This window comes from Lynx rufus, unplaced genomic scaffold (assembly GCF_022079265.1).
Source record: "Lynx rufus isolate CCGP_SWC_20201006 ecotype Redwood Valley unplaced genomic scaffold, mLynRuf1.p SCAF_6, whole genome shotgun sequence".
Classification (NCBI taxonomy): domain Eukaryota; kingdom Metazoa; phylum Chordata; class Mammalia; order Carnivora; family Felidae; genus Lynx; species Lynx rufus.
Window position 1 is genome coordinate 13,628,490 of NW_025814878.1, and position 288,358 is coordinate 13,916,847.

General features: G+C 38.5%; 2 protein-coding genes, 1 non-coding gene and 1 pseudogene across 3 annotated transcripts; all 4 read right to left on the reverse strand.

The window, feature by feature from the left end:
- Nucleotides 1-19,992: 19,992 nt before the first annotated feature.
- Nucleotides 19,993-188,099, reverse strand: ADGB (androglobin). Its single transcript, XM_047102658.1, has 36 exons — nucleotides 188,026-188,099; nucleotides 158,346-158,508; nucleotides 153,710-153,802; nucleotides 150,084-150,155; nucleotides 148,015-148,224; nucleotides 137,173-137,312; nucleotides 134,540-134,626; nucleotides 127,281-127,510; nucleotides 119,433-119,573; nucleotides 117,672-117,766; nucleotides 109,402-109,576; nucleotides 105,366-105,456; nucleotides 100,454-100,583; nucleotides 93,183-93,220; nucleotides 92,094-92,279; nucleotides 91,080-91,143; nucleotides 87,559-87,661; nucleotides 84,349-84,490; nucleotides 82,887-83,001; nucleotides 80,177-80,344; nucleotides 75,187-75,322; nucleotides 74,547-74,684; nucleotides 72,480-72,573; nucleotides 67,193-67,327; nucleotides 66,525-66,678; nucleotides 62,970-63,157; nucleotides 59,545-59,729; nucleotides 56,688-56,887; nucleotides 53,684-53,795; nucleotides 44,786-44,955; nucleotides 37,611-37,787; nucleotides 36,775-36,877; nucleotides 33,276-33,485; nucleotides 27,179-27,287; nucleotides 26,265-26,451; nucleotides 19,993-20,239 (listed from the first exon to the last, which is right to left on the reverse strand). The coding sequence occupies exons 1-36, from the start codon at nucleotides 188,097-188,099 to the stop codon at nucleotides 20,054-20,056; spliced, it is 5,001 nt and encodes a 1,666-aa protein (XP_046958614.1). The 3' UTR covers nucleotides 19,993-20,053.
- Nucleotides 40,732-43,227, reverse strand: LOC124528348 (calcium-independent phospholipase A2-gamma-like; annotated as a pseudogene).
- TRNAP-UGG (transfer RNA proline (anticodon UGG)) lies at nucleotides 184,842-184,926 on the reverse strand. The gene has a single exon. It is a non-coding gene; the product is annotated as a tRNA-Pro (tRNA).
- A 37,586-nt stretch (nucleotides 188,100-225,685) lies between the features above and the next one.
- RAB32 (RAB32, member RAS oncogene family) lies at nucleotides 225,686-246,245 on the reverse strand. Its single transcript, XM_047102331.1, has 3 exons — nucleotides 245,792-246,245; nucleotides 231,175-231,452; nucleotides 225,686-226,824 (listed from the first exon to the last, which is right to left on the reverse strand). The coding sequence occupies exons 1-3, from the start codon at nucleotides 246,039-246,041 to the stop codon at nucleotides 226,675-226,677; spliced, it is 678 nt and encodes a 225-aa protein (XP_046958287.1). The 5' UTR covers nucleotides 246,042-246,245; the 3' UTR covers nucleotides 225,686-226,674.
- Nucleotides 246,246-288,358: the final 42,113 nt, after the last annotated feature.

The following is a 288,358-nucleotide window of genomic DNA, read 5'->3' on the forward strand; positions in this document are numbered from 1 at the left end:
TGATGAATGAACAAATTAATAACAAGGAATGGGAAGGGCAGGAAACAGATGTATATTCCTTTATAACAAGTATGCTAAAGTATTGCCATTAGTGGATTAATAAATAACTAAGAGTAGACCATACCATAAAGGCAGTTCGAAAACGAGGGGTGGAAAGCTCCAAGACAGGCTTAAGGAGATGGCTCAGGTGGCTAGTGCTTATGGGAAAAGGTTCCGAAGCAGCCTGTGTCTAGTAAAAGAATCGATTCTTGCTTGGAGGTGTGTGTGTGTGTGTGTGTGTGGGCGGGGGGGACCCAGGACAGGAAGGAGTTGGGAGAGGGGAAGAATTTGAAATCTCCCAACTGATTAGGAAGAGAGGATGGCAGGGTTCCCTGTGTTTCAGCGAGTTAATGTGCCTGCAGAGCCTTGCTGAGCACACAGAGCATGTGGAACTTGGAACTTGGGGCACCCGGGAATGGTTGAAGCAGGGCACCAGGCGCCACGTGTTGAGTGGGGATGGGACAGAAACCCATCCAAGAGACTCAGGAGCAAGATAGCCATGCAAGGAGTCTCGGCACATCCGGTCTGCCACCCAAACTAGCAGGTGAACTCACTGAGATCAGAAGTAGTATATTTCTCAGACCCTTTCTGGAAAGTTTCCCCACATACCTGGAAGTGGACTGGCTTCTCAAGTGAGTGTAAACAGTAGGGCAACTGAAAGAAAAATTAAGGACAGAATTCAAGTTCAATGGGATTGCAAATAGTTAAAACTCATGCAGTAAGTGTGGCACCAGACGGAGCCCTTCTGGGACAAGTGGATTGCTAAAAAGGAGCTAAGTGGTTAAGACATGCGTGGAATGAAAATAGGTCTCGGGTAGGACTAAGCTGGCCCTCAGGAATTGTATCTCCAGGCTTGAAGCTGACCAATTTTTCATAAACAGCTAAGATTGTTTCCTTTCTCATGTTTAGATTCAAAAGAGGATTAATAGCTTAGAGTTTCTGTCAGTGCTTGAAGCAAAACAGTGTACCTTATTAGTCACTTCAGAATGACCTGCTTCATAATTCAGTGGCATCAGTTCTCTCCCCAGCTAACATTTCAAATATAACTGGCTCATTTAACACAATGGAATAGTTAGATAAATGTGGAAGCTCTTAGGTAAAAGTGGAAGGAAAAAAAATGTTTTTCTATCCTGGGTTGGGGGACAGGGCTTTGATGAGGTCTTGGACCCTCACAAATATTCCCTGATTTGACATTAAGAAGCCTTGCCCAGTCTCATAATTCCGTAATTCCCAGTCGACCATTACGATGCATACTGTGAATGCTCAGACGATCTGAAGTGTCTCCTTCCTCCAACTTGAACCCAAGTGAGGCTTTGGAGATGAGAAAGATGGGTGGGAGCACAGGTGGCCCTCTCACTACTTCCTTACTTGCTAGTTGTCTTTTAATTGCTCTGAGGTTGGGGGTGAAGGGTTAGAGGGTGGCCCAGTTGTCATCTGGTGCTGGTGACCTTGCAGACGCATTAGATGTTGGAAGGTCTCCTGTGGGATGTCTGTTTGCAAGTCTTTGGAGGTCCTTTCTCTGGAGACGTGAAGCTCTCTCCAAATGGGAAGTGCCTGTCACCTGTCATCTGGCAGTTGCCTGCAGCTTCTAGCTCAGTCTCTGCACTTTGGTGCTCCACCCCTCTCTTGGGTCATACGTGGCTCCAGGCATTCCCCATGGGTGACCTTTTTCTAGATTATCTCAACCCAACTCCCCCAAAGGTTCATACTTCTTTTCTGACAAACTCAAGCCTTTGCCTTGCTTAAGTGAGGGGACACCTGGCTCATTCTCCTATAGGAGGCTTACACACATGTCCTCTGACCTTTAGACTTTTCAGCATATCTTGGAATTTGGTCCTCATGTTCCCTACATTCCCAGACACACAGAAACAACTCTCCACAAGTCTCCTTAAAAACCTTTCCACTTGGGCTTAAGGTAAGGGGCACCCATTCCTTTTCCCATGTTGGCAGGATCTAAGGAACGTAACAACTAACTCCAGATATGGCCTCTGGACCTTTCCATCTTAATCTCTTAAAAACTTGCAAGTGAGGTCGAGCATCTCACTGTAGAAGAGAGAGGTTGCTGGCATTTGTGGAAGTTTTAAAATATATTTATAATGTGTATTAGCATCTCTCTTTGAAAAGTGGAATTTAATTTCCTTACCCTTGTGTGCGGCTGGACTTACGGGCTTATTTCTAGAAAATAGAATAGAAGCAAAGTGATGAGATTTCCAAGATAAGGTCATAAAAAGGCATTGTAGCTTCCTTCTTGCTTCTTTTCTTTTTTGGATCACTTGCTGTGGGAGAAAACAGCTGCCATGTTGTGAGGACACTCACACAACCCCTGGAGAGGTCCATGTGGCAAGAAACTAAGCCTCCTGTCAACAGCCTTCTGGGTAAGCCACTTTAACAATGGATCTTCCGTCCTCAGTCAAGCCCTTGCCAACATCTTGTTTACAACCTCATGAGGGACCCTGAGCTAGAATCACCCACCTAAGTTGCTCCCAAATTTCTGGCCCACAGGAATTGTGGGATATAAGAAAAGTCATAGTGATGCTTTTGTTGCATTATCATGGACTATAAAATAGTAACTTCACCTTTTTAAAAAGAAATTAATGTTTATTTTTGAGAGAGAGACAGAGCATGAGTGGGGGAGGGGCAGAGAGAGAGGAGACGCAGAATCCAAAGCAGGTCCCAGGCTCTGAGCTGTCAGCACAGAGCTCGACGCGGGGCTCGAACCCACGAACCGGGAGATCATGACCTAAGCTAAAGTCGGTCACTTAACCAACTGAGCCACTCAGGCACTCCAGTAACTATGCCTTTTGAGAAGTACCAGGGAGAATGCACAGGGCAGAAGCTGGCAAGACCCCACCCATATCTCCAGAACTCTTAGCACTCCCCTCAGTTCTACTGCCTTTTTTTTTTTTTTTCCTGCAAGCCAAGTGAGAGTCTCTACCTGAGGGCTTCCTATGGCCACAGGAGCCTACTGTCTTGAATGGTGGCCACACAACTACTGAGGAGTTCTTGCCTCCAGGAGCAGCTGTCCTCTGCTGATGGGAAGGGTTGGTGAGTAATACCTCAGGAACCTCTCCGACTGGGTGGGGCAACTTTCCGATGTGTTCTCCACAGTAACTCAGGGGCTCCCAGTAGCACCTTGTCCACTGATGCCCCATATTGGCTTCTGTCCCTTTTGGGTCTCACTTTCCTACTCCATGGTGGAATGGGATCATTTCCCATATAAATCATTTGTACTTAAGTTCTGTCTCAGAGTCTGCTTCTGAGGAAACCCAACCCAGATCACGTACTCTCTGCCCCATTACACCCTCTTGCCTTGGGGAAGACCGACGGAGCTGATGGGTGAGTTTGAGAAAAGGAATGGAGCGTGGGTGACTCAGCCAAGGCTGGGCTCTCTCATCAGAGATAAGTGAAGCAGGGTCAGGGTGCCCTGTCATCAAAAGGCCCATGGTCTCTGTGCATCCAATAACATGCTATCAGGGCACATTCTGCCTTCACACAGGGGGATATGAGATTTGGGGTTGGTGAGCTCAGGGGGGGTTAGATGTTTTAGGAAACCTGATGGTGGATGGAGATTAACCCATGCTTTCCAATCCTGTCCTCTTTCTCTAATAAACTGCTGATTCCTGCCATGATTCCTGTCTCTTTTCTCAAATTGTTTTAGTATTCAGTAAAAGTTAAGGACAATGATTTTTATTTGTTCCCTAAAACTTCAACTACTTGCAAAATATAGGAGGTGAAATGTGTAATTTGTGAGCATTTTCAAATAACCTGAAAAATTAATTGTAGAATACTCTACCAATTATCAGTTTTTTTGTTTATACAAAGAATACTCAAGAATCTTTAGTAAGGCATCATTTTAAAAGTCCATCTCAGATAATCAAGCTCTACAAAAGACTGAAAAGGAAAAATAACCTGGCAGGAAAACAGATTTGTAAGCCATACACATTTGTATCTAATACTGTTGGGAGAACTCTGGTATAGGGGTTCTAGAATGCTGTTGGGATTTTAGCTTCACAGAGTGCAATATCTCCTAGCTTAGTATGAATTTGTTTTTGGCACAGTGGGATGTCCTTAGTCATAAGCTTCTGGGTATTTTCTAGTCAAGATGGTATTTAGCATTTACTTTTTAGCTGCTTTAAGCTGAATTCCACTGCACTCCCACACATCCCCACTACCACTCCCTCCTTAGAAACAAATAATTATAAATGACAGATACATTTTAAAATTGTAATAAAAAAGATGTCGTTCACTCCAAATTTGACTTTTTTAAAAGAAAGGCAGAGAGAAAAGCACCGTAAAAACTAGAGCTGAATCTGGGGATATATCAGCTTCCAGGAAGACAAACAAGCACTTGATTGTGTAAGACGATGGAGACTAAACACACCCAGTAGACGAGAGAGAACCATAGCAAAAGTCATGGTACCAATTGGAGCTGGGGTGGCATCCTCCCTCCAGTAAGGAGACTGAGGAATCAACCTGCTCATTGTCAAGGGCGGTGACTTGTCCAAGCTGCATGATGGGAAGAACATAGTAGGACATCCACTGCCTGGGCCACGGCACCCACCAACTCCACGCACAGACTCTCACTGTCTCTGAAATAATTGCTAGATAGGAGCACTGAACGATAGCAGAAGACCTGGGGCCCGTTGGGAGGAAGCTGTAAAACTGCCAGAAACGGAAGGAAGATGAAGGCACAGAGGGTTTCACTTCAGCTTGCAAACTGAAGTTTGAACATATGCAGGGAAAATGATTGCTAAGAAAGGCATCCCACAAAGCCAACATAGGAACTCAACGAGCTATTTTCAATAAAATACAAGCAATAGAACGCTCTGAATAGAATTACAGCATAACTGTGCTTAATATCCAGACATTGTTCTAAGAACCTCACACGTGTTGGATCATCTGATCAAGACAACAGCACCGCAAAAGAGGTAATATTATCCTCACTTTACCAATGAGAAAAACCAAGACACAGAGAAGTTTAGGAAGTAACACTAGGACATCTTTTCATGGAGAGTGCCAGAGTACGAAATTATAAATTGGAGCAATGAATTATGAAATTAAACGGAATAGAACAATAAATTATGAAATTTTAAAAGGACATAGAATAAAAATAGGTGGATATAAAAAACATTATAAATCTTGGCGGGGGCGGGGGCGGAAGATGGCCAAAGAAGTATTCCCAGTAGAGAATACATTTCTCTGAGATATAGTTGAAGGATGATCCAGTGAAGACGCACTGAGTCATTTTCCTGTAACTTGACATGGGCAAGATTAAAAAAAAAAAAAAATCAAATGTATGAAGCAGATGTTAACAGTCATGGTGAATACACAGGGGGGATTCCAACTTGTATCTCATAGAAATCCCAAAAGTAGAAGCGTGAGAGAATGCCTGAGAAAAACCATTCCTAACCCTGTATAAACACTGTACCTAAAGAGACATCAGCTGGAAGGTCTCTAGAACCAGACGAAGATACATTACTCAGCTTGAAAGTATATACTGAGTGCTAATCAGGATGAACAGAAATAAACTCACACTACACACATTGAGTGGAATTGCAGAACAAGGGTAAAGATAATACCTTAAATGCAACCGGCGAGCAAAAAAAAAATCACACTGCATTTAAAAGAATTACAATTAGGCTGAGGTCAGACTTATCAGCAAAAATAGATGCCAAACATCAGTGAAGCAGTATCTTTAAATGCTTTGGGAAGTCGTCTAGCCAAAGTCCCCTTTGTGGTCAACTTCTCTTACAAGGGTAATAAAAGGGCTAAGAAAGTTTGCCATGTGGCCTCTCTCTGAAATAACTAGCGAAGGATGTATTTATTACTACAAGAAAAAAGTCATTCCAGAGGCAATAAGTAGAACGACAGACAATGCAGTGAGCTGGGAAAAATTCTTTCAATATATCAGGAAAATCTGAATTGTGTGTATTCACGAGTTTTGCTAGTCTGTTGAAGTGCTGATGTATATGATAGCCTTCAATTATACAACCCCAAGTTTCTCTGAGGAAAGGAAGTCAGTTACCTTGGTTTAAAGTTATAATTAATGGGGGTGCGTGAAACTATATTAGGAGCAATAGGGACGGAGAAATACAAGTGTGTTTGAGCTTCTGGATTTAGGGAAACAGTGAGTAGTTTTGTCCTAAAGTCATGCCAGAATATGAAAGAGTGTAGTGAAGGGAAAAACTTGGAAAGCAAGTTTTCTTTACCTTAGTTTATAATACTAAGCACAAAGCCATGATAAATTTTTAAGTTTTGGAGAACAAAAATTCGGAACCGAATCTATGTGTGTCAGCATACATACAGCGTGCATCTGAACCGAAAGTCAAATATCTTTGTAGCATATATAATAATGACGCCATATAAATTCAATTGCAAAACAATACTGAACATACACTAACACTCATGTTACCATCACTTGATGAAAAGGAGATTAAAACTGTTATCTCACAACGTCTTGTCCCCTGGCAAACTCTCCCCTTCCTGAAGGTGACCACTATTCTAATTTTGACACTATAGTTTAGTTTTGTCTTCAAACTTCATATTAATGAAACCATTTGCTATGCGTCCTGTTGTGTGTTCATTCTTTTGTTCAACATTAGATTTGTGATGTTTATTCATGTTGTTGGTTTGTATCCTACTGTCTATTCATTCGGAAGAAAATTCTATCTGGCTATCATCTGTTCATTTTGAAGTGATAGTATTTTACCTGGTATTAGTCAAGGTAACTTACATTTATGTTAGTAACGTGAGGGTAGTAAAAGAGTTACAACATCTCAGTGGATTAACACAGTGTTTATTTCTTGTTCATGCAAAGTCTTCCACAGGTCAGGTGAACCTCCATGGCTATTGTCCTTCCACATGTGACTCAGAGACCCAAGTTGCCAGGGTCTTATGGCTCTGACATTCAACACATGGCCCCCACACTTGCTGCCAACAGGGAAGCAAAGGATGTGAAAGCACAAAAGGACTGTTTTCTGCTCCAGCATGGGAGTGACACACGCGTCATGTGGACTCACATCCATTCGCCACAAACAGACACAGAGCCTTCTTTACCTGCCTGGAAGCTGGGAAGTCTAGGCAGGAGAGGAGAATTAGATATGGGGGGGGAAGGGGGCATTCATGAGGTCCATCACACATACTTTAATAAAAAGAATTTTTAGATAGATCTAATATAAAGTATAGGTTGCAATCATGGTAGGAAAAATATTGGTTACTCTTTTATGATAAACTAATGCTGGATGAAACCTATTTAAGCAAGATAAAGAATTCAGCTGCCATGACAACAAAAAAAGACAAATTTAATTACAAAATATGTTTAAATGTTTGTATATGAAGGAACACCATAAACAAAGTCAGATGTATACAAAGTGAGATGTAAGTAATGTAAGCCTGGCTGAAAGTCGATTATGTACCTCCCCCAATCTTCCTTAGAACACCCTTCTCACACCTCTCCTCCACCTCCGCTCCTCAGTGAGGACACTAAACCTTCATGACATTATTACCTTTACGAAGAAGGAATTTTGTTTGCCCTCAAGTTGTTTCTTATCGTGTATGTAAATTCGATTTTATTGTCAATGAACCTTTTTTGATATCTTAGATTGGATTGAAAGAAATCATAATTTTCCCATTAAAATTGATATAAATATTTCCTTTCAATTTAATGACTTTCTACTTAATGGCATGGTTTTGGGTATGAATGAAAGTTGCTAAACAAAGTATGGATGTATTAAGGAAATTTTGCATAATGATGCTCAAAGTTTTCCCTGGTCACTGAATAAGAAAAAGCAAGTTGCTGGGTATTTTGTAAGTTATGACCTCTTTTTTATAAACATGATCTGGGATGATCCAGAATGACACTATTAGCTGTGATTCTGTCTGGGCTTATACAGAATATTAGTTATTAGTTTTAAGAACCGGAGACACAATGCAAGGATCATGCACTGGCTCGATCACCGGTTAACAGTTAAACCTTGGGCACATAACCCTTTACTCCTTAGCCACACTTTTCTTTTTAAACTGAATAGCCAGGATAATAATTGTTCTACTTCCCAAAGTGGTTGTGATGATTAAAGGAATCAATTAACTGTCAGATATAGTAGTTTAACTACACGTTGAAGTTATGGTTACTAGGTTTTTGGGTTTTGTTTTTTTTTTTAAACATATCTGCACTGTCCAAGTTTGTGTAGAAAGGAACATGTAATAACTTTGTAACAAAATTAAAACAAATCTGTAAGGTCTGTTGAGCTTTTCAAAAGAATTTTTTTAATGTTTATTTATATTCGAGAGAGAGAGACAGAGTGTGGACCGAGGTGGGGCAGAGAGGGAGACACCAAATCTGAAGCAGCCTCCAGGTTCCAAGCTGTCAGCCCAGAGCCCCACTCTCTGGGGCTCGAATCCTTGAACTGCGAGATCATGACCTGAGCCAAAGTCTGATGCTTAACTGAACCACCCCAGATGCCTGTCTTTATTTTTGAGTGAGAAAGAGAGCACATGCACGTGCACACATGAACATGGGTGAGGGGCAGAGAGAGAAAGGGAGAGCGAGAATCCCAAGCAGGCCCCATGCTGGCAGCTCAGAGCCTAACCAAGGGTGAGATCTGACCTGAGCCAAAAACAAGTCGGGGGCTCAACCGACTAAGCCATCCAGCCTCCCCAGAGTACTGGGATTTTAAATGACAAACGGACTAAGTGTATTTTTTTCACCTAAGTCATAAATACCTATGATTTATTGATTATTCCTTCTGTCTCATGTTGCATTTGTTCTCATCGTTTGAGAGAGGTGAGATGGTCATGAGAATACTTTAATGTGGAAACCCTGAGTGCATGACTTCCACTCCCCTGTCTAAACAGGGTTTGGTAAGGAAATTGGGAAGCTCCCGGAACTAGCATAGTAAACCTCTGTCCACTGCCACACCAGAGACAGAGGGGCCTTATGGGTAAAGTAATGAGGGTTAAGGGAAAACAAACTAACACTGACCTAGACCTAGATTATCTACCCAGAGAGCATTCTGTGGTAGAGCGCAGTCTCTGTGTGAAGTACTCGAAGAACACTGAGCAAACAGGCCTCCTCTTCTTTGAAATATAAATAAACGCGTGTCTCCTAGCCATCGTGGGGAGGAGGTTGGATGGAAGGTGAAAATTAAAAGGGGAAGAAGAGCTGAGGGAAGGACATGGAATCACTGTAGATTTATAAAGATGTAGCTTTCATTCCTTGCTTTCTTCATACACAAAAAATTACATAACGAACTTTAATTTTGCTGGAAATCAACTTGCAACATCAAACTTGCTTCCCCTTGGCCTGCCTGGGTTTCGGTCCTCACGGATTAGGAGTTATTCTGGGTGTTCCATCACTCAGCCATGGTTCTGAGGCTCAAGAATCATTTCACACTTCGACAGCTCTTTAACTGAAGCATCAAGTTACCTCATAATCAACTTGTCTCCACTGCGTGCTTCAAACACACAAAATTCCAGCCAAATTGAAATACAACAGATGGGAAAAGTCGCCTGGAAAGAAACACTAATGAAATAGTTTTACTTTCTCTTTGAAAGCTAGAATAATATACAGATTTTAAATCGCTCAGGTTGTGTTTCAAATCCTTGGGGTTTGGAACATGGGTATGTGGCTTAAAAATCCAAGCAGTCGGTTGAGCGTCCGACTTCAGCTCAGGTCATGATCTCACAGTTCGTGAGTTCGAGCCCCGCGTCGGGCTCTGTGCTGACAGCTCAGAGCATGGAGCCTGCTTCAGATTCTGTGTCTCCCTCTCTCTCTGCCCCTTCCCTGCTCATGCTCTGTCTCTGTCTCAAAAATAAATAAACATTAATTTTTTTTTTTAATAAAAATCCAAGCAGCAATTAATGCTTCTTCCAAGTCTTTAAGGAAATGTCCCCATTTCAGATGGGTCTTTATCGGGGTCATCACGTGCCATAGCCTCTGCCCTAGGTACTGAGCTCCTGCTTGGGCATTGCACCACTCAGTGCTTGTGAAAGCAGCCGGCGCTACAATTATCAGCCTAGTGCTCATCAGTTCTGTTCCTACACAGGAACAAAGCAAGATAAATCTAGCTAGTCAGGATCATTCTCAGCAAACCCCAAATCCCAAGCTCCTCAAGCATGTAGTTAGCCTTCCGCGGTAAGTATAATGTCACATGGAGGATATTGACATTGGTACAATCTACCAATCTTATTCATGTTTCCATAGCTTCATTCATATTCCTTTGTGTGCACATGTATTTAGTTCTATAGAATTTTATCACCTACTTTCACGATGACGAGCACTTCCAACACCACAAGGGTACCTTGTCACACCTTTTTATAGTGAAAGCAGGCTCCCCTCTCCAAATCCTGGCCACCATGAACTTGTCCTCCATTTCTAAAATTTTGTCATTTCAACAATGTTATATAAATGGAATCATACACCACGTAACCTTTTGGGGTTGGCTTTTTTCACTGAATATAATTTCCTAGAGATTTATGAAAGCTGTTACATATATCCATTGTTCATTCCTTTGTATCGCTGAGAACTATTCCATGGTATATGTCTATCACTGTTTGTTTAAACATTCAACTGCTTAAGTGTATCGGCCTGATTCCAATTTGTGGCTATTGTGGATAAAGCCTCTATGAATATTCATGTAGAAGTTTTTAGGTGAACGAAGTTTTTATTTTCTGAGGTAAACATCTAAGAGTTCAGTTGCTGAGTCATACAGTAATTGCATGTTTAGTCTTTTTGAGGAACTACCAAATTTGCCAGAGTGACTGTGCTGTTTTATATTACTCCTGGCAATATATGAGTAACCCAGCTTCTTCTTATCCTCGTCAGAATTTGATATCGTCGATATTTTTTTAGCCATCTGATGGGCATACAATAATATTTCATTGTGGTCGTAATTTGTATTTCCCTGATTGTTAATGTGTTGTGCCGATTTGCTGTCTCTCTTTCCTCTCCTGTGATGTCTCTTCAATGTCATTTGCTCATTTTCTGTTACTTTTGCTTACTGTTGAATTTTGAGTTACTTATGTATTTTAGATACTGGTTCTTTGTCAGATACGTGGTTTGCAGATATTTTCTCTCATATTTTATCTTCATATGATGTACTGCAGTGCAAGTTTTTAATTTCGATCAAGCACAATTTATTGAATTTTCCTCTTTCGGGATTGTGATTTAGATGTCAAGTCGAAAACTCTTTGCCAAAAATCCCAAAGATTTTATCCTATATTTTTTCTAAAAGTGTTATAGTTTTATGTTTCCATGTTAAATTCGTGGTCCATTTTGAGTTAAGATTTATCGGAGACAACAGGTCTATGTTGAAGTTATTTTCTTTTGCTTTCTTTTGTTTTCTTTTTCTTTTTTTTCTTTTTCTTTGTTTGTTTGTTTGTTTGTTTATGGATGTCCATTCTCTCAGGAACCATTTGTTGCAATGTTACCTTTCCTCCATTGATGTGGTTTTGAATTTTTTGCATCTTGGTCAAAAATCAACTGGGTGCGTTTGTGTGGATCTCTGTGGGGCATCTCTGTTCTATTGATCTATGGTCTATCAGACTGACAATATCTCATTGTTTTGATCACAATAGCTGGAGTGTTTGCCTTATATTGGGTATAGTAATTTTCCTCTTCACTATTTCAGCTGCTGTAGGACTTGTGACCTGGAGAATATCGGGCACGTGGGGACAAAGAGGCTTCCTTGACCAGGTGTCAGCTATGGCAGGGTCCCTTCACTAAACAGCCGGGTGTTTAAGTGAAAGGGGGAAATCCCAGGCCTGATGAAGGATAATGCTTCCGCCAGCTGCTTGTTATGGGTCTCAGCTGATTATCCTTCCCAGTGGTGTCAGCTCACCTGTGGTTGGAGAGATTGCCATTCTAACAGGGAGAAAAATGAACCTACCCCTGACTGCTTTTGCTAATTTGGTGATCAGAAAACAATGGGTCTGGGTGGTCTTCCTCTGTAGGGTGGGGAGAAGAAAGATGCCCCGCTGCTGGGCTGTTCTCCAGTCCTGGAGTCCAAAATCAGCTCATCTCCTTACCACTTTCCAGAGTCTTCCTTCGGTTGTCTGGGGCAGCATTTTCAGAGTTTATCGTTGTGTGTAGTGGGGAGGAGCAAGGATAAGGTCAGGAGTCAGGGTCTATCACATAGATATTTTAAAAGACAATAGATAAGCAGCTACTTATTTCAATAAAGAAGATACTGGTATTTCAAGAGTGGCACTCGACTCTTCGTGCAGAACCGGACAGAAATTTCAGAGCCTGGAAGATGTGTGCCATATCCCCAATTAACTGATGTTCTTGTTCTTTATTAAAATGCTTAAACTTTTTTTCTTTTCTTTTCTTTTTTTTCCCCCCTTTGACAAAAATAGAGTCTGGGCTAAATTCCAATTTGAATAAGTACACTGATCTTCCAAATTCCCTTGGCAGTGTAAATCACACGCAGTTTTCCTCATGTTCTGTCTTTAGTGGAACAGGATGGCTGTGCGCACTGAGATAGATGCCGAGTTCTACTGAGAGCTGCCTGGAGATGAGACACCTTTCAATTAATTATCCCACCAGATTTACAATATTACCAGAGCCTACAAACTGTGTACTTGAATCAGCACTCTGTTTTTCTCCCTGATTGAAACCCGCTTATTTTCCTTGCCATTGTTTTCGAATCTGTTTGATACTTTTATGAAAATAAAGAGATCTGTTTGCTGAAAAAAAAATCATGTTGACATTTCCAAGTGCAACATTTGGCTGAGTGTACTAGCTCCTGCCAATGAATCTGCACGTACCTCGGTGCTTTACCCTCCCACATGGTAGTTCTATGGAGGAAAGAATCTCCACCTTTACTTCTCAAACACCTTCTCTTTGCTCTTATGTCCTTTTTAAAAACTGGTGGCCCAAAGCGCTGACACCATACAGTATTTTGTATTTAGATACCATTCTATTTTTTTCCCCAAAAGATAGAATCTTAAAAACATAGAATTCACAAGATGTCCAACTCAATCTTTTTAAGGACAAATTTAAATCAATTTACATTGTATTTTAGAACTTTCAGGGAAATATTTCATATCTTTTGCAGATACATTCTAATATTGAATAGCTTTATTTATAAGAGCATTTCTGCAAGTATTAGAGGCCTTGAGACACTCTTAAAAGAAAAAAATAATATGCAGTAGGAGAAAGTATTTTACTATTTTACTATCCCTTATGCTAATTAAAAATTGAAAATAACTTTCTAGAGCAGTAATTGTTAGAATTTTATGGATTGCAGACACTAATAATCTGATTAAAACTATATATTTCACCAAAAGAAGATATATATAATTGGAGGATACTCAGGGGTCACCAAAACCCACCCAAAGCCCCCAGATTAAGAACACTTGCTCTGAAAGGTAAGTAAAGTTTCTCTGAGAACTTCTAAAGTATCTCTTCCAAATTTTAGAATCCATCAAATGGGATGTAATTCAAGGAGGAGAATCTAAAATAAAATTTGAGTGGATCAATTATGATTCTTTGGTTATATTTAACAGAAGCAGATTCTGATTAACTTAAGAAGAAATCAAGTCACTGGAGATATGTCTGAGTAATTCATAGATTTGAAGAAAAACCCAGACCAGAAATGACATCAAGTCTTTGGCAGATACTAAGGTAATGGGCAGTCTCTTTGAGAGGTTCATAATGACTCAGCTTCAACTCTTTTGTTTCTACTACCAAAAGGGATTCAGGGTAGGCAGAAAAAAGTAAGAAATACCCATTATAGAATCCATGGACTTCTGAGAAGGTAAGAATGGAAACTACTGCTATCCTTTATCTTCACTGACATTTAATATTTTCATTATGGCCACAATTATACTCTTACTTCTTATTAATTTATGTCTGCATATATATCTAGATGAATTTTGAGGAACCAGGATATAAAACCTGGTCAGCCTCCAAGAAGGATATACTTTCAAACAACCTCTTCAAGTGTGGCCAAAGAGTGTAACAGACAAGAAGACATTCTGAGAAGATGGAACCAGGGGCCATGGACATCAACTGAACAGAGAAGTCTTGTCAGAGTACAAAATCAGACCTAATCATGGACTTCAAGGACCAAGAAGCAGGGACCTTCATGATGTCTACACTGAGTCACTGTGGAGGGTGTGTGTCTTCCATTCTCGTTTCTGAACGAGAGAGCTGAGTGATCCATAAATTGCATGTTAGGCTTGTGTTAGAGTAATGGACCAAAAACAAAAGAGAAGAATTCTCCTTTGGCCAAAGACATCAGTAAAAGGAAGGTACTGGCAACAATTTGGAATATTCTCATTTTAATTGCATGAACATAATGAGCTCCCTGGCTGCTTTAGTGGTATATGAATTAAGATCCCCTCTGGAAAACAAAACTGTCTTGACAAAACTATGATACGTGTCTTCTGTGAACATGGCAGAATACTATTGGTGACAACCTGCCATCTGGTATTATCACAGTCTCTTAAAGGGTGTGAATCTTTTTTCAGGTTCTATAAACTATATTTTTCAATATTTTCACTTGATGGCTGATCTGATACATTTTTGGAAATGATCATAAGCATTGCTGTAGACCCATTTAACATCAGCCTAATAGCCCACATGATGTGAAATAGAGCAGTTTATTCGATTGTAATCTACTGAAACCCTACTCTGTGAGGTTTTATGCTATAATTTGTGGGTGATTAAAATGCATAATATATGACAATTACAATTTAGTCCTTGCACTCAAGGAGAGTATAACCTATTATATAACAGAGAGATGAAATCTTTATTCAGAGTATTAGAAATGTTCTTAATGTGACAAGCTAATTAAACAGTAGTAGCACAATATAAGAAATAAAGCTTATCATCCAAATTTGAAGCATCCAGATTTCTGAAGGCCGAGAGTTACTGAAATCTGCAAATGATATGTGAGCATCTCATGAGGAATTTTTACTTCCCTTCAGGACATTTTTCTGTCATATCTGTAAACCACAAATGAATTTTTGGATTTTCCCCTGCTTTCTTCCTCTTTGTCTTTATGGAGCTGGAGATTATTTAAGTGTTGATAAATGGAGAGTAAATATAAGCACTCTGTATGAATCATTAAATTGGAAAGCAGCTTTTCAATCCAAGTTGACTATTTTTTGTTTTTCAAGTAGGCTTCACGCCCAGAGCAGAGCTTGAACTCATGGCCCTGAGATCAAGACCTGAAATGAGATCAAGAGTCAGATGTTTGGGACGCCTGGATGGCTCAGTTGGGTGAGAGTCTGACTCTTAATCTTGGCTCAGTCCATAACCTCAAGGTCATGAGATTGAGCCCCCTCCCAGTGTGGAGCCTGCTTAAGATTCTCCCTCTCCTTCTGCCCCTTGCTTATGTGCTCTCTCTCGGTCTCTCTCTCTCTCTCCAAATAAATAAATAAATAAATAAATAAAGAGTTGGATGCTTAAGTGTCTGAGCCCCCAGACACCCCCAAGTTGACTATTTTAAATACTGTTTCCATGCAGTCTTTTTTTTTTCTTTTAATATGAAATTTATTGTCAAATTGGTTTCCATACAACACCCAATGCTCATCCCAACAGGTGCCCTCCTCAATGCCCATCACCCACTTTCCCCTCCCTCCAGCCCATCATCAACCCTCAGTTTATTCTCAGTTTTTAAGAGTCTCTTATGGTTTGGCTTATTTTAATAGTTAATGGCTTCAGACGATTTGCTATGGCAATGATGGTCTTAGACAAAACTATGTTTGCCAAAAGTTGTTTTCCACACATTATGTTGTAAAATATGCAGACTTTGGGCACATGCTACTCCAGAAGTAACAGAGTTAAAAATTGGCTAAGTTCATGAAAAAATACATGGAAATTTCAAAGTTCCTACAGAAAAAAATACATATAAACAATTTTATATATAATTAATTGTATAACAATATAATCATTAATTCATCATTAATCAAATAGTTCTTGGTTAGGTTGTATCTAATATGATTTTGGCCATTTGCACAAGTTTAAACTAATATTCTTAGTGAAAATAGCATGTAAAATTTCTTTTCAAACCTGTAAAATATTATAGAGATATTAACCAACTGAGCCCAGTTTCAACAATGAGCTATATTGATTTATATTATTATTATTATTATTATTATTATTATTATTATTATTATCTGATGTCTTTCTATGTAAAATAGTAATTTGGAATCTTTTCTACAAAAGCAAACAACATTTTTTACAAATTTTCTTTATATCTTTATAAATATATCAACCACCCACAGTGGAATGAAAGAGATATTCATATGCTATCTGTATTGGTGATTCTGAAATCAATGGTTTGATAAACATAGAAAATAGTGTCATTGTATTATATGCCAGATGGGAAAAGGATTTTTTTAGAATTAATAAAACATATTAAAAGTGCTTGATTTATTTGGATAAACTTAGATTTGTTTAAAGCTATGGATTGAAATTATTATACATGGTAATTTGTTATATGGGTTCACTTAAAAAATAAATCATACTGTCTGTTGATGCTGCCCTCTGTGCCTGTACCAAAAACAAGGATGTTTAGCCTAAAGTTCTGAGCACATGCAAAGTCTTCAATATGTAATGAAACTATTCCGTGAAAACACACCTGTGGTTGGAAACTATTTTATCTAAATCAAGATGAATAGACTGTTTCATAGTTGATTAGACAAAAAATGTTGCACCAGCTTAAAACAAGTTTCTTTCATAATGTTAATTTCAGAAATGTCCTGTGAAGGCCATTGAAAACTTTCATTAGTCTGTTATAAATGCTCCCACCTGGAATATGGCCCAGGGCACACAGTTTCTTCTCGGAGGCAATTCCCTTATACATGGCTCTTCTTGTCGCTTCCCCCACTACTTTCCATTTTCCAAGAGGCAGTGGATGGCTAGGGTTTCTTTTGAACAAAACTGAGACACAAGGTAAACATCAATTAACGAGTGTCAGAATATCATGCAACATTTTTTTTTTAATGGGTAAGAATAGTCTATATGTAACAGAGGGCTCAGAGACCAGAAGTCAGTGTTTTTTGTTTTTGAAAACTTGATTTCTAAAAGCTAGTTAAAAGTTTATGGAAGTTGTCAGCAATTTTCTGATCCATTTAAATGAAGACCGTCCTTTGTTACATTTCAGAAAACACTGTGATTTTGCAAAAGGGAAAGCCACAATCCTATTCTTCGGTGGAGGTGTTGGAGACCCTGAGGTGTTAAACTGCTCTTGTAACGATGTTTCATAATCACTAGAGTTGCACCCTGGGGATTATTACTATTGACTCAGAGGCAGGCCTGTGACTGCAGAAGAGAAAATTGTTTTCTCTGCTCTTACAGGAGCCCCTGAGGTAGGGGGAGGAGGGTTGACCTTAAAGTACTTGAGGGCATAGAAAGAGGTAGATGGCAGGAGAATATGGAGAAAGAAACTGAATGAGAGGCCATCCATGTGTCAAAGACAATGATCTAAGGATTGTAGGAACTATGAGATGTTTTGTATCTATACCCTGGTTAACTCGATCAACACAATGGAGGGTACTTATCTAGCTATGTATTCTAATGGAGTTACTTATTAACTAAGATCCACAGACATTACTATCTTCAGCTTCTCATTAATATTTACTGATCTTCTATATGGAGATGATCTCAGTGGGGAGAATATTTAGGAAATATGTGGGGGCATTTTGGGTTGTCCCAATAATGGTAGAGAATTACTGCTATTTACTGATTGAAGGCTAAGGATGTTAGCTATCCCTCAACATTTGAAAGAGTCACATACAACAGAGAATTCTCTTACCTCTATATGATTTGAATGGCCCATCATTCACATAGTCTAAAGGTAAGATAATGACCCGAGAACCTGATTCTGTAAGATACATAAAGCAAAGGTACTTTTTGCACAGATTTAAAGTTCACTGAATATTTCACGGATGCAGCAGTTGCATACACTAAGGGCATGGTTATCTTTGAAAATTTACCAAGCTTGTTCACCATTTTGGAAAATGTATCACCAATGGCAACCCCATTCCAAAAATTTGAGTGACAATTACAAACCGCCTGTAAGTCAGTCTGTGTGCATTTGTATCTACTGCGTTGTCAGTGATTCCAAGCATAGGAATGAACATTGCACCTCGTGTCCTGTGTCCCATGTGCTTCCAGTGTAGTCACTCCGAACTTGTATACAGTAATATGTATAATGTCTTATTACAAAATAATTTCCTTCGTTTTTCCTTCCTTTTAAAGGACAGGCGTTATATTTCTTTTCTATTTATTAGGAAATAATTTGTTAAATCTACCATCATGCTACCTCGTTTCTGTTTTTACCACTTTTTCTTGTATGGAAAAGATCTGGAAACAAAGTAAATATCCTTCAAAGAAGAATTAGCTGAGTCGATTATGATATATTTGTGCCAGGGAATATTTCACAACAATCAAAAAGAATGAATTACTGGGCCACCTGGGTCGCTCAGTCAGTTGAGTGTCCAACTTTGGCTCAGGTCATGATCTCACGGTTCGTGGGTTTGAGCCCTGCATTGGGTTCACTGATGTCAGCGCAGAGAGTCCTCTATCTCCCACTCTCTGTCCCTCCCTCACTCATGCTCTCTCTCAAAAATAAGCAAATAAACGTTAAAAAAAGGTTTTAAAACAGAATGAATTACTTTTGTCTCAAAGAGGTTTTGTATTGCTTGGGGAGAAAAATCAAGATATGGTGAAGCATGTAAAATAAAATGCCATTTTGTAAAAATAGGCCATGATATAATATAAAATATTGATGTGTGATTATATGAGATGAATGACAAACATGGAAACATTTATACCAGGTTGTTATCATGTATTATTTCGCGGGGCTGGCAGAGCATAGGGTCATGAAGGAGAGTTTAGGCAAAGAATAATAGGGAGAAAATGCATGTGCTTGCACATTTAAGTAAAACTGCATTGGGGCGCCTGGGTGGCTCAGTCGGTTAAGCATCTGACTTCAGCTCAGGTCGCGATCTCGCGGTCCTCGAGTTCGAGCCCCCCGTGGGGCTCTGGGCTGATAGCTCGGAGCCTGGAGCCTGCTTCCGATTCTGTGTCTCCCTCTCTCTCTGCCCCTTCCCCGTTCATGCTGTGTCTCTCTCTGTCTCAAAAAGAAATAAACGTTTAAAAAAAAATTTAAAACTGCATATATATGTATAGACAGAGAGCTGAACATTTTAATACTAAAGATTTAAATAAATGAAAAAAGGAAGAACACCTATCAAAGCGGAAAAGCTATGACTGATTAAAAAATACTGTTGGGAGTTTTCATCTGAGAAAGTCATGAATTCAAAGTGTGCTTTTGGGAGCAGTTCATTTCCTATCACATGCCTCGGTGAATGCACTCACTGCAGTTTTCTATAACTGGTGTACAAGAACATGTTCTGGGTCTTACAAAAAACACGAGGCTGGGACACGTGACAAGGGATGTGTCTGCGATCACACTCCCTGAGACTGGGTGACCTGGGCTGTGAGGATTCAGAGTTCGCGCTTAGCTGCTGTGAGCTTAACCCACAACAGATTTTGCCCAATGAAGGACGTTTATGGAAGTTCAGTTTAAAAAAAAAAAAAAAAAAGCACAAGACTGAAGCATATTTTAAAAATATTTTAAAGTCTTTCAAGTTAGAAACAAAATTTCCTGTAAGAACCGTAGCTATTTTCCTCATCGTTGAATTTTTTCAAATGCAATCCTGTTAGCCCATTTCTGATCTTGTTTTACTACTCGCTGAAAATACAGCAATTCAGAGGGAGACACGTACATTTTATTGCATTCTAAATATGTTGAGGCGATTTTTATTGAAATTAGAGAAACCTAAACTCTAATGATTACTCAAATAATAGGTTTCTGGGAAAACAACAACAACAACAAATGAACCATAAAATGCAGAAACTAGTTCTGAGAAGGAAAACTTCTATTTTCTATTGGCCTAATACCTTATCAACAGGAAAGGTTATAGATCACTAAAAAAAAAATAAACAAATAAAGGGATTTTCCTCTTCAGAAGAAGGTGAGTTTTGGGCTCCTTCTGGTTACTTCTTCTTTCCTTTCTTCTTTTCCCGTGTGTCAGGAACCGGCGTCTTCTTTTCTGTCTCCGCCCGACTTGCTGCTTCCTCCGCAGCCAGAGCTTCCAATCTTAGGCGCTCAGCTTCCAGCAACTTCTTTCTATACTCTTCCCGGACACTGAAGATCTTCTGCCGGGCTTCATCTAAGGAGTCCTATTCCAAAACAAAACCTCAAGCAATTAAGGTTTACTGATAAAGAGAGAAAAAATTTTTTGAAAGCAATCCTTTTTCCCTCCCTAATGCCCATAGATTCACGTGGCAAATTATTGAGGCCAGATGAAAATTAGGTTATGGTCTCAAATGTCTACCAATACATGAAACACGAGAAGGCAACAAAGGGGTACAAGAGATTTTAACAGAACGGGGAATAAAAGCATCAGTAGGAGAAAAAAGAGAGAAAGGTGAAGAGATAGGTATGCGTTCAAATATAATCTATAAAACATGCAGCTCATTGTGTCCCTCACAGGGATTGTGCTAAGTTACTAGTTTCCCACATTGTTCTAGCCCCAATGAAATGTGTCTGAGCTATATTTGAAGAACTTTCAAATAATATCACCTAGTTCACTGGTTACCTTTGTTATTGTCAGTTTGGCTTTCATTCAAGGACACCAAACTGAATCTGAAATCACATCTGGGTCCCATTCTTACTCACCTCTACTCTCACCACCGGGATCAATTGATTCACTTGGTTTTCTGGACAATACATCCCACTGAAGTTTCTTCTACTTCACTAGCTGCTCTGTATCAGTTGCCTTTGCTGATTTCTCCTTTTCCCCTTCATCTCTCTCTCTCTCTCTTTTTATTCCTTCATCTCTAAATGAGGGGATGGCCACATCTTAGATCGTAGGCCTCTTTCCTTGCTGATTTTATGTAGCCCCATTGCTTTAAATTCATTTCTCTACTGATGGGTCCCCCAAATTTTTTAATCTCCAGCCCAAACCTCTCTTCCAAATTCCAGAACTATATATGTAATTTCTATTCAACATCTCCATGTGACTGTAATAGATATCTAAGAATTCTGTTTTTTTTTTTTTAAGTTTATTTATTTTGAGAGAGAACATGAGCAGGAGAGGGGCAGGGAGAGAGAGAGAGAGAGAGAGAGAGAGAGAGAGAATCCCAAGCAGGCCCTGCACTGTCAACATGGAGCTCAATGTGATGCTTGAACTCATGAATCATGAGATAATGACCTGAGTCGAAACCGAGAGTCAGATGCTTAACCAACCGAGCCACCCAGATGCCCCAAGAATGCTTTTTTTTTTTTTTTGGTCCAATACATATATCAAAAAATGTCCCAAACTGAAATCTTTCTTTCCTCTCAAACCATCAGATTTGATGGCCTCTCAACCCTATCAGTTGTTTAAGTGAAAACCTCAGAGTATTTCCTGACTCTTCACTTTCTCTTATAATATACCAAGAATCCATCAGAAAATCCTGAGTCTACTTTCAAAATATATACAATATTCAATTGCTTTTCACTACCTCCACTCTGCAACTTGGTGTGAACCACCGTTATGTGTCCAATGCATCCGCCTCCTCACAGATTTATCTGCTGTTACATGTGCCCCATTCCATACTTACTTGTTTTCCACACAATATTCAGAGTACTCCTTTTAAAACAGAAGTCCAGGGGCGCCTGGGTGGCTCAGTTGTTTAAGTGTCCAACTGCGGCTCAGGTCATCATCTCACGGTTCGTCAGTTCGCCTCTCGTGCCGGGGTTTGTGCTGACAGAACCTATTTCAAGTTCTGTGTCTCCCTCTCTCTCTGCCCCTCCCCCACTCATGTGCGTGTGCATGAGCGCACATGTCCCTGTCTTTGTCTCTCTCTCAAAAAGAAATAAACATTAAAAAATTAAAAATAAAATGGAAGTCAGATCATGTTACCCCTCTGCTCTTTAGAACCCTGTCGTGGTTCCGTACATCCCTCTGAATAAACGCTAATGTCCTTACAGTCTTTTGCAAGCCCTATGTGATTACCTTGTCTGTCCACTTCCCCCAGTTCCTCTCTGACCTCCCCTCCCACTCATCTACCCCTGGCTCACTCTGCTCCGGGGGCACAGACCTCCTTGCTGTCCTGCCTCTAACACACCAAGATCAAGTGTTCACTCCCCCGGGGCCTTTACTCCAGCATCTCTTCTGAATCACTGTGTTCTCGTAGTGTTCCACTTTTCTTTTTTTTCAACACTTTCCCTTTCTATCATACCATACCTTGTATTTATATATTGTGTTTGTATTTTAGCGTCTTTTGCTCCACTAGTATGTGAGCTCCACAATGGCCAGGGTTTATCTTTTTTGTTCATGCTTAGGACAGTCCCTGATACAAAAATGCCCAGAAAAATTTCTTGAATGAATAAATTGTGGAAATGGGAACTGTCAGAAAATGATAAACGGGTAAGGATAGTTTCTATAGTTTAACTGTCCTTAAATATAGTTTATATTTTTTTTTAAAAAGGGTAATTTTCTTTTTTAAAAAAAATTTTTATGTTTATTTTTAAGAGAGAGAGATAGAGTGCAAGTAGGGGAGGGGCAGAGAGAGAGAGAGGGAGGGAGGGAGGCACAGATCTGAAGCAGCCTCCAGGCTCTGAGCTGTCAGCACAGAGCCCGAGATGGGGCTCGAACTCTGAAACGGTGCGATCCTGACCTGAGCCGAAGTTGGACGCTTAACTGACTGAGCCACCCCTGCCCTCCCCACCCCCCCACCCCTGCCAAAAAATGGGTAATTTTCAAAGCTATAGGCAAGAACTGAGTTAATGACCTATTAATGACTGACTTAATGGCAACATTCTAGAAATGGCTTCCCTGAAAATGTTCACAAATAAAGCAGTGATAACTAAGGGCCAATGTAGGTTTATGAAGAGGCTTTGGCTTTCTCATTTCACTTGCGTTTCTGATAGTATGGGTACAATTATGGTTCAACCTGTTGACGGTTTCCTGTTTCAAGAATGATATAATTAAAAACAGAAGGATGAACGAACTGATGCTAACCAGAAGAGAATCTTCTAGAGTGACTGTTTTGTCTTCATTGCTGAATTCTTCAAGAAATTTTGCCTGGTTTTGCAACTTGCAGAAGTTGAGTGGAGACTGCAGAAGAGCTAAATGTCAGAACCAGGCTCTTCTCCACACTTTGGGTGGAAGCAAAGCACTGTATCTACCACAATAAAATCGGCTTTACTAAACCTACTGCATGAGATGATAGTGGTGCCATATTAAGAAGAGAGAAAAAATCATCTAAAGGGTTTAGTGTAAAGTAAGTTTAATATATATCTGTAACCTCTTGAGGATAGGCATGCTTTTCTCCCTTCTGATGAAAAATGTCGTGCTAACGGTGTTTCTATTAAGATAGCTTCAATCAAAACTAGGATTTTTGTACCTCACACTTAAAGAATGAGATCTGAATTAAAAACCATCCCAGGTGATACGTCTTCCCTTATGGCCTTCCCATCTACTGCATTTTCTTGTCTTTTAAACACAGAAAGAAACTAGCTGATTGGCAATAATGAATTTCCCTTTTGTCTTATAATATTTTAATTTAAACTATTTTCTATACGATATGAGCTGAATTTACATAATTTTAACATCCATTTATGGATTCACTGATTCATTTTTGAAACAAATTTCTGTGAAATAGACACCTCTTCCAGGTTTGGGGTATACAACAGTGAATCAAACAAAGTTCCTGTTCACATATGATCTATATTCTACACAAGATATATTTAAAATGTGTGCATGTTATACACATATACATGTTATATACGAATATTATATATTTATATATGATAAAGAAATACTTCTAATATTTATAAATAACATGTATCAAATACATACCTTCCCATGCTAAACCATGGTAAATCCTGTAAAGAAAATAATAAGGCCAGATACAGGTATGCAAATCTTGAAGGGTGCTAATTGAAAAATAATAGCTTAGAGAAGATCTCTCTAATAAAATGGCAATAGATGAAAGATCGCAGGAAGTGAGGCTGTAAACCATTTGGCTGTCTAGGGGAAGAATACTCCAGGAAGAGGTGGGAGCAAGCCAAAGGCTCAGAGGTGGGAACATGTCTGGCTATTAGTGGAAAGGTGAGGTCAGTTTGGAAAAAAAACAAAAGAAGGAAAGCATATAGAATCAGACAGAAAAAGATCAGAGAGGAAAGTGGACACTAGATTATAGAGAGCACTAGACACCATAGTTAAGCCTTTATTTCTTAGTGGAAAATGAAGCCACTACAGGAGTGAGATAGTCCCACTCTCCATTTTAAAGATGTACTATGATCCGCACCAGCGCAGTTCATAAAGGGTCTGCAGTTGTTCTCCAGGCCTAGGGTAGCACTGCACTGTGTATTAGCATGCTAGGGCTTTCGTAACAAAGTGCCACAGACTGGGTGACTTAAGGAACAGTAATTTAATGTCTCAGGGTTACTGATGCTAGAAATTTGAAATCACGGTGTCAGCAACATTAATTCTTTCACTGAAGTTGTATGTGACCATGTGACTAGCTTTGGCCAATGCAATGTGACAATGAAATGTAACTGTGAGAAGGACGCTCTGCTCAACTTCACTGGACCTGTAGCTACAAGGAGAAATACTCTTTTACTGTTTTCATCCAGCGGTTGCTAAACAAAGGCCTATGGAAAAATCTGGCTCATTGCCTAGTTTTCCAAATAGAATTTATTGAAACACACATAGGCGTTATCTTTGACTGAATTTGTGGTAACAACGGCAGAGTTAAGTAGATACAACATATGGTCTGCAAAGGCAAAAATATTTACTATCTGGCCCTTTATAGAAAACAAGTTTGCCAACCCGTCTTAAACCACTGAGACACTGTGGCTGTCTGTTACCACAGGATAAAATAGTTTATCCTCATGGTTAGAGTCATTTTGGCTTCTAACAGAGATTCCATTGTAGAAGGACATGATGGAAGCAGTGAGATCAGTCAGGAGACTATGGCAATAGAATAGAAAACACTGAATAGGACACTCTGAATAGAAAACACAGACCATTTGGACTATGGTGGTCAGGGTAGAGAGAATGAAAGGTGATTGAATTAGAGATATGTTTTCAAGATAATGTTGGCAAATGTTGATTACGGGTTAGATGAGGGAGGTAAGAGAAGTCAAGGATGTCTCCAAAGTTTGTACTCTGAGCAATGGAAAGACTACAATTGCCCTTCCTGGGTGGGGAATATTGATGGAGGAAATGTTCGGGCTGACATGAAAGAGAGGGCAAGAATGACAAGAATGATAGAATAATGGATTTGAAGAGGTTTGGTTTAAGATGCCTATTGGACAAACAAGAGAAGGTGTCAAAGAAGCGTATTCCTCAGATCAGCTAGTGCTGGAAACAACATAGAGAACCTAATGTCACTATGGCTGAAACGTTTAGAAAGTCTTGTAGCCATCAGTATCTTTGGGAGTGTGTGTGTGTGTGTGTGTGTGTGTGTGTGTGTGTGTGTGTGTGTTGTAGGAAAGAGGGAGGAAAAAAAAGTCTTTATCCACTATAGTGGAAGTCAGCGATATATATTTATCGAATTTTCCCATTACTTGTATGATACTTCCATTTTTAATTAAACTTGGTCTTCTTCACTACGCTAATCCACCCCCCCCCTTTTTCATTTTGGACCTTGTCTAAATAAAGCAACTTTAGTCTTCTGCTAGGGTGGAGGGACAGTCACCTGGCTACAAAACATTGAGTTGGTGATCTGAAAATGAACTACTTCTTAAATAGCTTCAAGCCAAGCAAAACCAAAAGTCTTGTCTTCCTCCCACCTCACCTCCATTTCTTCATGTGGCTGATGCCACCAATTGCTCAGCCTTTTAGGGATTCTATGGAGCGAATTGGATTCATTGTTTAAGAGCTTTTCTACTGCCACCTTACAATTTGGGTGCCTCAAGTCTATTAATACGTTCTTCATCCAGCTCTCTGTCAACTTCACAAGTATTTGGTCATTGTCTTCTTTCTCCTTCTTATTTTGTGGATAGATTCCCAATACTGCATTTTGGAGGGGTTTAAGGAAGTAAGTGAAATTAAATGTGTTTCACCAATTCTCCACCTTTTCTGAGGAGCTGAGAACTAAATACTTTCAAAATGTCTTTCTACCCAGGTCCTACATGATTCTATGGTATCTTTTCAACATTATAAGAGAATGTATCAACTCTGACCCATGGGTGTATGTTGAGACTCACCCGCATTTCCCCATACATCTCCAGGATTTTATCCTTTATTTTAAGCTGTTCCTCTTGCTCAATGTCTCGAATGCTGAGTACTCTGGTCCTATACTGTCGGAACTGGTGAACCTCTTCTGCCTTTTGCATTGCCTGCTGCTGGTTCAGATCCTCTGTTTGTAGCACAGGATCAGCGTCTCTTGTTTTTCTACAAAGACATCACAGGAGATGCATAAATCATTTGGGAACACTGCGATGAACTTTAGAATTCAAATAATTTAAATTCGTCTTGACAGTGTGGTAGACTGAATCCAATAGAATATTAGCAATAGAAAGAATACACTGTTATTTTTTGATTGGCTATGCTCCATTTACTGGTTCACTAATATTTTAGGAAACAATTCTAGAGAAATACCAGTAAAATTCGATGCTCCATCTGATAAGGTGTTCGTGGGATTGGTGTTGGAAACTATGAGATTATTTTGGAGGTTTTCTTTTTGATTTATGCAGCTAAATAATGTTGAAATATTTTCAAACTTATAAGTATGCTTGAGTAACTATCTCTCTATTAATCCTATTGTCTTCTTCTTAATAAAATTGAACCTACTAAAAAATTAAAGTAAATTAAATTAAATTAAATTAAACCTACTTATATAATGCCAGCAGACCTAGTGGGAATTTTTTGTAGCTCAACTCCCCTTAATCAGCTTGCAAACTAAAATGTTAAAGAAAATACTTAAATGCTTTTATGATTGACTTAATAAAAGATTTGCTAAATGGAAGATGTAAAACCACATACATCTAGAAATTTGAATATACTGAAAATATGTTAAGCATTTAATTTCAAATTTTCACTAGTTTAGTAACTGGTTATCCCTGTATCAAAAATTCTGTGAACAGAGATGTTTGCATTAATCGTGTCTATTAAAACTTACCGTACATATTGTGTTATGTCTACACATTCTAGTGCTTTTCGAATAAGTTGTGGAGACATTTCCAAAATTGTTGGGGATCGCGAACGAGGCCCTGTTGAAAAAATAAGTCCTAGATTTTCAAAAAAGAATAGACACTAACAGACAGTTACATCTCATTTTAGTTAAAAATAATATCTTCTGTTTAAGAAAAACAACCACCATTTTGGGCACCTGGGTGGCTTAGTCAGGTAAGCATCCAACTTAGGCTCAGGTCAGGACCTCACGGTTCTGGAGTTCAAGCCCCGGGTCAGGCTCTGTGCTGACAGCTCAGAGACTGGAGCCTGCTTCAGATTCTGTATCTCCCTCTCTCTCTGCCCCTCGGCCACTTGCACTCTCTCTCTCTCTCTCTCTCTCTCTCTCTCAAAAATATATAAACATTAAAAAAAAAAACACTGATTGGACTTACCTAATTTAATATTATTTTAATGTGACTTTATTTCAGTGTGACTCAATATGATTTTATTAAAATTTAATGATATTTCGTATTTGTCCTCTAGCTGGTGTTACTGTACTTACAGCAAAATGAAGGAGATGGGCAAAGTGCATATACTCTATAAGCAAAGTAACAGAACGTTATCATGACTGTAGTTAAGTGAAGGTAGAGACAAAAAGGAAAAGTCCTACTGTACTTCATTATAAACAAATTAAGTGACCCAATATTGAAAACGCTTAGTCTAGGTGTGAAAGGTCTCATAAGCATTATGGGGGTGGAATGTAAAAATACTTAAGACATAGTACTCTAATTCAAGAAACTTGTAGATCCAGCGTAGTGGGTAACATACATCGAATGCAAATCAAGTTAGCAGGAGATCTCTACCCCAGGGACCCATAGGTACCCACTAGAATGTACTTAAACAAGAGACTTTAGAGTCTAAAATAGTAACCATTCAGCCTTCCCAGGACATTTAATCTCCTGTTTAAAAATTTCTGGAGTATAATTTACATGCCATCAAATTCCCCCATTTTAAAAGTGTAATTCAATACGTTTTAGTAAGTTTACGGAGTTACGCAACCAGCGCCAAAACCCAGTCTCAAAACATTTCCGCTCTCCACGCAGATCTCCTGGGCTTTTTACATCCCCTCTGCATTCTCACCTCAAGCCTTGGGCAGACATCCATGGACTCTGTCTCTACACATCTGCCTTTCCTGGATAATCAATGTAACTAGGAATGGTAAAATGACATCTAACTTCTTAAAGAAACTGTCGAATTGTAGTGTTTTGATTATTGTTAGCTTCAAAGAAATTCTGAAATCATGAAGTAAAAATCCTCCTCCTTGGTTCTTTATCAAAGTTATTTTGATCATTCTGGGTCTTTTGCATTTCCAAATAAGTTTTGAGATCAGGATGTTAAATTCTATAAAATGTCTACTAGAATTTTGATAGAGATTATACTGGATTTATAGATCAATTTGGGGAGAATTGCTATCTTACTATAGTGAGTCTTCTAGTCCAAAGCATGGACAGCCTCCCTCTTTAGATTTTTAAAAATTTCCATTAGTGATGTTTTGTAGTTTTCAGTAGACAAGTCTTGCACTTTTGTTAAATTTATTTCCATACATTTGTTACTGACATTACTGTGAATGAAATTGTCTTAATTTACTTTGATTGCTCATTGATAATATGTAGACATAAAAATAGTTTTTATATATTAATCTTGTATCTTGTATTTTTTTTATTTAGTTGTATGCTTTCAGAGTTTAAATTTTTTTTAAATTTTTTTAAGGTTTATTTATTTTTGAGAGAGAGAGAGAGACAGAGTGTGAGTGGGGGAGGAGCAGAGAGGGAGAGGGAGACACAGAATCTGAAGCAGGCTCCAGGCTCTGAGCTGTCAGCAGGGAGCCCAACACGGGGCTCAAACTTGGGACCAGTGAGATCATGACCTAGGCTGAAGTCAGATGCTTAACCGACTGAGCCACCCAGGTGCCCCTAAAATGTATTTTAATTAATTGTTTTCAGTTTATTATTGCTTTTTGGGAGAGGATATGTCAAATCCATGCAAGAGGTCTCATGCCTACAAATCCTGCTTTTTACATGTGGTTGCAATAGCCTTCAGAAATATTGTTAAAGTGCTTAATGTATAACAACTTGTTAAAAATTATCACTCATTCAGAAATGTAATCTAATGTAAACCTTTAAAAACATTTTTAAAATAATATCCAAATTAATTTTTCATTTTTTCAAAAACATAAAGACATGGTCCATGTGAGAAAACAGAATATTTCAACTCTACTCCATTATTAAAACTTAAATTCAATCAAGTTTTTTATTTTATAACATTAAATAAAACAATCCTGAGGAATTAACATTTTACCATATGTTTTTTAGAAACCAGTAGCCGGGGTGCCTGGGTGGCTCAGTCAGTTAAGTGTCTGACTTCAGCTCAGATCATGAGCTTGTGGTCCCTGAGTTCAAGTCCTGGATTGGTCTCTGTGCTACCAGCTCAGAGCCTAGAGCCTGCTTCCGATTCTGTGTCCCTGTCTCTCTGCCCCTTCCCCGCTCATGCTCTGTCTCTCTGTCTCTGCCTCTCTCTCAAAGAATGAATAAACATTTAAAAAAAAGAAAAGAAATCAGTGGCCAATAGTTTTTCTTTTTTCATTGTGATTGCTATGGTATCTAAAGTTCATTTGCTTTTCTTATGAACATACCTACTTATGCTGGGTATATTTTTGGCAGTTCAAACATGAGTGATTTCTATAAGACACCAACTCTGCTGACTTTGGAAAGAAAATACTTTCTGATTAATTAGATGTTTGTGTTTTCTTACATCCTGCCAAGTAACATACATTTAAGCAGAAGAGGGTGTGGGAAAGGGACAGAAAGGATTAACTTTCATGTTCTTCTACAAAACTCTGTTGTGTCAGAAAAGCGTATAAGAGTACTATGACAGTCTTGTACCTCTAGAATAGTACAGCCCAAAGTGTGTGTGTGTGTGTGTGTGTGTGTGTGTGTGTAGGTACCATCCTTTGCAAACTGAGTCTCTATGGGATAAGTTCTGAAAGTGAGAATATGTATTTAGAAATATCTTTATAGTAATTGGTCATCACTGGGTCATTTTATTACATTTTTCAAAAGTTTCAGCTTCCAGCAGACTAGGGGAGAAGACTGACTTCATCATAGGTAGTCTGAGAATCTCTGCTTAAGACCTAGTGATTGTGATGGCCTGGCAAAAGATGTGGGAATAAAGACAGAGATCACCTGCAACCTCTGGAAGAGGAATTTTCTAGAGGCTCCCAGAGATCAAAGGGAATTTGAAAGCAATGTTTATACTCTTGACCTTGATGATGGCTTTGGTATTGAGGAAGAATGCGTAGGGGTAAAATCCATAATGACATCATTTCCATGTCCTCTGGTACTATGAAAGAAATCATCTAAGTTACCTATTGTATGAAAATATAAAGTGGCAAGAATAAAGTAGTTTTCTGGGAATCACAAGTATCTCCAGGTGTGTAGAGGCCAGATCACCCAAAGCTCTCAGAGGATCTGTAATCTCTTATGGGTGATGCTTCCCCAGGAGTGAGGGCCAATATGACGGAGGCACCAACAGCAGAGGTGGCAACAACATACAGAGTTCCAGAGAACAGCTGGACAGCCAGACCCATGGCTCTCAAACAGGATTCCTTCTACTACCCCAGTACCTGGAGTACATGGTAGTGTTTCAGTGCTATAAGATGTGCGGGAGACACAAAAGCACCCCTCTTCTCAGAGGGAGAGGGGCTCAAGTTTACTTGGCAGTGTGATTAAATTTATATTTTATGTTATATATAATATATTTTCATATTATTATATTATACATATGTTATATTATTTATATTCAATAAGAATTATAATAAAACACATTTAAGAATGTTTTGGGGGAATTTTGCTTGAGGACAGGCTGCTTTGCCCTCAGTTGTCCACTCCTGCTCACATTTACCTTTCCTCCGTGTTTCCTGCCCCTTCCTTTCTGCCCAAAGTACACTCTTTCACGGGGATGTGAACTTTAGTACAAAGGTATGAAACTCTGCCGGCCAAAAGTATGAAGACCTGAGAAGCAGGAGAGCCAACACTGACACAGCCAGCCCTTCACAGCACTGGTCTGGGGCTCAGAGTGAAAGTGAAAGCAGGGCGCCTGGGTGGCTCAGTTGGTTCAGCCTCTGACTTTTGATTTCAGCTCAGGACATGATCTTGCAGTTAGTGGGTTCCCGCCCCGCATCGGGCTCTGTGTCAGCAGTGCAGAGCCTGCTTGGAATTCTCTCTCTGCCTCTTCCCTGCTCTTCCTTGTGCATTCTCTCTCTCTCTCTCTCTCTCTCTCTCTCTCAAAATAAATCAACTTTAAAAAATAAATGAAATCTCCACCACCCCTGTGGGACACAGTACCCGAGGCTGGTGTGAAGAATCATGATTACATGATTACATTCAATTTTTGCAACTTAAAAAGTTACCTTATTAGCACGTAAATAAACAGTTGACCTCAGAATTTAATTGTATTTTCATTCCACAGGTTTCTAATCGAGTGTGGGGAAAAATTTGCCTTCTGTTAGAGATCACAACGTGCGGAATTTCAAGAACTAGGGTTTGATTCACTACAAACTGTTTTGGCTTCCTGCCCTAGGGTGAGGCATTTATCAATCACATCAATTTTGAGACAGAGATACCAGTATATGGTTTGTTTAGCTCATGGAGGCTCTAGTGAGATAATATATGCAAAACCACTCTACAAATTAAATGTTCATATAGAATGAGAAGTATTATTCTAATAAGCTTTAGTGTTATGTCATGTATGTTATTATTTATTAAATGAGTGCTTGCTTTCAAAATATTGGCTCAAAAATCAAATCTTTTGTAACTATAGTAAAACACCCTTTGAACTTTGGAATTTTCTTCTTCCCTGTGGAAACCCTTCAAGGACGTGTTTTAACCTTAAACAGTTTTCAATTTTAAGCTTCTCAGAGTGGTTTAGCCATTTGGAGAAGAGAACCATTTTTGGTGTTTCTGAGGATGCATCCTTCCAAAATATCTTTCTCTCCTGCCTGGGTTCTGAATAAGTAGGGACATAAAGAGTAAGATTGTACTCCTGATACAGGTATGGTTGGAGGATGTAGCTTGATGTGAAAGGCCAACCAGCCAGGGTCACAGAACTTTAGAGCCAGCTGACCCTTGCAGCCCCCTCAGTCATAGGTAGTGCTTCCAACTCAGGGACGAGCAGGGGATTCAGGACCCCCTATGAGCAGCCCAATTCATTGTTTCAACCATATGGGACACTAAGTCCTTTACCAACAGAAAGTCCAGGAGTTGCTTAGGGGAAATCCTTCCACATGGAGGCCAGCATGGAAAGACCTTTCTCCTTAAAGCCTTCAATCGAGGATTTACATTCATTTTATTTTTTATTTTCTTTAAAGTTTATTTATTTATTTTGAGAGAGCAAGCACGCCAACAAGAAAGGGGCAGAGAGAGTGGGAGAGAGAATCCTAAGCAGGCTCCTCACTGACAGCACAGAGCCCAATGCAGGGCTGGAACTCAGGAAAACTGAGATCACGACCCAACCGAAATCAAGAGTCAGACGTTTGAATGGCTGAGCCACCCAGGTGCCCTGGATTTGCACTCATTTTAGTGAATAAATACGAATCTCCATTATACAGAAATGAACCAAATTAGTGTGGCTCGTACACCACTGAAACTTCCTCCCCTCCAGAATTTTAGAATCCAAATATTTAAAACTTGTTATAAAAGGTAAAAAGAAAATCTACCATGTAGCATATCACAGATTAACAAAAAGCGTCTGTGTTCAGGGACAATGGCATATGTGGTCACTGCAATTTTATTTTTAGTATTTGTAGACACAGAAAAATATACAAAAATACACCTGCTACTTTTGTTGGCCCACTTCTATCCCTAAGATAACTGGTTAGTAATGAGGTCCTTGAGCAGATTATCAGCTCTGACAAGCAAAATGAAGACCTATAAATCCAAAATACATATTTTTCCATTTATCACCCTAGACATCACATGTGTTTGTGCCTCTTCCAGAATTTTTATTTCCAAGTATGTCTTTGTCTCACAAATGAGAATAATGCTTACTGGTATTTTCCTTCCGCACAGTCTGTTCCTCCTTCCCTGCTGGAGACGTTCCTCCAATTTCGCTGCTCACCAGTTTGGACCAGTCCTTCAAGCCCCTGGTCATCTGCCACTTCTTCCACAGCATACTCCCCAACGGCGGGATATCTTTGCTCTCTGAACTCATGGAACCCTTTGCGTCTGGCTCTTTTATGGCACTTGAAGATGTTTCAACTACAACATGACATGTGCATTACTGAAGAAAAAAAAGCTTGCATTCTATGAAATCATATCCAAAAAGTAACCGGGCTAGTGGGAGCACAGATTTGGAGCAGACTTGAAATATTTGTCACCTCTAAGGAGCACTAGCAAACAGCAATCATTGGTCCCTCAGAAAACATTGTGGACGACCCAGGCAACCCGTGTGTCCGGAAGCTGCCTCAGGATATGAAAAGATTACATAAGAAGAGAGGCTTTTTGGAGGTGAGACATTACAAATGGAAATGGGATCTCTGAACCACTGGGGCCACTGCTACGCTGGGCCCTGGAGGAAATACAACCTGCCTTGTGTGAGAAATGTATGTGAACGGGATTCTCATCTCTGGAGAGGGGAGCCCTGTGTATAGGTACTTGTCTAAAGTTATCTTAAAATAGAGCAGAGACGAGCTATTGCTTGTGAAAGTTTTTCCTTCATGCCATAATTCTACTCTCACTTTTCTAGATCTTTATGCCTAGGAAAAACCATATAAAACCTATCCCAATTCCACAGCATACAGATATTTCCCTCCTATTTATGAATTGCAGATAATTTAATTGACATTATATTCCACTTTGAATAAAAGGTGATGATAGGTTAATGCTCAAAACCTGGGAGAAATGTTGAAAGAAGTACATTTAAAAATAATAAAATTGGTACACCCCTAGAGCAAAACTGATGAAGTAAAAAGAGATTAAAATAAAATTTATTCCAGGAAGTTTAACTTAGACGAAATAGACAAATCTCTTATAAAGCATAACTTACTAAGCCTGACACAAGAAGCAGTGGAACAGCTTAACAGTGAGGAGTTTAAAGTGTATACTGTCTGAGTCCAAATATAAGAAGTTCAAGAACAGACAAAAGCAATACATGGTAACAGAGGTCAGACAAGGAGTTACCTTGAGGGAGGAAATGGCTGAGGGAAGGGAAGGAGAAAGACTCTGGGGATGTATTTACGTGTTTTAGATCTTGATCTGAATGGTCGTTCCTGAGTGTATCTGCACGTAAAAATGCATCAAGCTATACAATAAATATTTATGCCTTAACTGCAGGTATGTTGTAGGACAAGTTCAGGCTCCTCGGAACCTTGTTCTCTACCAGGCCTTGTCCTTGGCTCGAATCCTAGTTTTAGCAAAGAATCCTGTTAGACTAATTTATCAAGAATCGCATTCCCCCCCCCAACCCCACCCCTGCTTTGATATCCAGTCCAGTTCCTCTCTTTTTCCACCCTCCTAACCATACCTAACCAAGTTTTTCTGAGTAACTTCCCACCCACTCCCTGCCTGTTTGCTATGAATCCCCATTTGTCCCTGTTGTATTCAAAGTTGGATTCAACCTCTCTCTCCTACTACAACAGTCTTGACTCCTATTACAAGTCTTGAATGATCTCCCTTGCCATTTTTAACAAGCATCCAGTGCAACATTTTTTTTACATGTAATTTAATACAACGTTTAAAAAATAATAAAATCTAGGGGCGCCTGGGTGGCGCAGTCGGTTAAGCGTCCGACTTCAGCCAGGTCACGATCTCGCGGTCCGTGAGTTCGAGCCCCGCGTCAGGCTCTGGGCTGATGGCTCAGAGCCTGGAGCCTGCTTCCGATTCTGTGTCTCCCTCTCTCTCTGCCCCTCCCCCGTTCATGCTCTGTCTCTCTCTGTCCCAAAAATAAATAAAAAACGTTGAAAAAAAAATTAAAAAAAAAATAATAATAATAATAATAAAATCTAATTAAGCAATACAATTTAAAGTAATACAATCATAAAATCATAATAAAACCTATCCACCTTTGTATTGTTAATAGGACATGAGACTTTAACCCTTAGGAAAGGGAGTACTTTAGCAGTTAGAAATATTTCAAATCCCAACTCCGTCACGTTTTAGATGTGTGACTTAGGAGCAGTTCGGGGACTCTGAGCATTGGTCTCTTTGTCTATAAAATGGGAATAGCAGGGTCTACCTCATGGTTGCTGTAAGTTAAAATGAGACAAACAAGGGGCGCCTGGGTGGCGCAGTCGGTTGAGCGTCTGACTTCAGCCAGGTCACGATCTCGCGGTCCGTGAGTTCGAGCCCCGCGTCAGGCTCTGGGCTGATGGCTCGGAGCCTGGAGCCTGTTTCCGATTCTGTGTCTCCCTCTCTCTCTGCCCCTCCCCCGTTCATGCTCTGTCTCTCTCTGTCCCAAAAATAAATAAAAAACGTTGAAAAAAATTTTAAAAAAAATAAAAATAAAAAATAAAAAATAAAATGAGACAAACAAAAAGTGATGTGAGGAATGCGCATCCCAAGAAAACAAAATCAGGATGATATTTGTTATTCATACTCCTTATATGAAAAGTTAAGAGGCGTTATTATCTTTATAACAATTATTGAATTATACTCCTGTAGATGTGACCATGGAAAAGCATGATTTGGGATGTGAATGCGGTCAGCCTCCCTGGGTGTCCCAGTGAGGTTGTAATGGGCCAGCCAGGTTTTTGTGAGAAGGCACTCGGGGTCATGGGGAGCTGTTTGCAAGCGGGCTGTGTCTCTGGGTATCTTATGAATTTAACAAATTACAGAGCAAATTACTCCGGGCCTGTGTTCTTATTGGTAAGTTGAAAATAACATTACAGATCAGTGGATTGATGTCTTAACTGGAATAATTAATATTTTCAGTTTCAGGCCCATGGCAATCACTCAATAAAGGCAGTCTGTTTTATGTTATTGCTATTATTTATAGTTATTATTACTAGAAAGGAGCCAGAGTAACAGCAGCAGGTCTGCCTTCAAGGTTACACACTGCTACCTTTGAACTATGTTGCATTCTTATTTCTGGTTTCATCTCTTGTTTGTTTGTTTGAGAGAGAGAGGAGGGAGGGAGTGCATGTGAGCTGGGGAGGGGCAGAGGGAGAGGAAGAGAGAGAATCCCAAGAAGGCTCCACGCTCAGCACAAAGCCTGACGCAGGGCTCTATCCCACTACCCTGGCATCATGGCCCAAGTGGAAATCAAGAATGGGACGCTTGACCAATGAGCCACCCAGATGCCCCTGGTTTCATCTTTTCTGAAATGGAGAAAACCATATCTACTTGGGGGGAAAAGTAAACATCTGCTAGGCAAAGAGAAAATGTTCCAGGACCTGTTTTCCTACAGGATTGTACGTAACTTTTCACAATCCTGTAGGCAAACAGCTTCTCCAATGCTTTCTTTTTACCCAGAATGATGCCCTGACTATCTTTTAAGAGGTGCAAGCAGCAGTCTTGTGCTCTGAGGTCGCGGGGGGCAGAGTTCACTGACCGTCCTCTGGTGCTTTAGTTTGGCTTTCAGACATAGGCACACTCTCAGCATCCGGAATTTTCCTAATGAACCGGCTGAGGTAATGCAGGCGAGCCTGGGAAGCCTAAAGAACAAACACTATCAACAAACAGTATAGGCAACAACATCTTAACAGTACATGAAACATGTACCACTTCAGCAGTTTGAACTAGTGCATTATTATCAAATACACTCCAATTCTAAGCCATCCATAATTTTGACGGTTATTTTTGCGAACTAGGGAAGCAGCAGTTTTAAAGCAAATACACTAGTCATGCAGTCTTAGATCTAGCTGTTCCTGAACCTTTTTTTATCTGGCTTAATAACCCTGAGTTGGGACATGAAACACATACAAGTAATAATGGCTCACTATGGCAATGGTTCTTACATAAAATACAGTGAGGGGAAACCATGAAGTATGTATATTCCACAAGGGGAAGCGATGCTGTTTATCTAGTCAAGGATGTTCAAAGTACATGAAAGGACATATTAAACATTTTTATGCTTTCTTACTTGGAGTGTGAAGGACAGACATGGATACGGCCCACACTGTGTGGAAGGATGAGGGAACCCACGGTTTGGGCCAATAAGTGGCACCATTATGCTCTTTGCTTTTGCGCCTCATCTGGTACCAGTCATCTGCGCAACATTTCACGATTTGTTCAGATGTGGTCTTAACATTTAGTTAGTCAGTGTCTAACAAAATCCCAGATATCACTCCTAAAGGAAAGACTGTGTGGTTTCACCATCATGGCTCTCCCTTCAGACCAATGCCTGGGAGTGAAAAGGTAAAGAACAACTTTTCAAACTCAAGTGACCTTGATAGCCCTTCCAGGCTCAGTCATCTCCCAGGCTTGCTTCATGGCTCGGATTTCATCTGCTCGTTCGGTATCTTTTTTCAGTTCGAAACTGTCTGCTTCGTTGTGCTCGGTGACCAGCCTCAAAATCCAGTAGGGTTTATTTGGGTCTTCTTGTTGAGGGTGAAAAGTGGACATCTGATAAATAACATACAAACCTTTGGGTCAGGTGTTTTGCTCCATTCAAAGGGTTTGAATTTTACCTTATGATCCATAATTTCACCACTAAGTATTTACCAAGAGAAATGAAAACACATGTTCACAAAAATACTTGGAGAACATTCATTACACCTTACTCTTAAGAGCCAAAAAAGGAAACAATATAAATGTCTACCAATTGGTGAATAAATGATCATCTATCCATATGATTGAATACTATTTAATATTGAAAAGTAATTGGGGCCTCTGGATGGCTCAGTTGGTTAAGCATCTGACTTTGGCTCCAGTCATGATCTCATGGTTTGTGAGTTCGAGTCCCGCATCGGGCTCTGTGCTCCAGCCAGAGCCTGGAGCCTCTTTCAGATTCTGTGTCTCCTTCTCTCTGCCCCTCCCCCACTTGCACTCTGTCTCTCTCTCTCTCAAAAATAAATAAACATTACATTTTTTTAAAAGAAGTAATAAACTACAGAAGTATACCACAATGTAGAGGAATCTCACAGATAGACATCATACTGAGATAAAGGAGCTGAGCAAAAGAGAATACATTTTGCATGATTCATGTGTATGAAAATAATGGAACAGTCAAAACTGCTCCCTGGGGTAAGGTATGAGGATGACAGAATCCATTGCAAAGAGGTTTGAGGGATTCCCAAATTATGGAAATGGCCTGTACTTTATTCCTTGATAGAGATGCGGATGTGGATTACAGGGTGAATACACTTGTCAAAATTCATTGAATCGTACATTTAAAATGATTGCATTTCACTGTATGCAAAGTTTACATAAAAGCTGTAAAACAAAACAAAACAAAAAATCTAAATTACATTGAGAGTTACCTAGTATCTCTTTCCAAAACATGAGGGCAGGGATGATAGATCATTTCCAGGTGTGGATATACGGAAAGTTAACTTTTTGATATTTATGAAATCATTATGAAAGTTAACATTTTGGTATTTCATAGGATCATTTTCATGAACCATAGGCTGAGAGCAGATCGACATAGGGCTTGAAATGTCTAGACAAGTGAGCCTCATTGGTGAGGGTCTGGTAGGGTGAGAGGCTTGAATCTAACATGGTTACTAACACTTTACATATGACTGAGACAATGTCAGTTACCCAGGTTAAATGATACACGGGGGAAACAGGGATCAGTAGGGTCACTGAATAAAGGTTTTGTGGGCAGTTTGCTTTCAATCTTACCAAAAAGATCTTGCTTTCTACAACATTCCCCTAATATTTGGATGATAACCTAAATCTCACGATTGGAAATTCTTTTCTTTCTTTCTTTTACACCACAGTACAAAGGATTTTACCGTCTTTTATATTACTTGATAAATGAGTTTATCAGAAACTTCTCTGGGATCAGGAAAGGGAGTATTATGAAATATAAAGGGGTGGGGGTCACATGTCTTATAAATAAGTTTATGGATTGAGTTAAGCTCATTTGTTTAAAACTTCAATAGCTTATTTTGTTGATGATACGAATATTTTCTCAGTGAGTTCAAATAATTGAAACACCGAATTATAAATTGAAGCCACGTTTAGAAAAGTTAACACACAGCATTGTCTTGAAGCTTCAAGGGAAAAAAGTGGTGAACTAAAACCACTTCACCTCTGTTTTTTAAACAAACAACGTTAAAATAAGCTAATTTCATTAAATTTTTAAAAATATTTATGTATTTTTGGGAGAGTGCAAGGAGCAGAGGGGCACAGAGATGGGGACAAAGGATCTGAAGCGAGCTCTGTGCCGATTGGCTGATAGGCTGACAGCAGCCAGCTAATGTGGGGCTTGAACTCAGGAACGGTGAGATCATGACCTGAGCCAGTCAGACACTCAACCGACTGAGCCACCCAGGTGCTCCCAAATAAGCTAATCTTAAATAGAAAACTGTACCTGGTCCTCTTATATTTCAACGTTTATTTATTTTTGGGACAGAGAGAGACAGAGCATGAATGGGGGAGGGGCAGAGAGAGAGGGAGACACAGAATCAGAAACAGGCTCCAGGCTCTGAGCCATCAGCCCAGAGCCTGACGCGGGGCTCGAACTCACGGACCGCGAGATCGTGACCTGGCTGAAGTCGGACGCTTAACCGACTGCGCCACCCAGGCGCCCCTCTTATATTTCAAATATAATAATCCCTTTATAGAGAAACTTCCCCTTTTCCCTATCCATTTAGATATTGCAATAAAAGACAGCATTTGGATTGGAAAATGTAGCCAGTGAAAAAGTAAGTAAGGCAAATGTAAGAAATTAGCTTTTCTTTTTTTTTTTTTTAATTTTTTTTTTTCAACGTTTATTTATTTTTGGGACAGAGAGAGACAGAGCATGAACGGGGGAGGGGCAGAGAGAGAGGGAGACACAGAATCAGAAACAGGCTCCAGGCTCTGAGCCATCAGCCCAGAGCCTGACGCGGGGCTCGAACTCACGGACCGCGAGATCGTGACCTGGCTGAAGTCGGACGCTTAACCGACTGCGCCACCCAGGCGCCCCAAGAAATTAGCTTTTCCACATGAAATAAAATCCAATGATCAAATAAATTCGACACGATCATGGTGACTAAGGTGAAAATACAAAGTATAATATAAAAGTTTCCAGTTTCTGGTTTGGCACATATACTAATACATTTTCAAACAGGAAGCATTATAACTGCAGTGTCTACTAAAACCGACTAGCACAATTTAAGATTTCTAAAGCTTAGTTATTGATATCTTAAAACGTAATTCCCATGTGAATTCTGTAACCAAGCATGCACTTTTTGCTGTGCAAGCTAAGCCAAGCACCATCTTTCTTTCCCAGGATTCCCCAGAATTCATGAGTATCTCAAAGTTAACTCAGACCAGATCCCACAATTCCTTCTTAAATGGTAGATCTTCTGAAGAAGCTTTTCAGTTTCCAGAATATATGCATATATTCATTACAATTTCAAACAGAATGAAGGCCACCGTCCATGTCAGTTTTTAGTTTTATACAATCATCAATTTTCTGCAGAATTGCTTTTTCTTGACTTCTTATTTTTGCAAACTTTTTAATTTCTTCTTCAGTTCTTTTTATGTACCTCAACCCTTCCAACTGCACTGATTCAGCTTTTCATTTTAACTGTCATCTAGAGGTATCTTTTCACACAATATAGGGCTAAATCTAAAGTAAGTGTCCCAGGGCACCTGGGTGGCTCAGTTGGCTGAGTGACTGAGTCTTGATTTCGGCTCAGGTGATGGTCTCACGGTTGTGAGATCGACTCCCGTGTTGGTTTCTGCACTGACAGTGCGGAATCTGCTTGGGATTCCCCCTTTCCCTTTCTGCCCCTTCCGTTCCTCACTCTCTCGAAATAATTAACCTTAAAAAAAAAATTCTCTCACCCTCTGACTCTCTCGCTCTCTTTCAAAAAAATAAAATAAAATAGGTTGCAGGAAGTAATAAATCATCAAGTACTATATGGACTTCTGTATCTGTAGCACCGTTTATGATATTAAACAGTTTGGTTTTCTAGCTAGTGTATGTTGTGGTGTTTCTCACATTTGTCTTATAATTTCCAATGCCTAGGGACACTACTATGCGTGCTAAGGGAACATCTGGCCAAAGACGTTTAGGCGACGTTTATGCTCGGGCAGCGCTCATACCTATGAGTTACTCAGAAACAAGCCACCTTGAAGAAGATCGTTTCCCAAATGCACACTCGGCAAAGTGGCCTGGAGCAGCAGATGTGGCTGAAATGGCCTGCCACACTTTATAACGACAGCTGCCCAAATCGTGAGAGCTGACTCCAGGAAAATGAGTGTCGTTTCTGCACACAAAAGCCTTCAGCAGATTCCCTGTTTATCACGGCCCTTAACTGCAGCCACCTCAGGACGCGCAGGATTTCTGCCTCTTCCAATCGCTAGTGCATTTTCCATTCTAAATCTTCAACGTATTTTCCCACAGCTGACTCATAAAATGCATGGCTCCGACTCATTTTGACTGCTTTAACTGTGACATTTTGTGAAAGCATAAGTGATACGAATTTTTGATGAAGTTCCTCACATTCATCCGGGGTCCTGTGAATTAACCCCCACAGGCAAGCTCATACAGCACCAGTGTTTACACCTCAAATGCAGTCATAGAGCTTCTAAGTAAGTTCGACTAGTTTTTGAAGTATCTAAAAGTGCCCCTCTACCATCAGTGGTGAGAATTTGGACACCTCTTCCTTTCACTGGATTCAGGTAGCCAATTAAGGCCTGAAGGGCACCATTCTTGTCCCCATTGTAATAAATATGGACTAATTCTTTCCATGGAAGCCGTTTGTCTTCCCTCGGGAAATTCTAGTAGATGAAAAGTCCGTTCTTCAACTCTCTTAATGTAGAGTTGTGGGTCAGTTGTTCTTAATGTTTGAACTAAACCCGGGTTCTGTCATTAACACTCACCCTTGCAATCTTCTCTTGCTGAGTAGATGAATTCTTCTTCTCTTCTGCTTTTTTGCCTTTGCCATAGCCCACTCAGCTTTAATCACCTGTTTTTGTTCTTCCGACTCTTCTGACTGAATGATACTTTGATTTGGGGGTAAGCCCTCCCTATAACCAGCTGTCAAGCTTCTATGCCTTCAGTGGGATAAGAAAGCAAGTTAGCAGTACTTTGTTTAGTAGAAACTGGACGAATGTCAGCTGTCCCAGTGGGGCTTCAAGACTTGTCCATGGAGTATAAAGAAGATTCTGAGCACAGTTTCTTGTCAGTCAGGATGTCAGGACCTGGAGAAAACCAGATTTTTCTTCTCCAATGTTTTGTCTTCAATTTCTGATTCATCCTAGACATGTTTATGTTCGTTTTTTTGAGGCATTTTCCCCTCAGCATGTGAAGTATGAATTAACATGATTTGACAAAAATTGGAATGACTTCAAATTTTGTGGTTATACTATTTGTGTGATAAAAGGCTTTACTCATCATGACTCTTCTTTTCTGGAAAACTATTTTCTGCCGATTGAGCACTGAGATTTTTAACCAGCCGCCAACTGATACTTTTTAAAATACCCTGGAACTCAGCTTACCTTGAGCTAAATGTGAGATCATTTCATTCTGATTGCCCAAAACAGCTTCTGAAACAAACTTCAAAGTACTTTTAAAAATAGGACATACAGATGCTCCCTTCTGTAAGTCCCTTGGGAGAAGAAGTGCTAAGTTTCCAAATTCCAATATGTAGATTGGGGGTGCTTAAAGAGTCACAGGGCTTACCACAACAATCTGCTTCACTTTGGGCCCGTTTACATCTTATTTTGCTTGTATGAAAACCCTCTTTGTAGACCGATGTGACTTGTCCTACGAGTACAAGAAATGCAGCTGCTTGCTTCTCGGCTTCCCAGGGGACTTCTTGCGTCATGGTTTGTAGGTTGCAACCTCTCCAGCAGCAATGGTGGCTTGCCTGTTTCCAGCACTGGCATTGACAGGGGCCATTGTGCGGCAGCTGAGTCCCCAGGAAACTAAGAGCACCAGCCCAGGGGCCACGTGGTCATTTCCATTCCAACCCCCACAGAGGTCAGGTTAAGCTTCTTTACTTCACAGTGTTTCCAAGAGTAGACTCCAATTAAGAAATTAAATCTTGGCAATGCAAGTGGACAGGATTTTCCACTACTGGAGTGTAGGACAGCTGACCGTTATGTCTTCTAGTTTGTTAATTTTCCTTTATTGTCCTTTACTGGTGGTCTCAACATCCTTCCTCTTCAGTTGATTCATTTGCAAACTTGAGAGATAACCTTTGTTCCTTCTTGTTCCTGACCCCATCTTGGGATTAAGAACTACAGACACTGTTTCCTTGATAGTTCTTTTTGGTCCTCTGCTTCTTTCTTACCTGTACCTGCTATACCTTGCCCTCTCTTGCCTAGACTACTGCAGTACTTTGTTGAATGATTTTCTCCATCTCTAGTCTTTTCCCCTTTAAACGTATACCTTCAAAAGCCACCAGGGTATCTGAAATGTAAATCTGATCATGTCAATACATTTTTTTACCCCCCCCCTTCCCCCATCCTACGTCTACCCTGGCTTAACTTATGCAGTGATCACCAATGTTGGGAAGATTTTGTCCTCATAGGTATTTTGAGTTCAGTGCTTTTAAATAACCTGAATTTGAGTATATTTAGGCCTGTGCTTGTATTTCTCAACTTTGCCCCACATCCTCTTCCTTACCCCTAATCATTGTAATTACCTAATTGGCCCTGAAGGAATTTGGAATCATGACCTCTGGGCTGTAGACAGAGTCCCAGCCTCCTAATCAAAATTAAAGGCCCTCCCCCTTCTGACCCTTACTTACCCCTCTAGCCCCATCTCTCAAACTTTAATGCTAAAGAAAAAAAAAGGCAGATTGTGTTAGATTTCACCTTAGAAGTCTTTGCTCATTGACTCAGGTCAGGATTTCGCTGTTCTTGGAGAAAGAGGCCAGAATAAGTACAATATCTACCATTAAAACCTCTGTTTACCTTCGGTCTCCTCCATTAGACTGTAAGTTCTTTGAAGGTAGGGACTGTGTAATATTAATATTAGAAGCCCAATGCCCCAAAGCAGTGTCTTACAGACACACATGTCTTAAAAGTTTGATTAATGATTTTTGATACTAAACTAGGGCAAGCAGCTTGCAGAAGGTGTCCAAGGAATTTCCTTAATTTATCTAGTCAGTTGCTAGAATCAAGGAGATGGAGTTTTTCAGTTTTGACCTCAGGAGAGATAGTCAAGTAGGAACCCAATGAATCTACATTTATTAAGTGACTCCAATAAAAAAAAAAAAAAAGGGAGGGGGCGCCTGGGTGGCTCAGTTGGTTGAGCGTCCAACTTCGGCTCAGGTCACGATCTCACTGTTCGTGAGTTCGAGCCCCGCGTCGGGCTCTGTGCTGACTGCTCAGAGCCTGGAGCCTGTTTCAGATTCTGTGTCTCCCTCTCTCTCTGACCCTCCCCCGTTCATGCTCTGTCTCTGTCTCAAAAATAAATAAAACGTTAAAAAAAAAAAAAGTATCACACCCACCTGAGGCTCAAAGCGAGGTGCTTGTTTTTCTTTGGCTAACTTTTCTTTCTCAGAGGACCTCTCTTTGCCTTTTCTTGTTTTGGAAGTTCCTGAAGATTTTTGCCCCTCACTAATAGTATGGGAATCCGGGCTTCCTAAGGTAATTAATTCCTCATGTTTCTCTCCATGAACTAGAAAGACATAAAAAAGAAAACCAGTGAGTTGTAACAATAAAATCATGTCATATAGGAAAAGGGGAGAAAGTCAGGGAAGAGTTGTTAATTTAAGTGGCTTGGATTTCTTTTCTTTTTTAAAACAAATATTTTATAAAGATCTGTGTGATTCTCTTTTACAAAATCAAGAGGTAATTCACATGCCACACACTCACCATTTGAAGTGTGTAAATCAGTAGGTTTTGATTTAATTGTAAGGTTATGCAAAAATTATCACCATCTAATTTGTTTCCAATCTGGATGCGTTCAGTTCATTTTGTTGCCTAATTTCCTTGGCTAGGATCTCCATTATAATATTGAATTCATTTATCTCTGCTATAATATGTGTTATTCTCTTCCCTCTGCTTTCTCCAAGCAGGGTGTGAAGGGTTTTTTGCCTTATGTGCTATTAATTCTTTCTAACAACTAAATATCCAAGTGGCAGAGGGAGAAATAACATTTGTTGAATCCCTACAATGTTTCTTCCTTTTTTAATTCTCAAACCACCCCAACAGGGCAGATTCAGAGAGGCAATGAATTTTCTTACGTTCCCCCAAGTGGTTGGAATTCAAATATGAGTTCCAAAGACATGTCAGCCCCTTTCAAAACTGGAGTCTTGTAAGTGGTAAGTGATCCCGTTAGCAAAGTAAAATAGTAATTGTCAGAACCCAGCTCTTATCGATTGCTTAGTGCTGGTTGTTAGCTACTTGCAAATGTGGGCAGATCATCCTGTATGACTGTAAACTGACTATAAGTAACCCAAGTTCACAAGCGGGCGACTGGTCTTTCTGCCAACAATCCTAGCTGCTGAGAAATGTTGCACTAGGGAAAAATTCTTCCGTCATATAATCAAAGGGCACGGAGGTAAATTGTGGATCAGCCACTGGATAGGTTAAATTTGGCAGGTTTATTACATTCTTTGATTTTGTTTCCTCCTCTATATAATGGAGATATTAATTCCATGCCCACAGGGCTTAAAACTAATCAGTATAGGTGGGCGCCTGGGTGGCTCAGTTGGTTAAGGGTCCGACTTGGGCTCAGGTCATGATCTCACAGCTTGTGAGTTCAAGCCCTGTCTTGAGCTCTGTGCTGGCAGCTGTAGCCTGGAGCCTGCTTCAGATTCTGTGTCTCACTCTCTGCCCCTCCCCGACTTGCGCGCACGCGTGCTCTCTCTCTCTCTCTCTCTCTCTCTCTCGGGGGCGGGGGGGAATAAATAAACATTAAAAAAGTAATCAATATAGGGCATTTAAAATAAGATAGTATCTGGTATCATACACACTGGGTTTCTAAGATATTAACAAATGTCAGCTGAAATTGAATCTCAAACTGCCCCATTAAGTATTTCTGGGGCTCCATTTTTCTTACTACTCATAGGTCTTAGTGTTTGAATCATATATTTAGGTGTATTTGATTCCTTTCAAAGTAACATATTCTAATATTCAAGTTTATATATGTAAACACATAATACAGTATCAGGCAAACAACAGGTGCACTCTTCCTTTACATTTTAAAATATAGAGTAAAATAATTTCTCTATTCTTTAATGTCATATAGTATAGTAACATTTTTTCCAATTAATTACAAGTTCTCCAAAGGCCAGAATATCATTATATACTTCATTATTTTTAATGTTTATTTTTGAGATAGAGAGTGAGTGATCCCTAGTTGGGGAGGGGCAGAGAGAGAGAGAGAGAGAGGATCTGAAGTGGGCTCTGTCCTTACAGCAGGGAGCCCAATGTGGGGCTCGATCTCAGGACCACGAGATCATGACCTGAGCTGAAATCTGATGCTCAACTGACTGAGCCACTCAAGTGCCCCTATATATTTCCTTTTGATCCCGAATTTCACCTAGTATGATTCTAAGCTCATTGTATGTATTCATTATCACATTGTTTAACTTTCATATATAAAACTTTATAGGGAAACTATGTGTTGAGAGTATGTGTATCAGTTAGGTGCAAGAATAAATGTCCTCCTGATTCAAACACCATGAAAAATGTGACATCATATTGTATATACCTGTAATTAGAAGAGCTCTAGAATAAATGACAATCAGAATAAACTAATATACTCCTTGCAGAGAGGAAGCAGCAGTATCTGTTGATGAAATGAACTTGAAAAGACCTTTAGCATTATGGCTTTAATTTTCCTCCTACATTATCTTACATTTATCCAGGATGCAGCAAATAGAAGTCTTCAGTGGATACTAAGACATAAAAATTACAGAAATGTATTTTTTATGATTAAAGTTCAGTGCTTTGATTTATGTATCCAGGAACTAAAAACTGGCTGGGATTTTAACATTAACATAATTTCTAAGCTAGAATACTTGTTCAGGATAAGGCATACATTTACCAAGTACAATCATACTTGGTAAATGTAAACAAGAAAATCTTTAGATAATAGATGATAGATAGATAGATAGATAGATAGATAGATAGACAGAATCTAATCATGTTTGGTTTCTTCAAAGACCTTGAATTGGAAACACCATGCATACATTGTGCCTAAGAAAGAACAATATACTATTATTTAGAGTTAAGAAAATAGTGTTACAGTCCTGTTAACAAAGGTGGGTTGGGCTTGAAACCAAAGACCTTTGAGAATGATAAGCCAAATTCATATGTGTCTTTGCAAATAGAGTTAGAACCTGAAAGGTGCAGGCCAGTAACATAAAAATGTAACATATTGGCAAGAACTTTAAAATAACAACACAACTAATTATACATGAAGGCAGATGATATCCCAAAGTACTACCTGGTCCAGATCTTCCAATTTCTATTTCTTTAAGAGAAAGCCACCTGTCTCTGCAAGCAATTTTTACCAAAACTTAGGTATTGAAATATACTAAAGGTGGCACTGTTGTCTCATGTTAACCAGAGGGTAAGCTTCCTAAAAATTTATAACAGAAATATTCTAGGTTGAACATAGTTATATTTCAGAACTTACTTTTTTATTATGGGTTATAAAGATGTGAGTCTTTGGGGGAAGATTTTTTATTTCTCACAGAAATTAAATGTTAAATTTAAATGAATAAATGTGGTGATATTTCCATTAAATTCAGGATGTACACAAAATTTAAAGTTAGGACACCAATATACTTATGAAAAAAATTACTTCCTCATCTTCTTGATCTGAAGTATTGATAATTGAAAAGTAAGCTAAATTAATTATTGAAGATGTTAGTAGCAATTTTTCTAAAATGCATCATACCCTTAAAGTTGAAGTTTGTAGGTCTTGAGTTGTAAATATAATTGACACATAGAATCTGACATATCTATGTTTTCATTTAAACAAACTGGCTTCCTAAAAATCCACATTTATAAACATGATACTGATTAGTCTGAATTCAAAAGCTGCTTAACTTTCATAAAGATTGGCCAACATATTCTTTCAAATGGAAAATTTTCCTATTTCGTTGTAAACATCATTCAATTCCGAATTTATTTGCTAGCTACTTTCAGCAACAAATGTATGATACAATGCAACTTGTAATTTAATTTTAGTAGCTGCTCATTCACACATAAAATCATCAAATGTGATGTCAAAAAAAAGAAGATGCAATTATGCCTGGAGGCTTTTTTTCTAGTTAGATACATAATAATGAGAATACCATTTTGTTGAGGTCTACTAGGTTCTAGAAACTTTACATATATTATCTTGAATCTTACAACAACCTTGAAAGATAGGAGTTATTATTCTAATTTCTCAGGTGATAAATAACTCAGTTTCAGACAGCCTAAGGTATTTTAGCTGCTGTGTTATATTTCTCCATTTAATATTAACTTCAGGTTTTTTTTACTTATTTTTTTTGTTTTTATTTTTTTATTGAGGTATAATTGACATGCAACATTACATTAGTTTCAGGTATACAATGTGCTGTTTTATATTTGTACATACTGCAAAATGTTCACCATGATAAATCTAGTAAATGTTAATTTAAAGAAAACTTAATTTATATTATTAATTTTGTACCATTACCCAACTATATACATTATACTATTTCATGAATTATACTACTGTGTTTATTTTAGATATTAACTTTTTAGTTTCCTCTAGAATTTTAACATTTATCCATTAACATACCTAATGTATTAAATACAATAATTTGCCACATTGATTTGTTTACTGGAAGTCCATCTATGGTGGACAACCTGAAGTTGAGAAACCTAAAAGATCTTCAGGAAAAACATGATAAGACTCTACACAAACTTGTATGTTCAGCAAAATATAGACAATTCCCTAAATAAAGACATTAATAGAGAATACAATAAAGATCTCAAATTGGTACCATCACATATTATTATTTTTTCCATTCAACAGCTCTTGCTAGAAAATTAATTTCCATTTAAAATCCTAGCTTTGCCAGGGCCCTGAGTGGCTCAGTTGGTTAAGCATCTGACTCTTGGTTTTGGCTCAGGTCATGGTCTCACGATTCATGAGTTCGAGCCCCACTTTGGGTTCTGCACTGACAGCACAGAGCCTGCTTGGGATTCTCTCTCTCCTTCTCTCTCTGCTCCCCCCACACTCTTTCTCTTCTCAAAATAAATAGACTTTAAAAAATATTAAAAAATAAAGGTAAATCAATAAACAAAATCCGAGCAGTGCCAGTGACTAGCTGTGTGACCATGGAAAAGTTCCTTAAGCAGCCTGTGTTTCAGTGTTTTCCTCTGTAAAGGGATAATAGTTACAGCATCTACCTCGTAGGTTTATTGTGAGGATTGATTGGGTCCATATACATAAAGCCTCCAGAAACCCTCTGACATAAATGTTAGTAGCTACCACCGTTAGGACTATGTCAACACCACTAGTTAGAAAGTTTCTAAAGGGATAAAACATTATAGTAAAAAGGTTCTGGGCTTTGGAATAAGTCAGACTTAGGTGAAAATCTTTACTCTGGTTCATCCAGCTGTGTTAGTTTAGGCAAATTATTCACAGCATTTAAGCTTCATTTTTCACATGTAAAATCAGGATGGTAATAACTACCTCTCAGATTTTTTGTGAGAATTGACAATAAAGATATATGGAAAGTACACAGTACAAGACGTTCATAATAGCACTAGAAAAATCATAATCATAGTAACCAAACTTCTAGATCTCTCCAGTGTTTCCTTTTTGCTTATAAAGTACAATTACATGATTTTCATTTTTTTAATTGAAATAGTAAGTGCTCATTGAAAACTTCTGATTTATACATTTTTAATTTTAAATTAAATTTTGTCTGTAGGTACTAAAAAAATATAGATAGGAAATTGCCACTTCAATATATTGGTATATACTCATTTTTTTTCTGCATGTACCCCTTTTGCTCTCTGACCCACTCATATATTTTTGAAGAGGAGTGACAGTTGAGGGTCCCCAATTTCAACAGTATATGAAGTCCTCATATTAACACCAATGGGTTTCTGTAGGCTAAGCACAGGAAAGCATTTCTGAATCTTTCTTCCTCACCATTCCAGACCAGAGAAGGAAGGGGAACAGCCTCACATGGTGAGATGCGCATTGAGTTTTCCTTGTGTTTTGTGTCTCATGTTCCTCTGACTGGAATTAGCCTCTCTCCAGCCACACCTTACACTTGGTGAGTGGTCCTACAGGCCAGGTGTGTCCAAAATGGGATTCTTGGGTATCTTCTGAGACACATTCTCCTTCTCACCACTTCCACTTCAAAGCAAGGTTCACTTCTGGGGCATCTGGGGGGCTCAGTCGGCTAAGCCTCTGACTTCCTCTCAGGTCATGTTATCATGGTTCCTGGGATTAAGCCCCCCATCAGGCTCTGCCCTGACAAAGCCCAGCAGGCTTGGGATCCCTGGTCTTCCTCTCTCTCTCTCTGCCCCTCCCCCACCCATGCACACCCTCATGCTCTCTCTCCCTCTCCCTCTATCTCTCTCTCTCTCACTTCCCTGCCTGGCATATGTTGGGACTGCATGGTACAAACTATTTGACACCCCCTCCCCTGTTCACATTTCAGAGTGTCATTTCTTCTTTTCCTAAGGATCCCCAGTTTACATAAGTTTACACAATTCACACAACTTACACGTACTGGGAACAAATTTCAATTATTGAAGAAAATAGACACAGAGATTTAAAAACCTGAATTTGACTAGATGTAAGGGTATTTGCAGGTATTTTGTGCCTTTTTTAGATGTTAGAACTTCACCTTGGAGAGTTGGAAAGAAAGCCTCATTCACTGTTCTGAAAGCATTGTTCAATGTGATGCTACCTTTCCTGAACAGCTTAAATGTTTTCACAAATATCTCCTCCTTTATCACTGTGCATTCTTCTATCTTGTTGGAACATTATTTTGAAACAGGTTCCCCTGTGAACAAGATCTCCAACTGAATTTAGAAGGACTGTTTCTGTTGTTTCCTTTTCATGATTTATAATGGGATCATTTATTCCCCGTCATGTGGATATGAGTTTCCATTGATAATTTCTATAAACAACAGTAGTATGACTATTTTGAGTTTATAGAGATAGGCACAACAGAATATTATAATATAAAAATCAGAAGTATAAAGAGCTACAAACAACCCATTAAAAAGCCCACACAGGAAAACAACAAAATAAGACAAAACAACAACAACAACAACAAAACTAGATTTGACTCTCACTCTCTGACCTATGAAAATTCCTCATACCCAGAAATGTTATGTAAAATAGAGTAGTCTATAAATTTTCCTTGAAAAACAAAAAAAGAAAGAATGTCTTTGCTGAACACACATCAGACACATGTGCACACACAAACTAGGCAGTTTCTCACACACAAACTGTTACTTTGACTTATCTTATAATTATGAATATTTTATCTGTACATAGATCTTTAACATAAAATATTTAATCCAATTAGTATGAAGCACATATTACCAACTTCTTTACGGGGGGAGAGACACAAAATCACCCAGTAATTTGCACCATCCATTATTTCAAGCAGATTTCCATTGATTTATATAGGAAAAATATCTAGATTTTTTTAAGCACAGTATAAACTATAAGACTTTGATTTAGACTAGAGAGAAAGTTGAGAGAATGACCAATTTAGAGAAATTTCCAGCTTCCACATGCCGCTTATTCATATCGTAATTGTGTCCTTTTCTGGTAGACGAGAATTCTAGATTGTAATACCTGTCTCTGGGGATTGTATGTTCATCACTAGTAAGCAGTAAGCTGGTTCAAGAAACAAATGTTGAGCTCCAGAGCACCTGCCCTGGGTGATACACACAACACACGTGAATAGCAAAGAGGTGGCAACAACGTGGCTCTGGTGCCACCACTCTGTCTACATGTGTCCATGCTAGACCCTGATAAAAGATCACAACACTCTCTTGCTAACCCCCAAACAGCCCAGAATGTTTTCTAGACAACACTCCCGCTGTTCCTGGCATAGCACTTTTATACATTTGTTCAAGAAACGTTTACCAACAGCTTCTATCTGGTTCTAGAGGAACAGGGATGAGGCTGAAGCAGAATCCCTTTCCCAGCAAGAGAGGTGCAGTGGGGAGTCAGACAAGTTCAAGATTCCCATAGGGCGGCATATATTCCATGGACATGAACTCAGTATATGCGAAAGGAAATGGGGACTCTTTGTGGTCATTCATTCTTATAAATCTTCTTTGGATTTTATGTCCCACCATAGAATCTGTCCCTTCTAATAAAGGGGAAGCTCAGCCATAATAGCTTTCTGTAACTTTGGTGATAAACAAACCTCTATCGACGCTTTCAATGATCAGATTCATGCAGTTAGTATAAGCAAGCAAACACACGAATGGTTTTTGATAATCAGTGAATAGAAGCAATAATAATAATGAGCATCTTTGGTGTATCCTCTCATTCATTCGTTCAACAATAATCATGGAGTGATTACTGAGTGCATAGTTCGCACTATGGATAATGTAAGACTGAACAGGCAAGATTTGGCAGGACTTCCTGCCCTCAAGGGGATTGCATTCTAGTAGGAAATAAGGTTGACCCTGGAACAACATTGGTTTGAACTGCATGGGTCCACTTTGCGAATTTCTTTTTCTAGTGCATCAAATTTCCTGCTCAGGAATATTGAGAGTAGTTTATATTTGAAAAATAAACCTGAATCTTCTTTCACTTGGAGATTCTCCTCTTAAATATTTCAAGAACTAACCTTCAGGGTGATACCTTCTCAATGACTTAGACAATAATAATTTTATAACTAGAAAAGTTTTTGGTACACTTATTAGATAATCATCAAGTAATATTCACTAACTGGACAAAACATTTTTAACTAGACCTAAACAATCTCATATTTTGGTTCTTATAAACCAAGTTGTAAAGAGTTTGAAACATGGGGCGCCTGGGTGGCGCAGTCGGTTAAGCGTCCGACTTCAGCCAGGTCACGATCTCGTGGTCCGTGAGTTCGAGCCCCACATCAGGCTCTGGGCTGATGGCTCAGAGCCTGGAGCCTGTTTCCGATTCTGTGTCTCCCTCTCTCTCTGCCCCCCCGCCCCCGTTCATGCTCTGTCTCTCTCTGTCCCAAAAATAAATAAACATTGAAAAAAAAATATTTTTTTTAAATTAAAAAAAAAAAGAGTTTGAAACATAATCAATTAAAAAACAGAAAATGTCACTGGATATGAAATACAAATTGTAAGCAATAATGATTTAATAATTACATGATCAATTTGCTATTAAATATTTATATAAAATATAAAATGCATGAAAAACACTTAGGGTTACATACCTTTGCTATCATTTTTCTCCATTTCTTTTAGCGCTTGAACAAACGCCATCTGACTTTCGGTGAGAGGCCAACTGTTATACAACACCAAACACTGTATAATGTACTTGTTAACCTGCGAAATAAAATGTAATGTTTACGCACAAACGATAAGAATAAACATAGTATAAATCTAATAATTTATTATTTTAAGCACATAAGTGCATATTTTTCTGGATCGCATAATCATAATTTGATTAAATGCTATCACATGTTCTCCAAATTTTGTAATGCCACAGTCTATAAAATTTATCCTCACCTCCCCACCAACACCCACCATTTTATAACCTACTATCAATAATTTTTGCATTCCTGTTTAAAAATGAAACTTATTTACTTTACATTTGTTACTTATCAGTTTTGGAATCAAGATTACATTAATCTCTTAAAAACAATTAGGAAGTTTGTATTGTTTTTCTGTTTTCTAGAACAACTTATTCCTTAAAAGTCTATTAGATCTATCTTGTGAAGTCAGCGGGGCCTATGACTTTTGGAAAGGTAAAACTTTGATTATCATTTCAGTTGTATTATTCTTTATTATTATGATTTCATATTTTGTATTTTTCTGCTGAAGCAGCTTTGACAATCCTCTCCCACCCCAGGAACTTGTTATGCCTTTTGCCCTAAGTTTTAAATTCACTAGCATAGAGTTGTATAATAGTTTACATTTTTGTTGTTGTTGTTGTTTTCAAAAACTGTTGCTTGCAGTTATATCTCCACCTAGTTTTAGTTCTGGACTTGGTTTATTTTATTTTTCTTTTTTACGAGAAGCATGTTCACTTATTATTTTTTATATTAGAGAAAGAGAGAGAGAGAGAGAGAGGGAAAGAGAGCACGAGTAGGGGAGGGGCAGAGGGATGGAGAGACAGAGAATCTGCAGGCTCCAGGATCCAAGCTGTTAGCACAGAGCCCCAGGCAGAGCTCGAACTCACTAGCAGTGAGCTCATGACCTGAGCCAAAGTCGGATGCCTCACTGACTGAGCCACCCAGGCGCCCCGCATGTTCACTTATTAATCTTAAAAAAGCTTAGGGTTCATGAATCTTGCTAAATTTTGTTTCCCATTTTATTAATTTCTACCCTCGTTTTCATTAAAACTTTTTCTTCGTTTTTCTTTGAGTTATTCTTTGGCTCTTTTTCTAACTCTTTTGTTTTGATAGCTTAGCTCATTTGTTTTGAATCATTCATGCTTCCTGATGAATTAATCTAAAAATGAACATTCTACTGAATGCTGCTTTAGATGTAGCTATAAATTTTGATTTGTATTTTCTAGTTGTTACTGAGTTCTTTGTATTCATGGTTTATTTTGTGATGTTCTTTGTAACTAAAGAACTATTTAGCATATTTTACTTTGTTTCCACATTTATGGGATTTTAGACTGTTATTTACTGACTTCTATATTTTTGCACTATGTTAAGATAACACCTATATAATATAGTTTGGTTTTTATTGAGGCTTTCTTTCTCAATAGGCTATGAAAAATATATTCTCAGTGTATTCAGGGAAGTGTTCTATATAAATGTCTCAAGAATTAAGCTTATGCTTAAATCTTCAAAAAATTTGTTTAATGTTTATTTGTTTTTAAGACATGGAGAGACAGAGTGTGAGTAGGGAAGGGATAGAGAGAGAGGGAGACACAGAATCCGAAGCAGGCTCCAGGCTCTGAGCTGTCAGCACAGAGCCTGATGCGGGGCTCAAACCCACAAACCTTGAGATCATGACCTAAGCCAAACTCGGACGCCCAACCTACTGAGTCACCCAGGCACCCCTTATGCTTAAATTTTCAAATCCTAGGGATCATATATATTCTTTGAGCTCGGTCTGTTGGTTTCTGAGAGTTGCATATTCAAGTCTTCAACTGTTAATTAACATTACTTTTCTCTGTAGTTCTAAAGAGTTTTTGCTTTTAATTCATTGAGTCTTGACAGGTTATACTATATGTTAGTTATGGTCATTTTTAATTGTTATGTTCTTCCTTTTATTTTTATACAATATCCTTCATGAATTCTATGCACTGAGATATTAATGTATCATCACACTTCTTTCGGTTCAACTTTAAACTTTCTGTGCCATTTTGTTTAAAAGTGTCACTTTTAGATTATTTATAGTTGGATCTTAATATTTAATCTGACTTTAGTTTTCTATTCTTTTAATTGATTAATAATTTGGTTTTGTTTATTGTAATTAGTCAGATAAAGATTTATTTCTGGTCTTTTATTTATGTATTTATTTATTTATTTAATTTTATTTCATTTCCAATGGATAGATCATGTTTTCTTCTGTTGCTGTAAATTACATGAATTGTCATATATATATAGTCATATTAATTGTTTTATATATATATATATATATATATATATATATATATATATATACTTTTTTTTTTACCTTAAGGCACATGCAAATTAGAATTTATTAATATAAGACCTTTTCCGGGGCGCCTGGGTGGCTCAGTTGGTTAAGTGTCTGACTTTGGCTCAGGTCATGATCTCGCCGTTTGTGAGTTCAAGCCCTGCGTTGGGCTCTATGCTGACAGCTCGGAGCCTGGAGCCTGCTTCAGATTCTGTGTCTCCCTCTCTCTCTGCCCGTCCCCTGTTCATGCTCTGTCTCTCTCTGTCTCTCAGTAATAATAAATAAACATTAAAATTTTTTTTTAAATATGTAAGACCTTTTCTGTAATTATAGAGCCTCCTAATTCATATGTAACATGATATTTTTAGATCTACATTATAGGGTTAGTGTACATATTAAATTTGCTATATATTTTAAAATCTCTGCACAGAGAAACTATTAAATAATGTCTTATTCCTTAATTCTGTTTTTACGGGTGGCATTACACTGGTGGGATTGCATATAGAAAGAATCACATACAATTCATTGACAGTTTTTAGGAAGAGAATTCTTGTAATTTTTGTCAGATTTTTAGAAGCAATACCATTCATTGAATGATTCTCTTAAATGTCAAGATACCTGCTGTGGCATGCTAGCATTTTCTTCTATGGTGGGCATACTGATAGGTTCCTCGTCCAAAATAGGCTGACCAGTGTCTACTGTTGCACTTACAGTTCTACCCTTATAGGATTTCTGACTTCCCTGGGTGGATTTCTTCTTAGTGTACAATTCTTGCTCCTTCTTGGATGAAGTCTGCACTGCAAGAATCTGCTTGCTAGCTGAATGGAGAAATACCACACTTAAGTGAAAATGTGTGAGATGCACAGTTATGACTGTGTTATTTAGGTATATCCTTTTATAAGACACTCAGAGGACAGGTATATTTGTTTTGTTTTAATAAGATAAAAAAGCAACATCACTGGCTTTGGAAATATTCTGGTCTTAAGCAAATTTACCATAGTAGCATGTGATTTGCATATAGCAATGCATATTCTGAGCAACCACTCATTATATTAATTATGGTATATCATCAACAAAACTGAGCCTTACACAGTCATATGAAATAAAATATTTTACTATCCCTAGTCCATAATACTTCCCCAAAGACCCAATTTCTTAGATTGTAAATTTTGTGGAAAATTACAAATTTTATCTTAATCTTACAGCATGAGTACTGGTAAAGATCTTGTTCGTGAAAATTATATGACATATATTGAGATTCTTTAAAATTCCCAGGAGATAAAGCAAAACCTGAAGAGGCCTATATTTAAGATTTTGTTGCAGGGTCACTTCCGAGCCTTCTACATCTTTGCAATGGAGTTTATTTCTTCCTTAGTACAGTAGAACGTTTGCTTACAGAATAAATATCATAGTCTGTCATACCTTATTTCACTACAAATATCATGCACACACACACACATTTCTTTTTCTTTTCTTTTTTTTTTTTGGAGGCAATTTTGGCAGGGATACTCTAGAAATACAGGTCATAAAGAATTCATAAATGAATATGCTTCCAAGAGGAGCAACTGAAAAACATTTAGAAAGAAAAAGGAATTTCAATGTCTACTTACATAATGAATAAATACAAATTAATAGCATCCCTTTAAAATTAATGTCCCATTTGAAATCTAAATAAAGAAAATATCTAACTCACAATAACAACTCTATCAATATCTATGGAGACATTTTTAAATCTGTGAAATATAAAATAAGTCATGGATAAATGGAAAAAATAGCTTTTACTTGCATATGAATTCAAACAACAAAGTTGTCTGTTCTCCTCAAATTAGTCAATCTACATATTCAAAGGCAATCAGAAGGAAAATGATAGATTTTTACATTGTTTGAGGGGAGTTTGAAAAAACTGTATTAAGTTCATCTAGAAATACAAATGTGAAAGTGGAAGTATCTTGTAAAAGAAGAACAATTTTGGATAGTGGCTATAACTTTGGATTAATTTCTGAATTCTGTCCCAATTATCCTTCTACTCCATTTCTATTCCCTTCTTTGCCACATGTAAACTCATAAAATTATTTTTCAAATGTTTGTGTGTAATTCTCTTGGAATAGTAATTTTTGAAGTGAAATAATGATAAACCATATGACAAACCATAAACAGTGTTTGACTCCACTAACTTCAATCAAAGGGATTTGGAGAGGAATGTTGGGGTTAACTAGTTGTTTAAAGAGAAAACAGGAGGCCACAAATACTATAGGAGAGTTGCACATAAGTGCCTGCTGACATTTTAGAATTAAGATATCCCTGCGTGAACAGAACTATGAAATCTGTGTTGAGTGGAATAGAGTGAAGAAAACAGAACCAATTTAAAGAGTAAGAGCATCATTCAGACTAGCAAAACTTAATGGTACTCTGATGGTCTTCATGTATCAGAAGGAAGATATAAATGGCGTGCAGGCCAATTTGAATGAAAAGCCACACGCAGTAATGTGAACTGAGTACTGAAAATAACTCTGGGTGTATTTAGGGATGAAGGTCAAATAATGGCAGAAAAGGAAACAGGATCAAAAGAATTGCTTAATTTGTAATTTTACTCAAGTTCAACCTTACTAATCTAATATGGTACATTTCCCACTTAATAAAAGAAAATAAATAGAGCCCTGCTTTGGGTGCATCTATTTTAAAAAAGAGAGAAAAGAAAATATATATATATAAATATTAGGTAGAACATAGGTAAAAAGTTCTTTTTAGTAATTTGCTTCTATACTTAAGATAATCAACATAAGCACTATTGGGAATGAGAGTTCAGGAAGGATGCTGGCTATAAATTGTTATGTAAAGGTCAACTATAAGATATAATCAGTTATTTAAAAAAAGACACAATGGCAGTATTCAGGAAAAGCACAAGGGATTTCTTCTTCTCTTGTTTATAATTTTCTGTCTCAAAATTTTCTACATTGGGCAAGGTATTATTTTTATGGTCAGAATCAAGTTACTAAAATAACTGAATATGTAACTCAGTATCTCTGTTTTCCATTATTTCAGAAATAATATTATTTTATTAATAGTTCTTGTGACTATTACATTGAAAGTAATAGCTTCAAAACTTCTGTTAATTTTAATACATAAGAGTAATTTCTGAAAAGAATGAATGAGGGATAAAAGAACAGTGAAAAAATCTTTCAAAATAATATTTTAATTATTTCAATTAAATATTTATATATTCATATTAAATATGAAATATTTATATATTTATATTATAATATTGTAATTCTTAGAATTATAACAATTTGTTGATCTTCAGAGACTAATTTGACACACAAATGCAATCGTTTTTTAAAATATTTTACTATAATATCAGGTTTTACAGATTTAAATATTTATTTACTATTTTCTCTTAAATCATTTTAAAATCAGTTATGTAAACATAAATATCTACTTATGGATCTAAATAACAAATTTAAAAAGCCACACTTACACTGGGAGCTCACAACTTTTTCACTCCCCAAGAAGTTAATTGCTGGGATTATAGCCTGGCCTTTCCCAATGGAGCTGACAATGGTTTCCTCATTTTCTAAGACCTGTAGCTTGATGAACGCATCTGATTTGGACGTCCGTACCTGCACTGTAACAGGATGTGGTGAAGCAACTTTAACTGAATACCTATAAGGAAAAACATTTGACTTGTAAGCAATTTATTGATCTTCCCCTTAAGTCAGTAAAAGAAACTGTGTAATTAGCTGATATGAAAATCTAAAAGTAAAACCATTTTGTAAAATTGACCCAAAACCTAGAAATACTATCGCTATTATAGACTTTGACAAAAGATCTCAATACGCTATGGTAAAATGAAATAGGTATAGGACATCCATCATCATCAACTCCAAACAGGAAATGCAACTTTTTGTTTGTATATGATAAACACTCATAAAACATGATAGATCTGCAAACTACTGACACATCAAATCTTTCCATTATATCCTCCTCTCCAGTCGAACAACAGGCAGCATCCTTCAAAACCTCACTCTTTACCATGTTTTCTTTGACTCATAAAAATACAGAGAAATAAAAATTAGTACCCAACGTCTATACTCTTGACCATGCAGGTTGGGAATCTTACAAAAAGATGAAATGTGTAGTATATTGCCATCCCAACCCCTCCCTTAATGCAACTGAAGAGGTGTTTGTTTTATCTTGTTTTTATTTTTCTTATTTTAGGTAAATCCTCATAAATAGGTGAATCCCCCATAAACTTTCAATTTCTCTATAAATTTTGCTTTTCTGTGTATCCTCTTTTTTTGTATCTTAAATCTCCCTTTTTTTAAATTTATTTATTTTATTTATTTTGAGAGAGAGAGAGAGAGAGAGAGAGAGAGAGGAGAGTGCGTTTTGTTGCCTTTAAGGTGAAATGGAAATCTCTTGCCTGATGAGGCCCCTCAGGGAAGGGCGATGCTAACCTCTCTGGCCTTACTGCTTGCCATCACCCCCTAGAACTCCACTTTGCAAACAAGTATCTTCAATTCCCTAAAAAGGTCACACACTTCTTAATTCCCGAATTTTCACATATGCTCATGAAGCAGTTCCCTCCTCACCTTCCCCCAACTCTGCTTGATAGCTTTAGGACCAGCTTCTAGGATGAATTTAGGTATTGGGTTAAATACCACTTCTTAGTCTATTAGTGGCCCTGCAATGTGATACAGTGGTTTCCCATCAGTCGTTAAAATGTCTTATCACAGGGGCGCCTGGGTGGCTCAGTCGATTGGGCTTTCCAACTTCGGCTCAGGTCATGATCTCACTGCTGGTGGGTCCGAACCACGCATCAGGCTCTGTGCTGACAGCTCAGAGCCTGGAGCCTGCTTCGGATTCTGTGTCTCCCCCTTTCTCTGCCCCTCCCATGCTCATGCTCTGTCTCTCTCTGTCTCTCAATAGTGAATAGATGTTAAAAATTTTTTTTAAATATGTCACAATTATTTTTTAATTGCTGGAATGTTTTCCTCCCACTTCTTTCCTTTATTCCCTTGCTTTCTAATAGCCAGTGTGCAGACATATGACAAAGGCAGATGGATTAAAAAGAGAGTTTTGCCCCTTCTATTACCTACAGTTCATATGTTTTCTGTTAGTATTTTTTCTAAACTTTTACCTACATGTGAAATATATAAAGAAACATAAAAACAAAAAAATACGCTTGGGATATACTCTATATATCGTTCTGTAATTTAATTTTACTACTGATTATTTTACATTACAAAATGTATGCATGTTTCTTAAAAGGAAAAAAAAGTTCTAAAATACACATAAATAAAGGGGCACCTGGGTGGCTCAGTTAGTTAAGCGTCCGACTTTGGCTCAGGTCATGATCTCACGTCTCATGACTTTGAGCCCTGCATCTGGCTCTGTGCTGACAGCTCAGAGCCTGGAGCCTGCTTCAGACTCTGTGTCTCCCTCTCTCTCTGCCCCTCCCTAGCTCACACACTCTCTCTCTCTCTCTCTCTCTCTCAAAAATAAATAAATATTTAAAAAGTTTTTTTTAACAAATAACTAAGGATTAGAGGGAAAAGTAGCCAGAATACAGTAAATTATATTTGTGCATATATTGTCAAATAGACTCAGGTGTTTCTTTAGAAGACAAATTTACCAAGACATATAGAATCTTTAAAACATATAATCTCTTTAAAATAATAAATAGATAATAATAATTTCCTTTAATATTTACAATAAAATGTGCCTATCATACCTCTATTAATAGTGTAGAAAATATAGAAATGGGAAATTTGTAATAAAAACAAAAATAACCAAAGTAAATTGTTGCATATTCATACAAATGATTACTATGTAATCAAGAGTTTATAAAAAGTTTCAATGGCACTGGAAAGTGTGCACACTGTAAAGTGAAGTAAAAAGGTCAGATTATAGGGTGGCTTTGTGGACTGAGTGTCTGACTTCAGCTCAGGCCATGACCTCACAGTTCTTGAGTTCCAGCCCCGTATTGGGCTCTCTGTTGTCAGTGCAGAGCCCTCTTTGTATCCTCTGTCCTCCTCACTCTCTGCCCCTCCCCCACTCACCCTCTCTCTCAAAAATGAATAAACATTTATTTTAAAAAGTCAGGTTACATTGGGGCGCCTGGGTGGCGCAGTCGGTTAAGCGTCCGACTTCAGCCAGGTCACGATCTCGCGGTCCGGGAGTTCGAGCCCCACGTCAGGCTCTGGGCTGATGGCTCAGAGCCTGGAGCCTGTTTCTGATTCTGTGTCTCCCTCTCTCTCTGCCCCTCCCCCGTTCATGCTCTGTCTCTCTCTGTCTTAAAAATAAAATAAACGTTGGAAGAAAAAAAAAAATTTAAAAAAAAAAAAAAGTCAGGTTACAAAACTTTAATTATGTTATGATCTTAATAATGATAAACTGTGACTAGAATAAAACACTATACAAAAATACAATAGGATACTAACAGTGATTGTTTCTAGGTTGTTTCATTACAGGTGACCTTTACTTCCCTTTTTTTTTTTAAGTTTATGTATTTATTTTTTGAGAGAGAGAGCACATGCAGGGGAGGAGCAGAGAGAGAGGAAGAGAGAGAATCTCAAGTAGGCTCTGTGCTGTCAGCATGGAGCCCAACACGGACGGGGCTTGAGCCCATGAACTGTGAGATCATGACCTGAGCCAAAACAGAGTCGGACACTCAACCAACTGAGCCATCCAGGCACCCTATTTCCTTAATAATATATTTATATGTTAAAAAATTTAACCGTGGTCAAACCCAGAGCCCCGTGTATCTAGAGGCTTAACCTCTCTGGCCACAGTCACTGAGGGACAACATGTCAGCACCCATCTGGTGGCCAAAAAAATGCCAATTTCAGGTATTTTCCTCTTGCCATATACTATATATTACATATAATACATATAATATACCTGAATAAAATTTTCTTGTCATTGGGTATGTAGTAATCCCTGATTTCCTTTATGGTGAAGGTATTGTTTGGAGAGTCTCGAGATAGGCATGGGAGCGGATTATAAGAACCAATGAGGCGCAGTTTCCAACGTGAGGACAATACATATGTGTCACCAGTAAATGCTTCAGCCATGAACGTGTAGCCTTTCTAGAGAAAGAGAATTAGACAGAAGTAAGTCATACTATTACTAGTCTCTCAAATGTACACCATATGGTTTCCTAGTACTAAAATGCTTTATTATCTTGATAAATGTAAAGATCCCAAGATCTCTTGATAAACAAAAATTACTAGCATTAGGTTTTGAAATCCCTTTTAGAAAGTCCCATCTTACAATTTCCAGAGAAAATGAGGAACTCTAACACTTCTGTTTATGCGGATCCCAATCTATAACACAAAGTGCGTAACTCTGGGAGAGGAGTGCTATGTTTTCCTCCAATTCTTTTAATGCTTCTTTAGGCAGATTTTTATCATCACATCATCCTGGAGTATCCCAATAACTTCTTACTTGATTTCCCTGTTTTTTAAATACAAGATGAGAAAAGCAAGAGTGCTCAGGGAAATGTAGTTCCCTTGCAATGTCAATTGGCAGATAAAGCTATCAAGTTAATAGCAGATATGGTTCCAGGGATCCCACATGTGAGTATGGGGATGAGCTCTTCGGGTTGCGGAAAAGAAGCAGCTGAGAAACCTGGGATGATGTCGTAGTGGGTAACAACTTGGTTCCACATAATTGGCTATCCATCGGCCCAAAATGCCAGTGAAGCAACAGCATGATATCATAATGAGATACAAAAGTTCAAAGCAATTCTGAGTTTATAATTCCAGACACTTCTTTTTTTTTTTTATTTTTTTAATATTTATTTATTTTTGATAGAGAGGGAGAGTGTGAGTGGGGGAGGGCAGAAAGAGAGGGAGACACAGAATCCTAAGCAGGCTCCAGGCTCTGAGCTGTCTGCACAGAGTCTGACTCAAGGCTTAAACTCTCGAACTGTGAGATCATGACCTGAGCTGAAGTTGGATGCTCAACTGACTGAGCCACTCAGGAGCCCCAAGATCCTTCTAATGAGGAAGAAAAATATAGATTTGCATTCCAGTTGATTCTGATGCAAAGGACACTCTCTTATGTGTTTAGATTTCCAGAAACGAAATATGAAATACATAAGACAGAATGAATTCAACACATTGCCATAAATATCTAGGAATATTAACCAGAATTATAATACTCGAGATGAGAATCACTACACCAATAAAAACTTTTTGACATTATATTGGGGCAAGGAAATAAGGGAAGATTTACACAGATTTACTGCTCTTTTCATTATTATTTGAGTTTGTGGTACTAATGCATTAAAGAAACAGAACAAAATTACATGACTTTGATTTTGTGTTTGCCTAGGCTCAGAGAATAATTTTAAGAGGGAAAATAAAGAGTTATAAAATGGTAGGATACATATTGGTAAGTGAAAGTCTAAAGCTAAACCAGTGATAGGGTTTTAAGAGAGAACCTGACTGTTCTAAACTACTTCAAGACTCCTGAATGACAGTAACGTAATATTTAAATATTTGCAAAAGACATATAATAAAGGACTGTTATCCAAAATATACAAAAACCCTTAAAACTCAACAATAACAACCTGGTTAAAAATATTTTAACAGACATCTCGCCAAAGAAGATACACAGATGGAAAATACAAAAAGATTCTCCACATCGCATGTTATCAGAGAAACTCAACCAACCATGAGATACCACTACATACATATTAGAATAGTGAAGATCCACAACACTGAAAACACCAAATGTTGATGAGGATACAGAGCAACAGAAAGTCTCATTCATTGCCAGTGGGAGTAAAAAATGGTACAGACACTCTGAAGGATAATTTGGTGATTTCTTATAAAACCACACATATTCTCATTATTCAGTCCAGCAATAGTGCTCCTTGGTATTTACCCAGAGGAGTCGAAAAATTATGTCCGTACAAAAACCTGCACACAGATGTATGTAGGTGCTTTAGCCATAGTTGCCATAACTTGGAAGCAGCGAAAACGTCCTTCAGTAGGTGAATCAATAAACTTTGATACATGCGGACAATGGAATATTATTATTACAAAGAAATGGGCTATTAAGTCATAAAAAGACAGGGACAAAATTTAAATGCGTGTTTTTAAGTGAAAGAAGCCAATCTGAAAGGGTTACATACTATAAGATTCCAACTTTATGACATTCTGGACAAAGTAAATCCCCACAGAAAAAAGATCAGGGATTGCAAGCGGGTGGGGGAAGGAGAATACATAGGTGGATCACAGAGGATTTTTATGGCTGTGAAAACCCTCTTTATGATACCGTAATGATGGCTACATGTTATTTTATATTTGTCCAAACCAAAAGAATGTACAGCACCATCAGTGAACCATAATGTATAAACTATGGACTTTGGGAGATTATGATGTGTCAATGTAGGATGATCAATGTAATAAATGTGGCACTCGGGTGGGGCACGTTGATAATGGGGGAGGCTATGCATGTGGGGGGGGGCAGGGCGATTATGAGAAATCTCTGTACTTGCCTCTCTATTTTGCTGTGAACCTAAAACGCCTATTTATTGTTAATATAACATGCAATGAAGTCTTAAAAATTTTTTAATCTTATTTTTTTAAATCCCTAAAACAACTCAAAAGAGCTATTCGGTTTTTTATGGAGTTAGTATTCTTTAAAATTTATTGTTCATTCCCATACACCAGTATTCATGTCTTAATTTGTGCAAAATACTGCAAAGAATCATAGGCGAAATGAAGTTTCAAAGTGAATTACAGCCATAGTTCAAAAAGAAAGACGAAAAGGTTCAAAGTTATCCAGCTGAAGAATGAAGAATCAGGGGAAAAAAAAGTCCCAACTTGCAGTGTAGGTATGTACTGCCTTTTGTTATCCTTCCCTCTTAGAGGAGATAACCCAAAACACAAAGATGAGATTCAAATAGAGAGGCAACATGATTTGAGCGATCATCAGATTAGGATCTACCATCTGGCAGAAATAAAGTGTCAAGTGCTTTTTAAGGAATCTGTGTATCCCTATAAAAGACTGGGGGTGGTAGGTAAGGAGTGGCCACGTAATCACAAATCTCCTGAAATATTTAGGGATAGAGTAAAACCCAGAGGAAATGAGGCAACCAGCTGATTTGATCAAATAACAGGACTAAATGAACCCTTCAGCTCCATTTCCATTTTAAGAGTTTGTATGATTTTATGATTTTAATAAGAATTTCCAATGCTTTCCTTTTGTCATACCTTCTTTGGAGAGAAGACAAAAAGAGAGCTGAGAGGTGAATGTTCTAGCACTCACGTTAAATACCTCAGGTTGTCAAATAAATGGGACTTCTAGAAAAAAAGACCAGGACCCTTATTCCTCTTTTAAGCAGATTGAAAGCACATGTGCTCTACCTTCTCCTGGAATCTTGCAAGGCACTGGCTTCTCACTGTCACTGTATCATATGAGGAGAATACATTTTGCACCTACCTTATTCTTTGTGTAATGATAAGGCACCACTTTTTGGAACACTTTTGGCACTTGTTCCATTGTGTCATTGTTAACAACGTGGAGCACGCAGACTGGAAGCGTGGTATATACTTTGGGAAGCAAGATCATATCTTGAGGAAACAAAAATGTTTCTCTGTAATTACAAAAGCATAAACTTGCTCTTGACACGAATCATACAGAAAGTTTGAAATTAGGTTTACTGCCAAGACATAAAAAAGTAAGTGTGAAGTTTCAAATAACTAGAAAGTACACATATTGGTTTCTTAATTATTAATATACTTTGTCATATAAATGAAAACCCTTTAAAAATCTCATTTGGTAAGTTATTTGTGACTTTTACCTAGTAATATTACTTGAAAATGAAATTATTTCTTTCCATAGAGAAAGCACTTGCATTTATTATATTATTTTTTCATACACATAAAAATTTCTAATAATTAACTTCACATCCTTCATATTTCATTTAAAGAAACATGGATAAAAATTCCTATAATATCTCAGTAACGTATAGCAGGTGGGGAAGAAGTGCTAACTTGTGAAAGTAAGCTAAAAGTTTGTAGTTTCACTACTACCATGAATAAAACTACACATATGAATACTGCATGCCTTTAAAGGTGACATCATATGACAATTTATGATAACCTCACCTGAATACTATAAACCAACTATTTGGTGGCTGGTCTGCACACGTCACAGTATAGTCGGCAAAAGCAATCTTAGTTTCTTCATCTTGATAGCATGGATAAGATTCAACAGACTTGCACTTGCTTTTAAACATTAGTCTAGAAATGTAAAAAGAATTTAAGTTGCAATGGCCAAGACAACTTCTAAAATAAACTTTATGTACAAAAAAATAAATAGGCAAGACAACATAAAAGACCACGGTCTATTGTTGGCTGCATTGAGTCCTTAGTCAAAGGCTGAGGGCTCATGGCGCATGGCTCTCAGGTAGGGGACTCCCATTCCAGGTGAACCATGAAAGATGTCTCTCAAAGATCTCTAAAGTTATCTGAAGTTCTTAATCAAAGGAGAACTTAATTCATGATTGAGAAAATAATTAAAGTTTCTGGGTAGGCAATCAGCACCAAAACTCAAACTATAAGGGTAGGAAAATGAGAAACAGGCAAAGTAGCAGTGAAACTGGGTGGAGGCCACTGAAGGTCTGAAATTGACATAGGGAATCAGTACAGAATATAGTTTAAAGTAAGGCATGGATTTGTAAAAAAACGAATAAAACAAACAAAAAAAACCCACTAAAGACATGAACAAGGAAAGAATGTCAGAGTTTCCCTTCTACATGATTTCTGGCCCATAAGGGAATGGTATGTGCAACTGGCTAAAACAAGTACGGGTAGAGATTTCTCTGTTTCCTCCTGGAAGGCTGTGGCTTATCTCAGAACAGGATGAGAGTGATGTGAAAGATCCTCTATGTTCTTATCCTCCCACTCTGCCAGGAACTGGATCTAGCTTCAGTAGCACAAGGAATCTAGGGTCTTTGGAATAATGTCGATGGAATTTGCTGGGATGGAAGCCATCATGGCCATAGAAAATGGTTCTGTATCAGAGGTCAAGACAGAGCCAGAGGTGTTCTTGCCTTCCAGGAGGCATGGCTTAACTATACTGTCAGTGAGAAGCAAAGCCATGAGAGTCTTATGGGGCATAGGATCCACATGTTCCATTTGATCATTGGTCTTTGATGATGGGAGAAAATTGACAGATTTATCCTTGCGGCAGTTGTAAGCCTTTGAGGGAGTCATGAGAACTAAGATTGACACATATCCTGGTTTGCCTGGGGCAGTCCTGATGTATGCTCATAATCCTGGCATAATTATTAATAGTGCTCCTTCTGTCCCTTTTGGAAAAGTGTCCCAGTTCAAATGATAAATACCCTGACCACGCTAACTAGGAACTATGACGTGATGGTCTTTCAATGCAGAGCACCACTACCAATCCCATGGGAACTGGCCTAACCCAAATGTGGGTGTTGGCTGAGCCAAAGCAGCCACTAAGCAGGCGACCTCGGGAATTTTAATGGGAGCAGCCACCATTCTAAGGTAAGGGAAGGATTTAGAGGCATTCCAGTTACTATTCCCATCATACATTTCACACTTTTTCATAAGCCTTAGGATTTCATAAGCCTTAGGATATTCTTGTGCATATAGGGCCATCAGAATCCTGATATACTATATAGAATATCTTGAATGACCCAGAGAACTGACCCAGAGAAATATTTCCAAAAGACTTGAAAGATTTTAACTTTGCATCCTAGTACAGAAAGAAAGTTAGACCCGTAAACTGAGCCTTGCCCAAAGTTCACTTGGGGAAGTTCTGCCCCTTAAGATCTGGGAATGTAAGGCTAGGTTGCAGGACCTCAAAGTTCCCATTCAGTAGTAATAATAAAGCAGTATTTACAATTGCTAATGTTCTGTAATGACTCAATCTGTAGCTTGTGGTAAGTACTTTTCCTGTGTTACCTTAATTTATCTTTACATCCTTATGAAGGAATAGTACTGTGAGGTACGTTTTGTTTTCCTTATATTAAAATTGTTATTTCCCTACATTAAATATTATTAATAAAATTTTAACTTTAGAAAGAATAAGAGACTTACCCCAGGGTACACATCTGATAATTAGTAGAGCTGCGGTTAATATAGGTCTTATACTGAAAGATGGGCTTTTTTTTTTTTTTTAATTTTTTTTTTTTCAACGTTTATTTATTTTTGGGACAGAGAGAGACAGAGCATGAACGGGGGAGGGGCAGAGAGAGAGGGAGACACAGAATCGGAAACAGGCTCCAGGCTCCGAGCCGTCAGCCCAGAGCCCGACGCGGGGCTCGAACTCACGGACCGCGGGATCGTGACCTGGCTGAAGTCAGACGCTTAACCGACTGCGCCACCCAGGGGCCCCTGAAAGATGGGCTTTTGACCAAATAAGAGAATCCAGCCAGGGTGAGGAGGTAGCTTTGGATGCTCCTGCTATTTACATTTAAAGATCAGTCAGCCATGTCAATTTCATCCATCCAATAGATGTGGGTCTAGAACTCAAACTATTGAAAGAGCATGGCCTCTGTATTGGATGGTCACTGAATTTCTAAGAAATGCTCTTGGCTATGGTGGAAAGAGCACCTGGAGAGGAACAGTGGCCCCCTGATGTAGTTCTGCCTATGTTTCAAAGACACCGACACCTCAAATACACCAGCTCCCTAACAGGGGAGCTCATAGTTTTGACACTTCGTTGACATGGAAACTGTATATAATTTCTGGCCCAGAGATCGTCCCCAGAATGCAAAGGCGGGTTGGAGAAGAGGGGTTGTGCTCTTTCTTTGTGTCCGCTCAGCTGGAATCTCAGGCAAAAGGGTTGCCCTTTTGGAAAACACTCTGGACCAAAAGTGAGTCAAGCTGGGTGATCAGCTATCAGCAGCATCTGTGAGCCAGGATTACGGTGAGGTGAGTGACTCACTTTCAGGGTGAGGCAAATACTGTAAAGATTTGGATGTCCTCTGTGTTTAACAGTTTGATATTTGGTCCACCGTGCAATTTTGTCTCACTATCTTTAGGTCATTCAAAATGTTTATATATTTTCATATGTAATTTTCTATTTGTCTCTTACTTACAAACAGAAATCTAATTGTTATTTTATATCGACCTCGTCTCTGACAACTTTTCTTAATTCTCTCATTAATTCTAATAATTTTTCTGCAGATTTTAAAAAACATCCTACATATACAATTATGTCATCTGTGAACAGTGGTGGTTTTATTTTTTTCCTTTCAAATACCAATGCCTTTTATTTTGCTCTATTGCCATTTTGCCCTTCTCAGAATTATGCCAGGTTTATCGTGAATGGAAGTAGGCAGACGTTTTTGTCTCATTTCTAAACTTAAGAAAAAGCTTTCAAAATTCTACCACTAGTCATGTTTGTAGTAAGTTTTGAAATACTGGATACCAATAACATATTAGTGAAAGACTTCTCTAGTCCAAGTTTTCTAAAAACAAAAAAAAAATTAATTTTCAGTTTGTGTTAAATTCTATCAAATGTTAGTTTTTTTGGAACCTATCTGCAGGACCAAATGATTTATTCATTTTCCCTGTTAATGCAATGAATTAAAATGAAAACTTTTCTAATGTTAAGTCGCCATTATATGTCTGGGAATAGCAGACCCACTTGATTATAAGGTATTATCCTTTTTTATTTAATTCCAATGTTGATTTGCTAATATTTTATTACATATTTTTGCACCTACTCAAAAAGGTGATTGGACGGCAATTTCAAGAGGGTGATTGGTTTGCAATTTCATTTTGTTTCTGCCCTTGGTGAATTTTTTAAATCAAGATTATGAATTGGTTAATGTTTCCTCCCTTTCTGTTCTTCAGAAGATTTGTGAGATTAATCTTATTTCTTCTTAGAATCATTGGTTGGTTCATTAGCATATTGCTAGATAGGATACTATGTATCCCTTCCCCTGTTACAGCTTCATCTAAAGTATTACTTACACCATTTCAGCAGTAATGCTATAACATTAGAACTCTTTAAAACCTTTTACCCAACTTCTACATTTTTCATTGCTAAGGTCATGAAATTTACTCCTATATGTAGCTATTTGTTGATTGCCCTTTGAAGCTAATGCGCATTATTTTTCTGGCTCTTTGAAGGGTTTTCTTTTGGCCTCTGTTTTTGAGTTTTACTACTGTGAGTCTAGGTGTGCTTTCCTTTGCATCCTTTCTGCATGGAGTTTGCATGCAGTCTCCCAAAAACATGAGTTGATGTGTTTTACCTGTTTGGGAAAGGCCTCAGTCATCATCTTTTTGCATTCTGGGGCTATAATTACTGTATCAGACTTTCTGAGCATACTCTACATGTCCCTTGTGCTCTTTTCTTATTTCCCACTGGCTTTCCCCTATGCTTCAGTTTGGATATTTTTCTACTGATCTGTCTCCAAGTTCAAGTTCACCAATGTCTTCTTCTGTTCTGACAAATCTGCTGTTAAACCCACCAATAATTTTTTTTAAGTTTATTTATTTATTTTGAAAGAGAGAGGGAGGAAGAGGGGTAGAGAAAGGGAGGAAGAGAGAATCCCATGCAGGCCCTGCACTGTCAGTGCAGAGCCTGATGCAGGGCTCGATCTTATGAAATGTGAGACCATGACCTGAGCCAAAATCAACAGTTGGACTCTTAATCGACTGAGCCACCCTGGTGCCCCAAACCCACTAATATGTTTTTAATATTAGTTTTTAAAATCTTCATTTATATAATTTCTATTTGACTGTGCTTTATTAATCTAAACGTTTGATCTATTTTCTCCTTATTCTTTATTTTCTTTGGCATCCCCATTATAGTTAACTTTTGAGATTTTGTTTGCTAACGCCAACATCACCAGAAGGTCTACTTCTTTTATGTGTGTGTGTGTAAATTTTATGTATATATATATATATATATATATATATATATGTGTGTGTGTGTGTGTATGTGCATACATATATACATATATATATAATTTATAATTTCTCTTAGTTCTGTTCAGATTATCTTGTCTCTCAAATACAGTTTGTGGCTATAGTACAGTTTAGCTAAGGCTCAGTCTACTTCTGGTTTACGTGTGTTTTTAGAGTGTTGCCCTCCAGACATCTCAAATGACAATTGTAATTGTTTTCTGGAATCCCCTCCCCCAGCAACTCTGATCTTGGTCATCTCAGCACCACAAGACTTCAAGAAACTTTGCTCAAGAGAACAGAAGCTTTCTGCCTAGAATTTTAGTCAAGAATAATTGATACAAACCAAAAATAGTAAGTAGCATAGAAATGTTTCAGACAAAATATTGTGGAAGTTTGGAAGCAGTGGTGTGTGATTAGGGAAACTCACTGAACATGGTCACATTTGAATAGGAATTTACAGGACACGAAGATTTTGTAATAAGAAATCCATTTACCGCTTTACCTTAAGAGAGAAATTGCATACTGTTCTATATTCAGCTCCAATATAGCCCAAACTCTTTGAAGCATATCTGCAACGCTGGTATTTTCCTTTGTGTCTAAAAATAATTAAAAATTAAAATAATTAAAAAATAAAAGCTGTAAGATGCCTGAAAGATCATCTTGTTCAAAACCCTCCTTTTACCAACAAAGAAGTTGAAATTCATAAGGTGCTGTCCAAAGCCATAGGATTTATTAGCAGCAAAATCATGTTTAAAATATAAAGCTATAAACTTCCTCACCGACAGTTCTGCTCACTGTTTTATGCTGTTTCACTTCATCTTTAGGGTAAAAATCATGAAGTGTTCTTTGACCTAACTGAAGATTCTCATCAAAGAGTTTTACATCAGGAGATCTTTTATCACACCAAAAGTTCCTTATGAAAGCTCTTATGTCAGAAAAAAAGAATTCAACCATTTTTCTAAAAATAAATAAATAAACAGTGGATAATGGGATCCCACTAAAGCTCCATCCCATAACCCACATTGGTTTAGAAGTAGGTGATTTGGCAAGAAAAAATGGAAAACCATAGTAAATGGCTCAAATTTAACATGCCAGAACCTGACTTTTTCCCTAAATTATCCTAATTTCTTCAAAGTACTTAACAGTATCTGAAATTGATGTCTTAATATAGTTACTTTCCTATTGTATGCCTACCCCAACTAGAACACAATATTCATCAAAGCAGAAACTCTGTCAGTTTAACTGACTTGAATAAGGTCAGAATTTAGAACAGTGCTGCGTGCCCAAGTCATTCAATAAACATCCACTGAGTGAAAGCAATGCAAATATGATTAAAACATTAAATTGCTCAAGTTTCTGTCTCTAAAAAGAGAAAGAAAATCATTGTTTGAATGCAATTTTTACAGCATATGTGGACAACAAAATGTATATTTTACTATATGTTTAATTTGATACTTTTATCTTTACTTTCTCTAATAGAATAATATCAAAACCAAGCAACGGTATATTTTTTCATCACACAACTACACAATGTAGTTTTTTTTTTAATGTTTCTTTATTTATTTATGCCTGTTTGCACACATGAGCAGGGAAGGGGCAGAGAGAGAGAGAGAGAGAGGGAGACAGAGAATCCGAAACAGCCTCAGCACTGTCTCCACACTGTCAGCACAGAGCCCCATATGGGGCTCGAACCCACAAACTGTGAAATCATGACCTGAGCCAAAGTTGGACGCTTAACCAACTGAGTCACCCAGGTGGCCCTACAATGTGGTTTATTTGTTTATTTGTGTAGCTGCAGTTTTCACTGCTGATGTGAACATTTTGATCATTCTCATTAAATACTTCAAATAGAGACACTTTATAACAAAATGTTTCAATATATTCAAAGAATTAATTCTACTGGGCATAAGACTTTTCTCATGGAAGTGTCAACAAAAAATGCAGAAAAAAATGGTTAAATATGATTTTTACCTCTGCAATGCTGTATTTTAAGCTGATAAAAAGTTAAAATAAAATAAATGTTTTCACAAAAATAGTTCATTATATATACATAAATAATTTGATTCAATAGAATACAGTTCAAATGCATTCTGCGCTTTCTAAGTATATGTCACATGGATACAGGAAAGCTTATTTCATCCAATTCATTCATTTACTCATTCATTCATTTATTTCTTTGAAAAATGGTCTGCAAATGTAAACACATCCATGACTTAGTTGAAGCTGACTGCTGTAGCATTCTACTAGGCATTGGAGATGTACAGAGAAACAGTTGTTTTAAAGAGCTCATAACGGACTGGGAAAGCATAGCTGATCATCCATGCACTCATCCATTCTTTGAGCACGTATTTGTGGTGTGCTTACTCTGCCAGCCATGGTGCCAAATTCTGGAAACAAGAGAGTGAATGAGCTGACATGCATTCTGATCTCAAGGTATTTCCGTATTTACAAAATTAAAAAGAATTAGCCAAGTCATAAAGAAGGAGAACTCCAAAATGCTTTTCATTAACACACAAATATCCATTCTTGCATACACAAGTTCATTTTATGAGTGATAGAAAAACTATACCTGGTGTTCTAGCTTTCATAAGTAATCTGACATAAGTCCCTCTCCACATGGCTTGAATTTTAATCGCTGCTGCTACTTCCTCAGGAGAATATTCTTTATCACTTATGGGTACAGAATATTTCACGTCTACCCATTCCGCTGGTCAAGAGAAAAACAAACTCTGGACTGAGGGTTAGATTTAATCCCATCCCAAGTTTTCCATGCCTTTAACTGCTAAAGTCCCCTGGCATAGGAAGTGCCACAATGAGAAGTTTGTCTTCGTATTTAATACTGTGCTCTGCACAATGTCCTTTCTTAGAATGTAAACTTCCTGGAGAAGAAAAACACTAAATACTGACACCTAAGTGAGCCACTCACTGTTCATTCTTCTGTGGAAGTAGTGAGAGGTTTCTTTCAAAATTTAGAGGAAGTGTTAAAATTGCATGGGGGGAGCCAGGAAAGGAGGGTTGAGGCTGTGAGCTTGGGGACACATGGCAGATCCTTGGAGCCCATGGGCTTCCCAGAGCACGGCTTAAATTCTCTGCCTGTCAGTACAGACAGTCTACCCACGTCACAAAAACTTGGTGCTTTTCTCAAATCATTTATCTTATATAAGGCTAGAAATTCTTTTGTCAAACAAATATCTAAAATTATTCAGTACCTAAAGAAGCCTCTTCCATGGAGGAATCAAGTAACTCTAAATCCAGAACCAAAGCACGAAAGGCAAATTTAAAATTGGGAGGAGGTTTTGTTAGTTGAGTTTTTTTCATTAAGCGCCATAAAGAAATATGAAAAACCTGAAAAAGATAAAATACATTAGTACATTTTTTTTAAGCCAAGAAAATGCTATGACCTAGCCAGAGAGGCTCTAAAGAACTTTAGATACTCTAAAAATAAAAAATACATATTTTTTCAAAAGCACAATATAACAGAAGACTTCCAAATGTCATTCACTCAGTAAGAGCTCAAAATTATGTATCATCTATTTCATTTTCTTAAAATTTTTTTAAAGTAATCTCTATACCCAATGTGGAGCTTGAACCCTTACCCTGAGATCAAGAGTCACATGCTCCACTGACTGAGCCAGCCAGGTGTCCCTCATCTGACTGTTTCTAATTTCATAAAACTTAATCGCTACAACAATGTTTATAATGTATGCTCAATCAAAATATAACAGGTTGAAGAGATAGAGTGTAAGATGAAAAATATGGCCCTAGTTTTTCAGCAAGTTAAATACAATATTTCATTGGTTCTATAACACCATTTGCTATAAGGCACACTATGGTTTCATGTGCTATCAAAGAAGAAAATATGCTGTTTAGAGTTTTTATCACTTTCTTATGTCCATCTAAGAGTATTTACTTCTTATTGAAAAAGCTTTTTTAGATTTACTTACACAGAGCTTTTTCATCATATATCACACATAAACATACATGAAAAAACAAAATAATCTACATAAGTTGGTTAAGTATTCTGAAGACATTCATATTCAAACTCTTGTAAATCACTTTTTGAAAGTACTTAACATTCGTGTTTTCCTACATGATTTTGTATTTTTCGTTGTTTTTATCTTGATATACTGAGGGATTCCATTTATCCAGTCATGCCACTAAGAATAATAAGCAAGCCCCAGCAGATTGTTGCTGGCTTACTTTTAGCTATTTATTTGTCCGCAGGGAGTAATGTGCTTGGTGGATTATATAATACACCTGGGGCACTGTTTAAGGTGGCTTTTATTGAGGTACTCCCCTCCCTCTCTCTCTTTCCCTGTGCCCTGGGGGGGGGGGGGGGGGCTCAGTCTGGTGTGGAGAAAATCTTTCTCCTTTCATGTTTCTTTGAGAGGCTCAATAATATCATTTAATTCTCTTCCCCCAAGGATCAGGCTTTTGTCAAACAATACACACGTTTCTTCCGAAGTGGTGACAATATGAACCCTTATGAACAAGTCCGTGTGTATGCGGAGAATTCTGAAAGCCACCTGGCCAGCAGTGATTGTAAGGAACCACCAATTATAAGACACACTGTGATTTCCTCCCGATGTTGAAGTGTGAAAAGAAATGCACATCGTTGAATGGGTGAAACACAGTGCCCTTCAAAGGCATATGACTATTGTACTTCCTGCTTCGTCTATATTTTCTGACCACGCCTCACCCCTCCCCATATATTGAGAGACAGGGACCTAATGTTACAATCTGTGTTTGTAACTGCCCCATCAGCTGACAATGGTGGGCAAGCCTGCAGGCAACCGTCTAACCCAAGCTAAGCAAATCAGTGTTACTCTGGCTGACTAATTGGAAATCAGGATGAAGACATTCTAAACTGGCCTCATATGGAAAAGTGATATAAATCAAGAGCCAGCTTTTCCAGGATATGCACTTAGGGCTAGAGACACCATGTGGATAAGAGAAAACAAAATGAAGAAGGTAAGTTGTAAGGGCTGTCTATCCCCTCTTTGAAGTTCCTCACTGAGTCATTCCTATCAAGAAGATTTCCCTGTATCTTTTTCATAAATTAACACATCCCACTACTTGTTATGACTTAAATGAGTTAGATGTGTTTTCTGTGATACGCTAATAAAATGTCCTAAATATTTCAACATGTAAGGTAAAAATAAGAAAAATATACAGTTATGCTAATACTCCTCCTCTCTGTTACGTTTGAGCGAGCAGAGTCTCTGATCGTGTTGGGAGTTCTACAGGATATTACTCTGTGCTACCTGGGGGCAGAAAGGGGCCATTATTGTGACTTCCTGATTAAGACACAGGCATGCTAGACAGTGGGGAATGAACCCTGCACAAATTCACGGATCCACTACATCAGTGGAGATTTTAGGGATCCAGAGGATGAGACTTCCTGAGACATCCCCAGTAAGGCAAAGGATAAGAAACTGCAACGAAGAAAGAGGCCAGTACTTGATGGTCCTCTCTGGAGTTGGTGCTACAACATTCTGCCTTGGGGAATATTATCCCATTGCATGTACTGAGGGCTTAGAAGGCCATAAACTTTGATAGGGATCTAAAGAAAGAGAAGGAACTGTAGGAGATGTGAGCATCCCATGGAAATACAGATGACCTGGCCCATTTCTGTCGTCAACATGCTAATGAAAGACCTCTCAAGTAATACACTGATATTACTTTCTAGTGAGAGAGTCCTTATCTATGGGACACTTACAGAATGCTGCACCTGATCTATCTGGAATTGTTTATGGTAGACAAATTTGGAATCTATTGATTTATGGGACATGGCTCTTTGAAAACAATGTCACATTAACTATGTAATATCATGATCTCATGGTTCATGAGTTCAAGCCCCGTGTCGGGCTCTGTGCTGACAGCTCAGAGCCTGGAGCCTGCTTCGGATTCTGTGTCTCCCTCTCTCTCTGCCCCTCCTCCACTCGTGCTCTGTCTCTCTCTCAAAAATAAATAAACATTAAAAAGAAAAAAAAAAGAGGGGCGCCTGGGTGGCACAGTCGGTTAAGCGTCCGACTTCAGCCAGGTCACGATCTCGCGGTTCGGGAGTTCGAGCCCCGCGTCAGGCTCTGGGCTGATGGCTCAGAGCCTGGAGCCTGTTTCCGATTCTGTGTCTCCCTCTCTCTCTGCCCCTCCCCCGTTCATGCTCTGTCTCTCTCTGTCCCAAAAATAAATAAACGTTGAAAAAAAAATTTAAAAAGAAAAAAAAAAGAAATGTTTTTTTAAAAATATAAAAATGTTTCATTATCAAGATGTGTAAATGATGCATGCACAAAGTTTCCTTACATATCAGATCTGACCTAGCAACAACAGGCTCATAAATGAGTAATATTGATGGCAGGAACAGGAACTATGAATGGTGCCAATAGTTTGAGCTCTCTTTCACCCATGCTTAGCTGTCTAACCTGCTGGTAGCAGAAACTTTAATGTGATATCGTCCTCTGGGGATTCCAGTCAGCCACTTGGTGGCAAGTTTATTCCAGTGGGCTTCTGTCAAGGGTAGTGATTGTCCTTACTAGAATTGACACCTACTTCAATGATGAGTTTGCTTTGTCTTTCCTTGGTGCCTCTGTCAGCACCATTAACCAAGGGAAATTACAGAAAATCTGATTTACAAGCATTGGATCCAGCCTAACATCCCCTTGGACCAAGGGTCGCATTTTACAGAGAAGAGTTAACCACTGAGAAATGTCTGGGACTCAGTGCCCTAATATATACCATAGGAAGAGTGGATAAGATTCCTGGTAAAGTGGAATGGCCTATAAAAGCCTCAGCTAAGAAGCCAGCCTGGAGATGATACCTTGCAGAACTGACACAGTATCCTCCAGGGCACGGTATAGATGAGCAGGACCAAAGACTAACATAGTGCTATATCTGTAAAAGCTAACATGTGCAGGCCTGGGATTCAAAATTGGAAGTAGGATTGGCCTCTCTCACCATTATTTCCAGTGGCCCATTTGCAATTATTAATGTTCTCTGTCCCAACAGGTAGTTTGCTAAATTGGAGAACCTAATTCCGAGGGATGGATGGCAGGGAATGTTTCCATCAGGGAACATGGTATGATTTGCAATAAACCTAAATTATGATACATGCTTTCTTGCTTTGTGCTCCTCATCTTGATATACAAATAGGGGAAAAGGAACTAATATAATGGGGTGGAGGAAGAATTTACCCTGATTGTCATGAAGTACTAGGGTTTCTGCTGCATAATGAGGACAGGAAGAATTATGTCTGAATTTGTCTTGATACTTTTTTTTTAAATTTTTTAATGTGTACTCATTTTTGAGAGATGGAGTGCAAGCTGGGGAGGGGCAGAGAGAGAGGGAGACACAGAATCTGAAGCAGGCTCCAGTCTCTGAGCTGTCAGCACAGAGCCTGATGCGGGGCTAGAACTCATGAACCGTGAGATCACGACCTGAGACAAAGTTGGCCGCTTTAATGACTGAGCCACCCAGGCATCCCTGTCGTGATACATCTTGGTGCTTCCACAGTGAATGATTAGTCACAGCCTGAAAAGAGTAAGGCAATCAAGGTCCTGTACCCACCAGGATTGAAGGTCTAGGTTACCTACCAGGCAACTAGAACAGCTGAGGCTTTGGCTGGAAGAATGGGAAATCTAGAATGAGTGGTAGAGGAGAGAGATGTTGCATACCAACTACAGCCTTAGGGCTGACTGTAGCAGTGGAGACCATAGGTTTCTTGTCATATGATGATTTAATCATTTGCTTATTTTTAGAGCTTGTGGATACCACTTTAAGCCATTTAGAGCCATCGCCTTCAAGAGTGAATGACAGAGTTCACTGAAGGGAGGCAATCATACTGGTTCACGAGTAAATCACAGCAGGTATGTCTTGTAGGTTACCCATGCCCCAGGTGAGCAGTTCTCCATTGGGAGTGTTGTGTCCCAAGTAGAGTTGCCCAGATAGAATACAAGGTACTGTAAGGGCAAATACAAATAACAAAAGTAGGCTTAATTCTCTCTATGGAAAATAAAGGAAGAGACTCTTTCCCTCCCTTTTTCTTAGACACCACTTTAGAAAACTTGCAAGTTCTCTCTCTTCCTCTTTGAAATACATGTAAATCTTTTTAAAGTCTAAATTTGGAGGATCACCTCATATAAGATATATCTTTTTCAAACAGAAAGTATCCTTCTAGGAACATCATAACTTGAACATACTTACCCTGAAGTGTTGTGCTGTTAGTTCTTTATTGCGGAGGGGAATAGGGTAGTGAGCCGTTTGTAAATCCTTCAGAGCCACAGGAAGTTTAGCCTTATCTTTGAAACTAGCAATCACATTTCCAACAGCTTTCAAAATTGTTAGAGACTGCTCTGTGAATCGGTAGCTCTCCTGTGAAGGGAAAGCAAAGCAGCCAGCCTCACTTTTTTTTTTGTTTGTTTGTTGTTTTTTTTTTTTACTTAAGTGTAATTAAGCTTACAAAAATTTAGTTTCTGTTAATATATTAAACCTCTTCTCTATGGTTGATTCAACAGTTATTTGTGAAGGGCTTACTTGCTCAAGGCATTTTGCTAGGGGCTGTGATCTCAAAGATATAAAACAAGGGATATGATTCCTGCTGTAGTGGGAACACATGGGAAGAACACCTACCTCACACTGGGAGCCAGGGGACATTTCTCCATGGTATTAATATCCATATTTAGTTCTGAAGGGTGTCTAGGAATTAGTTTGACAAAATTGTGTGGGATTGGAGAGCCAATGGGCAGAGAAGAGTTCAGGGAGATAGTGATGAAGATTAAAAAGATAAGGGGGTAAGCTGGGAGAGATTAGCAAAAGGGTACACACCTTCAACTATAAGATGAACAAGGTCTGAAGATCTATCTAAATGTAAACCATAGTGACTATAGTTGATAGCACTATATTGCAGAATTGATATTTGTTAATAGAACTTGAATGTTGTCACACACAAAAAAAAGATAAGTACGTGAGGTGAGGTGATGGTTGTGTTAATTAACTAGATGATGGGGATCCTTTCACAATATTTATGTATACAAAATCACCAGCATGTAGAGTTTATATAACTTACAATTTTGCTTGACTGTTTTGCCTCAATAAAGCTTGTGAAAAAAAAAAAAAAAGGGAATTGGATGTCAAATTGCAAAACTGTAGGTCAAAACCAAAGAGTGGGGAATGGGGGGGGAGGGGGGAGAGAGAGAGAAAGAGAAACCTAAGGCGTTCGCAGATTATCTTGATTGGTATGTGGTGGGTAGTTGGTGGGTAGGGGAGGAGCTGCCCAGAGTAGAGGGTGCTTTGAGACAGCACGGAGGGGGTGAAGTGGGAACAAAAATTTGTGAGGTCTACTTTTGCCCCCTTTCCTAGGGAGCACCATGCTGCCATCATGCCCCTTGGTTCCCTGCAGAAGTTTTGAGGAATGGCCCCGCAGCTATACCTGGACAGTACCAATTTGCTGCTTGGGGCAAACTGATGAAGACAGACACAACCGACTCGCCCCCTTAACGCATTTACTATCCTATTACCTTCTCCCCAACCTCCCAAAGCCTACAGAAAGCCTCTTCTCAGTGGTATTTCCCCCTCAGGTGAAGCCAGGACCAGAAAAGTTGTCTGGTCAAGAGGCAGCACTGGGAGTGATCACATACGGCTCTGAGCAGCTTGGATCTTTCTGCTCTTGGACTGGTCTATCGCTTCTTGCTTCCTCATTCGAACTGAAGAATAATAGGGCCTGACTTTAAGCCCCAGTAGGTTTTACAAGATGGAGGAATTTATAACCCCAGGGAAAGATGAGTTCATAGATCAAAATAACTAGACACCTACGAAGTTCAGTCACCTAAAGAAAAAAAAAAAAAAAAAAACCAGACTGGATAATCCATACTACCTAAAGCAAAATTGTTTTTTAAGAAAAGAAAACAAAGATGAAAAAAATAATTTAAAAAAGCAGGATAAATGTGATTAAGGGATTAAGAGACATGTACTTATAAGGTGGGCTTGCTGATCTTTCTTCTACTGCGCAGGAGGAAGAGGACTGGAGAGAGACAGCACAGCAGAGAGGAGGCCGTCAGGGGAATCCTGCACAATCTCTGCCTAGAGAGGCAAGAATCCGTGAATGAGCCTGTCTGGGCCACAGCAACATTAGCACAAAAGAGCTGCTTCTGAATCATCTTGATGCTACCTTGGCCGAGAGAGTTATCGACTGGCTGAGAGGATCTCGCCTCCCTAATAAGAGGCTGTGCTACATGGAGATGGGATGGGGGAGGGTGTAAAACTGAATTATGCAGTGAGAATGCCCCATGCAAATTGGTCCCCCCAAAGCAGAGGCCCACATATCTAAATGGGATGCCTTTTAGAGGACATCTAAAACTGAGACAGGACCTCAGGGGAGTGGCCGGTTGCATTTACCTCATTTCTTCTTTCAGACACCGTCAGAACAGCGGTGTAAGAGAAACTAAGAAGAGGCCAAGAAAAGAGGAGATGAACAAGAGTGACAGGACTTTCCATGGATCCTCTTTCCCTGAATCCCAGAGACAAATGCTCCAAATCTCTTAGGCTGAGGAAGGGGTAAAAGGAGTCAATGATACCAGAATTTCAAGCTGTAATGGAAAGGACTGTACTGATCCTCTATACATTCCGAAGGACCAGTATGCTATGGGATCTACCTGAGATGTTAACAGAGGTGAAAGGGGATTCCACAGAGCAGAAGTGAATGCAGTTGTCGGAGAAAAACTAAAATTATTTTGCATTCCTGCAGAGTGTAGGCTATTTATTGTACGTGTCATTTTGGAGAATTTCTTGCAGAATATACTTAACAGTTTTAAAAGGTAAAACATGGGTAAGTTGAATTACAAAAAATAGGCCTATGATTTAGTTCAAAATCTTTGAAAATAAGGCACCAAAAAAATCACAACTGCTTAAAGTTTACCGGCTCAAAGTTGGGTAGCACGACATCTTCGTCCCCAATGACAAAAGTCACCATGCTGCAGATGTGTATGGAATGCCCCACAGGGGAGTATGCGGTGAAGAGAAGCATATGTCTCCTAAAGAGAATAGACAATATATGAGGACCCAGGGGTTCCCGTTGTAGTCCTTGACTCTGCTGGTTGTTTGATGACAGCTTGTGCTCAAATGAAGTCAGACATTACTGAGAGTAGAATTCTTTAACTCTGGTGGGATAAAGACTTTTGGATATTCACTCTGAAAGAATCATCAGAGATCATGGAATCTATGTTTCATTAATCACATAAAAACATAGTTATGCTAAATGAGGAACTTGCACATGCTGGAGGAATCTCCCATACGCTGCAGTCCCAGTGCAAGTGACTCCTGATTTTTCACTAACAAGAATAATTCACAGTGGTATAGGGCTTTGTAGATTTCATGGTCACTTTCCCACAGATGCATAATTTTATGTGTGTTGTTTGTGTCTTTCCTACCAGGGTTGCGGTGTCACCGAGAGCAGGGACACTCATTCCCCCCATTGTTGAGCACTTAGAGCGTGTTCAAAACATACATGTTGATAGGTTAGGCCCTGCAGGGAAACACCCAGATATATATAAGGAGGTTCTTTATTAATTTCCTGTTCTTGGTTGTCTTAATGGATTAGCACTCAGAGTAATGACTTCTGGGAGAACCTCTCTATGCCAGGGTTTTCAGGGTAGGATGTGAGAAATATTGAAGTTTTAAAATTTATTATTTCCTGGGAAGATTGGATGCTTGCCATACATTATTTTAGCATTTGATTTTGCTGTTTAGGCTTTGCTTTTTTTCATAAGGGCCATCACTTTTCATTGATCACATAGAATTAACATGATTGATCTTAGGAAGTACAGTACAAATATTCATTTCGTCTGAAATATGAGGTAATATTTTGAATTTTATTCATCAAAATCAAGAAAACTTTTTGATTATGCATATTTTATTTAAAATGGAAAATATAATCTGCCGAGCCAAGTTTATTTTAATTAAAAATAAAGCTATAGGTAATATTAAACACAAGGTAAAACTATAGACTGGTAGGGAAAAAAGTCTGTTTTTAAATAAAATCATGGTTCTTGCCAAGGCATGTAAGATTCTGAAGAAAACAAAAATGATTGTTTGATACATTGATTTTAAGAAATACTGATTTAAACCCTATTCTTTACTAAAGAAGTTGTTAATCTTTGACAATTATGGGTCTTCCAAATGGAGATTTGGTGAACAGCATTTCTTTAATATATGTGCTCGTGGAGTTATTTTTCGCAAGAATCATAATGATAGATCTGTTTCATACGAAATCACTTTCAGAAACCATATCCTATATCCCATATTGTTTAATTATCAGGTAGCCAGTAGCTTACAAGGCTTCAAAAAGTTCTTCATGTGGGAAAAATGAAGTTACTCCATACCCAACAGGCAGCCGGACCACCGCAGCCTTGGTGGCATACGTATGAATCTTCAAAACAAGATCTCGTGGCTTCAGAGATTTCCAGGAAAGGGATTCCGCTGTAAGCAGTCCAGGCCCTACGTGGGGGCTGTCTTTTGTTAAAGCTAGGGAAGGGAAAAATATGAAAATTTGACTGTGAGAGTATAGCTGGCCTTCACTTCACGACCCTAGTAATGATACTAACAATATCAGGAATTAGAGGTGTTCTGAAAATATTCATAAAACCCAGAGAAATTACTCTGGGAGATAATTACTAGAAATAATATGAAGTGGGATTCAAGTTTTCCTCTCTGTCCCATTTTCCTCCTCAGAATCATCCCCATCACTTTGATTACCTTATTATCTGTGGCAGAAACCACAATATCCCTCTAGGTGCAATTTTAAAGAGTGGGGGAAACATATCTGGGAAATTAAGAGGTTCTCCTAAGATAGTGGCCAAGCAAAGTCTAAATATCCTATTGCTTATGTTTTTACTTTGGATTCTTAGCTTTAATTGTGTGTATAAATAGCAAATCAGTAACAAAAATTTAATTTTAGCATTTAGTGTTCCTCTGAAAATGAATAAAGAATATCAGGCATTCATGGGGCACCTGGGTGGCGCAGTCGGTTAAGCGTCCGACTTCAGCCAGGTCACGATCTCGCGGTCCGTGAGTTCGAGCCCCGCGTCAGGCTCTGGGCTGATGGCTCAGAGCCTGGAGCCTGTTTCCGATTCTGTGTCTCCCTTTCTCTCTGCTCCTCCCCCCACTCATGCTCTGTCTCTCTCTGTCCCAAAAATAAATAAACGATGAAAAAAAAATGTTTTAAAAAGAATATCAGGCATTCTTCATGGGTAGCTAAGGCCAAAACACTTCTTAAATTAATAAAATTTAATTTAATTTAATTAATTGAAACAAACTTGACACACAACATTGTATTAGTTTTAGATGTACAGCATAATGATTTGATACATGTATATATTGTGAAATGGTTACCATGAAAATTTAGTTAACATCCATTACCCCACACAATTACAGGTTTTTTTTCTTGTAATGAGAACCTTTAAGATTCTCTCTTAGCAACTTTCAAATATATAATATAGTATCATTAACTATAGTCACCCTACTGTATATTACATCTCCAGAACTTATCTTACCCTATATTTTTACCCTATTTCCCGATAATACTCAAACTGAGGATATAAGAGCACAACATGACTTGAAACACCTCTACACACATAGAATTTCAATGTTTTAGGACATGGTATGGCTTAGGAGCTCTTACTTAATAGATACACTAAGCTTATACCAATAAAGTTTGGAAATATTCAACAAGTGTTTATTGCCCACTGATACACACTAGACCCTGTTCTAACTGCTGGGTATACCTGGGTAGAAAATCATAGGCCTGCCATCAAAGGTGGCAGGACATTTAATATCCATCATTCAGCAAATTTTTATTGAACCTCCATAGTGCCAGGTATTATAAATTTGAATTAGAGATGCTTTGATTTTGCTGTTTAGGCTTTTATTTTTCTATAAAAGCCATAGCCTTTCATGGGTTACATAGAATTAGTAGGATTGATCTTGGTAATCCAGTAAAAACATTTCTTCATTTGAGATAGGGGGTAGTATTTTGAATTTTATTCATCAAAATCAGGAAAACTTTCAATTATGCATATTTTCCTTAAAATGGAAAGTGTGATCTGCTTAGCCAAATTTATCTTGAAAATAAAACTACAGGCACGATTAAAAACAAACCATAGTTGGGGCACCTGGGTGGCTCAGTTGGTTAAGCGTCCAACTCTTGATTTATGCTCAGGTCATGATCTCACAGTTCGTGAGATTGAGCCCCGTGGGACTGAGCCTGCTTGGGATTTTCTCCTTCCCCCTCTCTCTGCCCCTCCTCTGTTCTCTCTCTCTTTCTCTCAAAAGTAAATAAATAAATATTTTTAAAAACCTCATAGGTAATGAGATTGATGGCGAGGGGGGGGATGCTGTTTCTTAATCTGTTTTGAAATAAACAGATTTAACTTTAACAAACAGGACAAAGAATTGAAGAATGATGTTTTGTGCATATATGCACATGTGCAAAGAGCTGGCTTCAGACAGAAGCAAGAACAGTCCATCCATGAGCAGGAGGGAAGGTGACTAGACCTGGGGAGAACTCATTATGGGAAAGATGAAGTGGGTCATTCCTGATTTTTTCTCTCTCTCCAGTGAAAATAGCAGCAAGGTCATCAGCTGAAAATACACAAGGATGAGAGCAGCTGTTAGAAGATCTGAAGGTTTGAGATAGTCGTCCAGGAGGATGAGAGTGAGGAATGCATGAACCAGGGAAGCGTTGGCAGTGTTTAGGGGACCATTTTGAAATCTGTGGCCCTCAGTTGAATGTGGGGCTAGCTGATAGGGTTATTTTTTCTCCAGTCACATCCAATCGGTGCACATTCATCAGTGCTCTGATGCACCACACGTAAGATACAGAGCTCATTGGCTGAATTCAACCAGTATTGGGATTTTGCCAAGACAGTAAGCTGAGAGGGTAAAGATGAGCAATCACGCTGAGGCATGTCCAAGGCTACAATTACAACAACAGGCCATGGAAACTGGGGGATGAGAGAAATAAGGACACGAGGAGACAGACGAATAGGGAAAAGAGGGAGGGTCAACGGATGGCAGTCCCAGTGGAGTCAAAGGATTGTAGAAGCAAGGGTTCTAGAGAAAGTGGACTGGAGAGTCAGGGTGTGTAGTCAGAGCTTGAAATGGGGATGCTTGAGATGATATAGTTACTGGCAGGTAAGTTCTAAAGTATAATCATGAAAACAAAGGCCAGGGTGGGATGGAGGAAAAGATCTTCAGAATTGTCAAATCAAAGGAAGAATACACGTTTTTCAACAGATCTTGACAGACTCAAGAATGGTGACATGCAAAGGTGGAAAGAAAAACAGAGTGGCTAGTCATGCTGAAGAGGTGAACATGTGACCGCAACAAGGAGAGGAGCAGGTGGTAAGAGTGAGCATACCCCATGACGTCTGAGGAGGAAGACCATCCTAGGAGGCGGTGTGAGGGTGACTCTCTTGGAGACTCTGGAGAGGAAATAGTTTCCTTCATCCAGAGCCCCAAAATCTTGTACTTCCCCTGGACTGAATGAAAGTGAGCTGGGATTTAAGACTATAATTTTCTCAAAGCCCTCTTACCTCCAGATTCTCCCCATCGTACCAGTGCAGAAAAGCAAACCAGCAGTTCAATGGGTTTCAGACTATCCACAAACAGATAGTAGGACACGCGTTCATCTGAGAACTGCGAGAAATCAGACAAATCATTGAATTTAATATTAGTCAACTAATGCCGTATTTCACACTTCTAATAATTCTACCTAACATTTATAGAGAACCTACTGTGCTCTAGACATCACAGTAAGTACTTTACAGCTTTAATGATAGGAAGAAAATCACACTGAGTAAATGCTGGCAATAGTCTATAGAAGCTGGGTCTCTAGGACCTGTGTGAGTTTGGCTCCCTATCAGAGAGAGTCAAAGCTCTTCTCCACGAGTGAAGAAAAGGGATATGCTTGTTTCAGAAATAACAAATGGAGGAGACTGGGCTTGAGGCTGGGCAATACTCAGAACATACAGATCTCTGATAAATAGACAGGACACAAAGTAACTGTGGCAAAGAATGGAAATGTCCAATGGGGATGTATCAAGGTATTTTATAGGATGGCATGTGATATAAACCCTTTCTTCCTTTTGTTTACAAGATCTCTAGAAATATCGCCAACGCACACTAATGAACCAGACTGGATTTTCGCTTTGACGATGCAAGAGAGTACTGAGTAAAACCAGAACTTCCCTTAAAGGACAGCCACGGAAGGGTTACATGCACATGATCTCAGTCCATCCTATAGGGGCACTATTAATATCCATAATCATGGATGAAGAAACTGAAACACAAAGAGAGTAAGTAATTTTCCAAACGTCACAGAGCTTGCAAGTTCAAAGCTGAAATTCAAAAGTAGGTCTATCTATTTACCAACTCCAAGGTTGGTCTTTGAGACTGTAGCACTTCTAATTGCCTCTCAAATTCTTGGTGCTTCCACATAATTTTGATTGATGGTATATGGTAAGTGTGTTAAATTAACTTAATGTTATTATACATTAAAAGCTTTCATAGTATTTTACAACATAAAAACAATTAAAATATGAAAGAAAAATCTCTAGTGATACTGTAAAAACTGCAGGCTTGTTACTTAATCCAATGACAAGCATTTCTGGAAATGCTTGATACAGTGTAATTAGGTTTGAAAAGATCGTTTCCCTCAGTATCTTTCAATAGTAAGCATTTGACATCTATTTTGTTTGTTTCCTTTTAGCTGCAACATGTTGGCGATAAAGACAGTTGTTTCAAATATTCACTATCCAGAATCATGAAAGAAGCTTGGATTTGCCAGCCCAGTGTGCGTGCCAGAGGAAGAGTTCCTGCAAAGAGCTCATTTGCTGTCATTTTTGAGGGCCTGCGAATTTGGGGACAGGATGGGCATGGAGGCCACCCAGAGGAACTCTGCACTGGTGTCAGCACCTATCCCACCTACACACTGGGAGCACCTATCCCACCTACACACTGAGCACTGATGGGACATCCATGGAATGTGCTGGGAGAGGCCTCAGGCTCAGCCACTAAAATCACCTATGGCCACTAAAATCAGGAATGCCTGGCCTGAGCCCACAACCAATCCGTCCTCCCATGCCATCCTAATGGCCGTTAAGTTTGAATTCCAATGCCCTCCAAGAAAAAGCTGTTGTTTTTTCATATCATTGATGTAAACAACAAGTCGGGGGACTAAAGGGACTCGTAGGAACTGCTATCATCTTATTTTGCCCAGCTGGGACTTGGGAAGGGAGAAAAAAATCTATATTTACCACCAGTTTGTAAAATCAGTTGGCCATTTTACTGCACAGATACACATGTGTCCTAGGAGGGTGGTGTATAACAAAAACTCGTAACCAAAGTGCCTTTAGTGACAAGAGTGACAGCAACATTGCTTACACTTGCCTTTAGTAGGCACTCTTCTAAGTGTTTTACATACATCCTCTCAATTATTTTCCCAATGCTAGGATAATGGGCTCTTACTGCCATCATTTTAGAGGAAAGAAAACTGAGGCAAAGTGGACTTAACTTAGTCAGGGTCCCACTCCAATGAAACCTGGATTCGAAGCCAGGCAATCTGGCTCCAGGCTACCAACCCGGTGTACTTCGCGAGAGAGGCGTACTCGTGACAAAGTCCCAGGCTTCACATCAGGCAAACCTTATTCTCATGATGCTTGTGCCACTTACCAGTGTGGTGGTCTTGGGCAATTTACTCAGCCTTAACCTGCCTCAGTTTCCTTATCTGAAAAGTGATGACAATAATAGTCCTTTCATAGGGTTTGCCATGGGGAGCTAATGCAATAAAAAACCTAGTTCAGGGCCGGCAACAGAGTAGGCACCTATCAATGACTTTCATTTTATTATTGCCAACAGTGAATATGGAGATATAGCGAAGTGCCTGTAAACTGTATGTTATTCTCACATCTCTGGGGCCACTTATTCCCAATTAGCAGTTATGTTATTTTCGTAAAGTCAAAGCATTCCTCTGGGTATTTTCATAGATAAACTCCAGAGCTAGGTTGACCAGTTCTCCCACGACCTTCCCCCACAGGCACCACCACAGACTTGATTCTTGCTTTCAGAGCAGACAACCAGCTGCAAATCACCTCCTGAAAAATGCTAAAAAGGTTTTCTCTGCTGGCATTCTCATCTAGTACAAATGCAATGAGAAAAGCCATCTCTAAGACTTCTTTCTTCCCCCAACTGTGTGTACCGCTCCTGGAGATGTGGCATTATTTCAGGGGGCTTGAACGGCCCCATACAAGCAACATAAGAGTTTCAGTTAAATTTAGTTTCCCAGAATATGCTTCACAGTTTCCCCCCAAATTCCACTCCATGTGAGATTTGTTAATTAATTCATTCAATAATTTTTTTGTTGTTGTTGAGTTCCTACCTCATGCTAGGACCAATATTATAATAGTAAACAAAAGGACAGAGTCTTTCTCCTTAAGATGTTGACATCAAATGGGTAGGTAGGTGGAGGGCCACAGAGAAAAACAATCAGGCAGTTGGGACGGAGAAGGGTAAGCATAGGTTACACAGAGTGCATGCAGTCAGGGTACTTGACTTAGACTCTGTGGCCAGGGAAGGAGGTCTCACAGGGTCAAGGACATTCACGCTGTTCTGAAGGACTTCTAGCATTAGCCTGATGAAGGGAATAAAGACGGAGAATGAACTCCAGGTAGAGGGAAGAACATGGGCAAAAACAGCAGAAATGATAGTAAAAATGTGCTTTTGTTGTAGGAATAGCATGTATTTCAATAAACAATTTAAATCAAATATAGCGAATTTATTTGTGATTCATTTATTCACAAATCAAGCACTTTTAATGTGAATTCACATAATAACACAGCTCAGGACTGAACATAATCAGATGACTCATACTTGGAGATATGAGTAGCAGAATTCTGCTTATTGTCTGGATAAGAGATTAGTAGAAGACTCTAAGAATTGATTTTGTTAATATTTTCATAATTTTATAAATGCTTGATAGATTTGAAGGTGTTTCTCACTAGCATGATTTAATCACAAACTTACATATGAGAAAGAAAGGAGATAATAATATATTTACCTTGAATTCTGTTTTTTGAAAGTTAAGGCAATATGAACTTGGTTTGTGAAAAATATATATATTCCTGGAAAACATTATTTATAACAGGTTACTGCCATCATATGCAACAGACTAGTACAACACGTTAGGATCGTAGGATCAAATAATTACAGGGGTGGGTGTAGAAATTAGGAAGAGGTTGGTAAATGGATACAAACATTCACTTATAAGATGAATAAGGTCCGAGGATCTAACGTATAATATGGTGACTAAACTTTAAAAAAAAAAAAAAAATCTTAAGCTTCTATTTCTTTATTTTGAGAGAGACAGAGACAGTGCAAGTGGGGAAGGGACACAGAGAAGGGGAGAGAGAGAATCCCAAGCAGGCTCTATACTGCCTGCACAGAGCCTGATACTGGGCTGAATTTCACAAAACTGTGATATCATGACCTGAGCCAAAACCAGGTCAGATGCTTAACCGACTGAGCCACGCAGGCATCCCATAGGGTGACTAAACTTGATAATACTGGATTGTGTTACTGAAATTTGCTAAGAGAGTAGAACTTCAATGTTCCCACCCTGTCCCCCCAAATTGGTAAATGTGTGAGGTGTTGGATGTGTTAACTCAATGGGAAGAGTCTTTCACAATGTGTATTTATATCAATTCATCACCATGTACATTTTAAATCTCTTAAAATTTTATTTACCAATTATATGTCAATAAAGCTGGGAAAAAAATCATAACAACTGTATTGAATTAGTTGTCTTAAAGGGACACAAATGATCTCTCTTAGTGAATAAACAGTCTTCATCTTAATCAATAAGTAAGTCTCTGAGGATGGCCTGAAACTGGCCTGAGTTTCGGCTATTGATGTTCTATGTGGATAGTCAACTCATCGATCTTTCTTTCTAACAGTTTCTCTTGCTATTATATCAATGCCAGAGTAATATTGGTCTAATCCCTTTAAATGATAGCTAAAAATTAATGGCTTATATATCCACCACATTTAATACTCACAAAAAGTTCATACTTACTGAAAGCATACACAGAAGTCTTCAAAATCTAACCATATTTCTTTAGAAACGCTATTATTTATTGTTGGGAGGTCCTCCTGTGATTTTTCCTGTGTTGCTGTCGTCTGGCTGACTAAATCTCTTTCCAAACTAAGTCCTTCACCTTGATGAGCTGTGTCATTTAATCCAAGTTCTGTTAGCTCTTCTGTGCATAGCAGAAGACAAACATGTCAATTGCACCTATGTTGTTAAATATTAAGTTATTGAGGTATGGAAAGTTATAGAGGGAGTTTCACATTGAAGTCTATTTTTGAAAGAAAAAAACCCATTTCCTGAGACAATCATTTACAGCAAGCCTCAGATTTGGGGATGTTCATGCAGAGACACATTTTCATACACCCGGGAATCTAATCCTAACTCATACACATAGCAGAGTGTTAAGAACTTTTGAAATCACTTTCATAAAGTCGTATGTACATTTTTCACAGATTATAAAGTTATAACAGTTTCACAGATTATACAGTTATTAGCTAGTTTGTTTAAAATTAGCTAGTGTATTTAAAATCTACTATAGGCAGACATGTTCCTATAAGGCTCATGCAACAGAAGAAAGGACAACCTGAGAAGAACATTGCAATAAACGTGCTTCAGTGAGCCATTTAATGGCACCTCACAGTCTGTCATTTCTGTATCTTGTCTTATGTCTATCAAGTAATGTCACAAAGTTCTTACAGACTTCTTGACTCAAAATGTTACATATGCACATGCCACATAATGCTTTTTTGCATGTGAGGATTGGCCAAGTCTTCATTTAGGAACTAAGGAATGGGCAATGGTTTCAGCACTTTGATCATCACATGCCTGCATTAAAACACATGAACTGTACTCGTGGGCCGTTAATCAGATCATCTTTTATTTTGACTTTAAGTGTGAATTTAACCAGTGAGATTATCAGGGTTTTCTAGCCCAGAGTAGATGAGACTCAACACATCAGAGGAGACACTGGAGACAGGCTGCTGAGAGCCAGGAAAAGGGGAAGTTAAGAGCTGTCAAGAAACAGAGATCCCTTTGTGCTTTGATGTTTTTCAAAGTCATGAGAAGTTTACGAATTTACCTTTTCCAGGTATAACTTGTGAAGTAATGTTTCCCTGTGAATTGAAAGGAACACATTAAGAAACCATTTTTAAATTCAACAAAACATGTTAGTTATCTAAAGCACCAATGCTTTTAAAAGAGTTAATACTGTCTTTAAATATTAAAGAAACAGATTTCTGCAATAGTTACTAAAACATGGCAAAGCAGAAACTTTGTTTTCAACCTTAGAATTCAAAGATGTGAATTTAATTAAATAATTGGCTGAGGGTTTAAGTTTGTGACATTAAAACAAAGAATATGTGAGTTTCTTAAATAATCGAATCTTAAAAGTTAAATTAAAACAATAATACCCTTATCCTTATCCTTATCCTTATCCTTATCCTTATCTTTGTCCTTATTCTTATCTTTATCCTTATCCTTATCCTTATCCTTATCCTTATCCTTATCCTTATCCTTATCCTTATCTTTGTCCTTATTCTTATCTTTATCCTTATCCTTATCCTTATCCTTATCCTTATCCTTATCCTTATCCTTATCCTTACCCTTATCCTTATCCTTATCCTTACCCTTATCTTTATCCTTATCCTTATCCTTATCCTTATCCTTATCCTTATCCTTATCCTTATCCTTATCCTTATCCTTATCCTTATCCTTATCCTTATCCAAGAAGCAAGCCCATCCATGCCTTAGGGCCCCTGAAACAATTAGCAGGCATCTGAGACAGAGAGAATGAGATATGGGCTCATATCAAAACACAGGAAAGGGTTAAATGTCTATTTAAGGAACAGAACAAATCCCCACTTTGCCCTAAATCCTTTCAACGTTAGCATCTAGCTTTCTTCTGCCTCAACAGAACTCTGGAAATGGCTTCATGTGGAAAAATTAAATGAGAAATCTCCAGATCTGGGTTCACAGGTACCGTGGGAAACAGGAGAAGCTGTTTCTGAAGAGGAGAGGAATTAAGTGAAAGTCCACATGCTGAACTTTGAACTCTCAGCTCCTCTGTGCTGCTTGGTTCAATAACACTTATGGATCAGTGTATACCAACGCCTTTGACCCAGTCCACCCCAGGAGGGAGATTAGAGGACTCTAAACTGGAGAAACTGACCAGAGCCAGGGGAAAACCCCAAGATCTACATTTGGAGCTAATCCCAGTCCCAAATGAACCTCATTTACCCCCAATTATCCTAAATTAATTACCCTACCAGCTGACAAGCTCTAGCCATTCTGTAAAGCCACTTCCAATCAGCAGCTCTTTAATGTCATAAATTCTTTAGACACATATATGCAGCAGAGTATCACCAGATAATTAAGGAAGGAGTCTTATATCAAAGAAAGAAACTAAAGGGTGTGGGTGGAAAGATTAAGAGAAAACAGAAACAACTATATAGGATATATTTTTGAAATTGGTAATATTAGACAGATAAGAGAATATCCATCTATCAAATAAGAAATGTCTCCAAAAATATAATCAAGAGGGGAGCCTGGGTGGTTCAGTTGGTTGAGCTTCCAACTTCAGCTCAGGTCATGATCTCACGGTTTGTGAGTTCGAGCCCCATGTCAGGCTCAGAGCCTGGAGCCTGCTTCGGATTCTGTCTCCTTCTTTCTCTCTGCCCCTCCCCACTTGTGCTCTGTCTCTCAAAAATAAATAAATGTTTAAAAAAATAAAAAAAAAATACAATCAAGAATGAGAGCTCTTAGAAACTGAAAATAAGAAAGTAGAATAAATTCAACAGAAAGTTTGGATGACAAAGTCGACACAAAAGACAAAGAGATTAAAGCTATAAATCTTTTAGAAGAAGACCTAGGGGGAAAGCTTCATGACATTGGATTTTGCAGTGATTTCTTGGTTGTGATACTACACAACAATAGCAAATGTAAAAATACATACTACATCAAAATAAAAAAATTCTGTCCATCAAAGGACATAATCAATACAGTGCAACCTACAGAATGGGAGAAAAAGTCTGCAAATGATGCATCCGAGAAAAGGGTAGCATCAAGAATATATAAAGAACTTATGTAAAGAACAACAGAAAACAAACGAATTAATTTAAAAATGGGCAAGGGACTTAAGTAGATATTTACCCAAATAAGATAAACAAATGACCAACAAGCACATGAAAAGATACTCAACGTCACTAATCATTAGGGAAATGCAAATCAAAGGTATAATGAGATTCAACCTCATACCCATTATGATAGCTACTGTTATAAAAAAATAAATAAATAAACAGGCATGGGTGTTGGTGAGGACGTGAGGAAACTGGAAGTCTTGTGCACTTCTAGTGAGAATATAAAATGAAAAACAGTATTGCAGCTCCTGAAAAATAAAAGTTGATTTAATATGTGACTCAACAAGTCCTCGTTTGGATAAAAACCCAACAGAATTGAAAGCAGTGTCTCAAGGAGATATTTGTATACCTATGGTCGTATTAGCATCATGCACCCAGTGTCCATTGTTGGCTTAATGAATAAACAATGTGATATACATATATATGTATATATACTATTCCATCATATTATATACTATTATATATATATACACACACATATGAATGACACATGCTACAACATGGGAAGGACTGTGGGAACATTATACTAAATGACATAAGCCAGTCACAAGCATATAAATACTGTATGATACCCCCTTATATAAGGCACCTAGAGTAGTCAAATTCATAGAGACAAAGTACGATGGTCGTTCTAAGGGACCGAGAGAAGGGGGAATGAGAAACTGTTTAATGGGTATAGAGTTTTAGTTTTGTAATGTGAAGTAAGATCTGAAGATCGGTTGCACAGCAATGTGAATGTACTTAACATTGTGTTGAGAAGAAGGAACTCTCCAAGAAACAGTATTAAGAAAAATCATCCATGGGGCGCCTGGGTGGCGCAGTCGGTTAAGCGTCCGACTTCAGCCAGGTCACGATCTCGCGGTCCGTGAGTTCGAGCCCCGCATCAGGCTCTGGGCTGATGGCTCAGAGCCTGGAGCCTGTTTCCGATTCTGTGTCTCCCTCTCTCTCTGCCCCTACCCCGTTCATGCTCTGTCTCTCTCTGTCCCAAAAATAAATAAAAAAAAAAAAAAAAAAAAAAAAAAAAAAAAAAAGAAAAATCATCCAGACTGAATAAATCCTCCAGGAAACACTATTAGGAGAAATTATCCAGGTTGAATGGATTCATGGAGTACCCAGCACAGTTCATGAAAAAGACTCATACCAAGGCCAATCACTGCAAAGTTTAATTATTCCAAGAATGAAAAGATGGTCTTTGAGATGGCAGAGAGTCACATACAAATGATCAAGAATCCCAGTGTCATGTGTATTCTCAAGGACAATGCTTATATTTCTGTAAATACATTGGAGAATGCTACTAAGATCAAGATAATTTACAAATTCATCCCCTCACACAGTTAACATAGTTAACTATTCTTCTTTGCATGTGTGGGCGGGGGGAGGGGACATTCGGTTAAGTTAAAAAAGAAAAGAAAAAGAAAAAGAAAACCAATGCTTAAAGGTAGAAGACAAGGGATTAAGGAAAGGGATTAAGGGAGAACTTCAAAATTCTAAAGGAATGATTTCTAATCTAAAATCTATATCCCACCAAAATATAAATCAGGTGGAGGGTGGATTATAGATAACTGCAAGCACATCAATTCTCATAATTTCCAATTCTCATAAATCTTTTCCCAGAAGTTTTGGAAAATGCAATTCACCAAAATTAGGTTTTAACCTAGAAACATAGTTTCCAGAAAACAAGAAATCCATCACAGAGAGACAAAAGGAAGTCTCAAGATGACGGGTGTAAGGTTCCATTCATTTGAACTGTAGGAAGAAAGCAAAGGATTCTGGGGTGGGGAGGTGTCTCCAGGAACATAACTGGCACTTAAAGAAAACCTAAGGTGTTTGTGTGCCAAACAGTCTTTAGAGGGATTTTCTTTTCCTTCCTTTCTTCCTCCCTCCTTTCTCTCTCCCTTTCTTTTTCTTTCTTTCTCTCTTTCTTTCTTTCTTTCTTTTTCTTTCTTTCCTTCCTTCCTTCCTTCCTTCCTTCGTTCCCTCCTTCCTTTCTTTTCTCTCTTTTCTTTCTTTCATTCATTATTTGGGAAGGTTTACTAATATGTCATAGAAAAGTAACCAAATGATGGGGTGCCTGGGTGGCTCAATCGGTTAAGTGTCTGACTCTTGATTTGGTTCAGGACATAATCTTATGGTTCATGGGCTCAGGCCCACATCAGGCTCCATGCTGAAAGTGTAGAGGCTGGTTGGGATTCTCTCTCTCTGTCCCTCCCCTGCTCCTGCACACTCATTCTCTCTCTTCCTAAACAAACAAACACACAAACTTGAAAACAAAAAAAAAGTAACCAAATGAAAAAACACCATAATTAGCTTGTACAAAAATCTATGTAAGAAATGTTTTTGTATTTGCCTCCACAGTAATAATCCTCAAATAACTAGAATATCAATTCAACAAAGACTTCTGAAATTTAAAAAAAAACCTGCAAGAGAGAGGAAAGCAGAGGTGTGTGATGGTGAGTGAAGACAGGAGTACTGTATCCTTATCTTCCACAACAAGGGATAATATCTAACTTGATAGATAAAGAAATAACAAAATCCCATCATTCAATAAACACATAATGGTGTCTGCCATGTGCTAGAAATTTTCACTAGTGATGAAAGAAAAACAGTGTATTATAAAGTCATCGTCTCTGCCTTCATAAGGCCTACTATTTAGAAATGTAGAGATACAGGAACATCTGGGTGGCCCAGTCCACTGAGAGGCCAATTCGATTTTGGCTCAGGTCATGAGCTCTAAGTTGTGGGATAGAGCCCTGGGTAGGGCTCTGCACTGAGCATGGAGTCTGCTTAAGATTGTATCCCTCCCTCTCCCTCTGGCCCTCCCCTGATGCATGCTCTCTCTCTCTGTCTCTCTCTCTGTCTCTCAAAAAATAATAAATAAATAAATAAATAAATAAATAAATAAATAAATAAATAAATAAATAAAATAAACTAGTTTTAAAAAAGAAATGTAGAGATAAACACCAGAAGAAACACAAATAAAATAAAAGTGATTGACTCTGGAGAGAAAGACTAAGGAATGAGGAGGAGTAAGACAGGTTGGCTATTTTTATGTTTTGGGTACTTTTTGACTTTTTAAAAATACTGCACGGAATAGATTAAAACTTAAAGAAAAACTTTAAAAGTGTGAAAAATCTATTCATTCTCTTTATGAGATTTCTCATTTGTTAGTCTGCTTTTCAACTAATACTAAAAAAATGTGTTTACCTCTATGCAATGGCCTGCCCCACAAGTTATCTTATGCCATCTACAGAGGTTGGTAGAAATGAACTGTGATTCATTCACATAATGAAATATTATGCAATTTTAAGAATAAAGACACTCTTTAGGTATAGATAGGAAATTTTCACCTGTACATATTCAGTAAAAACTTTTTTGTTTGTTAAATTTTGAATAGAAAAAGGGGAGGTGATGAATTATTGTGTGTTTCTTTGCATTTGCACAAAGAAACACCGAAAGTGTCCTACAGAGGGCAGAGCAGTGAAAATGGAGAAGTACATGAATGGAAACAAGACCTCTTAATGTATGCCTTATATTTTTATTTTTTAACATGTTAATATATTACCTTTTAAACAACAACTACCTTTTTACAGCCACCACACTGGCAGAAGTTGAAATATCAGACACTGTAAGTGTTGGCCAGGATGTGGTGTGAAGAAAATGCTTATCCAGGGCTGACAGAAGTGGATATTGATACACCTGTATTGGAAAATTGTTGGGCATTTTGTTGTGATGTTAAATGGGTAAATGCCCTATGACCCAACAACTATACTGCCAGATTCACATCCTGGAGCAGGGATTCCTAGCCTAGTGTCCTTTGGGACTCATTGTTAAGATTTCAGGAATCCGTGAACATGGATGGTTGAAAAAATTCATCTTTAACCCAAGTTCAGCATTTTCCTCCATTATCAATTTATCAATGCAGGTGAGTAGCCACAATGTGGTTAACAATAATTGTGACTTTACACACAAAAGAAATCACAGTACCCTACGTATCATTAGAATTGCGAATATAAAAAAAAAAAAAAAAAGAATTGCAAATATCCTAAATTGTGACATGTGTTGATCAGTACTCTGAAATTACACAGTTATGAGGCCCACTGTCAGGTTTTAAGTGGCTACATCTTACTCTCTATGGATACTCTCACGACCTGTAGCTGCCCAATCATACTATACTTAGCAGGCAACTATACTTAGCAGTCATTCCACCCCCAGACAGCAAAGTTGTGTGTCCTCACAGTGCTAACACACACAGCTGTTTTGCTTTCCACTATTCCCTATCATCAATAGTCAACTAATACGCAGACACAGATTAGTTGTCGTCATTGTGTGTTAAAGTTTTTAAAAAATTGGCAAAGGGACCCATCGTCCGTAAAAGATTACAAACCCTGGAACTAAGGAAACTCTTACACATGCATACAGGGACAGCAAAGAATAGTCATGGTATTACTGCTTACAATAGTAAGAAACATGAAGTGGGGCGCCTGGGTGGCTCAGTCGGTTGAGCGTCCAACTTCAGCTCAGGTCACGATCTCACACTCCATGAGTTCGAGCCCCATGTTGGGCCCTGTGCTGACAGCTCAGAGCCTGGAGCCTGCTTCAGATTCTGTCTCCCTCTCTCTCTGACCCTCCCCCATTCATGCTCCGTCTCTCTCTGTCTCAAAAATAAATAAAAACACTTAAAAAAATTAAAAAAAGAAACATGAAGCAGTGAATATAACCATCAACAATGTGAAAGATAAAAAAAAAAAAAACAGTAGGTTGGTTATCCATTAAATACCTTCAACCAGTGAAATGAATTGAATGAACTGTGACACGCAGCAAGAGACAAATCTCAGAATTGATGTTAAGTGAAAGGAGTCCCAGAAGAATTAATATGAATCCATTCAGATAAAATTATATAGCAATTAAACTAAGGTTATATTGTTTATAAACATATACATAATTGGAAAAATTAGAAGAGTATGAGGTTGGTTAATGACAAACTCTGAATGGCAGAGAGGAGATGCTACCTGGAAGAGACACGCAGAGGACTGCTATGAATATGGCATTTTCTAATCTAGATGATAGATACGTAAAAAGCTTATTTTCATGGTATTCTTTATTCTGTTCAGATGCATGTCATACATTGTTTGGTGTATAACATATTTCACAATTTAAGAAAAAAACATTTATGATTAAGAATTGGGCCAATAATAAGAGTAACATAGTTACCTGAGATACCGTTCCTGTCAACTGAATTAAGTCTGGCTGGCTAAAGGTGATGGTTTCATCATTTTCGGTAAGGGAAGATAAACCAGATCCTGGAGGTACCCCTTTCTTGATAAAATATTGCACAAAATGACTAATAAAAGAAAAAAAAAACAACCTCTGTTACCTTAATGTCTTGCTTAAAGTTATAACTGCATTTTTTATTGAGGCATAATTGCTGTATAACATTATATTAGTTTCAGGTGTACGACATGATGATTTTACATTAACATGTATTGTAAAATGATCATATGTCTAGTTAACAACCATCACCATACATAGTTATCATTTTTTTCTTGTAATGAGAACTCTTAAGATTTACTCTCTTAGCAGCTTTCAAATATGCAATACATATTGTTAACTATAGTCATCATGCTGTACATTACATCTCATGACTTATTTATTTTATAACTGGAACTTTGTACATTTTGACCCCCCCCAGCCCTTTACCCATGTCAGCCACCCCTTATCTCTGGCAACCACCAATCTGTTCTCTGTATCTTGGGTGTTTGTTTTTGTTTTTGAATTTTTAGATTCCACATGTAAGTGAGATCATACGGTATTCATCTTTCTCTGACTGCCTTATTTCACTTAGCATAATGCCCTCAGGGTCCATCCATGTTGTCATAAATGGTAAGATTCCCTTCTCTTTCATGGCTTAATGCCATTGCATTGTATATTAAATAACAGCAGTTTAGTCAAGAGAAATTTCTGATTTTGTTCATTTCATCATCTCATCAATTTGCATCCAATAACAAATTTTTATTTCATATTAAAAACCTTGACTTGCTTTCTGTACTCTGAAGAAGTATCTCTATCAGTCAACGCACTGCTGTAAAAATTTTCTAGAACACTGTTTTAAAACTATGGTGGTCATCTTTAAATGTTGATGATCAGAACAAAGGAATTTTACATTTAGACTTGATTTAACTCAGCATCAGAGTAATGTATCAGTGAAATAGGGCTCAGAGTAAGAAATTGTGAGTCTTGAGCACTTCAGTTTATAACTGTGGCACTCTTACTAGCTACTCAAGGGTACAGGATTTCCTTTCAAGTAATTACTGATAAGACCTTGAATCGCCATTGTCATACCTTGAAGTTTATAGGCACAATAAAAAGACATTGTTATAGCACATATATTTTACTTTAAGTGTTTGTCAACGATAAAATTAAATTTCATGTATACAGTCTTCCTAAACTTCTTTTTTCCTTTGCGAATGTTTAGTGAAAGTTCTTAATTCACAAGCTAAGCATCTCTGATTTACCTGAAGCTGACGCTAGAGGGTAGCACAGACATATTTGTTGTGAGGCTCTGAATGGCTTCCACTTGGCCAGGAGCCAAGAATGGGCAACTCTGGGATGTTGCTACAGAGGTAGTGTTCCAGGGAAAGGCACTTGTGATCGCAGTCGCTCTCAAGGGCTCGCCAAAAAAGGGCTTGCACTCATATTGACCTGAGAACTCTGACTGCACAGCAAAGCTGGACAAGGGACATTTCTTTCTTGTACAATAAAATGTCATTCACATGTCTTTGTTTTTGGCTCTGGCAGATTGAATAAATATGTCAGGAAATTCATAACAGAGTCAAACAGTGAATAGATTAGTTGAATCTAATCAGGTGCCAAAGTCACCTAGATTTGGTTTGTAGACTTCCGTCCACCTTGACCAGATAATAAAGCTGAAGGAAAATATAAGAAAATAGAGTAAGGGAGTAACTCAGGGAGTTCAGGTTATGAAACCAACCCATATGTGGTGCCTACTGGCACAGAGATTCTAGAAATTTGGGAGTGACATTTTGAATTGTGAGGAAATTTCTCCTGGTGGTCTGCAGCTCTCAAAAATCCATAAAATCTCTGGTTAGTATGAAACCTCAATCAATTGAGAGACAGCAAAAAGGGATTTGAAATGGAAAAAAGCATCATCTTAGTGGGTAATATTAAGTATGAAATTAATTAGAAAAATTATGAAGCACTAAAATTTTTATGTTAAGTTTAGGAAAATTCTATGTATATGTGCTATTTTGTATTTCTAGCATATGAAAGAATTTAGCATGTTACATAATGCAGCAAATTAGGCTTTAAAATCTATATAGCATATTTAATTTTAGTTTTATGATTATGTTACAAGGTATAAGAAAATTTGGGTTTATAAAAACTAATGGTAGGTATAGGAAAAATTAAGTTTCTCAAAATATGTGAATTTGATTATTTGACCTTAAAAAAAATTTTAATGTTTATTTATTTTAGAGAGAGAGACAGAGTGCAAGCAGGGGAGGGGCAGAGAGAGAGGGAGGCACCAAATCTGAAGCAGGCTCCAGGCTCTGAGCTGTGAGCACAGAGCCCAACATGGGGCTCAAACTCACCAACAGTGAGATCATGACCTAAGCCAAAGTCGGATGCTTAACCCAATGAGCTACTCAGATGCCCTGGTTATTTGAACTTTTATAATGATTTAAATACTTTGCAAGATTTTATTTGCTATGATTTTTGGCTTTTAAAGTACTTAAAGAGATAACAAAATATAATGATATTGTAAATGCCATTTAAAATGTTTAAATAGGGGCACCTAGGTGGCTCAGTTGAGCATCCAACTCTTGATTTCAGCTCAGATCATAATCTCACAGTTTGTGAGTTCAAGCCCCACATCAGGCTCTGAGCTAAATGGAGGATTCTCTCTCTCTCCCTCTCTCTCTGCCCCTCCCTTGCTTTCTCTCTCTCAAAATAAATAAACTTAAAAAAATTTTTTTTAATGTAGAAATAAATTCAGAAAACTAAATTTATTTAAAACTTTAGTGGAAATTAATAGATTTATGTATAACAAAATTTTATTAAAAGTTAAAATTAGATTTATAAATTCGTAACAGTAACAAATTTTTTAAATTAAAGTAGCAGCACACTGTCTTTTTGGTTTATAGAGCTGTCTTTCAACGCTTGACATTGCTGACTGCCAATGACTGTCCTGTGTTAGGGCTGCCTAGGGGTCCCTCCTAACCCCCTCTCAGTGCTAAATTGTTGATGCATAGAGTTGACAGGAGCCTTAAAAGGAAACGATTGGAAGAATATCTCTAACATTTTCAACTTATAGAGTTCATAAAATGTAAATTGACTGGCTCTGAAAGTAAAACCATACAACGAACTGCCTTCTGATCTCAATTTTGACTGCTTTACTTCATCCGCTTACATTCTGGTCATGGATTTTAATACGTCCAAAGAAGGCTAACCTACGTCTAATGGCCACAGTGTGACCGATAATATAAACCATTCAAAATGTTCACTAAAGTTTTATTTAAGTTTAAAATACATTCAAACAAGGAGCAAATCATAAATGCGAACCTTGTTGAAAATCTCAAAGCAAGCACGGCCATATCACCATTATGCTGATCAAGGGACATTATTGTTGCCAGTGCCCCATGAGTCCTGCGGGATAGGTCTCCCAACCACGGCCAGTCCTGCTCACCACAGAAAACTATTCTCCTGACTTCCAACACCATAGATTGCTTTTGAGTTTTCTTCTCATAATGAACGTTAATAGAATCCTTAAAAGCAACCCATGTACTTTTTACACCAGGCTTCTTTGGTCTAATATTTTGTGTGTGTGACATTCATCCATGTTGGTTTGTGAGGCAGCATTTCTTTCACTGTCTGCAGGTCACTGTATCTGATTTGTCTTCGGTTTCACTGGGATTGGGTCCAGCTGCACTTTTCTCTGTGTTTACTTGCTGGATTTCAGAACTTCCTGAATCTTGACTTGAGGGTTTTTTTTTTCTTACTTTTGGGATATTTTGCCATTATATTTTTAGTTTTTGACTATTCTCCCATCTCTCTATCCTCTATTTCTGAGACCCACTTGGAAGTATGTTGGTCCTTTTCAACATAGTATGTTTTTACTATACATTTCCCTTTCTTTCTTTCTTTCTTTCTTTCTTTCTTTCTTCCTTTCTTTCTTTCTTTCTTTCTTTCTTGTCTTTGTGCTTCAGTCTGGATATTATCTCTGATCTATTTTCCCTTTTGCTAACTGTCTTTTTTAGCTGCATCTAATCTCTGATGAAATACGTCCATTGAATTCTTAGTTTCGGTTATTATTGTATTCCTTGAATTATTGAATTCCTAGAATTCCTATTTAATTTTTTAAAAACTTTTCACATATTATATTTATTTTTATGTATTACAACTTCGTTGATGGGTAATTGAAGTACAATATCTGCAAAATTCAGAGTATAAATTTGGTAATCTTTGACACATGCATATGTCTATGTATTACTTATGCATGGCTGCTTAAAAAATTACCACACTTTGAGTGGTAATAATCATCACTTCCACTCATATCACTCACTATTTCTTCACATTATTACTATTTGTTGACTTCCTGTTCCCTTATCTGAACTCATTAGAAATTTTAGATCCAGGATGTTAGTCTTTCTTTCGTTGTCATATTCAAATATTAATATATTTGGATTTCTCCTCCTCCTTTTACTTCTTTATTTTCTTTGTTGTTCTATTTAGGGTTTCTTCCTCTAAAAGTAACATACTTCATCTCCCTAGTTTCTATGAGAATCATCTGATCTTACAATTTAAGTATCAGATAATAACCAAAAGCATTTGTTAGTGCTAATGTTTAAGGTTCAACAAAATCCTTCACTGTTCTAAAACAGTAGCCAAGGCTGTAAAGCCAGACATATTAAAGCTTTATTTTAATTGATTCAGAATTTATCTTAGCTACTTATTACTGTGGGGAAAAGAATCTAAGATTATTGTTTTCTTGCAATCACTGTCACCAAAGCATAATTGTCAGACAATTTGTCTCACAGTTGTGAGACAATTCACAAACACTTCATTTGTCAACCAGATGTATTTGTGGGAAAGAATGTGATATACTTACGTTTCTGTTGGAATTGTAAACGGATTCATCCTATAATTCAAAAACGGACTTGAAATTTCAAGAAACTGTTCGGGCTTCTTTATTATTGTTTCTAAAAGAAAAATTCTCTATTATTGATTCTTTTCATTGGTTCTATAAGATCTAGAAGATTCTAAAAGAATCTAAAAGATAATTATTGATTCAGTATGATACACTTTTGTTTTTTAATCTTCTAAAATTAAATGCATAATTTAACATCTACTGCAGTGCTGATGAGATTAACTGTCTACCCAGCAAACCTACAATGTGAAACATTGTCTTATTATTACTGGACATTCATTGCTACTTCTTTAAAAGTTTTTCACTAAAAACTGTTCTTTTAGTTAACCTCTGCAACACAAATGCTCAAATATGAAGAAAAAATACAGACTAATATCTGGATATGGTACTAGAACCAAAAATGTAACAAAGTCAAGGTCATGGGAAGGAAAGAAAGCATTAGATCAAGAAAGACTTTGTGAATACTCCTAAAGGAGTCTGAAGCCAATATAGAAGTAAGAAGTTCTCAGTGGAGGGGCACCTGGGTGGCTCAGTGGATTGAGCTTCCAAATCTTGATTTTGGCTCAGGTCATGATCTCACAGTTTGTGGGTTTGAGCCCTGCATCAGTCTCTGTGTTGACAGTACTGGGCATGCTTGGAATTCTCTCCCCCCCTCCCCGTCAAAATCAATAAAGAAACATTAAATTTTTTTTTTACATTTATTTATTTTTGAGTGACAGAGCACAAGTGGGGGAGGGGCAAAGAGAGAAGGAGACACAGAATCCGAAGCAGGCTCCAGGCTCCGAGCTGTCAGCACAGAGTCCAACGCGGGGCTCGAACTCACAAACCATGAGATCATGACCTGAGCCAACTGAGCCACCCAGGTGCCCCAATAAATAAACATTTTAAAAAAAGAAATCCTCAGTGTATACGGAACAGAGCTCAAGCACTAACATGGTGATCACAGGAATTAAGCATTAGAGATGATTAGTTTAATAAAACTGCTACAATGGAAAGGATGCCCACTGGAGAAAAATAAGAGAAACTCTGAATGTGCACATAACTTCTCTGTGCTTATTCTGTGGTAAGCTCTCAAATGATCTCTCTCTCTCGCGCGCGCGCGCCCTGTCTTGCTGTCTCTCTTTCTATTTCCTATTATTTTTCACCTTAAATATTAAACCCAATAGATAGAAGAAAGACAGTTATGGGGTGAGCCTTGAGGTGGGACACCATAGGTTGGGATCCTACCAATTTTAGATTTTCTTCCCCAGTTCACCCTAAAGCCATCATGCAGCTAGAATTATACCACAGTCAGTATCAAAATCAGAAAACACCTGTATGTTCAAGATTTTCCCCTTTATTCAGCTATTCTTTGATGCATTTTAGAGCAAAGATTTTCTCTCAAGCATCATGTGCATGCTGATCTTTGGTTCAGAAGGACAGAGAACAGGAAAGAGGATAGAAAGGATGGAGGGAGGGAGGGAGGGAGGGAGGAAAGAATGGAAATTGCAAAGTTCCTGTATCCCAATGCAGCAGCTGGCAGGCACCAAAAGTCAACTGCAGAAGCTCCAAGAAAGTAAAGACTGAAATAATCAAGCAAGAGAGAGAGGGGGCAGATAGGCTTGATAAACAAACAAACAAACAAAAACAACAAACCTGACCTTTTCTTCTTTCCACCCAAACCAGATATTTCTTTAGTCTTTGTTCTTTTCTGGCAAAGACTGAGCGTGTTGTGCTAGAAAATCTTTGCTACCAGCCGTACTGCTTGTATCATGTAGGCAAGAAGCAAAGGCGAGGAAAATTACATGGTTACAGTTGTTAATTTATATTCTAAAAACATGTAAATTATGGTTGAAAGTAGGAGGCAGGGAACAGGTAAGTCTTTCAATCCATGTGACCATTGCAGTTGTAGAATCCTGAGCACCACGGAGACTTCCATACTGCATTGTGACCAAGATAGGGTTCCCTGGTCCCCCGCCATGAGGAATCAGCAACACTTGCATTGGTATCAGGAGCCACAGCAGGTGCCACCAATAGGGGTATAAGCCTTGGTGCACGGGACCGAACCCTTAGAGCATACTCTTTGTTTGGTTTTTAATGTTTATTTATTTTTGAGAGAGAGAGACAGAGAGAGAGAGAGAGACAGAGCATGAGTGGCTGAGGGGTAGAGAAAGGGAGACACAGAATCCGAAGCAGGGTCCAGGCTCCGAGCTGCCAGCACAGAGCCTGACGCTGACGCCAACTGGAACCCACGAAACGTGAGATCGTGACCTGAGCTAAGGCAAGTGCTTAACTGACTGAGCCACCCAGGTGCCCCGCTTAGAGCATACTTATAAGCTTCACGGCGAAGCCATCGGTAAACGGGCTCTAGGTATGTTCAAGGTGGCTTTGCCTTCATTGCGCATTCAGGTAACGGGCCTGTGAACATAGCCTGTAATGCAGTAACCTCTAGAAGGTGGTATACTGTGGCTGGATGAATACAATTAGAAAATCATGAGCAATTAGCAAAGACAAAGGGAGAAAGTGCAAAATCAAGAAAACAAACACAAAAGACATACTAAAGAAAGCTTTTTTGAACAAAGACAATTTAAGCTTTTTGGAATAAGAAATATATATATATATATTTCAAATATTTGAAAATATATTCAAATATATGTATTTGAAATATATATATATATATTTTAAAAAATATATGTATATTTCAAAACCAAGAGTTGTACCCTTAACCAACTGAGCCACTCAGGCGTCCTATAGGCCATAATTTTTAAATTATAAGTTTTCGTTCTTCTTTAATCCCATCTCATGCATCTGCTTTAGAATTGAGTTTCTTTTAATGCTCTCACTCATTTCTTTTGCCATTCAAACTTGGTACTTATGAAATACTGGAATCAGAATGAAGACTTGGAAAGAACAACATTGAAGGAGTAAAGACTGAGATTTGGATTACGAAGAAGTTGGAAGTAAACTGAGAATAAGAACAAGGTGGGCAGGACGCTGAGGCTGCTTTGTCTTTTAAATGTCCAGCTTTTCATCTGGGATCAGATCATGATCTCACAGTTCGGTTCCGAGATCGTGTCTCCTGTAGGGCTTTGTGCTAACACTGCAGAGCCTGCCTGGTATTCTCTTCCTCCCTCTCTCTCTGCCCCTCCCCCACTCATGCTCTCTCAAAATATATAAACTCAAAAAAATGATCAAAAAGTTAAAAAAAAAAGAACTAGGTGAGCACAGTCCCCCACCCCACCCTGAGCCCACATGAACCTCTTTATTTCTAGCACAACTACCATTCACGGTGGCTTATGACAGTATTCACACAGGGGGAGTCCAAGAATGAAGTTATATCCCTATATTCTAAATAAGGGTCAGTTTCTATTCTAAATATAAATCAGTTAATTCAAAGACTATGTTCTACAGGGCACTCTAGAGTGATTTCACACCAGGGGCTTAAATATGTTACCTAAGTTTTTAAATGTTATTTGCTACAAACCATTTTCTATCACAATAATGACAATACCCTCACCCAAAGAATGGTCTGGATATATCTTATCAGTTTAGATGTGAACCAAACTATTCAGCTTCTGAAATGTGGAGAATTAACCCTTTAAAAACATAAAATTTAGGGGCACCTGGGTGGCTTAGTAGGATTAAGTGTCTGACTTTGGCTCAGGTCATGATCTCACAGTTTGTGAGTTCGAGCCCCGCGTTGGGCTCTGTGCTGACAGCTCAGAGCCTGGAGCCTGCTTCGGATTCTGTGTCTCCCTCTCTCTCTGCCCCTCCCCCATTCATCCTCTCTCTCTCTCTCTCTCTCTCTCTCTCTCTCTATCTCTCACTCCCCCCTCTCAAAAATAAATAACACTAAAAAAATTAAAGACATAACATTTAGATATAAAATTAAAAGTAGGCTTTAGGTATAATTTTGGGTAGCTTGCCTTGATAGATGTATTCCATTACAAATTCAACTGTTAGACCTACAGATAGAGAAATGGTAATCAGAAAGATTTCTAGACAACATGACCCATACCTTGAGCTTCATCTGTTATAACAGTTTCCTTTTTTTGACGAAACATTTTCCAGGCAGGTATGGGAGGTGGCTTTGGAGGTGCTATGAGAGGGCAAGACCTAGTTCTAGTCACCAGCACAGGATGGCTACAGATATGGGAAAGTCCATATTCTCTCAGCTTCTCGGCAGAATCAGCCTAAAGAGTGGAAGGCACATTTAAAAGGATATGTGCAATAGCCTTATGCATAAAAAATACTTTCTGTCATTATGAAAATGCTGTTACCACAAGAAAGTAGTAATAAAGGAACAATAACCCATATTTCTACCTCCTAACATAAATGTGAGTACCACTGGCATTTCTTGTCATGTTTTTTTTGCCCCAGAGACCCCTATCTACTGATTTACAAAATGAGAGACTTGAGAGACTTGAACTAGAAGCCACTCTTCAGTTCTAAAAGTTTAAGATGTTCTGAGATTGAAAAAAAATCTCAGCACCTCAGTTTGGCCCAACATTAATCAACCATTACTATTCTAAGTTAAAGCTTTTTTTTTTTAATATGAAATTTATTGTCAAATTGGTTTCCATACAACACCCAGTGCTCATTCCAACAGGTGCCCTCCTCAATGCCCATCACCCACCCACCCCCTCCCTCCCACCTCCCCATCAACCCTCAGTTTATTCTCAGTTTTTAAGAATCTCTTATGGTTTGGCTCCCTCCCTCTCTAACTGTTTTTTTCCCTTCCCCTCCCCCATGGTCTTCTGTTAAGTTTCTCAGGATCCACATAAGAGTGAAAACATATGGTATCTGTCTTTCTCTGTATGGCTTATTTCACTTAGCATCACACTCTCCAGTTCCATCCACGTTGCTACAAAAGGCCATATTTCATTCTTTCTCATTGCCACGTAGTATTCCATTGTGTATATATACCACAATTTCTTTATCCATTCATCAGTTGATGGACACCTAGGCTCTTTCCATAATTTGGCTATTGTTGAGAGTGCTGCTATAAACATTGGGGTACAAGTGCCCCTATGCATCAGCACTCCTGTATCTCTTGGGTAAATTTCTAGGTTAAACCTTTAATAACAGTGCTTAATATGTGAAGGTTGTGTCTGTTCGTTTATTTGTTTGTTTAGTCACCAGAACGGCTACATAGTTTTAAGGAAAAAATCCACTACATGTAGTGTGTGAGGTCCATGAGGTGATAAGCCAGTGCCTTGTCTATGGCTCATGCCTTCACCCTCCAACAGAAGCTCTCCCACAGGAAATCCCCATGATCTCTGCGGACAATGGAGCCTTTCACAGAAGGGCAGAGGAGAGAGGCTGCCCTAAATCCTGCTAAATCAAGTCATTGTCTGGGACGATGCTTCCCATATTCGACTGTTCAGATATCCTGAAGCCACGCTGCTTTGGCACAATTCAGTATCATATTTAAGCAGAACTTCAGTTACTAACTGATAGCTGAAATATGCCATAAGAAATCAAAAGTCTGCGAAAGTTAAAGTAATATATTCTGTCGCCAAATTCTGGCATTCACAGTCTAAATGTTGAAACATTTAAAGTAAAATAAAATAACTACATTTAAGTCAGTTTTGCCAGTAACTACTTTTCTTCCTAGTGACTTTGCATCATTGATTTCTATGCAAAAAGCAATGCTTGAAAATGTACATTTATAAAGCTGTCATTTCAATTAGGACCAGAAACCCACCTATTAGCCTATTGCAAAGTATTGCCTCAGCCGGAACCTGCCTTACTTTTGTCACTGTTTTTCTATAGCTCAATGGCCACTTCTGGGAGGTGCAAAACAGGTGGGGTCACTGTCAGATAAAACAGTTCTTCAGGAATCCAGGGCTTAACTAATGACTATAATAATTAATTCATAATTGAAAGGAGACAATCAGTGCACTATTGAGTCCAGAAAAGCCACTTAAAAGTGTTTAAAGGTGCAAAATAAAGAGGAAAGTGATTCAATGTTTAAGCGGTGGGCGGGGGGAGGCCTAATAAAAAGCAGAGAGAATTGTAACATCCCTTTATTGCTCTTGTGAATGTTAGTGATTCCTTGAAAACAATTCAGAAACCTCTGGTATTATGCCTTAGAGTGGTTTAAAAATGTTTTTTTCAGAAATATTCTAAAGACTAAACCTTTTTTCTACAACTTTTGCCCTGCCAAGTTTGAAAGTTTCCCAACACTCGAGATGGGGGTTTATGGGATGACTTATTGATGTCATTTCATATAGTAACCAAGAACAGTACTATACTTTGTCTCCAGAATTGAAGCCATGCCCAAAGTAGTATTTATAAATTGAATCATTTCCAAATATCTTACTATTTAACATTTAGCGAATTTGGTCTATATATCTCTTATAATTCTTCTTATAACTGCAACCAAAGGTGTAGATTCTTTACTCTTTTTGAAGCCATAGAGCATCGGAAAATAAAATTATTTAAGGCATTTGAAAATGTAAGGTTTTGTGTCAAACAATTAAATATGGTGTTAAACACCTATTGTATTATTTGAATAATCCACAAAAGTACTAGCTTGATTTAAAGTAAGTAAGCTGATTTCTCATAGTTCATTTTAATTCCAACATACATACCATATCTCCTTTCAATTATGAATTAATTGTGACAGTCATAATCCCTGGATTCACCATGAACTGTTTTATCTCACAGTAATCCCACCTGTTTTGCACCTCCCAAAATTTCTGAATGATGTAAGTAAGTAATGCTATTGAAAATAGTTATATAGTTGATGTTGAGAAACTTTGTTAAAGGATCTCAAATTTTCTTAGATTAGAGTTTGAGGCAGAGAGAGACTTGGAATAGTAAAAATTCATTCAGGTGAAACCTTAGGTAAGGACTTAAGAAACATTTTTTAATAATTTATGTGTAGACTTAAATTAGAAACTTCCTTGCCCATAAGGCTTGTTCATTCCTCTGCCCCCTCCCACTCCAAACATCTTGTTTCTATTTATTTATTTTTTTAAAGTAAGTTCTACCCCCAGCGTGGGGCTGGATGGAGTTCATTATCCCAAGACCAAGAGTCAAATGCTCTACAAGGGAGTCAGCCAGGCACCCTTCAAACATTCTAAAAGTAGGAGTTTGAGCAAGTGGGTAGCTTTCTTAGAACTTGCAGATCGCACATTTAAATAAAATTAAAACAATTTAGAATATCCAAGAACAAGAAGATGGGGAATAATGTGGGGTAATTCATGGCATCCTGTTCCTTTCCAAGTTTACTTTTTCTTGTATTCTAGACCAATTCTTTCAAAAAATGTAAAGTATTGACTTTATTTTAAATGTTGGTCTCATTGTCTTTGGGGCTATAATTTTTAGCAGTGTACTCCATTTAACAAAGTGCCATTAGAATACAATTATTTTAGTTGGTTTATCTTTAAAACATTGTGTCTCATTCTATTCTGATTTTGACCAAGAGAACAAGATCAGGCTATCAGCTAATGTAAAAGAATCAGCAGGCAAGTTAGGGAGACAGTGAGGTTATATAACCAGTTCATCATAGCCTTGAAGTTCATTTTTTTAATATTAGTTTCAGGTGTACAATATAGTGATTTAACAGTTCACCCAGTGCTCAGCACAAGTGCGCTCCTTAATCCCCATCACTTACTTCACCCAAGAAATAGACTCTTAAGTACAGAGAACAAACTGATGGTCACCAGAGTGGAGGTAGGTAGGGGGATGGGTGAAACAGTTCATTTAATTATTGTTACAGATATTGGGTTAGTTCCTGAATCTCTGGACCCCTTAAACCATTTTCAATCCCTCAGAAGAAGGATTTATAATACTCTATATGTCCTGACTCCCTCCCACGTCTCAAGCTGCCTCTGAGACTTCTCCCCTTGCTATCTATTCAACTTCTAGCACTTCTCTGAACCCAGAGAGCTCTCCTTCACCTCCAGACTTTCCAACATAAGTCCTCCTCTGCTTTGAGCACACTTTTTTCCTATTTATTAAGCTAACTTTTTAAGGCCATCGCTTAAACACTTCTTCCTTTAGGAAGGCTTCCCCAGTCAACCACTAAACAGAAACATGTTTCTGCTATGTGTGCCATATTCATTCTTCCACTCATTGATTCATTCATTTGGTCACGCATCAAACACACATTGTTTGAACACTATATTTCTACCATATTCCGGATACCTTTTATGATCTCTGTTATACCAGTTTTCTAACTTTATTACTATTGTTGGTGTGTCTGTCTCCTTCATTAGGCTCTGAGTTTTGTGATGAGAGAGTTTTGTTAATCTTGCTCAGCACAGGTCCTCAAAACCTAACTTATTATTTAGCACATAATAGATCATCAATAAAATCTGTTGGATTAACAACAAACATAGATCTTTTTTGTCCTTTAAATTCAAAACTAACTTTGTGCTTAAATATTAATTTCTCAGTGGGACAGCCAAGAGTTCAAATGGATTATTTTGTAGGATTTGTGTGTGTGTGTGTGTGTGTGTGTGTGTGTGTGTATGCATGTGTGATGTATTCATCCCATTCTTGTATTTTATAGTTTTAAAAATAGTTTAAGTACTTCCCATAGTGAGACCATGGCAGTCCACAAAGCATGGCTCAGGTCATTTTTTAGTCCATGGTATTAGAGCATTTGATCTCTGGAATATTTAGGACAGCAGCTAGGCCAATGCCATGTAAAGAGGTTAAAAGAAAATCAGGGCTGAGATAGATGACCCACCCAAATCTTAATCAGAGACTCAAATTTGTGGGAGGTCAAGGAAACACACTTGGATTTAGGCAATGAGTAAAGTTAATTAACTTTGAATTAATATCAGAGAAACTGACACTATATGCCCTGTCATCTTGACGATATTACCCCTGTTAAAAGGCAGATTTTTGTATGGATAAATGGTGTCTATTCAAAAAGGACGAAGAAGGAGGAGGAAAAGGAGGAGGAAAAGGAGGGGGAGGAAGAAGAGGTGGAAGAAAAAAGAGAGAAAAAGAACGAAAGAGGGATGCTGCTTGGACGAATCATCTAGAAGACAAATATACTGTGTATTAAAGCGCAATAAGCATCCAATTGGATTATTTACACTTCAACCAAATTTTCATTGAATTTTTAATATCCAGCTGTTTGTAACTAACCCAGTGAACATTTATGTATAATTATATTACTAAACCATCTAGTCTTCTCCAACTTTAAATGCAGTGATTTCAGAACACGGAATTCTAGAACTAAAGTGCTAGATGTCTAGGGGTCTCCTAAAGGGTTAAGATTTAATAAGCTCCAAATGCAGTGTTGTGTTTGTTTTAAACAGAGAGAAGAGCAAGTAAGCTGGTGGACTTTACTCTTTATAAGGGAAAGAGAAAAGTGATTTTCATATCCAATAAAAAGTCTAGCTGATTGCACCCAGACTTAAAGTGAAAGGCTCACTGGCTTAGATTAAAGCCTCGTCCTGAGGGGCCAGCATCTTATTTAACACACACAGTAGGTGCCTGCTGGAACACTCTCCAAGAACAGAGCCTGGGGGGAACCAGCTTCACACTCTCCCTTTGCCCTGATTGAGAACACCAGTCCTCCTGGAGGGGAGCTTCTACAAGCTTCTGATGCCTGATCTTTGCAGCAGCTACCCAGAGGAGGCCTCCTGACTTCCTGGCTCTGGAGGCCAGAGGAACTTGCATTCCTGGTCCTCGTGGAACTAGAATAATCAGTGACACCCAGAAAGGAGCTCCTATTCTCATCTGGTGCCCTGAATTTGCAGCTGCTGCTAGGAGACCCCTCTCTAATCACCAGGCTCCGGCAGCCAGTGGAGCTTACGCCTGTGGGTCCCACCAGACTGTTACCAATGGAGAAAGAGTCATCACAGCTACCACCCCCGGGGCACAGCAAAAGGCAACAGACCCAGAAGTTCAGTCTTTCTGTGGGGGAGGCCTATTAACTAACCATCATGGCTGCAGCCTGAGCGGCAGACTTGTAATTAAACACACATCTTGGGACTGACTGTGATCCTTTCCAGAGACCATGGAGGGCAAGCACTAGGTTTTATGCTTTTCCTCTGCCGCCCTCCAGAGTCACTGTGTCTCCTGGAGAGGAGATTCACACGTGGTCGGTGCCCTGGTTTTTACGTCTGGCCCTCCAGTTTTTTGCAGCTGCTACCCAAAGGAAGCCTCTGGATTGCCTGGCTCTCATAGCAAGGGGGAGCTCGCGTTCCTGGGTTCCACAGGACTGTGGCAATTGGAGAGACAGCCCTTGGCAGGCTGCCACCCTCAGTGCACTGTGCAGACAGCAAATTGAGCCACACCCCCAGTCTGTCTGTGAAGGAAGACTCTTGGCCTGTCCTGGAGCTTCCGTCTGAGGCAGGCTTCAAGTCTCGCACACACCTAGTGGACTATGGAGCTGCTCTCAAGGAACGCAGGCTGCAGACACCATCTTGGCGCTCTCCCTCTGCTTTGTTCCAGCTCACCCGTATCTCAAAAAAAGGGTCTTTTGATCATTTGGGGCCCCAACTTCCAACTTTTTGTGACTGCCAACCAGGGGACATCTCCAGATAGCATGGCCACTTGCTTGCCCTATGACTGTATGTATTTGCATACTTTCAAGAGCTGCTGCTTATAGGTTTGAATCTAAATGCTCAGATCCTCCCTTTAGGGACGCTGACAGGTCTTAGCACTTCCTCACTGATGGGGAGCTATTAAAAATATAATGGACTGCCTGGACCAACACAGAGCTGGGGGAAAGACGGTTGTTTCATCTACTGTATAGAAACCAACACAGAGAGTCAAGCAAGATGAAGAACAGAGGAATATGTGCCCAAACAGAGAGAGAGAGAGAGAGAGAGAGAGAGAGGAAGAGTGAAAACAAGATAAAAACTCAAAGAAAAACCTTAATAAAATGGAGATAAGTAATTTGTCTCATAAAAAGCTCAAGGTAATGCTCATAAAAATGCTCACTGAACAGGGGAGAAAAATGGATGAACACAGTGAGAACTTGCACACACACAACCACACACACACACACACACACACAAAGGAAAATATAAGAAAGTACCAAAGAGAAGTCATAAAGCTGAAGAACACCATAACTAAACTGAAAAGTACACTAGAGGGGTTCAACATCAGACTAAACAAAGCAGAAGAAAGGATCAGTCAACTCAGAGACAAGGCACTGGAACTCACCCTATCAGCGCAACAAAAAGAAAACAGAATGATGGAATATTACTCAGCCCTAAAAGAGAATGAAATCTTTCCATTTGTGACAACATGGAATAGACCTCAAGGGCATTATGCTGAATGAAATAAGTCAGACAGAGAAAGACAAATACCGTATGGTCACTCATATGCAGAATCTAAAACAAAGCAAACAAACAAGCTCATAGAAACGGAGACAAATTGGTAGGGTTGTCAGAGGCAGAGGGTCTGGGGTGGGAGAAATGAGTGAAAGCAGTATAAATTTGCTTAAATATATGTATTTAAAGATTATGAGAAACCCATACAGACCATGCCATTACTAATAATTATGTTGTCAAATATTTAACATCATGGAAAAAAAGCTAGTGGTATAGTGTCAAGTGAAAAACCTGGCTTCCCAAATGTAATAAATTCATAAAGTTTAATTCTACTGTGTAAAAAAAAGTATATACATATACACACAGAATACATGCACAGAGGGAAAAAAAATCAAAGGAAATGTGCCAAAATGTTAGCATTGCCTATGTCTAGATATTTATACTATAAATATTTAAATTTATATGCCTTTGTGTATATTTTCTAAATTTTCTCTAAGTTGTTAGATTTATAAGAAAAAATCAATTAACATTTCTGTATGTGTGTTATCTAAAGATACAAGGAGGTTACAGCAGTGATTTACCAGATGTGGATATGAGTTCATTTAAATCATCTTATGTTAAGAAAAAATTTATCATCTGTTTATGGAAAGATATTATTATTTAGATATGTTTACATGATTCTTGCTAAAATATGTAATACATATGCCTTTTCTTTTGCTTATAATGGAAAAAAAATAATACATGAGTCTACATTTTTAAACATGAAACTATTGCAATCATCTAAGATAGAGATAACTGTGAATGTTTCAGGTCCCTGCATTCCAGTGCTTAATTTTAAAGATAAGTAAACTGAAATTCAGGAATAGAATTTTGATTAAATTCTGGTATACCTTCTACCACAACAAATCTCTCTGTGTCTATTTCTTTCTCTGTTCCTCTCTTTCTCTCTCTCTCTCTCTCTCTCTCTCTCTCTCACACACACACACACACACACACACTATAAATGGTACTGTATTTCCTGGCCTTGAGTGCTTACCACTTTTTCTAACGAAAAGATCTTCCTTTCAAACAAATAGAGGGGTGTAAAGGTAGCATATACAACCATGTGAGCAGACTGTGTTGCTGAAGAACCTGTAAAAACAAACATATATTGTGTCATGGAAATTTTAGCCAAATGGGTCTGTCTGAGATCATTCCAGTCTGTTCAAATTCCTTAATGAGCTTATCTTTGCTGGTGAAAAATAGGTAAATGACTCAATATATTTAATAAACATTAAATTTTGCATGTGTATCTATTTCATAGAACATCTCATTAGTTTTACCTTGATCATAATACCATCTAATTTTTTAAGAAATCATTTTATGTCATTGTAAAAAAAGTTATCACAAAAACTCTATCAGCCAATGTCATTTAGAATAGTCTACAAATGATTATGTTCAAAAGGATAAAATTGACATTTTTTAGTTCTCCTAGATAAAATGTTACTTTGAATTTAAAGAAATCCAGAAGTTTCTATGTCATGTCAAGAAGAAAGAAAATATAAATAAAGTAATCCTTCTATGAAGAAGGAAAACTTAGACAGTAACTTAGTTTATATATATTGCCATATATATATATATATATATAGTCAGAAAATTCTTATTTATTTATTTATTTATTATTTATTTATTTATTTCCAGTATAGTTAGCATACAGTGTTATATTAGTTTCATACACAAAACTGATTGCTTAATATTTAATACTTCTGAGCATCACTTAATTTTTCATGTGTTTCTTAACAGACCTGAAATTACTATATTTAATTCAATGTGCTTTTGTTCTTTAAAGATTCTGGCAAAAACGATGTAGTTTATTTTCTTTTATTGTCTTTATTTTTAATTAGAAAGTTTTGTTTTATTTCTTTGCAAATTCAAACACTAATATTTAACTCTATTAAATATTTTTTGGAAGAATAATATTTTTAGAGATGTAAAATACAAATTAGATATTAATAAGGATCTCTCTAGAATAGATTAATATATAAAATATGCCAAATTTATGGAAACATATTTTTACATTTAAAAATTAAACTATGTATGTTTTTCATGGAGCAGAGATCTGAAGCCAGGCAAATTTATATATAGATATATATATATATATATATATACACACACACACACACACACACACACACACACACACATATATACACACACACACATATATATAATTTATACAGAAGGAGACATATACTAGACATATACTAATACATATTTGTATACACTAATATATAATTATATTTTATATTTATATAAATGTTTTATATTTGTATAGTTTATATAATTATACATTGGTATTTACGGATCTTATATAATATGTGTCATATATTATATCTTATATAGTATAATAAATTTTATATATTATACTATATATAACAATATATAACATATTATTTGTGATATGTTAATATATAACATATACATTTATTTATTAGTATATGTCTCTAAATGTAATAAATACATTTATTTATTAGTATATGTCTTTGCATAGAAGGTGCAAACCCTTCTATGACTGTTGTACCATAAAAACTTGGACAAACTTGGTCTCTGTCGTATATGTAAGACTTTGCCCAATATGCATACCAATTTGAGAGTTTAACAATTATGGGCAAACTGGAACAAGCTTATTTAGAAATGATTGAACAGGAACCACATTTTTGTATTCCCACATTATATTACAACTTTTTACAATTCAAAATTTTCCAACATTTCAGGAAACAGCTAAAATAGGTATTATTCTGGAAGACTGAAAGCTTACAATCTGACAGAGACTGCAGAGAGTATTGTACATCTGATGAGGGTCTCGAACCATGAAGTGACCATTTGAATTTTTCCTTTTCCTTTTCTTTGTCTCCATTTTTACTCTTCTTCTTCCCAAGGTCTTTTGCATCTGCTTTTTCTAACACATTAAAAAATATATAATAAATCTTCTAACTATAAAACCTCAAACTATATTACTTGCTCAGTTATTATGTTGGAAAGGAGGCCAAAACAGTAGTGTTATTTAAATATAAAACAATAGCCATAAATTTCCCAAAACACTACTCATCTCTAATTAGAAACATCAAAATAAAGCAAGAGAGAACTGAAAATTGACAATGCACTGTCAAAGACATGCAGAATTATTTATTATTGACTACACACAGTTTTGTATTAAGTGGAGATGATCATTTGAATATAATTTACATTATACATATTAATTAATATATAATTATATATTATATATTATATATAATTCTGGCTAATTTTCTCATTTTAGAATAAAGCTAGTATTTTTATTCCTCCTACTATATCATAAGCTCTCTATCTGCTGTTTCCTCCACGTAGAATACTCTTCTCTCCACATACCTTCATCTTTCTCAAGAAATCCCTCTCATCTTTGCAAACCTAGCTCAAAATTACTTAGAGAATTTTACCCTGATGCCCTAGACTAAATACGAATTCCTGTAGTTTTCTGAATTTCCCTTCAGGTCTCATGTCCAAGTATATGGTTATAGTTGTTTGTTTGTTTGTTTGTTTTTAATTAACATTAGTCTCTCTCACTAGATCATAAATGCTAGGAGCTAAGTTCCACATCTGATTTTCTTCACCGAGTTATCACTAACTCTTGGAACATTTATTGTTATTCTACTCAGCAAGCAGTAGATTTTAATGAATGGGTGGACAGTTGTTAATTTGTGATACGTGCAAAAAGTCTTCTAAGTTCAAATCAACTGGAGAAATATTGCATGAAACAAATTTAATCAGCTTTCTTGGCTTGCTTTCTTTCATAAACTAATGCACACTAGGTCATTTAAAGAAGGGCTTATGATAAGCAGATATCACTCACATACTTGATCTTGGTATGTTTTTAAGGAACATTTATAGTAATAGTTTCTCTGTGGTAAATGTTGGTAGATAAAATCTTGATAAGGAATAATTTGGACAAATTGTCAATATTTTATAAAACAATTATTTGAAATATCATTATAAAGGCTATCAAGGTATATAAAAAAAGCTAAGTATATTCTAGAATATCTAATCCTACTTTACTGTAAAAGCGTTGTTGCTCATATGCATAGCTATGTGAAATATTTTAGAAAATATAAAATAACTCTCTGGGAAGATGGCGGCGTAGGAGGACGCTGGGCTCACCGCGCGTCCTGCTGATCACTTAGATTCCACCTACACCTGCCTAAATAACCCAGAAAACCGCCAGAGGATTAGCAGAACAGAGTCACCGGACCCAAGTGCAGACGAGAGGCCCACGGAAGAGGGTAGGAAGGGCGGCGAGGCGGTGCGCGCTCCACGGACTGGCGGGAGGGAGCCGGGGCGGAGGGGCGGCTCGCCGGCCAAGCAGAGCCCCCGAGTCCGGCTTGCAAAAGCGGAGGGGCCTGACGGACTGTGTTCCGACAGCAAGCGCGACTTAGCGTCTGGGAGGTCATAAGTTAACAGCTCTGCTCGGAAAGCGGGAAGGCTGGAGGACAAAGGGAGGGTGAGCTGCGGAGCCCCCGGACGACAGAGCTCAGTTTGGCGGGGAACAAAGGCGCTAGCCAGCGCCATCTCCCCCGCCCATCCCCCAGCCAAAATCCCAAAGGGAACCGGCTCCGGCCAGGGAAATTGCTCCTTCCGCGCGAACACCCAACTCTGTGCTTCTGCGGAGCCAAACCTCCGGCAGCGATCTGACTCCCTCCGGCTGCCACAGGGCCCCTCCTGAAGTGGATCACCTAAGGAGAAGCGAGCTAAGCCTGCCCCCCCTGCCGCCGTGCACCTTGCCTTCCCACCCCAGCTAATACGCCAGATCCCCAGCATCACAAGCCTGGCAGTGTGCAAGTAGCCCAGACGGACCACGCCACCCCACAGTGAATCCCGCCCCTAGGAGAGGGGAAGAGAAGGCACACACCAGTCTGACTGTGGCCCCAGCGGTGGGCTGGGGGCAGACATCAGGTCGGACTGCGGCCCCGCCCACCAACTCCAGTTATACACCACAGCACAGGGGAAGTGCCCTGCAGGCCCTCACCACACCAGGGACTATCCAAAATGACCAAGCGGAAGAATTCCCCTCAGAAGAATCTCCAGGAAATAACAACAGCTAATGAGCTGATCAAAAAGGATTTAAATAATATAACAGAAAGTGAATTTAGAATAATAGTCATAAAATTAATCGCTGGGCTGGAAAACAGCATACAGGACAGCAGAGAATCTCTTGCTACAGACATCAGGGGACTAAGGAACAGTCACGAGGAGCTGAAAAACGCTTTAAAGGAAATGCAAAACAAAATGCAAACCACCACGGCTCGGATGGAAGAGGCAGAGGAGAGAATAGGTGAACTAGAAGATAAAGTTATGGAAAAAGAGGAAGCTGAGAAAAAGAGAGATAAAAAAATCCAGGAGTATGAGGGGAAAATTAGAGAACTAAGTGATACACTAAAAAGAAATAATATACGCATAATTGGTATCCCAGAGGAGGAAGAGAGAGGGAAAGGTGCTGAAGGGGTACTTGAAGAAATAATAGCTGAGAACTTCCCTGAACTGGGGAAGGAAAAAGGCATTGAAATCCAAGAGGCACAGAGAACTCCCTTCAGACGTAACTTGAATCGATCTTCTGCACGCCATATCATAGTGAAACTGGCAAAATACAAGGATAAAGAGAAAATTCTGAAAGCAGCAAGGGGTAAACGTGCCCTCACATATAAAGGGAGACCTATAAGACTCGTGACTGATCTCTCTTTTGAAACTTGGCAGGCCAGAAAGAATTGGCACGAGATTTTCAGGGTGCTAGACAGCAAAAATATGCAGCCGAGAATCCTTTATCCAGCAAGTCTGTCATTTAGAATAGAAGGAGAGATAAAGGTCTTCCCAAACAAACAAAAACTGAAGGAATTTGTCACCACTAAACCAGCCCTACAAGAGATCCTAAGGGGGACCCTGTGAGACAAAGTACCAGAGACATCACTACAAGCATAAAACATACGGACATCACAATGACTCTAAACCCGTATCTTTCTATAATAACACTGAATGTAAATGGATTAAATGCGCCAACCAAAAGACATAGGGTATCAGAATGGATAAAAAAACAAGACCCATCTATTTGCTGTCTACAAGAGACTCATTTTAGACCTGAGGACACCTTTAGATTCAGAGTGAGGGGATGGAGAACTATTTATCATGCTACTGGAAGCCAGAAGAAAGCTGGAGTAGCCATACTTATATCAGACAAACTAGACTTTAAATTAAAGGCTGTAACAAGAGATGAAGAAGGACATTATATAATAGTTACAGGGTCTATCCATCAGGAAGAGCTAACAATTATAAATGTCTATGCGCCGAATACCGGAGCCCCCAAATATATAAAACAATTACTCATAAACAGAAGCAACCTTATTGATAAGAATGTGGTAATTGCGGGGGACTTTAACACCCCACTTACAGAAATGGATAGATCATCTAGACACACGGTCAATAAAGAAACAAGGGCCCTGAATGAGACACTGGATCAGATGGACTTGACAGATCTATTTAGAACTCTGCATCCCAAAGCAACAGAATATACTTTCTTCTCGAGTGCACATGGAACATTCTCCAAGATAGATCATATACTGGGTCACAAAACAGCCCTTCATAAGTTTACAAGAATTGAAATTATACCATGCATACTTTCAGACCACAATGCTATGAAGCTTGAAATCAACCACAGGAAAAAGTCTGGAAAACCTCCAAAAGCATGGAGGTTAAAGAACACCCTACTAACGAATGAGTGGGTCAACCAGGCAATTAGAGAAGAAATCAAAAAATATATGGAAACAAACGAAAATGAAAATACAACAATCCAAACGCTTTGGGACGCAGCGAAGGCAGTCCTGAGAGGAAAATACATTGCAATCCAGGCCTATCTCAAGAAACAAGAAAAAGCCCAAATACAAAATCTAACAGCACACCTAAAGGAAATAGAAGCAGAACAGCAAAGGCAGCCTAAACCCAGCAGAAGAAGAGAAATAATAAAGATCAGAGCAGAAATAAACAATATAGAATCTAAAAAAACTGTAGAGCAGATCAACGAAACCAAGAGTTGGTTTTTTGAAAAAATAAACAAAATTGACAAACCTCTAGCCAGGCTTCTCAAAAAGAAAAGGGAGATGACCCAAATAGATAAAATCATGAATGAAAATGGAATTATTACAACCAATCCCTCAGAGATACAAACAATTATCAGGGAATACTATGAAAAATTATATGCCAACAAACTGGACAACCTGGAAGAAATGGACAAATTCCTGAACACCCACACTCTTCCAAAATTCAATCAGGAGGAAATAGAAAGCTTGAACAGACCCATAACCAGCGAAGAAATTGAATCGGTTATCAAAAATCTCCCAACAAATAAGAGTCCAGGACCAGATGGCTTCCCAGGGGAGTTCTACCAGACGTTTAAAGCAGAGATAATACCTATCCTTCTCAAGCTATTCCAAGAAATAGAAAGGGAAGGAAAACTTCCAGACTCATTCTATGAAGCCAGTATTACTTTGATTCCTAAACCAGACAGAGACCCAGTAAAAAAAGAGAACTACAGGCCAATATCCCTGATGAATATGGATGCCAAAATTCTCAATAAGATACTAGCAAATCGAATTCAACAACATATAAAAAGAATTATTCACCATGATCAAGTGGGATTCATTCCTGGGATGCAGGGCTGGTTCAACATTCGCAAATCAATCAACGTGATACATCACATTAACAAAAAAAAAGAGAAGAACCATATGATCCTGTCAATCGATGCAGAAAAGGCCTTTGACAAAATCCAGCACCCTTTCTTAATAAAAACCCTTGAGAAAGTCGGGATAGAAGGAACATACTTAAAGATCATAAAAGCCATTTATGAAAAGCCCACAGCTAACATCATCCTCAACGGGGAAAAACTGAGAGCTTTTTCCCTGAGATCAGGAACACGACAGGGATGCCCACTCTCACCGTTGTTGTTTAACATAGTGCTGGAAGTGCTAGCATCAGCAATCAGACAACAAAAGGAAATCAAAGGCATCAAAATTGGCAAAGATGAAGTCAAGCTTTCGCTTTTTGCAGATGACATGATATTGTACATGGAAAATCCGATAGACTCCACCAAAAGTCTGCTAGAACTGATACATGAATTCAGCAAAGTTGCAGGATACAAAATCAATGAACAGAAATCAGTTGCATTCTTATACACTAACAATGAAGCAACAGAAAGACAAATAAAGAAACTGATCCCATTCACAATTGCACCAAGAAGCATAAAATACCTAGGAATAAATCTAACCAAAGATGTAAAGGATCTGTATGCTGAAAACTATAGAAAGCTTATGAAGGTAATTGAAGAAGATTTAAAGAAATGGAAAGACATTCCCTGCTCATGGATTGGAAAAATAAATATTGTCAAAATGTCAATACTACCCAAAGCTATCTACACATTCAATGCAATCCCAATCAAAATTGCACCAGCATTCTTCTCGAAACTAGAACAAGCAATCCTAAAATTCATATGGAACCACAAAAGGCCCCGAATAGCCAAAGGAATTTTGAAGAAGAAGACCAAAGCAGGAGGCATCACAATCCCAGACTTCAGCCTCTACTACAAAGCTGTCATCATCAAGACAGCATGGTATTGGCACAAAAACAGACACACAGACCAATGGAATAGAATAGAAACCCCAGAACTAGACCCACAAACATATGGCCAACTCATCTTTGACAAAGCAGGAAAGAACATCCAATGGAAAAAAGACAGCCTCTTTAACAAATGGTGCTGGGAGAACTGGACAGCAACATGCAGAAGATTGAAACTAGACCACTTTCTCACACCATTTACAAAAATAAACTCAAAATGGATAAAGGACCTAAATGTGAGACAGGAAACCATCAGAACCTTAGAGGAGAAAGCAGGAAAAGACCTCTCTGACCTCAGCCGTAGCAATCTCTTACTCGACACATCCCCAAAGGCAAGGGAATTAAAAGCAAAAGTGAATTACTGGGACCTTATGAAGATAAAAAGCTTCTGCACAGCAAAGGAAACAACCAACAAAACTAAAAGGCAACCAACGGAATGGGAAAAGATATTTGCAAATGACATATCGGACAAAGGGCTAGTATCTAAAATCTATAAAGAGCTCACCAAACTCCACACACGAAAAACAAATAACCCAGTGAAGAAATGGGCAGAAAACATGAATAGACACTTCTCTAAAGAAGACATCCAGATGGCCAACAGGCACATGAAAAGATGTTCAGCGTCGCTTCTTATCAGGGAAATACAAATCAAAACCACACTCAGGTATCACCTCACGCCAGTCAGAGTGGCCAAAATGAGCAAATCAGGAGACTATAGATGCTGGAGAGGATGTGGAGAAACGGGAACCCTCTTGCACTGTTGGTGGGAATGCAAATTGGTGCAGCCGCTCTGGAAAGCAGTGTGGAGGTTCCTCAGAAAATTAAAAATAGACCTACCCTATGACCCAGCAATAGCACTGCTAGGAATCTACCCAAGGGATACAGGAGTACTGATGCATAGGGGCACTTGTACCCCAATGTTCATAGCAGCACTCTCAACAATAGCCAAATTATGGAAAGAGCCTAAATGTCCATCAGCTGATGAATGGATAAAGAAATTGTGGTTTATATACACAATGGAATACTACGTGGCAATGAGAAAAAATGAAATATGGCCTTTTGTAGCAACGTGGATGGAACTGGAGAGTGTGATGCTAAGTGAAATAAGCCATACAGAGAAAGACAGATACCATATGGTTTCACTCTTATGTGGATCCTGAGAAACTTAACAGGAACCCATGGGGGAGGGGAAGGAAAAAAAAAAAAAGAGGTTAGAGTGGGAGAGAGCCAAAGCATAAGAGACTGTTAAAAACTGAGAACAAACTGAGGGTTGATGGGGGGTGGGAGGGAGGGGAGGGTGGGTGATGGGTATTGAGGAGGGCACCTTTTGGGATGAGCACTGGGTGTTGTATGGAAACCAATTTGTCAATAAACTTAATATAAAAAAAAATAAAATAAAAAAAAAAATAAAGATAAAATTAAAACATTAAAAAAAAAAAAAAGAAAATATAAAATAAATAATTATTCAATATATTTCTTATTTTATGATCTTATACTTTATAAAATAACTTGAAATTATTTTATTTTAAAATTTGAACTTCTACCTTGCAATAAATGGTCAGGTAATCATAATCTGTGTCTATTTCACATTTTCTTGGTGGGGGGCAATAAAGACAAAAACAGGACAACTTTCTCTTTCGTTGTTTTGGTCCATTCCACTCTACATATAACATATAAGGTAGATGAGTTTGATGGAAATTAAAAACTTAATGTCTCTTCCTGTATTAACACTATACTATCAGTATCATCAAAATATATAGTTGCCTTTGATTTTTAAGACAATAAAATATGGAACAATAACTACCATATAGTAAACAGCATTACTAGTCCTAAAATTCTACAAAGAAAGGATCGTAATTATTTTCATAACACTTAGTAAATGACAATGACAATAAAAAGTCATTAAATTCAGCAATGATTGTAAAGCATTTATATATAACAGTCATGTTGAATGGCATTGTAATAGAAAATCTCTTACCCTTTGGAACTTTGTCACTTTTCTCAGGTGCCTTTAATGCTGTCACTGAAGTGTCAAGTTTGAATTCTTTGCCATCTTTCATTTCTTTGCCATTCTTCACTTCTTTCCCTGCCTCTTTTAATTTGGTATCTACAACAGTTGTTTTGCTTTCAGAGCTGGACTCATCTGACAGCTTAAACTCAGGCAATATTTCTTTCAAGAGCTCCCAAACTTTGTCTGTGTATCCTGCGCTTAAATAAAACACACCAACATTAATTTCCAAATTGAACTTTTAACTCCACCATTGATCATCAAGAAATTACTGACAGAAAAATCAATTGACAATTTCACAAGACTAATTTCAATAGTTACTTCAAATAGATACATTTATCCATCCAACTTGCTTTGATTGAGTACCTACTGTGTGCTGGGCTTTGCTGATGCAAAGAGACCGAACAGAGTTCTGGTTCCAAATGGTGGTGTAAGATTCTGAATTTAGCAATTCCCATGACACACCAAACCCATAACTACATATGGAACAACTTCCTCTGGAAAAAAACAAAAACAAAAACAAAAAAAACAACACACACAAAAAAACCTAGCTGAGTGACTCCTATATATCTGCTGAATTAGAACAAAAAAACAAAAAAACAAAGCATACCGATGCAGCAAAAGTTACCCCAAGAGGGAAGTTCATAGCAATAAATGCCTATTTCAAGAAACAAGAAATATCTCAATTTAATTTTATACCTCAAGAACTAGAAAAGAACAAACAAAACACAAAACTAATAAAAAGATGAAAATAACAAAGATCAGAGTGGAAATCAATGAAATAGAGCCTAACAATACAATCGAAAAAAAAATCAATGAAACTTAGAACTGGTTTTTTGAACAGATGGACAACATTGAAATATCTTTAGCTAGACTCACCAAGAAAAAGAGAAGACTCAAATAAAAACTGATACTACAGAAAAAGGATCACAATACAATCTATAAATAATTATATGACAACAAGTCAGACAACCTAGAAGAAATCGATAAATTCCTAGAAATGTACAACCTACCAAGAGTGAATCATAAAGAAATAAAAAATCTGGACAGACAAATTGCTAGGCAGGTGATTGAATCAGTAATCAAAACAATCCCAACAAACAAAATTCCAGGATGAGATGGCTTCACTGGTGAATTCTACCAACATTTAAAGAATAATGAATGCCAATTCTTCTCAAACTCTTGTGAAAAAAATAGAAGGAACACATTCTAATTCATCTTACAAGGCCATCATTACTTTGATACCAAAACCAGACAAGGACACCACAAGTAAAGGAAATTACTGACCAAAATTTCTGAAGAACATAGATGCAAAAATCCTCAACAAAATATTAGCAAATCAAATTTAACAATACATTAGAAGAATAATACACCATGAACAAGTGAGATTAATCCCAGGGATGTGTGTGAGGATGGTTCAACATTTGCAAATCTGTGTCATACACCAAACTAATGAAATGAATGATAAAAACCATAAGGTCATCTCAATAGGTGCAGAAAAAGCATTTGACAAAGTACAACGTCCATTTATGGTAAAAGTTCTCAACAAAGTGGGTTTAGAGAGAACATACCTCAACATAATAATGAAAAATATATCTTTTCCTCAAGGTCAGGAACAAGACAAGGATGCTACCTCTCACCACTTTCATTCAACATAGTATTGCCAGTCTTGACCAGAACAAGTAGACAAGAGAAATGAAAGGCATACAAATTGGACAGGAAGAAGTAAAATTGTCACTATTGGCAGATGACTTAATATATGTAGAAAATCCAAAAGATACAACCTAAAACTGTTAGAACTAATAGATGACTTAGGCTAAGTTGCAGGATACAAAATCAATATACAAAATATGTTGCATTCTATACACTAAATGACCATCAGAAAGACAAATAAAACAATCCCATTTACAACTGCATCAAAAATAATGAAACATCTAGGAATAAATTTACCCAATGAGCTGAAAGACTTGTACGCTGAAAACTATAGGACATTAATAAAAGAAATTGAAGAAAGCTCAAATAAATGGGAAGACATTCTATGCTCATGGATTGGAAGAATTAAGATTGTTGAAATGTCCACACTATCCAAAATCATTTGATGCAATCCCTTTCAAATTCTAACATTTTTCACATAAGTAGGGATCATCTTAAAAACTGTGTGAAACCACAAAAAACTCTGAATAGCCAGAGCAACTGGAGACAGAACAAAGCTGGAGTCATCACACTTCCTGATTTCAAACTACGTTCTAAGTCTATAATGATCAAACAATATGCTATTGACATACAGACACTTAGATCAATGGAACACAATAGACAGCGAAAAAATAAACCCACCCATGTATAGTCAATTAACTTATGACAACAGAGACAAGAATACACCATGTGAAAAAGATAGTCTCTTCAAGAAATGGTGTTGGAAGAATTGGATAGCCACATGCAAGAGAATGAAACTGGATCACTATCTTATACCATACACAAAAATCAACTCATAATGGATTAAAGACTTGAATGTAAGACCTAAAACCACAAAACTCCTAGAGAAAACATAGGCATCTTGACATTGGTCTTGACATTGTCGTTTTTGTTTTTGTTTGGATTTGACTCCAAAGACAAGGGCAACAAATGTAAAAACAAATTAGTGGGATTGTATCAAACTGGAAAGCTTCTGCACAGCAAACGAAATGACCAACAGAATGAAAAGGCAATCTATTGAATGGAAGAAAATATTCTTAGTTTTTTTTTAATATGTATTTATTTTTGAGAAAGAGAGAGAGAACATGAGCAGGGGAGGGACAGAGAAAGAGGGAGACACAAAATCCAATGCAGGCTCCAGGCTCTAAGCTGTCAGCACAGAGCCTGAAACGGGCTCAAACTCACAAGCTGTGAGATTATGACCTGAACCGAGGTCGAACGCTTAACCAACTGAGTCACTGAGCCACCCAAGAAAATATTTTCAAATCTTATATCTCATAGGGAGTTAAAAATATATGAAGTACTCATATACCTCAAAAGCAACAAACAAACCATCAAAACCCAAACTGTTCAATTAATAAATGGATAGAGGATCTGACTGGACAATTCCCTGTTCCCCAAAAAAAAGACATAGGTACATTAAAAGATATTCAGCATCACTAATCATCACTTAAATGTAAACAAAAACCACAATGAGATTTTACTTCGTAACTATTAGAATGACTGTTATACAAAAAATAAAATAAAAGTACAGTTGTGGTGAGGATGTGGAAAAAAAGGAAACTTTATGCACTCTTGGTGAGATTGTAAGCTGGTGCAGTCACTATGGAAAACAGTATGGAATTTCTTCAAAATATTTAAAAAAAGAACTATCATACAATCTAGAAATTCCAATTCTGGGTTATCTGAATAAAAGGAAAACACCAATATGAAGAGATATGTGCACCCCTATGTTTATTGCGCATTATGTACAAGATCCAAGATATGGATAAGAAAGGTGTGGCATATATATACAACGGAATATTACTTAGCCATAAGAAAAGATAAAAATCCTTCCATTTGTGCACAACATGATGGATCTAGAGGGTGTTATGTTAAAGGTAATAAGTCAGAGAAAGACAAAAACTGTATGTATGTACATGTAGAATCTAAAACACAAAACAAACAAAAGAAAACAGAAACAGACATGTAGATACAGGAAATAAACTGTTGGCTATCAGAGGTGGAAGCATTAGGGGTTGGATGAAGTAGGTGAAGGAATTAAGTAGAAATTCCCAGTTATAAAAATAAGTCATGGTGATGCACTGTACAGCATAGAGGATATAGTCAATGATATTGTCACAACTATATCATAACAGATGGTAACTAGACATCATGGGGACCACTTAGTAATGTGTAAAAATGTTGAATCACCATAATGTATGCCTGAAACTAACAGGAAATTATATGTCAATCGGATTTCAGCTTAAAGAAGCGAGGTGGCAAAGTGCTCTATTCCAGATGAACTACACTGACATCAGAGAAATGTGCCAAGAAACAAATATTCTCCTCATTTGAAATTGTCTTCTTACCTCCTCTCAGACATGTCATTGATTATGTTCCTATTATTATATGGAGAGTTAAAAGGTTTCTTTTTTCTTTCCAGATGGTAAAACTGCACGAGTGGAAGGAAAACATAAGAGGCAAGGTCAATAATTGCACGTAGACCAGTGCCTCCTTTTGGTACTCCCTCAGGAGAGTGGAAGGGAAGGTGTCTGTTGGAAATGCCACAAAACACTTTCCTCCTAGCTGATTTTCACACGGGAAAAGGTTCCAGTAGTCAAGACTAGTTCTCCTTGACCATGTACAACCATGGAAAACCATGAATGTGACTGCAAGGCCCTCAGAGTCTTTCTCTTCACACTCAAATCCTTCCTGGCAACAGAAATATTCTACTCCTGAACATACCATGTGGCTCTGACAGTATCATTCTCCCGCCTTCAATGCCCCTCTCCTTCCTCTCCTTCAATCAAATCCAGCCAACGGTAAAGGCTCAGACCAACTCAGAACACTCCACGAGGCCCTATCTGACCCCTACCAGCATCCTCGGCTGATGGCCATTGCTTCCATATTTCAACTTAAACGTTTCTTGACACTCTTTTTTATACTATTTCATGACATTCTTTTCATTTAAAATTATATATGTATACATAAAATTTAAATTTTATAGCATAATTGTAATTGAAAATTATATGAATAATGCAGCATAATGTTCATAGGAAAATACTCTTCAAATTGTGACATACATACATCAAAGATAGTGTATATCTTTTACTTTTCAGTTGTATTTAGGAGAAAGTTGATAAATTTGAATGTTTGGGTCAGTCTCACTCTTCTTTAGACTTTTCCCCATTTGCAAAGATTGAGTACCAACTACCATATATCTTTCTAGATAATATTAAATAATCTAGTGACAGTCACTAGACAGGGAAAGAAACTTATAGTAATTATGTCTCTTCCATACATTAGTATTTTTTCTATCACCTACTCACTTATCTTAAGAACAACCATATTGGATAGGTCATTTTACTCTCATTTTACGTATAAAGAAAGATATATTACTTGCAAAATTCACATAGCTTGAAATTGAAAGTGTAGGAACATAAACCTAGCTATATAGTTCTGATTCCTGAGCTCAAGCTTTTCTGCCTCATTTTCATAGAAATGAGCACCCATAAATTCATGCAAATTGGACATCTAAAATTGCTCAACATTTTTATTAATTTTAAAGTGGTCTCCTTATAATTCTGAAAATAGATGAATACTTTTCAATTTTCATATATGATTTCAGTGTATGATTCTGGCAAGAGACAATTCACGATTCTTTTGACTAATTTTCTAGTTGTGAATGATTTTAATCTCCTATTTCTGTACTGTTCTCCAATGGACTTCTGATGATTTCATGTCCCTGCTATCTTTATTCACTTCCATGCAGGAAAAATTAAGCAAAATTATAAACATTCTATCAACACTGAAGATAAAAATTTAGAAAAGCCCATACTTTTACACCTCATTCTGTCTCTACCTCTCTCCATTAATATTGTCCATATAATGTCAAGAAATACTCTGTTTTATTAGGTGTCAAAAAAAGGATTTTCCATGAGACGACCCAAAAGAGTGTTGTCTAGATCTTTCCTTAAGATTAAAAAAATAATAATAAGATTATCTCCCCTTTCAGGAAAGTAGTCCTTTGAGGAAGGGATCTATACTTCCATTTTTTCCCTGCAGATATTTTTATTTGAACCAAGCAATGGCTAATTTATCCTGCTGAAATGATGCTTTAGATGGTAAGATCCAAGTTACTAGGGACCAAATTCAATCTCCTCTAACCTGGACCCTTTAAGAACAGTAGCTTCCCAATATCAGTCAAAGATCAGAGATGATCCAAACTGATAACTGAACTATGGATTTGATCTCCTTATAAAATACAACATCTGAATTGATGATATGTTCAGATGTATCAGTGTAATGTTTTTCTATGCACTTTGACCTGATTAATTTCTTTTTTTTTCTTTTTAACATTTATTTATTTTTGGAGACAGAGAGAGACAGAGTGTGAGCAGGGGAGGGGCAGAGAGAGAGGGAGACACAGAATCTGAAGCAGGCTCCAGGTTCTGAGCTGTCAGCACAGAGCCTGATGTGGGGCAAAAACTCATGAACCACAAGATCATGACCTGAGCCAAAGTCAGGCACTTAACCGACTGAGCCACTCAGGCGCCCCTGACTTGATTAATTTCTACTATTAATGGTAATATAACCAAATTGTGTGTCTATAACCTTTATGTACGAAATAAAAGTACTTGTGAAATTTTAAGTAAGCATTACATTAAATGGCCTCTCTTGTTTGGACATAGACAAATATTTAGAATCACAGGAAAGAAAGACTGTGGGCTTTGGACCCAACAAGACTTAGATTCGTTTTTTTTTCTCCTCCAGGTACAATGTACACAGCTTTGGGGTATTCGACCACTCTGGGCTTCAGTTTCTTCATTTGTAATAACATATATCCAGCTAATGAGGTCATATGAATGATTATATGAGATAATATTTTCAGGATTGTGATTTTTAATTAGAAATAATATATTAGCATTCCTAATGCCTAACAGGTATTTTATTACTATTAATTATTTCCTAATATGTGTGGCCAATTACAAGTTGCCTTTATGGGCTGGAGAGGGCTATTCTTTTCATTTAAAATTATATGTATACATAAAATTGAAATTTTATAGTATAATTGAGAGAGAGAGGGATTGAGAGAATCCCAAGGAGGCTCTGCGATGTCAGTGCAAAGCCTAATAAGGGACTTGATCTCACAAACCGTGAGATCATGACCTCGGCTGAAATCAAGAGGTGGATGCTTAACCTACTGAGCCACCTAGGGCCCCCATATGTTTCTGTATTAAGTAAGGTTAATAGTTGTATAAGTATAAAGGGACACCTATAAACATGATAAATAACATGGTTTTAATATTTGTAATTCATATATTTATATATTAAATTCACAGTATTCTTTTAAAAAAAGAATTTATCCTGAAGTTCTCAAGGAAGTTTATTTAATACTATAAAATATTAATACACTAAAATATTATTTTCACAAAAATTTTGTAAAATATGAGATTTTCTTTATATTTTCTGAAAGCTTAATAATACTTTAGTTAAAGAAACATTACTGGGACAGAAAGAAAAATACATATGAAGAACTTAATGGTAAAACCTACTGGAGAGGAATCACTTCTGGTAACCATCCGGTAAGCGCATGAATCACCGTGAACTCCCCTAATTCTCTCCTCTCGGCTACATGGATGCTAAAAAAGCAAATGCGCAATAGCATAGTTAATAACATTTGAAAACATACACAAAGAGATATATAAGCACCGAGAATCTTTAGTAAGCAGTGATATAATAATAAATGTAGGGGTCATACGGCTTATATGTTAGAGTAGAAGAAAATACTATTCCAACAGCCAGATGATTCGTTTTGTTAAAGCGCTTAAAGGAATCCAATCTAAAAGTTCATGTTTATTTTAAAAACACGCTATACGCCTTATTTTAAAAAGATGTAAGTTAACATTCATGTCATATACACAAAGCATATTCAAACATATATTATAAAATATATAAATTTAGATGATATACATTGTATATATTCGATATACCATCATATTCTTTACAAAATAGAACCATGTCTTTTTATATTTCCGATGTTAGCTCCTATTCCAGGATGCCCATGAGGCTGGGTACTAAATCAGTCTCATACATAGCAGGTCAAGGCTACATCAGATAGCCCTAATTTAGTCCTTAGATAATCTCAGAGAGATGACAAATACCTCTTCTATCCGATACAAATGAGTAGATCTGCCACCGTAGCATGAAGTCAGAGGAGAGTGTGATGACCCAATACCACTCTGCTCATTTTAGTCCCTTTTTCCCCCCAAAGTGATTGGTCTATTTGCACTGAGACGCAGAAATGCCACAGCCCTGTTCTGGCCAGGAGTCACACTGGCAGTTTACCATGTGCCAACGGAGGGGATTCATGATATTGACCAGACGTGTTCTTTTCTTCAGAAAGAAATCTTACTATCTTAGTCACATGTTCTAACATTTACAAACTTTTATTGGTTTGTTGCTCAGACGTTATGAATTTTGATGTGCCTACACATGTCACAGATACCAGAATTCTCCTGGGAAAGTTCACAGTCTAAACTAGGAATAATCATATTTAGGAAGTGACTGCATACCTCATGTGAAGAGGGTCCTTTTCTTTGCGTAGCGCACAGTGATAGTGAAATACTTACTACACGTTAATTTTTTAATGTAGAAAGCTAAAACTCTTATTAAAATAATTGCTATATACTATAAAATTTGAGAAAAAAATGCAGAGACAAGTATAAATTGTACCACAAGTATACAGGTAGCCACTATAATGCCTAAGAAATGTCTTACATTTAGCCTGGTCCTTTATTTCTAAGCTGGATTTATTTATTTTTTAAAATAGCAATAGTTCTATTTCTTAGGAGGCTCTAAAATTCTATGGAACTATAGCTTTAAGAAAGACAAAATACCACTCCAATTTTCCAGGTCACCCATTTAGCACTTCACTGGCATTAATTCAGCTCCAGTTCTCAGAACTTCAAGTTAGGTCTGAGAATTAGGAACATTAGGAACATCATTTTCTTTCAAAACAAACAAACGCGGTTGTCACCAGCGTGAATACTCAGTTCTATTCAGCTACTTTAAAAGATCTGGGCTGAGTTTTTTGTTTTCTTAATCATTGAAATTAAGAGTTGTGAGCTTGGTGAAACAAATTCTGAACAGAAGATCGAAGGTTGGTGAGAGAAAAGAGATCTGTCTAGGATGTCAGTGGAGTGGCTGGTTTTACTGTGTAGCCTTGGGAAAGAACAAAGGAAGCTGAGCCAAAGGAAAATCCAGACAAAAAAACCAAAATGGAGTGCCCTTCTGATGGACAGAGCTCTGTTTACAGAAGGGGAGGAGGCTGAGCAAAGGGTTGCAGTGGTCTGTTGGAGCCCAAGGGCATCCTGCTGACAATGAGATGCTGTCACACCCTGCAGGAGGGAGAAGGATATCAAATTCAAGGTGGCTCAGTATAGGTGAGAATCTTCCCCAACCGAGCAAAGATACAAAGTTGCCAGGCCTTTGCAACTCAAGCATCTAAGATTCTTTTTGCATGGCTAGGGCGGGGATGCATTGACCTAAGGTCTCTGTAGGTGGGAGCCAAGAGGATGAATGTATGTGGCAGACACATCTCATACATGTTGATGCACAAGACATGCAAGCATGGAAGACATACGCAGATTTCACAAGAATATTGAAGCAAATGCAAGAAGTTTTTATCACAAATGTATTAAAAGGGAGCAGTGTTACCAAAATCCTGAGGAGGATATCAAAAACATTGTTATCCTTCAGAAGAGCTCAGGTTTTCAAGATTATAAATTATTGCTGCATGTACAGAACCTAAAACTTTAACTGGATTCCAGTGTACATGATTCGCTATTTAGATGAACCAGTACTTCCCCCTACAAAAACAACCTTTTTCTCCTGCTGAGGTGAAACACTGTTTTTCATGATCACCTTCTGTTCATCGTAAGAAAGCACTGGATATAGAATAATTTTTGAGTATTTTCCCTTGGGAGAATTTTGTCTTATTGCTGGGTAACCCAATTTTTCAAATTAGTGGTTTTGGTATTTTTATATCAAAACATTTACAGTGTTTGGAAAGAAAGCTATTTTAAATAGATTTTTTTTTTAAATGAAGCTATGTGATATAGATGTATAGTTTTTTGTTGTTTGTCTTTTTGTTTTTATGCGAGTGATTGTTCTTCCCTCTACATACTCAACATTTGCCAGCTTAATGATAGCTTTACACAAAAGCATTGGCCAGAGTTCAAAGTCATAGGTTGTGGCCGGAAGCAATAGATTGTTGTCTTCATCAAAAGGCAGAAAGTCATCAATAGTTATCTTTCTCCAACAACCCTAAAAATGAGAAGAAAGGAATGTACAGTTAGTGATTTACATTATTTTTCTCATATATTATTGTATACTACTGATGTTATCATTTACTCTTTCATAATTTTACCTTACCTTTACATCTAAAGACTGGTGTGCTGGTTTTCAATACTACTGTGGCTGAGAATTTCAGCTGTTTTATTTAATTTAATTTATTTTATTTTATTTACCTGTATCAACAGTCATTATTGATGAAACCTTATAAACACATTCTTGGGTGCCCATCCTATATAATGCAGTAAATCAAAGTGTTTCAAACAGCAGAACCAAAACATTATACAACCATGGATAAGTTTGGTCATAATTAAATAACTTAACATAATCATAACACAAATTCTCCAAGTATAAGTAATTAGTGTTCACTCTGATAGACTCAGTGACTTTAAACTTCCAATTACCAGAATCCTTTTTACTCCTAATTAAAGATCTAATTTTTAACATGAAGTTAATTAATACTTTAATAAAATGATTATATATTTACCTGTATGCATATTACTTCACAGTTAAAAGTTTGGGACAAATGGTAACTTTAATGGTTATGAACTCAAATATTTTCTAAACTTTGGTTTTACATGCAAAATTTTATTATGAATTTATTCTTTTGCCCAAGAAGTATTTTCAGCAGTGATGCAGGCATTGTGAACCCCAAGTCTGCATTAACACCTGGCCTATAGCAATGAATTGCTTAGAGTCTAGTGACAGGAGACATATATGCAAATAACATAAAACATAATATTTTCATGGTGCTCCAGGACCAGAAAAGCAAGTGTGACAAATATTGCTTGTGCAGTCTTCACAAGAAGGTGACATCTGAACTAAAGATTCAAAAAACACTAGTTTTCCCAGTACATAGGGGCAATAGGGGCATGATTTCTTTGTATGGGATGAGTAACTCTGAATTCATATTGCCTTATTTAGTGATTTCATGTCTTTCTTTCTTATCTAACGGGTCATATAGGGCAAGACAGGATTAAAACTTAGGTGTATAGCCACTCCCTCTCCTAATTTCAAATGACATGACCCAAAAGAATACACAACGAAATAAGCCAGAGACAAAAGGACAAATATTTTGTAATCCTATTTGTATGACATATTTGGAAAAAAGCAAACTGACAGAGACAAAAGGCATACTTGAAGTTCCCAGGGGCTGGGGGTGGAGGGGAATGAAAGAGTATTGTTTAAGGGGTACAGAGTTTCCAGTTGGGATGATGAAACAGTTGTGGAAATAGATAGTGGTGATAGTTGCACAGCATTGTAAGAATACTTAATGCCTCTGAATTGTGCATTTATAACATTCAAAATGCCAAATGTTATGGTACATATATTTTACCACAATGAAACCTAGTAATATGAGAACAATTTTGAACGAACCAACTGGGTCCCCACGAAAGAAATGGCAGACATAAGCACTTAAGCTAAACCAGTTCAATGAGTATCATCTACTTACAGCTGATCAATAATATATTTCGATTGAGAATGCTTTCATTCCTAAACACCATTGAACTGTATAGTCTAAATAGATCGAAGTGCATGGTACATGAATTGCATCTCAGAAAAGCTATTATGAAAAATACACAGGGATAAGTGTTCAGTATTACATTTAAAAACACACTTTGACTAGACTTATTTTTTTTTTTCACTTTGACTAGACTTATAACAATTTTCCTGGGAGTTTTTTGATTCTTTCATATTAAAATTTGGTTGGTGGCTTCCTTAAGGTTTATGAAGAAATTAAATGTTATATATGTAAATATAAATGTTACATATAAATATCATATATATGAGACCTCATCATAGAACATTGACTTTATTTATTTGATACTTTATCTTAGAACACTGAAATTTTTGAAATTTTATTTTAGAGAGAAAGAGAACACGAGAGAGAGCGCAGGGGAGAGGTAGAGGGAGAGAGAGAAAGAGAGAGAGAGAGAGAGAGAGAGAGAGAGAATCTTAAGCAGGCTCCATGCTCAGCATGGAACCCAACGAGGGGCTCAAACCCACTGCCCTTGGGTCATGATCTGACCCGAAATCAAGAGTTGGCTGCTCAACCAACTGAGCCACCCAGGTGCCCAACACTGAAACATTTTTACACTTTTTTTTCTTACCTGCATGTAAAAGATGTACAGGGGGCAGTTTTTTTTGTTTTTTTGTTTTTTTTTTTTTCAACGTTTATTTATTTTTGGGACAGAGAGAGACAGAGCATGAACGGGGGAGGGGCAGAGACAGAGGGAGACACAGAATCAGAAACAGGCTCCAGGCTCTGAGCCATCAGCCCAGAGCCCGACGCGGGGCTCGAACTCACGCACCGCGAGATCGTGACCTGGCTGAAGTCGGACGCTCAACCGACTGCGCCACCCAGGCGCCCCAGTAAACTCAGTAAGTTTTTACTGAGTTTACTGTGTTAGCACCACATAATTTGAAATGACCATCAAAATGTTTAATTACTTAGCACATTTATGAAGAAGGATGCTTCTTTTATTAGTATAAATATACATTACTAAGTTACTTTAGAATATAGTCATGTTCAAATTTTAATATTTTCCACACTTGAATTCTAGGTCAAGATAACTAAATGGCTACATATATTTATATCCTCTGCCTCCTAAGACCATGCTAAAGGGAAAATAAAAAATATTTTCGGGGGGGCTTGGGTGGCAGGGTCGGTTAAGCATATGACTTTGACTCAGGTCATGATCTCGTGGTTCATGATTTCAAGCCCCGAGTGGGTCTCTGTGCTGACAGCTGGGAGCCTGGAGCCTGCTTCGGATTCTGTGTCTCCCTCTCTCTCTACCCCTCCCCTGCTCATGCTCTGTCTCTCTCTCAAAAATAAATAAACATTAAAATTTTTTTTTTTAATTAATAGCATCAATCACAATTACAAAAGATCAAGGAAGGAGCAATCAGCGGACAGAGATTTCAGCACGTATCTGAATGAACATAATTATATAGATTAGGATAGAACCCTAACAGCACTCCCCCACCTTCAGCCCAGTAACAGGTGGTGCCCTTCCCATACAGGGCCTGAGGGTGAAAGTCTGACTTCTGTGACTGTCCTGAAGTAAACAGGGCAGTTTCTCTTCCCAGTGGAGTCAGCGGGCAGAATTGTGACTTCTATCAACCTCCTGCAATAAAGAGGAAGTGCTTTCTGCATTAGTAGAACCTGTTGGAGGAAGTCTTATTTCCACACTCTACCCATGCAGGGATGAAGCAGCACACCTCCCCCTCCTCAGCTAGTGCTAAGGACACTGGGGGATCAAGTCTTATCATGGGACAACAAAGGAGTGACAGACCAGAGTAGCATTGCACAGGCTTTATAAACCAAATTAACATATGAAGCACAGCCCACAAAAGTGAGCCAGGATGTGCACTCTGAATCTAAACAGGTTGACTACTTGCTAAAATAAAAAATTTAATTAGCAATCAGTCATACAACATAACACTAAAGATGTCCAGGAAACTGTCCAAAATTACCCATCATGCAAAAACCAGGAAAATCTAAATTTCAATGAGAAAACACAGTCAACAGAGTACAGTGCCAAAATGACAGGGAATTTAGAATTTTTAGTTAAGAAATCTAAAGCAGATGTCATAAAAATGCTCCAGGAAGCAACTATGAATATTCTTTGAAACAAATAAAAAATAGAATACCTTATCAAAGAAATAAAAAATATGAGGAAAAACAACAGAAATTTTGAAATTAAAAAAAAAAAAACGCTTCATAGGAAAAGATCAATAGCAGAATGCAAATGGGAAAGAAATTGGTGAATTGGAATTTAAGTCAATAGAAATTGTGAACAACCAAGAAAAATAGATTTTTACAAATGATAGGAACCTCAAGGACCTATGAGACAGTGAAAGAAGATATAACATGCATGCCATCAGAGTCCCCCCAAAGTGAGAAAAAGAATGTGGGGCTGAAAAAATATTTAAATGAGTAATGACTGAAAACTTTCCCAAATTTTCTTAAGACATGACCCTACAGGTTCAAGGAGCTCAACATATCCCAGAGAGGATAATCTCAAAGAAATCTACACCCAGACACATTAAATTCAAACTTCTGAAAACTGGAGACACAGAAAAAAGTCAGAAACCAGCTAGCTGGCGAGAAAAGAACACCAAATCGCTCTCCAGAAACCACAGAGGCCAGAAGGAAGTATCAGACTAGTTTTCAATGCTGAGGAAAAAGGCCTGCCCAACCCACAACACTGTATCAAGTGAAAATACCGTTTAGGAATAAGGGTGAAATAAAACATTTTCAGATAAAAGAAAGTTAAGATAATTTGTCACCAGAAGACTAAGAAAGGATGGTGAAAAAGAAAGAAGAAAAAAAACATAAATAAAAAGGGTAGTGAAAACAAGACAAAAAAAAAAAGGAAATGACAGAAATCTTAGGACATCAGGAGTGAAGAAAGAGTAGAGAAAAGTACAAATATACGGCTAAATACAATAAAGTATTCTTTGCTTCTCGAGCTTTTAAAATTATATTTGACATTTGAAAGCAACATTTATTTTATAAAGGTTCTGAATATGATAAAAACATCTAATCAATTATGTTATAAAGGTGTAAAGGGACCCAAATGGTGGTAAAGGGTCTATATTCTAATTTAAGTGGTAAAATGCTGATATTACTAGATTGTGATAAGCTAAGTATGTATATTTTAATCCCTAGAGCAACCACTAGAAAAAAAAGTAATGCTTAGAGATACACTCATAAACACTAGAGATAATTCAACATGGAATCCCAAAGAATGTTCAAGAAAACACACAGGAATAGGGAAATAGACACAAAAAAATAAATAACAGAAGTAACAGAGTAAGCAAATAATACAATGACAGACTTAAATCCCAATTATATCAAATATAAATTGCACACAAATTAAAGTGTAAGAAAAAAAAAGAAAAAGAAAAAATAAAGTGTAAGAGCAAAGTGGATATATTTATGAAAATTAAGAATTTGCATATATTTGAATAATTCCACATGTAGAAATCCCAGAAAAATAATCATAAATGGGCAAAAATATATACACATAAATGCTATTTTACAGAATTGTATTGGTAAAACACTGGTCATAATCTAAATATCAATAAGAAATTAACAAAAAATGTATAATTATCATTACATTCAAACAATGGAGTACAAGGTAGATTGTAATCTACAGGTAAATAATGCCCGTAGTTAGGGAAAAAACACATTATAGAACAAGAAGTATCATATGATCCCATTGTTGCTATAAATTATAAATAGTGGGTTTCATATATTTATAAGATACAAGTTTCTATTCAACCAGAATACCAGGTAGCCATCTTTCAATCCCATGAATACAGTCTCTGAGAAAACAAAGTCCTTGTTTTTGTCATTTAAAAATTGCATCTATCTATTTATTATCACTGTTATTAGTATTCTATGTTCTTTCAAGGACTGCAATTCCCATTTCAAAGAATGGACCAAAGTAGAGAAAACCAGCAGGAGAGTATTATAACCTGGCTTGTGTATTTGCCTAACAAACAGAACTATAGGTTGCATTTGCAGATCACATGATACTGTACACAGAAAATCCTAAATACTCCACCACAAAACTATTAGAGGTCATAAGTAAATTCAGTAAGCTTGCAAGATACAAAATTAATATGCAGAAATCAGTTGTGTTTCTATATACTAAAAATGAAGTAGCAGAGAGAAAAATTAAGAAAATAATCCCATTTACAATTGCACCAAAAAGAATAAAATACCTAAGAATAAACTTAATCAGGGAGGTGAAAGGTCTGTACTCTGAAAACTATAAAACATTTAAAAGAAATTGAAGACAACACAAACAAATGGAAAACTATTCCATGCTCATAGATTAAAAGAATTAATTTTGTTAAAATGTCCATGCTATCCAAAATAGTCTACAGATTCAATGCAATCCCTATGGAAATACCAACAATACTTTTCACAGAACTAGAATAAAAAATACTTAAATTTGTATGGAACCACAAAAGACCCCAAATAGCCAAAGAAATCTTGAGAAAGAAGAACAAAACTGGAGGTATCACAATCCCAGATTTCAGATATACTACAAAGCTGTGGCACTGGCACAAAAATAAACACATAGATCAATGGAACAGAATAGAAAGCACAAAAATAAATGCATACTTATATGGTCAGTTAATCTATGAAAGAGGTAAAAATATACAATGGGGAAAGGACAGTGTTTTCAATAAATGGTGCTGGGAAAAATGGACAGCTACATGCCAAAAAATGACACTGGGCCACTTTCTTACCATACACAAAAATAAACCCAAAATGGATTAAAGACCTAAATGTGAGACCTGAATTTATAAAACTCCCAGAAGAACCCATAGGCAGTAATTTATTTGCCATCAGCCATAGAAACTTTTTCTTGATAGGTCTCCTAAAGCAAGAGAAACAAAAGCAAAAATAAACTTTTGAGACTACATCCCCCCAAAAAAGTTTGAAACAGCTGAGGAAGCCATAAAAAAAGGTAACATAACGAATGGGAGAAAATACTCATAAATTATATACCTAATAAGGTATACAAAATATATCATATCTAAAATATATAAAGAATTTATACAACTTAAAACCCAGAAAACCCACAAATAATCCAATTAAAAAATGAACAGAGGATCTAAACAGACATTTCTCCAAAGAAGATATACAAATGGCCAACAGACACATGAAAATAAGCTCAACATCACTAATCATTAGGGAAATGCAAACCAAAGTCACAAGGAGATATCACTTTACACCTGTCACAATGGCTAGAATAAAAAGACAAGAAATAATAAATGTTGGTGAGGATGAGAACCCTTATGCACTGTTGGTGGGAATATAAATCGGTGCTGCCAGTGTGGAAAATAGTATGAAAGTTCCACAAAAAATTAAAAACAGAAATACCACAGGATCCAATAATTCTACTACTGGGTATTTACCCAAAGAAAACAAAAATATTAATTTGAGAAGATACGTGCACCCCAATGTTTACTGCAGCATTATTTACAATAGCCAAGATATAGAAGCAGCCCAACTGACCATGGATATATGAAGAGATAAAGATATAGTGTGCGTGTGGTGGGGGGGGGAGGTGGGGAGGGGTGTGTGTGTGTGTGTGTGATGGAATATTTTTTGGCCATAAAAATGAATGAGATCTTGCCATTTGTGACAACATGGATGGATAAGGGGCACCTGGGAGGCTCAGTTGGTTGAGCATCCGACTTCGGCTCAGTTCATGATCTCACAGTTCATGGGTTCGAGCCCTGCATCGAGCTCTGTGCTGATAGCTCAGAGCCTGGAGCCTGCCTCAGGTTCTGTGTCTCCCTCTCTCTCTGCCCCTCCCCTGCTTGCATTCTGTCTCTGTCTCTCTCAAAAATAAATAAACATCAACAATTTTTTTAAATAAACAAAATAAAATTAGTGGATAAAAAGTACAACATTCAATATGTAATCCTGGGGCAATTCACTGAAATTTTAGGACAAAAAGGAAACTAGGTCTTCATTTCTCACTGTAGATAAACAAATCAAAGACCCAAATTAAAAAAAAAAAAAAAAAAAAAAAGCCCAAAATGCTAGATAATATAAGGGATATAAGGGTTTTTTTTTAATGTTCTTGAGATAATGATATCTTACATTAAATAACATAAACATCCTAGAGTCAGTTAATAAGAATAATGACATAATCAACTACATAAAAATCACAAGCCTCCATTGGGTAGAAGATACAAAGTTAAAAGACAAATTTCAAAGCACTTCCTCTACCCCCACATTTGTGATTATCTGCACAAATAAAAGAATACTTAGAGCTCTGTGACAAAACTTTGAATAACCTGTTTTATAAATAGGCAAAATACGGGCAATTCAAGAAGTATGTAAGAGGTGCACAGATTTGATGGGACACTAGAGGACTGCACATCAGACCTTGGCAGGAACGAAGCAAGTTTGGGCAAAAGATGCACAGCCAGGCCGCGCTGCAGGAGCATGGGACACAGCGTTGCCACCATCTATGTATATCCTCTCCACCCTCACATCCTCACGTAAGAGCGGTTGTTGGGCAAGTGAGCACCAGGTAAGCTGATCACATGCTTTCCCCCTGGCTCTAGCGAGAGGCGGAAAGAGGAAGGATCTGTTCCTCTGGCTTTCCTGGTGGAAGGTGGTAGGGGTGGGAAAGAGAGAAGGAAGGAATACATGAAAGAAAGAAGAATAGCAATAGTGTTGCAAATCTACCATTCGTCAGGACTTTTGCTAGTTTCTTCTACACAATTACCACATTTTCTCTTTACCTGTATTCATTCCGTGACATATTTGGTGTCTATTATCTTGAGGGATGTGGTCTCTTTGCCTCTGTGTGCAAGGGACCCTTAAGGGTCCATGGGGCCAGGTGAATGGATCTAGAAATGCTGAGAGCCAGTAAAGCTTTCTCTCAGCCTCAGAGGGAGAACATGGCCTTGCACGTCCGCGACGAGTGCCAACAAATTGCCTACAAAAATAATTCATATGGAAAAAGTTGTATCTCAGGGCTCAACAGTTTGGCAACAGCCCTGCAAGCCATTCGTCAGATGAGACCACTGAGGAACCAGAAGAAGCAACTGGACACCACACCCCTCTTCCCTCGAGGGCTACCTTGTCTAGCCTGCTCAAATGATTGGATCAGACTGAAACTTCCAAGTTGGACTACGTTTTTTTGTTTTTGGTTTTTTGTTTTAATTCTTAATACAGGTGGGTTTGCACCTATGAGGAATCAGTACAGTTAAAGAGAAATAAGTCAACAGTTTTACTGTAAAACGGAATGTAGTGTTAATAAATGTTGCAAATTCACATAGAAGGAAATTCCCAAAGAAGGAAGGCTGTCAGGGAGCAGAGAGAAAGAAACTAACAGGGTGGTTTACTATTCTGCTGATGCTCCTTTGCAATTCTTAATAACCGTTTTAAAGTTTATTTATTTTCAGAGAGAGTGTGTGAGCACAAGAGGGGCAGAGAGAGAGGGTGAGAGAGAATCCCAAGCAGGCTTTGCACTGTCAGAGCAGAACCTGATGCCTGGCTTGAGCTCACAAACTGTGAGATCATGACCTGAGCCAGAATCAAGAGTCGGATACTCAACTGACTGGGCCACCAAGGCACCCCATAATTCTTAATAATTTTGAACTCCCTCCCACCTCAGTTTAAGTAAATGTGTGGAAAGTGGGGAGAGGGGAGCCAATACCGGGCATTTGACCTTGTCATTCTTCCCATGTTTACCTTCTGTCTATAATCCCTCAGCCCTATCCATGGTGTATCCTTACTCTCATTCTTCGGTGTACATTAAAACTTCAGAGTCTTGTCCCCCAAATCTGCCTCCTGACTGGTAAATAAGGAAGATAAAGGCATTTAGGAAGTCATTTTCTCTCTTCACAAAGTTTTGACTTTCAAAGTCTCTCACCTTGCTGTGAATATCAAAACACCAAAAATCCTATTTTAGATATCAGAGGCTAATATTACCTTCTTTACTTTTATGTCCCTGCTGTAACAATCTCACTAATTCCTTTAAAAAAAAAAAAAGTCTCATTTTATTTTTGAGAGAGAGCAGGGGAGGGGCAGAGAGAGAGGGAGACAGAGGGTCAGAAGCAGGCTCTGCGCTGACAGCAGAGAGCCACAAGTGGGACTTGAACTCGAGACCCCTGAGATAGTGACCTGAGCCGAGCCAGCAGCTTAACTGACTGAGCCACCCAGGCGCCCCATGATCTTATTAATTCCTAATGCCTTTCAGCATTCTCCACCCCAGGAAGGGTAGATGGTTCTGGCTTACTGAGGGGAAAGCCATGTTCTTTAGAAATACAGACTGGGCTGGTTAACTTTTCATACTTCCCGCTTCCTCAAATATTCAAGAACATTCTTCCTAAGTGACCAGGACCAGGTTCATGGGTGTACAACCTGCACAGTCACAAGGAACCTCACCCTAAGAGGGGTGTCATTTTTTTTCAAGTGCTGCTATCACCATATTGAAATTCCCAATCATTTTCGAGCAAGGGGCTCTGCAAATCATGTAGCTGGCTCTGCCTGTGAGTATGGGCCTTTAGAGAGAGCATTCCATCCACAAAAACTAAAGGGGTTTCATAATCTAGTGTTACATGTGGTGTAAGCCTACTCTGCCATATAAACGGGGTGTTTTTCATTCTCTATTTCTGCTATCCCATTTGCTTCCTTTCAAGCAGGAGCAAAAACTTTTTGTGTCAAGGTAAGATTTGTTAACATGAGTACAAATCCCAAGCTTAGGAAAAAGATTGGGTGGGACCGGGCCTCTCAGTAGCAGGAGAGAAGGAATGGACCGTATGCTCAAGCACTCTCTTTGTTCAAGACTGCATACCACATCAGAGAGAAGGGAGGAAGGAAGAGAGCCCTGTGCGTCCATCTGTCTACCCACCTCCCCAAGAGGGCAGAGATAGCAGAGGACCACCCCTCCTTGTGCCAAGCAGCAACAGTTTAAAAAGCACATGGGACTGGTGTCACAGGACTAACAACGATGCTTCTTATCGATCCCAAATTACATATGCAGGACATTTCTTCCCAGTAAGTGCACAATTGATATCCTGTATAAATGCATGACCTTGTATCAGCCTGGGTAACAGCATGTAAAACAAATATATTTCAATATGAAAGACAATTTTTAATGCACATGAACACGAACTTACTTACCATCCAGTAAAGTTTCACAACATACTTTCCGTAGCTATTGAATAAGGGCATGTGACCTTTCACAGCCTTGCACAGAGAGTAGATGTGTTCCCAGGGCTTCCAGGCAAGACAAGGAGGCTCCCCTGTGGTCCCTTTGAAATAATTGTTCAAAATGCCTCCATTGAATATCTTCCACACTGCATAGATTTCACTGATAATCCATCTCATCAGCTAGAGACAAAAGCCACTAGTGTTAATCAGTTGCTTTTCAGTTGTTGGTACTATAATTTAGGGGGGAAACCAGTCGAAAATCTACTTCCAGTAGTAATATTAAGTTCTACATGTAACGTGTTCCACATTTTGATTTCTAACTTATAAATAAAGTCACTGTTCTTGCCTTTGTTGTTGGGAAGCAGAGTCACAATACAAGCTAAAAAGGCTTAACATTAAACATACTCTTAGCTAAGAGCTATCTTCCAGAGTAAACTGTCAGTGATTTGAGATTGATCTCCATTTCAGTTGTGTGTGTGTGTGCGTGTGTGTGTGTGTGTGTGTGAAAGAGAGAGAGAGAAAGAGAGAGACAGAGACAGAGAGGGGAGAGACAGGGTGAGAGAGAGAGAGAGAGAGAGAGAGGGAGAGAGACTGAATGCTTCTGAGAGTAGTGGTGATTTTATTCTGGAATTAACTTTCTATAAATGAGTAAGCTACTCTTCTGTAAGTGTTGAGAAGTTTGAGAAGAAAATGATCTCTTTTATGTCAATAGGATCAGTTAGACAATGAATGAGATGAGAAAGAATTAAAATTGCATACACAGTTAAATCTCTAAGTCTCGTATTTCATGTGTCAGTCTGCAGGTGCAGAAGTGATCTAAGTAAAACTCCCATGGGCAGAGTTTTCAACAGTCAGCAAGGTGCAGTGGGGAGTGGGGCAGAAACAGAGACCAGGGTTTGAATTTTCTTCCAGGTCCTTCTGCTCTAGGGCACATTTCACTGTCTCTAAACTGAAGTTTCTGTAATGCAGTCTGTAAAACGTAGACTATACTATCTATTTTTCAGTATTTTACAGGGAATAGAAACAATGCAAAAAAAAAAAAAAGGATCTGTGGGTCACAGTGGTGTTAAGTAAAGACATTATTACCCTCAGTAATATTGGATTTTTGGAAATATTCATCTTATGTTTAACTGCCCGGTTTATAAGAAGATTAAATACTTGAGACTAACCTCATAAGATTTAGGTTTGCCTTAATTTACATTATCTAGGACATTTCTTCTAGTTTAGTTAAGTTGAAAAAGGTAAACCAAGTATCTTTCTGTATATCTGGTAATTTTAATATAGAATATTTTATGCTTTTCTTACCTCAAAAAATAAAAAGGTAAAGTCTATGCATGCTCTGGATCATAAAATAAGCATATGTTAGACTAAAATATAAGGTATAAAACCATTCAAAGGTAACTTTATGCTAATCAGTACAACCTGGTGGAGGAAATAAGTGTTTTGATTTTAATATTGGTCAAGATATTTAAGATAAGAAAGACAAAGTGTTTGAATCAATAATGACAATTGATTTCAACTGGGTCTTAGGAGAAAATAATTTTTTTTTAAAAAACACCCTGTTTCTGATATAACCGCCTTAGGGGAGTAGAACAGGCTTGCTTCTGATGGATAAAACCCAGGGTGTGGAGGTGGGGGTGTTTAGGTGAGATTTGCCCTGCGTTAGCAAGTCAAACAATATCAGGACACCCTGCTCTTGAGCACAGAGCAGAGCAAGTCAGGCAGCAACTTGATGTCAATTACTAGGCACGTGGGTCAAGAGGCAAAATGCGCAGATTGTGAGTCTCAGCTACCCTAGGTCTATGGGCAGGAGGATAGGGACACAGCAATTGTACTACTAACATTTCCCCACCATTTGTTCATTAAACTCAATTGAAGAGGCTTCTCTTCCTCTTTGAATGTCTGGCTTATAAAATACTGAGCAATTCCAAAACTTAGAGGTAAGCGAGGGATAACTGAAATTGACAGTCTGGGAATTGTTTTAAGCAGGTCTGGAAGGTATTCTGCAATCAGACTTCAGTTAGAAATTCCCTACATACCTCACTGCAGAGTAAATGTTCATTTGCTGAAAACAAGTCAAACAGGATTTCATTTTTCACAACTACTGGAGTCTGAAATAAAAAAAAAAAAAAAAAAAAATATATATATATATATATATATATATGGAGATATTACTCCTTAGGAAAAATAAAGGAAATGTAGCTGAATGAAATATAGTTTCATGTGATATAAACAAGTCAAACCTGATTTCGTTTCTCACAACCAGAGAAATTAAAAGAAAAAAATAAGCACATACTTCCATAAGATAACCCTCTTACAGCTATACATGACATTCACTTAATACTGTAATGCCTATCAAATAGTCTTTTCATATAAAAAAAGGAATGTTATAAGATATAATATATGCAGATAAAGTCAGCATGCATACACACATAAACTGACAGTTTAAAAAGTGACCTAAAATTTAAGTTAAGCTCTCAAGTTACACCTGAAGCTTAGTTAACACGATAGCAGGAAAAATATCTTCATCTTTGATAAAAAATATTAACTGTGACAGCTTTTTAAAATCTTGCCCAGGGGCGCCTGGGTGGCTCAGTCGGTTAAGTGTCCGACTTCGGCTCAGGTCATGATCTCACAGTCCGTAAGTTCGAGCCCCGCGTCGGGCTCTGTGCTAACAGCTCAGAGCCTGCAGCCTGTTTCAGATTCCGTGTCTCCCTCTCTCTCTGCCCCTCCCCTATTCATGCTCTGTCTCTCTCTGTCTCAAAAATAAATAAACGTTAAAAAAAAAATTTTTTTTAATAAAAAAATAAAAAATAATAAAATCTTGCCCAATTTCAAATCCTGTTATCTTTTTAAAAAATCATCTAATGGTCATTATTTTATTGATATATGTCTAAAGATGCTTCTATATACTTAGAGCGCTAATGAATAAACATAATAAAGGAAAATATTATTTATAGTAGTTTTTAAAAATGTGTTACAATTCATATCAAGCTTATATACTCAACAAATCAAATTAACATAAATGTGTTTTTGATTAGTAAAATCATGGAAACTAATGCCATCAACTACTCTCAATCACATGGACAATTAACACCTTGAAAACTCAACAAAATATTTTTTTCTGTCTGACAAAAAACTTACTCAAAACTACCTTGAAGGCCTGAACTGACTGTTATGTTTATAATTTATGAACATAGCAAGTTACATACATATTATATAAATATTTTACATAAAAATATATTTTAAATTCTGGTTTGGCTAATTAATTGCAAGGTGACACTTCTAAAATGTCCATACTCTTCAGCAAGTCCCAATGTACATTGACTTCGATTAATAATAGATTAAATAAATATTGAATACCTAAAATTTGAGGAGTGAAACTTAACAGCTGCCTGCCAACAAATGAAAGTAAGCACTGACAGTGTGTAAAAGACAGCAAATATTAAGGCAGAAGTCTCTACAGAGGTCTCTATTCCCTGTACCTACACCAGAGACAGAATAAATCTTCAGACATCTTACATCTCTTCAATATAATCAACACTCAAGAGCCTGGGCCATCAATACCTGGTTCTCAGAAATAAACAGATCTGATAACTCCCCTAGTGGTTAGGGCTTGTTACCCTTCTCAGTTGGAAAAAGTCCATGTTGGTTCTAATATCTTAAATCCAGGCTTTTCAGTTTTTTCATAACTTAGTTTCTCTCTGACTTAAATCATGTCCTGTGACTTCATCCCTTGCTTTGAGTAGAAGAGAGTAAATTTCATATAGATAATTCATTATTGGGGCACCTAGTTGGCTCAGTCAGTTAAGCATCCAACTTCAGCTCAGGTCAAGATCTCATGGTTCACGAGTTCAAGCCTCACATCAGGCTGTGTGCTGACAGCTCAGAGCCTGGAGCCTGCTTTGGATTCTTTGTCTCCCTCTCTCTCTGCCCCTCCCCTGCTCATATTCTCTCTCTCTCTCTCTCTTTCTCTCTCTCTCTCTCTCTGTCTCCCTCTCTCTCAAAAGTAAACATTTAAAAAATTCTTAAAAAAAGGAAGTTCATTACTGTTTTGCTAAATTTTTGTCTAAGCTTTATATATGCCCATATTTAATGAGTTTCAATGTAAAGTGTATATATCACCATGGACCTGGGCATTAAAACTTGAAAAACATTATTCTTAGACTTCATAGTTAGCGAGACTTTCAGTTGTGGCTGTTCTGGTGCATACCCCAAGAGGAGCAGGTGCACGGGATCAAGAGAAAGAGCACAGAGGGAGAGCAGAGGTGCGAAGATGGGTGTCAACATTATAAGTTTAGGTAGAAGTGCCACCAACAACAACGGATGAATTTATTTATAAAACAAGCGTATCTCTCAGAACTAAGGTATGCTAAAAAGAAAAAAGAGATGGCATATAACTCTTCTACTTATTCACATTTGAAATACCCCCACTTTATGGAATTAATATCCTTTATCTGCATGAAATGTAAACTCTACACTTCCATTGCACAGAGCCTGGATATTATTAATAATACATTACTATTAAGCGCATTATATTAACACCACAGAATTTACATTCTTCACATCAATATTACCTAACAGCATAAGTTATTTAAAGGCATAGTTCATGTACATTTGATTTATTTTATTTAAAATGTCTTACAAGTAGACATTCAATAAATATTCTGATGGACAGAGGTGCATCTTCTGATTTTCTCATTTTACTAAATATCTCTGAATTTAGAATTATCTTTCTCAGATAGTAACGGTAGTTGGAAATACGGTGACTGAATTGTATTTTCTTGCATTAGTACCAGTCTTATTAAGGCTAAAACTTTTAGGAATAAAATCACTTTGTGTAGAAATTGAGATTGGGTGGGTTCCATAGTAAATGGAAGATTCAGCTCCATTACAAACATTTGACTAGCACTAAATAACTATTTTAGCCTACTGGTTTTCATTTAAAATGATGGTTTCTCAGGGCGCCTAGGTGTCTCAGTCAGTTAAGCATCTGACTCTTTCTGCTCAGGACATGATCTCACAGTTCATGAGTTCAAGCCACACATCTCACTGTCAATGTGAGGCCTGCTTGGGATTCTCTCTCTCTCTCTCTGCCCCTCTCTCTCTTTCTCAAAATGAATAAACAAACTTTAAGAAAATAAAATTAAATTAAAATATGGTTTCTTGAGCACTGTGCTAGTCAATGTGATTCAAGTAGCTGAGCATGGGGTCCAGAAATGAAGATGGCCCTTGGAAAATGCTTCAACAATACCTGGAACACAGGTAACCAAGGGCAAACCTCTCGGACTAGAAAATTAACACTAATACACACTAGAGTAAACAGAATTTCATGTCACATAGGTTCTGGCTAAGAAGCAGAAAAGGCAAAGTCAGTCAAAAATTAAGGAATAGCTTCCCACACATTTTAGGCTATCCTTTGACATCATGTAGAGAAAACTCAAGACTAAACAAAATTTCAATAGTCTCTTGGAAACCAGTACAAGAAATAGTAAACTCTATTGATAATCATTTTTTTCTATTAAATGCCAAAAAGTAATTCCTTTTTCTTACTAAATACCATGGGGAAAATTTACAGTGTTTTAAAAAATGAGAATTTCCATAAGTAGGATAGTACAGCCCATAGTTAGTATGTATTTTATTCAATAGTAAAAATATTTCTTACCCGATTAAATAAAAAATCCTGTGGACGCTTCCAGGAATAAATTTTCAACGATGGTGGCAATTCAATCTTTCCTTCAGGGTCTTCAAAAAAATGCTATATAAAAATATATTGAGGGTTTTTCTCTCCATATGGTTTTATTAAAATAAAAGCAACTCAATCTTAAAAAAAATTAATAAGTGCATAGATTTGATGAATAAACAAGCATTTATAGAGCAATTTGTATGTTCTCAGAGGTAGTTCATGGAATACTTGGTAAAGACTGAAGTTAACAATGCTGTATTTAATTAACAAAACCTTGATTGTTGAGTAACATTTTATTGCAGAGGAAGCAGTCCAAACAAGCATAAGCTGCTTTGGGATGTGAATTTGGTATGGTAGGAAAACAATTTGGATGGGACAGATATGGACATATTTTGCACTGAAAATATTGTGCTTTTTTTAACCTGAGTAGAGAAGATTTAAAAAGTATGATTGTATGTAAATGAAATTCATACCTCTGATCTGAATTTCATTTATTAGTTTTCAAAATTAAACTTGTTATTTTGAGATAATTATTGATTCACATGTCGTGGTGTGAAATTATAATAAAGAGAGTCCCTGTGTCCTCTTTAGCCAGTCTCTCTGATGGTAAAATCTTCTAAAACTATAGTGCAATATCACAACCATGATAATAACATTGATGCACTCAAGATACAGAACAATTCCACCAGCACAAGGACCCATCCTAGGCTCTTTTATGGCCATACCCACCCTCCAACCCCCTAACCACCTGTTTAATACCACCAGATCATTAATCTGGTCTCTTTTTCATTAATTTTATCATTTCAGTAATGTTATATGAATGAAATCAGATAGCAGGTAACCTGTGGATTGGCTTTTTGCCCTCTCTGCCTAATTTCCTGGAGATTCAATTCATTCAAGCTGTTGCATATATATATCAATAGTTTGTTCTTGTTTATTGCTGAGTAATATTTCATGATACAAATATTTGTTTGTTTGTGTACCATCTGTTCATTGAAGGACATCTGAGCTGTTTCCAATTTGGGGTTATTACTTATAAAGCTGCTATAAATTTTTGCATACAATTTACAGGCTTTTGTATGAACATTAGTTTCCATTTCTCTGAGATAAATGCCCAATAATGCAAGTAATTTATTAGTTTCTGAGCCCATAGAATGGGTCAGTTAGTGAGCTCGGGAAGAAAAATGACATACAAATGTCTACTCTCAAATGCTAGTGATATAGTAAATTAGAGACTTCAAGTAGCTACTGTGTAAAAGTTCTTACAGCTCACAAGGTAATTAGGTTGTTGGAGTGGTCCTTACAAAACTGAAAAGTACTGCGGGTACAAAAACAATGCTCTATAAAGGTAAACTGTATTGTTAAAAGGGGTAACTAAATTTCACCTGAGTTAATAGCGATGAGACAAATATCATTTGTGATTTTTATGGTACTCATATTTTTATCCTAATGCTGTTGTGGCCTGAGAAATAGGCTCCATTTGAGGGTATTATCTGAGCTTTCAACCCAGTAATTGTCTATGTGTATCTGGAACATATTCAAGGTACTGGAATACTTGGAATGAAGACAAAGGTAATCCCAACATCTAGTCAAAATGATCAAAGAATGAGTCCCTGAAAACCAGACTGAAGTTTCCAGGAGCCACACTAGACTTCCAGGGTTGCCTCATGTTGTTTTTTCCCTCACAAATATGAACTCAGTTACTTTGAACTCCCCTATCTGACAATCAGAGTCACCCATGGATCTATTTCTATTGTCTGATTTTTCCTCTCGTTTTTCAGCCACTTGGTTCTGTTCCTCTTCAAAACTCTAGGTAATGATGTCTTCCTCCAGAGGAGGATTTTATTCCTTTCTAGCAGGCAAAGTACAAAATGAACTTCACCCTGTCAACAGCGGGATTCAAGATTTGGTCGGCTTGGTGTAGTTCTGGTTTACCCTTGCTCAATACAGAATGCTACAGCCATGTTGGGGGACTAACTGGAAGGCTGAGTGTCTGAGTCCCTTCACCTTGGTATACCCTTAATCCCAATCTCTTGCCATGGCATCATGAAATAGTTTCTCTTATTTAGCTTCCAAGCTGTTGCGTTTTACTCGTTTGCTCAGCAGCAAAGTCTTCACACATATAGCTTAGGAGTTGGGTAAATGTCTTGACATAAAACTATATACAAAATTTTCAGATTGTGTCTCTATAGTTACCTCTGGGATTCTGCTTCAAGTGTTAACTGTTTTTGTAGCCCCAGACGATATCCTCTCTCTGAGCCCAGAGAAACTGACATAAGCCCCAAGTCACTACTTTCTGCTTGCCTTCTAATTTTCATGTCTTGAATTATTAAATTTCTTTGAGGAGAAAATCAAAAGGTAAAGGGGGGCCCATCTTATCATAATCTGTTGTGATTCCCTTTTCTCCATGTTGAGTTAACGGTACTCTTTCCATGTCGCTTTGCCTTAGGTGTATTTCTTATACCCACTTTACAATACTTCATTAAATATGTCTCAGTTTGGTTTACCATCCATGTCTTTTTATTGCTGTCCCTTAGCTGAAGAAGCGAGACCCAAATCTGGAATTACAAGGAAGGGTTAGCTTATCTGACGCTGATTTCCTGATCACTAGCCTCACATCTAAAGAAGTGACTTTCTATAAAATCCCAAGGATACCTGCTATAGGTCCAGGTTTATGATAACTGATCCTGGTAAAATATGGATGTTGCAAATCATGGCTAAGAGCTACTGTGCTACTGTATCATAGAAATGTAATCACCATGCTTGGAGTGTCCACCACTCACCTCTGTAGAGGGACTGTCACTTCCCACGCCATGAATGCTGAGGTCGTAGAACAGAACTGTGAGTGGGAAGCAAAATTATACCCCAGATGGTACCTTTGCGCAGTTGTAATAACCAAGGTTTGAGCTGCTGTTCTACCTTGTGAGGGCAGGAGAGGCAGAACGGAGTGTTAGCTAAAGTTCTGAAGTATCACACTCCATTGTAATAGCCCCTATTTACCACAGGAGGAGGGCTGGCGCTTCCCTAATTATGCAGTTCTATGTAGCTCCATAGTCCAAGGGCGACAGTATCTATTTTCTGGTCTGATGTTCAGCCAGCACCATTTCTGTATGTTGCCTCCAAGTGAAATGGGCATCCAGTGACCAGAACACATGTCTAGAATTTGATGCCTGGCCTTCCAGAGACCAGCAATATTTTTTCATAGTCATCTGATAAAGACATACTTGCACTCCAAGGGCCCTAACGTGTTATAGTTTAGATCTTATTTCCTAGTTCAGAGTTTTCAGTCACTTCTACTTTTCTCCTCCTTATTGTTGGGAGTGACTCATTTTTAGACCTTTTCTAGAGCTCATATTCTTAACTGAGGATTTGTACAATCTATCTTCCTAATGTAAATTCACATTCAACCCCCACTAGTTGTAAATTTCTGTTAAAAATATGTAGAATGTGAACGTTTTCATTTGAACCCAGAGAGTTCCAAAGTCCCTTGCATCTAAAAGTGCCACAAGTTAGAACTTGAAATTGTTCAAGTACTAAGAGAATCAGCAATTCGTTATATTTACTATCTTTTGTAAACAAATTAATGTTATGAATAATGCAGCTTATAATTCCGCATTTTGTGAATAAAACATAATTGCTAATAAATACCATTTTGGAGTTCTCTATGCAAATAAAGACACCAGAGTTCAACGTGGTCATTCTGGCAATTTTGTTTTTGCTTTGAAACTGGATTGTGTTCCATAAACATTTTTGTTAAATGAATTGCTGCACCAAATAAATGGGTCCTATTTAAAATGCAACCCAGACCCATACCCCCAACAAAGAAGTCTTTATATGTAAACATTTTTAAATAGACAGAAGAACCTAAGATAACACAATTGGAAAAGGTAGTAACACCATTCTCAGCTCCAATCCCAGGGACACATCATGTCTGAATGGCCACAGATAAATGAAAAGTACCTGAGATCGTTCCCCAAATATCTTGAAGAGAATATTAAGAGGGATTCAACTGTTATCTCATATAACATCTTAAAAAAATTGTCTCCTATAATCTCCAGATAACAGCTCACAGGTCTCCTGGGGCATTTCATTGTCTAAATCACTCTCTCTACTCTTTTTTTAAAGTTTATTTACTTATTTTGAGAAGGGGGTGCGGGGGGGGGGGAGGGAGAGAATCCCAAGCAGGCCCCCTGCTGGCAGCATAGAGCTCAAGGAGGGGCTCAAACCCATGTACTGTGAGATCATGACCTGAGCTGAAATCAAATGTCAATCACTTAATCTACCCAGGCACCCCCTCTAAATCACTGTCTCTAAATGTCTGGTTCCCCGCTCTGTCCAAAATCCACTAGCTAACTGTTCTATCGATTTCCCCTTTATTTCACCATGACTCTTTGATCACGTCTCTCCTTTCATTTACTCAAATACAATCAGCAAAGCTCAGGTCTAAGGCTTGGAAAGACAGGTGGGTAGGATGGGGGGAGACAGAGGGAAAAAGACAAAATTTCTCTCCTTTGAATGGAGGCTGTGGAGAAAATGGACTCACATGTTAGGCGATCCTATTCCGTGACAAAATTTAAAACTAAAATGAAATCTAGTCACCTTCAAATGGACTTACAAATACAGGGCTTTTTCCCATTTTATCCTTTTCTTTTCCACCTTTGCCTGCATCCCACTTTTCTGCATTTATGTCGGCTTCATTCCATTCTGGCCAGATCGGGAACTTCCCCTTCTTCTGCTCAACGGAGCCAAGTTGCACATTACCGCCAAAAAGGTACTGACTAGAGACAGAGCAAGGAGGCGAGTTAGTTTTCATTTGAATCTCTAAGGTAAGATATTGGATTAATTGCATGGTAGACATTTAATTATCTTGTCAGCATCCATGTTAATGACATTTTTCGATATAGTCTTACCTGTGGCAGATGGCATCCACAGGTTAACGTTCAAAAGACTGAAATACCCAAAGAGATTATTCCACAAACAAATCTTGAGCTTTAGCCTCTACTAACTAATGCAAGACATTCATCATAAACACATAAGATGCCATAAATGGGAATATTTCTATACAGTTCACACTTGAAGAAAATCCTTTATGCGTATAATATTAAAAGCTTTTTGAAAATCAGCACAGATATAATTGTGATGCTTCCCAGGATAAAAGTGCTATGTGATCATTATTTTAAAAGAAAAAAATTCTTAATTAGATAGGTAGGAAAGACATACCCACCCCATTCTAGAATCCACATTGTTGACAACTGTCCATTCTTTCAAATTAGTGGGAAAATATATGCATTTCTTCTTCAAAACATCATTCAGCTTATTCTTTTTATTGACTGTTTTTCCCACTTACCAGTATATTGCAAATAGTTCCCATGTCAATGAGAATTTAACTGAATACAAATTTAATGATTGCAAACTATCCCATCACATGAATTTACAGCCTTTCATTTAAGATCCTATAGCAAAAAATTTGAAAGTTTTGATTTGAATTTTGTGTTCCCTATTATAAACGAGACTGTAGGGTTATCCTTATTGCCGAATCTTTGCAGACATTATTTTTTTTTCTTAAAATTTGTTTATTTATTTTTTGAGAGAGTGGGGGGGGTGGGCAGAAAGAGAGGGAAAGCAGCATGGAGCCCAACACGGGGCTGGACCTCACAAACCGTGAGACCATGGCCTGAGCCAAAATCTAGAGTTGGACGTTTAACCGACTGAGCCACCCAGGTGCCCCTTTGCAGACATTATTAATTCTTTTATTAGTATAGATTTTTATAAGAAGACTTACTGTACCTAAATATATGCATATTTAAAATTTGTGATATATTTTGACTAACTAGCTACACAGAAGTTGGACTTGTTTTTTTACTCTTATTATTAATCTATGACAATTTCCAATCTCTAAACCTTGACTTTCACTTTTTTTTATTATTGTAAATTTTAAAATCTAAAATACGCATCTTGCTTAATTTGTCAAGTTTTAACAAGTGAGTGAGGTTAGAACCCTGTTCTCAATCCTGGGATAAGCAGTGAACAAAGCAGACTAAAATCTTTACCCTCATGGAGTTCTTACTCTAGTGGGTGGAGACACAAAAACACAGCATAAATTAAGTAAAATATATAGTACATTCAAAAGGGGAAAATGCTAGGGGTAAATATAAAATCGGAAGGGGAAACTAAAGAGTTAAGGTACAGAATTTCTAACACAGTGGTTAAGGAAAGTGGTCCATAATAGGACCATATTTTAGTAAATAGTGAAAGAAACTAAAAAATTAAGCTGTGTGGATCCGTGGAAAGACTGTTCTGGATACAGGAACGCGGCAAGTACGAAGAGCAAGAAAGAGTTTTCTACATGCGGAGAGTGTCCTGGCTTCTGTGAAGAAGAAAAATATCAGTGTGGCTGAGGGGCAGTAAAAGGAGATCGTTTCAGAGAGGTGTCTGGAATGTAGAGAGTATACGGGTGATCTCAGCTAAAGGAAGGACTGGGTTTGCCTAAGTGAGGTGGGAAAAGCCAAAGGAGAGTTTCGAGCAGGGAGTTTTATAATCGTTCTTGCTGCAGTGTCGAGAAAAGCCCAAGGGAAACAAAAGAGAGAATTTAGAAGGCACTAAAATACCATGTGAGAGCTAATGGTGACTTGGACCAGAATGCTAACAGTAGAGGAGGCAGGAAATAATCCCCTGTTTTTAAGAGAGAGCCAGTAGATTGAATTGATATTTGCTGCAAGATAGAAGACTGTGGGATGGGGCAAAACTGAGGTAAGGAATAAAGCAGCATTTCACTTCTGAATGAGTTGCGTTCTAAATGTTTGTCACACGTTTGTGGACGTGTTGAGTAGTCAGTTAGATGTAGGATTCTGAGGCTTTAGGAGATAGAAGTAGTGAAAATCTGAGTCATCAGCATTTAGATGATATTTAGAGTCTTAAGACTGGATTAAATCACCAAGAAAATTGCTATACCTAAGGAAAGGCACTCCCGAGAATGCTATTCAAAACACCCAACAACTGGTAAGGGATGAGCATGTCAATCCTCAAAGCCTCCAGTTCCAGTTATGCCAGATCTTATTCACCTAACTAGTGGGGTCAGGGATGTAGTAGGGTTCTCAGGGTAGGTCAGGGACCTAGGGAAGGAGGCAGAAATATCTGGGGCTCAGGGGTTTTGGTAAGGTTATTGTTAAGGCTATTCAACCATCAAATGAAAATATTTCAATATTCTAACGTCGACAGTTGTATACCTGCCCTGATACTCCACGTTAAAAGTCTGAAAGAGTAGGAAGAAAACTGAGGAAAGCAGTCAATGAGTGTGGTAGACAGAATAATCCGCCCCCATCAATATATCCACACCATGATCACCAGAATGGTGGAGAGATTACCTTCCATGGCAAAAGAGGTATGCAAACAACTTACAGTATTTGAGTTGGGAGATTATCCTGGATTATCTGGGTGGCCTCAATGTAGTCCCCAGGGGTTCTCAAAAGTCCAAGACGGAGACAGAAGTACTCAGAGGGAGATCCAGAAGAATAAATAGAAAAGGAGAAGATTGAGCAGATGGCTCACCAGTCCTGTTTTCCATTTCCTACGTTTCCCAGACTACTTTGCAATTTGGCTGGTACTTTGTGGTGGTGTTTTGGACAATGACATGTGGGGGAAACGTGTTGTATCCTACCTTGAGGCTCATAAAACATCCTGTGAGATCCTTGTCAGCATGACTCAATCCTTCAGGGAAGATCTTAGAAAACGGTAATGCCACAAGATGAAGGGAGCCAAGAATCCTCATAGAGCACATACAAAGCCACTACTAAACTCCTGATCATACTCTAGTATAAATGGGAAATATCCTTTGGTGTATGATTTGGGGGTTGTGTGATATTAGAGCTAGCATTGATTACTTCCTACTTGCTACTCTGATGTTGTAATTAGCATTGATTATTAACATTGACAAATATATAGGGTAATTCCTTTTTTAGGAGTTGATCTTTTCTATCTTTAATCATTGTAAACATATGCATGGTAAATTACTTATAGATTATTTTTCTATTAAGTTTTTGACACTTGATTCATTTTTTATCGTTGTGATTTCTGCCTATTTTTTGTATATTCTTGTGTTTGAGGACACTTTTCCTATCAGCCTATCCTTATCAGGGTTTTCTTTTCCTCCAAACCCCTTTCCCCAAGGCAATCCTGTATTGAAAGAATGTGTTTTTCAATGTAATATAGAATTTTCTTCTGTCAGTGATCCCAAATAAATATGCCATCCAGGAACCCATAGGTCCTTTAAAATCAGATCTCAAACCTACATAAGTCTCAGTCCAAAGGTTTTCATTTCTCAAGGAAGATTTGTTTTTTTTTTTTTCACCCAGACACTAAGCATAGAAAAGCTAGCCTTCTTATAACCTAAGATTCTAAAGCAGATTTTCTTATTCACCTTTTTAAAAAAAGATCTAAACTCTGGAAAGTCATGCCTTTACCTAAGGCTGGAGCACTCCCTTTCCTCATCTGTCCTATCTATGTTAAAACAAAATACTCTATTATCATAAGACTCCCTAAGGAAGTTACAGCCTCAGCTTAGAGTTACAACATCCTGACTTTCAGTTCCCTCCTCATTTCTGGATTCTGAATATTTTTATTTCTCCCTTTTTTTTTAATGTTTATTTTTGAGAGAGAGAGAGAGAGAGAGAGAGAGAGCAAGCAGGGGAGGGGCAGAGAGAGAAGGAGGCACAGAATCCCAAGCAGGCTCCAGGCCCTTAGCTGTCAGCACAGAGCCCGACGTGGAACTTGAACTCACAAACTGCGAGATCATGACCTGAACTGAAGTCAGATGTTTAACTGACTGAGCCACCCGGGCCCCCCCCGAAGATTTTTATTTCTTTACGTAGGCATTTGTAGGTATCATTTTTTTTACCTTAATCCACCATCTTGCTGGAAAAGAGAGGTTGAAAATATATGTATTTTAAAGCAGTGTTTCTAAATAGCATGTAAGAAAATAGGAGAGAAGGATGACAATAGGGAGAGAGGGAAAATTTTCATAATATTAATTAAAAATCAAGATACAAAATAGTACATTATAGTACATCTGTTTTATTGAGTGTTGGGACAAACTGTACAGATAAAAAGAAATTGGTGATTTTGTATCCATCAAAACCATGATAAAATTTACCTCATTCAGGAAGCTCAGAATTTTAAAAGTTATTTTTGTAAAAGGAAGATCTAATTTCTTTAAAAAAATAAATAAAGGCTTTGCTAAGATTATGTTTTGCTTTCCTCTTCATTCTGTCAAGTGTAAGTAAATGTTCTGTCTCCCTCCCTTAAGCTATTAAGCTTTATCACTAATTGGCCTACTTTCTTTGTAACATGTCAAATTTGATTCCATCTATATCGAAGATCACTTAAAAAGACGTTTATTTGAGGTACCTTATACCAGCTCAATAGCTCACCTATATTGCTACATGCACAATATAAACAGTGGTCAAATATAGCCCAATGTCAAACATGTTGTAGACTTCAAAAGATCATGCACAAATATGTGGCTTTTGAAACTCTCAGCACAATATGCCTTTGACGTTCACTGCCAGAATGTACGTACTGCTCTAGTATAGTTGAGATCCTTAAATATTCAAAGCATCTTATTCCTGGTTTCGTCAATTCTGAGAACAAGCTAATCTTTAAACACAGAAGTAACTCAGGACTTTTGAAGATTTAGGAACTGGTAATACTGGGAAATAAATGTGGCCAAGTTCCAGAAAAATCAAATATGCAAAGAAATCAAACCTGACATAGTGAAAAATCAGGGGGGTACAGAGTTATCTAAATCACATAGCAGTACACCCACGTACTAGAAGATGATTCAATCCATTAAAATTACAATTTGTAAAACAGATTTGAAAGATAAGTATATCCTCTACATATATGGCTAAATATTTCCTTCTACACAGTGAGTCTAAGTATGCTATTGAAATAGGGTAAGTGTCACTGGAGATTTTAGGAGAGGCTAGAATTTCATGATCAAAAGCCATGGAGGGGCTCGTGGGTGGTTCAGACGGTTAAGCGTCTGACTTTGGCTTAGGTCATAATCTTGCAGTTCATGGGTTCAAGCCCCACATTGGACTCTGCACTGACAGCTCAGAGCCTGGAGCCTGCTTCGGATTCTGTGTCTCCCTCTCTCTCTGTGTCTGCCCCTTCCCTGCTCATGCTCTGTCTCTCTGTCTCAAAAATAAATAAACATTAAAAAATTAAAAAAAAAAAAAAAACATTGAAAAATGTGAATGGGTGTTTGCCAGAGGCAGGAGGTGGGCCAAATGGGTGAAGGTTGTCAAAAGGTATAAATTTCCAGTTATAAAATAAGGGAGTCATGAGGTTGTAATGTACAGCATGATAATTACAGTTAATAATACTTTACTGCATATTTGAAAGTTGCTAAGGGAGTAGGTCTTTAAAGGTCTCATCACAAGAAAAAATTTTGTAACTGTATGTGGTGACCGATGTTAACTAGACTTATTGTGGTGATCATTTCTCAATACATGCAAATATCAAATCATTATGTTGTACATCTGAGCTAATATAATGTTGTATGTAAATTACATCTCAAGTGAAAAAAGAAGTCAATGGACTAAATACAGAAAGAAACTGTAGTGGTGGGTAGGGGGTTGAGATAGCATAATCTACAAGTAGGTACTGGAATTTGATGTGAGCTGTGGTAGTCCACGCTTAAAAAATCTGTAAGTCTGTTTCGGAAAAGCAGCTAAATTTACCCTGTAAATGTCAAGAGGCCAGTAATAGGCTTCATGAATGAGTGAGTGGCTACAGCTACTAATGAGCTCCTGGCTTTGAACTAAAGCCAGGTATATGGCTTTATATGTGATATAGTCCCCCTATAGCTTATGGCAACGTGCCAATGTCCTGTGATGATGTAAGGAAATAGGTTGGCCAAAACAAATTAAAAAATGGGAATAGGAGGTGGCCTCTACCACAGTGGGTGTGGTATCAGGGATAGCACTTCCCACATGGGAGAAAAGACTTCCACCTCCCAAACTTAAGGTTTGGGTGGGGGCGGGGTAATATAAAAATGCACCTCCTAATCAGAAAGGACGCTGCTTTTACACTGAAGCAGCATGCTAGAGACCTCCTAGTGGTCCTTTAACCACTTAGTGTGGACAGGTCCTGGGGTTTTTAGAGAGGATCAACATTCAAAAGGAGGGAGATATTCCTCATAAGTCTCAAAAAAGCAACTATTTATCAACTGATAAGGAAGTATTTCAATTTTGGAACAACCGTCCTCTCTTTTTCAATAGTGTATCACGACTGGATGATGGCAATGGGTAAGGAGTGAATCATTCTGGAAAACCATCCAAACCACATGACAAAGAACAGTATACATGAGTCTAAAATAGCTATAAAATATGAACTAAAAAACTAACATTAAAAAGCAAAAAAAAAAAGAAATGGAAAATTATGAAGGACAGTCGGTAAATAAATCAAAAGAAAGAAATCCACCCAAGAGAAATAATGTAGCAAACTTAAAAGATATTTAAATATGTTTAGAATTGCCAAAAAAATAAAGGGAAAGTTCTGCTTTGCAATGAGTGCAAAAAGGTATTAAGCAAACATATGACAAAGAAGATCAATGTGAACAGAGAGATACTGGAAAATTTTAGCAATGACAACTTCAGCTGTTGAAAGAATAGACTAAATAAAGCCAAAGAAAGGAGAAGACTAGTGATTTAGAAGGTAATTTTTTTTGGAGGAGCCAAGATGGCAGAACAGCATGGAAGTTTTTTGTGTCTCATGTCCATGAAATACAGCCAGACCGACACTAAACCATCATACACACCTAGAAAACTGATTGGAGGAGTAACACAACAATCTGCACAACCTGAACCACAGAATTCGGCAGGTATCTGGCACAGAGAGGTGAACTTGGGAGGAGAGAAGCTAGCGGTGGGCAGGGAACCGCCTTTGCAGGCGGAGAAAGGACGGGGGGGGGGGGTAGAATACAGGAAAAGCACCCCTCCCCAAAAGCAGCTGGAGAGCAAGTGGAAAACTGGAAACAGCCACAGGGCCTAAACTAAAAAGAGAGAAAAGGAGAGGGTTTCAATTCCATTAAGACTGTAACAAGGGGAGCGCAAAGGCTGCAACTCCGCAGCTCCATACCTGGCGGTGCTCTGGTGGGAAGGGCGAATCCCCAGGAACAGAGTGGGGTCTGGGAGGTTCTCGGGCCACACGGGGAAAAGCGGCTCCACTGCTGGAAGGACATTTGGTGGAGACTGTTGAAGCCACCTGGTCCCAGCAGACCCCAGAAGGCGGCCACATTCGCTGGTGCTGGAACAAGGTCGTTAAGGGTGAAGCCTGGTGCCAGATGTGTGTTGTGATTTTCCACGATCCCTGAAAAGCTGCTGCTACACTATCTCGCGAACTTTTTGTGGGGCGGGCTGGCGCCTGGCCGTAGCCTCGGGGCACCGGCAGTAGCAGGATCCAGCAGGCGCTCCTGGGTGCAGCCAGCATTCCGGCCATTGCTCGGTGAGACCCTCCCACAGAGGGCGGGACGGGTCAAAGCCGCAGTCCTTCGGAAGTAAGGGGCCGGGGAAAACAGCCGCAACTGAGACAAAACTCGGGAGAGAGGTACTGCCTGCGGCTTGGTCACGGACAGTGAAAAAGCGGGGAGTGGACGAAAGCTGAAGACAGAGGACGGGTGCGCGATTGCTGATCGGAGAGAACAGAGTTCCCACACTGGAGACCGGGTGACGCCATTTTCCCTGCCCCCACGCATGCATAGATGCACCTATGCAACAATCCACCCCAGTAGGCTAGCAGCGCCATCTAGTGGAGAACAGAGCCGTTACACTGAGCTCACCCAACTGGGCCAACCTTGCTCTTCAAGAACACAAGTTTCACCGCCTACTTAGTTTATGGACTATAAAGCGCTTCATAGTCTGACTTCTAGGGGAAAAACAAAGTCATTTCGGTGCTATTTCAATCTATTAGCAGGTCCCTCTATTCAATTTTCTTTCTTTTTTTTCCTCTCTTTTACACTATACTTTTTCTTGAATACAAGAAAGAGAAAAAATTCATTTTTATTTTCAATTTTTCTTAAAAATATTTTTCTTTAATTTTTTACTCTATTTCTTACTTTTGTGTATTTTTTTTCAAATTCTATCTTACTTCCATCATTCTATTTTAGTCTACTTCAGTGTATTCACTTTTTCAAATGTTCAAACGATTTCCTTGTTTTCTTTTTTCTTTTTTCTCTTTTTCATTTCTTTTCTTTTTCTTGAATGCAGAAAGTGAAGAACTTCATTTTTACTTTCAATTTCTATTAAAAATATTTTTCTTTAATTTTTTAACATATTTTTGCTTTTATGTAATTTTTTTCAAATTCTATTTTACTTCCATCATTTTATTTTAGTCTACTACAGTATATTCACTCTTTCAAACTTTCAAGTGATATCTTTTTTTCTTTTTCCTTTCTTTTCTTTTTCTTGAATACAGAAAGAGAAAAAAATTCATTTTTATTTTCAATTTTTATTAAAAATATTTTTCTTTATTTTTTCCTACTGTATTCTTTACTTTTGTGTACATTTTTTCAAATTCTATTTTACTCCCATCATCTCATTTTAGTCTACTTCAGTGCATTCATTTTTTCAAATTCTCAAATGATTTCCTTTTTTTTCTCCCTTTTTTTTCTCTAATCTGCCAAACCACTTTCAACACCCAGACCAGAACAAACCTAGGATCTAGCACATTTATTAGATTTGTGTGTGTGTGTCTGTGTGTTTTTAATTTTTTAATTTTAATATTTTTTAATTTTAATTTTTTATTTTAATTTTTCTACCTCATTAATTCCTTTTCTCCCTTCAAAATGACAAAACGAAGGAATTCACCACAAAAGAAAGAGCACGAAGAAACAACAGCCAGGGATTTAACCAACACAGATACAAGCAAGATGTCTGAACCAGAATTTAGAATCACGATAATAAGAATACTAGCTGGAGTCGAAAATAGATTAGAATCCCTTTCTGCAGAGATAAAAGAAGTAAAAACTAGTCAGAATGAAATGAATGATGCTATAACTGAGCTGCAATCACGGATGGATGCAGTGGCGGCAAGGATGGACGAGGCAGAACAGAGAATCAGCGATATAGAGGACAAACTTATAGAGAATAATGAAGCAGAAAAAAAGAGGGAGATTAAGGCAAAAGGGCATGATTTAAGAATTAGAGAAATCAGTGACTCATTAAAAAGGAACATCATGGGGTGCCTGGGTGGCTCAGTCGGTTAAGCGGCCAACTTCGGCTCAGGTCATGATTTCGCGGTCCGTGGGTTTGAGCCCCGCGTCAGGCTCTGTGCTGACAGCTCAGAGCCTGGAGCCTGTTTCAGATTCTATGTCTCCCTCTCTCTGACCTTCCCCCATTCATGCTCTGTCTCTCTCTGTCTCAAAAATAAAAATAAACATTAAGAAAAAAGAGTTTATTTTAAAAAGGAACAACATCAGAATCATAGGGGTCCCAGAAGAGGAAGAGAGAGAAATAGGGGTAGAAGGGTTATGTGAGCAAATCATGGCAGAAAACTTTCCTAATCTGGGGAAAGACACAGACATCAAAATCCAGGAAGCACAGAGGACCCCCATTAGTTTCAACAAATACTGACCATCAGCAAGGCATATCATAGTCAAATTCACAAAATACTCAGGCAAGGAGAGAATCATGAAAGCAGCAAGGGGAAAAAAAAGTCCCTAACCTACAAGGGAAGACAGATCAGGTTTGCAGCAGACCTATACACAAAATTTGGCAGGCCAGAAAGGAGTGGAAGGATATATTCAATGTGCTGAATCAGAAAAATATGCAGCCATGAATTCTCTACCCAGCCTTTCAAAATAGGAGAGAGGAAAAACTTTCCCAGACAAACAAAAATTAAAGGAGTTTGTGACCACTAAACCAGCCCTGCAAGAAATTTTAAGAGGGACTCTCTAAGGGGAAAAAAGATGAAAATATAAATAAATAAATAAATAAATAAATAAATAAATAAATACCAAAAGCAACAAAGATTAGAAAGGACAAGAGAACACCACCAGAAAATCCAACTCTACAAGCAACATAATGGCAATAAATTCATATCTTTCAGTACTCACTAAACGTCAATGGAGTCAATGCTCCAATCAAAAGACATAGGGTAACAGAATGGATAAGAAAATAAGATCCATCTATATGCTGTTTACCCACTATAGACCTAAAAACACCTTCAGATTGAAAATAAGGAGATGGAGAACCATCTATCATGCTAATGGCCAACAAAAGAAAGCCGGAGTAGCCATACTTATATCAGACAATCTAGACTTTAAAATAAAGACTGTATCAAGATATGCAGAAGGGCGTTATATCATAATCAAGGGGTCTATCCACCAAGAAGACCCAACAATTGTAAACTATGCACCAATTGTGGAAGCACCCAAATATATTAATCAATCACAAACATAAAGAAACTCACTGATAGTAATACCATAATAGTAAGAGACTTCACCCCACTCACAGCAATGGACAGATCATCTAATCAAAAAATCAACAAGGAAACAATGGGTTTGAATGACACACTGGACCAGATGGACTTAACAGATATATTCAGAACATTTTATCCTAAAAGAGCAGAATATACATTCTTCTCCAGTGCACATGGAACGTTCTCCAGAATAGACCATATCCTGGGACACAAATCAGCCCTAAGTAAGTACAAAAAGATCGAGATCATACCGTGCATATTTTCAGACCACAATGCTATGAAACTCAAAGTCAACCACAAGAAATAATTTGGAAAGGTAGAAAATACTTGGAGACTGAAGAACATCCTACTAAAGAATGAGTGGGCTAACCAAGAAGTTAAAGAGCAAATTAAAAAGTAAATGGAAGTCAATGAAAATGATAACACCACAACCCAAAACCTCTGGGAAACAGCAAAGGCGGTCATTAGAGAAAAGTATATAGCAATCCAGGCCTTCCTAAAGAAGGAAAAAAGATCTCAAATACACAACCTAACCTTATGCCTTAAGGAGCTGGAAAAAGAACAGCAAATAAAACTCAAAACCAGCAGAAGACAGGAAATAATAAAGATTAGAGAAGAAATTAATGCTATTGAAACAAAAAAAAAACAAAAAACAAACAAACAAACAAACAAACAAAAACAGTAGAACAGATCAATGAAACCAGAAGCTGGTTCTTTGAAAGAATTAATAAAATTGATAAACCACTAGCCAGTTTGATCAAGAAGAAAAAGGAAAGGACCCAAATAAATAAAATCAAGAATGAAAGAGGAGAGACCACAACCAACACAGCAGAAATAAAAACAATAATAAGAGAATATTATGAGCAATTATATGCCAATAAAATGAGCAATCTGGAAGAAATGGACAAATTCCTCAAAACATATACCCTACCAAAACTGAAACAGGAAGAAATAGAAAATTTGAACAGACCCATAACCAGTAAAGAAATCGAATTAGTAATCAAAAATCTGCCAGAAAACAAGAGCCTAGGGCCAGATGGCTTTCCAGGAGAATTCTACCAAACATTTAAGGAAGAGTTAACACCTATTCTCTTGAAGCTGTTCCAAAACATAGAAATGGAAGGAAAATTTCCAAGTTCCTTCTATGAAGCCAGCATTACCTTGATTCCAAAACCAGAGACCCCCCCTAAAAAGGAGAACTATAGACTAATTTCCCTGATGAACATGGATGCAAAAATCCTCAACAAGATATTAGCCAACTGGATCCAACAATACATTAAAAATATTATTCACCACGATCAAGCGGGATTTATACCTAGGATGCAGGGCTGGTTCAATATCCGCAAAACAATTAACGTGATTCATCACATCAATAAAAGAAAGGACAAGAAACATATGATCCTTTCAATAGATGCAGAGAAAGCATCTGACAAAACACAGCATCCTTTCTTGATAAAAACCCTCAAGAAAGTAGGGATAGAAGGAGCACACCTTGAGATCACAAAAGCCACATATGAACGACCCAAAGCTAATATCACCCTCAATGGGGAAAAACTGAGAGCTTTTCCCCCAAGGTCAGGAACAAGACAGGGATGTCCACTCTAGCCACTGTTATTCAGCATAATATTGGAAGTCTTAGCCTCTGCAATCAGACAACACAAAGAAATAAATGGCATCCAAATCAGCCCAGAGGAGGTCAAACTTTCACTTTTCGCAGAAGACATGATACTCTATATGGAAAACCCAAAAGATTCCACCAAAAAACTGCTAGAATTGATTCATGAATTCAGCAAAGTTGCAGGATATAAAATCAACCCACAGAAATCACTTGCATTCCTATACACCAGCAATGAAGTGACAGAAAGAGAAATCAAGGAATCGATCCCATTTACAGTTGCACAAAACCCATAAAATACCTAGGGATAAATCTAACCAAAGAGGTGAAAAATCTATACACTGAAAACTATAGAAGGCTTATGAAAGAAATTGAAGAAGACACACACACACACACACACACAAAAGGAAAAAGATACCATGCTCCTGGATAGGAAGAACAAATATTGTTAAAATGTCCATATTACCCAAAGCAATCTGCATATTCAATGCAATCCCTACCAAAATAACACCAGCATTCTTCACAGAGCTAGAACAAATAATCCTAAAATTTGTATGGAACCAGAAGAGACCGTGAATAGCCAAAGCAATCTTGAAAAAGAAAACCAAAGCAGGAGGCATCACAATCCCAGACTTCAACCTATATTACAAAGCTGTAACCATCAAGACAGTATGGTAATGGCATAAGAACAGACACTCAGATCAATGGAACAGAATAGAGAACTCAGAAATGGACCCACAAACGTATGGCCAACTAATCTTTGACAAAAATGTAAAGAATATCCAATGGAATAAAGACAGTTTCTCCAGAAATGGTGCTGGGAAAACTGGACCACAACACACAGAAGAATGAACCTGGACCACTTTCTTACACCAGACACAAAAATAAACTCAAAATGGATGAAAGACCTAAATATAAGACAGGAAGCCATCAAAATCCTCAAGGAGAAAACAGGCAAAAACCTCTTTGATCTTGGCCACAGCAACTTCTTACTCAACACGTCTCTGGAGGCAAGGAAAACAAAAGCAAAAATGAACTACTGGGACCTTATCAAAATAAAAAGCTTCTGCACAGCGAAGGAAACAATCAACAAAACTAAAAGGCAACCGACAGAATGGGAGAAGATATTTGCAAATGACATATCAGATAAAGGGCTGGTATCCAAAATCTATAAAGAATTTAGCAAACTCAACACCCCAAAAGCAAATAATCCAGTGAAGAGATGGACACAAGACATGAATAGACACTTCTCCAAAGAAGACAACCAGATGGCCAACTGACACATGAAAAAATGCTCCACATCACTCATCATCAGGGAAAGACAAATCAAAACCACAATGAGATACTACCTCACACCTGTCAGAATGGCTAACATTAACAACTCAGGCAACAACAGATGTTGATGACGATGCAGAGAAAGAGGATCTCTTTTGCATTGTTGGTGGCAATGCAAGCTGGTGCAGCCACTCTGGAAAACAGTTTGGAGGTTCCTCAAAAAATTAAAAATAGAACTAGCCTACTAGGCATTTATCCACAGCATACAGGTGTGCTGTTTTGAAGGGACTCATGCACCCCCATGTTTATAGCAGCACTATCAACAATAGCCAAAGTATGGAAAGAGCCCAAATGTCCATCAATGGATAAATGCATAAAGAAGATGTGGTATATATACAGTGGAGTATTATTCGGCAATCAAAAAGAATGAAATCTTGCCATTTGCAACCACGTGGATGGAACTGGAGGGTATTATGCTAAGTGAAATTAGTCAGAGAAAGACAAAAATCATATGTCTTCACTTATATGAGGACTTTAAGAGACAAAATAGATGAACATAATGGAAGGAAAATAAAAATAATATAAAAACAGGGAGGGGGATAAAACAGAAGAGATTCATAAATATGGAGAACAAACTGAGGGTTACTGGAGGGGTTGTGGGAGGGGGGATGGGCTAAATGGGGAAGGGGCACTAAGGAATCTGCTCCTGAAATCATTGGTGCACTATATGCTAACAAATTTGGATGTAAATTTTAAAAAATATAACAAGTTAAAATAAAAGAAGGTATTTTTTTAATCAAGTGTTTGAAACAGACCCTTTTTAAAAAATATTTATTTATTTTTGAGAGAGAGAGAGAGAGAGAGAAAGAATGAGTGGGGGAGAGGCAGAGAAGATGGGGGACAGAGGATTTCAAGAGGGTTCCATGCTAACAGTAGAAAGCCTGATGTGGGACTCAAACTCACAAACCATATCATTACCTGAGCCAAAGTCAGATGCTTAACTGACTGAGCCACACAGGTACCCCTGAAACACACTCTTTTTTAAAAATTTTTTAAAATTTAAATCCAAGTTAGTTAAAATATAGTGTAATAATGATTTCAGGAGAATTTAGTGATTCATCACTTAACATGTAACAACCAGTGCTCATCCAACAAGTGCCCTCCTTAATGCCCATCACGCATTTCTCCCATCCCTCTACCCAACACCCCACCGGCAACCCTCAGTTTGTTCTCCATATTTAAGAGTCTCTTATAGTTCATCTCCTCTCTGCTTTTATCTCATTTTTTCTTCCCCTCCCCTATGTTCATCTGTTTTGTGAAACAGACTCTTTTTGTTAATTAAAAAAATGTTTTTATTGTTTTTTGTTTATTTCTTTTTGAGAGAGAGACAGAGCACAAGTTGGGGAGGGGCAGAGAGAGAGGGGGACACAGAATCGGAAGCAGGCTCCAGACTCCAAGCTGTTAGCACAGAGCCTGATGTGGGGCTCAAACCCCAAACCGTGAGACCATGACCTGAGTTGACTTTGGATGCTTAACCACCTGAGCCACCCAGGTACTGTGAAACAGATTCTTAACTAGAGAGAACAAGCTGATGGCTACCAGAAGGGAGGTGGGTGGGTGTATGGGTGAAATAGGTGATAGGTATTAAAGAGTTCACTTGTGATGAGCACTGGGTGATGTATGGAAGTGTTGGATCACTATATTGTACACCTGAAACTAACATGAGACTGTATGCTAACTAACTGAAATTTAAATAAAAATGTTTAAAAAAATCAAGTGTTTGCATAGATAGATAAAGAGATAGAAACAGTGAACTAAACAGGTGGATAGATTGAAAAACTCCAGGGGCGCCTGGGTGGCTCAGTGGTTGCGTTTCCGCCTCTTGATTTTGCCTCAGGTCACGATCTTATGGTTCGTGGGACTGGGCTGGCATAGGGCTCCAGGCAGACAGCACAGAGCCTGCTTGGGATTCTCTTTCTCCCCCTCTCTCTGCCCTTCCCCTACTCACGCGTGCATGCTCTCTCCCTCTCTCTCTCTCAATATAAATAAATAATGAAAACATTAAAAATTTTTAAAAAGAAAAAAACCTCCAGTGTATGCCTAATAGAAGACTCAGGCAGATAAATAGTTAAAATGGGGGTGGAGAGAAATATTAGATTTGACTGCTGAAAAATCTTCAGAATTGATGGAAGACATGTCCTCAGATGGGAAAAAGTACATCAGGGAATAATAAAGGATAAATGGGAGGTCAGGGAATGGAAATCTGCATCCAGATAATTCGACTTAAATTGTAGGTAACTGATGAAAGTGAAAATCTATCTACATTAAAAAATGACAAGTTACCTTAATATAAAAACAATCAAATTGACAGCAATAACAGACACTGTAAAGCAATGAAGTGATATCTTTAAAGCTGAGGGAAAATAACTGTCAATCTTGGAATTAAGATCCAATTACACTCTTATTTAAAAGTGAAGCAGAAACATTTCTCTAAAATTAAATAAAAACATTTAAAATTATGAGTTTACCAGAATAGATTCCTACAAAAATATTTCCTGAAGGATTTATCTCAGGAAAATGGGAAATGAACCCAGATTGAAACTGGGGGCTACAAGTACTAATGGCAAACAAACAAGTCAATACATTTGGTAGAATTCTGAAACGTATCTCCTACTAACACATAATGATAACAGTAGCTTTGTGTTTTTAAAAACTCTCAAAAATAAATGAGAGAAGTAAAAAAGGGAATTCTGCTGGACCCTGTGTGCCTGTTTTTTCTTCAGGAATAATGCTGAGCAACTGTAGACTTTGTAGGAAAGTATTTGGAGATAAATGTATTTAAGAAAATAAGGATTGCCTTAGTCAGCTTGGGCTGCTGTAACAGACTACCATAGACTGTGTGGCTTATAAACAATGGAAATTTATTCCTCAACAGTTCTGGAGGCCGGAAGTCTAACATCAAGGTGCCAGCATGGTCAGGGTCTGAGAAGAGCTGTCCTCTGGCTTGCACTGTGTCCTCACTGTGTCCTCATTGTGTCCTCACATGGTGGAAAGAGCTAAAAGACATGAATCCCATTCATGAGAGCGTCACCCTCATGACCTCATTACCTCTCAAATGCCCCATATTCAACACCATCACATTTGGATTAGGGTTTCCATATACAAATTTCAGAGTACACAAACATTCAGTCCCTTGCAAGGATACATCAAGAAACAAACTTTAAAAGTCCCAAACTGAGAAGGAACAGAAAGAGTGGCCCTTACATTAGGGAACAACTCACTGTAAGCTATGCCATCGGTAGACAAGAAACTGAGAATGCAGAATTATTTTCACGAAGATCAAATTGTTTTAACGAAGATCTGTCTGGAGACTAAAACATTTTAGAAGAATACCGTTTCAGAATGAGAAAGTAATCTCAATCAACTGACAGTTCACTTATTTTTAACTAACATTTATTGAACACCTGTACTGTGACAAGCACTGTGCTAGATGATAGGGTTACAGACCCGTAAATATATATATCTCTCTGCTCTTGAGTTTATTTTGGAATTCAAACAGGTAAACAGATTATCTCAATATAATGTGGTAGACGCAGAGATGGAAGTATTCACAGATGGCAAAGAGGGGGGCATTGTGCCTCATGTGAGGCAATTAGGAAAAACGTCCTGCGATAAATAGCATCTGAGCTGTTTTGAAAGGCAACGAGAAATTTTCCAGGTGGTAAAAGCAGAAAGGGCATCAGCAAGGAAAGAGAAGGACACAAGCAACAGAGTGGGTGCAGAGAACTAGGAGCTTTTCAGCACTGCATGAGCATGAGTAAAAAGCAGTGGGGAAATTAGGTTGGAGAGAAACACTAGGTCAGCAGGCAGGCAGCTCCCCACTGAGGGCCTTGCTGATGAGCTTGGACTTTGTTTTCTAGATAGTGTTGACTTGGCCCATTGCACAGAGATGAACATTTTATTATTAGATATACATTATTTAATGTTTACCCAGAATGGACCATCGGTTTAAAATAGGAAGCTCGAGGAAGAGTGAAGTTGCAATACAACCCAAAAGGGAGCACAGCGATAATAATTATGAAGATGTGATTTAAGATCATCCTTATCACGTATGTAAGTTGCATTCTTTTAGTTAAAATTCTTATAATGAGACGTCTCTACTACAACGAAAAACAATCTTGTAGAAGATGATATACAGGGCAATTACATATAATCTGGGATTTCAGTTTTAAGGAAAGAATTATATCCATACTTACAATATGTGACTTGTGGATATATATGTGTAAATGCTGCTTTAACACCTCCCATCTTAATATTTAGAAATCAAATGTAAAATTTAAGTAATAAACCTAAGTGATATTATGTTCACGTCAATTAAAATAACAGGGACTGGATTTAGCCTTCCACCTCAGACAACCAAACACCTGAGCAAAACATATGAAACTGATTTTCAAGACAGTCATCAAGTGTTGAGGGATGGTGATTCTGAAAACATGGGAAGCACATGAGGGGAGCCCTATCGTTGCCTTAGCTTATGATTGTGAGAGAAGTTTGGACTGCAGTGCAGAGAGAGGTAATCCAGGCATATCTCAGCAGATTCCTTGAGTAGAGGGGCAGATGAGAGTTTGGGGGTGACCAAGGCAGCTAGAGAACATTTCATCACAACAGAATGTACATCCTTTTCGAGAATATACATTATATTTATCCAGATAGACCATAATCTGAGACATAGGATGTCTCAGCAAATTTAAAATAATCCAAGTTATGGGGCGCCTGGGTGGCTCGGTTGGTTCAGTGTCTGATTTCAGCTCAGGTCATGATTTCATGACCCACATCAGGTTCTGTGCTAACAGTTCAGAGACTAGAGCCTGCTTCACATTCTGTGTCTCCCTCTCTCTCTGCCCCTTCCGTGTTCATGCTCTGTCTCTGTCTCTCTCTCTCAAAAATAAATAAAGAGTAAAAACATTTTAAATAATTCAAGTTATAAAAAGTATCTTCTCTGACCAATGGAGTTATACTAGAAATCACTAAGAAAAAAATCTGAAAAATTCAAAGATATTTAGAATCTAAACAAAACAATTATGATTAACCAATATGTTAAAGAAGAAATCAAAAAGGAAGTTAGGCAGTATTTGAGCTGAATGAAAATGAAAAAAAAAAAAACATATTATGATTTACAGGATGCCACTAAAGCAATACATAAAGGAAATTTTATAGAAAATATATCTGTATTAGGAAAGAATACAAGTCTCAAAACAATATATTCAGTTTCTACCTTAAACTAGAAAATTATAAAGTAAATCAAATGAGGAAGTTAAGATTAGATCAAATCAACAAAAACAAAAAACAGAAAAATTGTAGAGAAACATCAATGAACCCAAAATTCAGTTTTTGAGATCATCAAAATTAATCAAACTCTAGTCAGACTGATCAGGAATATAAGAGAGAAGACACAAACAACCAATATCAGAAGCTAACGTGGGGTCATCACTACAGATTCTAGATATTAAAAGGATAACAAATGGGGCAACTGAGTGGTTCAGTCAGTTGAGCACCCAACTCTTGATTTTGGCTCAGGTCATGATCCCAGAGTTCTAGGATAGAGGCCTGCACTGGGCTCCATGCTGAGTGTGGAACCTGCTTAGGATTCTCTCTCTCTCTCTTTCTCTCTCTCTCTCTCTCTCTCTCTCTCCTTGCCCCCCCCCCACACACACTGTCTCTAAAATAAAAAAAATAAAAAAAGATAATAAATATTACAAACAACTCTACTTATATAGTCGATAACCTAGATGAAATGGATCAATTCCTTGAAGGATATAAACTAAGAATACTCACTAAAGAACAGATAGATTGGGTTGGACATACTGAATATCCATGTGTCTATTTAAAAAAGTGAATTTATCATTAAAAACTTGCCCAACGAAGAAAACTTCAGGCCCCAATGGTTTCACTGATGAAGTCTACTACATATTCAAGGGAAAAATAATACCAATTCTACACCAACTGCTAGCAACAACACGGAAGAATATAAAAATAATTATAATGAGTGAAAGAAGTCATACAAAAAAAGATACACAGTTTATGATTCCATTTATATAAAACTCTAGAAAATGAAAACTAATCTATAGTGACAGAACACAGAATAGTGGTTGCCTGGAGACTGTAGTCAGGAAGGGACAGAAGGTAGGGATCACCAATAAATCACAGAAACCTTCTTGAATGGTAGACCTGTTCATTATCTTAATCATGTTGACATTTTCACATGTGTACATGCACTTCAGAACTTATCAGAACATATCCTTTAAATATCTGTGATTTACTGCATATCAGATTTATATCAGTAAACCTACTTTTAAAAAGAAAGAAGAAAAAAAAAAACAAGACTGGGAGTAATAAGAGGCAACTTAAGGAAATTCCAAACAACATACTATGATAGCAATGTTATATGTTCCTAGAGTCATAATACACAGTAAAATTAAATCCACATTTTATGATATATTTGATTACTGAGTCGTATGCAGTAAAACATATTTCGTCTACATTTCTGTCTTTCATGTATACCTATTCCTGGTAAATTAAATGCCCTCCATAGTTTGGAAATGGGAAGAAGTCAAAACTATATAAATAATGATAGATAAATAATTGTATTGAATTGTATTTTACAATCCAATTTTTAATAGAACATGAATAAAATAACCTTTTAAAACTTAAAAACACATTAATTACATACCTTGCAAAGATGACAAAATGGTTTTTAAAAATTCTTACATCAATTAAGATTATATAATACAGTAGAAAATGTATAAGAGTTGAAAACCTTCAAAGAAAACTTTAGCTGATACAAAGTCATTAGAGACTTTTGAGCAAAAAAAAAAAAAAAAAAATCAGAATCTGATTTACATACACACAGTCCTATACGTGCTTTAATGATTTTATTTTCACTGTAGGGATTAAAACTTCAATAAAATGAGGGTCTGGAATTTTGCCATTGTTTTCTTCAAGCATGCTGTTCAGTGTAAAGACATGATTTTAGTCATAGTGGAAGGCGGTTTATTTGTGCAACGTGCAATCAGCATGCCTTCTGAAGTAGCGTCAGTAAGTATCCTGAAGGAATTAGAACATGAACGGAATTGCACAATCGACTTAATTTGCGTTGGGGCATTCTGAGCCAGCCGCGATCTTCAGAAGTATCAAATAGGTAAGGAAATAAACTGCAATCTTAAAAAAAGTTAAATTAAAAATAAAGCCAGGTTGTCGTGTTGACCTTTTATTCCCTTGGTTTCGTTCAAATTATTTAATTGGGCACTTAATTTTAAAAGTTCAACATTTATCTCTTTTTTTCAATACATTGTGCTTGAGTGAATATGAAGATAAGTAAGACTCAGTTTTATTCTCAAATAACTTAAAAGTAGTGAGAATAAATACACACGGTAAGGGAACTGCAAAGGCAAAAGCAAAAAGAGCTCAAGAAAAGTTAAAAACTCAGTGCTTTATCACCACAGAAGAAGGGATAATGGCTTCCAAGTTAGCAAATCAATGATGGCTGCGAGGGAAAGCAGGTCTTAAGACATGCATAGAATTATAGGGTAGGTTGAAAGCAACTATAAGCAGAGAAAAGAGAATGGGGAGAGGCACAGAGACCGAAAAGTGGGAAAATGTAAATAGTATGTTAGTATTTGGTTGGTAACAGAAAATAGGAGAGAGTTGAAGCTGGTTGTGGCCCTATCAACCAGCTTGCTTGTTCTCTCTCTCAATCTCTCTTTTACTTTCTCCCTTCTTTCTTCTTTCTTTCTTTCCTTTTTTTCTTTCCTTTTCTTTCTTTCTTTCTAGCTTTCTTTCTTCCTTTCTTTCTCTCTCTCTCTTTCTTTCTTTTTTTCTCTTTTTTTTTTTTCAAAGCAGGAACAACCTACTGGTGGAATAGGGTGTTAAGATTACTAACAGTATTGCATATAAAGAAGATTGGAAATTAGACTGAAGGACAAGGAAATTAGAATGCTTTTTCAGTGGTTCCACCTGGAGTTATTAAAGGCCCAAACTAGAAAATGACAAGGAAGAAAATGAAGGCTAAGCCAGGCTAGAGAAGAAATTTGAAGGTAAAATCAAAAGAACGTAGAGACCACCTAGACGCAATGGGCAAAGAGGAGGGAAAAGTCAAGTACGACTGAACTGTGGAGTCAGAGTGTCAGCGAGGATGGTAACAAGATTCTTTAAAATGAAAGACATGGGAAATATGTACACTTGGGAGAAAACAAACAAACAAACAAAAAACATGACCTCCATTGTGGATATATTTAACTTGGAATAGTAGAGCACATCCAAGCAGATTTGTCCACTTGAACTTGAGCTCAATTACACAGTAAGTACCACTGATGCTAATTTAGTCAACTTTGATCAGGAATGACTGTTTTAGATGATCCAAGGAGAGATAAGAGAGGCAATGAGAGGAGAGGTAAGTAAGACCATTCCAGAATGACTTAATTTGGGGGGTAGAAGAAAGAAAACAAGACAGGTAGGCTGGAGAGAAAGGAGGCCTCTAGGAGAGGGCAAGAAAGGTGAGATTCAGCTGTAGTGACACATGCTCCCCTGTTAGGCAGCTGAACCCTCTGGAGGGACAGGAGGAGCTGGGAGAGTAGAACAAGAAGTTTCTCACTCAAAAGCCCAAGTACACAGGCCACTGGGATCTTAAGCTTCCCATGTGCCAGGATCTGACACCCTACCCTCCAGCCATAAAGCTGGCATTTATAAAGCACAAACATAAAACATGGTGGGCAAATACATGAAACAGTGTCTACAATGACTTTAAGCAAAATCCATTGAAGAAACAACAGGTATGCAGGACCCACAGGCTTGTACGTGCACAGGTTCCAACTGACTTTTTTTTAACTGCAACTCCAGCTGCTATCCTCATAACCTCATTCTCTGTCTATGGTGGAAACCAGTCCTAAATTCCTACTGGGCTTCGACCCAAGGTGGCACAAACGTGAGGCTTTGTCTCTAATTTCCAATTCATTATAATAGTACGCAGAATGGGCCCTCTTGGGACTGCATGCGGTACAGACTTCACCTTTGACCTTGACCTTACCTGGTTAAACTCTCACTGTGTTTCTGACCCAGACTAACACAGGCACAAAAGTCCAGAGTTCTTCCTGCTTCCACTCCTTTTGCCTCTGATTCTACAAGGTTTGATGAGCTGTAGACACATTCTCACTAATTTATAACTACCCTGGGTACCTCTCCTTCCCTCAGATTCAGTAGGTAGCTCTTCTGCATATCCCAGTTTGCAGTTCTACTCGGAAACAAACACTGTAGAAAAGTCTGAAGATGTAGAGAACAGAGAAGCTCTGAGCGGACCTGGCCTCTGAGAGTCTCCATGGAGGCCGTGGATGGAAACCACAGAGCCTGGAGTGAATACTGAGAGGTGAAGAAATGAGGGCAGAAAGGGCACACTGGGTTTTTAAGAACTTCAACGGAAGTAATATATGTAAGTCTAATATTCATCGTATCAGAAAGACGGAATAAAAATAATCACAAAATATTTGGACCATCACATTCATATTGACACCAGCAAAAACAAAAAACAAACAAAATAACCATTCAAAATAAAAGTTGTTTACTTTAAACATGTGGCTTGTGTTAATTCAGCCATATAACTCAACAGAGTTATAGCCCCAGAACTTGTAATTAATCAGCCTGGACCTATTCCTGGAGGATTGTTAGTACAGCTTCAAAACACCTAGTTGGATACCTTTTATCACAACGTATGCATATGTTCCTTGTTGGGATGAAAGTGAGAAAGATTAGTAATATTTCTATCCAATCTTTCACATTCCACATATTATATCAAATTATACAAATCTGTCTTAGATACAGGTTTTAGTCATTTTATCTCACATTAAGTAGTATAATCAGTTTGTAAATTATTTAATCCCTTGAATTAAATAAGCTGTGACCTGGAAATGTCAAGGAAATGTTAAAGTCCATTAAACTACTTTTAAATAATCACTTTTGATGGAGGCAATATTAGTTTGCTCATCTGAGAAGCACTGGCAACAACATTGCTAGTTTCAAAGTACACATTTGATTATGTTTTTAGGTAACAATAAAGTACAAATTCTATAGGAGTTTATAAATTTAAATCTTTTTAAGGTAACTTCTACTTCCTTAGTAATGTTACTGAGTCAACTTTAGAGGGAACTATTTCTTCTCCAAAACTAAACAAACTAAAAATTGGGTGTTTAAAAAAAAAAAAAAGATTTCACTGTCAGAGATGATTCTTAAGCCATGTCAAATCTGAATAAATTATTTAAAAAGTGCTTAGATGAGGTTTATTTTAAAGGGAGAATTGATGGCAGACCCGACCAAGATGAACGTGATACTTCTATCCTCATGAAGCAGGACTTTGGGCTGAGATATTATATTTAAAGCTGTGCAACGGACATTTATGTAGTGCCCTAACCTATGCCAAGTGTCGCCCTGCATTCTGGGGATGACTGACAGGCCCCCTCCCCTCTGGCTCTCGAAGTCTTTCTCTGGTTCTGACTCAGAGGGTTTTATGGCCAAGTTGCCACACCAGGTTTCCGGTTCAACTCAGTTAAATCATACACACATTTATTAAACATGCATTGTGCCAGGCCTGAGAGAATGCAAGATAGACCAGACAAGGCCTTTAGAAATTTGTCACTGAATTTTATTTACACTTTTTTTCCCCTTGTCTTTTCAGACAGAGTGGCGTCATAGCTAGACATCACAACAAATATTACCATGCAATAGAAGATCAGAAATTTGGGTTTTGTAGTCTTTCACTTCAGTCAACTTATAGTTAAGCTCTGCACCCATCCACTCACCCTTTAAAAATGTTCCTCACTACCATCAAGAGTTCCCCAAATTAGGCATTCTCCATCATCTCAGACCACCACTTATTTCTTTGCTGTGATTCTTAATGCGGCATAAAGTCCATGCAGACGATTGTTGAATTATTCCTCATAAAGCATCATTTTAATATAGAAAAATATCTATGTTTTCCCTCATAGTTTCAATCCCTTAATATAGTTTAAATCCCTTGGTCTGTCCCTCTCATTCTGCTGCGTATTTATTCTGGGTGCCTTCTGTGCCAGTCCATTCACACACAGACTGTCTATACCAGCCATCCGGATGGCTTTCTGGGACCTAAACGTTCCTGTTGGCTGCACTGACCATCTCGCTAACCTGTGCCTTCTGATTTGGGCATTGGCTGTTAGAGGAGTGAGGACAGACCAGCTCTAGTTGGAAATGATCTTCCTCTCCTCTGCCTCATAGAGTCCTCATTTTAGGAATCTCACGATGTCTCTAATCTAACCCCAAGCCAACATATGGCTCCTTCCATGATTTCTAACAAGTACCTCCTGACCAGTGTGGCATCACCATATGCTTCTTAGTTACTTCTGTATGAATCTTAAGGGCTTTTTTTGTGCTCCCCGATTACATAACCCTGGAGAGAAGATACCATGTTTCACAACTCCTTGTCCTCCCAGACCTACTGGTGACTTGGGCATGAGCAGTGCTCATTGAACAGTTCAGAAACGAACATAAAGAACAAGCTTCCCCCTAGGGAAGCATCTGTCACAGGAGCTGACCTTTCAAATTTGTTAATTGACTTTAGTTGTTGGGGTCCACAGAGGTCACCTGGGGAAATCCCAAAACTCAGTGTGAGCCCTGGGTTGTTTCCTCCTCTCCTGGTCTTTTTACTTCTGCCTTTCTCTGTGGAGCTGTGAGGACTGGACATGGGGCTAGAGGGAAGCTTTCCACTCTCTGGTGAGGAATTTCTTTCCTGATCTCTGAAGGTGGAGGAACATATGCATGTTTTCATTTAACCAGCTCTCCCTCGTGAACCTCTGGTAACCAAGAACCCACTTAATTTAATCCTCAGTAAGATATGTATCTTCTATTTTGTGTTGCTTTCATAATACCCATCACAATTGGGCTTTTCTAATAGTCCCGTTTTCAAATTTTCACATAGGCTGATGTGGTGATCTTTTTTGAGAAGTCTACAAAATTTAGATATGCACTTAAGGCACTAAGGATAGATTAACTTGGGCATTATGAAATATATCTCATTCTGTTTTGGAAAGAGGTTTAATGATATTTCATCATCACTAAGAATCTACAAGGTGGCATAATTTTTGTTAGTTTAAGAGGCTGTCTGTTCATTTGACTTGGTTTGTGCTGTTGGAAGTGAAACAAAATTTTGTTGACCATAAACACTCAATTATTTCCCTTTCTCATACTGTCCATTAAAGTTCCAAAGAATTTAGTGTTAAAAAGTATAAGCTTGAACATTTCTAATAACTATGAATACTTAAAATTCATGCTTCCTTTTCTCTCTTTTAAGTTATCCATGACCTACCAAAGGCTTATATTTAGTACTTCCAAGAAAATCAAATTTTTGACTTGGTGTCACTACATATCTTTCTCATAGCGTCTAACAATGAAAGCATCTTTACCATGCCAGTTGGTTTTCAAATTGGTTAGATTGGTTCATAATTTCTATTTATCATTAGCTATTTGATAAGGAGAGCTGCAACTTGTGACATTTGCTACGGCAACGATTTTTCCTGAAGATGGAATTTTAAAAAGATAACTTTTTTTTTTTTTTTTAACATTTATTGTTGAGAGACAGAGACAGACAGAGCATGAGCAGGGGAGGGGCAGAAAGAGAGGGAGACACAGAATCCTAAGCAAGCTCCAGACTCTGAGCTGTCAGCACAGAGCCCAACGCGGGGCTTGAACCCACGAACCGTGAGATCATGACCTGAGCCCAAGTCAGACGCTCAACCGACTGAGCCACCCAGGCGCCCCTAAAAAGACAACTTCTATTAGAAACCATAAATTAAATCAAAGTTTGAAATGCTTAACTCTAACAAAATCCCTCACTCATTACGGAGACACTGGAGTTTTTAAAAAATCTGATGAAGTCATGTAAGTTTGTTGCTGGAGGGAAAAATAAAGCAGAGAAGGAAGGACAGAGAGCATTGGGAGCAATTTTAATTAGATGGTTCTTCATTTAAATAAGAAAAACACTGAATGTCAGAATAGAAAAATGACATGTCCAATGTCACAAAAAAAATTAGTGTCAGAATGAACCATGTAACAGAGATGCCATTCTTCCTGATACAGGGAAACAGAGCAAATGATAATAAGTTCACCTAATGTCAAGACTGACAATTCAGCTCTCTGGCGTAACTTGTATTAATGACTCAAAGTCACATTTACTTCTGAATTTGGTCAGAGCTGGACATAGATGCCTCTGCTTTCTCAGTTGTAACATCTCATTTTTTGCACTTTGCCAACAGCAGATCGGGTTAGAAAGGGAGGGAGAACCAGGCTTTAATCCAACCCAGAAGGGATGGAAATCAAGCTAGGTCCCTAACCTATGAGCTCATTTAATCAACAAGTGGCAATGCTCAGTACTAGCCAGCATGCTAGGCAAAAGCCAGACGTGTCCCCATTATGACACATAATTTTAGGGAATAAAAGAGGTAGGCTGGCGACTGGTATTTTCAAGGCTCTGCAGACCTTTTCTCTCATTTCCAGACCTAGCACCACAGTAGAGCTGGTTGCAACTATCGGCTGTGTAACTGCAAGGTGTGGTAAAATAATATGTAAAACTTAGTATAAATGCCCCCAGCACATTTCAAACGACAATTACACTGGAGCCTTGACAGACTTCGATCTCTAGGCCCCATGCTGGGTGGTACCTTATCTTTTAATGACGACTAAGCCTGGTAGCTATGATTGGATTTTCAGTTAAACTTAGAGGGCCGACTTGATTTATAACAAACTTCACATTCTGTCACATAATGCTACAGTAAAATCTAATGGTTTGATGTTTAATCCTCAATAGATAGTTTCTGGCAAAGCCTAGATTTTGTGTACCTATTTGCCTTTGCTCTTCTATTTTCACAAATATACATGTTCAGTTTTATTGACATAATTCAACTCAGATGTTTTCTGGAAAAAATTAACATGTTAGAAATAACATTATCATCTCAAAAAGAAATGGGAAGTGCTGGAGAGGAGAGAGTTAGCATCTTATCAGTAAGCCCCTTATCTCTCTCATGTGACACACCCATCATAGGACCAGGCCCTGTACTGTGCTTTATGGTATCTCGTTTGATCATTTTATTTTTTTCCTTAACAGTCTCATCTCTCCCAGGATATAAACTCTTTAAAGTCAAAGATTTCCCCCAAACTCCTTAAGAGTTATAAGCCTTCAACATGCATTAATTATAACCATCATTGACTAGGGTTTTTTTTAATATATTCAATAATTCTTTTGCAACCCTTTCATAACCTCTTATTTAATCACTGTCATTCATTCATTAAATAAGCATTTTTGAGTGTCTGCTACTTATGATCCAGGAATCACTTTAGGTACTAAGGAGTCAACAGCATATCAAGTAGAAAAAGAAAAAGCTCTACCGTCATGGAACTTACATTCGATCCTGAAGACATATAAATAAACAAAGTTTTTAAAAAGTAAAATATGTAGTATTTAAATGAACAAAAATTGGGGCGCCTGGGTGGCGCAGTCGGTTAAGCGTCCGACTTCAGCCAGGTCACGATCTCGCGGTCCGTGAGTTCGAGCCCCGCGTCAGGCTCTGGGCTGATGGCTCGGAGCCTGGAGCCTGTTGCCGATTCTGTGTCTCCCTCTCTCTCTGCCCCTCCCCCGTTCATGCTCTGTCTCTCTCTGTCCCAAAAATAAATAAACGTTGAAAAAAAAATTAAAAAAAAAATAAATAAATGAACAAAAATTTTAAGAAAAATAAAGCAGGAAAGGAAAATATGGAGGGCTTTTTTTGTTTGTTTGTTTTGTTTGCTTGTTTTGGTTTTTGGTTTTAGCAGGAAAATGGGTGTTGTGATTTTAAAACAGTTGGCCAAAGAAGCTGACATGAGAAAATGACATTTAGGTACACACTTAAAGAAGATGAGGGAGAAAACCATACAAAAATCTGGGGGAAGCGCTTTCAAGCAGCAGAAATAGCAAGTGCAAAGGCCCCGAGGTAGGAACAGCACAGGGGTATTCCAGGGAGTGGAGAGGAGACTAGTATGTGAACAAGGGGGTGGTAAAGTTAGAAATGTAATAAGAGCCTGATCTTATAGGACCTCGTAGGCCTTGTACCTATAAGAATGGAAGTTATTAGTAAATGTTGAAATGACCTGACCTACATTGGAATTTAGCAGGAGAGCGATCTTGTTAAAATCACTTGTGTATGTAATATAGTACCTGAAATTTAAGTTAATAAAATGAATGGGTTATCTGCCAGGTAGTTGGAAGCCTGCTTACGAGCAAAGACAGAACTGGGGACTAGGGAATCAGGAACATGGGAATGAGTGCGGAAGAGGAGTTATATTAGTAACGTGAACTACATATTGATATAGTTTTAACTTTTTAAAACCATTTTACATCTGATGGCATCTGATTAAAGGCCTTTACTTGTCCTACTGAGGCAGATACAAAATAGGGAATCACCATTAAGCATTAAGGTCAAAGTTCTCTTTCTGTCTCTCTATCTCTGTCTCTGTCATTACTGGGGCCAGACATGACCACAACTGGACAGCCTTTGAGCTATGCCTCTTCCTTAAGGCAGCTGCAACCCTTCTAAGAGCCAGGGTGGCCTATGAAGGAAGTGAGGAGGGGCGGGTAGAGAGGGGGGTTCACGGATGGAAACCAGAAGTGCAGCTGGGCAGCTGAGTCAGGGAAACCAGGGGCTCTGGGAAGGGGACGGATCAAGACAGGCATGGGGTTCCCAGCGAGGATAGAGAAGCAGCGAGCAGGCCAGCCCCACTCCCGCCCTGGCAGAGCCTGCTGCAGGGAAGCAGCAGCCCGGGGAGGAGGGGTCAGGCCAAGAGGTTAGGCCGGGGGTGGGATGGGCAGGCAAAGGTCCCTTACTCTTTAGATTTATCCGATCCGTGCGCCGAATTGATACGATGCACTTCTCTCTTTTTGGCTTGTTTGGAGGCCATGGCAGAGGCGGACTCAGGCCCCAGGACCCTGCGCGGACTGAGCTCGGAGCGAGCAGCCGGCCTCGGCCCGGCCCGGCTCCGCGTCTGCTGTTGCCAGGAGACGGCGGCCAAGCGTCTGCTGCTGGGCGGGGGCGGATCCCCGGCTCCTCCACAGCGACTCTGCGGCCGCGGGTGGGGCGGCTGACGCGGTGAGTTCAGGTCTCCAAATCCAGGTGGGAACCTAGCAGTTGGGTGTCCGGGGAGGAACTCGGAGGGACTGGATTTGACTCTAGGATTGATGGGCAGCTCTGAAAAATTGCAGCCGTATCAGGTCCGCTCTACCTGGCTGTACTCTTCAGAGCCAGACACACTGTTTATTCTCTCTTGGATTTTCAGTTGTTTGAAGATGGATTATTATGCGATGTCACCTCTCTCCAGGTCTTCTCCCCGCTGAACAAGTTCTTTCAATTATAACTAAGGAGACATTATGGACGAACTGAATTTGCTAATGGCTTGAAAAGGGCGGGGCCAGAAATGAATACAGGGCAGTGCGGGGGAGATCCCGGCAGGGAAGGCAAGATCAGGGCACCCTAGTCGCTCAAGCTTAGCTAATAATGAATGAAGTCTGTGACGAAAAAGTCCAGTGTCCCTGTTGTTCGTGTGAAAGAAAACATTCAAGTCATAGAATCCAGTGGCCCTTGATACACTCACTTGAGAAGGCGCTGGAGACAGAAGAAACAGATCCAAGAAAACCAAGACCTATTAAGACTCAAGCCTAACGCTCAGCCAGTCCCTGGCGGTATTTATTAGTCATCCTGCCTTGGCAAGTTCTTCCTTGTGAGCCTCAATTTACTCATTTGCAATCAGGAGATGCTAACATCTAACTCACAATGCTGTCTTGAAAATAAGTATGTGTGTAAAATGTTTAGCACACGATGAAAGCACAGCATATAGGAGCCCCTGTTCCAGAGATGACAGCCCAAATGCCATCAAAGAGTGGGCAGATAATGTGAATAAATGAAGTTGGAAAATGCTTAGACTGGAAACACTTGAAAACTTATTATAACGAAGCAAAATATTGTGCAGGCCCGATGCAATTTCACCATAGAGAAATTTGACCGTGCACAGACCTGAGGTTTAGAACCCCGATCACTCTTTGGGCTCTCCCATGAGCCTAGAAATAATTAACTATTTTTAAATTTTTGTTTAGTGTTTATTTATTTTGAGAGAGAGAGAAAAAGAGAGAGAGACAGAGTGCGAGTAGGGGAGGGGCAGAGAGAGAGAGGGAGACACAGAATCCGAAGCAGTCTCCAGGCTCTGAGCTGTCAGCACAGAGTCCGACGCGGGGCTTGAACCCAGGAACCGTGAGATCATGACCTGAGCCGAAGTCAGAGGCTCAACCAACTGAACCACCCAGGCACCCCATAATTAACTATTTTTAAATAATCCCCTCTGCTCTTGGGACTAGGCAATGCTCAGAAGCCCAGCTCTGCAGGGGAAAACCAGCTTCCTCTAAAGCAAATCGTTCGACTCTCCTGACAAATGAATGCCCAGCCCTGTCTACTCAGCATAGCCTTTGTGTGGCAGACTGTCCCAATCTTATTGTTATTGGGGGTTGCACAGATAACAATCAGACAGCGATTTCATTATATTTCTATATGCAAGATAAATAACTTCAGCCCATTTTATGATTGAAAAAGTGCCCTACAAACATCCCCTTTATACGTGGGGAAAAAAATGAAGACATTTTGAATACCCTGCCTCATGTATCCCAAGGTTGAAATTTCCAGAGAACTCTCCTGAATGAAAGCAGAGGACCAAACTTTGAGAAAATATTATTTAACACCAAATCTTATCAAAGGAATCAAATGCATAACCAGAAGCATATACGAAGATGAGTGGCTAAAAATAGCACAATTTTAAGCAATCAACCCATTAACGGGTGAGTTTCATCTTGAGCCAAGGCCATCCCTGAAGCCATTTGTTAATGGTTGCAAGATGCCAAGACCCTTGGAGAAGAAAAGTCTTAGCAATTAAGTAATCTTCAGCCCACCCATAGTTTATAGATGAAAACCCCCAGACCAAGAAGAGAGAAGTGTCTTGCCAAGAGTTTCTGGCTGCTGGTGTAGTCTAGACCAGAGGCGTTAAAGGAAAGAGCACTGGTTGAAGCCAAACATATCACTACACCCACTCAGAGACTACTTTCTCATCTATTAAATTAGGATAAAAATAAAGGAGTTGACATAAGGATGGAATGAGATAATATTTTTTTTTAAATATGAAATGCTTATTCATTCTTAGTCCAGTGTTCTTTCTCCTTTATTATGCTATGTATGCAGCATGCATAAACAGAATTTCTCTTCTTTCTGCAACTAAACTCTGGTCAGGCCATGATTCCAAGAGATAAATATGCTCTTTGTGAAACCATAAGATGGTATTCATATGTGCCAGTGCAAAAAGGACAATTGGCCCTACATCTATATATATATATATTTTTGTCCGTATTATGGACAGGTGGTAATCATGGTCAATGCCATTATGTAATAGCAGTGATTTATTACATTCCTGGCACACCCCGGGCTTAGGAAGGCATGCTAGCTCCTTAGGGAATAGGCTTTAGAAACAAACTTGAATTTTAATACTGACTGAGTTACCCTGGATAGGTTATTTATACTCTCTGAATTCCATTTTCTTCATTTGTGAAAGGAGAAGAATAATACTCTAGCTCAGATGTTATGTTTGGAACATCATAAGCACTCAGATAATGATAGCTAACATCGCCTTTTGCAGGTAAAGAAAGTGAAGTGCAGAGAAGTAAAGAGACTTACTTGCCTGACGTGGGGCGGTTGGCAGAGCACGATTAGCCACACACCGCAGGCTTCGCTCTCCGCCCTACTCCAGGCTAACCACCCTTGCTACAACCTTCCGGGGTCACAAATCCAAATAGTTGCCCCGCAACTCAGCTTATGGATTTCCAAGTTCTCTGACTGTTTAATAAACTCCAAAGGCTGAGAAACAGGGCTTGTATTTTATTAGAACTACCCACGGTAGAACCTCTCTCCAATCTATGTTTATCTTTTTCGAAGAAGAGTTATTTGGCTTCAGGCGGCAGGAATGCTACCCTGCTCCATAGGGAAGTGGTTAGAAATACTTCCCCATGCCTGCACAAACAGAACAGGCAGGGCTCTCTGGTCTACTTGGGGATCTGCTGAAATGGGGAAGTGAACCGTGGTAAACATTCTGCCGCCCAGCGTAGGGAGTCCCAGAGGACTGAGGCAGGGCGAGCTATTGCAGACAGAGGGGAAGCATTTCTGTTTCTTCAAGTCCTAGCTCGTAGCTCAGGGTGGCTTCGGACACTTGGTCCCACAGTCAGAGACAATAACGTCAAAGGTGCTCAGCCACCTCTTTGCAGTCGGGTCAGTTATAAGTTGCCTCGAATTTAACCAATCAAATGAGAAGGTGTAAATTCTCCACGTTCCGCTTATGGCTCAGGTTAGCTGTCCTTTCATACCCTGCTCTTGAATTGTCATCTCTCTTTGACACTCGTATCATTTTCCTCAATTTGCCACAGAGCTTTATGTGTGTTAAAATTCTCAGCATACCCTGCCCTATTTTTATCCTTACTTACACCCTGGCCCTTCTCATCCGCTAGCCTTCAAGGGCATGAGAGCAGGGCGTGTTCTAGTGTTAATCTTCTTCACCAAATTTGGTTGAAATTCACAAGCCCCCTGGGCATCTCATCATCAGAGCTCAGGCCGACTGAGAGCTTGCTGTATGCTTGGCACTCTGTTAAGCTCTTTTCCTGCATTAATGCACATAATTCGTATAAACACCCTAGGAATTTGTTAATAATACAATCTCTCTTTTTTGTAAACACGGAAATAGGCGGAAAAGTGAAAATAAATTAGTGTCAGGCAGGATTCTAGCCCATGCAGTCTGGTGCCAGACTCTTCCTCTTTTTACAACCACATTATTCTGCCTCTGACTCACTTAGAGGTCACGACTCTGTGATGGATACAATCAGCCCATTTTATAGAGAAGAAAGGTGAGCTTTTGCCCAAAGTCCAAGGCACAGAGGGAGTGGAGCCATAATGTAAATGTGAGCAGCCTGGCTTCAGACTGCACACTATTACATCATTCTGTATTGCATTGCATTGTATTATATTGTATTTCTTGATTGTGGCAAGAACACTTAGTACGAGATCTACCCTCCTAACATATTTGTGAGTGTACTATACAGTATTGTTAATTATAGGCACAATCCCCACAATTTATTCATCTTGCAAAATTAAAGCTTTATACCGGTGGTCACTCTTCAGCTCTCTGCTACACTGCCCCCTTTGAACAGAGGGCCTACAGAGAAATGGTTATTGTGTCATCGAAAATATTATTAAAAGTTGCAGCTTCGATGCAGTTTTGTCCCCTAATGTTCTGTCTCTTCAGAGCCCACTAGTTATGGAGGATTTGAATCCTGCAGATATGGTGCCAAATGTCCCTGCCAGAGAGAGCCTCATTATTTTGGATAAACCGTAACTTAGAGTTTTAATTATCTTTGAGAAGAAATTTCTGGTAGAGTTTCTTTAAAAATGGGAGACGAAGGAAATACGATATTTTCATGACACTCGCTGAAAAATTATTCCCATTTTGATTAGCTGTATAATTAATAAGCAATAGTTTTCCTGAGTATACTAAAACACTTCATCAGGTGGCATAATAACCTGCCGCTGAATAATGCTACTAATCCAGATACCCCTTCTGGATAGAGGCGCTCCCTCTGCTACTGGAAGACACTGTGTCACTCGCCCCAAGAAGAGCTTCTCCCTAAAGGCTACCTGCACCTCACTCATGTATGTGAGGGAGTGGGTATAACTGGGACAATTCTGGAAGCTTCTTGAGGCCTCTGTTACAACGGCATTGCAGTTTATTTTATTCTGCCCAAACTTGCTTGCTTTACACTCAGAGAAGTTACCCAGAACACTCAATAATAAACATCATGCATGCAAACCTCCAAGTGTTAGAGTCGATTTCCCAGGATCGTTGATTTCAGGCATGATTCTAGTGAGTGGCCTTTCAAGTGAGATTTAGAAAGGTTACTGCTCTGAAGCAAGGTGCAGCAACAGGACGTGAATTTACCTTCTCACATGCAACAACTAATAAACTGAATAGAATAGATGAAGACATCAATATTGAAAGGCAGTATTCCCCAAGAGGTAGAAAACAAAAAAAGACAGGCTTTATAACTGTCCTAGCTTACTGTGAGGCTCTGACATAGGGTGGGGAACCCAGGCAGAGCCTGATGGTGCCCTTGAGTTGGGGAGACAGAGCTGGAGTCCAGGGAAGCTTTGTGGCTAAGGTTCCCAGCGCAGAGTATGAGGGGGAAAGCCCTGTGCAGGAGGAGACCCTTGGAGGGTAGGCCCTCAGTGTCTGAGTGCTGATCTGTAGGAGCATGTGAAGAAATGTCCCAAGGCCATGGAAAAACCAGGAGACTGAAACGTTCTCTGAGCTTACATGGGGCCTGTTCCCACCAGGAACATAGCGTCTGTTCCAACTGGCATGATTGGAAAAATCTCATAATTCAAAGGGAACCGCTTCTGGCATTTTCCTCCCTCAGTAAGGGTGAAAGTTTCACCATCTACGTATGCTTCATTGTCCCATCCAACAACCTTAAAAGCAGAAGCTGAAATAAACTGTTTCCATGTAAGTTAACAGCTTCCCTGAACAAATCTTAAGAATGTTCATAGGAATACAAATATAACGAGCACCCAACAGGTAAGTTTCAAAATGACTGGTATCCAATAAAGATTACCAGGCATGAAAATATGTCCCATTAAAAGGAGAAAAAGAAAAACCCAGCCACTTGAACAGGACTCAGGAAAAAAAAAAAAAAAAAAAAAAAAAAAAAAACCATGGATGATGGAATTAGACAGGTATTATTAAAATAGTTATTATAACTGTATTCCATGTGTTCAGGAGGCTAGCAAAAAAATTGAATATGTTAAGCTCAACTTAAGAATATCTAAAACTGCAAACACAATGTTAATATTGAAAAACATGCATATGGGATGGGATCGAGGCATATTAGATACTGCAGAAGAGCAGATTAGTGGATTTGAAGACAAAACAATAGAAACACTCCAAAATGAAAAGGAGAAAAAGAGACTTAAAAAAAAAAATGAAGAGGAGATCATTAGGGAGCTGGAAAACAACCTCAAATGGACTAGTACATGTGCAGTTGGAACTCTGAATGGGCAGGGAGGGTGGGCAGGTGCGAGAACAAAATACAGAAAAACTTGAATGGAAACATAATGATTGAAAAATTTCCAAATTTTGTAAAATCCATAAATCCCAGGGACTTAATAAACCCAAAGCCCAATAAACATGAAAATACTACACCCAGGGACATCATAATTGGATGGATCAGAAACACAGTTAAAGGGAAGATCTTGAATTGGAAATTCAGAGCTGACCAACAGGTAATGAGGAGCCCATCACAGGTGACAGAGGGAGAACCTGGGAATGCAGTGCTGCTGTGGGAAACTGGGACGGGTGTTCATGGAAGAGAGTGCACCAACAGGTATTTCCCAGGCTTATGAGAGGTTCCAGAAATAGTTATTATAAGAACTAAAGGGGTGCCTGAGTGGCTCAGTCGGTTGGGTGTCTGACTTCGGCTCAGGTCATGATCTTGCAGTCTGTGAGTTTGAGCCCCACGTCGGGCTCTGTGCTGACAGCTCAGAGCCTGGAGCCTGCTTCAGATTCTGTCTCTGTGTCTCTCTGCCCCTCCCCTGCTCTCACTGTGTCTCTCTCTCAAAAATAAAAACATAAAAAAGATTTTTAAAAAGAACTAAAAACCTGGAAGGCTTTTTCCATATTAAAATATGAAATACAGTTATAATAATAACTGTTTTAATATATCAATCTATTAAATTGTCACCTATGTCATTTCTGGGCCAATTTTAGTTGATTTGATTTCCCCCTCCTAATGGGATATGTATTTTCCTCCTTACTTGCTACATTTTTTTATTAGCTCCAAGACCTAGTGAATTTTACCTTCTGGGTGCTGGCACCATCTACTACAAATAATAATATTTATTTCTTTTGTAATTTTAACTTAATTGTGCTTATCTAGAGATTTAGTTTACCTAGAGATTTAATTTTATGCATCAGATATTTCCAAATAGGTGAATAAGATGTTGTTCCTGTCAGCGAAGAAGTCACAATCTTGTGGAACAAGCGGAAACCAGAACAGATAATTACAAAATGATGCAATGAATTCTACAGGAAAGATGTGAGTCAGGCACAGTGGAAGCCCCGAGTGTGGTTATCCAAAGGGATGTCCTCAGCACACGCGCCTGGAAACAAGCATCTAGAGAAAGCCAGCAGCATGTGGGCACAGGCACAGAAGAGATACGGTGTGACAGCGGGAGTGACAATTCAGATCTGGATCACGGAACAGCCCTGGGTAACTTGCTGCGGCCAGAAGTTCTGGATGGTGAGAGGTGGTGCTTTGAGGGCCTGGGAAGAGTGCACGAGGAGATGAAAGGACCCTTGTGCTGACAAATGCCATCAAATTAATTTAAGACAGACAGCAGACCAAGTTTATTGATGTGTAGACTTAAGCGTCGACCAAACTCCATCACATACTAGAAAGTATGAGTTAGGCGAGCTATTTAGACTCTGAACCTAATTGTATTTGTCCAAAAAAAAAAAGGTTATAAATGGATAATTGTGATGACTGATCGAGATGCTCATGTGACAACAACAAAACAAAGTTTAGTGCCGTCGTTCTCCTGAAGCACTGTTACTTGTACCTATGACAGTTTTAAAATAATTTGACAAAGACTGCAGTTGCAAAAAGGAAGTAACGATTCTGGGTTAGAGTGATCTATGAGAGCTTTAAGGAGCTTTAAAAAAACTTTACAAATTCGGGGAAAGGTAAAAAAAGAAATTAGTTTGAAGTATAACTTTAGAATGTGATAATTACAAGGAAAAAGGCAAGGCTTTCTGATTGTAATGGTGTGTGTATTTCCACAAAACAAAACAAAACAAAACAAAAAGCCCTCACCTTAGATACCTGGTTAAGACAGTTAAAAGTCCTTCCCTCTTTCAGTTTAATTTCTAGTGATTCTTTACATTCACGAAGCTTGTTCCGTTTTCCACACATTTATATCTCATGCTTATTGTAGGAATGCTATTTATTACAAAAAAGTTAACATTTATAAATGTACTGTCGTGTTTAAAAATACAGACCTTGGGGCACCTGGGTGGCTCAGTCGGTTAAGCGGCCGACTTCGGCTCAGGTCATGATCTTGCGGTCCGTGGGTTCGAGCCCCGTGTCGGGCTCTGGGCTGATGGCTCGGAGCCTGGAGCCTGCTTCTGATTCTGTGTCTCCCTCTCTCTCTGCCCCTCCCCTGTTCATGCTCTGTCTCTCCCTGTCTCAAAAATACATAAAACGTTAAAAAAAAAAAATACAGACCTTAAAATTAATCAGAAGTGTGGTACAGGGGAGAAATTTAAACTACACTTTTGTCACAAAAGGATTGATTTTGGAATTATAAAGTATGAAGACAAATAAAAATACCTCCAGCCTCATCTTCCAGAAATGTCAATTGATACCATTTTGATGTACCGACCCTTCCCTTATGTACACAAATCACATACACAAAATTGCAATTTTACTACTTGACTTTTTCACTTAGCCACATTGCCAATATTTACCCTTGCCATTTAAGAATTTTCTACCTCACAATTTTCCTAGCTGTGTAGTAAACTATCATATGAGGACACTTAACCACTGTCCTATTGTTGGACTTTTTTTTTTTTTTTTAATTTTTTTTTCAACGTTTTTATTTATTTTTGGGACAGAGAGAGACAGAGCATGAACGGGGGAGGGGCAGAGAGAGAGGGAGACACAGAATGGGAAACAGGCTCCAGGCTCCGAGCCATCCGCCCAGAGCCTGACGCGGGGCTCGAACTCACGGACCGCGAGATCGTGACCTGGCTGAAGTCGGACGCTTAACCGACTGCGCCACCCAGGCGCCCCTTGTTGGACTTTTAAGTCGTTTCTTATATGTAATTAATGTGAGTAACAAGCTAATGAAACACAGTAGAGTAAAGAATGAGCAGGCATGAGGCCTGCTCATCCAAGGTCAGCTCTGAGGGGTTTGGGAAAAGTCATTTTACCTCTCTGAGTTCCAGGTTTCTCACTTAGAAAACTTCCTGGCTGGACACAGATGCCAGCACTTCCGGGATGGAAGAACACTTTGGTGGGAAAGGTTTTGAGTTGGGTGCTCTGGTGGAGAACTCTCAACCACGGGAAGGTAGGAGAACAGCCTACAATTTGTGTGTGGTTTGCTGAACTAAAACAGCAAGAAAGCATCGAAATACCCCTGCGTCTGCTAGCTCTTTCCTTTCCTCTGAGGACCAAGGAGGATTGACATCCAAACTTGCCTTCTCTTCTAGATTCCAAGCACGCATGGAATCTAGGGGTCTGTTGGAGGATGAAGCTTCCAGGTGTGATTAGGCATTTTACAGTGTTTTGCATTGGTGTATATTTTCAGCTTCCTAAACACATTTTTGAAAAACACGGTCTAAAAGTATGTGTTAAAGGTAACTCATTTAAATTGTTTGTTTTAACAAGGAGTCTTTTGGTTTGTTTGCTTAATGGAGCTAAAATTCAAGAATGGAAGAGGGTAATAAAAGTTCTGTCAAATAAATATTGACTCATTCTTTCATTTAACAGATATATATTGAACATCTACTGTGTTCCAGTCCCAGTTGCTGGGGATGGAGAGATATAGGGAGGGCACAAGATCTCTTGAACTTTACATGCGCAAAATATATAATGTTGTTACCGTATGTCAGATGAGGTTAATTACTAAGCAGGAAAAAGGAACCAGGATAAAGAAAATGGGAAATGTGAGAACTAGGAGGAAGTTGCTATATCACATCCAGGGCACAGAAATGGCCACGCTGTGCATCTAAAGAGAGAACGGACGGACGTAAGAGACGAAGCCATTCGGAGCTCTAGGGGAAAGGTGATTCCAGGCAAGGTCAACAGCTACTAATTTTTTGAGGCGGGAGGGTATGTGTTGTGCTATATTGCCACCAATGAGGAGAACGAGCAGAACAAGGAGAAACGGAGTAAAAGATGACGTCAGATGGTGACTCCACTTAACGTGGCGAGTGGTGAGTAATGTATGGAGTTGTCGGATCAATACGTTTTACGCCTGAAACTAATATTGCCTGTCAATTATGCTTCAATCATAAAAACAATTCATCAGATTTCCACTTACAAAAAGACAGAGTCAGAGAGACAGTAGAGTGGCAGATCCAACAGGCCCCTGTCAGGTATGTGGCATTTACGCTGAGTCAGATGGAAACAATCTGAGGATGTGGAACAGAGAAGTTACATGATCTGGCAATTTAGGTTTTAAAGTGATCTTTTTAGGTGCTTTGTGGAAAATAGGCATGGGTGAGTATGGAGGGATGAGGAGGGAAAAAGCTAGGGAAAATAAGTTAAAATGCTACTGTGGAGATTTAGAGAAATGCAATATTGTCCATGCCTGGGCAAATGTGTAGGAGGGTGAGACTGGTCTGGTCCTTGGTGCGTTTCCATCTATAGGCAAGAAGGTACGTAGGGTATGGGATAAAAGAGAAATCAAGGATGGCAGCAAGGATGTTGGCCTGAGTGACTTAAAGGATAGAACTGAGGTACCTGGGTGGCTCAGTCGGTTAAGCGTCTAACTTCAGCTCAGGTCATAATCTCAAGGTTCCTGAGTTTGAGCCCTGCATCAGGCTCTCAGTGCCAAAGCCCGCTTCAGATCCTCTGTTCCCCTCTCTCTCTGCTTCTCCCTAGCACTCTCTTTTTCTCCCTCTCTTTCTCTCAAAAATAAAAAGAAAACCTTTTTTAAAATGTTTTAAAAAATAGAAGAATGGCACTGCCTTTCACTGAAAAGGGACCAAGGGAAAGATTTGAGGAACAGAAGGTTTGGGGGAGAAAATCTGGAGTTCAGGTTTGAACATGTTCGGTTTTAGATGCCACTGGAAGCCTAAGTGGAGAGTTCACGGAAGGAGCTGCATATGAGGCTGGAGCTTAGGGGACAGGTCTGGGTTAGGGTTAGAAACTTGGGGGTCATAATCACAAAATGAATTCCCTGAATAACTTCACCCATACCATAAAAATATATTTTAGTGTTACAAGAATATATGGGGAAAAAATCAGGTCAGAAAATGATCAATAAGGTTTTATGCTTGCATCTTTCTGGATGTAAAGTCACTCTGGTTATTATTTATAAATCAATCTGTGCTACTTAGACAAAATTCCACGTTAGAACAATGTCTTTAGATGACTACTCTAGCTTATGAAAAACATTGTTCTCCCTCTACACAGAGCAGCTGTTGACTTAAATGAGATTTGTGTCAGGTTTCACGAGCAATCATTATATTTTACAGCCAGAATGATCTTAATGACCTCATTTAATGGAGGACTTCATTTTATAGAAAGAAGAAAAAAAGTTCAAAAGCAAAGTCATTCTGCTTGTGTCCTTATTAATTATTTACTTAATACAACAAATATTTACTGAGACTAGGTGCTGGTGACAGTCCAATGGTTGAGGTGAAACAGTCAACAACACAAATAAAGACTCTATCACATGGAATTTACAGTCTCTTTGGGGAGCTGGAAACAAACAAATATGCAAATCTACTATATGACACAATCGAAGAAAAACAAGTGAAGAAAAACAAATCATGATAATGGCAGGGTGATAAGCAACTTATTGACCAAATTGGGACACTTCTTATAATAAGAGCAGTTGAAAACTAAGCAGGATGCCATGTCAAAAGGCATAAGCTGGAGTGTCCGGCCTTGGCAAATGAAAATGTGAGTCACCCAGATAAATTGGATAGGGGGTGCAGAAGGAGCGAGTCAGGTTTATTTCATACAAAGTAGTCAGGAGTCAAGGGCGCCTCAGTGGCTCAGTCAGTTGGGGGTCCGACTCTTGCTCTCCGCTCAGGTCGTGATCTCATGGTTCGTGAGTTCAAGCCCTGCATGGAACAGCCGTGAGCACAGAGCCTGCTTGGGATTCTGTCTCTCCTTCTCTCTGCTCCTCACCTGCTTGTGCTTTCTCTCTCTCAAAATAAGTAAATAAACTTAAAAAAAATTACAAAGTAGTCGGGAGTCAGGTGATATGGTGGCATCTAAGGAGAGATTGAAAACAGTGAGGGAGAAAGACATGGATGTATTTGGAGTAGACTATTGCTGGCAAAAGAAACAACAATGAAAAGTCTCTGGAGGAGAGAGGTGTCTGGAGAAACAGCAAGGGGGTCAGTATAGTTGCTAGAGAGGGAACAAGAAAACAAATGGTAGGCATTGAGGCTGGATGATGTAGAAATGTTTAGTTATTTTTTAATTTTTTTTTTCAACGTTTTATTTTATTTTTTGGGTCAGAGAGAGACAGAGCATGAACGGGGGAGGGGCAGAGAGAGAGGGAGACACAGAATCGGAAACAGGCCCCAGGCTCCGAGCCATCAGCCCAGAGCCCGACGCGGGGCTCGAACTCACGGACCGCGAGATCGTGACCTGGCTGAAGTCGGCCGCTTAACCGACTGCGCCACCCAGGCGCCCCAGAAATGTTTAGTTATTAAAATAATTTTGGTGTTTATGATGTTTGATAGAAGTCACCTTTGTTAGTTATGAAATGGGGAGTAATATCGAATTTTCATTTTAATAAAACAATCTGGCTGCTCTATTGACGATAGATTGAAGTGGGGACAGGGGATTAAAAATAATACCATTTACAATGCCACCAAAAAAAAAAACACTACTCAGTAATAAATTTAACAAGAGCCATCCAAGGCTGTTACCTGAAGATTTTATTGTTAAAATTAAAGAAGACCTATATAAATGGAGAAATGCATCATATTCATAGGTTAGAAGACTCAGTATTACAAACATGTCAATTTCCCAAAATTCTATAGATTCAGTGCATTTCCAACCAAAACTCAAGCAGTTTATTTTTTTGGTATAAATTGATAATCTGGTACTGATATTAATATAGAAATGCCAATGACTGGGGTGCCTGGGTGGCTCAGTCGAATGAGCATCTGACTTTGGCTCAGGTCATGATCTTGCAGTTTGTGAGTTCAAGCCCCACATCGTGCTCGCTGCTGTCAGCACGGAGCCTTCTTCAGATCCTCTGTCTCTCTCTGCCCGTCTCCTGCTTGTGCTCTCTCAAAAATAAATAAACACATGTGAAAACACAGAAGGAAATGCCGATGACGTAGAATAATTAAAACCAATTTTAGGGGTGCCTGGGTGGCTCAGTCAGTTGGTGTCCTACTTCAGCTCAGGTCATGTTCTCGCAGTCCGTGAGTTCCAGCTCCACCTCAGGCTGTGTACTGACAGCTCAGAGCCTGGAGCCTGCTTCAGATTCTGGGTCTCCCTCTCTCTCTGCCCCTCTCCCACTCATACTCTGTCTCTCTCTCTCAAAAATAAATAAATGTTAAAAAAATTAAAACCAATTTTAAATAAAACAAATGTGGAAGATTTGTATCACTTTAAGAACTATTATGAAGCCATAATTATTGACATGGAATAGAAAAACATAATCAAAACAGGAAGCCTCGAAATAGATACATATACAATGAAATGTGATAAATTTCTTTTTATAAGGGCACTGGTGAAATTTAGTGTGGAAAAAGATTATAGGTGCTTTTCAACATATAGTACCAGAAGAACTGGATGTCCTCACGGAAAACATGCAGCTCAACCAATACCTCACCCCAGATACAACAATTAGCTCAAGATGGAATGTAGATCTAAACATAAAGAAATCTTGACATTTGCAATGACATGGGTGGACCTAGAGAATATAATGCTAAGTGAAATAAGTCAGTCAGAGAGAAACAAATATCATATGATTTCCCTTGTGTGTGGAATTGAAGAAATAAAACAAATGGATGAAGAAAAAAAAGAGACAAACAAACAAAAAACCAAACACTTAAATATAGAGAACAAACTGATGGTTACCAGAGTGGAAGTGGATGGGGGATGGGTAAAAACAGGTGAAGGGGATTAGGGGTACACTGATCCTGATGAGCACTGAGTAATGTGCAGAATTGTTGAATCACTATACGTGCGCCTGAAACTAATATAACACTGCATGTTAATTATATTGGAATTAAAGTTTTAAAAATCATTCTAAAAGGCTCATTAAAAAAATATCAGAGAATAGCTTTGCAAGCTTGGGATATTCAAAGATTTCTTAGAACACCCAAAACCATAATAAAAAGTTTGATGAACTGAACTTTATTAAAAACTTCAGCTCAAAATAGTCGCTACTAAGAAAATTCAGATGCAAGCCTCAATGGGATAATATCATTGTCATATATTTATACAACAAAGAATTTGCACTTAGAATATACAAATTTCTAAATTTCAGTAACAGAAAGACAACAAACAATAGAAATCAGCCCAAAACTTGGACATTCACAAAGTAGGGTATATGAAGGGCCCATAAGCACAATCATTAGTGTAATATACATTAAAACCCAAAGAGATAGAATGAGCAGATACAGATCTCCTGTAATGCTGAAATCTAAAAATGCAACTAATAATAACATATTGGACTATTCCATGTCAACCTAGTTAAACGGAGGACTACATTACTCAGAATTTCATGTTCTGTTTTTAGATTTGGCCCAAAGAGGAACTTGCTTGTGATTTAAAGCATATAAGGAAATTGTGGCTGTCATTGTCGTTACTCTCCATCGGTGTTAGATTTAGTGTCAAATGTCTGCAGGTGTGTCCACTGGGTCACAGTATGATCTTATTTTGCCAAGTTGCTTAACTCTTCTTCTAGGCTGATCAACAGCAGCCCAGTTCTACTATCAGATGCTTGGGGTGGTGGGGGGGGGGGGCGGTGGAAATGCTTGACTCTGGTTGTGCAAAGATGGCAGCCTCACAAAGCCAAAACTTCCCATAAATCTCGCCATGAACTTCGTCTTCTTGATCCTTCTGCTATGGCTGGATATGCTCAGTTTCTCAGATTTCCCTGCAAGCTCTAACTTCTCTCTCTGCACCAAGACTTTGGGTGGACTCAGTAGTAACTCCTTCGGATCCTCCAAAATTCTTCCATTTACACCATTTACTCACATATTGTATAAGGTCTAATTTCTATAATCAATCCCTTATTCCAGTAAGACTCATGTTAGCTCTGCTTCCCTGACTAATCCTTGATTGCTATGGTTCTTGGCACTTCATCTGCACGTGGATCTGATTTAGAGAGCTAGATCCTAAACTCTGAGTCTAATGTCATTATTGAAATAAACTTTTGGGATTTCTGGAATGAGAGTGATTACATTTTTCACGTGAAGAGAGTAGAAATGATTTGTGGTCAAAGGGAAGATGGTGGGAGACAGCAAAAAGGCCTCAAATACTTCTTATCCATGTAGCAATACTTTTTTCCAATGTGACTTTTTGACTTTCCATTAAAGTTGTAGTCTATATCTGTGCCCCTTAATATGGTCTCAGCCATGACTTACTTTGGCTACTCGGATGTTAGCAAACATCGACCAAGCAGAAGATTGAAAAATGAATGTATACTGGAGCTTGCCTTCTCTTACTGATTTTGTAACCCAGTTACCATGTAGATGAGTTCTGGCTAGTTTCTGAAACACCCATGGCCAAATATGCCCATCATTCCAGTTGACAATGAGGTAACCATCAAATATCCAAGTGAGGCTAGGCCATCAAGTTCCAAAGAGCTGGCTCAGATCAGTGTTGTTTTATAGCCCTAAGTTATGTAGACATTTGTTATGAAGCAAAATTAACTAATACCCATATCAAATGAGAGGCTGACCAGGCAACTGCAAATTTCAGTCACTGATGATGAGAAATGACTCTAGAAAACTGTTTGACAGTTTCTTATAAAGTTAAACACATGCCTACCTTAATATCCAACAATTCCAGTCTCAGGTATTTACCTGAGAGAAATGAAAACACATCTTCACACAAAGATTTGTACAAGAAAGCCATGGTGGCTTTATTCGTGATTGCAAAAGTTGGAAATAATCTAAATGTCTGTCAACAGGGGAATAAACAAAATGCGATGTATTCAGTAATACCATTCAGGATTAAAAAGCATTGAACTACAGATAAATACATGGATAAATCATAAAAAAAATTAGGTTCAAGAATTAAGCAACATACAACAGTGTTTTTACTATGTAATTCCATGTACACAAAATTCCAAGAGACGTATATAAGAAAAGAAGATCAAGGGAGTAATAAATAGTATATCCAAAGGCATGATTATAATGACAAACCATGGAATCTAAACTAGGCGTGGAGAGAAACAGGACAGGAGAAGTTGATGGTCAATAAATCTCAGGTAGGATTACAAAGTACAGGTACTGGATGGGTCAAAATGAGATAGAAAGAAAGGAGGTTCAGGTAGAGGGTTAAATGCTTGAAATTGTCACCTTAGTTCTTATTTTCTATTTTTTCTCTTCTCTCCCCAGTATTCCTTTTTTTAAAAATGTTTATTCATTTATTTTGAGAGAAAGACAGGGACAGTGAGCAGAGGAAGGACAGAGAGAGAGAGAGAGAGACACAAAATCCGAAGCACGCTTCAGGCTCTGAGCGGTCAGTACAGAGCTCGATGTGGGGATAAAACTCATGAACCTGTAAGATCACGGCCTGAGCCAAAGCTGGATGCTAAACCGACTGAGCCACCCAGGTGCCCCTTTCCCCAGTATTTCTGCCATGGTTTATGTTCCAGCTAAATATCACTTAACTTCAGAGGCCTTTGTACGCAAAGCAGGCAAAGACACCTCAATCTGCATAAAATGTTCAACTTTGGCACTCAGAAAAGTATAGTAAAATAGTTTCCAGAATAGACAGGGGAAAAAAAAACCCACACAATTACTAGAAATATAATTATCAAGAATAACAATAAAACAATTTTAGTTAAAAAAATTTTTTTACTACTTAAATATGCATGTATGATCACTTGATTTTGAAGAACTATCCTTCCAGGTAAACAGGAAAAAGATGGTTATTATTTTTTCCTGATTCAGATATTGAGGGGAGGGTGTGTTGGCCACTTGCTCAGAATTATGCAGCTAGTAGTTTTTCCTCAAAGCCATCCAAGAAGACAGGTTTAACTCCAAGTGCACTGTGTTTCTTGGTGGACTATATTGGAAAATGTGTTTTATTAATCCAGGAGAGCATGTGTTGACATTTAACTCAACTCTGGGATCTGAGGTAAAAATATAACAGCCTAAAAGCAAAAACTAACTCAATTTTATACCACTAATTTATTCTGACCAAATTCAGATGATAGAAACCAAACTCAAAAATTAACTCAACGCATTGAGATTTCTATTCACAGTTTACTGACTCTGAAGTTTTCTTTTAGGAGAAGTAGGTTGATTGTCTCTTGAGGTGATCTGCTTTTGTTTTGTTTTATTTTAATCTCTTTTAAAAACATATCAATGACAACATAAAAGTTCAATATAGAATTTAACATTCTTCTGTTCTCATCGTGTTAAAAACAAACAAGTGAACCATCTTTAACTAAGGAAAAGTTCTGAGTAAAACTGTCTACATGCTCGAACTTTAGAGAAGAGAGAGCACTTTCAATGTGTTCAACGGGAGGTACTTAGAGATTCTTTCACAGACTTTTTATCGAGGACCCAGTGGAATATAAATTTGCTTTGAGAAAAGAGATCAAATCTGAAGGTACTCAAGTGAGTTGGGAAAACTCCCTTGCGGAAGTTCTGAGGAGACCATTAGATTGCAGACACAATTGTTGATAGAGCTCAAATATACTAATTTTTTACTCTGCCATCTATAAACCTTAGTGTTAACACAGCTTAACATACATCTTGTTTTTTAATTTTTTTTTAATCTTTATTTTTGAGAGAGAGAGAGCATGAGCAAGAGAGGAACAGAGAGAGGAGACACAGAATCCGAAGCAAGCTCCAGGCTCCGAGCTGTCAGCACAGAGCCTGACGCGGGGCTTCAACTCACAAACTGCGAGATCATGACTTGAGCCGAAGTCGGTTGCTCAACCGACTGAGCCACCCAGGCACCCCTTAACATGCATCTTTATGCAAGTGATTGCTCTAATGATCTATTGCTGCATAAAAACCAGCCAAAAGGTAATACTTTCATTCATTACTCTTCACAATTCCCTGTGTCGATTGGGATCACCTGAGTGGCTCTAGTCTTGAGGATGTCACTTGGGACCACAGTTATTGGGTGGCTCTAGACATCCAGGATGGCTCACTCACACAGCTTCCAGTTGATGCTTACTGGAAGCTGGGCGCTCAGCTGGACAGACCGACCACAGCACCTCACATGCCCCTCCATGTGGCTTGGGTTTTTCACAAGATGGCGGTTAGGTTCTAAGAGGCAGAATTTTAGGGGTCAGTGTTCCCAGAGGTCAGACACAAAAGCTGCCTGTCAGTCCTCAAAAGTTTAGGACTAGCGTGGTGTCACTTCTACCATAATCTATTGCTTAAGAAGTCACAGGGCCAAAGTAGAATGAGGCTGGGGGAAAGTAAACCTCCTTCTCTGAGGAGGGGGTCATAAAGAAATTGTGGCCATCTTTAATCCACCAGGTCCCTTATCAAAAAATAAATCTAGGATTACATAAAAGTTTTTTTTTAAAACACTTTATGTGTCTTTCATCTCTACCATGTCTATCTCAATGATATGGGAGCCATGTGGCAAATAATGCCACAGTCATAATCAAATTGCAGTCTGCATTCTGTGCTTTTCTTTACTGGAAATTGTTTACTTCTTTCTGTAGGGTACAACGTTAAAGGCATAACTTTAATAACCATATTTGTTCCTTCCTGATAGGGATTTTTCCCCATTAACTTATGTGAAATAAAAGTCAGAGCTGCCAGAATGTCTTTCATATCATAACGCGGTATCTTGCTATCACAAGGTCACGTTTCCCCTCTTCAATCACCACCTACATCCCACACAGAGCATCACGTGTGAACCTGCATGACTTCTTTCATTATTTATTCCCAACTTCTAGCCTCTGCATGGTAAAATTATAACTGAGTGGGAAGCAATTTCTGTTCAGTTCAAGAATCTGTTGAAATCACTAAAGTAGCTTGCCCACAGGAACAGAAAGAGCCACAATGTCATACGTGCAGTACGATACTGAGCTTGGCGAATTGCACAGATTCTTTTTTCTTTTTCATAAAGATGAGCCATTCAAGTGTCAGAACAGGTATGTTCCTATATAAGCAAGCCCTCTATATACGAAGTTATAAATTGCAAATTTATTTATTGAGATTTAGTGTTTTTTCTTTCAGTAACATTTACCTCTTCTTGGAAAATTCATTTTCTAAACGTCCCATCAAACATGTTAATGTGTTTAGCATATAGGAATTTGCTTATTATACATTACACACCACCTATTCCATGACTGTGTAATGTAGCAAGGTTCGAAATCAGGTAGATCCTTCTTCAAGATTATTTTGGCTATTTGGTGCCCCTTGCCTTTCCATATGAAATTTAGGATCAGTTTATCCTTTTCTGCTAAAAAAAAAAAAAAAAAAAAAAAAAGCAACTGGGCTCTGATAGGGATTGCATTTTATCTGTAAATCATTTTGAGGACTATTGTCATTTTAACATTGTTAGGTCTTCCAATCAGGATTTCTTCTCATTTATTTAGATCTTTCATTTCCTTCAATAATGTTTTGTGGTTTCACTGTAGAAATCTTATACTTTCTTGATTACATCTAGCCCTAAGTATTTTATTTTTTTTTGAGAGTACTACAAATGGAATTGCTTTGTTAATTTCAGATTGCTCATCACTGCTACATAGAAATACAACTAATTTTTGTATATTGTGCATTGATCTTCTATACTGCCATTTTGCTGAGCTAGTTGATTAAAAACTAAAGCTACTAGTTTTTACTGGGTTCCTTAGCATTTTCTATGTATAAGATAAGGTGTTTTACAAACAGAGATAATTTTACTTCTTTTGTTTTTCCAATCTGATACCTTTCGGTCTTTTTCTTGACTAATTGCCCTGGCTAGATCTTCCAGTATAGTGTTGAGGAGAAGTGGCAAGAGCAGACATCCTTGTCTTGTTTCCTAAAAGCTTTTAGCTTTCACCATAAATACGACATTTGCTCTAACCGCTTTGGAAAACAATATGGAGGTTCCCCAAAAAGCTAAAAATAGATCTAGCATAGGATTCAGCAGTTCCACATCTGGATATTTGCCCACAGGAAACGAACACAGGAGTTCAATGAGATATACGCATCCCTCATGTTTATCGCAGCATTATTCCCAATAGCCAAGATATGGAAACAATCCAAATGTCCAACAAGAGATTAATGGATAAAAAAGATGTGGTACATACATCTAATGGAATATTATTCAGTCAGGAGAAAGGAGGATATCCAGCCATTTGCAGAATGGACCTTCCATGAATGGACCTTGAGCACATTATGCTAAGCAAAGGAAGCCAGACAGTGAAAGGTAAGTACTGTATGATATCACCTGTATGTGTAATCTAAAAAGTTAAACTTATAAAAAACAACAACAACAACAACAACAACAATGCAGAGTAAAATGGTGGTTACCTGGGGATGGGGTAGGGAGTTAAGATTGATGATGTTTAAGGGTACAGACTTGTAATGAGTACTAATGAGCCACAGAGAGCTAATGTATAGTATATTAAATGTATGTGAAAATACCTTAAGTATGTAATGTAATCAATATTGTTACTTGGCAACCATATTGCAATGTATAAATGTATCAAAGTAATACTGTACAAGAAAAAAAAACATGATGCTTGTTTGCTATGGATTTTCTTTCTTTTTTTAATTTTTTAATGCTTATTTATTTTGAGAGAGAGAGAGAGAGAGCCTGCCAGCAGGGAAGGGGCAGAGAGAGAGGGAGAGAGAGAATCCCAAGTAGGCTCCACACTGTCAGGGCTGAGACCTATGCAGGGCTCAAACTTACAAACCTCGAGATCATGACCTGACCCAAAATAAAGAGTTGGATGCTTAACCAACTGAGCCACCCAGGTGCCCCACTGTGGATTTTCAACAGATGACCTTCTGTTCCCAAATACACTTTGTTGAGTATATTTATTAAGAAACGGTGTTGAATTTTGTCAAATGCTTTTTCTGCATATATTTAGATGATTGTGTATCTTGTTCTTTGTAGTCTATTAATATTGTGCATTATATTGATTATTTGTGTAGGTTGAACCAGTCTTGCATTCCTAGGGAAAATTCCACTTTTCATGGTGTCTAATTATTTTTATATACTGCTGGACTTGGTGGCTAGTATTTTCTTGAGAATCTTTGCATTTATATAAAGGATACCATAAAAGATAGTGGTTTGTAGTTTTCACTTCTTGTGCTACCTTTTACTGCCTTTAACATTGGTGTAACATTGGCTGCATAGAGTAAGTTGAGAAGTGTTCCCTTTCCTCTGTTTTTCGGAAGGGTTAGTGAAAATTGGCATTAATTCTTTTTTAAATGTTTGGTAGAATTCACCAGGGAAGCCATCTGGTCCTATACTTTTTTTTTTTTTTTTTTTTAGAAGTTGATTACTAATTCAATCTCTCTACACTTGTTTTAAAGTCTGCTCAGATTTTATATTTCTCCTTTAGTTGAGAATAATGCCAACTTGATTTCAATAATATATAAAAATGCTCCTGTATATCTCTGCCCCCCCACTTTCATGCTGATATCATCAGAAATTACACCTTTATATACTGTGTGTCAGTTAACACAGATTTGTAATAATTGATTTGTTCAACTATCTTTAAAATCAGACAGAAAGAAATGAATCAAACAAGAAATACATTTATACTGTGTTTATGTTTACCTAGGTAGTCAGTTATCTCAATAGTGTTCTTTATTTCTTCGTGTGGATTTGTATTACTGTGTGATATCTTTTTATTTCAGCCTGAATGGCTCTAGCAAACAAATGACCAGCACTTGTTATAGGCTAAGTCTGCTGGTGACAAACTCTTGAGGTTTTGTTTATCTGGGAATGTGTAAATTTCTTCCTTATTTTTGAAGGATAATTTTGTCAGATGTAGAATTCTTGGTTAAAGTATTCACTACTCGTGCAACTTACTGAAGTTCCCTTGTAAGTGAGATCACTTCTCTCTTGCTGCTTTCAAGATTCTCTGGTTGCTACAAGTCTTTGCTTAGTTTTCAGGGTTCCAAAAAAAGGTAAATTCTCATAGTTTTGCCAGGTTTTTTTTCCTTTTGTGGAGAGGTGGAACTTTGGAGTTCCTTACTAGGTTGTTTTGGCTGACTGTAACTTTTTAATGTTAGTAGTTAGTATTTCACAAATTACTACTTGGCCTAATCTAAATCCTTATTATTTTTACTTGGATTTAAAAAAAAATTAATGTTTATTCATCTTTGAGAGACAGAGAGAGACAGAGCATGATCGGGGAAGGGGCAGAGAGAGGGAGACACAGAATCGGAAGCAGGCCCCAAGCTCCGAGCTGTCAGCACAGAGCCCTACGCGGGTCTTGAACTCACGAACTGAGAGATCATGACCTGAGCCGAAGTCGGACGCTCAACCGACTGAGCCACACAGACACCCCTTTACTTGGATTTTTAAAATAGTTTTCTTAATTGGCCTCTTTCGTCCCAATTACAACTCCCTCTGATCCAACTGTAGCACTCCTCAATCTGTAAGATAGTGTCTAAACTTCTTAATAGGGTGGTGGGGGGGACAGGAAGGGTGGGGATGCCTTCCTTCTGACTCTTCCCCATCATCCTATGAGCCACAGTGCCTTTAGTACTCAACTCTGAGTATTCCCCAGGTGTCCCACTCTTCTACCTCTATAGCTGTGCTAATGGAGTGCTATTGCCTACTTTCAATTCTGTCCTTCTCCTATACTACTCACACCTATGCGTACCTCCCATCAAAGGCTTCTGACACACACAGGATAATTTAGATACCCTTCCTGGATATCCATACAGGTTCATACCTCTATCATGTATCTAGCTTGTGGAATTATTATAAAGATCAAATAGGTTAACACACATAAAGTGTATATATAAATAATATATATAATTTTTGTCATCACACTGAATCCTGTTGGCTTACTTGTCTACCCACACTAGACTGTGAGCGGCATGAGGGATAAGACTCTATTACTTTCTTGGTATTCCAGTTCCTAGCACTGTGGTGGACACAAACTTTTTTCATGTATTGTAATTTTTTTTTTTTTTACATTTTAAGATCCCTGAAATCAAGATGTATCTTATAATTTATGAAGTCTTATAATTAATGTAATTGTAATCACACAATGTGATCATCATGGTCATTGCCTGAACATAGGAGAACATGATCACAGCTTTCCATGATTTTCTCACTTATATCCAAGTTGTATGGGTCGTTGCTACTAAGTGTGCTGAATTTAACCTCTACTTAATATGTCTTCAGAAAGGTTATAACATAATTAGCTTTGAAATAAAAGTTTACTCTGTATGTAAAAAATGCATTGCAAAAACAACAGGGCATAAGATTGGTATTGATGAAGCAAGATATGTCATTTGAGGACTAATAATTCCTTTGTTTCCTTTTCATTTCTTTTACTTTCTTTCTTTTCTTTTTATCATCGTACCTAAGAAAGGAAGACACTCATAAGGAGTTGAAACTGTGTGGTATGATGTAACTAAAATAAATAAAAAATGATTGCTTATGTAATTGAAGCCTCAGAATAGTAGAAACTCTAAGACAGTAAGAAGCTGGTGTGATCAAATTTTGAAGGATTGTCATCAAGACATCAAACATCAATTTGTCAGAAACATTGTTATCCTTTTATTCACATGCAATTTGGTAGAGGATGATATGGTATAATGTGTATGTTATGGTATGATTTGCAAAGTAATATTTTTTCAGAGGAACATCACACAGTGGTGTGTTTTATATTTCACATTTCACGAAATACTACAACAGCTACAATTGTTTTACCACAATTACACTAGCTGCAATCCTTTATGGGATTTGTAAATGAGTGAGTTCATCAGAACTGTCACATACTGAGTTGCCTTTGACAAATGCCTGAAACTATTTGAGCCTCTGCCTTCTCACCTGTAAGGATGTTTGATGTTACGTATCTTATTAACTAGTAAGGATTAAATACATACAAATACACACACTTAAAAAATAAATAGTGTGCCTGCTATGTAGTTAAGTGCTAAGTGTGTTGGTTTCCTTCCTTCTGCCTATGCAGGAAGCCTGTGCAATGTAATCATGCCTGAGTGATGTGCACCAGTTCATTCACCAGTGGTGAATTATTGACTTAAGTACCTATATGTTGTTTTAAAATGCATGAAAATTTAGCTGACATCTGAGAGAATTTCTAAATTATTAAGAGCTATATCACACAAATGAAAGGAGAGGATGCTTAATTCTGTTTTAGTCATTTGCAAGTGTCTGTCTTATAAGTTCTTCAGAAGCAGGAAATTGTTTGTTCATCTTTATAGTGTGGTTTGGGTAGAGCCATGACAGGTACAGGGTAGCACTTGACTGTCCTTGTCTGTTGCTTTGCCAACGTTAGGATGGGGTTGTTTGTTCCACTTGCACGAGAACTGGCAGAGAAAACATCAACCATCTTTTCGGAGCAGAGGAAACTATTTTTACCCAATAGAGTAGAAGGTAGGTTAGCACTTTAGTAACAGGATCATAATCTAGAAAGCAGTTATCCGAGGGTCTGTGTATCTTAAAGGATTTCTTGGAAAAAAAAAAAAGTATGGAGAGGCACTGGCATTTAAAAAGTCATCTTGTGGGAACATATTATTAAAAGCAGGTTAAATAAATCTTTTAAAATGCTCAGCACAGTGTTTGGCATATAGTCACAACAATGACCATAATGATCACTGAGCCCTCATTGCTAAATCGAGGACACACATTGCATACGATGTCTTATTTCTACCCATGCCAAACAGACTGGAGTTTTAGCACTTAATTTTCAAAGGGCTTTGGATAACTTATGAAATGGTTATGTTCCTATATAAAGGATTTGTACCCTTTCTATATTCACATTTGATTTGATTATGAAAGGAAAGCCACAGCACTATTCTGCTTCTAATCTGTTCTTTCTAGTAGTTTCTCTCTTCTAAGCATTGCTGGACTGAACATCCTTCCCACGTGAATTATATTTACAAATGTGCAGGCATATCTGTAGAATGAATGTCAATGAGAAAAGGTGATGTAAAATAACATTTATAATTTTCATAGGTATTGTCCATTTGTCCTTTGTATAAATTTTGTCATGTTCCACCCTTTTCAGCAACACGAGACCCTGTTTCACCAAACTGTAACTAATCATTGTAGCAAATACATTTTTGGTCAACCTAATGGATGAAAAATGGTTTCTCAGTGTGGCTTTGAATTCACATTTTTGTGAGTGTGTTTGAGCATCTTTTCATCTGGATAATAATCGTTTGTATTTCCTTCTCGGTGAACTGTTTCTGTTTGCTCTTTGCTCATTTTTCTATTTGGCTGTTGTTTTGTTTGTTTTTTGACTTGTAAGAGTTCTTTAAAAATCAAGGACAATAGCAGTTTAATGATAATATGGGTTACTTTTCCAGAATTATCTTTTGAGTTTATTTATGGTGGGTTTTGGCAATGTATTTATTTACTTTTCCGTAGTTGAGTGTATCAGAGTTTATGGTTTTTGTGTCATCCTTAGAGAGATTTCCCCAATTTTAAGGTTCTTTTAAAAATCCCATGCTTGGGGCGCCTGGGTGGCTCAGTCGGTTAAGCGTCCGACTTCAGCTCAGGTCACAATCTCGCCATCTGTGAGTTCGAGCCCCGCGTCGGGCTCTGGGCTGATGGCTCAGAGCCTGGAACCTGCTTCTGATTCTGTGTCTCCCTCTCTCTCTGCCCCTTCCCCGTTCATGCTCTGTCTCTCTCTGTCTCAAAAATAAATAAAAACTTAAAAAAAAATTTTTTTTAAATCCCATGCTTTACCATAATTGTTAAATATAAATTATTACTCATTTGAAATTAGTTTGAATAAATAACGAGAGGTAGGGAGTCAACATCTTTCCCTGTATAACTATTCACTTTTCTCAACATGTCTTATTAGATAATCAAATTTTGTTTGCTGATTTGAAATAAAACCTCTTCATATTCTACACTTTCAAATTCCCTCACATTCAATTTTTGATTTTTTGATCCTTTAATCTGTCTAGCTATTCTTAAGCTAATACGAAATTGTTTTACACGTAGAGGTACACAAATACTTACCTCAGCAGAATGTTGAATGACTTAAGCCTATTTAATCATCACAGAAGGAATTTTTTGCTTTACAGAAGCAAATAGAAAGCTGCATCAAAAATTTACTGGTCACAATTAAATTATTATTTTCCTTAAAAAATTGTAATGTTTATTTTATTTTTGAGAGACAGAGAGAGACAGCGCGTGAGTGGGGGAGGAGTGGAGAGAGGGAGACACAGAACCCGAAGCAGGGTCCAGGCTCTGAACTGTCAACACAGAGCCGATGTAGGGTCCCAATGCACAAACCACAGATCATGACATGAGCCGAAGTTGGACGCTCAACTGACTGAGCCACCCAGGCCCCAAGGTCACAATTAAATTATTAAAAAATATTTAAGTATCCGAATTTAGAAGTTTAATGTAGAAGTTTATATACGTTCCCTGTCAAAGTCCCTGGAATTGAATGATGAAATTCTATTATAGCAAATATTGCTTAAGAAATATATGCACTCTGGGATGTATTCATTGGTTACTTCATTAACAGGTTCCAGCAAACTAATTACATCCTATACAAGCAATGACTGATGATCAAAAGAACTTACATTATTTAATAATGAAAGATTTTTGTAGTTTTTATTTAGAGTCTCTTTTATATAGAATGGCTTCTGTTCTACATGTTTAAACATCTTTGTTCAGAACAGACAGTTCCAAAATGAAGAGTGTTAAAAGTACTAAAACTCTCGTAGTCTCCAACATACTTGTTCTGTTGTTGTCAATGATAATTTTATGGCACTTTTCCTTATAGTTTTCCATTGTCTAAACATATCTTCATTCCCTCCCACTGTGATGATTTCGGAGTGAGACCTAGAAATCTCTCTGCAATTAAGTAAAATGAAACAAGCATTATTAAATTTATTATTAATCTGTCATGCTGTTAAACTTACTATTCCCGCATGTCCAAATGCCTGAAATAAGACTCAGAAGGGTACACTTAACATCACTAACATTAAAAATATATATTGTTTGAACAGCAAAATGTAATTCAGGAAAAAAGTGTTTTTCAACTTCTAAAAGGAATTTTTACTACAATTCATAACTTGGGAAAAATCTAAAAAATTCTCTTCATCTATTAAAAATTACTATAAACCCATAGCAATCTTCTTCTCAATGACATTGTCCTTTAAATTCCTAGTTTCCATAGACCCCCAAACAGAAAATTGTCTCATTAGAATACCCTAACCAAGTCTTTTGTTTTGAAGTTTGCGCAATGGAAGGAAATATGTTTTGAATACTTTGTTTTTCTCTAAGATTTATTTTTTCTTATTGTTGCTTAGATGGGTCATTATGTCTGGCTGGAGGGTAATTTGTCACAGATCTTGTACATGATTTTGAAGTTTTTGTCACCTCGATTACAGGAGAAGCAAAATTAACCTTCTTGTTTTTAATTTATCTTAACCAGATTTGAAGATTTCTCAAGAGGAACTTTTTCTTGAAGGACCCTTGTCCTAAAGGGAATTAAACAACTAAAAGTAAAATTCAACCTTTACAGGATAGTTGGTTAATGTTATGAACACTAACCAGTTGGTTAAACAATTCCACAATGACCAGAAGTCTATAGTTGAGAAACCCGCTCTCTTATTAACAGCAATGTTCTTGGGTCCAAATAGAGAAATTGTGAGACAGAATAGGTTTTGAATAACGTTAAGTTTCTGTAGCATTAAAAAGGATGTAGGATAAGTAAGCACACAGAGTGCTTGTAAGGTCAAGACCATGGTCGTGTAACTCCCAGGAAGTCTTTGCTATCCCGGTCACTCAGCACTCATAGGATCGTAAGAGAGGAGGTTAGGTGAATCTACTCCATCTTATCTCAGAAAGCCCTTCAGCCTTGATTGCTACCTAGTCATATGGCCCTCTCCAGAGCTACTTTACTAGACCCCATGCTTCCCTGTGGCTGCTTGATCAATATTGGTTACTCTTTACAAAGAATATTGACAATGAAATCTGGTTGCTTGGCCTCCTACATGGTCCTCAGTCTGAGTCTGATTTATCTTGGATCCAGTATAGGCACACATTCTAACAATTTTTCGAGTTAATGTTTCAAGGAGGAAATGACCAAGAGTAAAATCAGGCATCACCGAGGCTAGACAAAAAACTACCAAACCAGAGGTTAACGCTTTCCTTCCAATAATCTGCTCAGTTTTATACTAAATTTGTATAAACGTTACATTAATAATTTTTCTGCCTTACATTTCTATAAATACTCATTACTTTAAAAAAATTTTTTTTTCCACGTTTATTTATTTTTGGGGCAGAGAGAGACAGAGCATGAACGGGGGAGGGGCAGAGAGAGAGGGAGACACAGAATCGGAAACAGGCTCCAGGCTCTGAGCCATCAGCCCAGAGCCCGACGTGGGGCTCGAACTCACGGACCGTGAGATCGTGACCTGGCTGAAGTCGGACGCTTAACCGACTGTGCCACCCAGGCGCCCCAATAAATACTCATTACTTTAAAAGGACCCAACCCTGCTATCTAAACATACCCTCTTAATATTGGTATTAGCTGTCAATGTATTTCTGTATTTAAAGACATTTATTAATAATTGTTTTTCCACATAAAATTGTTCTTACGGTTTTTTATACACTATCTATGAGATGTTTAAACAAGATAAAATGGAAGCTAGTACATGCTAAGAAGGAATCAAGGAAATCACAAAAAACCCTTAAGTATTAAGTAACCTATTTTGTATTAATAGCCAATGCTTGCTTGCAGAGAATATAATTAGTTTGCTGGAACCTTCTGAAAAAGTAAGCAAATATACCAGAGTGCCTATATTTTGTTTATGATATTTAACAATCATTTATCTCTTAACTCCAGGAAAAATACCGTTTTTCAAAATAATAAAATTATCTCAATTTGTATCTGCAGCTCAGGTATACTGGATCCTCACAAATGTTAGTATTTTCCTTGGATGTTAACTTTTGGGCACAATGGATTAACTTAAAAAAAATCATATTCAGGAAATAATAGCCACTTATCCCAAAGTTTGCAAGTCACAATCAATTTTTGTGAAATTGTTTTGTTCAGCATTTATGGAAAAATTACATGGTCCTCTTGATTTGTTTTCATGCCACATTTTTCTCAGCTTTCCTAACAAATCTTAATAGTAAACAACTTTAGAAGCCCCTATTGGGCATCTTACATTGATCTTTATTGTGCTATTGGCTTCATCTGCTAATTATTCATATGGGGTTTTTGCATAGCTATAAGATTGGGGGCTAGTTTACTATTTTTATGCAGCCTTGCCAGGTTACAATATAAATAGCATGCTAACTTCCTTTAGCATGTTTTTAAATCCTAGAAAAACCTTACCATTTGGTCATTTTTATTATAAAGGTTCTTTTTTTCCCCAGCAAATAGCGTTTCTTTTATGGTTAAGAATTTCAGTGCAATCATTGACTCACTGAACAGTGTGTTGTTTCATTCTTGATAGTAAGCCTGGGATGATGATGAGACACCAGCTAGACAGAGGTCATGGAATTCCGTTTGCTTCTTTTTCCCCTCATTATGGAAAGTCCACTCCCTTCTTATGCCCCCAACATGGTGATACCGTGTGGGTGTGCACAGATCATTGTTCCCTGGAGGCCTTGGGATTCACCTTCTTTGCGTTCCCCAAATTACTCCACAGCACTTCTCAGATCCCTAATCGTGAGTAACTAGCCTTCCTTTAGACAGTATGACAGACCCTATCCATGAACTGGCTGGTTAAGTCAGTCATCAGCTGTGCGACTTGCCAAGCAAGGAGGTGTCTGTTCTACTTCAAGCTAACTTCCTTGAAACAGAGACCTTCCTATTCTCCACGTTTGAAACCATTTAAATAGTATTGGGAAGATCAACTCCTTAAATATTTTTATTGAGTTCCCTGTAATCTATTCTAGATCTCGTGTGTTTTTGATGATTGTGGTTACAAAGAGGGCTGAGCTTGGTAAAGGTGAGATTTTTGACCACTTATTTCTCAGATATAACAATTAGATGATTTTCTCCCTGGAGCAGTTTAAGAAATTTAGGTTTTCCTTTGAATTCATTTGCATGGTGTTGAGTGAAGTTTTCAATTAGGATTTTTTAGCTTTCTCATGTAACAGTGATTATGTTCTTTTCACCATAATTCTCAAGTTTATCTGTTGCATCTTCTCCCTCCAAAAAATTTACAATAGTTAATATGTTTTCTAGTAAAGAAACCTGCTAGCATTGATTTTTTTTTTCCTTCATTGGTCTTTTAAATTCTTATATTGAAGGTTTATTCCATTCCCTTTTATTCTTTAATCATTTAGAAGTAAGTGTTTTGATTTTGGCATTGCTATTTGCAGCTCAGTGGTTTCTATATATGGCATCTTCTTCATAGTGATTTTCCAGACATTCTGTAATTTTAGGTTCGATTTTCTCTTTGGCCTAAGGTACGCATCCAGGTTAGTTTTTCTTTAGTTGGCTTGGTTGTGTGCCTTCTGCTATTTTTTTGAGCTTATTCCTTTGTTATAAATGTTGTCAACTCTTTTTTTTTTTCTTTTTAGGAATTTGAGGCTTCTTTATGGCTAGGCCAGGTGACTTGTGATTGATTTTCCCATGATTTCTGGAAAACAAGCTATTTCCTTTGGGAGGGGGGAGGAATCTGTGCATGTTTACAGAGGGCTGTCGTAGACTCTGGGTCTGGAGTTCTCTCTTGTCCAGCAAGAGAGCAGATGCAGGATTAAAATGCGAGAGAGGCTAATGTCCAGGAGGCGACAAGAGCCCCAAGTATGGGTCCTTGCTCCGATTTTATTAGGATCAAAAGGCTTACAAGCGTGATGGGCGTGCACAAAGAGACAACGAAACTGTGAACATGAACTCATGGGCATGAAGGAAAGGGAGTTTCAAAGATATGCAGTGTTAGGGGTTTGGGTCAGTACGAAACAAAATTCTGGTGCTGGGCAGAAGGTTGTGTACAGCAAACATGAGGCACCACCTGTTTACCTGAACTGACCTAGGGGACTAGAAAGACAGAGCATGCTACCTCAGGGTCAATAAGCACCTTTCTTTTGCTAATTAGCTCAGCTCTGGGCAACTTCACCCTGCTGAGGTCTCAAGTCCCATTTTCCTGTTTTTTGTCCTTCCTTCCTGTGAAAGCAGCTTTCTGCTATTGTACTAAATTGGAGGGCATTTCCGCCCCAACACCTAATCTAGTTTACCTCATTTTTGATGTTTTTCTTCCTGAGGCTTTTCTATTCCTGTATCTTTGTCCTATACTGGGGCCTTTGCCCTGTTTTCCTAATCTTGGATGCATACATTCTGTGGCCTTCTATTTCTTTATGCCTTGTTAACCCATCAGTGCGAGCTCAGGGAATTCCTAAACGTATTCCCCAGAGAGGGTCTATCTTATGTTATTCCACATTTGATTGAGGAAAGCTCAACTGAAATCTTATCCTACAATTTTTCTTCCCTGACCTATAAAAGAAGCAGAGCTGATGTTGGGGTGTGTATTCATTTCCTTCAATTACCAGAACTCCAAACAGAGTGGCATAACATAGCAGGAATGTATTGTTTCACAGTCCGGAGGCCGGAAGTCTGCAAAGAAGGGGTCAGCAGGGCCACGCTCCCTCCGAAAACTGTAGAATCCTTCCCTCTTTCTAGTTTCCAGTGGTTTGCTGGCCATCTGTGGTGTTCCTTGACTTGTAGATCCATCACTCAATCCTTTGTCTTCACATGGCATTCTCCCTGTGTCTTCACAAGGCCACCTTCTTATAAGTACATCGGTCCTATTGTTGTAGGAGCCCATCTTATCCAGTATGACCTCATCTTCACTAATTGCATCTGCTACCAATCTATTTCCAAATAAGGCCACATTCTGAAGTGCGGGGGGCGGGGAGGACTTCAACATGCCTTTTCGGAACACCATTCAACCCATGACAGGGTGCATCCACCCTACATTCCTTATTCTGACTATCTCCTGTATTTTAACAATTGTTTCATTTAAAAACAAAGATCTTGGAAATATGGTTGTTTATATAGCCACTCCTTGGTAAAAGTTCTCTTATGAAGTGTTTGTCACTTTTGGTTCCTGTTCCTTTTTTTTTTTTTCTGTTATCTTTGTATAAATTCTGATCTGGTTATAAAGTTGAAATATAGGTAACGATGTCATTTCTTGTGAAGTGTTTGTCACTTTGGGTTCCTGTTCCTTTTTTTTTTTTTTTTTTTCTTTCTGTTATCTTTGTATACATTCTGATCTGGTTATAAAGTTGAAATAGAGGTACCAATGTCATTTCTCATAAAAATTGTAAGAGATCTCATTATACACCACAATGCTTTTTAAGAAGCAAATGGTCATTTTTGTTCAATAGGAAACTGATTTTGAACTCACTGTATGAAACCTCATCTTTACTTCAAGCTTCTTTTTTTTAAGAGGTAATGTTAATTGTGCAATATTTAGGGTAAATACTAATGCTGCCTTAGAAATAATGAACTCCAACATTTTAAAGTGACTTCTAAAACCAATGTTAGAACAGAATTAGCCAACCATGATATATTGGTTATTTTATTTAAACTTGGGGATGGGAACAGAATAAAACATCACATGTAAGGACCTGGTGGGAGTTAGCTAAAATTTCTTTTCTAATCTAAGCATACTGAGTGGGCCAAGAAGCTCATAGGTAATTCCATTGGACAGACCTGCTTCATCCTCTTATCAAGTTCACCATCAACTTTGGTTTGAAAAGAACAAAAAGGCTTCAAAAATAGACTTACAAATACGTTATTGAGTAAAGGTTAAAATTTAGACAGACTCACTCTCTTATAATAAGGAGTTCCATAAATATCACTACTAGAAGTAGCCATTTGGAAGCTTCTCCAATTGGTTAAGGAGGAAATAAAGTCTCAGCTTTATCTGTTGACTAATACATGACATGGGGAATTAAAGAAGGGAGAAAGCCTTTACTTGTCTCCCTTGAATTGTAGGGACAGGAGTTTGGTGTTGACTTTCAATGGTAGTTCATGCCTATGCATGGCCACCATTTTGAGTAAAGGGTTAGTTATCACATCACATCAGAGTCTGGCACCCACAAATCAGGACAGGCTTAAATCATAATGAGTTCAAGGAATAGAGTACGGGAGTGGATTTCATATACTCTCAGCTGAGTTTGATTCAGCCTAGATCTATCTTAAAATTTACATGAAGTCAATTCTTCTTTATGGTCTTTCGTTGAGTTATGAAGTGCCTTAAAAGCCTGCTACAGAGTGAAGTATTCATTTCACGTTCCCTATATAAATAGAAATGGATGGTAAGAAAATATTGGAATATTTTCATACATAAGTTTAAACTATCAGAACACAGTATTTTCAACTTACCATCAATTTAGCATTCAGTCTTCATGTTATACTGTGACAGGTCTCTGAATGTTTGAACACAAGCTGATTTCTGGTTAGCAGCGACTATTATTTCAGAACAGGATACACAGTATTATGAATGCCTGAAGAATGGCTATTAGCAACATGTATTGCATTTATATTAAATCATCTTCTTGTTAAATAGGACTGGATGGACATATGCTCAAATAGTACCACAAAAGGAGTCTAGAGTAAAAGAATATATTTGATTTTTAGAAGTGTTATATTCTGAAAAATTAGATTCCACTCCCAGCTGTTAAAATCATTCTGAAGCAAACCAGAATGAAAGTCCTATAGCACTTTACCACATTTCCATAGGAGAAAAGTTTTTGGATATTACCTCAGTTTGCAATCAATAAAAGAAAAGAAATCCACGAAATTTCATCCTTAAACCTCAGATGGAGAGAGGAGTGGTATGTTGAATTGAAATTGAAGCCGGGTTATTACAAGACTTTACTTAAAGCAATTATTGTATTTCTTTAAAGTTCTGCAAGCTCTCAAATCACAATTTAACTGCATGACTAAAGCTATATTAAAGACTCAAAAGCAAAGTTTTCATAAAGGGAGGAAAATGGCAGCTAGAAATTTAGTGGGGTTCAAAAATACCAGCTAGATAATCATGCCACTAAAAGGTAGCATTTCATGTTAACTTAGAATGAACATAAACAAAACTTATTTAAATTATAATCTGTAAACACTTAAACCTCTAGAGCGGGTTTGGCAACGGGAAGATTGAAAGATGACGGGTTTGGTTTGGGAAACGCCGATAGACTGTCAGGACAATACCACATGGCATTCGGGTGACTTTGGGGAGGCAGTGGATTGAATTAGTAGCATATACACAGTTCCAGCAGTATTTTATACGCAACTCAAACCTTTATCACCCACATTCCTCCCTCCTTTCCCACCATACACACAGAACTTGGAGAAACAGAAAAAAGAATGGTGGCTTCACACATTCATCTTTCAGAACAAAATCCTGGATAAAAGAAATGGGTAGTTGATATGATTTCACATGCCTATGAAGCCTGTTCTTGTCTATTCTTGCACACTGGCTAGAACGAATACCAACAAAAATCCACCCATCACAAATGTACATTTTTAACTGAGATGAATAGTTCCAGCTATTAATCTTAGGAAAGTTAAGTGATTTAGGGAGTAAACAAATACATGCAAGCTCTGACAAGGGGGAGGTCATCATAGATGAGGTTATTAAATGTAGTAAAAAGTAAAGATAATCCAAAGCATTTTTTTTACTTTATTTTTTTTCTTTCTTTCTTTCTTTCTTTCTTTCTTTCTTTCTTTCTTTCTTTTTCTTTTTTTTTTTTTTTTTGTGAAAGAGAAGGAGTATGAGTGGGGGAAGGGAAGAGAGAGAGGGAGAGGAAGAATCTTTTTTTTTTTTTTTTTTTAAGTTTATTTTTGAGAGAGAGACAGAGTGAGAGCAGGGGAGGAGCAGAGAGAGGGAGACACAGAATCCGAAGCAGGCTCCAGGCTCTGATCTGTCAGCACAGAGCCCGAGGCAGGGCTCGAACCCAAAGATTGCGAGATTATGACCTGAGCTGAAGTCGTACACCCAACCGACTGAGCCACCCAGGCGCCCCGGAGAGGGACAATCTTAACCAAGTTCCACAACCAGGGTGGAGCAAAAGATCATGACTCTGAGATCATGACCTGAGCTGAAATCAAAAGTCTGATTCTTAACTGACTGAGCTACCCAGGCGCCCTTATTATCTTTTAAAGTATTGTGTTCCAAATGGGAATGTTCCTTGATTTCAGTGTTAGGGTAAGAAACATACTGACTGCAGGAAAATGAATTGCACCATAAAAATGTAGACATTATCTAAAAAGCTCAAGTCAGCCTTAACTGACATCCACAATTCTTACTATCAGGAATTACAATTAGGAACTTGGTATTTACTTTTCTGAATGGCTCACACAGCATTTAAATTCTTAATACATTTATTTTTCTTATTTAAAATTTTTTTAATGTTTATTTATTTTTGAGAGAGATACAGCATGAGCAGGGGAGGGACAGAGAGAGAGGGGGACACAGCATCCGAAGCAGGTTCCAGGCTCTGAGCTGTCAGCAGAGCCCAACGCGGGGCTCGAACTCACTGGCCTTGAGATCGTGACCTGAGCCAAAGTCAGATGCTTAACCTCCTGAGCCACCCAGGTGCTCCAGGTGTGCAGACTTTTTAATAATACTGATGTATAAATGGAAATAAAAGTGCTGTATTTTTAAAAGGTTCATGTTTTAGGTAATGCTATAGATTTCAATCTCAATAACGTTTTATTATTTAAATAGAAAACTATTTAAATAAGTCTGAAGGTTCAGGAATTTTCACTAAGCAATTAAGTGAATAAGGAAATCAAAATATTCTCTTCTTTCCTTTGGCCATTTATGTAGCTAACCTTAAATTCAAATTTTATGTTCATGTTACAAAAACAAATTGCAGTGAGAATTTAGAGTAAAGTGAAATCCTCAGTTTTACTTCTAAAATGTAAAAAATGATAAATAGAATACATTGTCACACACAACATATGGAACCCTGAGTGTCTATCAAGAAACCATTATGTAAGGTACTCTCAATCCTTAAAATTATCCTAAGAAAACAAATACGACAAAGAAAGCCCAATACTCCTGATTTTCAATCCACTGCTCAATTTAAACAGGATGAATACCTTATACAAATGAAAATCAATATGTAAAAAAAGAAAATTCCAAGACTTGTTGCTTTCAGCCATCATCCAGAATGAGTTTTACATTTCTTTTTTTTTTTTAACGTTTATTATTTAGAGACAGAGAGAGACAGACCATGAACAGGGGAGGGGCAGAGAGAGGAGGAGACACAATCCAAAGCAGGCTCCAGGCTCTGAGCTGTCAGCACAGAGCCCGGCCCGGGGCTGGAACTCACAAACCATGAGATCATGACCTGAGCCAAAGTCGGACGCTTAACCGACTGAGCCACCCAGGTGCCCCGTGAACTTTATATTTCTAATGTTTAGGTCTGGCACCAACTTTTCATACTACTTACATTATTGGACTTTGGAATTAAAGAAAAATTAAGAAGTTGTACTTTGTATTGAGACCAGAAAACATTTTAGAGTACAGAGTATAGGTTTAAACATTTTAGACACGGGGCACCTGGGTGGCTCAGTCGGTTGAGCATCGGACTTCGGCTCAGGTCACGATCTCGCAGTCCGTGAGTTCGAGCCCCGTGTCGGGCTCTGTGCTGACTGCTCAGAGCCTGGAGCCTGTTTCCGATTCTGTGTCTCCCTCTCTCTCTGACCCTCCCCCGATCATGCTCTGTCTGTGTCTCAAAAATAAATAAACGTTAAAAAAAAAATTAAACATTTTAGACACATAGGTTTCTTAGAAAGATTTAATGCAATACCTTTTTAAAAATTAAGAGGGACTGTATTAACTATATGAGAAGTAATATTTAAATAAGGGTGTTCTTTATATTCCTTAACTTTGGAAAATCTGATTCTATATAGAATACATGTCCCAAAAGATCAAAGAGCTTATTGACTTAAGTGCAGAACATATAAACACCTTTGTGATTCCTAAGCAAAACTTAGACTTAATGAGAAGAGCAAACTATGTTTTATGGCCCATGTCAACTATTTATTCCCAGAATACACCTGTCAGAGCAAAGGCAATTCTTGCTGATTTTTTATTTCCTGCTCTCAATAAATACATGGATCTTTTCCTATCCCATGTTCATAATAATGTATAAGACAATTTGGTCAATGCCTCATTCGCATTAGCATTGGATTATGGCACAAACACCTTTAAAATTCCTTTGAAAAGTAAGTTGGACCTTTCAGAAGGTATCAACTCCCTTAAAAACAACAGGAAAATGTGAGCAGACACGAAGTTTTCTAAGGCGGAAAAGTATACCCCATTTACCTTTCTAGAACCACATTAGTTAAAGAAAACAAAAGAGGTTTCAGTCATAATATTTATTCTTTTCCTTAACTGGGTTAAATGGTAATACAAATATTACGAGGCTTTCCTAAGTTTCTCATGTGTTTTATTTTAATGTCCAAAACTTTACATACAAACTACGCATGACCTAGTTTCCTTCACAATTCATACTTAGAGAATCTCAGATTTAATTGTATATGCTTTCAAGTAGCTTCTCTGTTACCGTTACTAATACAGATTTGAAAAGACTAGCTCCAGTTAGAGAGAACTCCAACAGTAATAGCAGCCAGGCTCTCAGGTACAAAAATAAACACACAGGAGGAAGAGGAAAGCAGGAATGTTCATTTATATTGTTTCCAACTGGCAGCAACCAGAAGCCAGGACACCAGTGCACCTGCATTGTTAGCAAGGGCACACCACGCTGGCCAGGACTAATGACATAACGTGTGATGATAACACTTTTATAGAAGTATCAAAGTTTTAAGCAGGAAAAGAACTGCAAAACAGCCTTCTGTGAGTAACAGAGATGACAGCCTCCCTGGAGAGAACGTAATGTGGAGATAAAAACACAGGCCCATAAAATTACTGGAAGACCTCAGGTCAGGTTTCATGACCATCCCAGTGCTTCCACTAAAAGGCACAACTTGAAAATCTTACCAAATCCTGAGGACCATCATTTTTAAAAAATGTTAAAGAGGACGTAAACATTATCCTGAATTCACGGTGACCACCCTAGAGGCCTAAGTGTGCCTGCGTTCAAGTGTGGGGTCGCGGGCAGAACCACTTTACCACACGCCCCGTGTCGGCGTAGGCTCCCTGGGGGTGCCACCACGGCCATACTGTACAAGGAGAAAGATCTACACAACCTGAAGAAAAACTGGAGCATTCGTCTGAAGTGCAGCCCTGTGAAGACTCACAGAGCAGCACAGCCGCCCCCTTATCCATTCTCGGGCTTGGATCCAGCCCGGTCAGGCTGCACTCTGCACACAGGCCAGAAGCAGAAGCCATGTCAGCAACATTGGGACTTGCCCTCTGCTCTCAAGGTCTCCTGATCCAGTTTAATTTTGTCCTCGTTGTTTTCTTCACCAGGAAAGCTTTGGTGGTTTGCGAGAATATTCTCCACTAGGAACCGGGCGGCTTCATCTATGTTTATATTGTCCTGTAATGCAGAAATGACGAACACGATGAATTCTTCAGATTAATGCTTGGAAGTAAGCATTAAGAGTATTAACGGGACTGGCCAAGTTTGTCAGAGGGGACATTATAACACACGAGCTACCGCCTTCTTCTCCCGTACTAAAGGGTTAAACCCTAAGAGTTTAATGCCATTGAGTATAATGTGGCTAGGGAACTCTTTTCTTTTCACAAATCATCGCCCTTTCTGATGCTCCTGTTTCAAACTTCTTGCCGCTGAGATTCAATGAACTATCTCAATGGTTGAAAAGGAATCTTCATTCTCACAGTGGGTTCCCACTCACATAAATGAAGGCACTAAGATGAAAACCTTCCGCCCTAGAACATCTAAGTCAATTGTTCAGGACACATTATAAAGAAGAATGTCAACGGGCTCATACCACATTAAAATAAACGCATTATGTCGTCCCCCATCTCTGAGTGCAGATTATTACTTTTAATTGTCATGTGTAAATTAACCTGAAACAATGTGGTGGGTGCAACGGCCATTAAAAATATTCTAATGAGTCACAAGCTATCACAACATTTGTGCGACAGATTTATTAGCTGTCACTCACTACACGAGTAACAACACAGAGCAAAATCTGGGCTTATTTTATTTAAGTACTTAACTTCATTTTTAAATAATTTCAGGTTTACAAAACCATTGCAAAAATAGTAAAAATTCCTACATACCCTTCACTCATCTTCCTAAAATATTAACAGCTTGGAAATCCAGATTTTCAGATAAAACCAGGAAATTAGATAATAGTGTGGGCATTAATTATGAGCCTTATTCAAATTTTACCATCATCCCAATGTCCTGTTTGCCATCCAGGTGACCAGCTGTATTTCGTGCTCATGTCTCCTTGGTCTCCTTTAACCTGGGACAGTTTTTCAGTCACCTTCCCTTCCACGACTTTGACACTCTTGTAGAGTACTGGCCAGAAAATATCCCTTAGTCTGGGCTTGTTTGGTGTTTCGTATCATTAAACTCAAGTTATGCATTATTGGCAGAAGAAGGGATGTGTCCTTCTCAGTGTACAAGGAGGCACTTGCTTAGAGTCACGTCTGCCAGGCTTCTCCACTGAACAATTACTATTTATCCTTTGCCCTTAGTAAGTTCCAATATATAAATCACCTGTTTTTTTTTTTTTTTTTTACCAGTTTTACCCATTAACTTTACCATTAATTAATTTCTCCCTGAAACATTTACTACCATGGTGATTAAAGGTGACTTTCTATTTCCATCATTCCTTCTACATATATTAGTTAGAATTCTACCGTCAGGAAAAGTTTTCTCTTCTCCCTTGCTTATTAATTGGTTTATTCATGTCATGGATTATTATTTTATTCCACAGATTAGATCCATTACAATAGTTATTTACTTCATTCCTCAAACTGTGTTACATTTTTGGAGCTTCTGTAAGTACGGTTCTGTTTCTTTTTGACACGTCTCCATCATTTTGTGCTCCCTTAGTTTCTGGCTCCGCAAAATATCTCTGGCGCATCTTTATTTGTCCCACTAGTCCTGGAATCAATCATTTCTCCACAAAACCCCTGTTCTTTTTACAGGAGAACAGTATTTAAATTTTTTTTTTTTTAATGTTTTTTATTTATTTTTGAGACAGAGAGAGACAGAGCATGAACGGGGGAGGGGCAGAGAGAGAGGGAGACACAGAATCGGAAGCAGGCTCCAGGCTCTGAGCCATCAGCCCAGAGCCCGACGCAGGGCTCGAACTCACGGACCGTGAGATCGTGACCTGAGCCGAAGTCGGACTCTTAACCGACTGAGCCACCCAGGCGCCCCGAGAACAGTATTTAAAAAACAAATTCTGGGGACCAGTAAGCTCACTGGATCTGTGGTATCATTGCTGCTAAGCCCTCTGAGCAGAGAGAGGTAATAAACATATATATATATATATATATATATATATATATATATATATGCATCCACAGACCTGTAGACATCTATTTCTACATTTATCTCTCTGTTTATGCAAATGTGTATATATACAAACACATATATACACAAACATATATATATATTTATATGTACATATGAAACATTAAGTTCATACTGATCTCTCCAATTTCAGTCTAACAACATGAGGTTCATTCCAGCTTTCTTCCTTATTTGCTATAATTTTCTCAGACAGTGAGAAACCTGTAAGACCTGTGCTATTTATTCAGGTATCTTTTCCAGCATCAACACAAGTTTTCTTTAATTAAAGTACTGATCTCCGAATGTCTAAATGTCACTCGGTCCCCACCCTTCCCATTATCCCAAAGAACTACAAACGCTCTCTAACTGCATTTAGCAGCAATTGACTAGGAACAGAAATTCCCATATTGTAATTAGTCACACATTTTCATACTACAAATCCATTGTTTGTCATAAAGGTGAAAAGATGAAGTTCACAAATTCAAAACTGTCTTTTGGCTGTGTTCCCATTAAAATTCAGATCACTGGGATTCAAGCAGGAATCAGATGTGAAGTTGTTAGCGCAGGCCGGCTCAGAAATACAGACGTTAGTGACATGTGGGCAGTACTTTTAAGGCTTGCCTAAAATTTTTAACCTAAATTTTATGCTACTGTTATTCTCTTGGGCCATTCCTGGTTTACTACTAAGGAAATTCTGCAGAAGGTGTTGCTAATATATTTGTAGGAAAGCACAGAACATATCTGACACTTCTACTGCTAACCAGTGTGTCCCTTCTCACCTCCACATGTAACGCTGTCTATAAATTTAACAAAGTTGATGACTTGCACAGTCTCAAGCTGCAGGCCACATGACACTATCATTTGTGAATCTCCCATCTAGACTCTGGGGACAAATTTGGATTTATTACCTGAGTGATTAATTCACATAAAACTTAGAGAAGAAATTTTATCTGTAATACGTGCCATCTCTTCCAACATATCTCATGCTCTAATAAACATTACACATACCACTAATTATTTCCCAACAAAGCTGGGAAATAAAGCAAATTACCCGACGGACACGCCACAGGAAGGGGGACGGGTTCCAGGACAAGGGCCTCCAGGAGCAGCCTCCCCCTTCTGCCATTTCTTCCGTCCTGCCTGGCTAAGTGCTCTTGCCGCACCCACCCCTGCACTGCAGCTTTCTGCTGCTGCTACTTTTTACTCATGAAACGACATTTTAAGATTCTGGAATGTCTTTCTTTCAACAGATAGCCTTTAGCTTAGGAGTAAAAACCTCTGCCTCCAGCGGACACTAGTTCTGCCGATGACCCCAACATCACTCAATAGCTTTCCTTTCATTATTCTGATTGTCGGTGGCACCCAATGGTCTTCTGCGATGAGGGTGGGTTTCTGGTAAAGCTAAAAGTAACCTAGTGGTAAGCAGGTACTCAGACCAGTAGATAAATCCGGTCACATTTGTTACCTAAGAGGAAAAATTCTTTTAAAAACAAAAAACAAAAAAACGTCTGCAAGAAATCCACAGAAGGCATTCCAAATGCTGGGACTGTGTTAAGATACGCCAGTCTTCTGGTTTCGGATTTTGTTTGTCATTGAGAATTTCTCAAACATTTCACCATTCTTATCTAAGTCCAATTGTTATTTGACCTCTAATGTGAAATTCCCAATGTGCATAAACAAGTTCTCTCCCCACCAATACTTTGTGCCTGTGAATTTCACCTTTGGTCTCTTGTGTATCTAGACTGGTACGATTTTTAACAGCCGACTTAAGTGTTTTTGTTTTTCTTCAAAAAATATTTATCCCATAATCGGTGAAAGAAACAATTCTCACTCCACTATTCATGAAGAAGCATGTCACAAATGTTGACACTTGCCTCTTGTTCAAATTCTTTCATACACAATTAATCTGAAACTCTTCAAACATCACCTGAATACACTGTCGCTCTGACAGTTTCTGGTCCATTTTTGTTAGTACTGCACGTGACCCACATATTCGCCAGGGTCATCTCTGTCCCTATGTTTTGTCAAGCCTTCAGTAAAAATTAAAAAATCCTTGTGCTTGACAAGATCCCTAAATCCCCCATAAACTCCAGTTGCAGAAGTGCTCCATTTAAAGGCTCAAACTCAGAGAATGTCATTGTTCTTTATTCTAAGTAACAGCTAATTTTTACTCTGATGGAAAACCTGCCCTTCTAGTCACCTCCCCACTAGCCAATTTTGAAAGCATTTCTGCTGCCCACTGAAGGAAACTATTACATGTCCATGCTATGTTTTGCTTTTTATTAGGCTCCCAAAACCCACTCACATAAACCTGTCTAAATGTTTTACAGCTATAGCTCAGATTTAGGACTTAGGAGCAGAGCAGATACAAACACACGAAGCAGACCTCACCTTTGCCGAGGTTTCAAACCATCCAGTGAAACCATGTTCTTTGCAGAACTGGTCCAACTGGGAAGGATTCTGGCCACCATCCTTTTTCTGGTCACATTTATTAGCTAAGAGGACAGCAGGAATAGGGCTGCCATTTGGAAGATGGACTTTACTATCCAGATCGCTTTTCCACTTTAAGACGGCCTCAAACGTGGAACCTCTCGATGTATCAAAGACTACAAAAGCACCAACAGCTTCTTTGTAGTATACTCGGGTCATGTTGCCAAACCGCTCCTGCCCTAGAAGTAAATATAAAAAGAGATTAAGAACTCATAACTCAGACTGAGTCTATATTTAGATATAAGGCCTCTGACTCTAGAACAGTGCTGTAAACACGGGTTTCCCATTCCATAGCAAAGAAACTGGTGGGATGCACAGAACCATGTGGCCGATCGTGTGGTCTCAGTACGGAACTAACTAGCGCTGTGTTCTGTGAATGTACAACATATGCTCCATAAACATCCAGATGACGGTGCTTGAATCTACAGAGCCCAGCATTTCCCCCTGCATTTCCCCAGTCTAAGAGAAAGGTACTAAAGGGAAAAAGAAAGCCGGGAGCAGAGGGGAGAAGAGACAGAACAGAAGAAAATGAAGCTTGCACGAAGAAGGTAAGTATGGTGGGTAAAACGCAGTCGAAAAGACTAAGACTGGATAAGAGATAAAGGAGTTCATCTTTCGTCCCTGTCTCTAGGCTGTACCCGCTTTGGACGCTGCTTGCAAGATTGCTGTCTTCTAAGAAGGCAGACGCGTGCAAACCTACTAGCAAAAAAAGTGGCACAATTATCTGTGTGATTGAAAGAAGGACCAACTGCAGAGTTCTTCAAATATCATACTTTTAAAATAACTTACCGTGTTCAATAGTTTGGGGAAAATCCTACTGCTTCGCATACCACATGGACTTTGCAAAGCGTTCTCTTTCCGTCTGGTATCACACTGTTCTTTGACATAGGAAGGACCCTTATCTTCATCTGACAGATGAAAAACCACGCAAAGAGCTGCTTGGCCAGGATTACAGTGGCACTAACTAAGACAGCACTAGAACCCAGGTCTTCTGAGTCCCATGCACCCCTGTTGCCAGCCATTCTGAACTATCTTACAGTTACCCTGACTTCTAAGACATTTACCTTCCGTCTGTCGAGTTACTGACTAGAGTACTAAGGAAATATGACTGGCAATCAATGTAAATCGAAGATGTGAAACTCTGATCAATGATAAAAACAAAGCTGACAGGACACTTTCCTGTTAAAACATATGATGAAAAAACACTCTATCTACATTTCATTGATAGTAACAAATGCAAAGCTGCCCACAAAAAATATTTTCTTTCTCCTCCAAATTCTACTAGAGCATCATACAATGTTAGATATTGCTTAATGAAATAATGGGAAAAGAACACAATAGGCAAGCTTAAATGGATAAACCTGAAGTTCATTTGTGGTTTGTCGTAACTCCTCATATGGGCTTACCTGAAGTTGTACTATGACAGTTCAGATGACTGAACTTTATTATAACAGTCACATATGAAACCCCACTATCATATTTATATTTTACTGGTAATGTAAATCTGCCCAGCCAACTATATAGTTACTGGATCACAATGCTGACAATTATAAGAAATTAACATTGTACCTTTTCCTTAAACTTATACTTCATAACTACACACAGCATGTTCACAGAGGATATACCAACTGATCAAAGTCAATATCACTAATCTGCAAAAAGACTATGTAGATGCATTAAAGTGGTTCTGAGTTCAATTTTAACTAGAGAACACATACTACCAATTTTTGTTTTTATAAAATTTAATTATTAAATATAAAATGACTATGACAAAAAAGGAAATTAGCCTCATTAAGATAGTCCAGATTACATGATTATTTCATATTAGAAGAAAGTACTCTTTAGAACTATCCCTTCAATTTAGAAAAGAGGATAGGGTGCCAAACTAGTAAAAGTATAGAAATCCAGAAGTAATAAAGAACGATTAAGCTTTAGTGAGTGTTGCTTTGTTTACTGAATCATCTATAAATCCCTAAAAAGATTTCTTTCAACCAATCATACTAAGTCATATACAAATTTGTATTCACATAAACTTTCTGATAAAATATAAGAAAATCAGAAATGTATATGACAAGGAATTTTCGAGATGGACCTGTGGATTAGAAATATCAGGTTACTGGCGCACCTGGGTGACTCGGTTAAGCATCTGACTTGGCTCAGGTCATGATCTCACGGTTCATGAGTTCGAGCCCCGCATCGGGCTCTGTGCTGACAGCTCAGAGCCTGGATGAAGCCTGCTTTGGATTCTGTGTCTCCCTCTCTGCTCCTCCCCCACTCACATTCTGTCTCTCAAAAATAAATAAACATTAAAAAAAAATCTTTAAAAGAAAAAAAAGAAATAATCAGGTTACGTTCCCTAGGTTCCAAGGTTAGTATTCAAAACTCTCTGATAGTCTCAGAGTGTGCTTTCTAAAAACCACACTATATGGCAATTCAAAATAGTGTCAATTATGCTATTAAGCAAATGAAAAGGAAAAGTACAAACTGGGAGAAAAAAATGCAAACCCTCTATCTGGTAAAGGACTTATACCCTCCAAACTCCAGAGTAAGAAGATAAAAAATCTAATTAATAAAGTAAGCAAAAGACTGGAACAGATGCTTTATCAAAGAATGCATACAATGACAAGCAAAGGAAAAGATGCCTAGCATCATTAATTACTGGAGAAATGCAAATTTAAATCACAACTAGGGTGCCTGGGTGGCTCAGTCGGTTGAGCATCTGACTCTTGATTTCAGCTCAGGGTTGTGGGATTGAGCCCCATACCAGGTTCGGTGCTAAACATATAGTCTGCTTAAGATTTTCTCTGTCTCTCTCTCCCTGCCCCTCGTCTCTGCTCATGCTCTCTCTAAAAAATTAAAAAGAAAAATAAATTTTTAAATCATAACCAGCTTCCCCTTCATGCCTATGAGAATGGCTAAAATAAAAAGTCTGGTTTTACCAAGTATTGGTGAAGAAATGGAGCAATCAGAACTCTTACATACTACTGGTAAGAATAAGAATCTAGAATAGTACATCCATTTGGGAAACGATTTGACAGTTTCTTCAAAATTTAAACATATACCTACCATACAACCAACACATTCCACTCCTAGGTATTTGCTCAAACAAAATGGAAGCACATGTCTACACAAAGTCATGTTCATGAATGCTCATAGGTGCTTTATTTTTAATAGTCGAAAATGGTAATCAATAAAATATGGTATATTCATACAATGGAATATAACAACAGAAAGGAAAGGAGTAGATTATGGATGAAAATAACAAAATAGATGAATCTCAAAATAATTAAGCTAAGTGAAAGAAACTAGACCAGAGAGGGAATAGGTAATACTATATGAATGCATTTATATCAAATCCTTAAAAATAAAAACTATAGTGACTTAATAAGAGGAAGCCCATCAGTGATCATCTTGGGCAAGGCAGCGAGACAGGTTCGGAAATACTTTTGCAATCTTGATCATAGTGATGTTTCACTACTGTTTACATGTCAAACATCAAATTGTACTGTTTGTTGTACTGTCGATTATGTATCAATAAAGCTATAAAAAAATAATACCTACAGATGGTCACTGGGAAGGTTTAATGCAGAATGTCTGCCTGAGAGTCTTTTAGGGCAGAGTACAACAAACTATAATTCATGGTCAAACCTCGCTAAATAAAGTTTTACTGGAATACTTTCACCTTCATCTGTTTATGGGTTTCTTCATCGGTTTTCATTCTACAATGGCAGAGTTGAGTAGTCGCAACAAAGAGTAAATGGCCCATAAAACCTAAAGTATTTGCTACTTCTATTCTAGAGGGTTAGGGGATAGTCTATACCTTGAACTGACACTGGTATATAAAAATTCATGAAGGACTTAAGATCTGTGTATGTAAATTATACTTTAAGTTCAAAAAAGTAAAATGTCAGGCTCATGGTAAGCACTGTGTAAATGTTAGCTAGTATTAAGTGCTCAATAAATGTATTACATGATGAAAGCCTAAGTATCCTTTTTAAAATGGTACAATTAAACATAGCAAAACCTTAAACTATTAGCTAGTTGTATGCTGTAAACTGTAGTGGTGAAAACAGTTGGCAGAGGAAAATGAACTTGAGGAAAGTACAAATGTACTAGAGAATCAAAATACCAAGCACCCAGGGACGCTTCAGTCAGTTAAGTAAACATCCAACTTTGGCTCAGGTCGTGATCTCACAGTTTGTAGGTTCAAGCTCCACACTGGGGTCTGTGCTGACAGCTCAGAGTCTGGAGCCTGCTTTGGATTCTGTGTTTCCCTCTCTCTCTGCTCCTCTCCTGCTCATGCTCTGTCCCTCAAAAAATGAATAAACATTAAAAAAAAATTTAAATACCAAGCACCCAAAGGTCAAGCAATCCTAGGCAAGTAACTCTGTTGGCCTCAGTAAGTCATGTGTCTTTAGAGGATTTTAGGGATCTTCTAAGCCCTCCCAGCTCTTCCTTCTGATGTTTTAGGTTTGTGTGTGATAACTTTAATGTTATAATGATTTGCTAAAGATTCTTCAATCACTGAATCCAGACAGCAATGGGGATCAAATATAAATAATCCAGCATGAAAAGGCCAAGCCATGCATTTAGGGAAATTGCTTACTTTCCAACAGAGTAGTGAAATATACTTCCTATTTTACTGAGTTCATTATCTTTTTAATTCTGAAGTAATTCTGAAAAATTCTGAAGTAATCCATTAGTGCTTCAGAGATATTCTTGAACTGGTCAAAAAACCTAAAAAGCACAAATTTCTAAAATATGTAACATTTAATTAGAAAATAGGGGCGCCTGGGTGGCTCAGTTAAGTGTCTGACTCGGTTTTCGCTCAGGTCATGATCTCACAGTTCGTGAGTTCTAATCCCACATTGAGTCCTACACTGGGCTCCACGCTGGCAGTATGGAGCCTGCTTGGGTTCTCTCTTTCTCCTTCTCTCTCTCTCAAAATAGATGAACTTAAAAAAAAAAATCTTTAATTAGAGAATAAAGAGACAATGAATTAATTTAAAATAATAATCTTAACATGAAATTGAGAGTTGTTCTCCCAAAAAACCTAACAAGGCAAAACCTAGATTTAACTATTTTGGTTTCAAAGGTTTAAATACATGGATATATCAAGTTCTTCCAGTCGTTAAACCGGAAAATAACATAAAGTTTGCCACTGGAGTAAGAGCTGCATCCTATAACTTCGTTATTATTTCTCCTTGGGTAATTTTATCTATTCTCTTGTTATTGTCTAAAAGAAAGAACCACAGTGGAAAACAAAACTAATGTTCATGAATATTCCATTCTCCTCCATTTCTAAGTGTGTGAAGGATCACACTCTTCTGCCCCCACTGAGTCAGGAGTGGCTACGAACTCGTCTTGGCCAATGAAAGGTGAACAGAAGTGTCACTTTTAAGCAGAATCACTTGGCTGACAGTGTCCCTGTCCTGCTGCAGCAGGCTCGAACCCTAATTTTGAGAGGAGAGTATCATGAGATAGTAGAGCCTCCATTAGTCTGAGTCTTCAGGTAGTTTCAATGAAAAATGCCTTCACATCTCTACCACTGCCCCAACCTCTGCCCTCACCGTGGGCATGAAGAAAGAGTGAGGAATAATTATTTTAAGCCATTGATGTTTTTAATGTGGTTGGAACTCCAACATAACCTAATCTATCCTGACTAATACAGCCCCCAAATCGTGTCTAGATTTGATCTCCACTAAAAAACGTGCATTAAGTTCCTTGCATGTATCAGGCACTGTGCTAGATACTGGTGAACAGCATGGAACAATCAATATGATTTCCTCTCCTGAGGAGCTCACAATCTATTTGAGGAAATAGACAAACTGCACCACAGGGTGTTAGGTGTCATCAGAGATATGAAAATTATATCATGGTATCAAACAAAGGGATGCTCTTCATTGAGGTACGTAAGCTAATCTTAGTAGTTCCGAAAGACACATTATCAAGAAATGCCATTCAAATGCTTACCTGTCATGAAAATCAGTTGTCTTTATTCCTTTGTCTCTATACTGTAGATGCGGCAATGCCCAAAACCCACCAGCAGTCACCCTAGTCAGAGCCAGGCTCACCATCAAGGGACTAAACAGATTCAGGTATTTAATCTCTAGATACAATCTCCAGCAGTGCTGAGTCTTTCTCATGGGAATGATGCATTCTAGTACTTACCTTTCACAACACTTCAGGAGTTAGCCCTTTCTAAGTTTAAAAAAGGGGTAAGGACCAAACCTACCAACAGGGCAGACTTTCACATTTACATTAGAATTGCACTGGAATTCTGTAGAATCTTGGACTTTTTTTTTTTTCCTTAATTTTAGACAAGAAATATAAAGAACGCTCCCTGGGAAGTAGTCAATCAACCATTCTAAGTTCAGTCCAAGCAAATTTTATTGTTCTCGATCCTACTTTCCACAAATGCATAAATAAAATGCAGGAAATTCCCACTATGCTGTGTGCCCCTGGGTTGTATCATAGGACAGGAGAGGATGGGGTAGAGAAGTCTGCAGTTATTAAATACAAAGACAGATGCATGAGTTTTGTTTCATGGGGTGTGTGTGTGTGTGTGTGTGTGTGTGTGTGTGTAGAGTTAAAGCTTATGGCAATATAAAAATTCAGCACGACCTGGGAGATCTTCCTGTCACGAGATCTGTAGAAGTAGCTCAAAGAGTGTGATGGGGAATCAGCAACACCATCTTCCTTAACGGGTGTTGTAGTCATTTCTTAATGGGGCGGGGGGGAGGGGAAGGACCACTTTCATGCCTTCCTGACCAACACTTAAATGGACAACATTGTAACTGCCAGATGCCACCTCACATCACCTAATCCAACCTCTCCTATTTTACAGATGAGAAAATAAAATCCCGGGGAGACAGAATTACTCAAATTGCCCAGGTTGATTTGTTATCTGATGTGCTGTCCAATCTGTTAGCCAAATACTTTCTGGAGGACACATTGTTCCACATGTCCCATACTTCTGAATAGAACCAAGGCAGTGCCATCAGCCTACAGTGACTTTCTTTAAGGATAGCAGAGCCTTATTACACAAGGTAATCCCTTTCTCATAGTCTCTTAGGGCTTTACCACAGCAACTACGAGAAATGCCCCACTGCTGAGTGCTTTAGTGATCCCAATACTAGTGGCAGCCTCTTTGATCCATATTGCTGTAGGCATATTTCCAGAATATTCCAAATGACTCTAAATGCTTTCTTTTTTTTTTTTTAATTTTTTTTTCAACGTTTATTTTTATTTTTGGGACAGAGAGAGACAGAGCATGAACGGGGGAGGGGCAGAGAGAGAGGGAGACACAGAATCGGAAATAGGCTCCAGGCTCTGAGCCATCAGCCCAGAGCCCGATGCGGGGCTTGAACTCCCGGACCGCAAGATCGTGACCTGGCTGAAGTCGGACGCTTAACCGACTGCGCCACCCAGGCGCCCCTAAATGCTTTCTTTTAAAAAAGTGTGTTTATCTTGGCAATGAGAATGAAGAAAATGAACACAGTGCTAGTCATCTAGGGTGAAGCCCTAGATTTCCCAGCTGCCCTTGCAGCAAGACATGCGTATTTGACTAGAGCGCAAAGACGAAGAATATGACGGTATGACGAAGGAATGGTTGTGTGATGCAGTGTCAGCTTTGGCCCATGGAGACTTTAAGGTTCTGCTCAGCAGCTGTGGACTGCCCAACCATGGACTTACCAGGTGAGAGAATTAACCTCTTTGTTAAAATCACGATGCATAGTGGTGTCAGAGGAAGGCAGATCTATCGAAACAGTTGATCCTAACGAATCTGCATTTTAAGCACCGCAGGTGAGCCTGATGGAGGAGTCTCCATATAATCACACTAAAATAGAACAATGTATTTAGCTTAATTTCAAAAAGCAACAAAAAAAGTCACTACAGAGGATGCTTAAGGAAAATATCTGGACAGAAGTGAATGGAAAGAAAGCAGAAGAGGAGAATGTAAGGCCGTGTGTCAGCTAGAAAGACCAACCAAGATCCATAAACTAACCCCTACTGTCCATTTATTTCTATGTGGTTCATCTTTCTCAAAACAAGACTGAAGAAATTACATGTTTCTAGCTTCCTTGATTGCAAAAAGTGAGAAAAGCACTTTTGAAAATACAACTGAGTAGAATTCTAAAGCATTTTTACCTCATCTTGCAGAAATCTGCAACCCCTATCATTTATGTCTGTACTGTTCTCACCATCCAGATCTCTGCAACCAAAACACAACCTAAACTTGTTCACTTAGCCTACCCTCTCCTTTTTTTTTTATTTCTGAGAGACAGAGAGACAGAGAGAGAGAGAGAGAGAGAGAGAGAATCCCAAGCAAGCGCCATGCTCAGCACAGAGCCTGACATGGGACTCAATCCCAGGACCATGAGATCATGACCTGAGCCAAAATCAAGAGTCGGATGCTCAACCAACTAAGCCATGCAGGTGCCCCAGCCCACTCTCTACTTCTTAAGTGTTGATTAAGTGTGAAATCATCACTAGTTTCAGGATATGCTGTTCTTGAACTACAAATCTGAGGCCTTCAAAGTTTTCTTCTTTGGAAGAGCACTTTATCTCTCAGTCTTTTCTAACAAATGCCTAGAAGTATGTATTCATGATGGGTTTTTTTTCTATATTATAATTCTTTGATGTCTTGGGGCCTTGTGGACCAGCAGAGAGCCTGCCTCTCCCAGGGTTAGCTAGTTCTGAGAGACTGCAAACAACCTGCTGAAAGCACATCTTGGATAGGGAAACAAACCAATTCGGAATTCTCACCATCCCTTTTTGCAGGCATTTTTAAGGCTCCTGCAGTCTAAGTCACTATCTTCCTGCCCTAAATCACCCATGGCCAGGTACTAAACAAATAGGGACCAGCCCCATAGCCCAACGCCCACTGAAATAGGTCAAACTAACCAATCCTAAACTTGCTCTGCTTGCCTGTACTGCCTTGGCCATTCCTTCTTGCAAAAACCACAATAAAGGCTCTAGCCCATGCTTATCCCTTGCTCCTTCTGCCTCTTGACCAACCCTGGGGTTCCCCATGTGGTCCTGCATGGGGTGGATGCTCCCTCCTCTTGGGATCTATGAGTAACAAACCATCTTTTCAATGGTGATCATCTTCTGGTGTATTGGCCTTACCATACCTGATAAAAACAAAAATCTTGGGTACACTTTAAAATAGAATATGAACGAATCACTGAAATTTCCATATCAGAAGCTTAAGAAAATCAGAAGGTCAAGAAAACAAATTCATAATGGATAAAATTTCTCCTATAATATATCTGAAAGTAATACTGCCTCTCGAAAATAACGCATGGCCTGTAGGTTTAATCAGTGAGATCACAGAGTAGACCATGCAATCATCTATAATTATTACCTTGCTTTTCCAGGTGTGCTCTACAAGCATATATCAATAAAACAGCTTTGTTATCTTCAGAAAGTCCAGTGTGGAAAGTCTTTCAAAATGCCCTCCAAAAATGATGGAGCCGACCAAAGAGTATCTACATTGGAAGTTCAGTGTTTTATAATTAAGAAGAGTATAATAACTGGAAATTCTGGACTGATAATATAAAGAGATGATAATTATTGCAAAGGGGTTTAACATATGAATCATGTGCACTACTATACGGATGACCAGAACATTTGCTAATTTAGACAAGAGTCTGCTAGACTCTCAGATGACATTCTTTGGAGTGTTTTGACACCAGTGAACCAAAAATTCACTGAACAATTAAAAGCTTATTTTCATATTTCAGCATCAGAAGACATGTCTTTGTATAGTGCCATCGATTATCTGTGTTTCCTTGGTCAAGTTATTATACTTCTCTGTATTTAGACTATGGGATCTCTAAAAGCCTATATAGTTCAACTCAAATAGTAGAATGATTAGGAAAATGGGGGAAAAGTCAAACTTTAGTACTTTTATCAATGTCCCACTCCCTCTACTACTAACCTGGGCACTTTTCAGTTTATGTGGGCCAATTGAGGCAACTGAAAATGGTAACATATTAAAAAAAAAAAAAGGCAATAGGCATATGTTAATATGTTGTTACACTGACCATTCTGCCTGGGCAATTGGGGATACAAAATCCAGACTGGAGCACCCAAAGTGTCTCAGGATTCACAAACTGAGGAAGATTTAAAGACGTAAAATGGGGGCACCTAGGTGGCTCAGTGGGTTGAGTGTCCGACTCTTGACTTCAGCTCAGGTCATGACAATCCCAGGGTCATGGGATAGAGCCCCATATCGGGGCTCCGTGCAGCCGGAAGCCTGCTTGGGATTCTCTCTCCTCCCCTCCCTCTCTTTCTCTCTCTTAAAATAAATAAATTTTTTAAAAAGAGATGTAAAATGGAACAGTAGGTTTTGTTTGTAATTCAACACAGCATTTTAGTCTGTATAAGGCTAACGACAGGAAGACTGTACAGAAGTCAGATATAAGGAAGATTTTAAAAATCCCTTTAAGTGAGTTATCAAGTAATTGGAAAGTCATTGTAAATTCAGTGAAGAGGGAGACTACAAATAACTATAGACTAATTCCTCAGAGCACTTCTTCTGCATATTTAGAAAAAAACTGAATTTTAATAATTTTTGACTAATAGATACTTTGAAGGTCAAGAAAGCACTGGAGATAATATTTAAGATTCTTGCTCATGAGGGTTAAAGGAGAGTTATGAAAGACAAGAAGAGGCCACGAGGTACAGTGATCAGTGACTGCCACTGTGGAAAATGGGATAAGAAAAGCAGGATCAACATTCTAATTTAGGCTGGGGATCAAAAAAAAAATAAAAAGTGAATCTAAGTATAGTTTATATAATTGATAATGTCTTCCAACCATGCATTTTATACTTTGGTAAATACTATTTACATGAACTTCAGAGTAGAATGTTCCTGATTGGTTCGTTGGTCCAAAGTTTTTTTTACAGAAGATTTTTACTCAGATTTTTATACAGAAATACTAATCCTAAAAAGTGAAGCGTGGCAGAAGAGACCAGGCCCCCAGAAAATGCCACTTTGGCATAAGGATTAATTTGAACTAAAGGGACTTTAAAAAGAGCAGGTGCCCGAAAGGTACTCTAATCTCTCTTTTTTCTTCCTGAAAGCAGACGAGAAAACCCCCATAGGAGAGATGTCCTCTCTCTACCAGGAGGAAAGAAACATTCCTATCACCACGGACAGGAATTGAAGCTGGGAGAATTCTCTATAAACAGACCATACAAAATAACTCTTATTTTCCTTTAGCCTCCCCATATATTTTAGTTATTTTCCCACAATTCCCTCCCTTTGTTCAACCTGCTATAAAAGCACTTAGGTTTTGTCACTTCTTTGGGTGTTCATTTTCTTATGAGGACTCCTGTGTCAGGTAAAACTTAGGTGACATAAATTTCTGCTGTTAATCTATCTCGGATTGATTTCTTTTTCTTTTTTTTTTCTTTTTTTAATTTTCAGGCTCTGCTGAAAACTCTAAGAAGGCAGAGATAAAGTTTTGCCTCCCCTACAAAAGCAATCACTTCAGTGAATACGGGAAGACTAAATTATATTAGTTCTAAATGGACAAACTTGTTTTTACTTTCTTTTTTTTTAAATGTTTATTTAGTTATTTTGAGGGGGAGCAAGGGGAGGGGCAGGGAGAGGGAGAGAGAGAATCCCAAGCAGGCTCCACAGAGCCCCAGGTAGGGCCTGAACTCACAAACCATGAGATCATGACCTGAACGAAACCAAGAGTTTGATGCTTAACTGACTGAGCCACCCAAGCGCCCCAAGAGACCACTATTTAAAACATTGCTGTCCTATAATAAATGGGTTCACTTATGTAACAACAACAAAAAGAAGATCAGAGACATCTCTTGCTACCTCTTAATTTAGTAGTATTTATTAAACTTTTTGAAAAGCTTACTGAAGACTTCAGTGTCTTAGTATATATTTCAGTCCTGTGTTAAGAGCCATCTTCAAACAGGTATGGGGTAAGAGACGGTTGCCCAACACAAAAATTATATTGAGGTGCATCGGTATTTTGTAGCTACATTCATTTGATGCAATAAGAAAGCATTTGGAAGGCCTGTACCCAAGAATCACTGTAGTTCCTAATCTGAAGAGTTTAGCTTAAACTGCCCGGCCACATTTATGGAAAACATCTGGCCAACTCCTCCCTGTTACCCCTGCCAAAGTTTCCAAGTATAGAGACCCAACAAAATTCCTTGACCATCTTTCTCATCTCTAACACAACAGTAAAAAACTAGTCACAGGGCCACACCTTAAGTTAGTCATATCAACTGGCCAGCCCTACCTACTGTTTTGCAATCAAGGAGTATTTCTAAACTTTCACAATTAAAGATCATTCAATGTTGTAACTACATAAGGCAAATATGTTTAGCCATGGGGAACTTTTTGGAGTGGCCTCCAGTTTGCTTCATTACATCATGACCACTTAACTCAAATGGTATGAGCTAGGATTCACTAAGAGGTCAAATATTCAAAGCAAACATAGTTAATGATGTAGCTCCCTAAGCCCCAAGTGAAAGCCAAATTATTTCTGTGTTAACTTCCTTATATATTAAGACTCCATCTCTGGAAATCTTATTTATAAGGTGAGACTAGTAATTTTCAACTACCTCATTAATTTACCCCTAATCTTTTTAACAGCTCGTGTGTACTTGCTGAATGGTACTGAACATCCAGGAATCCCTTTTAGAGATCTTAAAACTCTGCTTTCTGTCCCGGCAAAGCTCAACCTTTGCATTTAGGGAAAAGTGCAAGCACATTCCATCTAGGCCAATGTGTACCAGAGTCTGACAAGACTGATTATGTCTCTTTCCTGGCTGCATAGGTCTGTTACAGCTGGACAAAAAAATAAGAGGTGATACCCAGGGAGAAAATTACTCATGACTTTGCTCTCCCAAGCCTCCAAATACCAGCATTTTTGCTGGAAGCTTAAAAACACAACGTGCCAATAAAATCTTTTATTTACCTGCAGTGAAATCCAATCATAATAGCTAAATATGATATTATTTAACAAGAAGAATAAGGCAAAGTCAACAACCCTCCTAGGTGAGGGGTATTGTAAAATCTTCACGGAAATCTGTAGCGACAATGAAGATTCCTGCAGAATGACTATCACATGGTAAGGCAACCTTTAGAATTTATGACTTTGTCAAGAAGCAATACTACTATTCATAAGTGTCTGTGAAACAGCAGGAAGTATTTCAAAAGAAGCCTGACTTCAAAAGATGACTTTTCAAACGAACTTTTGGTTTTCTGTAACCAAAAGGGAAAAAAGAAAAAAAAAAAAAAAAAAAAAAAGCTGAGCCCAGGGCAGATTATTCTCCTTTCTGTGAGGGACTGACATACATAAATTTATTTGCATATCTGAGGCAGAAAAGTCTGTTCTTGAATAAGTGAGTATTTAGGTTAATATACACAGGTTAATTCTTCAATACTTTTTCATATGTAATAAGCTGTTGGTGAAAAAAACACTGCCTAGCAGACAGACCTGTGTCCCCCCCACTCATTTGCCAGCTGGGTGACCATACCTTCTACAGTTGACGCATCTGTAGCGTGAAGGATGGTCTCTCGCTCTGAACATTCTCCCATCCAGATTCTCTACTGCAGACTGAGCTTCTTACCAGCAATGATTGAACAGGGTAACTTTTGCTATCACTTCCATATTTAAACTTTCCAAAAGTCACCATCTTTTTAAATGCCCACACTCCACCCACCCCACCAGACAGAGCTCAAATTTTCATAAATTAGAGCGAGGAGAATATGCACCCCCTTCAAAGAGGGGCATTATGCTCCCAAATTGTCAACTGAAAGCAAATGCCAGGGAAACAATCTATTGTGGTGTGGAGTGGGGCAGGGCCAGGAGTGGGGTTAGGCCTTGGCTTAAGGAGGGAGGCAGGATTCAAGAGTAGCTTTCCCAAATCTTCCCCGGGGTGCAGGGGTTGTTAAGGACTCACCTAGGAGATCACCCTACCTGAAGAATAGAATTTCACTCAGAAAGAAGGGTCTCAGATCCAAGGTGGGTGATGAAAAACATTCTGAAAAGGCACCTGGTTGCTAGCCTTGGTTGTGTCACTATCTAGGAGGGTCACTTGGGGGCAATCATTCAACTTCTGTGCTCCTCTGTGAAATGTTAAAGCTGGTTGAGAGGAGCTGGCCCCTGCCCCCCCCCCCTTCCTCGTGTATTATAACTTGTCATCATTCAGAGTTAAAACTCCAGGAAAAGCCCCCATGGCTGTTTCACCTCTGGTCAGGGAGGGAGGGAAAGACAGAGCGCACGTTGGAGTGAAGAGGGCCACCTTTCCATCTCTTAAAAATGAGATGCTTTCTGCAGACTTAGTAGAGGCATCTAACCAGGGTTATTTATTTACGCATTTCTCGATCTTGTCCTGCTTTTAAACCCTTCAACTACTACTGCCCCTTACCGTTGTCGTGATCCCAACTGGGGTCCACCCAGCCACGTCCCTTTCCGTGTGGCTACCTGAGTTAGCCGCCGGCTCTCGACGGAGGCCGCAGCCCGCCACTTACCGGCGATGTCCCATAGCTGCAGGCGCACCAGCGTCCGGCTGTCCCAGTTGAGGACCTTGAGGGCGAAATCCACCCCGATGGTGGCCCGGTAGTGCTGGGAGAAGAGCTGGTGGACGTAGCGTTTGATGATGCTAGTCTTGCCCACGCCGAGCTCGCCGATGACCAGCACCTTGAAGAGGTGCTCGCGGGTCTCGGGCGCGGCGGCCGCCGCCGTCCCCAGGACCGGGTCCCCGGCTGCCCCGCCCGCCATGAGCGCCCCCGGCCCCGCTCCAGCCGGCCGGCTGCCCCCCGCGACTCGGGCTCCGCGCCGGGGTCGCCGCCCTGCCGCGTCTTCCCCGCGCGCCCGCGGAGCCCCCGTCGGCCGTCGCAACGTCCCGAAGCCCGCCGCCCTGCTCCCGCGCCACCGCCCGACGGGTCACAGGACCCGGAACCTGCCGCGGCGGCAGCCGAGCGGGGCGGGGAAAGGGCCGGGGACTGGCCGGCGGGGGAGGACCCGGAGGGGAGGCTGCTTCCCTCCGCCGCCTGCGCTCTGGGCGGGCGGCCGGGCGGGAGCCGGGAACTTCCTTTCCCGGGGCGTCCCCTCCTCGCAGGGGCGCGCGGAGCCCGGCCGCCCCCTGCTGGCCCTGGGCGGTTCGAGGTGGGCCTGAAAAAGTGCGGAGGCCACGGAGCCGGCTCGCGAACGCCGGGGTCGGGGCGCGCAGGCGCGGGGGTAGTGGTCCGGGGGCGCGGCTCTGGCCGGGGGTTAAACCTCCTTCCAGCCTCTGCCCCGAGAGGGTTTAACACCTGGAGTTCCCGCCTGCGATTTCTCTCTTGCGGCCCCTTGGGAAAGGGAATGGCAGATTGACTCTGAACTTGGCAAAGGACTTATAACGCTTTAGTATTTAAATGAAGGAGTGGGTCTGAAGAAGAAGACCGAGGATCTGTAAAACAATCCTATTTAAGCCTTCAGCTACCAGAGGCTGTGATATAAACCCCAGGAATCGATTGAGAAGTAATAGGTAGTTTTGAGAGCTTTTATTTAAAGAACAAAGATAGGAAGCTTTGCCTTGCTGTGTTTATAAAAGCGAGGGAAGCCCCCCACCCGTAATATTTAGAAACACCTGGAGCCGACAATGCTCTGGCAGCGTCCTTAAATAAACTAAAGAAGCTGTTCACTCTGCTATAATCTGACAATCTTTGAAAAATGTTTTTCAGAGGTGGAGGCGTCTTAAAATTTAGACATCAAGGTGGGAGTAAAACCTTTACTAAAATAGCTATTGAAAAAAGCATGGATATGTCTTTAAACAAGTTTTATGGCCTGCCAGCATATGGCTTGTATGTTCACCCAACTATAGAGTCCTTTCAATATGTCTCCAGCTTGAGGAAAGAGGAAATCCTCTATTTATTGCCATAAGTGCAGCATATTGTTCCATACATACATATCACCATAGATTTTTACAGGTTCCTCCTTCTCTAACTCTCTTAGGTTCCCACTGACATTAGAAATAGAATTGTGGTGCTAAAACTCATAGGCGGCAAATGGCTTAAAGTTAAAAATGGTCACAGCTAAAAGCAGGAAAATGGCTCGAATCCAGTGCTTCTCAAACTTGAGTGTTAAGAGTTTGTTAAGACAAATGACTATGCCTACCCCCAGAGGGGTTCTGGTCCCCCAGAACTGGGGTGCAGTCAGCTAATTTGCATTCGAACAAGTTCCCGGGTGATGCTGACGCCTTAAGTGTAGGAGCACAGTGGTTTAGATCGGTGCATGCCTCTCAAACTTAAAAGCGCATATGAATCATCTAGGATCTTACGAAAGCAGATTCTGATTGAGTACATGTGGGGTGGGGGCCGAGATTCAGAATTTCAAGTAAGTTCCCAGGTGATGTGAATGGTTTGAGTGGACCACACTTTGGTTAGCAGGATTTAGATGAGAATTTAGTCGTTAGCACACTTGCTCTGCATTCCTGAAGTTATAAACTACATGTAATCCCCAACATTTGTATGTTGAAATCCTAACCCCCAAAATAATGGTGTTAGGAGGTGGACCGAAGGTGATTTGGTCATGCAGGTAGAGCTCTCATGAATGAGATCAGTGCCCTTATGAAAGGGGCTTCAGAAAGCTCTCTCCCCTTCCACCCAGTGAGGACACAGAAAGAAAACACAGGCCTGTAACCCAGGAAGTGGATTTCACCGGAAACTGAATCTGCTGACACCTTGAACTTGGACTTCTCAGATTCCAGAACTGTGAGAAATGTTTGTTGTTTAAGCCACTCACTCTAGGTTAATGTTGTAGTAATTATGATAGTAATTTGTTGTATCGGCCCAGACTAAGACATCTAGGGAGCTGGCTCGTGAGCTTACTCAGACATTCTGGCTTAATCTTTCAGAAGGAGAGCCCAGGAAGCTATATTTAAAAACAAACAAACAAAAAAAATGAGATGACCGTGGCATGCTCTTGACTTGCAGAACTACTGACTTAAAAATAATACCAGGTAATGTAAATAAGTGCTGAATAACATCCGCTCATGCAACCCCAAACTGGAAAAGGCTGAGAGTTGGGTTGGGCAAATGGAGAAGTCTTCAGAATCCTGGGCTGGTATTTCAGTGTGGAAGCAAGTGTTTTTCATCTATCAAATGAAAAGAAAATAATACAAGTAATCTGAGACTTGTGACTGAATAAATGACTCTTTAACATTTCCATTTGCTACACAGAGGAATGGCCTGCTTGGAAAATCCCCCAGTGATGCTCTCACACATTCATCGTACCTTTCATCCTTACTACGCTCTTTATCTGGAATATGTTCCAAACCATTACCTCATCCAAGACTCTCCCAGGTAAACTCCTCCTCCTCATTCAAATGCTGGATCAGCGGATTACCTGCTCTTTTCGCTCCAAATTTCCCTGGCAGATTTACACATTCGTTTATTTAGAAATGCTTTTTATATAGAAAGCTTACGATCGTGCCAAGAAATGTTCTAGATACTCCAAGTACAACAGTGAGTAGAATGGACAAGATTCTTACTCTCAAGGACTTTATATTGTAGTGGAAGCTAGGTAGAATATTAAAAAGCAATCAAATGAGATAATTTCAGATAGATGCAGATTTTACAAAGAAAACTAGAGAAAAATGCCATGTAGTGAGTGATCATTGAATGAAGAATAAAAGCTACACTAATCAGCAGGACTGTTCTAAAGGAAATATTGAAAGTAGATATCAAGTGTCATTTGTTTCCCCCACACAAATAACCAACTGATGCAGAAATATTCACCTCCTTGGTCTTAATTCAAGTGCTCCTATGAGAATGGGTTTGTTCTGGGTTCCCGGGTGGCTCAGTGGGTTAAGCATCTGACTCTTGGTTTGGGTTCAGCTCATGATCTCACAGTTCGTGAGTTCTAGCCCCAAGTGTGGCTCTGTGCTGACAGCACGGAGCCTGCTTGGGATCCTCTCTCTCCCTCTCACTCTCTGCCCTTCCTCTGCCCTGTCTCTCTCAAAATAAATAAATAAACATTAAAAAGAAAAGAAAGAAAAGGTCTGTTTTCACTCTCTCCTTCCATCAGTCTATGTGTCTATACTTGGACCCATTCTTACGTGTGTTAACTATTATAGCTTTATTATAAATCTTTTCAGGCAAGTCAAATCCTCTCATTTTGTAATTCTTTTTCAAGTTTGCTATAGCCATTCTTGTTCCTTTACATTTCCAGATAAATCTTAGCATTGACATCTCAGTTTTCACAAACACACCTGCTGAGACTTTTATTGGAATTACATTGAATTCATAGATTAATTTGAGAAGAATTGAAAATACTCAGTCTTCAAAAATATTGATGTGGTATATCTAGCATTAATGTATGTCTTAATATCTTACAATAATATGTCAAGTTCTTGAATTGTTTATAGTTGGTTTATAACAATGAAAATAAAACATTTGTGGAGAATGAATTTACTTCAATGACTATGATAATTCTAAAAATTAACTTACAGAGTTGGCATTTTTTTAATGTATAGAAACATATTGTTTTTTTCTGACTTTCCAACTCTTATATATTTTATTCCTTTTTCATATTTCAATTCACAGGCTAGGGCTTCCAATATGATTTTGAATAAAAATGGAGATAGTAGGCAACCCAATTTTTGAGAGAAAGTTTTCAGCATATCCCCACTAATTTAGTTTAATGGGCTTTTTGTTTTAGAATAGTATTAGATTTACAAAAAAGTTCAAAGATAGTACAGAGAGTTCCTATATACCTCATATCTGGTTTCCCTTGTTGCAAATATCTTATATTAGTTATGGTACGCTTGTCACAATTAATGAACGAACATTTATACAATTAATAAAGTCCCTGCTTTATTCAGATGTCCTACTTTTGACCTAATGCCCTTTTTCTGTTCTGGGATCCCAGCCAGGGTACCACATTGCACTTAGCCTTCTTCAGCTTTGACAGTTTCTCAGACTTTCCATGTTTCTAATGGCCTCGGTTGACAATTTTGAGGAGTCCTGGCTAGGTATTTTGTAGACTGTGCCTCAGTTGGGCTTCTCTGACATGTTCCTCATGATAACAGTTATGGGTCTGGGGAGGAAGACCACAGAGAAGTGCCACTCTCATGTCATGTCAAGGGTATATACAATCAACATGTCAATGCTGTCGATGTTGACCTAGACCACTTGGCTGAGGTAACATGTCAAATTTCTCCACTCTAAAGCTGTTTGTTCCCCACCCCCTCCCTTTCCATAGTGTTCTTTTTGGAATGAAATCACTGTGAACAGCCAGCACTTAGGGAGTGGGGAGTTCCGTGCCACAGCCTTTAGGGTACAATCGCTACATAAATCCTTTGGAATTCTTCCACATGGTAGATTTGTCTCTTCTCTCTCATTTATTTATTCAGTCATTTCTTTTTTTTTTTTTAACGTTTATTTATTTTTGAGACGGAGACAGAGCGCGAGTGGGAGAGGAGCATAGAGAGAGGGAGACAGAATCGGAAACAGGTTCTGGGTTCTGAGCTGTCAGCACAAAGCCCGATGCTGGGCTCGAACCCACGAACCATGAGATCATGACCTGAGCCGAAGTCAGATGCTCAACCGACTGAGCCGCCCAGGTGCCCTTATTCAATTATTTCTTTATATCAGTTTATCTGGATTGGTATTAGGATAATTCTGAATTTATAGGAAGGGATAGGAAGTGTTCCTTCTGCTGCTATTTTCTGTAAAAGATTGTGAAGACCTTGCATTATTTTTTCTTTAAACATTTAGTGGAATTCACCAGTGAAATTACATAGGTCTGGTGCTCTATTTTTTGGAAGTTTATGAACTATTGATTCAATTTCTTTAATAGATAGACAGATATTCAGGTTATCCAATTATCCCTGTGAGGGTTGGTATAAGGAAATGGTCCATTTCATTTAAGCTATCAAATTTGTAGCCATAAAGTTGTTTATAATATTCTTTTCTTATTCTTTTCACGGGCTCTGTAGTGATAGTGATGACTCCTTTTTCATTTTGCATATTAGCCATTTGTCTACTTTTTCCTTGGTTAATGAGGCTCTATGTATGGATTTTGTTGTTTGTTCGTTTTAAGAAAACAACTTGGTTTTATTAACTTTTCTCCTTTGATTTCATTGTTTTCCGCTATAATTTTTATTTTTAAGTTTTTTTTTATTTACCTTAGGCTTCATTTACTTTACCTAGCTTGCTGAGGTAAAAGATTAGGTTTTATTTTTTTTGATTATTATTTTTTTATTTTTTTAATATATGAAATTTATTGTCAAATTGGTTTCCATACAACACCCAGTGCTCATCCCAAAAGGTGCCCTCCTCAATACCCATCACCCACCCTCCCCTCCCTCCCACCCCCCCATCAACCCTCAGTTTGTTCTCGGTCTTTAAGAGTCTCTTATGCTTTGGCTCTCTCCCGCTCTAACCTCTTTTTTTTTTTTTTTCCTTTGCCCTCCCCCATGGATTTCTGTTAAGTTTCTCAGGATCCACATCAGAGTGAAACCATATGGTATCTGTCTTTCTCTGTATGGCTGATTTCACTTAGCATCACACTCTCCAGTTCCATCCACGTTGCTACAAAGGGCCATATTTCATTCTTTCTCATTGCCATGTAGTATTCCCTTGTGTATATAAACCACAATTTCTTTATCCATTCATCAGTGGATGGACATTTAGGCTCTTTCCATAGTTTGGCTATTGTTGAGAGTGCTGCTATGAACATTGGGGTACAAGTGCCCCTATGCATCAGTACTCCTATATCCCTTGGGTAAATTCCTAGCAGTGCTACTGCTGGGTCATAGGGTAGGTCTATTTTTAATTTTTTGAGGAACCTCCACACTGTTTTCCAGAGCGGCTGCACCAGTTTGCATTCCCACCAACAGTGCAAGAGGGTTCCCGTTTCTCCACATCCTCTCCAGCATCTATAGTCTCCTGATTTGTTCATTTTGGCCACTCTGACTGGCGTGAGGTGATATCTGAGTGTGGTTTTGATTTGTATTTCCCTGATGAGGAGTGACATTGAGCATCTTTTCATGTGCCTGTTGGCCATCTGGATGTCTTCTCTAGAGAAGTGTCTATTCATGTTTTCTGCCCATTTCTTCACTGGATTATTTGTTTTTCGGGTGTGGAGTTTGGTGACCTCTTTATAGATTTTGGATGCTAGCCCTTTGTCCGATATGTCATTTGCAAATATCTTTTCCTATTCTGTTGGTTGCCTTTTAGTTTTGTTGATTGTTTCCTTTGCTGTGCAGAAGCTTTTTAAGATTAGGTTTTAGAACTTTCTTCTTTTCAAACATGAATTTAGTGCTATACATTTACTTCTAAGCCCACCTTTCATTGCATTCCATAGTTTGATAAACTGGAGTTTCTTTAATTTAGTTCGAAGTAAATTTTAAGTTTATCTTGGTACTCCTTTGACCCATGTATTATTAGGAATTATGTTAATTTCCAAATATTTTGGGATTTCCCAGATATCTTTATGTTACTGGTTTCTAGTTTAATCCTACTGTAGTCCAAGGACGTAACTGAGTGATTTCTATTCAGTACGGCAGCCACTGGCCACATGTAGCAACTTAAATTTCAATTAATTAAAGTTAAAGTTTGAAAGTATTCCCTCAGTCACTAGCTACACTTCCAGGGCTCAACAGCCACGTGTGTTTAATGGCTATGGTAACGGTTTGACGTAGATAAAGATCATTTCTATCACTGCAGAAATTCCCCCACTTTTACAGAGATAAAGTTAACATATAACATTGTGGCATCTGAGCCTCCAGTTAAAACAAAAATAGGCAAAAAAAAAAAAAACCCATATAACATTGTGTAGGTTTAAGATATATGGCGTGCTGAGCTGATAAACTTATATATTGAAAAAGGATTACTTCTGTAGCATTAGGAAACATCTCCATCACTTCACATAATTACCATTTCTTTTTCTGTGGTGAGAACATTTAGGATTTACTCTCTTAGCAACTTGCAAGTATATAATACAGAATTGTTAATGATAGTCATCATGCTGTAGATTAGATCCCCAGGACTTATTCTTCTTATAGCTGGGAGTTTATACCTTTTGAGTTTATACCTTTATACTCCCTCATAACTACTATTCTACTCTGTTTCTAGGAGTTCGGCTTTTTTAGAATTCACATATAAACGATACCAAGCAGTATTTGTCTCTTCCTGCGTGACTTATTTCACTTAACATAATGCCCCCAAGATCCAACCATATTGTCGCAAATGGCAAGATTTCCTTCTTTCTCATGGCTGAATGTGTGTGTGTGTGTGTGTGTGTGTGTGTGTGTGTGTGCGTGTGACATTATCTTTATCCAATCATCCATTGATGGACACTTAGATTATGTCCACATTTTGGCTATTCTGAATAATACTATAATAAATGTAGGTATTTCTTTTCATTTCCTTTAGAAATATTCCCTGAAACGGAATTGCTAGATCATATGGTAGTTCTATTTCAGACAATACCATTATAGAACATGACAAAAGAGGATATCTTTATGATTTCAGGATAAGTTAGGATTTTTTAAACAATAACAAAACTGACAGTTATAAAGGAAATTATGCTAAGTTAAACTACATAACATTTAAATTTTTCTCTTAAACAAGCCAGTAAGAAAGTAAAACGTAAGTTAACAGAGTAGGGAAATATATTTACTACACAATAAAAACAAAAAAACTCAAATTTGAAATATGTAAATAATTTATAAAACTCATTAAGAACATACATATGACAAAATAGAAGAATGGGAGAACAAGACTTGTAAAGATACTTCATAAAAACAGGCTCCAAATAGGGGTGCCTGGGTGGCTCGATTGGGCGAGTTTCTCACTCTTGATTTCTGCTCAGGTCATGATCTCACAGTTTGTGAGATTGAGCCCAGCATCTGGCTCTGTGCTGATAGCGAGGGGCCTGCTTGGGATTCTTGCTCTCCCTCTCTCTGCCTCTCCCCTTCCCCTGCCCCTTCATGTGCTGCTCATGCTTTCTTTCTCTTTCAAAATAAATAAACAGAAACAAAGAGGATCCAAATAGCCAACAAACATATGCAAATGTGATCAGTCTCATCAGTCAGCAGGGAAGTGATCATTTAGACCACAAATCAATCTTTTCACACTTCATAGATTGGCTAAAATTAAAAAGTGTCGGGGCACCTGGGTGGCTCAGTCAATTAAGCATCCAACTTCAGCTCAGGTCATGATCTCATGGTTCATGGGTTCAAGCCCCGCATCAGGCTCTTTGCTGACAGCTTGGAGTCTGGAGCCTGCTTCCGATTCTGTGTCTTCCTCTCTCTGCTCCTCCCCTGCTTGTTCTCTCTCTCTCTGTCTCTCTCAAAAATAAATAAACATTAAAAAAAAAGCGCTGACGGTACCAATTGTTGGCAAAACTATAGAGGCCCCAGAGCTCACATGTATTGCAGTTGGGAGTGAAAACTTGTACAACTATATGGAGAAGTTTTTTCCTTGTTTTTTTTTTTTTTAAGTCCATTTATTTTTGAGAGAGAGAGAGAAAGCAAGCAGGGCAGGGCAGAGAGAGAGAAAGAGAAAGAGAAAGAGAGAGAGAGAGAGAGAGAGAAAGAGAAAGAGAAAGAGAAAGAGAAAGAGAAAGAGAAAGAGAAAGAGAGAGGGGATCCCCAGCAAACTCCACCTTGTGAGTGCACAGTGCAATTCAGGGCTCAAACTCAGGGACCAGGAGATCATGACCTAAGCCCAAATCAAGAGTCACTGAACCGACTGAGCCATCCAGGCACCCCCCATATGGAGAACTTTCATCTGCTGAAGTAAAGGTACACATTTCTACTCCTAGGTACGCACTTATGTGCACTGAAAAAACATGCAATAGGTTTTCTGATATCATCCTATGTTAAGCAACAACAGATTAGAGAAATACATTTTTGTGCAGTTATGCAATGAACGATGCAGCAGCAGTGAAAATGATCACCTATCACTCTGTTCTGCAGCATGGACTGACCTCACAGACAGGTTGAGGAAAGGAAACCAGACTCAATCTAGTTCGTGTGGTCTGGTTCCACTTCTATAAAATAGTAAGACTAAACAATAAGATTAGCATTCAGGATAGTGTTTATTATTTGGCGAAAAGAAAGGGTGGAGTATTTAGAAGGAACATTCTAGGTTTTGGCAGTGTTTGATTTTTTAAAATCTAGAATCTAAATCCTAGATGATAGTTGTGGTGGAATTGTTTAGTGATAATTCATCCAATTCTACACTTTTCACTTGTGTAATTTTTTCTTTGTAAATCAAAACACTAATGAAAGTTTATTTTAAAAAATTAATGTGTTTTTTTAAAGAAGCTTATATACGAATGACCAAATGGGATATATGAAAAGCTTCTAAATCAAGAAATAATAGCAATGAAAAAAATACAAAATAAAGTAACAAGATAATATTTCACAATCATCACATTGGTCAAAACTATTATAGTGTGACAAAGTTAAATGCTGGTAGTAATGTGAAGAAATGATCCTTCTCCTAACTGATGATGAGAATGTAAAAATCCTAGAATATTTGTAGAACATTTTGGCAATATCTGGTAAAGTTCTATGTGTACTCACTAGACGTATTAGAAGAGTTCTCTGAAGAAACAGACTCAGTAGGATGTACATGTGTTATAGGGGCCCACGGCAGGCTGCCCCAAGATGGGCCACTTTGGCATGAAGATGATTTTGAGTTAAGAAGCAATCAAAACCCAGGAGTTTCAGGAAAAATTCTTTGCCTTTCCCACAATAGCCTAAAAAGAATTTAGATAGAGGACCTGCTCCAAAAAGAGCACTATCACCATAGATAACTACATTATCCTATGAACTAGGTATGGTAGACAGGGAGGGACCTAGCAAGGTCGGTTTTGTTCAAGTTCTCTCTGTCCCATTGTTTCTGAGGGACCCAGCAAACATTTGTTTAATAAGCATTTATTTTTTCATCTTCCTGTGAGTTGCATTCCTTCCCTTTGAAGTTCCAGACCCCTGCCCCACTCTCCTTAATTCAGAATGACATATATATCTCATTTTGCCTGACTGTCTTTGGAATTTCTAGATCTTCGTGGATTCCCCATACATATAAGAGCGAACTTGATTTTCTAATGTCTCATGTCAATTTGATTCTTAGTCTGGCTAGAAGGAACCTGAAGGGGACAGGAAATGTTTGCTTTCTGACAGTGTTTACATAAATATAAAGACACACATATCTCTAATCTCTAATTTGTAGATCTAAAGAGGAATTCCTTTATTTTAAAGAGATGGCTTATACAATGATTATAAACACTAGCAAGTCAGAAATATGCAGGGTAGGCTAGCAGGATAGAGACCAGGAAAGAATTAAGGGCTGCTGCTCAACTCTGAAGGCCAGCTGCTGATGGCAAGTAGGGCTTTTTCTTAAGGTTTTCAACTGCTTGGATGAGGCTCAACTACCTTATGGAGAGTAATCTGCTTTACTCAAAGTCTACTGATTTCAATGTCCATCTCATCCAAAAAATACCTTCACAGCAGCATCTGGATATCCGGGTATCGTATCCTAGACGAGCTGACTCATAAAATTAACCATCACATCTATGGGGCACCTGGTGGATCAGTCAGTTGGGCATCTGACTCTTGATCTCAGGATCTTGAGTTCAAGCCCCGTGTTGGGCTCTGCGCTGGGTGTGAAGCCTACCTACCTACCTAAGTACATACATACATACATACATACATAAAAAATTAACCTATCACACCTAATAACCCAACATCAGTGCTAAAAACATAAAACAAAACCCAATCTTTTACAAATATTCACAAGGAGTCGTGGGCAAAAATACTGCATCATTCAGTGTAATCGGGAAAGGTAGGAACAAGAAGAATGAGTAAATAAGCTATGATTTATTAATTTTTTGTAACATTTTTAAAGTTTATTTATTTTGAAAGAGAGAGAGGAAGCAAGAGAGGGAGAGAGTGAATCCCAAGCAGGCTCTGCACTGACAGCAGGGCTCCAACTCAGGAACCATGAGATCATGACCTGAGCTGAAACCAAGAGTTGGGTGATCAACACACTGAGCCACTCAGACACCCCAGCTATGATTTATTTAGATAGTGGGATAACATACAGGAGATAAAGGTAAGCGAAATACTACATGGATATGTAGAGATAGCTTAAAAATACAAGGTTGAGTGAAAAACTAGGTTTCAAAATTATTTTTATGGGTACGGAGAACAATTTGCAGTTGCCTTTGGTTTCCCTCTTACTTTGTGAGCTTCTTTTCCTTCCTCTCACCTCCCCTTTCTCCTCCCAGTGTTTCCTTTACTCCCCAAATAAGCTACTTACATTTGAAACATTATCTTTGAGTCAGCTTCTGAGGAAATCCAAACAAAGGCATGCAGTACATATAATTCAAATATGCAGTAAAAAAAATACTGTATGCGTACAAAGGTACTTTATGGAAACTTCAATCCTTCAAAGGGATCTTGTGTTTTACTATAAAAGTAATGTCTCATTTCACGTTTTCTGCCTTATGTTTCTGCTTTATGTCCTCCAAGCTCTCAAAAAGACCTATAAAATCTCTAGTAAGATTGTCAAGTATATTAGGTAAACTATTAGGCTGTTGGCTGTATTATTTTCCATGAAGATATTCCTCCTAAAGCCTTTCATTGTCTTTCTCTAATTGGGACTGAAATCTTGGGCTGGCTGCACAGCTGTTGTTCTAGAACTTTCTCTTGCCATAATTCTGAATTTTTTTCTTCTAATATGTTGGAGCTCTCACTTCTTTGATCTCAAGTCTACCTCATCTTATTCTCATATTCTTTAATAACTTTCTGGAAAAAAGGTTTTGAAAGTAAATAATTTTGAGTGCTTACATGACTGAAAATACTATTACTTTACCCTCATATTTGATTTAATGTTTGAATAGTTCCATGATTCTAGCTTAGAATCTTTAGCTTCTCAATTTTAATTTCAAAAGCATTTGTTTATTGAGTTTTTGCTTTCAGTATTACCTTATTAAGACCAATTCCATTGTGGTTGACTGTTTTTCATATGTAGCCTATTTATTTTGTCTGGAAGTTTTAATCCTTCTCTTTATCCATGATATTCTGAAATTTCATCAGACCTTCCTTGGTGTAGATCTGTTTGTATTCATTGGGCTCTTTTATTTTATTTTTTTAAAAAATTTAAATGTTTATTATTTATTTTTGAGAGATACAGAGACAGAGTGCAAATGGGGGAGGGGCAGAGAGAGGGAGCACAGAATCTAATGCAGATTCCAGGCTCTCAGCTGTAAGAGCAGAGCCTGATGCAGAGCTTGAACTCACAAACCGTGAGATCATGACCTGAGCCCAAGTCCCACGCTTAACCGATTGAGCCAGCCAGGAGTCCCCATTGGGCTCTTTGAATATAGAAATTTATGTCATTCAATCCTGGGAATTTTTCATGTATTGTTTCTTTCCTATGTTCTCCCCTAAAATGTTTTTGGTTCTCTCTTTGTGAAATATCTATTATCTGGCTGTTTAAACTCTTGGATTGAGTCATGTTTGTTTGTTTTGACTTTTATATTTTTGTCTTATATTATTTTAGTTATTACCGCAATAATGCTGTGTAACAAAATTCTCTAGAGCTCAGTGTCACAAAAAAGCATTTATTTGTTTGTTTGTTTGTTTATTGCTCACTGGTCTCTAGTTGACTGGGGCTCTGCAAGGTTTGGCTAGAGTCACTTGGGCTTGGCAGATCAGGGTTATTTGCCATGTGTATTTCTCATCTTCCTTGGACCAGTGGCTTCTCCACAGGCAGATGTTCAAGAAGCCAAATAGAAACTCATGTGCCACTTAAGACTTTCGTTTAGAAACAGCACACTGTCACTTCTACGTACATCTTTCGGCCTTGTGGTTCTAACTCAACATCAATAGAGTGGGAGAATATCCTCTACTCTGTGGGGGAGAGGAGGAGATATTTTCTGAAAAATAATCCAACTTCTCACACTTATATTTCATTTTTTAGTGAGGTTATTCTTTCTCAATGATTTCCTATTGATTTTTTTGTAATTATATATGTTACCTCCAAGAATTCTTCTGGTTCTTTATTCTTTTTTTCTAATAGCACCATTTTTTTTTCTAATAGCACCATTTTATTTTAAACAAAAGAATATTTTCTCATACCTGCCTGAAAAATTGATCTTTTTTTTTTCTCTATTTTTCTCCCAAATTTTTTCTAAATAGCACCATTTTTTTTCTAATAGCACCATTTTTTTCTAATAGCACCATTTTATTTTAAACAAAAAAATATTTTCTCATACCTGCCTGAAAAATTGATCTTTTTTTTCTCTATTTTTCTCCCAAATTTTTTCCAAATTTTCTACATTTCTCTTGGAGTGTTTTTAATCTTTATTATGTCTCTGGCTTACATATTGGAGGCTATATTTCAATGTCTCCTGATATTTCATTGATTCAAGAGTGAGACACCATCATTAGTGGAATTCATTGAGCATGAATAGGGATTATTGACTGGTGAGTTTCACCATTGGATGATTGGATGGGAGACCCAGCTACTACTTTGTTGACCCTCTCCAACTCAGTGTCTGCAGTGCTTTTCTCTTTGGTTGCTCACATTTTCCAGAAAATAATTTCTCAGTCTCCTTTCTGAGAGCTATAAGCCTCATTGCTAGTTAGAGAGCACAGAAGTCTCCATGTTCAGCCTGCAGATGTTCACCCACCCACCTTGTCACTTTGCCCTTCATTACACCATGCTTGGTATCCCCTTCCATGTAATTCCTCCTGATAGCAAACCCTATGTATTCTATAGACATGTGAATGGTAACATGTTGTACAGACTTGCAGAGAGGATCTCATCAAGTAACTGAACTTTGAAGTGATATAAAACTAACTTTAAACTGCTCAGAGTTTACCTCATTGCCCTCAAAAGAATCTTTACCTGCAGGTTCCTAAGTCTTTCCAGGTCTACTTTCTACATTGCATAGTTTCTTATAAGCATCTCTCTTACAAGTGCCTAGATTTCTGCATTCTCAGCTCTGTTATGTCAATTGCCACTTCTGGTATGCTTTCCATTTTCAAAATATTTGTAGCCATGTCTCATTTCCTCTTGTCTCCTTTTTCAGTCTATTTGATTTGGGTTTTTTTAACTTTTTTTTTTTAATGTTTGTTTACCTTTGAGACAGGGAGACAGAGCGTGAGCAGAAGAGGGGCAGAGAGATAGACGGAGATGCAGAATCCAAAGCAGGTTCTAGACTCTGAGCTGTCATCACAGAGCCTGACACAGGGCTCAAACTAAGGAACCATGAGATCATGACCTGAGCCAAAGTCACATGCTTAACTGACTGAGCCACCCAGGCACCACTTAGCTTTTAAATTCATCTGTTGTCATGTTACTGGACTTTTAGGAGCAAATGGAGGTAAATACATGCACTCAATATGCCATGTTTAACCAGAATTCAAACTAAATTGTGTCTCAACCCTGTTTAAAAATCATGAGTGTTTCTGGGGCGCCTGGGTGGCTCAGTCGGTTGAGTGTCCGACTTCAGCTCAGGTCATGATCTCGCGGTTTGTGAGTTCAATCCCCAAGTCGGGCTGTGTGCTGACAGCTCGGAGCCTGGAGCCTGCTTCGGATTCTGTGTCTCGCTCTCTCTCTGCCCCTCTCCTGCTCACGCTCTGTCTCCCTCTGTCTCAAAAATAAAACATTTAAAAAAATCATGAGTGTTTCCACACGAAGTTCAGTTTGTAAGATGACATTTGTTGCTTCTCAACATCTTGACTTCCACTCATACTGTCTGTCTCTTTCAGTCATTGCTGAAATCCATCCTTTTTTCCTAAGATGCCATGTTCTATTTTTTCTTGGGGTGCTTACTCTGAATTCCCCTTCCCCTTCGTCTCCCTTCCTTTGTCTAGTTCCTAACAGCCTTCAGCTTTCAACTTAAACCACACTTCCTCTTTTCCCTTCTCCCAGTCTAGGAAGGAAGCCCCTTATTTCCTCTGCAATAGCATCCTGTGTTACCCCACTCACTTTGGCACTGCATTATAATGTACATTTAGTACTTTGTGTCTCATTCTGCATTATAAAGTCTAATCAGGGACTTGGGCTTGGTCACTCTAAGAATATCAACATTAAATATCTATGTAGCAGGTACTCATTAAAAATTTGATGAATGAATATCGACTGAGCACTAGACTCTAATCAAAGATCTGAGCTCACATCCTAGTTTCTTCCATTGACTAACTCTGTGATCTTTGAATAGATAAAGAGCATATCTAGCACGGTTAGGTCAATTTCTGCCTCTGCCGTTTCTTATGTGACCTCAGGAGATCATCAACTCTCCAATCTCCGTTTTTGCAGCTCTAAATGGAGCTCAAATATATGCCCTGCTGTCCGCACAAAGTGATATATAGATAATATTCATAAATATGCAGTTCATTTTATCAATGCATAAAATATGCTAAAAATCAATCATGCTTTAAGTGGCTATTGAGTAGCTCGTACTGTGGTCCCTGGCAAGTCCTTTGCTATGCATGTTGAAGTGGATTTTCTGTGTGTCTTTCTGATTAAATTATCAGCCTCTCATTTTTCTTAAGTGTCTATAGTAACATGATATGATTAAGATCAAAAGCACAAAGTGCCCCATTATCAATATAATCTTAAGTAATCATAAATGTATTAATTTTTAAAGTATCAGACAATTAAATTTCCCAATATTTTTCCATAGGTTATGTATTCCTACTTAACCATCATAATTTCAATTCCACATTTCATTTTTATATAATTTTCAACAGTTGATGCAGAACAGCTTGGCAAAACATAAATGAAATTCTAGCCAATTTTGACAATTCTCTTCATGGCCTTCTGTTTCCACATTGTGCAGGATAATCTAATATTCATGAGATCAAAGAGCCAAAAACAATGATAACATCTTAGTTTGTAGGAGATTGTATTTTGTGTGGCAGACTTAGTGTGGAGGTCCCACTATTGTGTGGGAGCAGGATATACTTTTAACTATTTCTTCACGGAGCCAACTGACACCATCTTCCAGAAAATGTACGGTAATCAATTTTATGACTAATTCCTATATTGAATTGAAAATCCTCTTTGAATCCACCAAAGGCCATTTTTTAAAGTAAATTTATCTGCTTTTTTTATCTGCAGTATGATTTTCATGTCTAAACTAGTCATTGCAACGTTGGTTCGATTGCCCGGAAACTTTAAAAGGAAATAAAAAAGAGAGAAAGAACACTTAACAAATACCTCTTTTCTCAGAACCATTTAAGAACATCACTTGTGAAGATATATTTACAAATCTTAATGTTTCAAACAAAATCCAAATGTCTTCATGGGAATGTCTTCATGGTTTGATGGAGATCTTGTGGAAGATAGGACATTTCAACATAGATTATGTCATATTTCTAAACTGTTGAATGTATCTGTTTTGAATATATTTTGAAATGTTCAGTTGGTGCCCCTCAAAGAATAGTAACTTGTTGTCTAGTTCATGTATGTAACACTCTGAGGAAATTGTGTGCAGATACTAGTTCAGAGTCACTACAGACAATGTAAATTTACTTTATTTGAACACTTGCTCTGTAGTAAATATTATTTTGAGTCCTACACATGTGCCAACACCTTTAACTGAACATCTCCATAACATGGGTACTTTTACTATTCATATTTTACAGATGAAGGATTGGGCCTCAGATGTCACAGATAAGAGGTGGTAGGTCCCAGACACAAAGCCGGACAACTGGTTCCAGACTCCATACTCTTCACTCTGCATTGCTGCCTATTCCAGAACTCAGCAGTTAGTAGCTTCAAGAGCAAGTAGACTATTCGCTATCATCCAGGTATAATAATTTGTCGATTGGAACTGTTTGGCCTCAAGAGGGCAAGCTTTGCAAATTCAATCCAGCTGAATTGACAGAAAAAGTCCTGGAATTCAAGACTAATTTGCGTAGGAGTTTCCTTGAAGCAAAAGCCATGAAGTCTCAGTCAGCAATGTGTTGTCCGATGTATATGGTTATGGCATTTTGAGTCAGTTAGAATATCAAGAGGGTTTCAAGATTTGCTACATATTAATTAAATACGTGTTAGTGGTTGAAGGATGATCTATCAACAAAACGACTTAGTCAAAATTTCCAGACTCTGGCCCTTTGAAAACAAAACCGTGAGGCCAGACCCAGCATAGTTGTCATAATTACATAGAGATACTCTGAAAAGCAAGATACTGGGTCAATCATTTCCTTTTCCCATCTCCCACCAATTCTACATTAACGTATTTATTGATTCCATCTTAGGAATTGTTCAGGTTAAATATGAAATGTCAATGCAACCAATACTGTTTTTACTTTCATTAGTGTGGTGGTCAAGTAAGTCTAAGTTAAACTTCATTAACAAAAACCCTCAAGCTGCCGTGTCTTAACCTAGAACACGTTTATTTTTTGCTCATGTGGAATCCTATGTGGATCTGGGCGAGGCTCTAGGCAGCTGCCCACCACATGATGATTGGGATCCATGCTGTTTCCATGTGGTGGTGTCATCGCCATATAAACTTCTGCATCTGAAATCGCTACACCAGAGCAAGAGAAGACTGAACAGTCTTGCACCAGCTATTAAATGCTTAACCCTGAAGTGACACACGTATCTTCTGTTTACGGGGCATTGGTGAGTGCTAGTCATGAAAGCCTGTCTACATCCACAGGGTTAGAAAAGTAGAAGTCTACCATATGGCTGGAAGGAGAAGACACCAGAAATTTCTCCCATATGTTAGATTACTGTTTCTAGATTACACAGAGAATAAGCAAACGCATTTATATTGTGAAAGACAAGGAGTTATTCCAATAGTTATAAGTGCGTTATATAATGATCCCTATTGAAGTATAAAAAGCTAAAACTGAGACAATTGTCTAGTGGCAAATATATTACGGGAAGTGTTTTGCCCATTATATGTGCTTAAGCTTGGACCAGGGTTGAACCTTGGTTTATTGACAATTTGAGGTGGAGAATTCTTTGTTGTAGGGGGCTTTTCAGTAAACTGTATGATGTACAGTAGCATTCCTGGTCATTATCCACAAGATGCCAGTAACCAAGACCCCTCACCACCCAGATGTGACGACCGAATATGCCTCCAGACATTGCCAAATGTCCTCCAGAGGGCAAAATCACTCTAGGTTGAGAACCACTGGTTTGAAACACCCTCCCTCTAATTGTCAACCCCAAACCTTTGAGTTAACGCAGTAACTTGTGCTATGCGTATATACTTTGAAACCTATAAAACACATTACATGGCTTCATCTCCATTCATACGATAATTAGAAGAGAATGGTATTGTTATATTTAACACAAGGAAACAAGCTGGAAAAGGTGAAATGCTCTGCCCATTTCAGAAGGTGAGTAAATGGCAGAGAGACAACTCATTCTAAAACCTCTCACTCTGGACTCATAAATAGTCATAAGTCTATTGAATACCTTCTGTACCACAGGCACTGTTGTAGCTATAGAGGATACATACATAAAAGGTCCAGTCTCTCAGGAGACTCCGAGTCTAGTGGATGAAAGAGGTAAATTAACGTAAAATTACATTGGCGGTAATTAAGTGCTGATAGAAAGGTTTCCAGCAGTTCAGAGGGAGGCACTTCACCTGCAGGAGTCTCAGGCAAGCAGTGGAGATACTGCAGGAGAAGGGAAGGAATGATAGGATGCAAGGGAACAACGAGAATGTTGAATTCCATTTCTGACTCACCGCAGAGAAAAGGAGCTGAAATAGACAGCACTCCTGAGCAGATCAAAAAGAAAGGAAAGCATGATAGTCTGAGCTGTGAGAGGGAAGAATTGTGAAAAAATGGTAAGCCCCAAACCTGCAGGCAGGTGTTGTCTGAACAGTTGCCAGAGACACAAACACCCAGCACGTCACAGCTGTTCTGTTTGTGGATTCAAATGAATCCCATTGAGCATTACAGAAAAGCATTAAAAATTAAAAAAAAAAAAAAAAGCTCAAACTCTATGTCTTTGAAGTAGAAGAAAAGTAAATGAGCAAGAATAGGTTAAAAGAAGGGATCTCGCATATAAATGACAGACACTATAATTTCTAGAAAGTGTGACCTGCTGGAAGCTCAGCGGACAGTTCATTTACCCAAGGGTTGAACTGCGGTCACTTGGAACAAACTCGTCTTGCCTTTCGTGTTGACTATGTCTTGATATTTAAATATTTCACTCAGTTTGCAGCTTGAGAAAGATTTCAAAACTGTGGCGATTCATTAGCTAAGGGTGACTATCTGTCAATGCGTAATTTAACAATGTGGTCAACTACATGACGGCACACTACCTCAAGTGTACCAGACGGGCTGTGCACTTTAAACTCTCACTCGGGATCCTGGGGGTTGTTATTGAGTAAAACGTGTTTTAGGTTCCTTGTTTGAAAACCAGAGAGGGTACAAGGCTATTTTCCCACACAGGAGCATCTAGGTCCTCCGTGCTCTTTTCAGTATGAATCCGCTCACTTCTCTCTTAGCCTTTACCCATATTGCTGTGTTCCTTAGGTCACCTGCCTTCACAACTAGCAAAGAGTGACTCATTCCTTTTCCTGTGCCACTATTATCTCACCATGTCAGGCTCACTTTACCCTCTGGGCAGGTCCTGCCTGCCTCTTGTTTGAAATCCCACCTCTTTTCCTGATCTTGGGCATTAAAATTAGTCCTCACTTTCTGCACTCGGCTCTTTCTGCATGGGTCACTGTTGGCAGCTCTAAGCAGGACCTTGTGTTGGTGGAGGGCAAGAATTCCTCACTCAGACTCACCCCCACCCAATCTCCCCAGGTGCTCCCTGCAAGGAAAAACCGACAGTGGGAGGGACAGCTTCTGTAAACTCGCTTTGATAAAACCTTGGCAAGAGTAAAAATTGGAGAGATCTATGGGCAGGGAGTAGTGTAAAGAGAGGTGGAGAATCATGGGAAAGCTCAGGGAGGAAGCTTCGGTGTCTTTGTGACTTGGGTAGGGAGGGGTGAAGGTGTGCAGTGCGGGAGGGACAGCCTCCTCTGGGCTGAATCCCCCAGAGGTTCATCCGTGGGTGCCTGGGAAGTCACTGGAAGACAGGTTCCCTCTGCATCCAGAGAAGGGAAACCCCGGGGCTACTGAAAAGGAGTCGGCGATGAAGGAGCTACAGCTTACAGACATAGGATCGGAAAAACATGCTTTTCTAAGAAGTGCAAAGTGGGAAGAGAGCACAGGAAGTGGCATCAGGAGCAGTAAAAATAATCTAGGAAAGCAAAGGGGGCTTGCTGAGCAATGGGGAGTCTGGCATAACTCTTTTAGTGTCTAAAAGGTTTATCACAGTGTCCTCGTTAGGGGCAGAGCCCAGGGCAGGATCTCAGCTCTGCCGCGTCTAGCCATGCTATCTTGGGAAATGTACTTACATTCTCTAAGCCTCTTTAAGTCATTCCCACGGAAGTTTGTGAGCATCTAATGAAATGAAACACATGCAATTGTGTGATGCCTGGCACAGGGGAGTTTTCAGTAATTGACCAGCTCCTCCTGTCTGTCAGAATGATGGGGCGGGGGGTGCCGATGGCTGTGGGGTGAAGCTGGGACAGCTTGAGTAGTAGATAAAAGCCCAGACTTTGAGTCAGACAAAAGCAGATTCAAGTCTAGTTTGATTTAGACCTAGACGAGATTCAGACCTGCCCCTTGCAAGCATGCTGTCTTGATCACTCTAGGTAACCTTTATGACCTTCAGTTTTCTCATCTTTAAATGAGGCTTAATAAAATATATTTCAAAGAGATAAGGACTAAAGTGAGGATTAGACATAATGTATTAGACATACACACACACACACACACACACACACACAGTTTCTGGCATAGACTAAGTCCAATAAATTCTAGCCAATTTTATCAACACTCCAGCAAGTATGTTGGCTTTTTGTCTTTGAGTGAGCTTTCTCAGGGTGATGATCTATGAAATAATTTATTTTCCACAAAAATTTATCACATTCTTATTACGGTCAAGGCACTAGTCTAGATGCTGAGGGAAAGGCACTTAGAAATAATAAAAAAATAAGTCCTGTCTTCAAAGTGGTCACAGTCTGATGGACTGAGGAGACATATACATATTAGTAGGCAAATGGTCCATTTGCAAAGTGGGGAGGAAAGGACTGAGCAGACATAGATATATTGGCAAGAAAATGGTCCAGTTGCAAAATGGGGAGGAAGGGGTTAATTCTTATTATAAAGACCCACAAGTCCCCAGGAAGCTGATCTTGAAGGGTGATGATTTCAAAGGCAGAGAACTGGAAGAAGGATGCCTTAGGGAGTTGGAATAACTATGCAGAAAGACTAAATATGAAAATGCTTGATGTGTTTGGAGAGGAAATTGGGGGCTGTATGTGTGTTGCAGGTTGCTATAATTATAACTTGATACTTGATTTTGGTCTTTCCTTTTTTAATGATGGAGCTATTTCTTATTCAACAAGACTTCATAGTGCCTTGCACAAGGTAAGCTTCAGTGAAATAAATTAAATTGAAGATGCTCTCTCATTAGATTCTAATTTTCCAAATATCCTAAGGTTTATTGCTTTTTTTGCATGATAAGTTTATTTTGTAGAGCCATTCCAATTAATATGCTTAGGTATCTCTGCTGACAGTGTTTCAGAAATAATAATAGCATGACTTTTGAAATTTTCATAGCAATTTTCTTGGCTTTAAATAATTCATCCTTCATACTAGATTCTGTAAAACTGTGTAACAATTTAGCCACCACCACCTTTTGATTCTGGCTGATAATTATGAGGTTTCTTTTTGTCAAGTAGTAGCAACAAAGAAAAGCCTCTCTGCGTCTTTGAGGGAAAGGGCTTGGAGGTGGAGGTCCAGAGGACAGGTCACTTCCCAGCAAAAGAGGCAGCCAATCCAAAGATGCGCTGGTGCTAAACAGGAATGAGCGCAAGACTGGTGATCAGTGTCATCATCAAATGCATCATTAAATGCACTCACCTGGATCATTCAGTTCTGACCTACATATTAATGAAGAGGAAGAGGGAGGAAGGAGACAGAAGGTGTTGCACAGGCAAGAACACTCTTCAGAATCAGAAGCATTGCTGGAGGAATCCAGTCATCAGGTATGTTTGAAGTCCGTTTAGTTTCAGTAAGAACATGAGAAAGTAAAGAAGGATTATGAGATTCAAAGGACTATTATTTCAATGTTTCTATTGCTCGTGAATTATTGCATTGCCAGATGACCTTGAATTTATCTAGCTCATTCTTAGATCACCAGGTGTTTCCTCATGACCGGACCATTCCCTTGACCCCACATTCTCCTACAGCTACAACCTTGCTTCTTCCTCCCCGTCCCCCCACCCCGCCAACTCCCAAATGACAGAAGTTGTCTATACTCAATTCTTCCCTTTCTCCATTGTAGGGATAACAGTGATCTCCCCAGGACTAGTGCAGAGTCAGCCCTGAGCATTCCCCACTGGCCCCCTTGGCTGCATTTCCATAGGGGAGGGGCCCCATTATCCACACAACCTCTTGGTTTCCCCCTGCTTCCCCTCCTTCTTCTTTGGCTGCTCTCTCTTGGACTCTCTCTGTGATTCTCCATCATCCTCAAGACTGTGAGATGTGGGTGTTCCCAAAGTGTCCACCTCTGATCTGTGCTCTGAATTTCCGACTTTTATACCTGCCGCCTACTTACCACAGCCTAAAGCAGAGTCTCAATCCCCAACCCACAGCATGTTCTCTCAATGTTTTCACCATCTCAACAAGTGTCATCCCCACTTTCCTATTGTTCAGGCCCCCCAATCTTGGAGCCATCCTTGATCTGTTCTTTCTCTCACTCCCCATCTAATCCACCAGCCATTACTTTCACTCAGTGTTTTTAAAATATTTCAAATGGACCACTGTGTGTCTGGTACTGATCTAAAAGCTGTAGATGCAGAGAGAATAAAGCAGACAAAAGTCCTGCGCTCAGGTCCTGGAGACTTTAAAGCAGATTGACAATCGGGGCACCTGGGTGGCTCAGTCGGTTAAGCATCTGACTTTGGTTCAGGTCGTGATCTTATGGTTCGTGAGTTCAAGCCCCGTGTTGGGCACAGCACAGGGCCTGGAGCCTCCTTTGGATTCTGTGTCTCCCTCTCTCTCTCTGCCCGTCCCCCACTCATTCTCTTATTCTCTCTCTCTCTCTCTCTCTCTCAAAAATAAATAAACATTAAAAGAAATTAAAAAAACAGATCGACAATCAAGTCACCTTTCATCTCCTACATATCACAGCTGTTACCACTAGAGACAATGCCACCCACCTCTCCCCAGGTTGTGCAGGAGCTCAGGCTTCCACTCTGCACCCCTATAGTCTCTTCTGTCCACATCAGCCAGAGTGATCATTTTTTTAAAAATGTTTATTTCTTTTGAGAGAGAATGCAAGTGGAGGAGAGGGGCAGAAGAGAGGGAAAAGAGAATCCCAAGCAGGTGGAGCCTGATGTGGGGCTCAAGGGGCTCGATCTCACAACCGTGGGATCATGACCTGAGCCCAAATCAAGAGTCGGATGCTCAACCGACTGAGCCGCCCAGGCACCCCCAGAGTGATCATTTTAAAACATAACTCAGACCACGCCTTTTCTCTGCACATAACCCTCCGATGGTCTCAACTCACTGTGAGCAAAATCCAGAGTCTGTAACCAAACCTACAAGGCTCTCTATGGTCTGGGCCCTGCTATTGCTCTGATTCCTTCGCTAGCGCCCTGCCCTCTCTGACTTGGCTGTGGCCACACCAGCCTCCTTGCTATTGCCCAAACACCCTAAACAGCTCACCACACACGACCTTAGTTCTTGGGACTTGGCATATCACCTGACTGAGGAGGGCTTCTCTGATGTTCAGCATACAACAGCACTGGTATCAATGTCACTCTCTGTTCCCCTTCCCTCTGTGACACATGCATGTCTGTATGTACATCTGGCCCGTCTCTTCCATCTGAAAGGTAAGCCTGCGAAGGCTGGGACGCCGTTTTGCTCACTGCTGTATCTCTGTCTCCTACCGCAGTGCCCAGAAAAAATTATGCACTCAGTAAATATTTACTGAATTATCTTCAGTCCTGGAATTCTATAATTTAATTTCCAAGTGTGTTGATATAGAGTCCTTTTGACAAAGGATTTGTGTTTGTGGGCCAGCTAATACTAGATGTGTGTGCCCTTTGTGGCACGAGAGCAGGGAAGCCCAGCTCCCTGTGACCTCATTGACGTTCTGTTCTATCCAGATTAAGTGTAAACTTTCAAGTCTGAAGATTAAGCACCTGTCTCTTCATTGTGACTAGTTTTCCATATTTGCTAAACTGTTAAACAGAGAGCCGGAAATAGACAGTTACAAGGCCTCCGGGAGGTAGGACAAGGACTCAGCATTCGGTGGTTTGTGGCTCTGTGTCAAATTAATCACCTCAAAGTTAGCATGTGGATAAACTATGAAGTCAGGTGAACTACGTACAGAGAAAATAACTACATGTACGTTAATCCTTAGATAGTGAACTTCGTAGGACACCATATCAATCCAGCAGAAAGCTAGAGCAGTTGAGGAATTGTGGGGGGGTTTTTTTAATGTAATTTATTGTCAAATTGGCTTATATACAATCCCCACTGCTCATCCCAAAAAGTGCCCTCCTCAATGCCCAGCACCCACTTTCTGCTCTCCCCCACCCCCCATCCACCTTCAGTTGGTCTCTTATGGTTTGCCTCCCTCCCTCTCTGCTTGTAACTATTTTTCCCCCTCCCCTTCCCCCATGGTCTTCTGTTAAGTCTGTCAAGAGCCACATATGATAGTGAAAACATAGGATATCTGCCTTTCTCTGACTGGCTTATTTCACTTAGCATAATACCCTTCAGTCCCATCCACATTACTGCAAATGGCATGATTGAGGAATCGTGGCTTAAAGGAGTCCATATACAGATCTTTTTCAGAAAAAAAAAAAGATGAGTTGGCAGCCCTGAAAAAAAATAATGTAAATAAAAGACAAGGTATTATGCAATAAGAGCGGTGAGCTCTTATTTAGCTACCACTACCCGACTCCCCCCCACCTCAGCTCTAGCCACAAAGAGCACTTTACCATTATGTGTCTTCTTTGATAGATCTGAACCTTTACACGTCCTTTCATATGCTTGATCTGCCCTTGCTCTGTCACCTTAACTGCAAATCTGTCTGTGTGATCCAGTTCCAATAATGCCTTCTTGGTCAACTCTTTTCTGAACCCTTTGATGGTTTTAGTTGCTTTTTCTTCCCTGTTGTTGTATCCACTATACCTATGTCTACTATAGAACCTGACTGCATTAACTAGCTTGTGACTTTACCTCATTTCTGTGGGCTCCTTGAGGATAAGAAATATCTTCATTATTGTTATACCTCCAGCACCTAACCTAATGTCTTCTCATAGTGTAATATCTTCTCATCGCTTTGTCTATTGAAATTAAGAGAACAGCCTTTAAGTATTATCACTTCTATAAAGTGTATTTTAAACTTCCAAAGATTCTAGAATCTCACATAATGCCAACTTGTTCATGTGAAACAGGGTACATCAGAGTAATGTCTTTTCCCATCTCAGATGCACAGACCAGTGTAATGTAGCATTCTGTGTGTTAGTGCCCCCTTAAGCACCTTGTTTACAATAATACAATTCGTCTCTTTTCTCTGCTGAAGAGCTCAAAACATCGTGTTGGGATCAATTCATACATCCTCATAAGATTCTCCATCAAATAGGAAGGAAATGGTTATTTCCAGCTTGTTTTCCATCATATGTTGGGCTTACAGATGAGCGAACAAAGCTTACTCAGTTATTCACTAAGATGTAGCTAGAAAATAACCTGACTAGTTTATATTGTTTTTATTTCCCTCTTAGAACTGCATTCCTAGTTTTTGCACTTCTCTTGGTAATATGTAAGTATTAACCAAAAAAAAAAAATCTTAATTTCAGTATCCGGTGATCATTGATCATCCTTCGAACGTCTTCGAAATAATTTCTCTTTTCTTTTTCTTCTAAAAACATGGTGTACTTCTTTTCCTTTTTTCCTTTTCTTAACAGTGATCAAATATGGCTATTAATTACTAGATTTTCAGCTCTTATGTATCTCTCAGCCTTACTGTTAGATGTTTATTGACTTTGTCCCTGAAAGGAAGAGCCTTAAGGACAAGGACTGAATTTTGTAAATCCCTGATCCCAGAAGACGCTTCATCATGGGAAGTGCTGCCTGTGGGTGAGACCCTCCTTGAATTCCTTTGAATCTTGATAATACAGAAATTGCAGGACATGAAAGGCAAACTGTAGAAGGCTTATACTCTCCCTTTATTCCCCTTTAACCACAATGCTATATTCCACATAGCTAGTCCTCACCATGTTTGCCACCCCCACTGCAATTCTTCAGGATTCCTAGGCTTCTGGGACCTCAAGGGGGGGGTGGAGCTGCTTTGGAAAATGCAGCATTGTTTTGTCCCCGCTCTGTAGCTGAATCCCACAGGGAAACCCATTAGGAGTTCCAGCAGAGAGAGGGTGTTCTCCTCACTTCTATTCACACTCCCCTGGATAGAGTCTGGTGTCCTTGATGGCAAGCAATTATAATTTCCTACTGCTTGATCTGAGCTACAGAGAAACAAGCTTTTCTTTAATATTAAAAAAAATTTCAACACCAGCAGGCATGATTTCTCAACAAAAGATCTTTACATAGCGTTGCAGACATTCCTTTTTCTTCCCTCACTGCAGATGGGCAGGCTGGCTCCCAGAGGGGGCATGTGGGCAGTACCTATTTCCCTCCTGTGTTCCTGTGAAAGGGACACCATTACATGGCCCATCAGGGGCTCAGGCCCCTCATAGGGTGTTTCCCACAGCATCTCCCTGATGTGCCACTTGTTAAATATTGATAGAATTAAGTTATTATTCTTTTCATGCCCTTGCTCTGTCTGCTTCTCAGCTTACCACAGTATACAGCTCAGGTGCTTAACAGGTTTGTAGAATAAAATTGGGTTAGCCTCTTTTAAAGAGGTGCTGAAATTAATTCTAGAATTTACATTTGCTCCATCTGATTTCTTTCTCTTCTCCCTCCCTCCCTCCCTCCGTCCTTCCTTCCTCCTTTCCTTCCTTCCTTCTTTTATTCCTTCTCTCTCTCTCCCTCCCTCCTTTCTTTCTCTTTCTTCCTTTCTCTCTCTCTTTCTTTCTTTCTTTCTTTCTCTCTCTCTATTTTGGCACAATGGATCATAGAGTCTAACTTTTATTGTGATTTGTATTTCAGCCTAAGCAAAAAATAACCTATTCCTTCTCCTGCAGATACACTAGAAGCCACTGTTGTGTCTCAGGGGCACTGAGAATCCTCCAGAGATCCACATCTCCTTACCAGAATATCTGGCATTTTGATAAACTTTTAGCCTTTTGATTTTGTGCTTGTGTCCCACAGCAGGTATAATTGTTTGGAGCCAGTCTCCAAATCTTAAATAGTCTAGAGATTAGGTGAAACAAGACAACTCTTATCTCATGGGACACAATTTTAGGGAGAACTAGGTTCTTTTTAAATGGAAAAAAATCACACTGGATTCACCATTAAATAGAATTTATATCATTACTTTAGACAAGTGCTCTAGATTATGTCAGAGTTAGCCCTTCTCTTGTTACCAGAATTCATGAGAAGGTCATCTTGGACTATATAGAAAATAGGGTTTTTTCCCAAAATTAACTTTTAACAGAGTGCCTTCTCAACCTGTTTGTACCCCTAAGTCTACTGTTGAAATGAGATTATAGAGGTGACTACATTTGGATGAGGCCATCAAAATCTGTCAGTTATTTATTGCTCCGTGATGATCTCCGAAACTCTCACTTGATACTTGGAGAGAAGTATTCATCACTTCCTTACCAGTAGATCATTGATTTAAAAATCAATCTTCAGTGTTTGGGGAAATGTGGGTCTCTCCCTGTCTATAAATAGTAATAATAATAATAATAGTGTTGGATAGGTGATTCATGAGTATCATTTGAAGTTGAAGGCAGAGTTCCTACAATTATATCAAAATTATGTCTTAATACAATGTAAAAATGAATTAATAAATCCTTATTGAATGTTCTGAGATAGCTGCCACAATAATCACAGTAGGGTTTTGGTGAAAGCTTTAAAGCATAAAATAACAATTGATTTATGGGGTGGGATGGGAGGCACTTACTTTTCCATTTTGAAGTCTGAAGACAACCGCCCTCAAAGTCATTGTCGTTCACTTGGGTAGAAAAGACTGCTTTTTTTCCTGTACTTTTCTGAACTATAAAAATTAAATTGACTTTTTATGAAGACTATTTAACTTGCAAAATTATCTGAATCACATTAACTTCAAAAATCATTTGAGGGGTGCCTGGGTGGCTTGGTTGGTTGGGCGTCCGACTTTGGCTCAAGTCATGATCTCCGCATCTGTGGGTTCCAGCCCCACACGGGAGCCTGGAGCCTGCTTCGGATTTTGTGTCTCCTTCTCTCTCTGTCCCTCCCCCATTTGCACTCTGTCTCTCCCTCTCTCAAAAATAAACATTAAAAAAATTGTCTGAATTGATAAAGTATCATCTGATTTAGTCGCTGTTGAAGAATTTAGGAATTGATACCAAAGCACCCTCAGGTTAAGGATCTAACATCTTATGCTAATTGCCAAAATAATCCCATCTATTTTAATTGATTTGAGGTATGCCTGATTAATGATGGTTCCTATTCTTTATTTAGAGCTTAACTTGGAATTACACAAAAGGTACAAAACTAGAGTTTTTCAACTGTCCCAATGTGATGAAAAGGCAAGGGCTTTGTTTCATGGCTCTGTGCTAAGAAGAATCTAGGCTGGGGTATGATTAGATTGTTCCTCTTTCTCCGAAAGAGTGAAACTAGGTCCCAGGGTAAGCTTTTGTGTATGTATATTTATGGCACTGACATTATCAAGTTGTTCAAATTAGAACTAAACCTTTTGCAATTAATATGTGTTTCTGATTTACAAGAATAAATTGTGGTTTAATCAATAAGGTCGTGTACATCTCCCCTGGATATCATGTTTTTGTTTTAAGAATCATTTCACATTGCTCTTTCTTGAACTACCCAAGGGCAACTCTCAGAGGATGTCTTCAATATCTTTGAGTGTTTCTGAAACTCATTTGTTTTATCCGTGGGAGCAGACGGAACAAGACAACTGGACGGGACCTGAGTGTCTTGTATCTCAGGTCTGGCAGTCATTTTGAATCTCTCTCCCTCACTGATACTTCTTTTCCAAATCTCAGCTGCAAGCATTCTCCTCCTTCTCCTATGGCTGTGTTGAGTATTATTCATTATTTGTCTCGGGAGTCATACTATTTTTAGTAGCTCAGTCAGGGGTTTAGGGACACAGTTTGAACAAATGCAACAATTCAAATAAATAAAACTCTAAGTATCTCAGGCTTCCTGGTTCTGACACTGCAGGAGAGCGTCAGGTGAGAGGAAAGCAATTCACTCTCACCATCATTTGTGACATATGGCTTATCTTCTGTCAAACAGGACCCGCAATGTATGTCTTCCCAAGAGTGTTCTGGCACAGACCCCTCATCTCCTTTTTTTTATGGGAAGTTGACCACTCCTCACACACTGTACCCTTAGAAAAGAACATTCTTCAGTACAGGGGTTTTCTCCCACAACTGTCTTCCAGATACTCTGGCCGGTGGCAGGAACCATAGATTTGCTTTCTAAGCATCAGTTTGTCAGAAGGAGTAACATAGAGCCAGCAGAATCTTGTTTTTCTTTTAAAATAGAAGCATTTTCTCTGGCAACGTATTATAATCTATTCCAGGAATGCCCCCTCAAATCTTCTATCTAAGAAAAAGGATAGGAGCACCTGAGTGGCTCAATCAGTTAAGCATCCAACTCTTGATTTCCTGGTCATGATTCCCTGGTTCGTGAGATCAATTCCACATAGGATTCTCTCTCTCCTCTCTCTCTTTGCCCCTTCCTTGCTCATGCACATGCACTCTCTCTCTCTCTCTCTCTCTCTCTCTCTCTCAAAATAAGTAAATAAGCATTTTATAAGAAAAAGAAAAGGGAAAGGGAAAGCATTTTATAAGAAAAAGCTTATAAGCATTTTATAAGAAAAAGCAAAGGGAAAGCATTTTATAAGAAAAAGCAAAGGGAAAGCATTTTATAAGAAAAAGAAAAGAAAGAAAAGGGCTTACTAGTGGAGCAGAGGCAATATGAGAGTGACAGAGAGGGCAGGGGCAAGGAGACTGATGTTGAGTCCCTTAGGGAAGATAAACACATGCTCTGTAGCCAGAACACAGAGCCTCCCCTACAATCTGACACATGTTGGCTGTTGCGTTTGCTGGGGAAACGACTGTTATGAAGCAAGTGTTTATGGCTCCCCTACAATTTATGTGTTAAAACCTAACCCCAATGTGATGAGTTGGGAGGCAGGGCCTTTGGGGGCTGATTAGTGCCCTTCTGAAAGAGGCCCCGGGGAGCTCTCTCACCTATTTCCACCAGGTGAGGACACTTCAGAGAAGTTACTTGTTTATGAACCAGGAAGTGGGCTCTCACCAGATGCCCAATCTGCCGACACCTTGATCTTGGACTTCCCAGCCCACAGAAGTGTGAGAAGTAAATTTCTTTTGTTTATAAGCCACCCAGTCTGTGACACTTTGTGATAGCAAATGTTTAGACTAAGATAGAAATGACTTCATATGGTGCAGAATCTCATTATTACTCCCAGAGCTAAGCTCCTATATAGTTTGATACTAGCATGACAGTGGGTGAAATCCCCCTCTCCTTTTGCCCTCTCCCTCTCTGTGTAAGTAGACCCACCCACCCATCTACACCCATGCTCACACTCTATTCCAGGGCTTTCTATTCAGAAACTCTTGTCTTTAATAACAAACCCTTTGACTACTGGCAAGGTGCAACCAAATTTCTTCAGCGGTTTCCCCTGTTTATGTGATGAATACATGCTTCCTTTAGGGAATCTTGCTGCGAGGAATCCTGTTTATTTTCCATCCATTTAATTATGCCCGAAGTTTCTAGTCATGGTTTGGTAATGTGGCCACGTGAAAATCTTAATGAGGAATGAGATTCTTCCTCCTCCCAACCCATTCATATTGCTAAGACAATAAAAATGATAGATGATGGGGCACCTAGGTGTCTCAGTCAGTTGAGGGTCCGATTCCTGATTTCAGCTCAGGTCATGATCTCACAGTTGGTGGGATCGAGCCCCATGTCGGGCTCCTCAGTGACAGCACTGGAGGCTGTTCTCTCTCTCTCTCTCTCTCTGCCCTTCCTCCTCTCTCTCTCTCTCTCTCAAAATAAATTATTTTTTTTTAAAAAGGAAATGGCAGACTATTATACAACCTCAAGTCAGATTTAAATAAAGAATATGTCAATATGCCATCTTAGCAACTGGCATGGGTTCTAAATAAAAGGCAGGAAAGTGTTAAGTTTCTCATTCTACTTCAAAGTTTTCTGGTTCAAAATAATAATTTAGTAATAAAAAATCTTAGTTTTTCCAGTGGGTATAAATGATCAAATATAGCTGTTCAGTATAATAAGTGAGCTGAAGGATAGTATGCAATTTTGAAGATATGTTGATAATTACTTCCCTTTTTAATAACCTAATTAAGGTGTATCTAGCACCTAGATGTGCACTTTACCATCTTTCTAGCATGATTTTTCTTCCAATTATTGCATTGAATCATTGGTTTCTCTTCCTTCTTTATTTATTCCTCTATAGATCTCTTTGGGAAAAAAACAATGAATGGTATAATCATTCATCTTGCTTACTATTTCAATAGAAAATGGGAAAAAATGGGTTTCATAAAAAACAAATACTGGATACTCTCCTGTGACATGTTAAATGTTGAGGCCAATTGTACCTGAACACTGCATGTGGGCAAGTAATAAGACTGGAGCATTGTTAATTTTTTAAAACATAACACAAAAATTAGAGAAATGTTTTCAGAATTAAAATATCTCATATCGTGGGCATTTTGGGGTATGTGTACACACATGCATTTTCAAAAGATCTAGGCAATATATGTTTAGTTAAGTCTCCTTTTCATGGAACAGTTAGCATGATATACATTGTTAGGGGATACAATGATCATTTTGACCATTAATATTTTTTGTTCACCTATACTCTCTAGTAAAGTCTATTTCTTTGAAGCTATATTTAGCATTATGTTTTCATATCAATATTTGCCATTTTAAGTTAAATATGGATAAATTCTTAACAGATAAATATTTTTCAAGTGCTTCTTCTGTGCCAGGCACACTTCTTAAATGCAAAATGATTTAAGGAAATGGGAAGATCCAGCCTATGGCAGACAAGATTGATGCAGACCTCTCTCTATAACATTGTTCCCATATTTGAAAAACCGACTGTGGATAAGAGATTCACCGTACACAGTATAGTTCCAAAGGCAATAATATTCATTTTTATTCAGCAGACATTTATAAGAACCTTCTATGTGCCAGTCACTGTCAATGATGTTGGAGATACCAAAGTGAATAAGATATCTCTCTACTTTCAAGGAGCAAACTGTATTGAAACTCAAATAGGTCAAAGCTTCAGGGAAGACAATTTCAGTCTAACACAAAAATTCCCTAACAATTAGAACTACCCACAAATGTAACAGGGAATCTGGGAGCTCTCGTCAGTTTAGCTGTGATCCTCCAAGGGTAGAGTATAGGAGAGGCAGAGTCCAGAGCAATAGACTTAGTAGCATAATGGTAGACATGAGTGAATGAAAAAAATGTCATCAGGATGCATTCATTAGTTCATGGTCAGTAGTGGGAAAATAAGTGGGCACAGGAGCTATGTAAGGAAAAACCCAGAAGCTAAGTCAGTAATAAAGTTGGAGGTCAGCCAGAGGAAGAGCCTCAGCAGTTCAGATAGTACATTTTGAAAGTTACTGGCAAATAATTTTGACCACCTCTGAAGCCTGTGGGAGATGCATTTTTGGTGTGGGGAAAAAAAGACCTGCAAAACCCCTGAAAAAGGAGCAGGCAAATGCCAAAATTAATGGGCTAGTCATATTTAACAAATAAAAATACCAGTCACCAAGTTACGTTTGAATTTCAGATAAACAACATATATATTTTTAGTATAAGTATGTCCCACGCAATAGTTAGGACATACTTACGCCATAATTTTTTTCATTGTTTATCTGAAATTCATAGTTAACGGGGCAAACTGTATTTTATCTGGCAATCCCAAACAAGTTAGCATCAGTCAGGCTTGTGTAAAGGCGATCCATTCGTAGGACTGAGTTAGATTTATTCATTCAACAGGATTAATGGATACCTAACATTTGCCAGACACTCTGCTCAACATTGGGAGTACAAGAGTGACCAAGACAGAGGTGACCTTGCTGTTCAATATATTACTGCCTAGTGGGAGAATAAGACCATTGTATATAAGTGCTGTGGTGGAGGAAACACGGAGTATTATGCGAGCACATTGGAAGAATATCCAACTTATTCCAGAGGGGTCAAAACAACTTCCCTGAGCATCTGACTAAATCCAAATCCGAAGCATTTGTAGGAGTCAGTCAGAGGAAGGAGCAGGGTAAGTGCTACCGGTAGAGGAAATAACAAATGTATGAGATTGAACAGGAAGATGCGAATGGTTCACTGAGACTGGAGTTTGGAGTTACAAAAGATGAGTCTGAAGCAGGAACCAGATTACGAAGGGCCTTGGAAGCAGGAAATTTGGATGCTATCCTAAAGGAAATGGGAATCTCCAGAAAGCTCAACAAGCCAAAGATAGATATGGAGGAGATCATGTGATCAAATTTGCATAAAAGATATAAGTAGGTCATCAGGGTAGTGACATAGAACATCCTTGAGTTCAGTGCCCTCTTATAAGACCAACTAACAACTATCATAGACAAGGCGCCATTGTGAAAATTCCAGACTCAGGATGAGGCTGAAGCACCCTTCTCTGCACTGCGGGGACCAGGAAGGACCACATTATATGGGTAAGAGGAATGGCTACACTCCAACCGGATAGTCCCTTTCCCCAGCTGGCACAAAGCTGCACTGAGAGGACCCCTTGGGTCTGTGGATTCTCCAGTGGGAAAAAGAGAGTCTACAGTGGACATCCAGCTCCCCCAGCATAGAGGGACACTACATGGGAGGTCCACTGGAATCTTTTTTCAAAGGGATCACAGGAGCATCTATGGGAGTTAACAATTAGAGATTAGATTGGGATGGAGATGTGAAGGTGGGCCTTACAACAATCACAAAGTTGAAATAGTATTACCATATGATCCAGCAATTTCACTTCTGTGTGTATATCTTAAGGAAACGAAATCACTCTTGAAAAGATACCCACACTCTTATGTTCACTGCGGCATTATTTGCAATAGCCAAGACGTGGAAACAACGTAAGTGTCTACTGATGGACAAATGGATAAAGAAAATGTGGGAAATGTTATAAATATACGTATTATTCAATCATTAAAAAAGAAGAACTCCTGCCATTTTCGACAACTTTAGGTGCATCTGGAGGACATTATGCTAGGTGAAATGCCAGACAAAAAAAGACAAATATTATAGGATCCTAATTGTATATGGAATCTAAAACACTGAACTCACAGATATAGGGAACAGATTGTTGGTTGCCATAAGGGGTAGGTTGGCGGTGAGGGAGAATTGAGTGAAGGAGGTAAAAAAAGATCCAACCTTCCAGTTGCAAGATAAGTAAGTTCTGAGCATGTAGTGTTGGTTCCAGATGCTTTGAAGGGGAATATTAGTGGAAAATGATCTCATTTTGAATGAAAAACACACAGACTTTGAGGTCTTATAACAAGAGAAGTTTCATATGCAATTTTATGTATTTATTGTCTTGGAGCTCAGGAGGAAGTTGTATCCTTAAGGTACAGATTTGGTAACGAACAACATGGACATAGCAATTGAATTCAGAGGAAAAAAATGCTCAAAGAAGTGGACAAAATGAGACAGGCTTTAGGGCAGAGCCCTGTGGGACACTAACAATTACAATGGAGACTAAATCAAGAGCCTTAAGAGTTAATCACTTGTGTGACAGTTGATTTTTTTTTTAATCTACCCCAGACCTCAGTTTTATCATTTTTAAACTGGAGAATAAAATACAGGATCATAACAGTGGCTAACACAGGTAGGTAGTCAATAAATCTAGCATTATGGTCTGTACGTAGCTCTTACCTTACGCCCACCTGCTTTATGTACCAAGTTCAGTTTATTTTACAGTGGTTCTGAACATTTTGTTTTGATTGAGCCCTTGTGAAAATCTGATGCAAGTGTACTCTCTCCTTCCAGAAAAATGCAAATGAAGAATGCAAATCAAATATTTGCATGCAATGTCAAGGGGCTCGTGGACCCCCAGAATCCATCCATAAGTTCCATCTTGATAGCATTATCTGAAGGAGTGAGACATCCAGGCTGCTTATACACTATTATCACCTTGGTTCTGGGGCCCCAAGCTTAAATCTGTTCCAGTTTCGCAGGCTGTAGCAGAGCCCAGGAGTTCTTACATTTAAGACAGAAGTAGATATTCTTGTTCTCTGTGAACATGTACAGGATGAGAATAGGTAACGTGTGAAAACATTCCTCCATTTATTTTCCCATGGCCCCGTTTGGCAACCAGACAAAGGACATATTGCCTCTTGATCTTCCAGCACCATCTATGACATCAGCCTCTCTGTGGTTTAGTACCAGTCCACTCTTCATCCATAAGTGAAAAATCTGTTGGCTTTTCTCTTCCTTATCTTTCTTTCCTTCCCCAGCTTTCTTTTATCCTTTTCTCTTTTATTCCAGAATTTTCTGGTTCTTTCCTTTCACTGAACACAATATGAAAGAGAAATGTAGTTTGGGTTTTCTGTTATCTTTACTGAATGCATTTTATATTCCTATTTGGAATGTTAATATAAAGTTAATATTAATATTAATGTCCAGCATTATGTCCCTCACTTTACCTCATTTTTCCCTCCAAAAAAGAAAGTGTGTTCAACATATAGGCAGACTTGGATTAACTTTTTCCCCAGTACTTATTAAGAAAAAAGTTCTTATTTCAGTTTTATACCTAGATTTTCCCCTGAACACTCTCAAAATTTTCTATTGAATAATCTTTTTTAGAAACAGATGCTTATTCTGCAAACTATCTTGTGCTGTATGTATTTTTGTTTTTGTTTTCTAATTTTTTTTAATTGTATTTTATTTTATATTTTTGGTTTTGACACTCCAAATTGAAATGGGTTTGCTGGGGCTGATGCATTCTAGTGGTAGCCACAGTATTTTTCAAAGATAAATGTCCCTCAGTATTTCTTTCTTTCATGAGTCTATTTTGGAAGTCAGCGGCTGCTGTCTCATAGCTCTTTCCAGATTGTATTTTTCATCTATCAGTAAAACCAATATCTTTAAGACATATGGTAAGGAGTGACCTTGAGTTTTTTTTAATAGATGAAGTGCAATCTCCACTTATAAAATTATATTAACACGTCTGCATATTTTTAAGCCTGTTGACTTTGCTTCTGTCATCAGAAGTCATGTGCAGGGAACAATAAAGACTGTCATTTTAAACTGTGTGTATACAAATCACTGGTAGTGTGCATCAAACCATCTGCTCCGCCTACGGCTTTTTTTCCCCCTTTTTCTTTTTCTATGCATGTCTTGTTCTATGCATAACCATGAAAAGGCTTTAAAATGGTAATGTTTCGTGCTACCCATTTCCTGTGCTACAATTTTCATTACCTGGTCTCATGAGATTACTTACTTCTGATAAACTAGGTGCACAATTTCAACATTAGACTGGTTCTTTCCTTTCCACGTGTCACTTGTCATTTAAACCGGTAGGTCTTCGAATGTTACCTTCTGGATATCTTCAAATGCAATCTCTTCTGGATCATAATTAGAATTTCAATAAATCTGATTGCTATCTGAAATCTATACGTATTAAATATTCAGAGCTTGATTATTTCAATCAGATGGGGGATTCTGCTTCATGAAAGGACAAGAAACAGCAAAGTAATCAAGGCAGTTTTGAATCTGAATGGAAGTAAGTACCTAGCTTCCTTGTATAGACTTTCCCCTGAGCCTCACGTTCTTCTTCTCTCCTGTCCTTATCCTGATCAATGATCAGAATTAAACAATCTGTGGTGCGAAATTACCATCGCTAACTTTTACCTAGTAAGATCACATTAAGTTTTTTATGTGACATCAACATTCTTTGATAGTAAAAAGCAAGGTATTTTTTCTCTCAAATTCTTGAATAGTGGTTCCATTTCCAAGTGAGTTATCTTCTGAAATTTCTTCTTCTGACATCCCAGAGGGAAAGAAATGCATCAGATACAACCCCACTTCCTGTACTGCTCAGCCAACTCATTTGTGTATGTTCAAATTAATCTCCAAGGGGGATTGGGTAGGGCTGCCATCTCAACATGAGGGCAGTCAAAAAGATCTACTCTTTTGTTACCAGCCTTGGAAGAAAATCCCACATCTGTCATCCAGTTATTAAAACAGAAACAGTAGTTTTATTTCGGATCATGAATATAAGAAAAGCTAGAAAAGAAGCCATGTTTGCAATATGAAACAGATGTATAAATGCCAGCCACCTTCAGAATTCATGGGCAAGATTTTCTAGATGTTTCCAAAGTCAGTGAACCTTCCAATACCTATAATAAAGATATGGGGAGGTCATTTGGAATGTTAATGGCAAGGGTTACTAGAGACTGTGGAATCTGATGTCTGCTGGTTCATGGCTTTTCCTTTCTTCAAATGCCCTAAGTTCTATTCCTTCCTCACTTCCTGCATCAGTCAAAGCCACTTGCCTAGGATAGACAGTGATATATTAACCCAGCTGTGCTAATATGTCATGAATTAGAAGACTTAACCTAGCCTAGGTTTGTTTGCAGCATAGAAAAGGAGTTATTATAACCTAAAGAAAGTTCCAACGGTATCCCTGAAATGAACTGTACTTTCCCTGTAAATCCACAGACTACTCACGTCAGGCATCTAATATAAAAGATGCCATCTAAAAGATTTTTAAGGGGTGCCTGGCTGGCTCAGTTGGTTAAGTGTCTGACTTCGGATCAGGTCATGATCTCATGGTTCGTGGGTTGAAGCCTCAAGTTGGCTTTGAGCTGACAGCTCAGAGCCTCTCTCTGTGCCTCTCTGCCTCTCACACTTCTTTCTCTCTCTCTCTCTCTCCCTCCCTCTCTCTCTCTCTCTCAAATAAATAAATATTTAAAAAATTTAAAAAATAAATAAAAGATTTTTAAAAATATGTATTTGTTTATGTATTTACTTATTTAGAGCGAGCATGAGCAGGAGAGGGGTGGAGAGAGAAAAAGGAGAGAGAGAATCCCAAACCTGAGTCAAAATCGAGAGTCAGATGCTTAACCAATTGATTGAGCCACCCAGGCACCCCAATTTTTAATAAACAATAAAAGACAAGAAGGGTGATGTTTCTAAGTAGGGTATGTCTGCTGGTACTTTCTTTTGCTTCTGGAGACTGAGGAAAGTCGTTGGCATACAAACTGATGAGTCACAGACCTGCAGTTCCTGGAGATTGTAGCCCTGTACTTACTATGACTTTATTATTTTAAACTTCTTAGAAAAATCACTACCATTTTGAAGGATTACAAGGAGTCATTTCTGTTTTCTGACTACTCCATGTATAATGATGATGGGGAAAAGGAAGCTAACATGTTAGATATTTTATATGTATTTCCTCTGGTCCTTATAATAACCACATAAGATACATTATATGGTACCACATTTTATAGACAAAGTGAGCTTTGAGAAATAAAATAATTCTTTAGAGATGAAAACCAATACAAATCTCTGAGTTGCCATAGCCTCAGCTGATCTTGCTTGAAATGCTCAGAACAATAGAATCGGATTTTATCTTCTCATTGACTTATAACAGATCGTAGCTAGATGTGATGTTTTTGACACACTAGTCTATTCCCCTCGCTAGACAGATAAGACTGGAGGCGGTAGGTACACAGAAGAGGGTCAAGAGCCTGGTTTGTCTTATAGGTCAGATGTGATGTCCAGGAGCTCATTTGTCTCCATTTCTTTATAGGAGCCCAGGAACTCTGGGAACTACGAGAACCTAAAATTTCAGAGTCTCATTAAGAAATTTGAGATAATTTGGACTAATAAATTTTTGGTCTGCATTCACTCCCATGGAGCCAGATTTCCTGGTTCATGTCCTGGTTCCATCATTTATTGTTGTGTGACTTTAGGCAAGTTACTTGATTTCTCTTTGCCCCAGTTTCTTTATCTGTGAAATGGGAATAATAATAATAATAATAACCTAGATAGGGTTCTTGTAAGGATTAAATAATATGAATGTACCAAGAACTGAAACCTATGATAGAATTAGGAGACAAAGACATTAAAACAAATTACTACAAAAATATTCTATGTATTCAAAAAGTTGAGTAGAGACAAGATGACTAAATGATCATAAGTGTTCTGAGACAGAAAAAAGACATTGGGTAAAAACTAAGGCAATCAGAATTATGTACCAATATTTCTTCATCAGTTATAACAAATGTATCACACTAATGTACCATGTTAGTAATAAGGGAAACTGGGTATGAGGTACATGCAAACTTTATGTATGATCTCCCTTTTTTTTATAAATCTAAAGCTGTTCTAAAAGTAAAGTTTATTTTTATGAGATTTTTAATGAAAAATAAATCAACAAAAGATTCAAATTCCCTACCCTCACTTTCCCCCTCCCCTTCCCCCTACACCCCCTCCTCCGAAGGACTAGGAAAAACAGGTTATATTTCTTCATGATGTTATGGGAGGGGCTGATCCTCATGCTGCTGTCTCTACTGATCTCCCGAACCTGCTGTTAAGCCAGAGGCATTCAATCTTTCACCCTGCTCGCTTTCAGATCTCTTCCCTATAGCTAAAGGCTTCTGACTGAAGATTGTGTGGCTCATTTCTATTTTTATTTTATTTATTTTTATTTATATTTGACTCAGTTACCATATAACATAGTATTGGTTTCAGGAGTAGAACTTAGCGACTCATCACTTACATATAACACCCAGTGCCCATCCCCACAAGTGCCCTCCTGAATGCCCATCACCCATTTAGCCCATCCCCCTACCCACCTCCCCTCTAGCAACCCTCAGTTTGTTCTGTTTTTAAGAGTCTCTTGTGGTTTTCCTGCCTCTCTCTGTGTTTTATCTTATTTCTCCTTCCCTTCCCCTATGTTCATGTTATGTTTCTTAAATTTCACATATGGGTGAACCATATGATATTTGTCTTTCTCTGACTTATTTCACTTAGCCTAATACACTCTAGTTCCATCCATGTTGTTGCAAATGGCAAGACTTCATTCTTTTTGATCATTGAGTAATATTCCATTATACACACACACACACACACACACACATGTATATACACACCTATATATACATATATATTGTACATATAGTATGTGTGTGTATATATATATCTTCTTTACCTATTCATCAGTCGGTAGACATTTGGGCTCTTTCCATAATTTGGCTATTGTCGATAGTGGTGCTATAAGCACTCGGGTGCATGTGCCCCTTAGAATCAACATTTTTGTGGCCTTTGGATAAATACCTAGTAGTGCAATTGCTGGGTCGCCGGGTAGTTCTATTTTTAACTTTTTGAAGAACCTCCATACAGTTTTCCAGAGTGGCTGCACCAGTTGGCATTCCCACCAAAAGTGCGTAAGTGTTCCCCTTTTTCCACATCCTTGGGTGTGGCTCACTTTTAAAAGAGGTCTAAACACAAAATGCTATCAATTCTGCTCTGCCATGGGTACCCCGTATAGCCACTCAGTGCTCCCAGAATATTGGACATACATGAGACATCAGGTCCCTTCCTTTGTTTTGGCTTTTTCTTTAGTCAATGTCCTCTTCTTTTTAAAATTCACACTGAATCCACTTGCTCTAACAGTAGCCCTGCTGAGATGCAGCTTCGGGCAGTGGGGAGAAATTAATCCATGAGCATCCAAGCCCTGTCTTACCCCTTCCAAAGTCCCCTCTTTCCCAATACAATCTGAGTGTGAATTCCATTACATTTTATTTTTTGTATTTTTTTCTACTTATGAATTATGGTAAAATTCTATGGTGGTAATGAAACTATTTCCTCCTATTATGTAAGGGAAACTATTAAAAGCTCCAAAATCCTTTGTGAATTCTGGTTTTTAAAGACTATTATAGTAAGGATTCAAATGAACTAGGGTAAACAATGGACACTTGATTTTATTTCTTTTTATTTTTATTTAAAAAATTTTTCTTGGAGTCTGACAATTACATTGGTTTCAGGTGCACAAGATTGTGACTCAACTTCTCTCTACATTATGCTAAGTTCACCACAAGTGTAGCTATCATCTGTCACCATACAACAGTATTAAATACCATTGACTGTATTCTTTATGCTGTGCCTTTATTACCACAGTTTGTTCATTCCATAACTAGAAGCCTGGATCTCCAACTCCCTTTCATCCATTTTGCTCCCCCCCCCCCCCGGCAACCATCAGTTTATTTTCTGTATTTACAGGAATGACTGCTTGGCTTTAGACTGTCCCTACGCTATTCACCCCTGAAAAGTTCAAGTTGCATAATTTAGGCTTAATGATTAAGGTACTACTGGAAAAGGGAAGAAAAAAAACACTTTGCTATTGCCTCCCTCCCACCCTGCCAAAACACACTTGGATGAAATCCTAAAATGTTTTCTGTATCACAACTGCTAAAAGGAAATGCTATTGTATTACTAAAGGTTATATCTGAAACTTAAGAATCTAATACTTTGGAAAATTAAATCATGCACACTCTATTGGAAAATGTTATAAATGCTTGCAATTTTATTAAATGTATTTGTGTGATAATGAAGCAGTCAATGGTTCATTTGAATAAAGCCGTATTTGGGAGGGTCCGGATGGTTCAGTCCGTTAAGTGCCCTGACTCTTGATTTTGACTCAGGTCGGTATCTCATGCTTTGTGAGATTGAATCCCCATGTGTGGCTCTGCCTTAACAGCACAGCCTGCTTGGGATTCTCTCTGTATCTGCCCCTCCCCTGCTCATGCTCTCTCTCTCCCCGTCTCTCAGAAATAGACATTTTAAAAAGCCATGTTTTATATAAGACAATACTCAAATTCTC

What these genes read in the sequence shown, in the direction of transcription:
- ADGB (XM_047102658.1), bottom strand. Translation starts at nt 188,099, where the DNA reads ATGGCCTCCAAACAAGCCAAAAAGAGAGAAGTGCATCGTATCAATTCG. An exon ending in ATTAAGCTGGCAAATGTTGA is followed by an intron (nt 134,627 to 137,172) that starts GTATGTAGAGGG and finishes TTGCTTTTTTAG; the next exon opens with CATCCATGTAGCCGAGAGGA. An exon ending in GTTATACCTGGAAAAGGTAA is followed by an intron (nt 92,280 to 93,182) that starts ATTCGTAAACTT and finishes TCTGCTATGCAC; the next exon opens with AGAAGAGCTAACAGAACTTG.
- RAB32 (XM_047102331.1), bottom strand. Translation starts at nt 246,041, where the DNA reads ATGGCGGGCGGGGCAGCCGGGGACCCGGTCCTGGGGACGGCGGCGGCC. An exon ending in GCAGCTATGGGACATCGCCG is followed by an intron (nt 231,453 to 245,791) that starts GTAAGTGGCGGG and finishes ATTTACTTCTAG; the next exon opens with GGCAGGAGCGGTTTGGCAAC. An exon ending in GGTTTGAAACCTCGGCAAAG is followed by an intron (nt 226,825 to 231,174) that starts GTGAGGTCTGCT and finishes TCTGCATTACAG; the next exon opens with GACAATATAAACATAGATGA.